Genomic DNA, 288,358 nt, shown 5'->3' with positions numbered 1-288,358 from the left:
GCAATTCCATGATCATAGACATATTACATGGCCATATTCGGAGCTACCATTGTGAAGCTACATATAGGTAGTGACCTATATGTAGTGCACGCGTGTAATGGTGTCCCCGCACTCACAAAGTCCGGGGAATTGGCCCTGAACAATGTGGGGGCACCTTGGCTAGTGCCAGGGTGCCCACACACTAAGTAACTTAGCACCCAACCTTTACCAGGTAAAGGTTAGACATATAGGTGACTTATAAGTTACTTAAGTGCAGTGTAAAATGGCTGTGAAATAACGTGGACGTTATTTCACTCAGGCTGCAGTGGCAGGCCTGTGTAAGAATTGTCAGAGCTCCCTATGGGTGGCAAAAGAAATGCTGCAGCCCATAGGGATCTCCTGGAACCCCAATACCCTGGGTACCTCAGTACCATATACTAGGGAATTATAAGGGTGTTCCAGTAAGCCAATGTAAATTGGTAAAATTGGTCACTAGCCTGTTAGTGACAATTTGGAAAGAAATGAGAGAGCATAACCAATGAGGTTCTGATTAGCAGAGCCTCAGTGAGACAGTTAGTCACTACACAGGTAACACATTCAGGCACACTTATGAGCACTGGGGCCCTGGGTTACCAGGGTCCCAGTGACACATACAACTAAAACAACATATATACAGTGAAAAATGGGGGTAACATGCCAGGCAAGATGGTACTTTCCTACACAACCCCCCCCCAAACGAAGGACAATAAGACTAGCCATGACCTGATGAGTCTTCATTGTCTAAGTGGAAATATCTGGAGAGTCCATCTGCATTGGAGTGGCTACTCCCAGGTCTATGTTCCACTGTATAGTCCATTCCCTGTAGGGATATGGACCACCTCAACAATTTAGGATTTTCACCTTTCATTTGTTTTAGCCAAAGTAGAGGTTTGTGGTCTGTCTGAACAATGAAGTGAGTGCCAAACAGGTATGGCCTCAACTTCTTCAGAGCCCAGACCACAGCAAAGGCCTCCCTCTCTATGGCAGACCAACGCTTTTCTCTAGGGGTCAACCTCCTACTAATAAAAGCAACAGGTTGATCCTGGCCCTCAGAATTAAGTTGTGATAGGACTGCCCCTACTCCTAATTCAGATGCATCAGTTTGGACATAGAATTTTTTAGAGTAACAAGGGCTTTTCAGGACAGGTGCAGAGCACATGGCCTGCTTCAGCTCCTCAAAAGCTTTCTGACAGTTTGCTGTCCATAATACCTTTTTAGGCATTTTTTTGGATGTGAGGTCATTAAGAGGGGCTGCAATGGAGCCATAGTTCTTAATGAACCTCCTGTAATACCCAGTGAGGCCTAGGAAGGCTCTCACCTGAGTCTGAGTGGTAGGGGGAACCCAATCAATAATTGTTTGGATTTTCCCCTGAAGTGGTGCAATCTGTTCCCCACCAACAAGGTGTCCCAGATAAACCACCTTACCCTGCCCTATCTGGCACTTTGAAGCCTTGATAGTGAGGCCTGCCTTTTGCAGGGCCTCCAAAACTTTCCATAGGTGGACCAGGTGATCATCCCAGCTGGAGCTAAAGACAGCTATATCGTCCAAATATGCTGCACTGAAAGCTTCCAGCCCTTGCAGGACTGTGTTCACCAACCTCTGAAAATTGGCAGGTGCATTTTTCAATCCAAAAGGCATTACAGTAAACTGGTAATGGCCTCCAATGGTTGAAAATGCAGTTTTAGGTTTAGCATCTTCTGACAATTTGATCTGCCAATACCCTGCAGTCAAATCAAAAGTGCTTAGATACTTGGCAGATGCCAGTGTATCTATGAGCTCATCTGCCCTGGGTATAGGGTGAGCATCAGTTTTGGTTACCAGGTTGAGACCTCTATAGTCTACACAAAACCGCATTTCCTTCTTTCCATCTTTGGAATGGGGTTTTGGTGCAAGTACCACAGGAGAAGCCCAGGGACTTTCAGAGTGCTCAACCACTCCTAGTTCTAACATTTTCTGCACCTCTTGCTTTATGTAGTCCCTGACATGGTCAGGCTGCCTATAGATCTTACTTTTGACAGGTAAACTGTCTCCAGTATCTATAGTGTGCTCACACCAAGAAGTGGTAGAGAAGAGTTCAGAGAATTGATCTAGGAGATTTATGCAATGGTCTTTCTGCTCAGCAGTAAGACAATCAGCCAAAACTACACCTTCCACAAGAGCATCTTGTTCTGTGGAAGAGAAGAGATCAGGTAGAGGATCACTGTCTTCTTCCTGTCCCTCATCAGTTGCCATGAGCAGGGTGAGATCAGCCCTGTCATAGTAGGGTTTTAGGCGGTTTACATGGAGTACCCTAAGGGGACTTCTTGCAGTGCCTAAGTCAACTAAATAGGTGACTTCACCCTTTTTCTCAACAATTGTGTGGGGTCCACTCAATTTATCTTGGAGTGCTCTTGGGGCCACAGGCTCCAAGACCCACACTTTCTGCCCTGGTTTGTACTGAACCAAAACAGCCTTCTGATCATGCCATTGCTTCTGGAGCTCTTGGCTGGCCTGAAGGTTTTTACTGGCCTTTTTCATATACTCAGCCATCCTTGATCTGAGGCCAAGTACATAATCCACAATATCTTGCTTAGGAGCTTTTAAAGGTTGTTCCCAACCCTCATTTACAAGTGTGAGTGGACCCCTAACAGGGTGTCCAAAAAGAAGTTCAAAGGGGCTGAAGCCCACCCCTTTCTGGGGTACCTTCCTGTAGGCAAAAAGGAGGCATGGTAACAGGATATCCCATCTCCTGCAGAGTTTTTCAGGGAGACCCATAATCATGCCTTTGAGAGTTTTATTAAATCTCTCCACCAGTCCATTTGTTTGTGGATGATAGGGTGTAGTGAACTTGTAAGTTACACCACACTCCTTCCACATGGCCTTTAAGTATGCAGACATGAAATTGCTTCCCCTGTCTGATACTACTTCCTTTGGGAAGCCCACCCTGGAAAATATTCCCAGGAGGGCCTTTGCCACTGCAGGAGCTGTAGTGGTTCTTAAAGGAATTGCTTCAGGATATCTTGTGGCATGGTCCACTACCACCAAGATAAACCTATTGCCTGAAGCAGTAGGAGGGTCAAGGGGGCCAACTATGTCAACCCCTACCCTTTCAAAGGGTACCCCAACCACAGGCAGTGGAATAAGGGGTGCCTTTGGAGTGCCACCTGTCTTGCCACTGGCTTGACAGGTTTCACAGGACTTACAAAAATCTTTCGTGTCCTCAGACATCCTAGGCCAATGAAACAAGGGAACTAGTCTGTCCCAAGTTTTCATTTGTCCCAGGTGCCCAGCTAGGGGAATGTCGTGTGCAAGAGTTAGGAGGAACTTTCTGTACTCCTGAGGGATCACTAATCTCCTGGCAGTTCCAGGTTTAGGATCCCTTGCCTCAGTGTACAAGAGGTTGTCCTCCCAGTATACTCTGTGAGAGTCACTGACATCCCCATTAGCCTGTTTGACAGCTTGCTGTCTTAGACCCTCTAATGTGGGACAGGTTTGCTGTGCCACACTCAGCTCCTCCCTGGCAGGCCCCCCTTCACCGAAAAGCTCAGCAGTGTCTGCTTGAAGCTCCTCTGGTGTAGGTTCTGCACAGGATATCTTGTGGCATGGTCCATTACCACCAAGATAAACCTATTGCCTGAAGCAGTAGGAGGGTCAAGGGGGCCAACTATGTCAACCCCTACCCTTTCAAAGGGTACCCCAACCACAGGCAGTGGAATAAGGGGTGCCTTTGGAGTGCCACCTGTCTTGCCACTGGCTTGACAGGTTTCACAGGACTTACACAAATCTTTTGTGTCCTCAGACATCCTAGGCCAATGAAACAAGGGAACTAGTCTGTCCCAAGTTTTCATTTGTCCCAGGTGCCCAGCTAGGGGAATGTCGTGTGCAAGAGTTAGGAGGAACTTTCTGTACTCCTGAGGGATCACTAATCTCCTGGCAGTTCCAGGTTTAGGATCCCTTGCCTCAGTGTACAAGAGGTTGTCCTCCCAGTAAACTCTGTGAGAGTCACTGACATCCCCATTAGCCTGTTTGACAGCTTGCTGTCTTAGACCCTCTAATGTGGGACAGGTTTGCTGTGCCACACTCAGCTCCTCCCTGGCAGGCCCCCCTTCACCCAAAAGCTCAGCAGTGTCTGCTTGAAGCTCCTCTGGTGTAGGTTCTGCACAGGATATCTTGTGGCATGGTCCACTACCACCAAGATAAACCTATTGCCTGAAGCAGTAGGAGGGTCAAGGGGGCCAACTATGTCAACCCCTACCCTTTCAAAGGGTACCCCAACCACAGGCAGTGGAATAAGGGGTGCCTTTGGAGTGCCACCTGTCTTGCCACTGGCTTGACAGGTTTCACAGGACTTACACAAATCTTTTGTGTCCTCAGACATCCTAGGCCAATGAAACAAGGGAACTAGTCTGTCCCAAGTTTTCATTTGTCCCAGGTGCCCAGCTAGGGGAATGTCGTGTGCAAGAGTTAGGAGGAACTTTCTGTACTCCTGAGGGATCACTAATCTCCTGGCAGTTCCAGGTTTAGGATCCCTTGCCTCAGTGTACAAGAGGTTGTCCTCCCAGTAAACTCTGTGAGAGTCACTGACATCCCCATTAGCCTGTTTGACAGCTTGCTGTCTTAGACCCTCTAATGTGGGACAGGTTTGCTGTGCCACACTCAGCTCCTCCCTGGCAGGCCCCCCTTCACCCAAAAGCTCAGCAGTGTCTGCTTGAAGCTCCTCTGGTGTAGGTTCTGCACAGGATATCTTGTGGCATGGTCCACTACCACCAAGATAAACCTATTGCCTGAAGCAGTAGGAGGGTCAAGGGGGCCAACTATGTCAACCCCTACCCTTTCAAAGGGTACCCCAACCACAGGCAGTGGAATAAGGGGTGCCTTTGGAGTGCCACCTGTCTTGCCACTGGCTTGACAGGTTTCACAGGACTTACACAAATCTTTTGTGTCCTCAGACATCCTAGGCCAATGAAACAAGGGAACTAGTCTGTCCCAAGTTTTCATTTGTCCCAGGTGCCCAGCTAGGGGAATGTCGTGTGCAAGAGTTAGGAGGAACTTTCTGTACTCCTGAGGGATCACTAATCTCCTGGCAGTTCCAGGTTTAGGATCCCTTGCCTCAGTGTACAAGAGGTTGTCCTCCCAGTAAACTCTGTGAGAGTCACTGACATCCCCATTAGCCTGTTTGACAGCTTGCTGTCTTAGACCCTCTAATGTGGGACAGGTTTGCTGTGCCACACTCAGCTCCTCCCTGGCAGGCCCCCCTTCACCCAAAAGCTCAGCAGTGTCTGCTTGAAGCTCCTCTGGTGTAGGTTCTGCACAGGATATCTTGTGGCATGGTCCACTACCACCAAGATAAACCTATTGCCTGAAGCAGTAGGAGGGTCAAGGGGGCCAACTATGTCAACCCCTACCCTTTCAAAGGGTACCCCAACCACAGGCAGTGGAATAAGGGGTGCCTTTGGAGTGCCACCTGTCTTGCCACTGGCTTGACAGGTTTCACAGGACTTACACAAATCTTTTGTGTCCTCAGACATCCTAGGCCAATGAAACAAGGGAACTAGTCTGTCCCAAGTTTTCATTTGTCCCAGGTGCCCAGCTAGGGGAATGTCGTGTGCAAGAGTTAGGAGGAACTTTCTGTACTCCTGAGGGATCACTAATCTCCTGGCAGTTCCAGGTTTAGGATCCCTTGCCTCAGTGTACAAGAGGTTGTCCTCCCAGTAAACTCTGTGAGAGTCACTGACATCCCCATTAGCCTGTTTGACAGCTTGCTGTCTTAGACCCTCTAATGTGGGACAGGTTTGCTGTGCCACACTCAGCTCCTCCCTGGCAGGCCCCCCTTCACCCAAAAGCTCAGCAGTGTCTGCTTGAAGCTCCTCTGGTGTAGGTTCTGCACAGGATATCTTGTGGCATGGTCCATTACCACCAAGATAAACCTATTGCCTGAAGCAGTAGGAGGGTCAAGGGGGCCAACTATGTCAACCCCTACCCTTTCAAAGGGTACCCCAACCACAGGCAGTGGAATAAGGGGTGCCTTTGGAGTGCCACCTGTCTTGCCACTGGCTTGACAGGTTTCACAGGACTTACACAAATCTTTTGTGTCCTCAGACATCCTAGGCCAATGAAACAAGGGAACTAGTCTGTCCCAAGTTTTCATTTGTCCCAGGTGCCCAGCTAGGGGAATGTCGTGTGCAAGAGTTAGGAGGAACTTTCTGTACTCCTGAGGGATCACTAATCTCCTGGCAGTTCCAGGTTTAGGATCCCTTGCCTCAGTGTACAAGAGGTTGTCCTCCCAGTAAACTCTGTGAGAGTCACTGACATCCCCATTAGCCTGTTTGACAGCTTGCTGTCTTAGACCCTCTAATGTGGGACAGGTTTGCTGTGCCACACTCAGCTCCTCCCTGGCAGGCCCCCCTTCACCCAAAAGCTCAGCAGTGTCTGCTTGAAGCTCCTCTGGTGTAGGTTCTGCACAGGATATCTTGTGGCATGGTCCACTACCACCAAGATAAACCTATTGCCTGAAGCAGTAGGAGGGTCAAGGGGGCCAACTATGTCAACCCCTACCCTTTCAAAGGGTACCCCAACCACAGGCAGTGGAATAAGGGGTGCCTTTGGAGTGCCACCTGTCTTGCCACTGGCTTGACAGGTTTCACAGGACTTACACAAATCTTTTGTGTCCTCAGACATCCTAGGCCAATGAAACAAGGGAACTAGTCTGTCCCAAGTTTTCATTTGTCCCAGGTGCCCAGCTAGGGGAATGTCGTGTGCAAGAGTTAGGAGGAACTTTCTGTACTCCTGAGGGATCACTAATCTCCTGGCAGTTCCAGGTTTAGGATCCCTTGCCTCAGTGTACAAGAGGTTGTCCTCCCAGTAAACTCTGTGAGAGTCACTGACATCCCCATTAGCCTGTTTGACAGCTTGCTGTCTTAGACCCTCTAATGTGGGACAGGTTTGCTGTGCCACACTCAGCTCCTCCCTGGCAGGCCCCCCTTCACCCAAAAGCTCAGCAGTGTCTGCTTGAAGCTCCTCTGGTGTAGGTTCTGCACAGGATATCTTGTGGCATGGTCCATTACCACCAAGATAAACCTATTGCCTGAAGCAGTAGGAGGGTCAAGGGGGCCAACTATGTCAACCCCTACCCTTTCAAAGGGTACCCCAACCACAGGCAGTGGAATAAGGGGTGCCTTTGGAGTGCCACCTGTCTTGCCACTGGCTTGACAGGTTTCACAGGACTTACACAAATCTTTTGTGTCCTCAGACATCCTAGGCCAATGAAACAAGGGAACTAGTCTGTCCCAAGTTTTCATTTGTCCCAGGTGCCCAGCTAGGGGAATGTCGTGTGCAAGAGTTAGGAGGAACTTTCTGTACTCCTGAGGGATCACTAATCTCCTGGCAGTTCCAGGTTTAGGATCCCTTGCCTCAGTGTACAAGAGGTTGTCCTCCCAGTAAACTCTGTGAGAGTCACTGACATCCCCATTAGCCTGTTTGACAGCTTGCTGTCTTAGACCCTCTAATGTGGGACAGGTTTGCTGTGCCACACTCAGCTCCTCCCTGGCAGGCCCCCCTTCACCCAAAAGCTCAGCAGTGTCTGCTTGAAGCTCCTCTGGTGTAGGTTCTGCACAGGGAGGGAATTCTTCTTCCTCAGAAGTAGAATCTACTGTAGAGGGAGGGATAGTAGGAAGTGGTTTGCTTCTACTAGCCCTAGCTTTAGGGAGCACTTGGTCCATTGTTCCAGGATCCAAGCTTCCCTGTCCTTTTTGCTTTTTGGCCTGAGCCCTTGTCAAAGCAAAAATATGCCCTGGGATGCCCAGCATTGCTGCATGGGCCTCCAACTCCACATCTGACCAAGCGGATGTCTCCAAATCATTCCCTAATAGACAGTCTACAGGTAAATCTGAAGCTACAACAACTTTCTTTGGACCAGTAACCCCCCCCCCCAGTTGAGATTTACAACAGCCATGGGGTGGCTAAGTGTGTTGTTGTGAGCATCGGTTACTTGGTACTGGTGACCAAGTAGGTGTTGTTCAGGGTGGACCAGTTTCTCTATGACCATAGTCACACTGGCTCCAGTGTCCCTGTAGGCCTGAACCTCAACACCATTTTTAGGGGTAGCTGCTTGTACTTATCCATATTAAGGGGACAAGCAACTAAGGTGGCTAAATCAATAGCCCCCTCAGAGACTAACACAGCCTCTGTGGTCTCCCTAACAAGACCAACGCCAACTAAGTTACCAATAGTGAGCCCAGCTACTCCCTTGGATTTGCTATTAGTAGGTTTGCTCCCACCACCACTGCTATTAGTAGGGACACTAGGTGTAGCAGTAGGGATTGTAGTGGTAGGAGGCTTGGTGCTTTTCTTTGGACAACTGGGATCTGTTGTCCAATGGCCTTTTATTTTACATAAATAGCACCATGGTTTCTTTTCCTTGTTTTGATTAGAAGAGGATTTGGGCCCACCACCCCCACCAGAGTGTTTTTGTGGGCCTGATGAAGACTCATTTTTAGATTTGTCCCCACCCTTGTCAGAAGACTTACCATCCTTCTTCTTGTTGCCATCTTTGTCACCCCCTGTATGAACTTTTCTGTTCACCCTTGTTCTGACCCATTTGTCTGCCTTCTTTCCCAATTCTTGGGGAGAGGTCAGATCAGAGTCCACCAAGTACTGGTGCAACAAATCAGACACACAATTATTAAGAATATGCTCTCTCAGGATCAAGTTATACAGGCTGTCATAAACAGTAACTTTACTTCCATGTAACCACCCCTCCAAGGCCTTCACTGAATGGTCAATGAAATCAACCCAGTCTTGTGAAGACTCCTTTTTGGTCTCTCTGAACTTTATCCTGTATTGTTCAGTGGTTAAGCCATAACCATCCAGGAGTGCATTCTTAAGAACTCTGTAATCATTAGCTTCATTTTCTTTTACAGTAAGGAGCCTATCCCTACCTTTTCAACTAAATGATAGCCATAGGATAGCAGCCCACTGCCTTTGAGGGACATCCTGTACAGCACAGGCCCTCTCAAGTGCAGCAAACCACTTGTTAATGTCATCCCCCTCCTTATAAGGGGGAACTATCTTATGCAGATTCCTAGAATCATGCTCTTTTGCAGGATGACTATGGGGAATACTGCTGCTGCCACCATGGGTTTCTAAACCCAGTTTCTGTCTCTCCTTCTCTACTTCTAAAGTCTGTCTATCCAAATCCAGCTGTTGCTTTTTGAGCTTCAGTCTGGTTTGCTCCACTCTCAATCTATTGAGCTCCCTTTCCAACAATCTGTCATCAGGGTGGGTGGGAGGGACATGCCTTGAAACAGAAGTATGGTGAGAATGGACAGAAGGAGACCTGTCCCTTACAGAGGGCACCCTAACAGCTTGGCTAACAGAAACATCAGTACCACTGTGGTGAGAATAAATGCTTTTGCTATGATGTGAGACAACACTATTTGTATGGTGTGGCTCTTCATCATTACCAACTATGCTAGACTGTCTAGTAATGGGCAGGCTAGGAAGTTTATTTCCTGAATCTTTTCCTGGGGGAGTCCCTGGATCAGATTGGGAACCATTAGCTACTTTTTCTACAGATGGGGCACTTCTAGCCTTATCCTGTTCTCTAAGCATGTTAAGTAACAGTTCCAAGGAAGGATTCTTCCCTACACTCAAACCTCTCTCTATGCAGAGACTCCTTGCTCCTTTCCAGCTAAGGTGATCATATGCAAGTTTGGACAGATCAACATTTTGGCCTGTGCCAGACATTTTTAGAGAGAGTTAAAGTGATAGAAAAAGAGAAAAAAGTTTGTCAGAGCTTTTAGAAAGACAGAGAAAAAAAACTTTTAAAACTTTTTAGAACTTTTTAGAAAGTTTGAAGTACTTTTCAGCACTTTGAAAAGAGTGAAAAGAGGAAATGCAAAACTTTTTGGCAATGTGTATATACACTGAACTTGTTTTGTATATTTTTCTCTTATGAAAAGTACAATGACAAGAGTGGTAAGTAGTCTCAAAGCACTTATCTCACCGCTGCACAACCAATGTAGGAGGCTGGACTGGCTTGTAGTGAGTACCAAGGGGTACTTGCACCTTGCACCAGGCCCAGTTATCCCTTATTAGTGTATAGGGTGTCTAGCAGCTTAGGCTGATAGATAATGGTAGCTTAGCAGAGAAGCTTAGGCTGAACTAGGAGACGTGTGAAGCTACTACAGTACCACCTAGTGTCATATGCACAATATCATAAGAAAACACAATACACAGTTATACTAAAAATAAAGGTACTTTATTTTTATGACAATATGACAAAGTATCTCAGAGTGTACCCTCAGTGAGAGGATAGGAAATATACACAAGATATATATACACAATACCAGAAATATGCAGTATAGTCTTAGAAAACAGTTCAAACAATGTATAGTTACAATAGGATGCAATGGGGACACATAGGGATAGGGGCAACACAAACCATATACTCCAAAAGTGGAATGCGAACCACGAATGGACCCCAAACCTATGTGACCTTGTAGAGGGTCGCTGGGACTATTAGAAAATAGTGAGGGTTAGAAAAATAGCCCACCCCAAGACCCTGGAAAGTGAGTGCAAAGTGCACCAAAGTTCCCCTAAGGACAAAGAAGTTGTGTTAGAGGAATAAGGCAGGAAAGACACAAACCAACAATGCAACAACGCTGGACTTCCAATCTGGGGTACCTGTGGAACAAGGGGACCAAGTCCAAAAGTCACAAGCAAGTCGGAGATGGGCAGATGCCCAGGAAATGCCAGCTGCGGGTGCAAAGAAGCTTCTACTGGACAGAAGAAGCTGCAGTTTCTGCAAGGACGCAAAGGGCTAGAGACTTCCCCTTTGGAGGACGGATCCTTCTCGCTTTGTAGAGTCGTGCAGAAGTATTTTCCCGCCAAAAGAACGCCAACAAGCCTTGCTAGCTGCAAATCGTGCGGTTAGCGTTTTTGGACGCTGCTGTGGCCCAGGAGGGACCAGGAGGTCGCAAATTGGACCAGGAGGTAGAGGGGACGTCAAGCAAGACAAGGAGCCCTCTTAGCAGCAGGTAGCACCCGGAGAAGTGCCAGAAACAGGCACTACAAGGATGCGTGAAACGGTGCTCACCCGAAGTCGCACAAAGGAGTCCCACGTCGCCGGAGACCAACTTAGAAAGTCGTGCAATGCAGGTTAGAGTGCCGTGGACCCAGGCTTGGCTGTGCACAAAGGATTTCCGCCGGAAGTGCACAGGGGCCGGAGTAGCTGCAAAAGTCGCGGTTCCCAGCAATGCAGTCTAGCGAGGTGAGGCAAGGACTTACCTCCACCAAACTTGGACTGAAGAGTCACTGGACTGTGGGAGTCACTTGGACAGAGTTGCTGGATTCGAGGGACCTCGCTCGTCGTGCTGAGAGGAGACCCAAGGGACCGGTAATGCAGCTTTTTGGTGCCTGCGGTTGCAGGGGGACGATTCCGTCGACCCACAGGAGATTTCTTCGGAGCTTCTAGTGCAGAGAGGAGGCAGACTACCCCCACAGCATGCACCACCAGGAAAACAGTCGAGAAGGCGGCAGGATCAGCGTTACAGAGTTGCAGTAGTCGTCTTTGCTACTATGTTGCAGGTTTGCAGGCTTCCAGCGCGGTCAGCAGTTGATTCCTTGGCAGAAGGTGAAGAGAGAGATGCAGAGGAACTCGGATGAGCTCTTGCATTCGTTATCTAAGGAATCCCAAGAGACAGAGACCCTAAATAGCCAGAAAAGAGGGTTTGGCTACCTAGGAGAGAGGATAGGCTAGCAACACCTGAAGGAGCCTATCACATGGAGTCTCTGACGTCACCTGGTGGCACTGGCCACTCAGAGCAGTCCAGTGTGCCAGCAGCACCTCTGTTTCCAAGATGGCAGAGGTCTGGAGCACACTGGAGGAGCTCTGGGCACCTCCCAGGGGAGGTACAGGTCAGGGGAGTGGTCACTCCCCTTTCCTTTGTCCAGTTTCGCGCCAGAGCAGGGCTAAGGGGTCCCCTGAACCGGTGTAGACTGGCTTATGCAGAATTGGGCACATCTGTGCCCAAGAAAGCATTTCCAGAGGCTGGGGGAGGCTACTCCTCCCCTGCCTTCACACCATTTTCCAAAGGGAGAGGGTGTAACACCCTCTCTCAGAGGAAGTCCTTTGTTCTGCCATCCTGGGCCAGGCCTGGCTGGACCCCAGGAGGGCAGATGCCTGTCTGAGGGGTTGGCAGCAGCAGCTGCAGTGAAACCCCGGGAAAGGCAGTTTGGCAGTACCAGGGTCTGTGCTACAGACCACTGGGATCATGGGATGCCAGGATGGTATAGAGGGGGCAATTCCATGATCATAGACATATTACATGGCCATATTCGGAGTTACCATTGTGAAGCTACATATAGGTAGTGACCTATATGTAGTGCACGCGTGTAATGGTGTCCCCGCACTCACAAAGTCCGGGGAATTGGCCCTGAACAATGTGGGGGCACCTTGGCTAGTGCCAGGGTGCCCACACACTAAGTAACTTAGCACCCAACCTTTACCAGGTAAAGGTTAGACATATAGGTGACTTATAAGTTACTTAAGTGCAGTGTAAAATGGCTGTGAAATAACGTGGACGTTATTTCACTCAGGCTGCAGTGGCAGGCCTGTGTAAGAATTGTCAGAGCTCCCTATGGGTGGCAAAAGAAATGCTGCAGCCCATAGGGATCTCCTGGAACCCCAATACCCTGGGTACCTCAGTACCATATACTAGGGAATTATAAGGGTGTTCCAGTAAGCCAATGTAAATTGGTAAAATTGGTCACTAGCCTGTTAGTGACAATTTGGAAAGAAATGAGAGAGCATAACCACTGAGGTTCTGATTAGCAGAGCCTCAGTGAGACAGTTAGTCACTACACAGGTAACACATTCAGGCACACTTATGAGCACTGGGGCCCTGGGTTACCAGGGTCCCAGTGACAGATACAACTAAAACAACATATATACAGTGAAAAATGGGGGTAACATGCCAGGCAAGATGGTACTTTCCTACAGCGCCTGGTAGTGATGGGCAGCAGCCTGGCCCTCGGTGGCTCTGGTGGGACCCACGTGTGCCTGGTAGTGTTGATCAGTGACCTGGCACCTGGTGGGGTCTGGTGGGACCCATGTGCGCCTGGTAGTGTTGGGCAGGGCCTGGCCCTCAGTGGCTCTGGTGGGACCCATGTGCGCCTGGTAGTGTTGGGCAGGGCCTGGCCCTCAGTGGCTCTGGTGGGACCCATGTGCGCCTGGTAGTGTTGGGCAGGGCCTGGCCCTCAGTGGCTCTGGGGGGACCCATGTGCGCCTGGTAGTGTTGGGCAGGGCCTGGCCCTCTGTGGCTCTGGGGGGACCCATGTGCGCCTGGTAGTGTTGGGCAGGGCCTGGCCCTCAGTGGCTCTGGTGGGACCCATGTGCGCCTGGTAGTGTTGGGCAGGGCCTGGCCCTCTGTGGCTCTGTTGGGACCCATTGTGCGCCTGGTAGTGTTGTGCAGAGCCTGGCCCTCTGTGGCTCTGTTGGGACCCATGTGCGCCTGGTAGTGTTGGGCAGGGCCTGGCCCTCTGTGGCTCTGGTGGGACCCATGTGGGCCTGGTAGTGTTGGGCAGGGCCTGGCCCTCTGTGGCTCTGGTGGGACCCATGTGCGCCTGGTAGTGTTGGGCAGGGCCTGGCCCTCAGTGGCTCTGGTGGGACCCATGTGCGCCTGGTAGTGTTGGGCAGGGCCTGGCCCTCTGTGGCTCTGTTGGGACCCATGTTCGCCTGGTAGTGTTGGGCAGGGCCTGGCCCTCTGTGGCTCTGTTGGGACCCATGTGCGCCTGGTAGTGTTGGGCAGAGCCTGGCCCTCTGTGGCTCTGGTGGGACCCATGTGCGCCTGGTAGTGTTGGGCAGGGCCTGGCCCTCTGTGGCTCTGGTGGGACCCATGTGCGCCTGGTAGTGTTGGGCAGGGCCTGGCCCTCAGTGGCACTGGTGGGACCCATGTGCGCCTGGTAGTGTTGGGCAGGGCCTGGCCCTCTGTGGCTCTGGTGGGACCCATGTGCGCCTGGTAGTGTTGGGCAGGGCCTGGCCCTCTGTGGCTCTGGTGGGACCCATGTGCGCCTGGTAGTGTTGGGCAGGGCCTGGCCCTCTGTGGCTCTGGTGGGACCCATGTGCGCCTGGTAGTGTTGGGCAGAGCCTGGCCCTCTGTGGCTCTGGTGGGACCCATGTGCGCCTGGTAGTATTGGGCAGGGCCTGGCCTCGGTGGCTCTGGAGGTAAACTCACTGAGTGCGTGTCCGGGTGCACTGCAGCTTGGCTATGAGAAGGCTCCAGAGTAATCAAGCGCCTGGATTTCACAAGTGTGCTGCTGTGGTGTAGGTGAAGTGAATATAGTGTTTAAGGCAGCCATTGTTTAGTTAAATATTCAAAGATACTTTGCATGCCCACGACATGGGCGCTGTCTGTTCATTACAACTGTGCAGGGGATTGATACTGTACAATGGGCTTCATTTCATGCGTATGTTGAGAAGTAAGCATGCCGAGTGAAGACACAATAACATTACGTGAACTACTTCCGGGTTACGCACTATAAAATGGTCAGGCTTTGATACCTCCATTACCTTTGCAAAATGGATGTCATTGTCTGCTAGCTCAATTTACTGAAGCATTTGCCGGAGGCCTGCTGTGTAGAGCCATTCTGCTGCAGACTGATTGCAATCTGCAGAGTGGAAGAGATTCTCTTTCTTGTAGATAACAAAAGGAGTTTTAAGTGAGGAGCAGCTCAGAGGTTACTTTTGGAAGTCTGTCTGACACCTTGGGCCACAGTGACTTGGGTTGAAAGCACTGCATGTCATTTCTTGTGGGTTAATGTTTGATTTGTGGATTGTGGGAGGTGTCTAGAGCAAACAGTAAGGCCCATATTTAAGAAGGCCTAGCGCCTCCTTGCATCACATTAGTGTTATTTTTTTATGATGCTAATGTGGCTCAACAAGGCCAAATTCGCCCAGCCAGATTTACAAAGTGGCGCCACTTTGTAACCCCTTGTGCCACATTCTGCCTGTGTCAGGCATAATGTATGCAAGGGGGGGGGGCGTTCCCCAGTTCTATTTTCAACACCTGCACAGTCGTTAAAAGGGGGCACACCATTATTAATGGGCCCATATGCACTTTGGAGGATTAGTGCCAACATTTTAGCTGCTAATCCTGCAATGTATAACAATAGCATAAAAATTATGATGCGATGTTTCCTAACCTGCACCATAGGGCGCTGAATTTTAAATACGGCGCACACATGGTGGCGTTAGGGGTGCACTAAGGGGCACAGGAAAAGTGGTGCTGCATATAATGCAGTGCACTTTTCTTAAATTTGGGCCCAGGTGTTTTCCAAGAACAGACCTGTATTCCATATGGATCCTGCCACTCCAGATAAGGGCCTGGTCTGCTGCTATCCCTGGGAAGGCCTAAGTCACCTTGCATGATGAACTTCAGCTGATGCTCTAACAAGACAGCACTGCTTTGTCACTGCTTGCAGCCTGCACAATGACTCACTGTTAGAACACACACAGGTAGATATAAATTGGTGGGTAAATGCGCAGACTGTGCACAGACTCATAGCTTCACAAAGATGACACCAGGATCTCTTGACACTCTCGGTCTGACTTAGATCCCGTCCGCCGTATTGCGATCTCCATAGGATATAATGGGATTTATAGTTTGGCGGACGGGATATGAGAGTACAGATGGACTGCTCACAGCCCCTCATCTCCTAAAAAGAGTGAACAAAAAGCCACAATTAATCCAGAAGATTCCCCTCTAATTGACCTTGTGTTGAAATAACACATCAACATTCACAAATTCACATCAGCCTCTGCCACAGATGTTCATATGCAACAGTTCCAGAGATTTAGGCCACTGAATAATATTTGCATACTGAGTTTGGATATTGAACTGTATGCTGGAAGATGTTTGTCTTAACTTTTTTAATGGTAGCCCATTTAGGAAAGTGTGTGCTAGTAAATCACGTGTGTTTAGCTGCCCTCTTTTCCCTTGATCATGACAGTATAGTACCAACAGTATGGATAATATATGTATGTGGACAATTACATATTGACTGTAATCAGTATGCTTGAAAACAAGAAAAGTGCAGAGAGCTTTTTTCAGACACTCCGACAAGCCACATCCCGAAATAATGTCTTGAGCAGTTTTGTTAGATATAAACTGAAAGGTTTTCAGCAATGACCCCATATTCAGGCAAAAAACATCCTGCAATAGTCTGACGTATGTTTGCATCTTTGGCATGTGCTGCTCCTCAGGTAAAGATGTTTGCCCGGAGATGCTGGTGCCTTGAGGTACGGCTTACCTCTCAGGACTCAGTGGGTGCATGACTCCAAACTCAGGCCCTGATTCACAAATGTGAACTTAGACCTGAAGTCTAAGGGCCTGATTTCGAGTTTGGCACAGGGGTTACTACATCAAAAAGGTGACGGATATTCGGTCTGCCAAAAATAATTCCCATAGGAAATAATGTGATTTATATTTCGGCAGATGGGAGATTCGTCACCGTTGTGATGGACTAACCCATTCACCGATATCTAAATCGGGCCCTAATTTTAGAACTAAAGTTTAAGTTTAGACTTCAGGTCAAAAGTTAGATTTTAGGTCTAAAGTTAGACTTTAGATCTAAACATAGACATTAGGTCTGAGTTTACCTTTGTGAATCAGGCCCCTCACTCTTGCCATGTTCATTTCAAGGAAGGAAAGGCAGGTGGTGGACACAAAGTTAAGTGTCGTTTGGCGAAAGGCTTTGCGTCTTTGGAGAATGCACTATGCAACACTGACTGAAAACAAAACTACATTTCTGAGGAATCCTTTAACTTGTGTTGGTTGGAGATGCCGGTGGTCACTGTGAGTCAATTGATATAGGTTTCCTTCTGCTACACAACATCGGAGCTAGGTAATTGCGATACAATGTTGATGCAGGCATGACCTTGCTATTTTGATTCGATGGAGAAGTTGGGCAATCGAGAGAAGTATTGTGAAAATCAAGTTGTGTTGAGAAATTGAACTTTGTACTATTTTGAACATTGACTTTAGTACAGAGTTGTTCCATATGAACTTTGGATGATTGCCAGTTATCTTTCAGTTGTAGAAAAGACAAGCTATAAAGACAGCCTATACATTTAAGAGGCATAAGGAGGTCATCTTGTTAATAGAGGAGGATTAGTCAGCATTATCTATCTATCTATCTATCTATCTATCTATCTATCTATCTATCTATCTATCTATCTATCTATCTATCTATCTATCTATCCATCTATCTGTCCATTTATCTGTCTATTCATCTATTTCAATATACATTACACATCGGGCACCACTGGGTAGTTATAAATAGGTCTGAGTTTTCTCAGGAAATGCCTTTTTAGTTTTGCTAAAACCTTTGGCACAGTTTGACAAATCTTCAGGAAACATTCCAAAAAAGTGTTACTTTTTGTCTAGTTTGTGCATGGAACGTTACTGATGATCCATCAAGCAGGGGCTGAGAAAAAAGGGTGCCCCAAAATGCAAAATTACCATACATTTTCCATAGCTAGATCTTGGTCCAGAAAATGTGCTTTCTGTAATTTGGTGTAAGTTTGTTCACTAGTTTTGGAGATATTGAGTTTCAAAAATGTTTGTATATTTGGACAGTTAGCGAGAGTCCCTCGAACCCAATTAAAAAAAAAGGTGACCCTTCTAACTGGCCCAGAGGACTTTTTTTTTTACTCTCGAGCCCTCTTGTTCCTGGGAGAGCAAGGCTTTGATTATCTGTCTGCAACATGAGGAAAAATGCTGCCAGCAGCCATTTCAGGTATCGGGGACTTAGGCCTCTGTTCTGCGGTTAGTTAAAAAGGGATACCCTACCCCCATGTGACCTCCACACCTGAAGCCAAACACACGTTTTTTTTAAAATCCATGACCCCGCGGGTGTCCCACGACTCCTGTTGAAATCCCGTGGGATTGCAACTTAAAAAAAAAAATACCAATTGGCATTTTAATTTTTATAATATTTTGGGTCGGGTCATGAGGCTTCCTCCTCAAGTCAGTGGTGGGCCCAAGGACCTCATTCCTGTGCGAAATTAATCAAAAAGGGAGGGGGCACGTGGCACCAGTCACTGAGCCTGTAGCAGCCCCAGGGACTGCATCGCCTGGGGACAAAGACTTTACTTTTAGGGGAGGGGGGCGTGATCCCCCTCAAAGGGCCCAAATGAGCCCTATGGGATGGGGCCAAAGATTATGCAGAGGGGAGGGGGCACACGGCCCACCTTCCCGAGCCTCACAAGCCTCTTCCTGAAGACCTTTGGAGCTGATTTCAACCTAAACAGAAGAACACAAAACTGGAAGCAAACTTAGGTACCTAGTTACTTTCTATGGTATTAGAATATGAATGAACGACTATGAAAGTGAAGATATGTGTCCTGCCCATCAAGAGTCGCCAAATGTTTCCAGGTTGAATTACTGGAATTATTATTTGGAGTCAATCCATTTGAAATGTGTTGTCCTTACTCATGTGTTGACACCTTTCCTATCTAACACACCGGGCAAAAGACACTTCTCTACTAAAAAGAAAACTGAATAAACCCCCTTCCTTCTGGGAAAAGGGATTAGTGCTTCCTACATCTCATTCGGCATCCCATTTAGCAACAGAGTGTTGATTCCTTTATGAGCTAAATTAGTACACTGCAATCAATAAATTCACATGAAATAACCCTATACTACTTATAGGGAACTTCTTGCTGGAAAAAACTAGTGTTAAGGAAAATGGAAGCCAGGATTCTCCAGTTTAATGTTGCTATAGGTAGCTGCCCTAAAAACACCGACTTGGGTGTAGCCCAACATCTCAGCGACATCAATAAAATAGATTAGTGAAACAATATTGCCTCGGACACCCCGCGGAAGCTCTGTGATACAGGTCTTCGTCGCAGTCATGTGAAGAGAAGCTGGCTAGACGTTCATCTACTTGCAGACTACGCAATGCAGATTTTATATCTGTGCTCAGGTGTCCTTTGCTTAACAATTTTTGAGTTATGGAGGGAATGGGCCATGCCTTTGATGCTGCTTCCCAATGGACAAGGGCCATGCTTGAGCCTTGTTTGCCTTGCTCACCTCTACACCTCGCGGCTCTTGCACCTCTGTCTCAATGCGCAGTTAGTACTGCAGGTAAATGGAAACTAGAAGTGGTGTTACCTTCACCAGGCCTGACAGCAAGGCTGCAAATGCCTGTATCCTTGCAACTGGTCAGCACCTGCACCTTAATTTGACCCTCATGAAGACGTCTGGACACCAATTACACTAATCTGCTCTTCATCAATGACCATGAGGAGGCCGAGAATGTCCCTTTGAGTACTTTCAACTGGGGCAGTCTTTTGAATTGCCCTATAGTTGTGCTCCTGAGATGAAGCAGCATTCACCATCATGTCCAGTGTACATGAGAGAGCAGAGAGACTTATAGGCATGGAGAACAGGCCGCAGCCAACTCTGTCTATGGGTATGCCTATTGTGGAGGGAGGCTACTGCCCAACAGGAATGTCCGGCTAGAGGATGACCATGTCCAGCTACTGGCAAGAGTTATCACTCTGAACAGGTCTCATGCTTCAGGGTATCCCTGAACATAAAAAAGAACATTTCAATAAAATTGATTCTAAGGCAAGTGGACAGGGAAAACACTGAGTGGTCCTCCAATGCTGACAACTCTCACCAGGTGGAAACAGCACACCATTTCTATTGTAGGAAATAAAGTACAAACACGAAAACCCCATCCTGGGCACCGGTGCGCATTTAAGAGTTATTGTAATTGCTCTCATTAACACAGAAGTCAGTGAGAATGTGATGTGCATTGAACAGTGTAGACATGTGACTTAAAATAGCATCTCACATCCCCAGAGGTCGACCAAACGACATGCGCACTTAAAGTGCACGGACTACTCCTCCCTCTGCTGACACAGAGGATGGCCCCACCCTGCCCTACACCCGGCACGCAGACTACAGCTGATTGCTAGGTACCACAAATGAGTCATACGTTGAGTCAGCTTAAAGCACTACTATTTTGTATGCGTGGTTTCTAGGAGGTACAAGATATTGTGTCTCCTCCTCTGCAAAGATGTTCCAAAAAAAGATTAAAGGTCATCTTTCATAACAAGTCAGAGTCCCTAAAGTGCAAACTTGCATTTTTTGGTTGATTGATCTCAGCAGCTGGAATAAACATAGAACCAAATAAATTAAAGATTTCAAGACCACTTCCTCTCCCCAGAGCATGTTTGGGGTATGCAGCTTCCTTCGGATGGTGAATTATTGTGGACCGTTTTTGCCCAACCAGGCAGCTCTCACAGACCTCACTAAGTCAGGTGATGCATGGTGTTGGGAGGCTTCCAGGTACAAAGGCTATTTCAGTCCTACAAGGATAATTGAGCTCATAGTGTCTGACAATAAAAATGGACTAGGCGGCTTTCCTCTAAGTGGTCTCTAAATTGAAAAGTTTCAATGGCGCACGTTGCTTAGAACCGGCCCGTACCAGCTCTCTTCCACCCCAATCACGAGTGGCTCTTTTCCTGCTGACATTGGCCCTGCAAGAGGTGCTCCTGTCTGCCTGTCATTGCAGGGTGCACAGTCTTAGGTGTGTGATTTGCAGTTTTATAAAGATTTATTTACGCACTTGCAGACTGCCATCTTGAGTAAATGGCAGCCATTTTGCATGACCATGTTGTACTAACGTGCTGGAGGTCTCAAGCCTCTGGCGTGTGCCGCCTGCCCTTCACGCCTGGCACTACAAAGTGAGGATTTTCTTTTAAGCAAGCTCAGCATCTGACGTCTCCACTGTATCATCTGTATGCGTATCTATGTGGAGAAAAAGTATCACTGTTTTAGAAATTTGGAGAAGACCTATCAGTAAATACCCAATTGCTTGGTGAGGCGAAGGTCTGTATCTCTGAGCAGAAATATCACTAAACGTTTGCTTAATAAACATGTTCTAGACGTCAGCTGGGCTTGGACTGATATTTTCCTTTCATAGGTGCGATATTTATTGCATCTGATAAATAACTTACCCCTATAGTGGTGTTATTTATCAGGTGGTAGAAATAACCCCTATTACGAGTTTATCCCCTACAATGGGGCCTATCATGTGGATTTGGGTGCTTCCCACATCATACTCTGCACGGGCATCGATAGTAAATTTGATGGGCACTTTTTCCATGATAAATATCAGCAGGTTTCACCTTCCGAGATTTATTGGAGATGCGATTTTTATGGAAAAACATGAAGGGCCTGCTTTAAATTTTGGTGGACACGTTACTCCACCGCAGCTGTGACGACGAATAGCTTTTCCTCTGGAATAGAAATCCCATAGGATATAATGGGATTTATATTTCGGCGGACGGGCTATCCGTCACCGTTGTGGCAGAGTAATCCATCTGCTGAAATCTAAATCAGGATCATGGTTCTTATATGTGCGTTAGCAGGAGTTACTGCATATATTGAAATTTATTGGCTAACTCGTGATGAGGGCCTCTGGTTTGAGACAGTCACCATCTCATCCCTCACCCCTCTCCACCCTTGATCCACTTTGCTGTTGATGCTCTGTTATGTGACATCTTCCCGTGACAGTGGTCTGTGCAGTACTCGTCCTGCTCTTAGGGGTGAGGTTCGAGGACCCCATTTAGAGCAGGGTGGGTTGCTTTGTAGAAGGAAAGTCTACCAATAAAGTGAGATGGAACAATTTTACACAGTAGTATGGTTTTCATGAATTATTCAATTGGGACCATCAGCCAGTCACAAAAAGAGACCAAAGTCTGAAGTTCAAAGTTGTGGATTACAAGCAGTGGTACATATACAGTAAAAGCCACAAAAAACACTAGTTACAAATTCCTATATGATGTAAATAGCAAGCTGGTCAGAAAAGATATTGTCAACATACCTACGTTTCCAAGAATTGTGCATGTGTCCATGTTTAGCATAAGCCCCTTCTTGTGGTTTTTTTGTAGTTCTCAGAGTAGGGGCGAAATAACCTAGAAGTACTTATTGGGCCCGGCCCATCCTATCTGACTTTAACATGTTCTCAACAGGCTTGTGTTAAAGCAGAATCCACCCATGTTTACACCCTCTGCTTAGTGACGATGCACAACCATTTTCTTGTGTCAACCTCTCAGTGTGTTTCTTACAAAACGAATGTGCACTATGTCCTATATATTTCTGCAGGGGTTCACTATTTACATAGATTTTAAAACTATCCTTCATCTGAAATATTTGTATTAGGTTTGGGAATTTATATTTGTATGTATGTCTAGAAAAGATACTCCTATTATTTCTCTACATAACTGTGACCCATCCTTGTTCCCAGGGCCCCTTTCTAAGAGCAGCCTTTTGCGGTATGGGGCTATTTGAACATTTTTGCCAGGGCTGATTTTGGGTTCCAATCTAGTTCTGCCTGCTTTCACCTCCCAGTGTGGACTGAGGCCACGTGCCTCTGGGACTGGCCCTTGGGGCAGGGACTCTGTAAGGATTTTTGGTGGGCTGTGTATTTAGGGAGCCCCTTTGTGGAACAAATTTGAATTTAGGATCAAGTTTCAGCTCTTTCAAGCCCTTTTTGGCCAAGTCACTGACAGTGCACAGATACACGGTAAAAATTCTGAATGTGTTTACGTCTAATATTCAGGGACTGTGATGTGTGTTTTCAATATTGTAACGCAACAGCGGCTCACTAATATTACTGAAAATAATCTCTGAGACACATTCCCATTTCGCATATGTGAGATCTTGTTTTGATCTAAAAGAAGCTTTTTCTTACGGATGTTGATGAAACAAACAAACTTCTCTGCAAAAATGTCTGTAATGGACCCTCACACATCACCCACATTAAAAATAAATGAAAGGAAAATGGTATTTAAAACAATTTGTTTAAGAAATATTCAAGGTCATCAGGGCAAGCCTTTCTGCATAACATAGCTGGTTCCATCAGGGTCCCCTGAAAGGCTGGGGCCCCGGGCCAGAGCCCACTTTGCCCATGCCTGTAAACGTCTCTGTCCTGGGGGAGGCGGATGTCTAAGACTTGTGCCTCGCCTGCTGGGCCCAGCCTGAGAGATCCTGCACAGCTTGTTGAGCAGGTTTCTGACATCCTGCAGGGCTGATGCCAGCACATGAACAGGCGATGCCAAGACTGTGAGCTGGCAGGAGATGCCAAACGTATCCCATCCCAGGGATCGTTCTGTGAAACAGAGACTGCTGAAGGTGTAGGGCATTAAGTATGTGATTCCCACAGCATACCCTGTGTGGAGATGTACAGCTGTGGCAGAGGGTAGGTAAGGCATGTAGGGGGAGTGAAGTGTGTAACCTCACAGCACAGCTCGTGTGGGACTTAGAGCTGTGGTAGGGGGCAGGTGGTGTGGGTGGGGTAGGGGGATATAAGTATGTGACCCCACAGCACACCTCGTGTGGGAAAATAGAGCTGTGGCAGGGGGCAGGTGGTATGGGTGGGGTGAGTTAAGTATGTGACCCCACAGCACACCTTGTGTGGGGACATAGAGCTGTGGCAGGTGGGGCTGGGGAGTTAAGTTTGTGACCCCCACAGCAAGCCTCGTGTGGAGACATAGAGCTGTGACAGGGGGCAGGTGGTGCGGGCGGGGTTTGGGTGAGTTACGTATGTGAACCCCACAGCCCTCCCGTGGGGACGTGGCACTGTAGCAAGGGGCATATAGTGCCAGTGGGGACAGGGAAAGTTCAGTGAACCCCGCAACTCATCTTGTGTGGAGATGTGGAGCTCTGGCAGGGGGCAGATGGGGCAGGTGGGGAAAGAGGGAGTTAGGTGAACACTACATCGCGCCTCGTGTGGAGATGTGGAGCTGTTACAGGGGGCAGGTAGCGCCGATGGGGGCTTATGGAGTTAAGTGAACTCCACAGCACGTCTTGTGTGAGGACATAGAGCTGTGCAGGGGGCAAGTGGTACGGGTGGGGACAAGGGGAGTTAAGTATGTGACCCCTCTACAGCACGCCTTGAGTGGGGACATGGAGTTGTGGCAGGTAGTGGCAGTGGGGGCCTAGGGAGTTAAGTGAACTCTGCTGCACACCTTGTGTGGACATGTGGAGCTATCCATGTGTGAGAACAGAGCTGGGGCAGGTGGCGCCGGTGGGGGCAGGGGAGTTAAGTATGTGACCTCCCCACACAGCATTCCTTGTGTGGGAACATAGATCTGTGGCATGGAGCAGGTGGTGAGGGTGGGGCAGGGGAGTTAAGTATGTGACCCCCCATAGCATGCCTCATGAGGGGAAATTGGAGTTGTGGCAGGGGACAAGTGGTGCAAGGGAGATTTACCCTCATGCTCCCATCTCTCTTTAGGTGCTCCAGCCTTGCTGTTCTTGTTCAACTGCCCCCTCTCCTGGCAGGAGTCAGTAAAACAAGTAACAACCCCCCTTCCCGCCTTCACGCTTTTCACATAGTTTCCAGCACAGACCTGTGGGAAGAGACAGGCTCTCGGGAAGGGGTGTGTCCAGCCCACTTTTAGCTCAAGGTGCTGTGGAGCCCAGACCAGGTCTTGGCAGTAAACGGGGTCATATTTGATTCATCCATGGCAATTTAACCACACTTTTTCAGGTGGTGGCGTGTTGTTGTGAAGCTGAACCAGCCCTACATCCTTTTGGGGCTGGTAGTAAGGAGTTGCAAGCTGCATCGCTCACTCTGCCCTGCCCACTGTTTTATTGATGTTTTATCATCAGAAAGTAACTTCTAGGTACTGAATAACAAACTTCGTCCCCACACAACAAGAACATGAGCTTCATTAACTGATACTTGTTGAATGCACCAGAAGGAATGGTTTCTTACCTGTAACTCCAGTTCTCTCGTAGGGGTATTTCCATGATAGTCATAAGCACTGAATAGTTCCGCGCGCCTGCGGGGACCCCGGAGCACTGTTGTGTAGTATATTCTTAAGTGCAATCATCAGCTCCTTGACAAAAAAAGGTCTGTGAAAAACACTTAAGAATAACAATGTGCAGCCTATGAAAACAGCTACACAGGCCAAATTGTTAGAAGAAAAAACAGTTGTAGTGTAAATTCACGTTTAAACCTCTATTTATTCTATAAATACATAAATAAATACATTCTCATATTTTATTTACACCTCTCATGAGAATAAAACAATGTAGGGCAGTGTAGCCCATAGGCTGCCATTATACAGAATGAAAATAGAGCTGTGCCTTTAAGAAAGTAAAGTCTTCCTGTTTCCCATCATGCACAGCAAAAGGCAGTTGCCTCAGTTCTTTTTTGGAGGCTATTAACCTGACATGAAGAAAAACAAAACATTTGTTGGAGTACCAACCTCCATAATATTCATGTTCTATGTCAACTCCACCGGGGAGGAGGGAGGGTTGCTTATGACTATCATGGAAATACCCCTACGAGAGAACTGGAGTTACAGGTAAGAAACCATTCCTTCTCTCGTAGGGGATTTCCATGTATAGTCATAAGCACTGAATAGAGTAGCAAGCCCATCCCCATAACCGCGGTGGAGTAGATATAAGAATACTGAGAAAAACATGAATCATGCAAACAAATTCTTGAGCAAAGCCTGTCCAACCTGAGCATCTGCCCTAGCGTCTGTATCAAGGCAGTAATGCTTAGTAAAGGTATGGACCGACCTCCAAGTGGCAGCCTTGCATATTTCTGTCAAAGGGACATTTCTCATCAAGGCTACAGTAGCTGCTTTCCCTCTGGTAGAGTGGGCTTTTGGCCTACCACCAAGGGATTTGTTTGCTAACTGATAACATAACATTATACATGAAACAATCCACCTGGATAAAGATTGTTTAGATGTGCCCAAACCTGTTCTTATTGGGCCATAGTTAATAAAAAGCTGTTGTGATTTTCGTAAGCTTTTTGTCCTGTCCAAGTAAAATTTCAAGACTCTCTTTACATCCAGAGAGTGCAGAGTTCTCTCAGCAGGAGTAGCTGGATTCTGAAAGAAAGTCGGTAATGAAATTGTTTGGTTCACATGGAAGTCGGAGACTACCTTAGGTAAAATTTTTGGATGAGTTCTCATTACCACTTTTGCAGAATGAAAAACCGTGTAGGGTTCCTGAGCGCAAAGGGCCTGGATTTCGCTGACCCTACGCGCTGAAGTGATTGCCACCAGAAAAGCAGCTTTCCATGTGAGATGTTGCAGCGATGCCTTATGTATCGGCTCGAATGGAGGCAGCATCAGACGTGATAAGACAACGTTCAGTTCCCATGGAGGAGAAGGCTTTCTAATGGGAGGAAAAACCTTCTTTAAACCTTCTAGGAAATCCTTAATAATCGGAATCCAAAAAAAGGAAGTTTGTGAAGGGCTCTTTCTGTATGCCGTGACAGCTGCCAAGTGAACTTTTATTGACGACAGTTGTAAGCCCGATTTTGCCAACCTTAACAAGTATGGCAGGATAGATTGTTCTCCACAGGAAACCGGGTCAATGTTGTTGTGTAAACACCAAATGCAGAATCTCTTCCACTTGCTTGCATAGGCTGATCGTGTGGAAGGGCGCTTTGCTTCCTTCAGAATTTCCATACAGTCCTGAGGTAGGTTCAAGTGTCCATATTGCACTAGCTCAGGAGCCATGCTGCCAAACTCAACGATGAGGGGTTGGGATGAGATATCTGCCCTCTGAACTTCGTGAGCAGGTCCGGACGATATGGTAGCCTGATGTGTGGTTTGAGTGACCGGTGAAGAAGGTCTGGGAACCACCATTGGCGTGGCCACTCCGGAGCAATTAGGATCATTTTGGTCTGAGCATTGGACAGCTTCTGGAGGACCGCCGGAATCAGGGGAAGCGGTGGAAAGGCGTAAAGAAATGCTCCTGACCAGCTTATCCATAGGGCATTCCCCAATGTCCCTGGATGGTAATATCTGGAGGCGAAGTTTTGGCATTTTTTATTGTCTGGGGTTGCGAAAAGGTCTGTAGAGGGGGTACCCCAGAGTGCGAAAATGGAATGAACGACGTCGTCGTGTAGTACCCATTCGTGGTTCTCGTCCATTACCCGACTGAGGGCATCCGCTTGAACATTCTGGATGCCGGGCAGGTGAGTTGCCACTAGCGACAGGTTCCTGGCTAGAAGCCAATGCCAGATTGTCTGAGCCTCTCTGGATAAAATTCTGGACCTGGTGCCTCCTTGTTTGTTCACGTAGTACATAGTGGCCACGTTGTCTGTCTGGAGAAGGAGAGTTTCCGTTCTCAGAGAGGGAAGGAAGGCTTTGAGCGCAAGGTGGACTGCGCGAAGTTCCAGCAGGTTGATGTGATAGAGACTCTCTCTCTGTGACCACTCTCCTTGGACTCGAAGATGTTCCATGTGCGCCCCCCATCCGAGCAGTGACGCATCTGTTACGATGGTTTGAGATGGAGGCCGTTGTTGGAACGGAATCCCCACCAAGAGATTGCTGGGTAAACACCACCACTTGAGGGATTGTAGGGTGTGAGGAGAAAGAAGGACTTTGTTCTCCCAATCGTCCCTCAGTTGACACCACTGATCCTCCAGATTTTCCTGCAATGGTCTCATATGGAGGCGAGCATTGGGAACCAGATGGATACAAGACGCCATCGAGCCCAGTAGAGAAGCTATTATTCTTGCAGTGGCTTGAGGTCTTTCCTGCAGTTGTTTGCACTTTTGGAGAATCGATAACCGTCGTTCCTCCGAAGGAAACACCTTTCCTAGCCTGGTATCTACAATGGCCCCTAAGTAATGCAACCTCTGAACAGGTGTTGCTGTAGATTTCAGGAGATTGACTTGAAGACCAAGTTTTTGCAGCAGTTGTAGAGTCCATTCGAAATGCTGTTGTGCCTCGAGACAACTGGAGGCCTTTATGAGCCAATCGTCTAGATAGGGGTAGACGAATATTCGCTGTTTCCTCAAGTGGGCGGCTACTACCGCCATGCATTTGGAAAAAGTTCTTGGCGCTGATTTTAGGCCGAAAGGTAGAACTGCAAATTGGTAATGGCGTTTTCCGACGGTGAACCTTAGGAATTTTCGATGTTTCTTGGTTATTGGGATATGAAAGTAAGCGTCGCAAAGATCTATTGCACAGAGCCAGTCGCCCTGACGTAGATGTGGGTAAATTTGGTGTAAGGCTAACATCCTGAATTTTTCTTTGCGAATCCATTTGTTTGCTGTCCTCAGATCTAAAATGGGACGAAACTCTTGTTTGTCTTTTTTCGGTACAAGGAAATATCTCAAATAAATCCCCTTCCCTTGCTGGCTGATGGGAACGGGTTCTATGGCTCTTTTTTGCAATAGAATATTGACCTCTAACTGAAGAGCTTCGAGATGGCGGTTGGCTGTTTTGGGTGGAACAGATGGTGGAGAACTGGTGAATCTGAGAGCGTAACCATGTCTCACAATATTCAATACCCAGGCGTCTGTTGTGATGCGTAGCCACTCGTCCAGATGATTTGAGATACTTCCCCCTACCGGAGTGGATAACGGAGGAGGGGGAAGCAAAGATTCAGGGCTTAGACGTGGGAGCCTGTCGAGTTGCCTGAGTTTGAGGTGTTGAACGACCCCTTGTCGACCTTCGCTGAGTGGAGAAACCCCTTTGATGCTGCTGTTGTTGCTGCTGCTGGGGGCGCGAAGACATCCAGTGTGGCGACTGATACCGGTGTGTGAAAAGTCGTCGTTGATATGGCCGGAAAACCTTTCTTTGTTCTTTCGGTCTTTCCATGCCTACCGCTTTCAGGGTATCTAGTTCAGCCTTCATTCTAGCCATCTCGTCATGAGAACCGAACAAGGTGGAGCCCGAGAAAGGCAAGTTTTGTATTCGCTGCTGCGCTTCAGGTTTGAGTGATGTAAGTCTCAACCATGCATGCCTTCTGAGCGCTATCCTGTGTGCATAATTGTGTGAGGATAGCACCGAAGAGTCAGCTGCAGCCCTTATAATTTGGTTAGAAACCATGGCTCCCTCACCCACGACCTCCAGGAAATCTTCCCTTTTATCCTTAGGAAGATGTTCCGCAAACTGCATTAAAGAGTCCCAGAGGGCACGGTCGTATCGCCCTAATAACGCAGTAGCGCTGGCTGCCTTCATTGTGACGGCTGCAGTAGAACATACTTTTCGTGCTGCAGCATCTATCTTTCTGCTCTCTTTATCTGGAGGCGAAGAAGAAGACGGTGAGGTTGAATGCAGTTTCTTTGCCGCTACTATGACCACCGAATCAGGTACTGGGTCCGACCTCAAGAATAGAGGATCTTGTTTTGGTGGACGATATTTTTTAATAAGTCTGGAAGTAGCAGACTTTGTTGCGGCCGGTGCAAGGAAAATATCCATTGCTGGTTCGAGGAGACCTGGAACCAGTGGAAGCAAAGGTCTGGAAGATGTCCTGTGATGCAAAGTTTCGAAGATCACTGACGTCGATGGGGCAGGTACCGCCAGCGGGATGTTCAGCTTGGTCGCCCCTCGTACTAAGACCTCCTGGAACGTATTCACATCATCTATGGGGGACACTCTCGGGGACGGTGAGTCCGATAGGGTTGGAGAGTAGTCCCGTGTAGACGAAGAAGAACGCCTGTGATGTGAATGCTGAGATCTCTGTGATTCATGACGGTGCCGAGAGGAAGAAGAGCGTCTAGAGGAATGTCCAGAATGTCTTACAGACCGCGTTGGAGTCCTCAAAACAGACTCTGAAGGAGGAGCCGGAAGAGGCGCCGTAAGTGTTACCGGCGTCTGTGGCAATGGTGATTGTCGAGGAGAGAGTTGTGGAGACGCTGGAAGGAGGATGAGTGAGGCCGAGGATTCTGAGGTTGTATAAACCCTCCTAGGTCTTTTTGATTGTCTCGACGTCGACACACTCCTCGACGTCGAAGTACGGTGACGGCGAGTGCCCTTCGACGTCGATTCTTCTCGCCGTTGAGAATCTCTCGACGACGACCCTCGACGTCGCCGTGATGACGGTGAACGCCTACGACGTCGAGCACCCCTCGACGTTGATCGCTCTCGCCGTGTCGACGGCGAGCCGGATTCAGATCTCCTCGACGTGGAACGTCCTCGCCGTGTCGACGGCGACCCAGATCTCGACGGGGAAAGTCCACGCCGTCTCGACGGCGAAATCGTCGTCGACGGCGAGCGATGTCTCTTTCTCGCCGGCGAACCACTCCTCGACGGTGAGCATGTTGGCGCCGTTCCTTGCCTCGACGTCGACGCCCTCGACGTCGTCGGAGACCTGTGCCGTTTTTGAGCCGGTCTGGTCGGAGTTATAGAGGAAACAGTGTGAGCCCTGGTAGAAGACTGACCTTCTCCTCGCTCTGTGGTAGAATGACCACTTTTCCTCCTGTCCTCTTTCGCCTGGAGTCGGATCTTCTCCCTGTCACGAAGGGTCCTTCTGGAGAAGGTTTTGCAGATGTCACACGACTCCGGTTTGTGGCTGGAAGGAAGGCAAATTATGCAGACCCGATGTGGATCTGTTTTGGCCTTTTTTCTGCCACAAGAAGGGCATTTGTCAAACAGTGAAGGCATTTCTGAAGTAGAAAAACCTCAAAATTCTGTCAGAATCTAACAGAAAACAATAGAAAATGATCACTCAATGTTAAAAACGTCGAGTGAAATTGAAATTCAAAAGATTTTAAATGAATTTCTGTCACAAAAGGATTTTGTGAGGTAGAGCTCAATGCTTCAGGGTCCTGTCAGAAAGGAGCCGGAAAAAAGAACTGAGGCAACTGCCTTTTGCTGTGCATGATGGGAAACAGGAAGACTTTACTTTCTTAAAGGCACAGCTCTATTTTCATTCTGTATAATGGCAGCCTATAGGCTACACTGCCCTACATTGTTTTATTCTCATGAGAGGTGTAAATAAAATATGAGAATGTATTTATTTATGTATTTATAGAATAAATAGAGGTTTAAACGTGAATTTACACTACAACTGTTTTTTCTTCTAACAATTTGGCCTGTGTAGCTGTTTTCATAGGCTGCACATTGTTATTCTTAAGTGTTTTTCACAGACCTTTTTTGTCAAGGAGCTGATGATTGCACTTAAGAATATACTACACAACAGTGCTCCGGGGTCCCCGCAGGCGCGCGGAACTATTCAGTGCTTATGACTATACATGGAAATCCCCTACGAGAGAAAGATGTTTTCAGTTTCCGATCATATAAGGGGGACAACTCGTCCGCCGAGTTCTAAACCAGGCCCTAAGTTACTTATAATAGTCTTAATGAATCAGAATATGAATGAAGGACTATGAAGGTGAATGAATATAAAGATATGTGCCCTGCAAATCTAGAGTTATCAAATATTCTCTTGGTTGAGGTAATGGAATTATTCTTTGGAGGCAATCCATTTGGAATGTGTCATCCTTACTCTTCTGTTGATACGTTTCATATCTAACACAGGGTAAAATACACTTCTCTACTATAAGGAAAACTGAATAAATTCCCTTTCTTCTGGGAAAAGGGATACTCGTTTCCCAAATCTCACTCAGCTTTTCATTTAACAACAAAGTGTGCAATAAATACACATTAAATCAATCCTATACTACATAGAGGGAAGGTACTGCTGGAAAAAATACATTGTTAAGAAAAATGGAAGCCATGATTGTTTAATTTAAGCTTAACAATTTTTGTGATAGGGAGAGAATGGGCCATGCCTTGGAAGCTGCTCTTGACTCTGTTTTGGAGCCAGTCCCCAATGGACAAGGGCCATGCTTGAGCCTTGTTTGCCTTGTGAGCCATTCGTACTCGCCTCCAGAACAGAGAGGGTACTCTGCAGACTTTAGAGCATAATTATGGCCTTGACCCCAGTCCTGCGACCCTGGTTGAAATCAGAACGCATGTCACAGAATATAATGAAACCGAAGAGCAAGAAGTGAGACACATGTTTAGGCACTGGGTTTCAAGGGCTTATGGAGAGCGTGGTAGGCCTGGTCGCACCTTAGAAGCAAAGATAAAAAAACTACTGAACACATTCACATATAATTGGTATACATTCCCAAGATGGGAACACCTCACATGACACACCAACAATAACAGCTCAATTTGTAGATTTCTACACCCATCTATATGGAACCAGAGCCTCGGCCACAGAACGAGAAACAACATCTTACCTAGGTGATGTGGCGTTGGCCTGGCGCTTCCCAGGGCAAAGGGAATTCTTGGTACAATCCATCACAGAGGAAAAAATACGAGAAGCTATATGTTTTCTTCCGAACGGGCGAGCGTCGAGGACCGATGGCTTGCCAAGCGAGTTCTATCAAGTGGATGCTGATCTATTGGTACTCCACTTACGAAATAAGTACATCAAAACGTATGACAAACAAATATTGCCCCAAACTCTTAGGGAACCGTTAGTAATTGCACTTCTCAAGCCAGATAAGCCACCAGATAGGTGTGATTCATATCACCCAATATCCCTAATCAACACTGATGTCAAGACTCTCGCAAAAATCTTGGCCGCCCGACTCCAGCCATTGCTTCCAGCACTGGTTCTCCTGAACCAGTGTGGCTTTGTTCCCTCCTGCTCTACTGCACACAATTTACACACACTATTTGCAGTATTACATCAACTTGACCCCTCACTCCCGGCAGCAACACTTCTACTCGACGCCACAAAAGCCTTCGATTCAGTACAATGGTCATACATGTTTGCGGTACTGCACCGAATGGGCTTGCCGCTGTACATGGATCTGGTAGCAGTTCGTGTTAATGGAACAGTATCCGAGACATTCAAAATCTATAGAGGGACAAGACAGGGCTGCCCGCTGTCACCGTTACTATTTGCCCTATCTCTCAAACCACTAGCCTGTATAATCTGTCAGCGACACGAGGGGACAGCACTGCAATTCCATCAGCGACCACTGGCAATATCCCTGTATGGTGTTATATGTCCGCCACCCAGTGACTAATTTAGCACCGGTCATCCGTGAATATGTTAAGGGGTCTGAGCATTAACTGGTGCAAGTTAACTGTCTTCCCCTTAACTACAAGCACCAGTCCACATCCAATAGAGTTTCCACTGGAATGGTGCACAGACCCCATTAAGTACTTGGGCATTTGGGTGCATGGTAACCCAGACATAGTTATCTGGCAAAATTAAGGAACCGCAGTCTCACATCTGTAGGACCAGGTGGCCCAGTGGACGAGACTCCCGTTGACATTCACTGATAGAATAGCACTTATGAAGATGATTGTGCTTCTCAAGTCCCTGTACCTGTTTATGAATATTTCCATTCCACTGACAAAAGCCTTTTTTAAGACGATTAGAGCACACATGATAAATTTAGCATGGACAGGGAAGCAATCTAGAGTGAGCTGGAATACAATAACACAACCATATGCACAGTGAGGCTTTGGATCCCCAGATTTGTACCTGTATTATCTATGTACACAGGCCCATTTTGCTCTCTACTGGCACTACCCCTAAAATATACACTAGATATATCGGTAGAAAGCAACGACGCATACCCCGTGCCACTGCATGCAATCCTGCCTCACATTTGCACAGCTATACCCCACACTGAAATCAACACCATAAACAGTACGACTAAGGCCTGGCAAGCTCTAGGCAACAGAACGAGCAAATCCTCACTATATGCTCCTGCCCTCCCACTTATACATCATCCCGCCTTGTCGGTCACACGGGAGCCTAGCGCCATGACCCTGCTGGAGAAGGCAGGTATGACCACAATGGGTGAACTTTTTCTGGGCGGGACTTATATAGGGCTTACAGAGTTCATGGGTACACATGGACAGACCCCACTATTAACCTTTTTATATCAGCACATGCGTAAGGCTATAGAAACGCACTATAGGTCGTACCCGAAGGAATCCGCGCCTCTGGAGGCGCTTCAAGTATTACTTACATGCAAAGACAGAACAAAACTGATCACCAAGCTATATAATGCATCCGAGAGGGACACAACAGTAAAAGGTATCAATGTGCTGGATTAGTGGAATAGCCTATAGTTGACCCATTAACACTTGCTGATGGGGGAATTGCTGTGCACTGCTGGGTAGGCTGACGCCGAATTGTAACCTAAGGGTAATTTATTTCAGATATCTGCAACAGACATACTATACCTCTCACAAGTTATATATAATTGGACTGCGGGCAGACGCGAAATGTAACCGTTGCAATACCCTTGAGGTGGACTTCCTGCATGTGGCTTGGGCCTGCGGTCCCATACAGGTAACTGAAGCTCTGTCCATTATGACAAGCGAGGCGGGGCCCTGCATCCCCCACATTTGTCTCTTTGGCCTGCTCAACTCACTGCAGTCATCTAACTAGAAATGAGTAGTAATGACGTTACTAGTGACAAAGAGGAGAGTAGCGATGCACTGGGGCAGTAAGTGAATGCAACGTTTAAAATGTGGCTGAGAGACCTGGCATAAAGTAGGGATCAATTAGTCCGCTACATAGAAGAGCTTCCACAGGCTTCCCTGCCCAAGGACATATACTACATACTTGCTGTCGATCATAGCTGGGACGGAGGGGGATGGAGATACTGTGTAGCTAGATATGCATATTCAGTATGACTTATAATGTGATGTATAATGCAATCACAATTTGGAGTTATGTGATGATATGACGTACTTGGACAGCACCTGTGATGTTTTGATGTTCTGTATTTGAAAGAAAATTAATATTTATTTTTTTTCTCCCAAAAATTAAAAATAATAACTAATTGCCCCAAAACATGGGAAGAAAACTCCATGTGCATCAGGGCCAAGTAAATATTGTTTAGGATTGTTTCTGGGAAACAAAACATTGCAGGTAACCTGCCAAATGGTGGTCGAAGGTAGGGGCTGCCCGTTCAGAGTGGCAGGTACCCTGCAGAGGTCTCAATGCCTTCTTACTGTGTTTGTTCATCTGCCTTCACCTCAGTAGAGTCAAAAACCCAGAGTTGATTTGTGAGACTTTGTTCGGGGGCCACGGGCCAGCAGTTGCTACTGTGCCTCAGCCATAGAGATTTGAGTCATTTGCCTCAAATGTCCCAGGGTGTGTCCTACTGTGGCTATGCAAACGGGACCAAGGGCAATCCCTTCAGCAGTTGACTCTCATCTATTGAGGGTGAGAAGTCAAAGGCTTCTCAGGGAGTTAGTGGGGAGGTGCGCAAGGTCAGAACTCAGCCACCACCCACCAGCACAACAGCTGATTGTTCAACCCAGTGCTTCACATAGAAGAGATGAACTTTAAAACAAGGATAATCTTAGTAGGTGCAATAAAACGTGCTAGTACTTGGGCTACTACGTCTTGGGATACCACCTGCCCCTTGCCTTTACTCGAGTGTCCCTCCCGTGACTGTAGGGTTAGAGTGTATGTGTGGCACAAATAAAGGCTCAGGTGCAGATTATCCCAGTTCAGTAACGATTACTTCAGTTCAGTACAGTCTTCTCAACACAGCCTCAGCACAAGGCAGGTCTCTGTGTTCTCTTTGTGGCTGGTGGAGGAACCAGCAACACGCGTCTCTACTCGTTACCACTTCTTGGAGGAGATCTGCTAGTTGCAGGAGCAGCTTCTGGTGAATCCAATTTAGTTTTTCTTGGGACTCAAGAGATTAGCTTAGCCCTTTGGCTTGCAGGCCAGTGCCCCCGTCACCCAGTGACTTTTAACCTACTTAGCTTGCTCTGTTTTAGTAAATTAATTTTATTATTTGTTTTAAGGTGGCTGCCATTGATTTCAGTTATAGAAATGTTTTGATTTGCATTATCAGTGCCACTTTGTGAAGGCGTCATTATCAGCGTCATGATCAAGTGATGTACGTAAGTATTAGCATCATGTCTCTTTCTCACTTACTCCTGATAGGAACATACTGTACACTTTTTGGGGATTGTTTACATAATTGCTGCCACAAGTCCGCCTCCTTATCAATTGTTTGAAAACATACCTGCGTCAGAGGTCCTACATGATCTGTATAAATGCATCTCACACAGAGAAGGTCATTAGAGGAGTTCCTTCCAGATGCCATCAACACTGCACGTCACCTTGCTGCAGAACTCAGTCTTTGTGTCACCACGGAGTCTGACCTAGAGACCTCATTCCTAGGTAACAAGAGTCGGGGACACTTCTCATGGACATGGTACTGACAGATTAGGTTTGTCATACTTAGCTCTCATTAGGTTACATATAGGTTCTCTTTGCTAGCAATTTTACATCTCATGTTTATTGTAAGATGGTGGGGTATTTGTATTCACAACTCTTATCTTAACACTTATGCTTGTTTTACTGTTTGTTATCCTAATCCTTATAGCTCATGCATTTTATAGTAGATTGCAGTCTTTTCAATAAACCTAATGAAAACTCTCCTGCATCTCCTTCATTGCCTATGTGTGACTGAAACTTGTTACTAACATGAGAAAAGGGTAACATCCGTTCCACCACAACGTCCCTGAGAGGTCTTATCTACAGTCCATGAGTAAGGCTGCCAGAAATCACCTTTTACTGTTTTGGTTTTTTGTTGAGGTACTGCTTGTGAGCCGGCAGGGTTGGGCCGACAGTTGTGACTTGTTGTAGGAGTGACTCAGTTGCCTACAAACAAAAGTGTTGTCTTCCCTAAAACAGAAGTCTTGCTTAGGAGTGAGAGTCCAACTATGACATGGTGCCACAAATTATGCTGTTTTAGCACCAATTTACGGATATCCTGAGTATCTCTGTCTCACACACAGCATGTCCCCTAAGTACCATTATACGGAGACATCCAGCAATACAAACAGCTGACATACGCACACTTTATAGTGAGCTAGTACAGCTTTACAGACAATTAGTACAATTCGCTATGCGGACTTTTAATACCTCCTCAGCACGGGCTGCACCAGCTGGTCATCAACTGGCCGTTACTGGGGTTAACCCACAAACAGTACATTCTATCATGGGCTAAGCGAACACGGAACCTGGGAATATTCTGTTCTGGATAGCACAAAAAACTAACCCGCTGGAAGCAGTGTTTCCCCATACAGGACCCCAAGATAAACATAGAATTCTCACAATGTGCTTTCCAATCGGAATGGTTCCCTCAGTGGACAATTGCACCACATGGGGAACAGTCTTCGCTGCAATTTACACTACCACGCGTGGTATCCTGACACTTGCCAATTTACTGGAAGTATTAAAACAAATTAAAAATAAGCATGGGGCTGCTCCAGTCCTAGATTTGGGGATGAAACTGATCTTCAACACTGTCTCCTCAATAATACTAAGTAACATTAAAGTGGAGTGGTAGCGTTGGCTATACGCCAGCGGCTCCAGGAGATTCCACAGTTGGAACAGGAGCATCAACTACTGAAGATAATTTCTGACACCTATACTAGTACAGGACAGGATAGTTTGGAAGTCAAGCTCAAGAAGCCTGAAATTCAGAGTACCACCCCTAAGGACGGTACTAAATAAGCACAAAAGGGTTCTAAAATACACTGGGATACACAAAAGCAAAATAAAGACAGAAGTCAGAGTCGATTTACGGGCAGTGATATGTGCGATGGGTGCTGCTGCACTCACCGCACTGCTACATTGCCAACAGTTCCATGTGGAGCCGTCAGCAATGTACAGGCCCTGCATTCCGCTGGGCCGGCTGTTTCTGCCAACAGGCCCAGCGGAATGTTGTTTTTTTGGCCGGCGGGGTCTTCAACATGCTGGCGGTCGTTGATTCGACTGCCAGCACCGAACTCTGCGGGTCGTAATGAGGGCCATAATCTCAGAAATAGAGACATTTTAAAGGCTCCTGACAGATATACTGATTCTGGTTCCTCTCGTTTCTTTCAGGACACACCTGAAAGACAGGGTAAGAGAGTGGGTCGGTCAGAGCAATGTCCTGGCTACGTGAAACAGAAGAAAGACTTACATCAGTCTTCAGACAAGAAAGAAGACAAATACCCACAACAAAAGCCACAGTTTAAAAAGAAAAAGGTGGCAGCAATTTCTATTAAACATGCCAGCAAACTTGTGGACACTGCTGGGGAACAAGACGTGGCAGTGACCCCACTGGACAGCGTGGCAGAAGTCATGTCACCAGAGTCTGAAAGATCATCTAGCTGCAACAGCAACTAACCACTTGCTTGCAGTCGAGACTGCGGACGGGCGCGTTCTTCCCTGACAAGGTGTATGATTTAAATATACAAATTGAGGGAGACAAAGAGCGCACTATGAGTGTAATCTTTTGGGAAGAACTTAATTGTGAATCCCATTGGCAGAAAGAGACTGGCCACCGGAACACGTCCGCAAGCTCCCACAAGGAGAAGATGTAATTTTGCCTTCTTTCTCAGATCTTTTTCAGAAAGTGATAAAAGAAGCCTACTCTGTTAATTGGGCTTTGGCGCAGGCACCCGCGTTATACCGCAACCACATAGGGTGGGATAAGGACTCCCCCTACTATGTAATACAGATGAGGTCTACACATCAGCCCCAGCCCCAATATCCTGTTAAACACAAGGCTAAAGCTCCAGTGAGAGAGATTCTTACTTATCTCGAGTACCAGGGAGTAATAGAGCCCTGTGTCTCTGCAATGAATAACCTGTTATTCATAATTGCAAAACCAGACCATTCATATAGAATAGTCTTAGATACACTTAAACAACTATACTTGCATATACGCAATACAAAATGCACACAGCACCTCACTAATTACCAACATAGTGTGTAAAAAATACAAAACAACCTTGGATATTTCCAATTATTTCTTCTGCCAAAACTTAGTGCATGAAAGTCAGGACCTGAGTGCATTCTCATTTGGCTCACAAAAATGCTTCTGTTGTTTGCCCCAGGGCTATAAGAACAGCCCAGGGTTGTTCTCTGCCTGTGTAACATCAACATTGCATGATATTGATCCTGAGCTGTTGTCCTATGTGGATGACATCTATTTCACAGATGACGACCTCAACATTCATCTTGACAGGGTCGATCAGATCTTTTTAATGTCTTTAAGGACACACATGCCATAGCTGCAATTTAAGTAATAGTAACACTTGTTATTTACAGTGCTAAGAAATGGGAGAAGTGCAGTGTTTATGAGGCCTAGCGGCTACAGCTACCACCTGTGGAACTGGGGAACCAGGTTAAAATCCTGGCTCTGGCTCAAAATCCTGTGATTTGGGGCAAAATTATTTAATCTCCCTATGCCTAAAAAACTAGTGCCTAGTTCTCATGTAAAAAAAAAACAAAAAGAAAAAAAAAAACTGATTAAATTGTAAAATGCTCTAATGCCCTTGGGCCAAGTTCATGCTATGTAAAACTGCAAAAAAGTGCACTACATAAAAAACAAAAATAAAAACATTATTATTGTAATAAGACCTAGACTCCCTAGCAACACCAATTAAAACTACGGTTGATGAATCTGCCACAGCACTTGATAGGAGTGTTGAGTTTAGAGACCTTCCTGAGCCCTCCGCTTTTCTGCTCCACTTTACAAAACTGTGGGTGATGGAAATCCATTCTCAAGTGGCGTGAGCGGACTAACCTCTTCATAGACAAGGCTTGATTTTACCATCTACAAGTCCAGCAAAGAGTGGTGTGTTCATGTAGGTGTGTGCACATGTGCATTCCTACTTACACTGCTCTTGCAGAATCTACACCGATTACTCGAAAACCATAGGATTAGTAAGACTTCCCAGATCTATAGGACCCTGGACATTGGTGTCTCAAGATGTTATGAAGGCTTTGGCTGTAGAGCTAAGTGTTAAAGGTGAACAACTGAGCTAATTCAAAGAGAGAGGTGATCCAGAATTCAGCCCATGGTCTGACTGGCTCTAAGAACCAAAGCACGAGCCGAGCCCATCAAAAGCATCCACATATAAATTAGGCAACAAATGTCACGAGTGCCTCAGTTAAGTGCATACTATTGTATCACTACACTGAGTGACATTCATTGAAAGAAATATTTTTTAAACACGAAAGATTCAAGTATACCCCTGTAGTCTGTCAACACTTCCAGGAGTAACCCAAGACTGTGTCCGTTTCTCATGTTCCCTGAATGTACGGCATATATTCTTATTAAATGTAAAGCAAGATTTTTTTATATAAACTATATCCAAGTGAGGTTTTTGTATGGTGTAGATCCTGAACTGAATCACTTCAATGTGCTCTCAGTTTGGTTGACTAACGAAAATGATACATAGTAAATAAAGTGATTTGCTTTGGATCACACTGTTGGCTCAGATAGAGAAGCACAAATTATAGCCTATGTTTCTTGGTTGTAGACAGGTGCAATCCAGCCACTATAGAGTAACCACCTTTTCTGTTCAGGTTAACACTGAACTCCAATGTTTATGTTCAATTATTCCGTGAATTCATATTTGCACACCTTCAAGAGGTCATCACACCTTAAACCAAACTGACACTATCCGCAAACCCACATATGTACAAACATAGGGCCAGATGTAGGAAGCCTTTTGCGCTTCGCAAACTGAGAAAAACGCAGTTTGCAAGGCGCAAAAGGCTTAACGCGATGCACAACCTCAAATTGCGAGTTGGTACCGACTCGCAATTGGAGGCTGCGACTCGCAAATAGGAAGGGGTGTTCCCTTCCTATTTGCGACCGCATCGCCATGCTGAGTTGGTTTGTGACCGCGAATGCGGTCGCAAACCAACTCGCAGTTACCATCCACTTGAAGTGGATGGTAACACATTCGCAAAAGGGAAGGGGTCCCCATGGGACCCCTTCCCCTTTGTGAATGCCCCAAAAAATATTTTTTCAGAGCAGGCAGTGGTCCTATGGACCACTGCCTACTCTGAAAAAAACGAAACAAAATGGTTTCGGAATTTTTTCCTTTTGCAGCTCGTTTTCCTTTAAGGAAAACGGCCTGCAAAAAGAAAAAAAAAAAACTGCTTTATTTAAAAGCAGTCACAGACATGGTGGTCTGCTGTCTCCAGCAGGCCACCATCCCTGTGAGTGCATGGACTCGCTATGGGGTCGCAAACTGCGACCCAGCTCATTAATATTCATGAGGTGGGTCTTTGCGACCCCATAGCGAGTCGCAGAAGGTGTCTGAGACACCTTTCTGCATAACATTTTGCGAGTTGCAAATTGCGAGTCGCTATTACTCGCAATTTGCAACTCGCAAAATGTTTTTTTGCTACATCTGGCCCTAAGTCACAAGATTTAAAGTGTCCTTCTCTGTTTTCTGTTTGGGATGTTTCCAAAGAAAGTGAATAGCAAAGACAGGGTCAGAACATGACAGAACGGTGGTGCTGTACATCAAATGCATCTTCTTGAAGAACTGCATCCCGAGGAGCAAACTCTGTGGAAGCTCCAAGACCTCTTTAATTTGCTACTCACAGGTTTTCATGTTTATTTTGTCCTTGGGACAAGTAGGCCCAGCCCCCTGCAACACAAACCCTTTGGCTGCCAGTTTACGGAGAAGGGAACTGTCTGCAGTTGAGGTAATATGAGTGTCCATATGTTAATGCTGTTCGAACTTGTATTTATGGTTCATTAATGAAAAGCCTTCATTATTAGGGTGAGCGATGAAATAAACGTTTGAAGGTCACACTGCACTACTGACACACGTTAGAAACGTTTAACAATATGAGGGTATGTATAATGCTCCCAGAGTGCTCTGATTAGATGCAAATGTTTGCAGAAGCTTGTAAGCAAGAGTGATAATTCTCTGCTTTCAAAATAAAATGTTCAGAAAAAAATGCAAATAGGAAAAAAAACGTTTCGCTACTATAAAATTAGGTGCTATTTCTTAGAAGCTTCATTTAGTAAAATGTGTTGATGCATGCTAGTATGTCCAAAAAAATATTCCTAATGGAAAACAATGTAACCATTTTCAACAAGATTATGGAAAGCATGAAAATAAACAAGCACTGGCAAAGCCACTTGATCTAACATTTTTTGATAGTCATGTGGTTTCGTCAATGCGTGTCTTGTTCTTACATGGCGTTTGTAACACTTTGGCCCTCATTATGAGTGTGGCAGTCTGGACTGCCGCCTATGCGGTGGTTTGTCTGCCACATAACAACCCTGGTGGTCCGACCGCCAGGGAACTGCCAGCACCAGATCCTAGCGGTCTGCAGGTGGCTGAGATCCTAATCCGCCAGGACAGCACTGCCCTGTGGATTACAACCTCGTTCTCTGCCAGCCTTTTCATGATGGTAACACCGTTATAAAAGGGCTGACGGAGAACAGGTGCAGGGAGTCCCTGCACTGCCCATGCACTTGGCATGGGCAGTGCAAGAGCCCCCCTACCCAGCACCCTCGCAGACAGTGAACATTGCAAGGGTGCTGGGGCACCCAGCTGGCTACAGCATTGCCGCCAGCTCGATTACGAGCCGGAGACAGTGCTGTAGCCTGTTTCCCACTAGGCTAGCGGGGGAAACCTAGGTTTACGCCCACCAGCCTAGAGGGAAACTCTTAATGGGTCCGGCAGGGAGGTAGCCAGTGGGGCAGCAACCTTCCCATAGGAAGTGCGACGGATGGTGACAACCACCCACCAAACTCCTAATGAGGCCCTATATTGCTGTGGGAGCTGTCAGGCCCTCACCATTGTAACAATCACTGGCAAAAAGAAAAAAGTGTTTTTGGTCTCTAAAAGCACACATTGCCACCAGTGGACTAATAAAGGCACCACAACCCCCCTCCAGCGGGCCCCCTCAGCACAGCACCTGCCCTGAGTGAGTCTGGGGCCCCTCCATGTTCTTGGCGAGGGAGCCCTTCCAGTTTCATTACACCACTGATTGCCACAGTAGTTCCTGCCACTGAACAAAACTACTTTCTATGCCAATAAGCTCCTTGTAGAAGAGCAGAATGCGATCACTCACAGTAAAGCCAGCCGAAAGATAGAGAGAGAAATAGAGTTTAATAAAAACAAAATATCTTTGTTAACGCCAGACCTAATTAGGGACCCAATTCTTAAAGAAAGTCACAAAAGTGCACCCATGGTATATGTCTTTGAATTAGTGGCTTTCATGAATTCACAAGAACTTACAGAAAAAGACCAGGAAATCGTACTCCTGGACAACATTTGTGAACTGTATTTTAGCATGAGCAAATATGCCCGTGTAGATTTGCTCATGTGAAAATCTATTGAGCGTTTACAAGTTCACTTTCCCTCCAACCATCTTTTTCCCCAACCCTGGAAGAACTTCTGCTTCTGCCATTGTCAGGAGTAACCTTCCAACCGTTCTCATTATGGGAAACGATTAGAGAAGAGCTGGTGAAAATCCTTAAAACATGCAAGTTAGTGGGTTTGCAGACTTAAAGACGTTCCAGCCCTGGAACTATTGCTTACTGCTTCCTCCAGCCCCAGTATGTAGATCAGTAGAAAGGTGGTAAAATAAGGAAATTGATATAGTAGGGAAACTCCCAATTGTAGGAAACGACACAAAAACAGCACAAGAATGGGGACCGGAAGCAATGACATGCACAGTCTGGTCACCCACCAGGGGAGCCAGGAAAACCAGTCCTGCTCAGGGGCACCTCACTCCTTCTTCATGTTCACTTGTAGATGATGCAGTGCTTGGATGGCAGAGATTAGTGTCCCATTGTTAAGGTCTTTACAGGGGATAAATGTACAACAGAACATGCAGATATTGTTGCATACCCCACCCTCCATTGCCGTCATCAAGTCCAACATATACCTATGTTGCATCGCCAAGAGACGGGTGGCTCTTAATTCTTCCCTCATAGCGCTTAGGCTGAGCTCAGTATCGTTGATCATTTTCAACATTTCACATCAGATTATCTGCAACTAGCAGACGTTTGCTTTTGTCAGTAGGGTTAAGAAGGGTATTGACCCTCCAGGGTGTACTTGAGCGTCAGTGAATAGTCTGAAATCTTCCAGAATGTTCTTGTACTGAGCCCAGCCATATTAACCAGCAGTTCTTTTTTCTCTGGCCTGATACAACAGAGATGTATCCTTCTGAGCAGATGTTGGAACCACTCGGATAGGTCTTCTCCAGTGATGACCAGGGTCGGGGTGTGTATGCTTATGAAGGAGCAGAAGCCCCGCCATCCAGGGACGAGCTGGATATAAGCAAATTCTCCACACTGCCAGTAGAAGTCCATCAGTGCTGAGGTGCCCCACTGCATGTCTGGTGCATGCAGTATTGCTTCATAATTCTCATTCGTGCTGAACAGGATCATCCTTTTTCCTCTGAAACACAAGGAATACAGTGTAAGTGTCTGTACAATTAGGGGTTACCCCTTCCCCTCCAACCACGTGTAACCATTTATCTCAACATCCCAGATGTCCTGACATGGGGTATCTATGCTGATATTCTGTCCTGCCCTATGTGACTCTTTTCACCTTGTATCACTAAGGCGGATGGCCCTATACAGGACCTTCATGTCTGAGATCCATTTGTTATTAAAGAAGACTGCCCCAGACAAGCTAAGGGCCACAGACGGCGGCAGCAGCAGATGTTTTTGTGCACTGAAGTGGTGGTTTTGCTGCCTTCAAGAACCTCTTTTCTGGAAAGCCTCGGGGCTAAACATTGTCGTTCCCTACAGTGCCTTGCCTGCACATCTTGCCTAGCTTGTTTGAATATCGCTATGCTCTGTGTAAAGATATATTGCAGTGGGACTGGTCTCATATAGAGTGACGTTTACTACCACCCTACTAGGGCTGTAACTTGGCCCTTATCCTACACAGGTACAGATGGATGAGGCATTTTGCTTTCTCTGGGGCTATCTCCTGGGATAAGTAAAGCCTATCTGTGCCTACAGCATGTGATATCAGTGAACAGACGTAGCACAGTCTGGCTGATGTCTGGGTGCCTACGGCAGTTTTGTGCTGATACCATGTGTTATGTAAGAGTGCGCTGGCTAGTGAGAGTGGAATACTAACATTAGGTTCAGTGTACTTGTAAGTGATGTGGGTAAGGCCCCTATGCAAGCGATGTAGCAGTGTTGAGGTGGACTCCATGTAACTAGGCAGATTTCTGGCTACGGATGGATGTGGCTATACCCACAGCAAACACAGAGTGTACAATGGTAAAATTATACATAACTTTTAGAATTTAGCAGGCTTCAGGATGGCCTCCTGGGGAAACATCTGTGGTCTTCCGGCGATCGGGGGTGTTTTTGCTCTGGCAAATGCTGCGGTACAAGGGGTATCTTTGCTTTTGGAAAAAGAGTTTGTAGAAGAATGTTCATATACAAAAACAGTTGTGGTGTAGTTCATTGAGGATTTGCCGGTGAGGGTTTTAGTCACACATCGGAGAGATGGACCCAGGCCTCTCTTCCTTCCACTTTAAGGGCAGTGCATGTTGTTAAGCTTACTCTGTAAGGCCCTTCAAACTTGGCCTGTTTCCATTTCCTCACAAAGTTGCAGATGTAGACCTTCTGCCCAGGTTGAGGTGTTTAGTAGGGTAGCTTGGTGGTATGCACTTATAGTTCTGGTGGTTGACCTGTTTGGAAAGGAACTTGGCGGTTTTGGTTAACTCAGAGAGATATACATGCAACTTGTCCCTCAGTACCTGAGAGCTCGCCTCAGCGCCTAATTTGGTCCGTGTCTTCGGGATGGGTGTTCCCATCAGTCTGCCCGTTAAAATCTGGTGTGGGATAAGGTGGTGCTCGTTGCTATCTATGTTTCTTAGAGTGAAAAAGGCTAGGGGCAGACAGTGGAGCCACTTTTTGTCAAGGCTGGCGCAGATTTTGCTTAATGTGCTTTTTAACAGGCCATTCAGTCACTCAATGACACCGTTACTTTGGGGATGATATACTGAGGCCAGTTTGTGCGTTATACCTAAAAGGGTGCAGATGTGGTCAAACATGGAGTTGACAAAATGCCTTCCGTTGTCTGATCAGATGATGTCTGATACCACCTACCTTGGTATTACCTCCCTGACGAGGAATGTGGCTGCCACCTCGGCGGCGCAGTGCTTGCAGGGGCTGGCTTCAATCCACCTGGAGTATGGGCAGACCACTACAATCAGATATTGATTGTGAGCACACCACCTGATCATATCAATAAAATCGATATGCAGTGCCTTGTATGGTCCTGTTGGGTGGGGGATAGCCAATGACATGACCTTCAGTGTAGATTTGGGTGAGTAGGAGCTGGCAGATGGCATACTCATTTAAATGGAAAATGTCACTTACCCAGTGTACATCTGTTCGTGGCATTAGTCGCTGCAGATTCACATGCTGTGCATAGTCCGCCGTCTGGTGTTGGGCTCGGAGTGTTACAAGTTGTTTTTCTTCGAAGAAGTCTTTTCGAGTCACGAGACCGAGGGACTCCTCCCACTTCGGTTCCATTGCGCATGGGCGTCGACTCCATCTTAGATTGTTTTCCCCGCAGAGGGTGAGGTAGGAGTTGTGTATGCTAATAATAGTGCCCATGCAATGGAATAAATACGTATGTACAAAATGAAGGTTTAATGTAATATATTTACAAATGTACAAATGTTCAAGATCTACTTCTAAACGGCTACAGGCTCCCGGGGAGGAGGGTGGGCGCATGTGAATCTGCAGCGACTAATGCCACGAACAGATGTACACTGGGTAAGTGACATTTTCCGTTCGGTGGCATGTGTAGCTGCAGATACACATGCTGTGCATAGACTAGTAAGCAGTTATCTCCCCAAAAGCGGTGGTTCAGCCTGTAGGAGTGGAAGTAGTTTGAAATAAAGTTCTTAGTACGGCTTGACCTACTGTGGCCTGTTGTGCAGATAACACATCTACACAGTAGTGTTTAGTAAATGTATGAGGCGTAGACCATGTTGCTGCCTTACATATTTCGTTCATTGGAATATTTCCTAGAAAGGCCATAGTAGCACCTTTCTTTCTGGTTGAGTGTGCCTTTGGTGTAATAGGCAGTTCTCTCTTTGCTTTAAGATAGCAGGTTTGGATGCACTTTACTATCCATCTGGCAATACCTTGTTTTGAAATTGGATTTCCTGTATGAGGTTTTTGGAAGGCAATAAATAGTTGTTTTGTCTTCCTAATTTCTTTTGTCCTGTCAATGTAGTACATTAGCGCTCTCTTGATGTCTAATGTATGTAGTGCTCTTTCAGCTATTGAATCGGGCTGTGGGAAGAACACTGGTAATTCCACTGTTTGGTTTAAGTGGAACGGTGAGATAACCTTTGGTAAGAATTTTGGATTTGTTCTTAGAACGACCTTATTTTTGTGTATTTGAATAAATGGTTCTTGTATGGTAAACGCCTGTATTTCACTTACTCTTCTTAGAGATGTAATGGCAATGAGAAATGCAACTTTCCACGTTAAGTATTGCATTTCACAAGAATGCATGGGTTCGAAAGGTGGACCCATGAGCCTTGTTAAGACAATGTTGAGGTTCCATGAAGGAACAGGTGGTGTCCTTGGTGGTATAATTCTCTTTAGGCCCTCCATAAATGCTTTAATGACAGGTATTCTAAATAGGGAAGTTGAATGAGTAATCTGCAGGTAAGCAGATATTGCTGCGAGATGTATTTTTATGGAAGAGAAAGCTAGATTTGATTTTTGTAAATGTAGTAAATATCCTACTACATCTTTCGGAGATGCATGCAATGGTTGAATTTGATTATTATGACAGTAACAAACAAATCTTTTCCATTTACTTGCATAGCAGTGTCTAGTGGAAGGTTTTCTAGCTTGTTTTATGACCTCCATACACTCTTGAGTGAGGCCTAAGTGTCCAAATTCTAGGATTTCAGGAGCCAAATTGCTAGATTCAGCGATGCAGGGTTTGGATGTCTGATCTGTTGTTTGTGTTGTGTTAACAGATCTGGCCTGTTGGGTAGTTTGACATGAGGTTCTACTGACAGGTCTAGTAGTGTCGTATACCAAGGTTGTCTTGCCCATGTTGGTGCTATTAGTATGAGTTTGAGTTTGTTTTGACTCAATCTGTTTACTAGATATGGAAGGAGAGGGAGAGGGGGAAAAGCGTACGCAAATATCCCTGACCAATTCATCCATAGAGCATTGCCTTGGGATTGCCGGTGTGGGTACCTGGATGCGAAGTTTTGGCATTTTGCGTTTTCTTTTGTTGCAAATAGATCTATTTGAGGTGTTCCCCAGATTTGGAAGTAAGTGTTCAGGATTTGGGGGTGAATTTCCCATTCGTGGACCTGTTGGTGATCCCGAGAGAGATTGTCTGCTAGCTGGTTTTGGATCCCTGGAATAAACTGTGCTATTAGGCGAATGTGGTTGTGAATTGCCCAATGCCATATTTTTTGTGTTAGGAGACACAACTGTGTCGAATGTGTCCCCCCCTGTTTGTTTAAATAATACATTGTCGTCATGTTGTCTGTTTTGACAAGAATGTATTTGTGGGTTATCATGGGTTGGAATGCTTTCAACGCTAGAAATACTGCTAACAGTTCTAGGTGATTTATATGAAACTTTCTTTGATGTACGTCCCATTGTCCTTGGATGCTGTGTTGATTGAGGTGTGCTCCCCACCCTGTCATGGAAGCATCTGTTGTTATCACGTATTGTGGCACTGGGTCTTGGAAAGGCCGCCCTTTGTTTAAATTTGTACTGTTCCACCATAGAAGCAAGATGTATGTTTGGCGGTCTATCAACACCAGATCTAGAAGTTGACCCTGTGCATGTGACCATTGTGATGCTAGGCACTGTTGTACGGGCCGCATGTGCAATCTTGCGTTTGGGACAATGGTTATGCATGAGGACATCATGCCTAGGAGTTTTAATACCATCTTTGCATGTATCTTTTGTGTTGGATACATGGATTGTATCCAACACAAAATACATGGATTGTATCACCTTGTGAAAAGTTTGAACCCTTTGTGGACTTGGAGTGGCTATCCCTTTTGTTGTGTTGATTGTCGCTCCTAAGTATTGCTGTGTTTGACACGGCAAAAGGTGTGACTTTGCATAGTTGATGGAGAAACCCAGCTTGTAAAGGGTTTGTATAACATAATCTGTGTGGTGTGAACACTTTGTTAGCGAGTTGGTCTTGATTAACCAATCGTCTAGGTACGGGAACACGTGTATTTGCTGCCTCCTGATATGTGCAGCTACTACTGCTAGACATTTTGTAAAGACTCTTGGCGCTGTTGTTATTCCGAATGGCAACACTTTGAATTGGTAATGTATTCCTTTGAATACGAACCTTAGGTATTTCCTGTGCGAGGGATGTATCGGTATATGGAAATACGCGTCTTTTAGATCTAACGTTGTCATGTAGTCTTGCTGTTTCAGCAGTGGTATTACGTCTTGTAACGTGACCATGTGAAAGTGGTCTGATTTGATGTAGGTGGTTAGTGTTCTGAGATCTAATATTGGTCTCAGACTTTTGTCCTTTTTTGGTATTAGAAAGTACAGTGAGTAAACTCCTGTGTTCTTTTGTGGACTTGGTACTAATTCTATTGCGTCTTTTTGCAATAATGCTTGAACTTCTAGTCCTAGAAGGTCTATATGCTGTTTTGACATATTGTATATTTTCGGTGGGACGTTTGGAGGGAGTTGGAGAAATTCTATGCAATAACCATGTTGGATAATTGCTAAGACCCAAGTGTCTGTTGTTATTTCCTCCCAAATTTGTAGAACTGGCTTAGTCTTCCCCCCACTGGTGTTGTGTGAAGGGGTTGTGTGACCTGTGAGTCACTGTTTATTTTGAGGGGTTTTGGGACCTTGAAATTTTCCCCGGTTTCTTGGGAATTGGCCCCCTCTGTATTGGCCCCGAAAGCCTCCCCTTTGATATTGTCCCTGGTAGGTAGGTGGTCTTGTTTGTGAGGTGCTGGCTTCTGTGGCTTGACCTCGAAACCCTCCTCTGAAAGTTCTTTTGCGAAATGTGCCAAATGTGCCTCTGCCCTGCGGGGAATAGAGTGCGCCCATGGCTTTGGCTGTGTCGGTGTCCTTCTTTAAATTTTCAATTGCAGTGTCCACTTCCGGCCCAAACAATTGCTGTTCGTTAAACGGCATATTGAGCACTGCCTGTTGTATCTCAGGTTTGAAGCCAGATGTGCGCAGCCATGCGTGCCTTCTTATCGTCACAGCAGTATTTATTGTTCTTGCAGCTGTATCTGCTGCATCCATAGAAGAACGTATCTGGTTGTTGGAGATATTTTGTCCTTCTTCAACCACTTGTTGCGCTCGTTTCTGGAATTCTTTGGGGAGGTGCTCGATGAAATGCTGCATCTCGTCCCAATGGGCCCTGTCGTATCGCGCTAGGAGTGCTTGCGAGTTGGCGATGCGCCACTGATTTGCAGCTGGTGCTGCAACCCTTTTCCCAGCTGCATCAAACTTGCGGCTCTCCTTGTCCGGAGGTGGTGCGTCGCCTGATGTATGCGAGTTGGCTCTTTTATGAGCTGCTCCTACGACTACTGAATCTGGTGTCAGTTGTGATGTAATAAAAGCAGGGTCTGTGGGCGGTGCCTTGTATTTTTTCTCCACCCTTGGAGTTATTGCTCTGCTTTTAACTGGCTCCTTAAAAATCTGTTTAGCGTGCCTTAGCATTCCCGGGAGCATAGGAAGGCTTTGATAATGGCTATGGGTGGAGGACAGGGTGTTAAAGAGGAAGTCATCTTCGATAGGTTCCGAATGTAGCGATACATGATGAAATTGGGCTGCCCTAGCTACCACCTGTGCATATGCTGTACTGTCCTCAGGTGGTGAGGGTTTAGTTGGGTACGACTCTGGGCTATTGTCCGATACTGGAGCGTCATAGAGGTCCCATGCATCCTGATCATCTTGGCTCATGGTGGTATGAGCTGGTGATTGTGGTGGAGTCTGTGCCGGTGATACATGAGTTGACGGTGGTGGAGAGGGTGGTGGAGTTACCTTCTTTACCACCTTTGCTTGTGGTGGCTTGTCTTGTTGCTGGAAGTCAAGTTTCCTTTTCCTTCTGATTGGGGGAAGAGTGCTGATCGTCCCTGTGTCTCTTTGGATAAAGATCCGCTTTTGCATGTGATCTACTTCTGTTGTTTGTAATTCCTCCTCAAACCTGTGTCTTTTTAGTTGGGAGGACAGTGATTGTTCCTCTGAGTACGAACTGGTTTTCGGTTCGGTTGCCGGGTGTTTTGGCACCGAAACCGTGTCTTTAGTTTTTTTCGGCTCCGACGAGATCTTTCTTTTTTTCGGTGTCGTGCCCTCTCGGTGCCGACCATCTTCGGTGCCGCTGTCTCTGTGCCGAGCAGCTTCGGTGCCGCTATCTTGGTGTCGACCTTTTTCTGCACCACTCTCTCGGTCCCGAGAGTGTTGCGTGCCTGTGTCTCGACCTGAGTCGGACGACTTCGGCACCAGCTCGCCCTTTTTCGGTGCCGATGGACGGTCACCTACTTTATGGGTTATGCCATGGCCTGTTGGCAGTGGCGTCCCCTGGGCTTTGTCTGTTTTTTCGTGTGATCTTTGTTTCGACGTCTTACTCACGGTTGGTTGCTCTTCGACATCGAATTCTTCGGAATCCGACTCGTGGATGGAGAAAGTTTCTTCTTCTTCCTCCTCCTCGAACCTTTGTTGTCCTGTCGGCGTGGACGCCATCTGCAACCTCCTGGCTCTTCGGTCTCTGAGCGTTTTTCTCGACCGAAACGCGCGACAGGCCTCACACGTCTCCTCCTTGTGCTCGGGGGACAGGCACAAGTTACAGACCAAATGTTGGTCTGTATAAGGATATTTACTGTGGCATTTAGGACAGAATTGGAACGGGGTCCGTTCCATCAGTCTCGATGTTGCACGCGGTCGGGCCGACCAGGCCCCGACGGGGGATCGAAAATACCCCGAAGGGCTACCGGAGCTCTTTAAGGTTCGGTGTCGATTTGCCCTAACTATCCTGATACCGAACGAAACAATACCGACGAATTTTCCGGAGATTCTGACTAACTTTCCGACCCGAAACACAGAGCGAAAAGGAACACGTCCGAACCCGATGGCGGAAAAAAAACAATCTAAGATGGAGTCGACGCCCATGCGCAATGGAACCGAAGTGGGAGGAGTCCCTCGGTCTCGTGACTCGAAAAGACTTCTTCGAAGAAAAACAACTTGTAACACTCCGAGCCCAACACCAGACGGCGGACTATGCACAGCATGTGTATCTGCAGCTACACATGCCACCGAACACATGGTTACCACTTCGGGAAGGATGGGGATAAACCAGTCGCTCTGGAGCTCGGCTATCATGTTATCCTTTGCCAGGTGTGCCCGTAAGTGCGATTGGGGAAGGCAATGTTGACTTGGCTTTGCAGCATTACGGGTTTCCCTGTGGGTACGTGTCGCTATATAAGGTTGTGAGCAGTTTGTATGCAACCCCTAGCTAACCATCGCCCTTTTTAATCGAGAAGTGCTGTTTCCTGCAATTCCCTCAAGTATAACCTTGTTGTCTCAGTGTATGGCTTGTCGTATGATGGTCTGGTCTCCATAGTTAGCATTAAGCGGAACATGTGTGTGGGTTTGATTTTTTTCACAATCTGGTCGGCTAACGCATTCCCCTAAGATATGAAGTCCCTGCCCCCGGCCACGTATTTAGATAAAGTTAGCGCATCTATTAGTAGTTCTAGGAGATCTTTGTGTGCAACAGAGGTGCCATCTGATTTTAGAAACCCTCGTCTTCTCCACCTGCCTATGGTGGAGTGCTCCCTGATGGTGACATAGGCAGAGTCGGAGTAGATGGTTATAGTTTTCCCCGAGCTGGAGGTGAGGGATTTAATTAACGCCGTTTGTGCTGTCAAGTGGGGGACGTAGGAGGCTGGCTCAGTTTATAGTGTGCTCCTATGGTACGGCACCCTATACCGAGTCCAGACAACTCTTAGTGATAGTATTTCGGTGTCCAGATAGCAAAAGCTCTCTAGAGGTAGCTGTGGTGGGCAGCTAAAACTTATCCAGGAGTAGTGTAAAGCCCTTGCAATACCACAATAGTCCATCAGTAACTGTTCACCACACCAGGTGTTGCAAAAAATAAAAATATTCTTCATTACAACACTAGCACTATACTAACATTGATATATCTCTACTTGGAGATATCAACACACAAAATATACAGTTAGCAACAAGCCGGAAAAGCCTAGAAATGCATGGGACTCTATGGGGAGATCAAACCATATGCTTAGAAAGTGGTATAAGAATGGAGGTGCCCAGCCAAGGTAAGTGCGTTAGGATCCTGAGGGCTGCAAATAGCTGACACAAGGTAGATAGTAGGTTTTTGGGGACCAGCAAGGTCCTAGTGACTCGAGCTTCGGAAGAGAGTCAGGGCAGGCCCTCAGCAGCAAGGAAAGCCAGACAGAGTTGAGGAGCTCCCACAAGTTACCCACTGGCAGCAGGCACAGGGAGTCGCAGGAAGACCTCAGCAGCACAACAAAACAGGAGTCCAACGTCGCAGGAGCTGCAGAGTGGAAGCTGATCTTTGAGTTGCAGAGTACTGAAGGCTGGGGCTTCCTGGAGCCTAAAGATCTCCTAGAGGAAGAGTCAGTAAGCCTTGGCAAGAGCAACAGTCGCAGTGCACATGGGCTCCGTTCCAGTGGCTGCAGCAAGAGTCCACCGTCTCCCAAGTTGGTCAGAAGACAAGTAGGACCCAGAGAGAACCACAGAACCACCACCTGTGAGCAGAGCCTTCAAATTGTCCGTGGGATAGCAAGATTCACCAGCCTGCAGTTCTAGTCTTAAAGTGCCTGCGGATGCCGGGGAGTGACTCCTTCGCTCCAAGGGAGATTCCTTCTTGCCTCTTGGATGTAGGCAGAGTCCTTTTGACCCTGGAGGATGCACAGCAACAGATTTTGCAGAAATCTTGTAGGAGATGGAGAAACAATGTTGCAGTAGGAGCCCTTCCAACTGGACGGTCTTGTTTCAGTTCCAAAAGTAGACCGGCAGCGGTTCTGGAGGCTAGGAGCAGAAGACGCCTTGCAGAGAGTTCCTTGAAGAGTCTTGATCAACGAATCTGAGGGCCCACTCTCGGGGGAGCATTCACATGACCCTAAAAGGGGGTTAGTCACTCTCTGAAGTGACAACCTATCAATTGTGGGGTATAAAAGTTTACCAGCAACCAAATTTAGAGAGGGAGCAAAGATGCTACTTTCCTACATAACCCCCTCCCAAACAAAAGAGGATAAGACTAGCCTTACCCAGGCGAGTCTTCATATTCTAAGTGGAAATATCTAGAAATTCCATCTGCATTGGAATGGTTACTCCCAGGTCTATGTTCCAATGAAAAGTCCATCCCCTGTGGGGAAATGGACCACCTCAACAGTTTGGATTTTCATCCTTCATCTGTTTAAGCCATAAGAGGGGCTTGTGATCTGTTTGAACAATGAAGTGAGTGCTAAACAGGTATGGCCTCAGCTTTAAGGCCCAGACCAGAGCAAAGGCCTCCCTCTCAATAGCTTACCAGCAACCAAATTTAGTGGGAGAGCTTAGACACTCGGTCCTCATTAGCAGGATCCCAGGGTACAACAGTCACACCACACTAACACCAGGCAAAAAGTGGGGGTAACTATGTCAGAAAGATGCTACTTTCCTACATAACCCCCTCCCAAACAAAAGAGGATAAGAATAGCCACACCCTGGCGAGTCTTCATTTTCTAAGTGGAAATATCTAGAAAGTCCATCTGCATTGGAATGGTTACTCCCAGGTCTATGTTCCACTGAAAAGTCCATCCCCTGTAGGGAAATGGACCACCTCAACAGTTTTGGATTTTCATCCTTCATCTGTTTAAGTCATAAGAGGGGCTTGTGATCTATTTGAACAATGAAGTGAGTGCCAAACAGGTATGGCCTCAGCTTCTTCAAGCTAAGGCCTCCCTCTCAATAGCTGACCAACCCTTTCCTCTGGGGGTCAACCATCTGCTGATAAAAGCTACAAGTTGATCCTGGCCCTCTTCATTAAGTTGAGATAGTACTGCTCCTATTTCTAGTTCTGAAGCAACAGTCTGGGCAATTAATTGTTTTGAATAGTCTGGGCTTTAAGAATCGGAGCTGTGCACATGGCCTTTTTCAGGGCATCAGAGGCCTCTAGACAGCTAACTGTCTACTGTACCTTTTAAGGCATCTTTTAAGAAGTGAGATAATTCAAGGGGTTCACAATGGAGCCATACCATTTTACAAATGTCCTGCAATACCCCGTCAGGCCTAAAAAGGCCTGGGTATCTGGAGCAACCCAATCCATAATGGTTTGGATTTTGCTCTGAAGGGGCTGGACGTGGCCTCCACCCACCAGGTGGCTTAAGTAAACCACTTTGCTCTGACCTATCTGGCATGTTGTAGCCTTTATAGAGAGGCATTCTTTTTCAAGGCCTCAAGTATACTCCTGAGCTTGACCAGGTGATCCAGCCAGGTGGAGCTAAATACAGCAATATCGTCAAGATATGCTGCACTTAAATCTTCCAGGCCTGCCAGAACTTGATTCACCAACCTCTGGAATGTGGCAGGTGCATTTTTCAAACCAAAGGGCATCACTGTGAAGTGATAATGCCCACCAGGAGTGGAAAGTGCTGTTTTAGGCTTAGCAGCATCAGTCAATCTGATCTGCCACTAGCCTGCGGTTACACCAAAAGTGCTGAGGTACTTGGCTGCAGCCAAAGTATCAATCAGCTCATCTGCCCTGGGGATACGATGGGCATCAGTCTTAGTGACTGCATTGAGGCCTCGCTAGTCTACACAAAACCTCATCTCTCTCTTTCCACCCTGGGAATGAGGTTTTGGCACAATTACTGCTGCACGAGCCAAATGCTGTCTGGGGGCTCAATAACCCCTAACTCCAACATCATTTGGATTTCTGCCCTGATGCAATCTCTGACATGGTCAGGCTGTGTGTAGATTTTACTCTTAACAGGCAGACTGTCACGTGTGTCCACACCATGTGCACATCAGGTTGTCTGACTGGGTGTCAAAGAAAAGAGTTCAGAAAACTGACTGAGAACTTGTCTGCAATCAGCTTGTTGCTGTTCAGAGAGGCAATCTGCAAAGACTACCCCATCCACTGAACCAGCTACAGGGTTAGGGGAGAGAAGGTCAGGGAGAGGGTCACTCTTTGCTTCCTGACCTTCATCAGTGGCCATGAGCAAGCTCATGTCAGCCCTGTCATGGTAAGGGTTATGACGGTTCACATGAACCACCCTGTGGGGGCTTCTGGGAGTGCCCAGGTCAACCAAATAGGTGACCTCACCGTTTTTTCTCCACAGTTCTGTGGGGGCCACTCCACTTGTCCTGGAGTGCTCTTGGAGTCACAGGCTCTAAGACCCACACTTTCTGTCCTGGCTGATAAAAAGTCAGCCCAACCTTTTGGTCATACCATTGCTTCTGAAGCTACTGGCTGGCCTCAAGGTTTTTGGAAGCCTTCTTCATGTACTCTCCCGTGTGATAACGCAGGCTGGCACATAGTCAACTATGTCTTTTTTGGCGGGTTTGAGAGGTTGCTCCCATCCCTCCTTCAAAAGTTCTAAGAGGACCCCTAACTGGATGTCCAAACAAAAGGTCAAATGGGCTGTAACCCACTCCCTTTTGTAGTACCCCTCTTGTAGGCAAAAAGAAGGCATTGTAAAAGAACATCCCATCTCCTTCTGAGTTTTTCTGAGAGTCCGATTCTCATACCTTTCAGGATTTTGTTGAACCTTTCAACCAACCCATTTCCTTGTGGATGATAAGAAGTGGTAAATTTGTATGTTACACAACATTCCTTCCACATCGCTTTGAGGTATCCAGACATGAAGTTTGCACCTCTGTCAGATTCAACCTCCTTAGGGAAGCCCAACCTGGAAAAGATTCCCAGGAGGGCCTTGGGCTCTGCAGGAGCTGTAGTAGTCCTAAGGGGAATGGCCTCTGGGTACCTGGTGGCATAATCCACCACCACCAGAATAAATCTGTTCCACGATGCTGTAGGAGGGTCAAGAGGACTCTCAAAGAGAACCCCAACCACAGGGAGTGGGATTAGAGGGGCCTTTGTAGGAGGCCTTTGTAGTGACACCTGAATTGCCACTGGCTTGGCAGGTGAGACAGGAACAACAAAACTCCTTGGTGTCTTCCGACATGTGGGGCCAGTGAAAGTGTGGAACAAGCCTGTCTTAAGTCTTACTTTGCCCAAGATGTCCTTCATGGGGAATGTCATAAACTAGGGTCAATAAGAACTCCCTAAACTTCTGAGGTATGACCAACATCCTGGTAGCACCAGGATTGGGGGTCCCTAGCCTCAGAGTAAAGGAACCCATTTCCCCATCAGATCCTGTGGGATCTAATGACACCCCATGCCTCTTCTGCAGAAGCGTGCTGTTTAAGGCCTTCAAGAGAGGTGCAGGATTTCTGTTCCAAACTCAATTCCTCCCTGGAGGGTCCCTCTGCACACAATAGCTCTGCTGTGGCAGGTCCAAGCTCCTCTGGTGTAGGCTCCTCATAAGGGGCAAGATCATCTCCCTGCAGAGACTGATCCTTGCATGAATCCTGGGCAGAGGGTAATTTCTTACCCTTCCTACCTCTCTTCTTGGGAACTGGCTGGTCCATAATTTAAGGCTCCAGTGCTCCTGAATTTCCCTGTTTCCTGGCCTGTGCTCTAGTAGTCACAAAGAGATTTGCAGGGATGCCCAGCATTGTTGCATGGGCCTGTAACTCCACTTCATCCCAGGCTGAGGTCTCCAAATCATTGTCCATTGGATATTCTAAAGGAATAGGAGAGGACACTACAACTTTTCATGACCGGTAAGCCCCCCTCCCCCCCAGCTAAAGTTAACAACTGCCATGGTGTGGCATTTAGTGATGTTATCAGGATTGGTTACTCGGTAATTGTGACCAAGTAGGATTTGCTCAGGTGACACCAGTTTTTCAGTCACCATGGTAACACTTGCACCTGTGTCCCTGTAAGCTTTTGCCTCAATACCATTTATGAGGGGGTACTGCCTGTAGTTCCTCATATTAGGAGGCCAGGCAGCCAGAGTAGCAAGGTCAATGCCACCCTCTGATGTCAGGACAGCCTCAGTGGTTGCTCTAACTAGGCCAGAATCCATTGCAGTATCCACGGTGAACCCAGCTACATCCTTGGTTGAAGAACTACTACCAGTGCTATTGCTAGTGGCTCTAGGGGGAGTGATAGAAGTACTGTTCTTGGTGCCTTTCTTAGGACATTTGATACCACCTGTCCTATGGCCTTTTTCCTTACTCAAAAAGCACCAAGGTTTCTTGTTGGAAGAGGAGGAGGACTTGGACCCACCCCAGAAGAATTTTGTGGACCTGTAGAAGACCCTTTCTTCCTATCTTTAGATTTGTCTCCATCCTTCTCCCGAGATTTAGAAGCATTCTTTTTCTTTTGGTAACCCCCACCAAAGGATTTCTTACCCACCCCGGTGCGGACCCATCTGTCTGCCTGCTTTTCCAATTCTTGAGAGAGGTCAGATCAGAGTTCACCAGGTATTCGTGCAGTTTGTCAGACACGCAGTTATTAAGGATGTGTTCCCGCAATTCCAGATTTAGACTCATACAATTCTACATAATAATACATAGGGCATACCTTATGCCGGCTCGCATTAATAGATACTTTCTTTGCTGTGACGCAGCTTGCCCCCGTTGCAAACATTTAAATGCAGACCTCCTACACATGCTGTGGTTCTGCCCCTCCCTACATAGCTACTAGAGAGCCGTGGTCAATTGTTTAGCAGCATGCACAGCGCGCGACCTGCCGCCTACATGGGAAGTCTGCGTGTTGGGTTTATTTCCTAGGGGTCCCCGCCACAGGGCCACCACAAGATTTTTAGTTTTGGGATTTGTAACAGCTAAACGATTGATAACCCGCAGCTGGAAATCAGCGGAAGCGCCTAGTGTATTGGCCTGGAAACGCTCATTTACGTCCTGGGCGGGTGCTGAGGGGGTGGCACTGAGGCGGGAGGATGCACTTGGCCTGTGCAAATACCCACTATCAGACAGCTGGGATGCGATGCTGACACACCTACAAACTTTAGAAACAGACTCCACCCCAGCGGAGATAATCTAGCATTTAAGACAGCTCAGCGTTTATCAAGCACTGGGAGCACTATGAGAAGCTTACTGTCACGCTTACCAAACACTCCATCCTCATCCTAAACAGCCAAATCAAGGCAAGGTATTCACTGTACACCTGGGACCCAAATGCGGCTCAAACTACACCAACACACGCATTTAACACTGAGGGGACTCCACACGCAAGAAGGCACAGCATTACTACTATCAAATATTCGAAATAAGGTACTCCATTGTTTAAGAATGTTATTGTTTTTATTCGTTGTTAATCCAGGATCACCATTTATAAATAACTGTGCAACTGTATACACACTTAAAGGGAAAAACGAAAGGAGCGCTGGATTGACCAGTACTTTGTGTTTCAATCCGGAGATCCAATTCCCATATCATACGAAATGTCTATGCTTAAATCCAGGCAAATCTTGCCACCTGTACAAGGCGCTACATAAATTTGGTTAAATAATCCACTTTCCTAACTAAAGTTACTGTAAATGCACTGATTGTTGCTGACACTACTCGCATATTTGGGAAATGTATAACAGATGTAATTGTTTACTGTGCAAATATTATTATAAAATCTAACTGCTATGATATAATTGTAATAACATTTGAAATAACAGTAAAAAGATTCCTGAAAAAAATTAAGGATGTGTTCTCTCATAATAAGATTGTACAGCCCTTCATAGTCATGCATATTACTACCATGCAACCAGCCTTCCAGAGCCTTAACTGCACAGTCAACAAAGTCTACCCATTCTTCAGAGGATTCCTTCTGAGTTTCCCTGAACTTAATGCTATACTCCTCAGTTGTGAGCCCAAACCCATCAATCAGGGCCTCTTCCAAGACTTGGTGGTTATCTGCATCCTCTTCCCTTACTGCTAACAGTTTGTCTCTACCTTTGTCTACAAAGGAGAGCCACAGGATAGCTGCCCACTGCCTCTGGGGCCTCTTTATAGGCCCTCTGTAAAGCAGTAATCCACTTATGGATTTCATTCCCAGACTTGTAAGGAGGGACTATCCTGCTGGGATTACTAGAAGGTGTCTTCCCTGACTCCGGACTCTCTAATGCTGCCACCAGGAGGTTTTAACCCCAAATTCTTTCTTTCCCTTTCCATCTCTAGGGCCTCTCTCTCAAGAGCTAGCTGCTGTTTCTTCAACTTGAGTTTTGCTTTCTCAAGTTTCAGCAAGCTGAACCCACTATCTAAGAATCCCTCTTCTGAGCTAAAGTGGATGGACCCAGTAGAAGATGCTGAGGCAAGGGAAGATGAGGAGGATCTACTCCTCCTGGAAACCTCGTTGACCATCCCAAGGGGAGAAAAAGTGGGCTTACTACTACAACCCCCTCTTGTACTACCAGCTCAGCTCCCTGCAGGTTCAAAGTTCTCTTCGGAATCCTCATGGATCTGTCCAGTGTGGCCACAGGAACTACCTGGTACTCCTTTTCCAGCACTGGTGGTTCATCCTCTTCATCTAACTCTTTCTCCCTGTCAGGGATCTGGATGTAATCCTGGATGAACATCTCTAAGAGTGTAGATTTGGTACGGTTACTAGTTGGCTTAAGTTTCCTAGCTGTACATAGAGTTCTAAGCTCCTGGAACTTAACAGCCCCAAACCTAGACTCCTGAGACTGGTCAGCTCCCTCAACTTAAGACATGGTGTTAGAGCAGTGTGTGTAGTGTACCTACCTACTCTAAAGTTCTAAACTTTTAAAAAGTTTGGAGAAAGACCTATGCTAGACCCCTGACTACCCAAGCAAAAGGTTTAGAGTAGCTGACGTTACTAGTATAGTATGTACCCAACAGTCAGAAGTGATCTTTCCTATGAAAAGTCACTGATGACCAAGGGATAAAGCAATGCAAGTGTTTTATCCCACTGCTGCCACCAGTGTAGGAGGCTGGCTCAGTTTATGGTATACACCTATGGTGTAGCACCCTATACTGAGTCCAGGCAACTCTTAGTGATATGTTTCGGCGTCCAGATAGCATAATCTCTCTAGGGGTAGCTGTGGTGAGCAGCTAAAGCTTATCCAGGAGGAGTGTAAAGCACTTGCAATGCCACAATAGTCAGTCAGTACCTGTTCGCAAGAAAGAACCACACCAAGGGGGTGATTCTGACTATGGCGGACGGCGGAGGCCGTCCGCCATAGTACCGCCGCCAAATGACCGCACCGCGGTCAAAAGACCGCGGCGGCCATTCAGACATTTCCTCTGGGCCGGCGGGCGCTCTCCAAAAGAGCGCCCGCCGGCCCAGAGGAAATGCCCCTGCAACGAGGACGCCGGCTCAGAATTGGCAGACACTGAAATACTTTGCGGGGCCCTCTTACGGGGGCCCCTGCCGTGCCCATGCCATTGGCATGAGCACGGCAGGGGCCCCCAGGGGCCCCGCGGCACCCCCTACCGCCATCCTGTTCATGGCGGGTTTCCCGCCATGAACAGGATGGCGGTAGGGGCTGTCAGAATCCTCATGGCGGCGGAGCGCGCTCCGCCGCCATGAAGGATTCCCCCGAGCAGCGGTAAGTCGGCGGGAGCCCGCCGACTTGCCGCTTCTGACCGCGGCTGAACCGCCGCAGTCAGAATGCTCGTGGGAGCACCGCCAGCCTGTTGGCGGTGCTCCCGTGGTCGGTGGCCCTGGCGGCCACCGGCCGCCAGGGTCAGAATGACCCCCCAAGTGTTGCAAGAATAAAGTACTCCTTATTACAACACTAGGACTATACTAACATTGGTTTACCTCCACTTGGAGATATCAACACACAAAATATACAGTTAGCATCAAGCAGGTAAACACAGAAGTAAATGGGACCCTATGGGAGTGGGGGGTCAGTTTTCAGAAACTTGGAGATGTCCAGGTTGTGCAGGTAGGAAATGCCCACCCTCTTGGAGGTCAGGTTCCTGAAGGACGGTGAAGGAAGAAGTCCAGCTGCAGAGTCCATGGGATGCAGGAGTTCCTTGGAGTCACCCACGAGCTTTCCCACGTCGGTCGCTGGATTGCAGGTGGGTCAGTGGCCAGCAGGGAGACCAGCAAGCCTTGGCAAATAGCTGACAGAAGGAAGATTGTAGGTTTTGGGGCCCAGCAAGGTTCTAGTGACTCGACCCTTGGAAGAGAGTCAGGGCAGTCCCTCAGCAGCAACGTAAGCCAGCTGGGGTTGCAGTAGCCCCCACAAGTTACCCACTGACAACATGCACAGGGAGTCGTAGGGAGGTCTCAGTAGCACAACAAAACAGGAGTTCCACGTCGCAGGAGCTGTAAACCTTGGCAAGAGCAACAGTTGTGGTGCACAGGGGTTCAGTTCCTGTGGCTGCAGCAGGGGTCCACCATCTCCCAAGTTGGCCAGAAGACAGGTAGGACCTGGAGAGGGGCACAGAACCACCAGCAGAGCCTTCTCATTGTCTACTAGATAGCAGGGTCCACCAGACGGTCGTTGTCGCCTTGAGGTGCCTGCGGATGCAGGGGAGTGACTCTTTCACTCCTTCTTGCTTCTTGGATGCAGAGTCAGTCTCTCTGATCCCAGACTATGCACAGCCACGGTTGTTGCAGAAATCTTGCAGGAGCTGGAGAAACAATGTTGCTTTGGGAGCCCTCCCAACTGGATATAGTGTTGTTTCAGTTCTAAAAGCAGACTTCCTTGACAAATCTGAGGACCTACCCTCAGGGGAGCCCTTAAGTAACCCTAAAAGGGGGTTGGTCACTCTCTGAAGTGACCCACCTATCAGAGGGGGTGAGGGACATCATATACCTGGCTTAACCAGTCAGATGCTCCCAGGGGCCTCTGCACATCTTACTTTCAATATGACAGAATCAAGTGGCCACCTGGCAGAGTGCTGTGCATCTCCCCAGGGGAGGAGCTGGACAGGAGGTGGTCCTGTTGTCTAGGTTCTCATTATGCTAATGAGACTACTGGATTTGGGCGGTAGGATCACATGGATTGCGGGTACTAAGTACAATTCCACACCAGGTGACACCTGTCGGCCTAATCCGGGTTTTTCGGCTAACCAGCAGCGCCTCATCTCTGGCCGAGATGACTGTGGCATCCGGGCGCATGGCAAGGTAGACTTCTCAGGGAATCGTGGTAGGTCAGATCACATCCCTTTCTCACCGTTACCTACATTCTCATCCAGACAAAGACAAAAGAGACAGAATATAGTTAAATAAGCATTTATTGAAATAACTGCATCATAGATAAAAGCGTATGTATAGCAAAAACTAGGATGATAAAATACAATAAAAGCAAGCATGTGACTAGAATTGTAAAACACAGAAACAGTCCTACCATACTGTCAAGAGGGGATCGATCTATAATACTCCTACCTATGCTAAGTATGAGCACAGCATACTAAACCTAATCTGCCCTTCGGGTTTCCCCCTGGGAGAACATCATCCTTCATAAATGGAGAAGAGGCTTGTAGTCTAGAAGGACACCGTCCCCATATGCATCAGGGGTTCGGCCATCTAAGCAGGTAGCTGTAGCGAAGCAATCGGCATACAGTCATGGCCATCTGGCTGGAATCTCCCTCTAACATGTTTGGGACAAAAGGGTGTTTTTATTATAAACCAGCTGGCATTCTAAGAAATAGTCCCCGTGTATGAACGTTTATTTTCTGTGAATGCTGGAGACACAGCATACCACGTTTGTCGGCAATCCTATCTGACTGTAATCTTGGAAAGAGCACAGAGTCTTGGCTAAGAACGCAGTGTTTTTCTAGGCAAAAGTATAATGCGATAGAAATAATAAAACAGCACTGCAAGAAGTGGCTCTTGCTAGAAAAATAAATTCATGCTGACGAAAATGTATCTGGGTGAAAGTGCACGACTGCAGACCTAGGTGGCTAGAATAACGTGTGTAAAATATGGCTAAAATAGCTATACAACAGTCCCTCCCCTATCCTTTGTGTCGTTTCACACCAGAGCTGAAACGGAGGTTCCTGAACTGGTGCAAACCAAATTATGCATAGGGGGCACCAAATGTGCCTTCAAAGCAGTGTCATGGTGCTCACAGACCAACACCCAGCCCAGAGACATCTTTTTCAAAGGGAGAGGTGGTCACACCTCACCCTTGCAGGAAATCCTTTGTTGTGCCTTCCCCTGCTTGAGTTAGGCTCAACAGCAGGAGCGCAGAACAGTGTCTAGGGTCAGCAGCAGCGTAGAAACCCCCAGAGTACCTGGGATTATGCAACTAGCACTGGAATCGGTGTAGCTGCATGATTCCAACATGTTTGATAGCAAACATGCCTAGCTTCGGAGAAGCCATTATGTAGTTGGAGCAATCATGTTGACCACTGTCCAATACATACCTTAAGATGGCTTCCCCGCATTTACTAAGCCCAGGGAATTAAGTCTGGGGTTTGCAGGGGTACCATTCTCATGCAGGAGTACCCCCACACTTAGGGACTGAAAGGCCTACCAGAGGGGTGACTTACAGGGTCCAAGTGCAGTGACCACGATATAAGGAAAGCCTTATATCTGAAGTGAAAGGTGCATGCACCATTTCACACAGGCCACAATGGCAGGCCTGTAGATGCAGTTTGCATGGGCTCCCATGGGTGACATAATATATGCTGCAGCCCATGGGAGACCCCTGGTATACCAGTGCCTTGGGTACCTACGTACCATGTACTAGGGACTTACATGGGTGCACCAGTATGTCAACTGTGGGGAGTAAAGGTTTACCAGCAACCACATTTAGAGTAGAGAGCACAGACACTGGGGTCCTGATTAGTAGGATCCCAGTGTACTACAGTCTAAACACACTGACACTAGGCAAAAAGTGGGGGTAACTATGTCAGAAAGATGCTACTGTTCTACAGGGGAGGAGAGTCAGTTGTGCGATGACATGCAATGTCTCTGGGACTGTGGGGCTACGAGCTGTCACTACCGCATCTCCCGTGTGCCTTACACCTGTTTCTTGGTCTATTGTGGAGGATCCGTCAATGAATAATACCTCACTATCTAAGATGGGATCCTCCTCTGCCTGACTGATCCCTTCTGGGGTGTAGGTTGCATAGTAGTGAGTCTCCTCTCCCTCCTTGACCTTATGTGCTAGAAAGGTGAACTGGATTTACTAAATGCACCGTACTATTTTTTAAAATGGCCTAGAGAGCATTAGTTTGTATCCCGACACCCGTTGTGTAGTCAGTGTGCTCTTAATCTTCTGTATGACTTCAAACACTGAATGCTCTGTATACAGTGTTAGCGGTGCCCCCATCACTATGGAGGTACTTTTGGCAACGGCAAAGGCTGCGGCTGCCAGCACCTGCTTGAATGAGAAATAACCATGCATGACTGAGTCCAAGAGCCTGCTGTAATACGCAAGGGGTTTGTGTCCCAGGGGTTACTTTTGGGTTAGGATGGCTGTCATGACTTGCCCGTTGCTGTGACTAAATAAGAAAAATTCCTTCTTGTAGTCGAGCGTTTTTTAGTAGGGGAGAGTGCAATATCTCTGTTTTCTCTTTTTGCATACCCTTTTTGTTTTTGGGGGTGGCACTGTCCTGATAGAGTCTGCGCGTTCTGGTGGGATCCACTGGCCGGTCGCTGAGATTAGTTGGCCCAGATAGCTAACCTATGTTTGTACATACTGCACTGCTGACCTGGCCCTTTTCGAATGATCATTCCCCAACTGTTTGCCTCCTTCCTCCTATTTCTTCTGACCTGTTTTTGTTAGCTTTAGGACTCTGGACAATTTACCACTGCTAACCAGTGCTAAAGTGCATATGCTCTCTGTCTAAATTGTATTGCTGATTGGTTTTCCATAACTGGCATATTTGATTTACTGGTAAGTCCATAGTAAAGTGCACTATGTGTGCCCAGGGCCCATAAATCAAACGTTATGTATATATAAGTAGCCATATAAACATGTGTCTCAGACCTGCCACTGCAGTGTCTGTGTGTGCAGTTTTACACTGTCAATTTGGCCTGGCAAGTGTACCCACTTGCCAGGCCCAAACCTTCCCTTTTACTACTTGTAAGTCACCCCGAAGGTAGGCCCTAGGTAACCCCATGGGCAGGGTGCAGTGTAGTTAAAAGGTATGACATGTACTTTTGTGTTTCACATGTCCTGATAGTGAAATACTGCCAATTTTCCTTTCACTATTGCAAGGCCTATCTCTCCCACATGTTAACACTGGGACTGCCTTTAAATAGCTTTTAAGTGCAATTTCCTATTGGGAGCAGATAGAGATTTGGAGTTTGGTGTCTCTGAACTCAAAATTAAAAAATACATCTTTTGATAGAGTTGGTTTTTAGACTGTATGTTTGAAAAGTCCACTTTTAGAAAGTGGGCCTTTTCTTGCTTAGTCATTCTGTGCCTCTGCTTGCCTGTGGAATCCACGTCTGGGTCAGACTGACAGTTGGGCTGTTTGTGAATTTCCTCTAGACAGTGACACAAAGGCCCTCATTACAACATTGGTGGTAAATCCCGCTTACCGCCGTGCAGAAGACCGTCAACACACCGCTGCAGCCGCGGAATTCCATCACAGCTATTACGACCCACAGCTCGGAATCCGCCAAAATCTAGACACCCACACAAGTCAGCCACACCAAAGGTCAGTGATAAACTGGCGATAACAAAACCAACACCGTCACACCAACAGGAATACGCCGACACTATCACGACCCACGAATCCACGCGGCGGTCTTTCAACCGCGGTATTCCAATGGTGGTACACACCGCCGCGCTCAAAATACACACACATTTACAAAACACTACCACATTGGACGAATCGAAATACACACACCTAATACACATACACACACCACTCCCACACACCCAATACAATATAAAACACACACCCACATTACCCACAAGCCTTTACAAAGAAAAATTGGGAAGAAGCAGAGAGACAGAAAAGCAAAGACCACACCAGCATACAGAGGCACACAACACCATCACTCATACACATCCACCCACAAAACAACACACACCCTTAAACATCACCCCACACATCACAACACACACCACCTCACACATCACCCACACCACCCCATGGCACCGCAAAGACACCCCAGGTTTTCTGAGGAGCTCAGGGTCATGGTGGAGGAAATCATCCGGGTAGAGCCACAGCTATTCGGATCACAGGTGCAGCACACCTCCATAGCTAGGAAGATAGAGCTATGGTGCAGAATCGTGGACAGGGTCAACGCAGTGGGACAGCACCCAAGAACACGGGATGACATCAGGAAGAGGTGGTACGACCTATGGGGGAAGGTGCGTTCCGTGGTCTCAAGACACCACATTGCGGTTCAGAGGACTGGCGGCAGACCCCCACCTCCTCCCCCACAACTAACAGCATGGGAGGAGCAGGTCTTGGCTATACTGCATCCTGAGGGCCTCGCAGGAGTAGCTGGAGGAATGGACTCTAGTAAGTCAAATCTTTAACTACTATATACCACACCCTACCTGCATGCTATCACATACCCCCACCCTCACCCCCATCACTCCAACTCCTCACATATGTCCCACTAACACACCACACATCCCAACACCAAGCCCTGCATGCAACAACAGAGCATGGACACCCATCACCAATGCATGTCTACTACAGATACCCACACAGACCCCAAAACAATTGTCACACAAGGTCCTACACAATAATGTAAGCACTGGGGTATAGGGTCACCCACCCATTGCACACCATGGCACACACAGATGCAATAATCATGCTTTTACACCCCTGCAGGACCCCTACCCAACATCACAGGACAGGAGGTTCCAGACATGTCCACTCCCCCCCCCACAGAAGAGGCCCACAGTGATGACAGCAGCTCTGTCCAACTGGATCTAGATGACCAGCCCGGCCCATCTGGGACCTCGGGACAGTCGGTTCCCCTGACACAGTCACAGGCCACCACAGAGGCTCCCCCTCAGGAAACACCACCACAGCACCCACCCAGCGGGCCCATACCTCTTTCCCCAGGACACGCCAAGCAGCAGTGTGTCCACCACTACAGGGACCCCAAGCAAACCCACCACCCCAAGAACAGCAGGGACCTGGGGGCAATGGCAGTGGGAACACGGATCAGGGGACAGAGGCCCAGGAAAACCGGTAAACTGGGAGGGCTGCTGTGCGACAGGGGGAGGACAGGCCCAGGGAACCCACTCTCCACGAGGCCCTTTCCAACATCATGGGAGCTTACTATCATTCCCAGGAGACTATGGCAATGGTACTGGCCAAGTTTCAGAAGACCCAGCGGCTGCAGGAGGAACAGTTTTTGGGGTTCAGGGAGGAACTCAAGTCCATCAACACCACCCTGGGCACCATTGTAGGGTTGCTGAAGGACCTTGTGAACACCAGGAGGGACACTGTGGCACAACAAGGGGCCCCTGACACTAGCCTGGACGATGAACTGCCCACCACCTCCACCGGCGCTAGTGGACAGGAGGCACCGCCACAGGACCACGACACCAGCACCCCACCCCCTGCAGATGGAGAACCACCCCGCAAGCGGTCCCTGAGATCCAGGACAAAGACAGAGGACAATACCAAGACCCCCGCCAAGAAATGAGACCATCCTGAATATCATCCTCTGTCCCACTTTGTCACCCTGTCCATCCTTAAACTGCCCTAGCTCCACTTCCTATGCCCCTCTGGACAATGCACCTGTGAGACAAATAGACTGGACTCTGCCATGGACATTCCTCCACCATCACCCCTGCCCATTTTACAACCCCCTCCACTATTCTGCACTTAAATAAACACCCTTGAATCACAAAACAATCTGGAGTCAGTCTGTGCTTTCACAATTGTGTATTTGCAATAACTGAGGAAAAACCCAATGTCCATTCTAATGTCTACATACCTATGTCACACAGCTCTAGTCCATGAGGTAACATAGCAGAGGTCACACAGTGGGACCCACATCTGTGAAATTGAAAGGCAAAGTGACAAATCAGGGTCCATACACTGGGTGAAAGTGACAGACAGATGATAAGTCTAACAGTGATGTCTTCTTACCTGTGTCTCACTGGAAGTATTGCTTGATCATGGTGTTTCCGTTGTCTATGTCCTCTTCTTCACTGTCCACAGGCTCCACAGCTGCCACAAGACCTCCTTCTGGACCATCCTCCTGCAGAAAAGGCACCTGTTGTTGCAAAGCCAAGTTGTGCAGCATACAGCAGGCCACGATGATCTGGCACACCTTCTTTGGTGAGTAGTATAGGGAACCAACTGTCATATGGAGGCACCTGAACCTGGCCTTCAGGAGGCTGAAGTTTCGTTCAATAATTCTCCTAGTTCGCCCATGTGCCTCCTTGTAGCGTTCCTCTGCCCTTGTCCTGGGATTTCTCACTGGGGTCAGTAGCCATGACAGGTTGGGGTACCCAGAGTCACCTGCAAATGTAGAGGGACAACTGTTAGACACACACTAACCCTTAGGGACAACCCCAGACCCAGACAACTATTCACACGGTATAGGGTCCTTGTCCTCACCTAATAGCCACACACGGTGCCTCTGGAGTTGCCCCATCACATAAGGGATGCTGCTATTCCGCAGAATGTAAGCGTCATGCACTGAACCAGGAAACATGGCGTTCACATGGGAGATGTACTGGTCAGCCAAACACACCATCTGCACATTCAGAGAATGGTAGCTCTTCCGGTTTCTGTACACCTGTTCACTCCTGCGGGGGGTACCAAGGCCACATGTGTACCATCAATGGCACCTATGATGTTAGGGATATGTCCCAGGGCATAGAAGTCACCTTTCACTGTAGGCAAATCCTCCACCTGAGGGAACACGATGTAGCTGCGCATGTGTTTCAGCAGGGCAGACAACACTCTGGACAACACGTTGGAGAACATAGGCTGGGACATCCCTGATGCTATGGCCACTGTTGTTTGAAAAGACCCACTTGCCAGGAAATGGAGTACTGACAGGATCTGCACAAGAGGGGGGATTCCTGTGGTATGGCGGATAGCTGACATCAGGTCTGGCCCCAACTGGGCACACAGTTCCTGGATTGTGGCACGATCTAGTCTGTAGGTGACTATTACATGTCGCTCTTCCATTGTCGACAGGTCCACCAGCGGTCTGTACACTGGAGGATGCTGCCATCTCCTCACCTGCCCCAGCGGACGTGCCCTATGGATGAGAACAGCGAGCACAGAGTCAACCAACACTGAGGTAGGAATAAAACAATTGTATTGCACACATTTGTCAATACGCTATGTGCCTGTCTCTGTGTATTTGCAAGGCCTATATATGTGTGACACATTAAAAAATAATGCCATGTGGCCACCTGAAATGGCAGCTGCCTGACCTGTAATGTGGGACAAGGGGATATGAGGTAACTGCGCTGGCGTTCTACACCATCGCGGTAGGCGGTCGAAGACCGCGGCACAATCCTGCATTGGTTAACATTGGGCCATATGGGTCCCAGGAGCCAATGACGATGTACGCTGGCAGTGACGGTACGCACCGCCGCGGACGAGACCGCCATTTTCTCTCTGTTCGCTCACTTGATACCTGATCTTCGACAGGAGAGGACCTACACTGCAAGTGCTGCTGTGACCTCAGTCTGGAAGCGACGATGGCTCATGTGTCTGGGGAAAGGGCCCCTGCCTTCACATCGGAGGAGTTGGATAAACTAGTGGATGGGGTCCTCCCCCAGTACACGCTACTCTACGATCCTCCAGACAAACAGTTGAGTACACTGTGAGCATGCCGTATGGGCAATGCCTGTTTGGAGTGGTGTGGACGAAAGATATGGGGGGGCAGAGATGAGGCCTGCATGATCGGACGGTGAGTGTATGTGCGTCAGGGCAAGGTGGGAACGTGGGACAATGACGGTGGCAGTCCAGACGGTAAAAGTGTTACATTTTCCCCTGTACTATTCCTCTAGGTCAGCGCCCACCAGAAGAAGGATATGTGGCGTGCCATCGCCAAGGACGTCCCGACGCTGGGGGTCCACCACAGACGGAGCACCAACTGCCGTAAAAGATGGGAGGACCTTCGCCGCTGGAGCAAGAAGACGGCAGAGGCCCAGCTGGGGATGGCCTCCCAATGTGGGATGGGTGCCCGTCGCACCATGACCCCCCTGATGTTCCGGATCCTGGCGGTGGCGTATCCGGAGTTGGGTGGGCGCTTGAGGGCATCACGGCAGCCACAAGGGGGTGAGCACACTCACATTCAGCTGACTCTGCGCGCATTGGAGGTGTCTGGGTGGGGGAGATGGGCAGTGGGTTCCCCTAGGCTAGGGCGAGCTTTGTAGGCAAGGACCCTTTGTGAGGCAGGCTAAGTGGCACCCCATCCCCACCACTGGTAAGAGCCATCTACACCTAGTCAGGCTCCTGTGATTTCCATGTGTGCAGCAATCGGGCAAAGGCCATGTACCCCATGTCCCTGTGATTAATTAGGGAACTTCAAGTGCATGGCGTAGTGCAGAGGGCTGCTGTGTCTGTAGTGTCCACCGACGGTAGCGGTATTGTATGCACTGAACATGTCTTTCTTCTCTCTTCCCCCCCACCTTTTTGTGGTCTCCCTGTTCTTGTGTGCATTAGCATCATCAGGCGGAGGAGCTGTGACACCGGAGCAGGAGGGAGCTGCATCCCACATGGCCCTGGAGGGTCAGACATCAGAGTCTGAATTCACCAGTGGGACGGAGGGCGAGGGGAGCTCCACGGCGGGGACAGGAGCTCTGACCAGTGACACCGACTCTTCCTCTGATGGGAGCTCCCTTGCGGTGGCGGGACCCTCTGTGCCCACCGCATCTACAGGTACAGCCGCCACCCTGCCTACCAGCACCGCCCTCCCTGCAGCCCCTCAGCGTGTGTCCCTTGGCCGCTCACCCAGGAGGGTGGGCATCTCCTTTGCCCCAGGCACCTCAGGCCCTGCCCCAGTCAGCCCTGCTGCCCTCAGTGAGGAGGCTATTGACCTCCTGAGATCCCTCACTGTTGGGCAGTCTACCATTCTGAATGCCATCCAGGGTCTAGAGAGGCAGTTGCCACAGACAAATGCATACCTGGAGGGCATTCATTCTGGCCAGGCAGCACAACAGCGAGCATTTCAGGCTCTGGCCTCTGCACTGATGGCAGCCATTGTCCCTGTGTCCAGCCTCCCCCCTCCAACTTCCTCCACCCAGACCCAATCCCCAGTACCTCAGCCTATCCCAAGCACACCATCAGACCAGCATGCACACACCTCAACACACAAGGGTGGCTCTGGCAAACATAAGCACCACACACCCCACAAGCACTCACACAAGCATCATACCCATGCAGACATACCAACATCCACTGCCTCCACTGTGTCCCCCTCCTCCAGGTCTCCCTCCTCCCTCCCTGTCACGTCTCCACTCTCACCTGCATGCACTACATCTTCAGCCACTACCTCCATCACCAGCACGCCCATCACCACACACCGCTCACGTGCACTCACCACCCCCACTACCATGCACACATCCCCAGTGTCCTCTCCCAGTGTGTCAGTGAGCCCTCCTCCCAAACTACACAAACGCAGTCACACACCCACCCAACAGCCATCCACCTCACGACAGCCTCCAGCCCATGCACCTTCACCCAAAGTCAGCAAACGAACACCTCCTACAACCACTACCTCTTCCTCCACTCCCAAACCCCCTCCATCTACCCATCCCAGTGTGTCAAAAAAACCTTTCCTCTTAAATGTTGACCTCTTCCCTACACCTCCCTAGGGTCCTAGGGCCCGCCTTTCCAGATCCCAACCCAGCACCTCAGCCACCACATCACCGGACACAGTGGTACCAGCAATACCCGGCTTTTGGAGTGCGGCAAGCAACAGGACTGCCATTGTCCCAAGGAGCGAGGCCAAGGACATTCCCCCACCTCCAAAACAGAAAAAGTTGCCCACATCCCGGAGGGAGAAGGCCAAAACACCTGCCACCAAGGGCTCAGCCAAGACAAGTGTGGGGAGTGGCAAGACAGCTGCGCCAGCATCCAAGGTGGGGAAGAGCCTGAAGCAGAAAGGCAAGGCAACGTCGCCGCCAACCTGCACGGCGGACAAGACCGGCACCGCCACATTCACCGCCGCCAAGGACAGCGCAGCCAGCAGCCCAGATACAGAGCCCTTCAGCAGCATGGCAGTCAGTGAGCCCGCCACCAGCACCGCCGCTATTGACACCGCCGCCAGCACTGCGTTCAGTGAGCCCGCCACCAGCACCGCCATTACTGACACCGCCGCCAGCACCGTGGTCAGTGAGCCCGCCACCAGCACCACCATTACTGACACCACCGCCAGCACCGCGGTCAGTGAGCCAGCAACTAGCACCGCAGTCAGTGAGCCAGCCACCAGCACCGCAGTCAGTGAGGCCGCAACAGCACCATTACTGACACCGCCGCCAGCACTGCGATCAGAGAGCCCGCCACCAGCATCGCCGTTACTGACACCGCCGCCAGCACCCTGGTCAGTGAGCCAGCCACCAGCATGGCAGTCAGTGAGCCAGCCACCAGCACCGCAGTCAGTGATGCCGCCACCAGCACCGCCGCCACAATGACCGCCGCAAGCACCGCCGCTAATGACACCACCGCCAGCCCCGCCAGCTGCCCCGCGACAACCTGAGCCAGTGGCACCACCGCAGACATGGCTGCCATCCCCAGTGGTCATCCGTACGTGGCTGGTGGTCAGTTCCAGGGGACTGGGCAGCTTCCATGTTGCCCCACCGTCAGTGGAATATCACATCCACTACCTCAGTCCTTGGCAGGATGAAGCACTCTGGGCACAAAGCCCCCTCCAGAACCAGTGGAGAAAGGCATCCACTACCTCAGTCCTTGGCAGGATGAAGCACTCTGAGCATAAAGCCCCCTCCAGAACCAGTGGAGACTGTTATCCACTTGAGAGACTGTGGCTTTGCACTCCCCAGGATAAAGCAGTGGGCAACCCACCCACTGGAGAGACTTGAGAGACTGTGGCTTTGCACTCCCCAGGATAAAGCAGTGGGCAAACCACCCACTGGAAAGACTTGAGAGACTGTGGCTTTGCACTCCCCCAGGTAAAGCAGTGGGCAACCCACCCACTGGAGAGACTTGAGAGACTGTGGCTTTACACTCCCCAGGATAAAGCAGTGGGAAAACCACCCACTGGAGAGACTTGAGAGACTGTGGCTTTGCACTCCCCAGGATAAAGCAGTGGGCAACCCACCCACTAGAGAGACTTGAGAGACTGTGGCTTTGCACTCCCCAGGATAAAGCAGTGGGCAAACCACCCACCGGAGAGACTTGAGAGACTGTGGCTTTGCATTCTCCAGGATAAAGCAGTGGGCAACCCACCCACTGGAGAGACTTGAGAGACTGTGGCTTTGCACTCCCCAGGATACATCAATGGGCATGGAGCCCCCTCGTGGAGCTGGTGTCGTGCACTCATCCGGCTGAGGTGCCCACCCTTCCCTTCCCCCTGAGGTGCCTGTTTTATTTCGATCTGATGCCCCTGCAGTGTTCTCTCTGTTTCGATCGGGTATCTTGTGTGGGCCTCGCTTGGACTTGAATTCTTGGTGTACATATTTGTTTATAGTGTATATACATTTTTGACTAATGGATGTTTATTGATTACAATGGTTACATGTATTTCCTTTTGTCCATGCGTTCTTCCAGGGAGGGTGGGGGGTGTAAATGTAATGTTTCAGCATGTGATGCCCCTGCAGTGTTCTCTCTGTTTCGATCCGGTATCTTGTGTGGGCCTCGCTTGGACTTGAATTCTTGGTGTACATATTTGTTTATAGTGTATATACATTTTTGACTAATAGATGTTTATTGATTACAATGGTTACATTTATTTCCTTTTGTCCTTGCGTTCTTCCAGGGAGGGTTGGGGGGTGTAAATGTAATGTTTCAGCATGTATTGGTGTGTGTGTTTTTGTGGGTGAGGGTGGGGGTGTTGCGTGTTGCGTGTGTGTGTCACTCTCTATTCCCTCCCCCCTCCCCTGTGTCGTAGGTGCTGTACTCACCGTGGTCGTCGTCGCCGCCGTCGTCGTGCTCCTGGAAGAGAAGCAGGAAGACAATCGCAGGGAGTATTTGGAGTGCAGGCTCCATGGTGTCCTGGTTCCCTGTGAGGTGTGTAGAGGTGAGTGTTTTACCTTCCAAGTCCTGTTTCCGCCATTTTTTTGTTCGCGTTTAATCCGCCCCGGAAAAGGTGGCGGATTGGCCTGTCATAATAGTGTGGGCGGTACATTGTCTTCCACCTGTCTGTTGGCGCTGACCGCCATGCTGTTTGTTTGTACCACTGTGGCGGTCGGAGTGTTAAAGTGGCTGTCTATGTTGGCGGTTTCCGCCATGGTCATAATTCCATTTTTTTTACCGCCGACCTGTTGGAGGTTTTACCGCCGCTTTACCACCGACCGCCAGGGTTGTAATGAGGGCCAAAGTGTCCTGCCTATCCTGATGGGTCTTCTGGTCTAGAGTGGGGAGAGAGGAGCTGACACTTACACCTGAAAGGGCTGTGCCTGTCCTCAAACAATGCACACTCCAACCCCCTGGAGTGTCTGGGGCCAGGCCTGGGCAAGGCAGGATCTTGTGAACAACAGAGACTTTACATTGAAGTTTAAGTATAAGTAGTAGACCCAAAATCCTAGACCTTAGAACATTTCTGGATCAAGAGGAACCTCCGACAAGGAAAAGAGCTGAAGAGCTGGAGGAGGAGTACTGCCTCTTTGCTGTGTGTGCTTTGCTGGGGTGGCCTGCAGTTGCTGCTTCTGCCTTAGAGAGGGCCAATACTGGACTTTGCTGTGTATCTTGGTTGAGAAGTTTCTCCAAGGGTTTGGACTGAGCTTGCCTCCTGTTAAGAAGTCTGAGGGACAGTAAAGACTTCACCTACCAGCCTCGGGGTTCACTTATTGTGGTCCGTAACTCACCAGGTGTTGCCTATTTCAGTTTCTGGGCCCTTGGGAGTGAAAGCTGATTGAAAACCAAGAAAAACCAAATGCACTGATGTAGGCCGACGACCAGACTGACGCCTCTGACTGACCCTGCGACGCCGCCTGCAAGCGAAGCTGTGGTTCCCGCTGGAGTTCGACAACCCTAACTGACATTGCAGGCCTGGCGCCACCACAGCCCTGCTGATGTCCAGTGACTTTGTGAGTCCCGAGTGCCATGTCACCGACATCTGTGACACCCGATTCCAACACGACTCAATATCGTTATGGTGGGCTCCTGATCAGATTGTCGGGTCACTGATAGTATAGGGCACGTGAGAGTGGGGGTATGGGTCTCACCTGTCGGGCGTAGGGTTGACTTGAGTCTCCCCTGCTGTCTATTTGGTTCTGTGAGAGGAGAGGGGAAAGTGACTCGGTCCCGGCCTTAGTGGCAAGCTATACGACTTCCTCGATCCACGTCTCTACACGCTAAATCCTTCCTGAACCTTTGCGGCGATACCCTTGTTGGTGCTGTGGCCTTCTGTGCCATCGCAGCTACAGCTGTTCTGACCTAGGTCGCCTGTTCACTGTTCAGGGATTCTGTAGTGGCGTCCTGGTCCCATCTATCTTCTTCCTGCTTACTTTCTCTTCCCTTCTTCCCTTGACTTGTCTTCTCTCCCACCTTACGAGGCATTGCTGCATGTATGGTAAATCCCAATCAGGATTTCATGTCCCATATCTAATGCAATCCTTAGCCATTCCTACGTCCTCTGGTTCAAAGGACACTCCCCTGAGCCAGGACCGTCTGAACTGGTTACCCTCCTTAATCCACTCTGCTAGCAGGTTTCAGAATGGATGGGCAAAATGTTTACTCTTGTCTCTCGGTATTATCTCTCTTGGCTCAGCCGGCAGTCACCAGGTGCTTTGGTCTGGCAGTGGCCAACCTTGCCATTAGACCTCGGAAGGTTGGAAGCCCTTTCCCTGCCTTCACTACCAGAGTCACGGTCCAGGGCCACTATGAACCTCTCAGTCACCTGAGAGCACTCTACCAGTCGGGTTCCCATGCTGCTGGGGTTTGAATAACTGAATGCAAAAAATGGGGGGTCGAATTTGGTGGAACCCTAGCGCCGTCCTCAGATGGGGCTGTAATCATCTGTACCTGCTGGTCTGGTGGTCCTCCAGCCCTGGATCCAGCAGCTTGCTGCCTGGCAGGGGGCCTTTCAGGCCCCATAACCGGCAGATTGGTGTAACCTAGGGCTCCCCCCCCTTTCTTTTCCTCTTGTCTTCTTTTCCTCTTTTTTATATGCATTTATATTGTGTCTTAATAAACTGTCATTTTTGGAATTATCTTCTTAGACTCCGGCCCTAAGTCACCTGTAATCAACTGACCTGCTCCATAAATGAATTACATACAAGGACCCCTTAGGTGGTTCTGTTGACTTACTCCTTTTGGCAAGGTAGTTTAGATGGTTGTCTGTGATCCTGTGACCCCTAGTCCCCCAGTTATACTATTCTATAAAAATCAATGGAAGTGTATATATATATAATAATATTTTTAAAAAAACCTTTATAAATGGTCTTCCTTAAGACATCTGTGTATTTTAATGTTAATCTTTTTTTCACCTTTGGTAAGTTATCTTTTAATTCTGTGGTGGTTTTTATAATATAGCGTATCATCGACATGCATGCAGGAGATTTCATTTCTTGCGCTGCAAATCGAATCACTCCCTGCTAACATGGCGACTGCTTTATCCAGTGGTGGCTGCCATGGAATTTGTCAGCTGACTTTGTTTCGCGCTCGTCTCTTTGTGCGCGTAGTCATGTGACCGGGAGTCTACAAGGAAGTCACAGATGCCGGCGCGCGCACGAAGAAGACGCTGTTATTCAGGAGATGCAGGTCTGACTAGCCTCCTTTTTCGGTGAGTGACTTGGCGGCTGCATATTAGCATTGCTGCCGGATATATTATCAGGCCCGCATTTGTTACAAAGGCTTGTGTGCGGTCAGCGAACTAGTATATATTTTATATATTTTTTCCTTTCCAGAATAATTCAACTGATGCCTGTGCCGAAGTGGGGTCTCAAATTACTATAACAGCTGACCCTAGCAGCCCTTATGCCCTTAAAAACAAGCTAGTAATAGAGGTAAAGCCAATTTTCTTTAGAATTCTGACCCTTCGAGGCACCCTGATTAATTATGATTATTATTACTTCGGTACTTACTATCTTAGCCATTATCTGGTTTCTTCCTATAGAGAATTCCATCTCTGAAGAAGTAGCGTGAATGCTAAGGTGTATTACAAGGGGGTACTTATCACACACTTGGAAGAGTTGGTTGGTGTCGCTTTTTGCAACCTTAGCAGGGTGGAATTACCTCAAGGCAATATTTGATTCATACGATTACACAAGATATCACTGGTTCTTTTCAGGTCTTGGTGTATGATTTGGCATGTTTTAATTGATATAAGTTTATAATTTTTTCTTTCCTAATTTTTTATATCTTTGTTTCCACATAACCCTTTTTGGTGTTTATCACACTAATGGGTTTTCTTAATATGAGGTGTTGCTCTTTGCACTCGTTCACTGCATGTGGTAGCAGGCTGTGTGTATATAATCTGTACATAGTGCATTTCTAACTCGTTGGATTTAGGATTACGCGTTTTCAAGGCAGGTTTTTTATGTGTTTTTTTATATACTAGATATCCTTATCTCAAGTGGCATATATCAAGACATCAGCACCCCATTTGACATATATGTCCGTCTGATTGTGTTGGCATCCACTTTTGAATATAGATTTGGGTACGGCCCTGATGAAGGTGGCCTCCCTATGAGAAGATCCCCGAAACGCGCGTAGGCCCTTGGTTCCTACTATGTCCTTGGAGCATCATATAAGGATACTAAGAGATTGGACTTTATAGTTTTTTGTAAATTTATATTGGTTCTACACTATATATATGTTGATATTTGATTACATCTCAATATTTGATTACTTTGTGGTACATTGTTTTACACATTATTGTAAAATGAATGTGGTATGAATGTTGTAGGTACTGTCTGTTTTATGATGTATTTAATAATGACCAATAAAATATTGATATAATAATTTCGTATCTTTGTGTAATGATATCCATGGCAGTGTAGACTATGAATGGAATGTGATGTAGCCCCAGATTGGACATATAGGTGGTCATTACAACCCTGGCGGTCGGTGTTAAAGCGGCGGTAAAACCGCCAACAGGCCGGTGGTAAAAAAAATGGAATTACGACCGTGGTGGAAACCGCCAACATAGACAGCCACTTTAACACTCCGACCGCCACGGTGGTACAAACAAACACTGTGGTGGTAACCGCCAACAGACAAGCGGAGGACAATGTACCACCCACAGAATTACAACCCACCATCCGCCACCTTTTCCGGGGCGGATTCACCACGAACAAAAAGACGGCAGAAACAGGACTTCGAAGGGAAAACGCTCACCTCTACATACCCCACGAGGAACCAGGACGCAGTGGAACCGGAGCTCCAAATCTGCCAGCCTTTATCTTCCTGCTCCTCTACCAGGAGCACGAACGCCTGCGGCGAAGACCACAGTGAGTACTGCACGTACGACACAGGGGAGGGAGAGGGAAAAAACAGTGACACACACATGCAACTCTCAAAACCCCCACCCCCATCCTCACCCACTACAACATACACACACAAGTACATATTGATACATCACAGTTACTTACACCCACCAACCCCCCCTGGTAGAATGCAAGGACAAAAGGAAATGAGTCGAATGATTGTAATATATTCAAAGACAGTAATCAAAAATATTTACATATATACACATTTACACTATGAACAATTTTATACACCAAGAACACAAGTCCAAGGGATTCCACCATCATAGTCCGTGGATCTCTGGGCCCAAAAGGCATGGGCGAGGTCCACACTCAATACCTGATCAAAACGGAGAGAACACTGCAGGGGCATCAGATAGAAATAAAACAGGCACCTCAGCCGGTTGAGTGCACAACGCCAGATCCACGAGGGGGCTCCATGTGCATTGATGTGTCCTGGGGAGTGCAAAGCCACAGTCTCACAAGTCTCTACAGTGGGTGGTTTGCCCACTGTTCAATCCTGGGGAGTGCAAAGCCACAGTCTCTCAAGTCTCTACAGTGGGTGGTTTGCCCACTGTTCAATCCTGGGGAGTGCAAAGCCACAGTCTCTCAAGTCTCTACAGTGGGTGGTTTGCCTGTGCAAAGCCACAGTCTCTCAAGTGGATAACAGTCTCCACTGGTTCTGGAGGGGGCCTTGTGCCCAGAGTGCTTCATCCTGCCAAGGACAAAGGTAGTGGATGTATCTCTCCATTGGTTCTGGAGGGGGCCTTGTGCCCAGAGTGCTTCATCCTGCCCGTGGTGGATAAGTAGCGTCGGAATCATTTGCGCTGACTGGCCTGCGGGGCTGCTCGCCGCGGTGTCCTGGGCAGCGGTGCTTGTGGCGGTGTCCTTGGCAGCGCTGCTTGTGGCGGCGGTGTCCTGGGCAGCGGTGCTTGTGGCGGTGTCCTGGGCAGCGGTGCTTTTGGCGGTGTCCTTGGCAGCGCTGCTTGTGGCGGCGGTGTCCTGGGCAGCGCTTCAGCTGCTGGCGGTCTTGTTCTGCCCTGCGGGGCTGCTGGCGGCGGTGTCCTGGGCAGCGGTTCAGCTGCTTGCGGTCTTGTTTTGCCCTGCGGGGTTGCTAGCGGCGGTGTCCTGGGCAGCGGTTCAGCTGCTGGCGGTCCTGTCTGTGGCTGCGGGGCTGCTGCTGGCGGTCGCTTCCTGGGCAGCGGGGCTGCTGGCGGTCCTGTTTGTGGCAGTGGGGCTGCTGCGATCGGTCACTTCCTGGGCAGCGGGGCTGCTGCGGTCCTGTCTGTGGCAGCGGGGCTGCTGCTGGCGGTCGCTTCCTGGGCAGCGGGGCTGCTGGTGGTCTTGTCTGGGGCAGCGGGGCTGCTGGTGGTCTTGTCTGTGGCAGCGGGGCTGCTGGCGGTCCTGTCTGTGGCAACGGGGCTGCTGCTGGCGGTCGCTTCCTGGGCAGCGGGGCTGCTGGCGGTCTTGTCTGTGGCAGCGGGGCTGCTGGCGGTCCTGTCTGTGGCAGCGGGGCTGCTGCTTGCGGTCGCTTCCTGGGCAGCGGGGCTGCTGGCGGCCCTGTATGTGGCAGCGGGGCTGCTGCTGGCGGTCGCTTCCCGGGCAGCGGGGCTGCTGGTGGTCTTGTCTGTGGCAGCGGGGCTGCTGGCGGCCCTGTCTGTGGCAGCGGGGCTGCTGCTGGCGGTCGCTTCCTGGGCAGCGGGGCTGCTGGCGGTCTTGTCTGTGGCAGCGGGGCTGCTGGCGGTCCTGTCTGTGGCAGCGGGGCTGCTGCTGGCGGTCGTTTCCCGGGCAGCGGGGCTGCTGGCGGTCTTGTCTCTGGCAGCGGGGCTGCTGGCGGTCCTGTCTGTGGCAGCGGGCTGCTGCTGGCGGTCGCTTCCCGGGCAGCGGGGCTGCTAGCGGTCTTGTCTGTGGCAGCAGGGCTGCTGGCGGTCCTGTCTGTGGCAGCGGGGCTGCTGCTGGCGGTCGCTTTCTGGGCAGCGGAGCTGCTGGCGGTCCTGTCTGTGGCAGCGGGGCTGCTGCTGGCAGTCGCTTCCTGGGCAGCGGGGCTGCTGGTGGTCTTGTCTGTGGCAGCGGGGCTGCTGGCGGTCCTGTCTGTGGCAGCAGGCTGCTGCTGGCGGTCGCTTCCTGGGCAGCGGGGCTGCTGGCGGTCCTGTCTGTGGCAGCGGGGCTGCTGCTGGCAGTCGCTTCCTGGGCAGCGGGGCTGCTGGCGGTCTTGTCTGCCGTGCTGATCTTCCCAGACTTGCCGCTTTTACTGTGCCCCTTTCCCCCCTTGGATGGTGTCGCAGCTGTCTCCACACTCCCAACTGGACCACTGGGAGCGGGTTTGGTGACTGGTTTCTTTCCCCACTCCCGCTGGGCACTGTCCAACTTTTTAAGCTTGACAGGTGGGGGAACTGTCCGTGCTCTGGCTCCTTGCCACACTGCCTGCCCTGCTGCCTGGTGCACTCCATAATCCGGTGACTACTGGCACCACTGGTCCCGCCGATGTTGTGGCTGAGGTGCTAGGTTGGGACCTGGAGATTTGGGCCCTAGGAGACGGACGGGGTGGGGGAGGTGCGGGAAAGAGGTCAAGGCTGGACAGGAAAAGTTTCTTAGGAACACTGGGACGGGTAGCTGGAGGGGGTTTGGGAGTGGAGGAAGACGTAGTGGTTGTAAGCGGTGCACGTTTGGTAACTTTGGGTGAAGGTGCATGGGCTGGAGGCTGTCGTGAGGTGGATGGCTGTTGGGTGGGTGGGTGGCTGCGTTTGTGTACCTTGGGAGGTAGCCTCACAGACACACTGGGAGAGGACATAGGGGATGTGTGAATGGTAGTGGTGAGTGCACATGAGCAGGGTGTGCTGGTGGGTGTGCTGGTGATGGACGTAGTGGCTGAGGATTTGTTGCATGCAGGTGTGAGTGGAGACAAGACTATGAGGGAGGAGGGAGACGAGGAGGAGGGGGACACAGTGGAGGCAGTGGATGTTGGTGTTTCTGCATGTGTGTGATGCTTGCGTGAGTGCCTGCGGGATGTGTGGTGCTTATGTTTGCCAGAGCTTCCCTTGTGTGTTGAGGTGTGTTCATGCTGGTCTGATGGTGTGCTTGGGATAGGCTGAGGTACAGGGGTGTGGGTCTGGGTGGAGGAAGTTGGAGGGGGGAGGCTAGAGACAGGGACAATGGCTGCCATCAGTGCTGAGGCCAGAGTCTGAAAAGCTCGCTGAAGGGCTGCCTGACCAGAGTGAATGCCCTCCAGGAATGCATTGGTTTGTTGCAACTGCCTCTCTATTCAAAATGGTAGACTGCCCAACAGTGAGGGACCTGAGGAGGTCAATGGCCTCTTCACTGAAGGCAGCAGGGGTGACAGGGGCAGGGCCTGAGGTGCCTGGGGCGAAGGTAATGCCCACCCTCCTGTGTGAGCGGGCACGGGGCAAAGGCTGAGGGGCTGCTGGGAGGGCGGTGCTGGTAGGGGGGGTGGCGGCTGTACCTGTAGATGCGGGGGGCACAGATGGGGCCGCCACCGCAAGGGAGCTCCCATCAGAGGAGGAGTCCGTCTCGCTGGTGTCAGCTCCAGTCCCCGCCGCGGGGCTCCCCTCGCCCTCCGTCCCACTGGTGAATTCGGAGTCGGTAGTATCGCCCTCCAGGACCATGTGGGGTGCAGCTCCCTCCTGTTCTGGTGCCACTGCTCCTCTGCCTGATGATGCTAATGCACACAAGTACAGGGTGACCACAAAAAGGGGGGGGGAGAAGACAGAAGAAAGACATGTTCAGTGCATGCAATACCGCTACCGTTGGCGGACACGACAGACACAGAAGCTCCCTGCACTACGCCGCGCACTTGGGCTCCACTATTCAATCCCTGGGACATGGCTTACAAGGCTATGGCCGATTTCTGTACACATGGATGTCACAGGAGCCTGACTAGGTGTAGTTGGCACTGTACGCAGGTGGGGTAGGGTGCCACAGGGCCTGCCTGAAGTAGGGAACTTAACTACCAAACTCGCCCTGGCCTAGGGGAACCCACAGCCCACCTCCCCCACCCAGACACCTAAAATACACGCTGAATCAGCAGAATGAGTGTACTCACCCCCTTGTGGCTGCTGTGATGCCCTCAAGCGCCCATCCAACTCCGGATAGACCACCGCCAGGATCCTGAACATCAGGGGGGTCTTGGTGCGACGGGCACCTCTCCCACATTGGGAGGCCATCCCCAGCTGGGCCTCCGCTGTCTTCTTGCTCCAGCGGCGAATGTCCTCCCATCTTTTCCGGCAGTGGGTGCTCCGTCTGTGGTAGACCCCCAGGGTCCCGACTTCCTTGGCGATGGCACGCCAGATGTCCTTCTTCTGGTGGGCGCTGACCTACAGGAATTGTACACGGGAAAAAAGAAGTAATTACCAACTGCACCGTCACAGTCATTGGCCCGCATCCCTACCCTTGCCATGACGCACATGCACTCACCGTCGTTTCATGCACGCCTCATTCTCACCCCCACCCCATCTTTCATCCACCCCACTCCACACAGGCATTACCCATACAGCATGCTCACAGTGTGCTTACCTGTTTGTCTGGAGGACCGTAGAGTAGTGTGTACTGGGGGAGGACCCCATCCACGAGTTTCTCCAACTCCTCCGTGCTGAAGGCAGGGGCCCTTTCCCCAGACACAGGAGCCATTGTCTCTTCCAGACTGAGGTCACAGCAGCACTTGCAGTGTAGGTCATCTCCTGTCGAAGATCAGATATCGAGTGATTAAACCGAGAGAAAATGGCAGTCACGTCCGTGGCGGTGCGTACCGTCACCGCCGGCGACAATCGTCATTGGCTGCTGGGACCCATAGGGCCCAATGTTAACCAATGCAGAATTGCACCGCGGTCTTCGACCGCCTACCGCGACGGTGTACAACGCCAGCGCAGTTACCTCATATCCCCCTGTCCCACTTTACAGGTCAGGCAGCCGCCATTTCAGGGGCCCACATGGCAATATTTTGACTGCGTCACACATACCTAGGCCTTGCCTAACCACTCATACAGGCAAATTTAGATTTATGAATATTTTCAGAGTAAGCTGTGTTTACGTACCTCAGAGTTGGTTGACTCTCTGCTCGCTGTTCTCCATAGGCACAGTCTCTAGGGCATGTGAGGAGATGGCGGCATCCTCCGGTGTACAGACCGCTGGTGGACCTATCAACAATGGAGGAAAGACATGTGATCATCACCTACAGGCTTGATCGTGCCACAATCCAGGAACTGTGTGCCCAGTTGGAGCCAGACCTGATGTCAGCTATCCGCCATCCCACAGGAATCCCCCTCAAGTGCAGGTGCTGTCAGTACTCCATTTCCTAGCAAGTGGGTCTTTTCAAACAACAGTGGCCATGGCATCAGGGATGTCCCAGCCTATGTTTTTCAACGTGTTGTCCAGAGTGTTGTCTGCCCTGCTGAAACACATGCGGAGCTACATCGTTTTCCCTCAGGTGGAGGATTTGCCTGCAGTGAAAGGTGACTGCTATGCCCTGGGACACATCCCCAACATCATAGGTGCCATTGATGGGAGACATGTGGCCTTGGTACCCCCACGCAGGAGTGAACAGGTGTACAGAAACCGGAAGAGTTACCATTCGATGAATGTGCAGATGGTGTGTTTGGCAGACCCGTACATCTCCCATGTTAATGCCAAATTCCCTGGCACAGTGCATGACGCTTACATCCTGTGGAATAGCAGCATCCCTTATGTAATGGGGCAACTCCAGAGGCACCGGGTGTGGCTATTAGGTGAACACCCTGGACCCAAATCAGTGGGAATAGTTGTCTGGGTCTGTGGATGTCCCTATGAGTCAGTGTGTGTCTAACAGTTGTCCCTCGCCATTTGCAGGTGACTCTGGTTACCCCAACCTCTCATGGCTACTGACCCCAGTGAGGAATCCCAGGACAAGGGCAGAGGGGCGCTACAATGAGGTCCATGGGTGAACTAGGAGGATTATAGAGCGGACCTTCGGCCTCCTGTAGGCCAGGTTCTGGTGCATCCATATGACAGGTGGTTCCCTATTCTACTCACCAAAGAACGTGTGCCAGATCATCGTGGCCTGCTGTATGCTTCACAACTTGGCTTTGCGACGGCAGGTGCCTTTTCTGCAGGAGGATGGTCCAGAAGGAGATCTTGTGGCAGCTGTGGAGCCTGTGGACAGTGAAGAAGAGGAGGCAGAAGAAAAGGACATAGACAACAGAAACACCGTGATCAAGCAATACTTCCAGTGAGACACAGGTAAGAAGAAATCACTGCCTCCTACATCTGATAACATTGTTAGACCTATCATCTGTCTGTCACTTTCACCCAGTGTATGGACCCTGATTTGTCACTTTTCCTTTCAATTTCACAGATGTGGGTCCCACTGTGTGACCTCTGCTATGTTACCTCATGGACTAGAGCTGTGTGACATAGGTATGTAGATATTAGAATGGACATTGGGTTTTTCCTCAGTTATTGCAAATACACAATTGTGAAAGCACAGACTGACTCCAGATTGTTTTGTGATTCAAGGGTGTTTATTTAAGTGCAGAATAGTGGAGGGGGTTGTAAAATGGGCAGGGGTGATGGTGGAGGAATGTCCATGGCAGAGTCCAATCTATTTGTCTCACAGGTGCACTGTCCAAAGGGGTATAGGAAGTGGAGCTAGGGCAGTTTAAGGATGGACAGGGTGACAAAGTGGGACAGAGGATGATATTCAGGGTGGTCTCATTTCTTGGCGGGGGTCTTGGTATTGTCCTCTGTCTTTGTCCTGGATCTCAGGGACCGCTTGCGGGGTGGTTCTCCATCTGCAGGGGGTGGGGTTCTGGTGTCGTGGTCCTGTGGCGGTGCCTCCTGTCCACTAGCGCCGGTGGAGGTGGTGGGCAGTTCATCGTCCAGGCTAGTGTCAGGGGCCCCTTGTTGTGCCACAGTGTCCCTCCTGGTGTTCACAAGGTCCTTCAGCACCCTTACAATGGTGCCCAGGGTGGAATTGATGGATCTGAGTTCCTCCCTGAACCCCAAATACTGTTCCTCTTGCAGCCGCTGGGTCTCCTGAAACTTGGCCAGTATTGTTGCCATTGTCTCCTGGGAATGGTGGTAGGCTCCCATGATGTTGGAGAGGGCCTCGTGGAGAGTGGGTTCCCTGGGCCTGTCTTCCCCCTGTCGCACAGCTACCCTCCCAGTTCCCCTGTGTTCCTGGGCCTCTGTCCCCTGAACCGTGTGCCCACTATCACTGCCCCCAGGTCCCTGGTGTTGTTGGGGTGGTGGTTTATCCTGGGTTCCCTGTAGTGGTGGACACACTGCTGCTTGAAGTGTCCTGGGGACAGAGGTATGGGCCCACTGGGTGGGTGCTGCGCTGGTGTTTCCAGAGGGAGCAAGCTCTGTAGTGGCCTGTGCCAGTGTGAGGGGAACCGACTGTCCCAAGGTCCCAGATGGGCCGGGTTGGTCATCTAGATCCAGTTGGACAGAGCTGCTGTCATCACTGTGGGCCTCTTCTGTGGGTGGAGTGGACATGTCTGGATCCTCCTGTCCGGAGACGTTGGGTAGGAGTCCTGCAGGGGTGTAAAGGCATGATTATTGCATCTGTATGTGCCATGGTGTGCAATGTGTGTGGGTGACCGTGTACCCCAGTGCTTGCATTCCTGTGTAGGACCTTGTGTGATGATGGTTTAGGGGGGTGTATGGGTATGTGCAGTGGCCATGCATTGGTGATGGGTGTCCATGCTTTGGTGTTGCATGCAGGGCTTGGTGTTGGAATGGGTGGTTTGTGATATTGGGACATGTGTGAGGAGTAGGAGTGATGGGGGTGAGGACGAGGGTGGGGTATGTGATGGCATGCAGGTAGGGAGGGTGTATGTAATAGTAAAGATTTGACTTGCCAGAGTCCATTCTTCCAGCTACCCCTGCAAGGCCCTCAGGATGCAGAATAGCCAAGACCTGTTCCTCCCATGCTGTTAGTTGTGGGGGAGGAGGTGGGGGTCCGCCGCCAGTCCTCTGTACTGCGATGTGGTGTCTTGAGACCACGGAACGCACCTTCCCCCGTACGTCGTTCCACCTCTTCCTGATGTTATCCCTATTTCTTGGGTGCTGTCCCACTGCGTTGACCCTGTCCACGATTCTTCGCCATAGCTCCATCTTCCTAGCTATGGAGGAATGCTGCACCTGTGATCCGAATAGCTGTGGCTCTACCCGGATGATTTCCTCCACCATGACCCTGAGCTCCTCCTCAGAGAACCTCAGGTGTCTTTGCCGTGCCATGGGGTGGTGTGTGTTGTGATGTGTGGGGTGATTTTAGCGGTGTGTTGTGTGGGGTGTGTGGATGCTATGTGGGTGATGGTGTTGAGTGCCTGTGGATGCTCATTTGTAGATGGCGGTGTCTCTCTGTGGCCTTCAGTCGCAATTGTGGTCGTAAGGGTTTGTGGGTGATGTGGGTGTGTGTTTTATATTGTGTTGGGTGTGTGGGACTGGTGTGTGTATGTGTATCAGGTGTGTGTATTTTGAATTGTCCAATGTGGATGTGTTTTGTATATGTGTGTGTATTTTGAGCGCGGCGGTGTGTACTGCCAATGGAATACCGCGGTTGAAAGACCGCCGCGTAGATTCGTGGGTCGTGATAGTGTGGGTGTATTCCTGTTGGCGTGATGGAGGAGGATTTGTTATCGCCAGTTTATCACTGACCTTTGGTGTGGTGGACTTGTGTGGGTGTCTAGATTTTGGCGGATTCTGGCCTTTGAGTCATAATGACTGTGACAGAATTCCACAGCCGCGGCGGTGTGTTGGCAGTCTTCTGCACGGCAGTATGCGGCCTTTACCGCCAATGTTGTAATGACCCCCATAGTTTTTTGTAAGTGTTGACATACGTTATAAGATGAATATTGTTATATATTCTTTTTTTTAATTTGTATCCATGTATGAAATATAATTCTAGGGTACCTCATTATTTTATGTGCAGCTTCCACTTCTATTTCCCTGGTTGAGCTACTATATTAATTTCAGGGACCCTCTTTCTTCTTCAGGTCCTATAGGTTCGACAACTCTGTCGAGAGGGTATTGGATGTATCTCTATGTATGTCTCATATGGGTACATATCCTTTTGTAGATCTTTGAATCCTGTGGAGTCCTTTGGACGTGCTATCTTGGTTAGATTTGCAGTCTATGTGCACAGTTTCTGGGTGATCTTTAGTATTGGTGTTGGTTTCTGTGTTCACATCTTTTTTATTTTTTTATTTTTATTTTTATTCATTTCTGTATTTGTGTTTATATCAAAGCCCAAATACTATCCCATCATGGATAGTATTAAAACATTTGGGTTTAATGAGGAAGATCTGTCCAGACTTATAATCCAACCGGGCATAGGAGCTGGGGCGGTCTTTGGGATTCAATCAACCCAAAGAGGGGTGGTACAAACTTATGGAATTAAAGAAAAAAGCAAAACTAACTGAACTACATGCTGACTTTATTCTTGAATACCTTCGAGCGGGGCTTATCCCAGCAGGTCTGAGGGTGAGGAATATACCAGGACTGTTTGTTGAAATCAAACAATTTCTTGAAAAATGGTCACTGATATCGAATCAATGCTCCCGAGACTGGATGATTCTCATTGTAGAGACAGCCAGGGAACTAATGGAAATACTTACAAAAGAGATTCAAACATTAGAAAATGAGTTGAAGGTACAGGACTCGCTACAAGAAGCTAAAAGGCAATTAGAAGTCATAAGCCAGAAGCTAGAATTCTTCAACTTATATTTGACCAAAAGAAAGACAGACAAATTGAGAAAAGATATCAGGTGGTTCTCTAAGGAGCGTGCCTATATATATTTGTCAGAGAAATATTATCAAAACCAACAACTGAATGGTCCGGAGCAGGATCGTCAATTTTGGACCAGCAAAAGGATTGTAATCTTCTATGATACCTCGGAGTATGATGGGGAAGGCAATTCGAATCAGTTTGACCGATATGGTAGCAGAATAGGTCAGAATGAGAGGCTGAATCGCGCCAATCATTTTTTGTCCAGACGAGGAACACATCGGACCAGATTCAGGAATACTCAAAGAGGGAGGTACCACAACATAGACAACTCACAACATCTACTACAAACACGAAGACAACAATACAGGAGGGACTTGATACTATACCGGTCTTCAATCTTAGATCTGTCCCTATGGACAAAGATACTGATACCTTACTTAAGAGAGGTCTGTTGTTTGTCCCGTGTGGTTCCATCAACCATTTTGGTTTGATCTCTGAGCTTTTTGCTTTCTTTAGACGCATTCGTCTGAAAAGGTATTTTGAAGGAAGACATACTTCCATGGAGACCAATATATCGGGTCTCAAGCCAATATCCACTTTTGTACCAAACTTGGACATTGTGGGACCAGAAGTCAAGATTTTTTAGAGTATTGTTTTAGAAAAGGTCAAAAATATGCTTAGATCCACCCCAAGACCCCCCTATAATCTTACTAGAGGCGAACAACAGGCCCTTGTGAGACTACAACAAGACAAACAGATCACAGTGAAACCCTGTGACAAAGGGCGTGGTATAGTGTTGATGGACACAGAAAAATACAAGCAAAAGATGCAACTGATGCTTAGTAACTCTGAACATTATATCAAGGGTAAAAGCAATCGGTTGAGCAACATTAAACAAAAAATATATGAGGTCAGCTATGCGGCATGGAGTAGGGGCATTATTTGTGAACAAGAACATCAATATTTGAACCAGCAGATTACTAGGACACCGGTATTATATGGGGTACCAAAGATACATAAAAATGAGGTGGATCCTCCCCTTGGTCCAATTGTGTCTACTATAGGTTCCCCTATGGAACCGCTCTCAAAATATGTAGAAATATTTTTAAAACATAGAGTGGTCTGTTTGCTTGCTTATATAAAAGATACAGGACATATCATCTCAAAACTGGAAGGTATCCCCTACAACCCGAGTTCTCAGATTTTGGTAACTATGGACATTGAAACCTTATATACTAACATCCCCCAAAGGGAGGCCTGGCAGGCTGTAGCTAGCTTATTTGAGAGAGAGGGGATGACGGACCATCTTAGATTTGTCCTCCAATGTCTTGTTATTGTCCTCCAAGAAAACGTTTTTGAGTTTGATGGAACCATGTATCAACAGAGAAAGGAGTAAGTATGGGGGCTGGCTGTGCCCCTAGTGTAGCGAATATCTATGTGGGAAAATTTGAGGAAACCCACATTTATAATGAAATGGCTCCCTTTTACGAAAATGTCCAATGTAGGTCACTGTATATAGATGACATTTTCTTCACAGGAGGGAGGGAGCTCCCCTAGTCCAACACTGGAACCATTGTGGACATAAAATAGAGGATCTAACATGGACAATTCTAGAAAAGATAAGGAAATCGGGAGGAATTGATGACAATAAAGTTAGGAAAAAAACGTGATGTATTTTGTATCATTACACTGGATACTGGTAAAGTGGGTTGAATGAATATATTCCGTGGGAAAATATAATTGGCTAAAAACTCCAGCTGTGATATAGCATCCCCGTTGAATGATAAATCAGGTAAAAAATATCTATACAACTTGAATAAGATCCTAGATCCCTCCAACAATGCTAGATGTTATGCTGTGGATTCCCCCTTCCCTCCCTCCCTTTTTCTTTTCCTCTTTTCTTCTTTTCCTCTTTTTTACATGTATTTATATTGTGTGTAAATATCTGGTCAATTTTGGAATTATCTTCTTAGACTCCGGCCCTAAGTCACCTGTAACCAACTGATCTGCTCCATAAATGAATTACATACAAGGACCCCTTAGGTGGTTCCGTTGACTTACTCCTTTTGGCATGGTAGTTTAGATGGTTGTCTGTGATCCTGTGACCCCTGGTCACCCAGTTATACTATTCTATAAAAATCAATGGAAGTGTATATGTATATATATATATATATATATATATATATATATATATATATATATAATAATAATAATAATATAACAAAAAACTTTATAAATGGTTTTCCTTAAGACATCTGTGTATTTTAATGTAAAACAATTTTCACCTTTAGTAAGTTATGTTTTAATTCTGTGGTGGTTTTTATAATATATCGTATCATCGACATGCCTGCGGGAGATTTCATATCTTGTGCTGCAAATCGAATCACTCCCTGCTAACATGGCGACCGCTTTATCCAGTGGTGGCTGCCATGGAATTTGTCAGGTGACTTCGTTTCGCGCTAGTCTCTTCGTGCCCGTAGTCATGTGACCGGGAGTCTACAAGGAAGTCACAGATGCCGGCGCGCGCACGAAGAAGACGCTGTTATTCAGGAGATGCGGGTCTGACTATCCTCCTTTTTCGGTGAGTGACTTGGCGGCCGCATATTAGCATTGCTGCCGGATATATTATCAGGCCCACATTTGTTACAAAGGCTTGTGAGTGGTCAGCGAACTAGTATATATTTTATATATTTTTTCCTTTTCAGAATAATTCAACTGATGCCTGTGCCGAAGTGGGGTCTCAAATTACTATAACAGCTGACCCTAGCAGCCCCTATGCCCTTAAAAACAAGCTAGTAATAGAGGTAAAGCCAATTTTTTTAGAATTCTGACCCTTCGAGGCACCCTGATTAATTATGATTATTATTACTTCGTTACTTACTATCTTAGCCATTATCTGGTTTCTTCCTACAGAGAATTCCATCTCTGAAGAAGTAGCGTGAACGCTAAGGCGTAGTAGAAGAGGGTACTTATCACACACTTGGAAAAGTGTGTATCTTCCACCATAATGTCTATCTAGAGTGAATGGCAGGTAAATATTTGCCTACACTTTGAAAATAAACGGTTGGTGTCACTTTTTGCAACCTTAGCAGGGTGGAATTACCTCAAGGCAATATTTGATTCATACGATTACACAAAATATCACAGGTTCTTTTCAGGGCTTGGTGTATGATTTGGCATGTTTCAATTGATATAAGTTTATAATTTTTTCTTTCTTAATTTGTTATCTCTTGGTTTCCACATAGCCCTTTTTGGTGTTTATCACACTAACAGGTTTTCTTAATATGAGGTGTTGCTCTTTGCACTCGTTCACTACATGTGGTAGCAGGCTGTGTGTATATAAACTGTACATAGTGCATTTCTAACTCATTGGATTTAGGATTACGCGTTTTCTAGGCGGGTTTTTTATGTGTTTTTTTATATACTAGACATCCTTATCTCAAGTGGCATATATCAAGACATCAGCACCCCGTTTGACATATATGTCCATCTGATGGTGTTGGCATCCACTTTTGAATATAGATTTGGGAATGGCCCTGATGAAGGTGGCCTCCCTATGAAAGGATACCCGAAACGCACGTAGGTCCTTGGTTCCTACTATGTCCTTGGAGAATCATATAAGGATACCAAGAGATTGGACTTGATAGTTTTTTTGTAAATTTATATTGGTTCTACACTATATATATGTTGATATTTGATTACATCTCAATATTTGATTACTTTGTGGTATATTGTTGTACATATTATTGGAGAATTAATGTGGTATGAATGTTGTAGGTACTGTCTGTTTTATGATGTATTTAATAATGACCAATAAAATATTGATATAATAATTACGTATCTTTGTGTAATGATATCCATGACAGTGTAGACTATAAATGGAATGTGATGTAGCCCCAGATTGGACATATAGGGGGTCATTACAACCCTGGCGGTCTTTGACCGCCAGGGCTGTTTTGTCAGAAGCACCGCCAACAGGCTGGCGGTGCTTCCTTGGGAATTACGACCGCAGCAGAAGCTCTGCGGTCGCACCCCTGCTTGCAGCGCTGCCCAGGGGATTACGAGTCCCCCTCCCGCCAGCCTTTTCATGGCCACTAGCATGGGCAGTGCAGGGGCCCCCTGCCACGGCCCCATGCAGCTTTACACTGTCTGCATAGCAGACAGTGAAAAGCGTGACAGGTGCAACTGCACCCATCGCACAGCCGCAACACCGCCGGCTACATTTGGAGCCGGCTCCCGTGTTGCGGCCGAGATCCCCGCTGGGGTTTCTGCCCGCCGGCCCAGCGGGGATCTCCAAATAGGCCCTGCGGGAGTGCGGCTGCGGTTGCCGCCCGCCAAGGTTGAAATGAGGGCCATAGTTTTTTGTAAGTGTTGACATACATTATAAGATGAATATTGTTATATATTCTTTTTTTTCACTTGTATCCATGTATGAAATATAATTCTAGGGTAGCTTGTTATTTTCTGTGCAGCTTCTGCTTCTATTTCCCTGGTTGAGCTACTATATTAATTTCAGGGACCCTCTTTCTTCTTCACAACCTTGCCATTAGACCTCGGAAGGTTGGAAGCCCTTTCCCCGCGTTCGCTAGTGGAGTCACGGTCCAGGGCCACTATGAACCTCTCAGTCACCTGAGAGCACTCTACCGGTCGGGTTCCCATGCTGCTGGGGTTTGAATAACTGAATGCAAAAAATGGGGGGTCGATTTGGGTGGAACCCTAGCGCCGTCCTCAGATGGGGCTGTAATCATCTGTACCTGCTGGTCTGGTGGTCCCCCAGCCCTGGATCCAGCAGCTTGTTGCCTGGCAGGGGGCCTTTCAGGCCCCATAACCGGCAGATTGGTGCAACCTAGGGCAGGATCGACTGGGATGGCAGGCATCAGAGAGAGCACCTCCATACGTACATATGGTGGGGGAGGTGAGGAAGCCTTGGTTGCAGGTTCTGGGTGGTTACAGGTCAGGGCCACCTCGAAGATGGCCCATAGTTCCAACAGTGCCTCTCTTTTACCATTCTTTCACCTTACGAACTTGGTGTTAAGGTGTGCACTCTTGTGTTCTATGATGTTGGTGTTGAAGGTTCCCCCATCTGGCCAGGGGAACGCAACAGCAGAATATATATAGCTTTTTACCCTGCATGAGTAATTTAGTTTGCATGTGACTTAACGCCAACTCCATGATTTGTTAGCAACCTTTTTAAAGGACTGCTATAGTTCTAACTTTCTTGAGCTTTAAATAATCCTAAATTCTACTCTAGCCATGTGGAAATATGTACACAGGATTATGTCGGCAATAACTACTAGCTATGAGCTCAACTTCAGACAGAGATACATCAAACAGACTTATCGCAATACATAAAACAATGCATTTGAAGGGTCACAACCTGAAAGAAAGGGCAATGGTTAGTTGGTCAGTTCAAAACATTATGGGGGTTATTCCAACTTTGGAGGAGGTGTTAATCCGTCCCAAAAGTGACGGTAAAGTGACGGATATACCACCAGTCGTATTACGAGTTCCATAGGATATAATGGACTCGTAATACAACTGGTGGTATATCCGTCACTTTACCGTCACTTTTGGGACGGATTAACACCTCCTCCAAAGTTGGAATAACCCCCTATAACCTGTTTTTGGCAGCAGAATAGAAGATATGAAATAACGATTTTAGAGAGATAGGTAACGACTTCTTCATGCACACATTAAACATAACGATGCATATCATTTCAACATGAAATATAATTGCTATAGTTTATCAGCACCACAACATCAACAATGCATCAACTGAAAACCACAATGGAAATAAAAGAAAAGAGAGAAAAAAGTGACAGAAAAGAAAGATGACTTAAAAAAAAAAACACTCCTAGAGCGTGCTGCCCGATGTCAAGGGGGAGGCTCTGCGCGGTACACAGGACTAAGTGAGACCGATAGTCTGTCAATATCAGCTCAAGGACAAAGATAGCAACCATTTATGCAGAGAAGGAGGAACAACTCAACAACTAGAGGCCCTCAAATCAAATCAAATCAAATCATTAACATTTATAAAGCGCGCTACTCACCCGTGCGGGTCTCAAGGCGCTAGGGGGGAAAGGGGGGGTTATCGCTGCTCGAACAGCCAAGTCTTTAGGAGTCTCCGGAAAGCGGAGTGGTCCTGGGTGGTCCTGAGGCTGGTGGGGAGGGAGTTCCAGGTCTTGGCCGCCAGGAAGGAGAAAGATCTCCCACCCGCCGTGGAGCGGCGGGTGCGAGGGACGGCAGCAAGTGCGAGGCCAGCGGAGCGGAGGGGGCGGGTGGGGACGTAGAAGCTGAGGCGTCTGTTGAGGTATTCCGGTCCCTTGTTGTGGAGGGCTTTGTGTGCGTGGGTGAGAAGACGGAAGGTGATCCTTTTGCTGACTGGGAGCCAATGAAGGTGTCTCAGGTGTGCGGAGATGTGGCTGTTGCGGGGTACGTCGAGGATGAGGCGGGCCGAGGCGTTTTGGATGCGTTGCAGGCGGTTTTGGAGTTTGGCTGTGGTCCCGGCGTAGAGGGTGTTGCCGTAGTCCAGGCGGCTCGTGACGAGGGCGTGGGTCACGGTTTTTCTGGTGTCGGCGGGGATCCAGCGGAAGATCTTACGGAGCATGCGGAGAGTGAGGAAGCAGGCGGAGGACACGGCGTTGACTTGCTTGGTCATGGTGAGAAGAGGGTCCAAGATGAAGCTGAGGTTGCGGGCGTGGTCTGCGGGGGTCGGTGCGGTGCCGAGGGCCGTGGGCCACCAGGAGTCGTCCCAGGCGGACGGGGTGTTGCCGAGGATGAGGACTTCCGTTTTTTCAGAGTTCAGCTTTAGGCGGCTGAGCCTCATCCAATCTGCGACGTCCTTCATACCCTCTTGTAGGTTGGTCTTGGCGCTGGCGGGGTCCTTGGTGAGGGAGAGTACAAGTTGGGTGTCGTCGGCGTAGGAGGTGATGATGATGTCGTGCTTGCGTACGATGTCGGCGAGGGGGCTCATGTAGACATTGAAGAGTGTCGGGCTGAGCGATGAGCCTTGAGGTACGCCGCAGATGATCTTGGTGGGTTCTGAGCGAAACGGAGGGAGGTAAACTCTTTGGGAGCGGTTAGCGAGGAAGGAGGCGATCCAGTCCAGGGCCTGGCCTTGGATCCCGGTGGAGCGTAGGCGGGTGATTAGGGTGCGGTGACAGACGGTGTCAAAGGCAGCCGAGAGGTCGAGGAGAATGAGGGCGACTGTTTCACCGTTGTCCATCAGGGTTCTGATGTCGTCTGTGACTGAGATGAGGGCGGTTTCCGTGCTGTGGTTGGTTCGGAATCCGGTTTGTGAAGGGTCGAGCAGGTTGTTGTCTTCCAGGAAGGTGGTCAGCTGTTTGTTGACGGTCTTTTCTATTACCTTGGCTGGGAAAGGTAGAAGAGAGATGGGGCGGAAGTTTTTCAGGTCGCTTGGGTCAGCCGTAGGTTTCTTTAGTAGGGCGTTGACTTCAGCGTGCTTCCAGCATTCGGGGAAGGTAGCAGAAGAAAAAGAAGAGTTGATGACGGTCTGGAGGTGCGGGGCGATGATGTCGTCGGCTTTGTTAAAGATGAAGTGCGGGCAGGGGTCCGAAGGGGCGCCGGAGTGGATAGAGTTCATGATGGATTTGGTTTCTTCCGTGTTGATGTGGGTCCAGTTGTTGAGGGTGATGTCCGGGGAAGCGGGTTCAGTGGTGTATGGTTGGGTCTGGTGTCCGAAGCTGTCGTGGAGGTCGCTGATCTTGCAATGGAAGAAAGTGGCGAGGGATTCGCACAAATCCTGTGAGGGCGTGACGGCGTTGGCGCTGGCGCTGGGGTTGGAGAACTCTTTGACGATGCTGAAGAGTTCTCTGCTGTTGTGGCTGTTTTTGTCTAGTCTGTCGGTGAAAAAGTTCCTTTTGGCAGTGCGGATCAGGTGGTGGTGTTCGCGTGTAGCGTTCTTGAGGGCGGTCATGTTGTCAGCGGTGTGGTCCTTGCGCCAGGCCTTCTCAAGGGCACGACAAGTTTTCTTTGATTCTTTGAGGGTGTCAGAGAACCAGAGAGGTTTTTTGGTGTTGGTCTGTCGATGCGTGCGTTTGAGGGGAGCAAGGTTGTCAGCGCAGTTGGAGATCCAGTTTGTGAGGTTGAGAGCTGCGTAGTTGGGGTCGGTGGTGAGGGTGGGTTGGTTGGCGGCGAGAGCGGAGAAGAGTTGCTCTTCAGGGATCTTGTTCCACTGTCGATGAGGGATGGGTTGAGTGCGGAGGTGGGAGGTCTCGCGTCGGAATGTGAAGTGGACGCAGCTGTGGTCGGTCCAGTGTAGGGCAGAGGTGTGGCTGAAGAAGACGTGTTTGCTGGCGGAGAAGATAGGGTCGAGCGTGTGTCCGGCAATGTGGGTGGCGGTGTTCACCAGTTGTTTGAGGCCGAGGTTGGCGAGGTTGTCGAGCAGGGTGGTGGTGTTGGGGTCGTTGTTTTGTTCCAGATGGAAGTTGAGGTCGCCTAGGAGGATGTAGTCCGGTGAGGCGAGGGCGTGCGGGGAGATGAAGTCGGCGATGGCGTCGCTGAAAGAGGCGCGAGGTCCGGGAGGACGGTAGACGAGGGATCCTCTGAGGGTGGTCCTTGGGTCGGTGCGAATCTGAAAATGCAGGTGTTCAGCGGCGAGGGGGGGGTCTTCGGTGGAGGTGGTGACGCTGATGGAGTCTTTGAAGATGATGGCGACACCTCCTCCTACTTGGTTGGTGCGGTCTTTTCTGGAGATCTTGTAGCCTTCGGGGATGGCGGTAGCGATGTCTGGAGCAGAGGAGGCGTTCATCCATGTCTCCGTGATGAAGGCGACGTCCGGGGCTGTGGAGTCCAGGAGGTCCCAAAGTTCAACGGCGTGCTTGTGGACGGAACGAGCGTTGATCAGGATGCACTTGAGGTGGTTGATGGCGCGTGGGCTTGTGGTCGTGGTAGTTGCGTGGTGGAAGATGCGTTTGCAGGAGTTGCAGGCGAAGGGTCCATGGGTGCGTTTGGGGTGAGCTAGGAAGCAGGTTTTGGAGCGCCCTGGGTTGAGGGCGTGGAGGGTGGTGGGGTCGTAGCGGATCAGCGGGGCTTGGGGGAGCTGGGGACCAGGGGTCGTGGCGCTGGGCGCGGGCCAGGCGCGGACGGGCGCAGACGGGCTTGCCTCTGGCGCGCCTCCGGCGCGCCAGCGGCGTGCCCGCTGCGCGCGCCCGCTGCGCAGTCGCGCAGCGGCCGCCATAAGAGGTAGGAGGGGGGGGGAGGGGTCAGCTGGGGGCGAATGGGAGCTGGGGGGCGGGGGCGTGCAGGAGGTCGCGGCGGGAAAGCGCGAGGGAGGGGGGGGACAGGTAGAGTGAGAGGAGCTGGGGGAGGGGGTTTAGGGTGGAGGAGGGTGAGTGTTAGGAGGTTTGGAGATTAGGGAGAGAGATAGGAGTAGGGTTGTGAAGATAGGGGAGGGGGGGTTGTAGAGGTGGGTGAGGGAGAGAGGTAGAGTGAGAGGATAGGGAGATAGGTAGTAGAGGGGGTGGCGGGAGGGGGTAGAGATAGAGAAATAGATAGAGAAAATAGATAGAGAAGTCGATAGATAGGGAAATAGATAGATAGACAGATAGGTAGGTAGGAGGAGGTGGAGAGTGGGGGAGTTAGATAGTGAGATAGGGAGCTAGAGAGATAGGAAGATAGGAGGAGTGAGGGAGGTAGATAGCGAACGGGTTAGCTAGGGGTGAGAGAGGGGGAGGCGAGTGAGGGAGGGGGATGAGGAAGGAGCAGGAGGGCAGGCTCGGGGGAAGAAGACGGAGGAGGTAGAAGAGCCGAAGACAGGAGAACAGAAGACAGAAGAGCAGAAGACAGAAGAACAGAAGACCGGAAGAGCAGAAGAACAGAAGAACAGAAGACAGAAGCACAGAAGATCGGAAGAGCAGAAGAACAGAGAAGAACAGAGAAGAACAGAGAAGAACACAGAAGAACCGAGAAGAAGAACACAGAAGCACCGAGAAGAACAGAGAAGAAGAACACAGAAGACCGGAAGAACACAGAAGAACAGAAGGGAAGAACAGAAGAACAGAAGAGAAGAACAGAAGAACACAGAAGAAGATTGCAGAGGGGGAGCGAGGAGGAAGAGACAGAGAGGAGGAAAAGAAGCAGGAGCAGGAGAGAAGGTGAGTGGCGCGGGGCAGGGCGAGGGGCTGGGAGGAGGGGGGTACTTACAGTTAGGTGGGTCTCAGGAACACAGGAACTCGGGAACTTGGAGGAGCTGCAGCGGCAGGGGGAGCGACCTACCCTTGGGTCAAGGGTCGCTACCACTGTCGCGCAGCGGCCGCCATAAGAGGTAGGAGGGGGGGGGAGGGGTCAGCTGGGGGCGAATGGGAGCTGGGGGGCGGGGGCGTGCAGGAGGTCGCGGCGGGAAAGCGCGAGGGAGGGGGGGACAGGTAGAGTGAGAGGAGCTGGGGGAGGGGGTTTAGGGTGGAGGAGGGTGAGTGTTAGGAGGTTTGGAGATTAGGGAGAGAGATAGGAGTAGGGTTGTGAAGATAGGGGAGGGGGGGTTGTAGAGGTGGGTGAGGGAGAGAGGTAGAGTGAGAGGATAGGGAGATAGGTAGTAGAGGGGGTGGCGGGAGGGGGGGAGAGATAGAGAAATAGATAGAGAAGTCGATAGATAGGGAAATAGATAGATAGACAGATAGGTAGGTAGGAGGAGGTGGAGAGTGGGGGAGTTAGATAGTGAGATAGGGAGCTAGAGAGATAGGAAGATAGGAGGAGTGAGGGAGGTAGATAGCGAACGGGTTAGCTAGGGGTGAGAGAGGGGGAGGCGAGTGAGGGAGGGGGATGAGGAAGGAGCAGGAGGGCAGGCTCGGGGGAAGAAGACGGAGGAGGTAGAAGAGCCGAAGACAGGAGAACAGAAGACAGAAGAGCAGAAGACAGAAGAACAGAAGACCGGAAGAGCAGAAGACAGAAGAACAGAAGACCGGAAGAGCAGAAGACAGAAGAACAGAAGAACAGAAGAACAGAAGAACAGAAGACAGAAGCACAGAAGATCGGAAGAGCAGAAGAACAGAGAAGAACAGAGAAGAACAGAGAAGAACACAGAAGAACCGAGAAGAAGAACACAGAAGCACCGAGAAGAACAGAGAAGAAGAACACAGAAGACCGGAAGAACACAGAAGAACAGAAGGGAAGAACAGAAGAACAGAAGAGAAGAACAGAAGAACACAGAAGAAGATTGCAGAGGGGGAGCGAGGAGGAAGAGACAGAGAGGAGGAAAAGAAGCAGGAGCAGGAGAGAAGGTGAGTGGCGCGGGGCAGGGCGAGGGGCTGGGAGGAGGGGGGTACTTACAGTTAGGTGGGTCTCAGGAACACAGGAACTCGGGAACTTGGAGGAGCTGCAGCGGCAGGGGGAGCGACCTACCCCTCCAAGACAAGCACAACCTACACCTAATTTCCAAGGTCCAAATATTTCCCTAACATCCGAATTACACCCTATATCACACCCAGGTGTCATGCGTATCATCTGTGTCATGCCCAGGAGTCCAAGCGACTAAACGTCACGTTCACCTCCCCTCCCTCCCCTGCGCCCCTCCGGCCAAATGTGTTTTATTGAGGGCCAATCTCCTATGACTATTGTGGTGTTGCTGCCTATCTGAGGGATCCATCTGGGTTTTTCCTGTTCGAGCGTTTGTCTACATGCTACGTGTCACCCCCACCTGTGATCTGTCAATCAGTTGCGGCCTCTAGCTTGCCTGACCATGTATTTGTAACTCGGGGTTGATGAAACGGTCACATCGGATTGAATCGACCATAGTAATGCGAGTTTGTTGTTATGTGCACACATATCAGGGCGTACACTGACATCGTTTTTGACTCTATCAGCATGGGAATAGGCACGTTCTGTGTCAGACAAACTTCGGCAGGAGTATGCCACAATATGTCTCCAAGCATTCAGAGGTCCATTATGTTAAGCAAGAACTGCACCCAATCCCACTGGGCTCGGATCAACAGTGATCTCAGTGTGCAATTTAGGATCAAAGTAAGCCATCTCTGTCGCATTTTCAAGTGCATGTTTTATATTCTTGATTAATATTTCAGTAATGTTTTTCAATTAAAAAATAAATGTAACTATTTTATTTTAAAATGATCACATTAATTTATCTTAATTCTATAAATGATTTGTAATTTCTAAAATGTAATTGGTAAATATGAACATTTTACTCTAATTTGTTAAATAATCTTTAAAATTAATTTTTTAGTTTCCTAATAGGTGCCTTTCACAAGTAGGCAGAATTCTCCGCCACTTAAGGAGTGATCTCCCTATGGTAAAATACAGAGTAAAGTTAAAATGTTTGTTACATTTTTAACAAATAGTAAAATAGGTTTGCTAAATTAATTGTACGTATTTATTCAATTTACTTATTTATTTTAAATGTAGAACACATTTTAAAAATATACAGCACTATTAGCTTAATTGTGATTTATTTAAATAGTTAATGAAATTAAATATATCAAATTTAACAGAAATGTTTATAAATGTATTTAAAAAATCCATCTAAAGTAAAATGTCTATATTTCCTTATTCAAGATTTGAGCTGAAGAAAATGTACTACTGTTTTGAGTTCTTTTTTGGCTGTAATAACTTTAGAAGTGCAGTTTGTGAACAACAATTGTGGGAGTGTATCTTTCCCTTCCTAACCCTTTCCTTAGCACTCTCTAAACCTCTCCATTCTCATCCCTAAGTCCCTTTCATTACGGAGTAAGTAATCCCTTTTTTCAGCCACTCCCTCAGGCTCCTTCCACATTTACTAAGAAGTACTGAACATAAATGTTTGAGGATCTCCCCACAGAAAAGACAGGAGAGTTGGAGATTTACACGCGTAGGTTTGTGAATTACATTTTGTAATAAGTAATACCACTGTAGTACTTACGTATTACAAACTGCGCTTTGTGAATCAGATCCTTTGACATTTCCTGTTCCTGCAGAAGACCAGGGCCACTTAATTACTGCCAGTTTCACTACATTAGTATGTCTCATTAGGCCTCAAGCCTATTCACAACTGTGAGGACCAAAAAACACCTAATTAGTCCTTAATTCCTGCTGTCTGCACGATGTAAACAATTTTCACTGTTGAGGTAGGCAGTACATCTGAGCTTTGAGGGGTGCAATCAGTTATGCCTGCTTTCCTCCTAAAATGTGTAAGTTTATCAGGAAATGTGCATTTTTTTGAAATACTTCAAATATATCAACCCCCTCTCCCCTCCATTACCTCCCTCCTCCAATTCCTCACCGGCTTTTTCGATTAGTTCAACACAATAAGGGCCTGAGCACTCCCCCCCCCCCTTCCCCACCAGGCATTGGTGTCATGCTACTGAAAAAGCAAGGTTGTGGTAGGTAATCTGAGCGCGGCACCCTCGCTTCTCTTCCTGACACAATCACTCACATTTGGGCATTGTATTGCCCTGGGATTTTTAGAAATCAGTGGTGTCAGTGACAGACTTCCCGGATGCGTCTCCGTGGCATCTCTCTATATGGCCTGCTGTGGCGTGACCAGTGTCTGTGGTTGCAAAACGTCAACTGCCTAGTGAATGACTTCAGAACTCTTTGGCAAGTTCAACCTCTTCCTAAACTAAGCCATACACTGCCAGCAACCGCTCCTACGATCACAGGCCTCATATGCCCCGCATTCTCAAAGTGACAGCAAGCGAATGCCATAGCTGTACAACTTCTGAGTCAATGGCTTTTCAGACAAACTCTCATCCTAGGAGTCATTCATCTCTGTTTTCTGAAACCTAGTTATATTCCCCGCACCAGCAGTTAAGCTGTGTACCATAAACTGCCCATTTCTGTTGGCATTCCACATGGTCAAGATGACTGCATTGTCACTGATGAATTTAGAGGCTTCTTCATGGCATACATGTTATGTGTTCTTTTGTCACTTCCTACTTACTGCATGTTGGACTGCAGTCATGCATATTTTCACCTTTCCTTTTTTAATACTGGTCTGGGAAACCTAAACCTGAACTTTGTGTGGTACCGCTCTTTGTCATCAAACACATAATGCCCCTTTTATCTTGCAGAGCTGGGGGGGAGGAGAGATACATAGGGCAGTGGTTTGTGATAATGGTTCCAAGATGGAATTGATTCCAGGCACAATAGGGCACCTCGGTGTGGGACATTTTTTTGTGTGCAATTTAGGCAAGATATAAAATAATGCCATTCTTGGTTCTCTAGGTATCAAAAAACTTGCCTCCTGGGCAGAGGCCCTCTGTTTAGAATGGATCACCGCCCAAGAGCAATTCCATATTGGAAACATTGTCACAGCTTTGTGATTGGTTCTTAAGACCACTGGTAAAAAAGATGCCCTCTTACGTAAAAGACACCAAGGATGCACTCTGTCTCCTCAACACCTTGAGTTTTGATTCCAATCTCAACCTACTTATGACAATAGACATAGAGGGCTTATACATCTCCATACCACAGAAGCAAACACTTTGGGTTATTGGGAACATTCACAGGGAATCAGATATAGACACCATTACACTCATTAAATTAATAGTAGATTGTGTGAGGCTAGCCTTTACCGAGACATTTTTTGAATATAAGAACACAATATATTATCACATTAAGGGCACTTCAATGGGAAGCACATTCACCCCTAGTCTGGCCCGTCTGTATGTCCATCAAATTGACTGTGGCTATACATACAGCAATACCAACCCATATCTAGCAAATATTGGACTATAGCGTTGGCACATTGACAATGTCCTCATAATATGGAGAGGAGATATGACACTGGCCACAGAATTTGAGCAATGCTCAAGGTCCTTTTCTACAGTTCACTCATAAGACAGACAGAGACGCCATCACTTTCTGAGACCTTAACATTAAGGCCCTCATTACGACCCTGGCGGTATAGAACCGCCAGGGTCGCGGCACGCGGGAGCACCGCCGACAGGCCGGCGGTGCCCCGCGGGGCATTCTGACCGCGGCGGCTTAGCCGCGGTCAGAGAAGGGAAACCGGCGGTCTCCCGCCGGTTTCCCGATGCCCCCAAGGAATCCTCCAAGCCGGCGCAGCTTGCTGCGCCGGCTTGGGGATTCCGACTCCCCCTCCCGCCATCCAGTTTCTGGCGGTTCTCCCGCCGGGAACCGGATGGCGGGAGGGGGAGTCGCGGGGACCCTGGGGGCCCCTGCAGTGCCCATGCCAACAGCATGGGCACTGCAGGGGCCCCCGTAAGAGGGCCCCAAAATGTATTTCACTGTCTGCCTTGCAGACAGTGAAATACGCGACGGGTGCAACAGCACCCGTCGCACCTTCCCACTCCGCCGGCTCGATTACGAGCCGGCATCCTCGTGGGAAGGGAGTTTTTCCCTGGGCTGGCGGGCGGTCTTTTGGAGACCGCCCGCCAGCCCAGGGAAAAACTCATAATACCCTCCGCGGTCTTTTGACCGCGGAGCGGTATTATGGAGGGCTGAATTCTGGCGGGCGGCCTCCGCCGCCCGCCAGAATCAGAATGAGGGCCTAAGATTGTAGATGGTACGGTAACCACAAGGGTGCATGAGAAACCAACTGATAAGAACAGTTTGTTGTGGTTTGACAGCCACCATCCTAAATCCTTGTGGGAAAATTTACCCTTTGGGTAGATTTTATGTATTAGACGGAATTGCTCTGATATAACCATATACCATGAACAGACTGACAAACTGTCAGAGAAATTGAAGGCACGTAGATATCCTTCTAGAGTGATTTCACAAGCGAACAAGAGGGCCCGTAATAAAAACAGGGAGGCCCTCCTTGAGACAAATCCCAAAGTCTGATGTACTGTCATGTGTGACTACTTTCACGCCTATGTCTAATTAGATCAAAAAGATAATTTCTAGACATTGGGATATATTAAAAAGAACAAGCAATGACTGGACCTCCCATTGTTCTCTTTCAAACAGTGGGCGCATTTGCGGGACAGGCTGGTACATACCCGACCCCACAATGACACCAACATCGCAAAAGGGACTGGTACTCTCTGGGGCCTACCCCAAGTAGTAGGACATTTCCCATGTGGCAGCTGCTCGGCATGCTTTTACCAATCATCCGAAAGAGTTAGATATTGGCACTGATCATCCCTGGGTCCTCAAGCAACATACTAACTGCAACACTGAGAATGTGGTATATGTGATTATATTCCCCTGCAATAAGGGACGTCTACTCCGAAGATCCGACTGAGGATCAGTGAACATCGTAGCACAATTAGGTGTAAAAAAAAAAAGTGCAACTGTATGACTAAGAACTATCTGGAGAATCATCATTCTGATAGGTACCTCCTGTAAGTTATCTTGGAGGTCAGCATACCCTACCCTGATACCAACACAGGCCAGATACTACTTGAATGAGAATAACGGTGGGTTGACCATTTCAAGACCCATCTACCTGGCCTGAATAATGACATCCCCTGGTTACAGATGCGGCTTTGAGCCAACATTTAACTATGAACCATACTGTTATTCCCATAAGGGCTTGAGCGGATTAGGTATCTTTGTACCAACATAACTAGACTCCTTTTTCATTTACTCCTCCCATATAACTACCGTAGATTAGTGTCCTGGAGCATCAGGCAGAGGAACATAATTCTGGTGAATCAGGCAGAGGAACATACCCTGATGATTAGGCCTCCTTACTCCCCCCAGCCAATCACGAATAACCAACTCCATGCGGATCATGACTTCCACACTTGGCATACAATGATGACAGAATTGATTCCCTGTGGTGGGTTCTTTTACTGTGAACACAAATTACGCTCTTAGACGAAAAGGTTGATTTTGATATTTTATTAAGTGTGTTTTCTTAAATTCTTATGTACGCTTTTTATATGTCTTTTTGTTTCTGCTCTTCTCAAATCTTCTTTGTTCTTCTGGCTTGTCTTCTTTATTTCTCTTTTTCTTTCTTTATTTCTCAGGTATTGAGCGGCTTGCAGAGAAAAGCGGCATTGGTGACATTCCCCGGCAAGAGAGAGGAAAAGAAAAGAAAGGTAAGGGTCTTGTTATTCAGACCTTTTTATTTTGAGGGAAGGGGGTATGGGATTTTCACCAAAAGAAAAACCAGTAGAGATCTCCCAGTGAACAGGCTTAAAAATAAATTATCTATGTTCTTTTGGGAAACGAAAACCAGCTTTCTGTGAGTGAAGACACAAAAGAGTCATCAGGGTTCTTTAGGTTTAACCCAGCACCAAAACTCGTATTTCTTTCCTATCTGAGAGCGGTATGAGAAGGGAGGAAGGGAAATCCCAAGAAGAAAAAATCATTGAAATCCTCACAGTGACAAAAAGGAAAAACAAATTAATCAAATGAACGTAGAGAATAAGGAGATATAAAACCCCTTTCTCCAATAATACCCTCAGGGGTTCAGTATGCAGGCACGTATCTGCGAAAGCCACGTCCTTCCAGGGACGTGGCTGGCACTATGGCGTGAGGAGTTGTTCTCCGGTAATTCTTCTCGAGGAGTCGACATAGGTGTCGGCGTCACCACTCCTCTTTCTCCTGTTCCGTGTTCGTCTCCCTGGTTGGGCGTCTCCGTCCGTCTTCTGCTCATCGGTGGCAGGCGTGCCGAATCCTGGAGTTCCGGTGAGTTAAATCCGACACCCGGGTCGTCGTCAGATGACGTGACTTTCGGGTGCAGGAAAGTGCCCCCGGGGGACTGTTTTGCACGGCCCGGGGGATCAGTTTGTAGAGGAGACGCGTCGGCTCTGCTACACATCCCTCCCCTTGGAAAAGGCTGATTGAGACTTTGGCCAATAGGATGCCTGGTAAGGTAATCCGCGGTAACTAACTGATGTCCCGGGAGCTGTTGAACCTGGAAGACAAAGGGTTGTAACTCCATAAACCACCGCAGAATTCTCGGATTAGTGTCTTTGTGCCATGATAACCAAGTAAGGGGTGCGTGGTCAGTCTGTAAGATGTAAGGATGACCCAGAAGGTAATATTGGAGAGTCTCAATAGCCCATTTGATGGCCAGACATTCCCTCTCTATGATGTGATAACGGTGTTCGTGGGGGAGTAACTTCCTAGTGATAAAGACAATAGGATGATCATTGTCATGGTCATCTTTTTTATATAAGACTGCTCCTAGCCCTACGTCAGAGGCATCAGTAGGTAATAGGAATTGTTTTGCAAAATTAGGACAGTGTAATACAGGTTCAGTGGTTAAACACTGTTTCTAAGAATCTGGTAGCTCTGTTGTTGTGTGTGGGTAGGTTTAGTTATTTTAGATGGTTTCTCTTTTTTTAGGAGGTCCGTTAATGGGGCGGCTAATGTAGAGTAGTGTGGGATAAAACGCCTATAATATCCCACAAGTCCCAAAAAGGATCGTATCTCCTTTTTTGAACTTGTGACGGGTATCTCTAAGATGGCCTCTATTTTGTTCATTTGGGGTTTAATTTGTCTGTTCCCTATATAATATCAGAGGTATGCTATATTACCGTTTGCCATAGTACATTTTTCGGGATTCACTGTGAGCCCTGGTCCTTTTAACGTTGAAATACTTTGTCTAGGTGATGAATGTGATCAGCCCATGACTCACTAAAAATTACAATATCATCATGATAGGCAGCCGCATATGGAGTGTGTTTTTGTAACAGTCTATCCATTAGTCTCTGGAATGTTGCGGGGGGCCCATGTAACCCAAATAGGAGAACGGTAAAATGGTACAAACCCGAGGGTGAAGAGAATGCAGTTTTTTCTTTATCCGGGGGACATAAGGGGATCTGCCAGTACCCCTTGGTGAGATCTAGTGTGGTCATATATTTTGCTTTGCCCAACCTCTCTAACAGTTCGTCAACCCTAGGAATGGGGTACGTATCAAAGTGGGATATCTTGTTAACTTGTCGAAAGTCTATGCAAAATCGGACCGACCCGTTGGGTTGGGGGACTAAAACAACTGGGGAACACCAGGGACTAGAGGAGGGTTCTATAACTTCCATCTGTAACATATTCTGAACTTCTTGTTCTACCAACGCTTTTCGGGCTTATGCGATTCGGTACGGACGAAGACGGATGACTTTATCTCCTGGAGTCCTAATGTGATGTTGGATCAATTAAGTTTTCCCTGGTATGACTGAGAAAAGATTCCTATGTTTATACAATATCTCTGATAATTGTTTCTGTTGTGTGGAGAGCAGTTTGGGATTCAGGGGGTGAAGGGTTACTGTTAAGTCAATGGATTGTGGGCATAAATTGATTTCTAGTCTTTTGTTCCTATTGACAAGAAACCCTACTTGTGGTGGTCTGGGGACTTCCTCACTTTCTTCGCATTTCTTTAAGAGGTTGATATGATAAATCTGGGACTTTTTTGGGTTCTCCGATAACAACAGTTTGTATGTAACAGGACTTATGGCTGTAATTACCCTAAATGGTCCCTGCCATTTGGCTAATAATTTGTTCTCCGAATTTGGTAATAGAATGAGGACTGTATCACCTGGTTGTAATTGTCTAAGCGTAGTATTTCTATCATAATACTGTTTTTGTTTACCTTGAGCTCTCTCTAGGTGAATCCTTATGTCCTCCCATACAGTATGTAACTGATCTTTTAACTGTTGGCTATATTCCAACAGATCTTTGTCCACAGTCTCTTCCTCTTCCCATTTTTCTGCTGCCATATCGAGCAGGGATCTTGGTTGGTGACCGAACACCAGTTCAAAGGGACTATGACCGGTAGAGGACTGTTCATGGGTTCTTATCGCATAAAGAAGCAATGGCAGCTTTTTATCCCAATCTTTCCCTGACTCGTTGATGACCTTTTTTAACAGGGTTTTGAGCGTGCGGTTGTACCTTTCTACAAGACCGTCTGTTTGTGGATGATAGACGGATGTCCTTATCTGGGTTACCCCTAGCATCTGACAGATATGGGACATTAGGCGGGACACGAAGGGAGTGCCCGGGTCCATAAGTAATTCTTTGGGAAATCCTACCCTTGAAAAGAAACCGATCATGGCATGTGCTATGTTTTTGGTAGTCATACTCGTGAGGGGTATTGCTTCAGGCTATCGGGTCGCGTAGTCTACCAGCACAAGGATATCCATATAACCCTGTGAGGAGGGAATGAGGGGGCCTATCAGATCCATTCCAACCCTAGAGAATGGAATATCAATAATAGGTAACGGGAAAAGGGGTGCTTTCTTTTGTGGTGGGTGATTTACAAGTTGGCAATGAGGACATTGTTGGCAAAAGCGACGTATATCTGAAAAGACCCTGGGCCAATAAAATCGACGCAAAAGGTACTCTTCTGTTTTTTCTCCCCCGAAATGACCACCCCCTATCAGGCTATGGGCCATGTGCAATGTTTGTATTCGGAAAGGTTGGGGTACTACTAATTGTGTCCGTTCTTGATTACAATGTTTAGTTACTCGGTATAATAAGCCTTTTTGTATTAGAAAGTAGGGGCCCACCTGTCTGTTTTTTTCTGTTGCGGCTGCCTCCCATGCATGTATTAGGGTTGGGTCCTCTCGTTGACTTATCCGGAAGGATGGAACGGTAGCTAATACCGTCTTTCCCCTACAATCGGGTCTAGGGGACTGTTCCTAGTTACGGTATTGTTTTCATCCTTCTCTTTTGTCGTTTCTACTAATTTTAGGTTTAATTCATCCCGGAGAAATGTCAGTCTGGGAAAAAGGGCCCTCTTCCCACCATGATTTCGTTCCCTTTTCTTCTTGTATGTCGTTTAACAATTCTGGGAAATGGTAGAAGTCTGTTCCAATAATGACTTATTCTACTGGATGGGTAATAACTCCCATCAGTATAGTCTCTTTCTGTCAATTCCAGTCAATTAACACAGGGACAAATGGATACGGTTTTTGGTCACCGTGAATACAACAATTAGACACGTAATATTTTACGGAGGACAATGGGTTGTCTACTAAGTTGGCCCTGATGACTGATTGGCTACAACCTGAATCAATTAGTGCCCGGGTGGTTCGTCCATTGATACGCAGGTCTTTGGTATATCGGGGTGCATCTTTCCCAGTATAAAATACTCTACCTCTTGTAACCCCGATTTCCATGGGTTCTGAATTATCAGTCTTATGGGGGCAATTTCTCGCGATATGACCCCATTTGGCGCAGTTGTAACATTGTGGTAATTGGTTGGGGTTTTTCTCTAAGCTTTTGGGTAGGGAAAGATCTTCAGGAGGCTTAATGGATTTTGGGCGGTATCCTGGAATGGAAGAAGAGGTACTGTTGTTTGTCCCTTTGATATTCCTTCCCTAAACTCAGGCGCTCTGTGGTAGGCGCAGGCAAGATCTATTGCTGCAGTGGCATCAATTTTGGGATGCTGTTTGATCCAATTTCGAGTGGATGGTGGTAGGGCTTCCAGGAATAGTTCTAACAGAATAATTCTAATTATTTCCACTCTATCTGGGCTATTGGGTGTTAGCCACTTTAGGACCAGGTCTTGGATCCGAAAATAGAGAGCTCGGGGATTCACCACAGGAGTCCACTTGGTTTTATGGAATCTAATCCGATAATATTCTGTGTCATGTCCAACTCTCTCCAGGATTCCCTTCTTGATTTCGGGATATGGAGTAGTGCTGCCAGGATTTACAGCCTGGTAGGCTGCTTGTAAGATTCCAGTTAAGAGAGCAGCTACGTATTGACCCCATCTATCTTCCGGCCAGGAGGCAGAAGTAGCCACACGTTCAAAATTTGTGAAGAACGCATCGGGATCTTCGCCATCTTCTAATTTCTGCAGGACTGAACTGGGCACATTGGGGTGTACCCGGGTCGCTGCAATAGTATCTGTTAAATTCTGTAACGCTTTCTCTTGTACTAGTTGGTTGTTGGCTATTATTGTGGCCTAACTTTTAGGAGCATTCTGAAGTGTCTCCCTATCAGTTTTCGCTTCTCTTTGTTGTTCCTCCCACACCATCTGGAGATGGCGTTGTCCTTCTGCCGGTCTCTGTATCATATCTTCCAGGGTTGGTCTTGTTTCGATTTTGTTGGTTAGGTTATCCGCACTGATGTTTGTTTCACAATCCCACTTCTGACACCATTGTGGTGGGTTCTTTTACTGTGAACATAGATGACGCTCTTAGACGAAAAGGTTGATTTTGATATTTTATTAAGTGTGTTTTCTTATATTCATAAGGAGGTTTTTTATATATCTTTTTGTTTCTGCTCTTCTCAAATCTTCTTTGTTCTTCTGGCTTGTCTTCTTTCTTTATTTCTCAGGTATGGAGCGGTTTGCAGAGAAGAGCGGCGTTGGTGACATTCCATGGAAAGAGAGAGGAAAAGAAAAGAAAGGTAAGGGTCTTGTTTTTCAGACCTTTTTATTTTGAGGGTAGGGGGTGTGGGATGTTCACCAAAAGAAAAACGTTAGAGACCTCCCAGTGAATAGGCTTAAAAAGAAATTATCTATGTTCTTTTGGGAAAAGAAAACTAGCTTTCAGTGAGTGAAGACACAAAGGAGTCATCAGGGTTCTTTAGGTTTAACCCGGCAACAAAACTCGTATTTCTTTCCTATCCGAGAGCGATATGAGAAGGGAGGAAGGAAAATCCCAAGAAGAAAAACATTTTTAAATCCCCAGTGACAAAAAGGAAAACCAAATGAATCAAAGGAACATATAGAATAAGGAGCTATAAAGCCCCTTTCACCAATAATACCCCGAAGGGTTCAGTATGCAGCACGTACCTGCGAAAGCTGCGTCCTTCCAGGGACGTGGCTGGCACTATGGCGTGAGGAGTTGTTCTACGGTAATTCTTCTTGAGGAGTCGGCACAGGTGTTGGCGTCTCCGCTCCTCTTTCTCCTGTTCCGTGTTCATCTCCCTGGTTCGGCGTCTCCGTCTGTCTTCTGCTCGTCGGTGGCGGGCGCGCCGGATCCTGGAGTTACGGTGAGTTAAATGTGACACCCGGGTCGTCGTCAGATGACGTGACTTCCAGGTGCAGGAAAGTGCCCCCGGGCGACTGTTTCGCAAATCCCAGGGGATCAGTTTGTAGCGGAGTCGTGTCGGTTCTGCTATAATCCCCTGGAGCTATACTAGATCTAGCTCTTCCAGACCAACTGATGATGCTATGTTAAGGGTATATATAGCACTCACCTATAGGGTTCATATGTTTATACATTCCAATGTACTACTAATCTGCATTTTTCACCCGGTCCTAGACGGGTGGCGGAGCTTTGCGAATGTGACTCACAACTAGGAGGGGGCTCTTGTCAGGGATAACATTATAAGCTCTGTTTTAGTGTACTGGTTTATCATTAAATGCGTATATCAGCTTATATCAGGTGTTCTGTGACTAAGACGGTCTGAATTCAGCACACAGCCAGGTGACTGTTCTATGTATACACTTGCACCCCCACACTACATTTCCCATGGGCATAGGGCACTGCTTCTGTCTACGGCTTATGTACAGAGTGTTTTTTTTATTGCTTGTTGATCCATACATAATAGTTTTGCACACCAGGCCACTACCATGCAAGAGCCGAAAATACAGTTTGCCTTCTCAAGGGATTGATAGTTTCTATTTCGAATGCGGCTATGTTCCAACTACATTCCCTATACGGCCATTGGGGCATTGCACCACCCATTACCCGTTTCAACTGTGGCCTGCGTATAGAGGGGCCTCTCCATTACTTGTTGACCCAGATGGAAGTGTAAGTTACATTAGGCAGATACTACGCAGACATGAAATTTCAGATAGCCTCTACAAGTGATTGATAGTTAAAATACGATTGCGACTACATTTCCAATGTGACATGAATGTCATGCTGCCTCTAACATCAAACGCTGAGCCAGCGCCTAAACTCATAATCCCAAGCTACCGCCAGACCCAGTAGCATCTGAAGGAGGAAGGAATAACAAATAGGTGTCCCTGTCAGGGGCGATCTTTAAAGAACTAAGAGGGTTTTCTGGTGGCACTTAGCGGAGATGGCTTGGAGGTTCCACAACTGATGCACTATCCTCCTGTGCTTCTCTCCCATTTTTCCCACGGTGTGTGACTACAAGGCTCCCCCACTTCATTTCTCAATGAAGTGTGGACACCCCTGAATTAGGGTGAGAGATAGTAGTATGAATGTGATGGGGGCACTGATGCTTCATGTCTTTTTGGCATGTTACGGGTAATTGGGTTCTGTAGGAAGTTGGCTCTGTATGTGCTATTTCAAAGTAAGGAATAGCATGCGCAGAGTCCAAGGGTTCCCCTTAGAGGTAAGATAGTGGCAAAAAGAGATAATACTAATGCTCTATTTTGTGGTAGTGTGGTCGAGCAGTAGGCTTATCCAAGGAGTAGTGTTAAGCATTTGTTGTACATACACATAGACAATAAATGAGGTACACACACTCAGAGACAAATCCAGCCAATAGGTTTTTATATAGAAAAATATCTTTTCTTAGTTTATTTTAAGAACCACAGGTTCAAATTCTACATGTAATATCTCATTCGAAAGGTATTGCAGGTAAGTACTTTAGGAACTTCAAATCATCAAAATTGCATGTATACTTTTCAAGTTATTGACAAATAGCTGTTTTAAAAGTGGACACTTAGTGCAATTTTCACAGTTCCTAGGGGAGGTAAGTATTTGTTAGGTTAACCAGGTAAGTAAGACACTTACAGGGCTTAGTTCTTGGTCCAAGGTAGCCCACCATTGGGGGTTCAGAGCAACCCCAAAGTCACCACACCAGCAGCTCAGGGCCGGTCAGGTGCAGAGTTCAAAGTGGTGCCCAAAACGCATAGGCTAGAATGGAGAGAAGGGGGTGCCCCGGTTCCGGTCTGCTTGCAGGTAAGTACCCGCGTCTTCGGAGGGCAGACCAGGGGGGGTTTTGTAGGGCACCGGGGGGGACACAAGCCCACACAGAAATTTCACCCTCAGCGGCGCGGGGGCGGCCGGGTGCAGTGTAGACACAAGCGTCGGGTTTGCAATGTTAGTCTATGAGAGATCTCGGGATCTCTTCAGCGCTGCAGGCAGGCAAGGGGGGGATTCCTCGGGGAAACCTCCACTTGGGCAAGGGAGAGGGACTCCTGGGGGTCACTTCTCCAGTGAAAGTCCGGTCCTTCAGGTCCTGGGGGCTGCGGGTGCAGGGTCTCTCCCAGGCGTCGGGACTTTAGGTTCAAAGAGTCGCGGTCAGGGGAAGCCTCGGGATTCCCTCTGCAGGCGGCGCTGTGGGGGCTCAGGGGGGACAGGTTTTGGTATTCACAGTATCAGAGTAGTCCTGGGGTCCCTCCTGAGGTGTTGGATCGCCACCAGCCGAGCCGGGGTCGCCGGGTGCAGTGTTGCAAGTCTCACGCTTCTTGCGGGGAGCTTGCAGGGTTCTTTAAAGTTGCTGGAAACAAAGTTGCAGCTTTTCTTGGAGCAGGTCCGCTGTCCTCGGGAGTTTCTTGTCTTTTCGAAGCAGGGGCAGTCCTCAGAGGATGTCGAGGTCGCTGGTCCCTTTGGAAGGCGTCGCTGGAGCAGGATCTTTGGAAGGCAGGAGACAGGCCGGTGAGTTTCTGGAGCCAAGGCAGTTGTCGTCTTCTGGTCTTCCGCTGCAGGGGTTTTCAGCTGGGCAGTCCTTCTTCTTGTAGTTGCAGGAATCTAATTTTCTAGGGTTCAGGGTAGCCCTTAAATACTAAATTTAAGGGCGTGTTTAGGTCTGGGGGGTTAGTAGCCAATGGCTACTAGCCCTGAGGGTGGGTACACCCTCTTTGTGCCTCCTCCCAAGGGGAGGGGGTCACAATCCTAACCCTATTGGGGGAATCCTCCATCTGCAAGATGGAGGATTTCTAAAAGTCAGAGTCACCTCAGCTCAGGACACCTTAGGGGCTGTCCTGACTGGCCAGTGACTCCTCCTTGTTGCTTTCTTTGTTCCCTCCAGCCTTGCCGCCAAAAGTGGGGGCCGTGGCCGGAGGGGGCGGGCAACTCCACTAAGCTGGAGTGCCCTGCTGGGCTGTGACAAAGGGGGGAGCCTTTGAGGCTCACCGCCAGGTGTCACAGTTCCTGCCTGGGGGAGGTGTTAGCATCTCCACCCAGTGCAGGCTTTGTTACTGGCCTCAGAGTGACAAAGGCACTCTCCCCATGGGGCCAGCAACATGTCTCTAGTGTGGCAGGCTGCTGGAACCAGTCAGCCTACACAGATAGTTGGTTAAGTTTCAGGGGGCACCTCTAAGGTGCCCTCTGTGGTGGATTTTACAATAAAATGTACACTGGCATCAGTGTGCATTTATTGTGCTGAGAAGTTTGATACCAAACTTCCCAGTTTTCAGTGTAGCCATTATGGTGCTGTGGAGTTCGTGTTTGACAGACTCCCAGACCATATACTCTTATGGCTACCCTGCACTTACAATGTCTAAGGTTTTGTTTAGACACTGTAGGGGTACCATGCTCATGCACTGGTACCCTCACCTATGGTATAGTGCACCCTGCCTTAGGGCTGTAAGGCCTGCTAGAGGGGTGTCTTACCTATACTGCATAGGCAGTGAGAGGCTGGCATGGCACCCTGAGGGGAGTGCCATGTCGACTTACTCATTTTGTTCTCACTAGCACACACAGGCTTGTAAGCAGTGTGTCTGTGCTGAGTGAGGGGTCTCTAGGGTGGCATAAGACATGCTACAGCCCTTAGAGACCTTCCTTGGCATCAGGGCCCTGGGTACTAGAAGTACCAGTTACAAGGGACTTATCTGAATGCCAGGGTGTGCCAATTGTGGATACAATGGTACATTTTAGGTGAAGGAACACTGGTGCTGGGGCCTGGTTAGCAGGGTCCCAGCACTCTTCTCAGTCAAGTCAGCATCAGTATCAGGCAAAAAGTGGGGGGTAACTGCAACAGGGAGCCATTTCTTTACACAAGCCCCCCCCAGCCCACAGGCCAGGAGACTCAGCCCAAGCTGGGAGAGTCTTCCTAGTCTGTCAGGCGAGGAAGAGTAGGAGAAATAGGCTTGGTAGTTGCAGGGCCTACTCTGCCTTACATCCTTCTGTTCAGGTCATTCCCTTTGGGGAACTGACCTACTTCCACAGTGATAGGACCTAGTCTGAATTGCCTCTTGTCTGCCTCTTCAATGTCTCCACCCATTCTTTCTATTTTGGTCTTAGAGGTATCCACCTCTGCTAACCTTATCTTGGCCAGGGTTACCCCTAGCTTACCCAGAGAGGTTACCCAGAGCTGGAGTAACCCCACCATGACCAATAGGGTCAGGGGGCCTAACTTGCTATTTGGCATGGGGTCAGACCACCATGCTAAGGATAGTGCAGCCATAAAGGCTAACACCCAGCAGAGGCCACTGACAGCTGTCAGTGCCCAGAACCACACCTTTAGCTCTTCACCTAAAAGGGAAGGGGCTAAGTTACAGGCCTCTTTGGGTTCAGGTTGCCTGTCTGCTGTATTAGAGTGGGGGGTTACCACATCTTGTAGTAAACACCCTTCTTCCACTCTTTCTTCTGTTAGCTGAGGAGCCACCCACTCAGGTTTAACAGTTGCCTGACTAGCCAGGACTTCTTGTGGGTCAGGTTGGACTTTATCAGGGCCATTTTTGGAGTTCTCCCCTACTGGAGCAGAATCTCCTTGGCTTGCTGTAACCTTGGCTAAAGGTTGTCCACCCTTCCTACTCTGTTTTCTTTTCTTCTTCTTCTGGGGCCTGCTTGCATTTACTGCAGAGGCAGGATTTCCAGAATCCTTGGGAGAGGACTGGCACTGGACCAGTTCCTCTCTTGGGCTCTGACTAACCTCTGGGTAGTCATTTCCAAGGAGACAATCAAGGGGGAGATCTGTACTGACTACTACCCTTCTCCAGCTAAGAGTGCCACCCACTTCTATGGGCACTAAAGCCACAGGCCTCTTAGTGACCCTGTCTAGGCTAACTCTTACTCTGGCAGTCTCACCTGGGATGTACTGGTTTGAGAGCACCAGCCTGTCATGCACAATAGTGTGACTGGCACAAGTGTCTCTCAGGGCAGTGGTTGGGATTCCATTCACCAGTAGGTGGTGGAAGTGTCTACTTCCCTCTGGAATCTCCAACTCACCTGTTGGGCCCTGTTTCCAGTTGAAGGCTATGAAGACCTCCTCATCTGAGGAGTCATCTCCCATGGCTACACTGGTTACCCCTGGAATTTTGTTCTGGGGTTTGTTTTTGGGACAAGAAGTGTCCTTGGTGTGGTGCCCAGACTGTTTACAGTTGTGGCACCATGCCTTAGTGGCATCCCAGTTCTTACCCTGGTACCCACCTTTGTTTTGGGTTGTGTCTTGGGGCCCACCCACCTGTTCTGGTTTTTGGGGGCCTACAGAGGACTCTTTTTCTTTGTTTCTAGTGTCGCCCACTTTCTCCTGGGGAGTTTTTGTAACCCCTTTCTTTTGGTCACCCCCAGTGGAAGTTTTGGTTACCCTAGTCTTGACCCAGTGGTCTGCCTTCTTTCCCAATTCTTGGGGAGAAATTGGACCTAGGTCTACCAGATACTGATGCAACTTTTCATTGAAGCAGTTACTTAAAATGTGTTCTTTCATAAACAAATTATAAAGCCCAACATAGTCACACACTTCATTTCCAGTTAACCAACCATCTAGTGTTTTTACTGAGTAGTCTACAAAATCAACCCAGGTCTTGCTCGAGGATTTTTGAGCCCCCCTGAATCTAATTCTATACTCCTCAGTGGAGAATCCAAAGCCCTCAATCAGGGTACCCTTCATGAGGTCATAAGATTCTGCATCTTTTCCAGAGAGTGTGAGGAGTCTATCCCTACACTTTCCAGTGAACATTTCCCAAAGGAGAGCACCCCAGTGAGATCTGTTCACTTTTCTGGTTACACAAGCCCTCTCAAAAGCTGTGAACCATTTGGTGATGTCATCACCAGCTTCATATTTTGTTACAATCCCTTTGGGGATTTTTAGGATGTCAGGAGAATCTCTGACCCTATTTAAGTTGCTGCCACCATCGATGGGACCTAGGCCCATCTCTTTTCTTTCCCTTTCTATGGCTAGGAGCTGCTTTTCCAAAGCCAATCTTTTGACCATCCTGGCTAACAGGGGGTCATCTTCACTGAGAGCATCCTCAGTGATTTCAGAAATGCTGGACCCTCCTGTGAGGGAAGCAACATTTCTGACTATCATTTTTGGAGACAGGGCTTGAGAGGCCCTGGTCTCCCTATTTAGGACTGGAAGGGGGGAATTGCCCTCCAAGTCACTAATTTCTTCCTCTGTGAAGTCATCCTCAGAGGGGTTGGCTTTTTCAAACTCTGCCAACAGCTCCTGGAGCTGAATTTTGGTAGGTCTGGAGCCAATGGTTATTTTTTTGATATTACAGAGAGACCTTAGCTCCCTCATCTTAAGATGGAGGTAAGGTGTGGTGTCGAGTTCCACCACATTCATCTCTGTATCAGACATTATTTTGCTAAAAGTTGGAAGATTTTTTTAAAGAATCTAAAACTGTTTCTAGAATCTAATTTCAAACTTTTAACAAACTTTTAAACTCTAAAAGACAATGCTAAACAGGGACTTAACACACAAGGCCCTAGCAGGACTTTTAAGAATTTAGAAAAATTTCAAATTGCAAAAATGAATTTCTAATGACAATTTTGGAATTTGTCGTGTGATCAGGTATTGGCTGAGTAGTCCAGCAAATGCAAAGTCTTGTACCCCACCGCTGATCCACCAATGTAGGAAGTTGGCTCTGTATGTGCTATTTCAAAGTAAGGAATAGCATGCACAGAGTCCAAGGGTTCCCCTTAGAGGTAAGATAGTGGCAAAAAGAGATAATACTAATGCTCTATTTTGTGGTAGTGTGGTCGAGCAGTAGGCTTATCCAAGGAGTAGTGTTAAGCATTTGTTGTACATACACATAGACAATAAATGAGGTACACACACTCAGAGACAAATCCAGCCAATAGGTTTTTATATAGAAAAATATCTTTTCTTAGTTTATTTTAAGAACCACAGGTTCAAATTCTACATGTAATATCTCATTCGAAAGGTATTGCAGGTAAGTACTTTAGGAACTTCAAATCATCAAAATTGCATGTATACTTTTCAAGTTATTGACAAATAGCTGTTTTAAAAGTGGACACTTAGTGCAATTTTCACAGTTCCTAGGGGAGGTAAGTATTTGTTAGGTTAACCAGGTAAGTAAGACACTTACAGGGCTTAGTTCTTGGTCCAAGGTAGCCCACCGTTGGGGGTTCAGAGCAACCCCAAAGTCACCACACCAGCAGCTCAGGGCCGGTCAGGTGCAGAGTTCAAAGTGGTGCCCAAAACGCATAGGCTAGAATGGAGAGAAGGGGGTGCCCCGGTTCCGGTCTGCTTGCAGGTAAGTACCCGCGTCTTCGGAGGGCAGACCAGGGGGGGTTTTGTAGGGCACCGGGGGGGACACAAGCCCACACAGAAATTTCACCCTCAGTGGCGCGGGGGCGGCCGGGTGCAGTGTAGACACAAGCGTCGGGTTTGCAATGTTAGTCTATGAGAGATCTCGGGATCTCTTCAGCGCTGCAGGCAGGCAAGGGGGGGATTCCTCGGGGAAACCTCCACTTGGGCAAGGGAGAGGGACTCCTGGGGGTCACTTCTCCAGTGAAAGTCCGGTCCTTCAGGTCCTGGGGGCTGCGGGTGCAGGGTCTCTCCCAGGCGTCGGGACTTTAGGTTCAAAGAGTCGCGGTCAGGGGAAGCCTCGGGATTCCCTCTGCAGGCGGCGCTGTGGGGGCTCAGGGGGGACAGGTTTTGGTACTCACAGTATCAGAGTAGTCCTGGGGTCCCTCCTGAGGTGTTGGATCGCCACCAGCCGAGTCGGGGTCGCCGGGTGCAGTGTTGCAAGTCTCACGCTTCTTGCGGGGAGCTTGCAGGGTTCTTTAAAGTTGCTGGAAACAAAGTTGCAGCTTTTCTTGGAGCAGGTCCGCTGTCCTCGGGAGTTTCTTGTCTTTTCGAAGCAGGGGCAGTCCTCAGAGGATGTCGAGGTCGCTGGTCCCTTTGGAAGGCGTCGCTGGAGCAGGATCTTTGGAAGGCAGGAGACAGGCCGGTGAGTTTCTGGAGCCAAGGCAGTTGTCGTCTTCTGGTCTTCCGCTGCAGGGGTTTTCAGCTGGGCAGTCCTTCTTCTTGTAGTTGCAGGAATCTAATTTTCTAGGGTTCAGGGTAGCCCTTAAATACTAAATTTAAGGGCGTGTTTAGGTCTGGGGGGTTAGTAGCCAATGGCTACTAGCCCTGAGGGTGGGTACACCCTCTTTGTGCCTCCTCCCAAGGGGAGGGGGTCACAATCCTAACCCTATTGGGGGAATCCTTCATCTGCAAGATGGAGGATTTCTAAAAGTCAGAGTCACCTCAGCTCAGGACACCTTAGGGGCTGTCCTGACTGGCCAGTGACTCCTCCTTGTTGCTTTCTTTGTTCCCTCCAGCCTTGCCGCCAAAAGTGGGGGCCGTGGCCGGAGGGGGCGGGCAACTCCACTAAGCTGGAGTGCCCTGCTGGGCTGTGACAAAGGGGGGAGCCTTTGAGGCTCACCGCCAGGTGTCACAGTTCCTGCCTGGGGGAGGTGTTAGCATCTCCACCCAGTGCAGGCTTTGTTACTGGCCTCAGAGTGACAAAGGCACTCTCCCCATGGGGCCAGCAACATGTCTCTAGTGTGGCAGGCTGCTGGAACCAGTCAGCCTACACAGATAGTTGGTTAAGTTTCAGGGGGCACCTCTAAGGTGCCCTCTGTGGTGGATTTTACAATAAAATGTACACTGGCATCAGTGTGCATTTATTGTGCTGAGAAGTTTGATACCAAACTTCCCAGTTTTCAGTGTAGCCATTATGGTGCTGTGGAGTTCGTGTTTGACAGACTCCCAGACCATATACTCTTATGGCTACCCTGCACTTACAATGTCTAAGGTTTTGTTTAGACACTGTAGGGGTACCATGCTCATGCACTGGTACCCTCACCTATGGTATAGTGCACCCTGCCTTAGGGCTGTAAGGCCTGCTAGAGGGGTGTCTTACCTATACTGCATAGGCAGTGAGAGGCTGGCATGGCACCCTGAGGGGAGTGCCATGTCGACTTACTCATTTTGTTCTCACTAGCACACACAGGCTTGTAAGCAGTGTGTCTGTGCTGAGTGAGGGGTCTCTAGGGTGGCATAAGACATGCTGCAGCCCTTAGAGACCTTCCTTGGCATCAGGGCCCTGGGTACTAGAAGTACCAGTTACAAGGGACTTATCTGAATGCCAGGGTGTGCCAATTGTGGATACAATGGTACATTTTAGGTGAAGGAACACTGGTGCTGGGGCCTGGTTAGCAGGGTCCCAGCACTCTTCTCAGTCAAGTCAGCATCAGTATCAGGCAAAAAGTGGGGGGTAACTGCAACAGGGAGCCATTTCTTTACAGGTTCACATAAGCATGAGCCAGTTTTTTGTGTGCTTTGTACACATTCAAGAAATATGTTCTCTACACAGGAGGATGTCCAATGCGATCCCCCCACCATGTGTATCGATCCTTGGCAACCACACGTTACGTTTATGCCTTGTTTTATACTTTGCATATTGCAATATTGATTTGTGTCTAATTTTTGTTACCTCATGACATATAAATGTATATTTATGTTCTCTTTATAGGACCTCCTTTCAAGAAGGAATATTCGCCTGAAAAGAATAACAAGAGTATAGAGATCTGGCATTGAAAGCATATGCACAAGAAGGCTGTATATGTGTGTATTGTGAATAGGGAAACAAGATAGGGTCACACAGGGTCTGAAGAAAGCCCTGGGTTCTGTGGTGGACCATTCAAGGGCTGAAACATGTAGACTTAAGTGTGACAAGGATGTCATAATTGCATATCCTTTGCCCAACCGTTTGTTTTAATCACCCTCCTCCGCCCCTGAATAAAGTTTAGAGTGTACTTTGGTACTTTTGGTAGGTGGTAGGGATTTTTATCTGGATAACCCCCCCCACCTTTCCCCGATTTTCCCAAGCTAGTTCCGCTCAGTCAGACAATGAGGGCCTGCCCCCGTTAACGTATGCTTTGGGGAGCGCGGGATGGCCGATGATGAAGCATGACACCAGAGGTGTTAGCAAATGCCCTGTGTTTTTCAATGGTGGGGCAACAAGAGTTAGAAATCTACCCACAATAGACACATTTCTCCAGTAATTGGGTGGTGGACACAAAATTTGGACTGCTTGGCTGTGAAGGCACATTTGTTCTTTGTGTGTTAGTGTAGGAAAGTAGCCTCTTTCTAGCATGGTTACCCCAACTTTTGGCCTGCGTCAGTATGTTTTTACTGTGTCACTAGGATCCTGCTAGCCAGGACCCCAGTGCTCATAGATAAAAACCTATATGTCAGTATGTTTTGCCTATCTCACTGTGATCCTGCTAGCCAGGACCCCAGTGCTCATAGTTTGTAGCCTAATGTGTATGCCTGTGTAGTGCCTAACTGTGTCACTGTGGCTCTGCTAACCAGAACCTCAGTGTGTATGCTCTCTCTGCTTTTAAATTTGTCACTGTAGGCCAGTGACTACATTTACTAATTTCAATTGGCATACTGGAACACCCTTATAAGTCCCTAGTAGATGGTACCTAGGTTCCCAGGGCATTGGGGTTCCAGGAGGTCCATATGGGCTGCAGCAGTTCTTTGCCACCCATAGGTAGCTCAGACAAACCCTTGCACAGGCCTGCCATTGCAACCTGCGTGAAATAACGCCCATGTTATTTCACAGCCATTTTCACTGCACTTAAGTAACTTATAAGTCACCTATATGTCTAACCTTCACTTGCTGAAGGTTAGGTGCAAAGTTACTAAGTGTGAGGGCACCCTTGCACTAGCACAGGTTCCCCCACATAGTTCAGGGCCATTTCCCCAGACTTTGTGAAAGCGGGGACACCATTACACACTTGCACTACATATAGGTCAATACCTATATATAGCTTCACAATGGTAACTCTGAATATGGCCATGTAACATGTCTAAGATCATGGAATTGTCCCCCCAGCCCAAATCTGGTATTGGGGAGCCAATTCCATGCATCCTGGGGGCTCCACCATGGACCCCCAATACTGCCAAACCAGCTCTCTGAGGCTTGCACAGCAGCTACAGCTGCTGCCACCTCACAGACAGGGTTCTGCCCTCCTGGGGTCTGGGCATCCCAGTCCCAGGAAGGCAGAACAAAGGATTTCCTCTGAGAGCAGGGTGTTACACCCTCTCCCTTTGGAAATAGGTGTTACAGGCTAGGGGAGAGGTAGCCTTGCCCAGCCTCTGGAAATGCTTTGAAGGGCACAGATGGTGCCCTCCTTGCAGAAACCAGTCTACACCGGTTCAGGGACCCCTTCTCCCCTGCTCTGGTGGGAAACTGGACAAAGGAAAGGGGAATGGCTACTCCTCTGTCCATCACCACCGCAGGGGTGGTGCCCAGAGCTTCTCCAGTGTTTCCCAGACTTCAGCCACCTTGCTTTGCAAGGTGTGGGGGCACACTGGAGGGCTCTGAGTAACCAGTGCCAGCAGGTGACATCAGAGACCCCTCCTGAAAGGTTCATACCTGATAAGGTAGCCAATCCCCCTCTCAGGGCTATTTAGGGTCTCTCCTGTGGGTTATCTTTAGATTCTGCTTGCAAGTTTCCTTCAGGTATCCTCTGCAACAACTTCAGACTCTTCTGACCTCGGATCAACCGCAGCCTGCTCCAAGAAACGCTGTAACTGCAACAAAGTGTCTACAAGAGACACTTTTCTTCAGCAACCTCAGCTCCAAGTCAGCAACTGCAACCGTTTCCACGGTGTGCATGCTCTGGGAACTCCCTGTCTTTGTCCTGCACCAGAAGGACCGCAGAAATCTCCCGTGGAGTGATGGAGTCACTCCCCTGCTCCAAGTAGGCACCTTCCAAGGTGACGACCTGTACCCTGGGACTCCTATCACGGCAACAAGCGTGCTCCTAAGGACACAGAGGGTGGACATCATCGACATAGACTGTCCTGAGGTCCTGCTATCGCGATTTGGAGGAGGCAAAACCTTGCCTTCCCCGAGAACGACGATACCCGTGTATTGTGTCTTCTTCGCCTCCTGAGGCCTCTGTGCACTCTTTGCAAAATTCCTTTGTGCACAGCCTGGCCCAGGTCCCCAGCACTCCACTCTGTGACGCTCAACTTGCTGAGTTGTTCTCCGGCGGCGTGGGACCTTCTTTTCTTGTGCTGCATCAACCGCGTTTTGCAACTCCTTTGTACCCGGATCCTGCAGCTTCTGGGGGTACTGGCTGGCTTCCTGAGGGCTCTCTAATGTGCTGAGAGCCCCCTCTTCGCCCTCACACAGAGTTGAGGCCCCCAGCTCCCTCCTGGGTCCATACAGCGCCAGTTTGATGAAAAACACACTTTTGTGGTAGCCAAGGCTTGTTGGCTCCTTCTGACACGAAATCTTGTCTGCAATGATCTTCACGCCGTGGGACATCTTTTGCATCATGCAGAAACCCACTGGCATCTTCCTAGGGTGCATTTCTGCAGTCTTATACTAACCGGGGACTCTTCTTTTGCACCCTCTTCTGGGTTGGCAGGGGCGCCTGTCCTTCCTGGAACTTCTTTTGACTTCTGGACTTGGTCCCCTTCCTTTGCAGGTCTTCGGGTCCAGTGATCCAGCAGTTGTTCTTTGCAGACTTGGTTGGCTGCTGCAAAATCCCAAAAATGAGGTGTAGTGTGTCCTAAGGAAACTTGCAGTACTTAAATCCTGTTTTTTTGGGCTCCTTGGTGGGGTAATTTACTTACCTTTTACTGTATTCTTACTCTCCCAGCGATTCTGCACACACTACACTTGTCTAGGGGGGAATTTGTGATTCACATTCCACTTTCTTAGTATATGGTTTGTGTTGCCCCAGACCCATTTTCTCCCTGCATTCTATAGCATTTCCTATTGTTTGCATTGTTCTATGACTATTTACTTGTCTAATTTTGGTGTCTAGTGTATCAATCAATCACTGCATTTGTAAAGCGCGCTACATACCCGCGAGGGTCTCAAGGCGCTGGGGAGGGGGGGGGGGGGGTGCTACTGGTCGAAGAGCCAGGTCTTGAGGAGTCTTCTGAAGGCCAGCAGGTCCTGGGTCTGTCGTAGGATGGTGGGGAGAGTGTTCCAGGTCTTGGCGGCAAGGTAGGAGAAGGATCTGCCGCCGGCGGTGGTTTTTCAGATGCGGGGGACTGTGGCGAGGGCGAGGTTGGCTGAGCGGACGCTTCGGGTGGGGGTGTGGAAGCTGAGTCGGTTGTTGAGGTAGGTGGGTCCGGTGTTGTGCAGTGCTTTGTGTGCGTGGATCAGGAGCTTGAAGGTGATCCTTTTGTTGATGGGGAGCCAGTGCAGGCCTCTCAGGTGGAGTGTGATGTGGCTGCGGCGGGGGACATTTAGGATGAGTCAGGCCGAGGCGTTCTGGATGCGTTGGAGTCGTCTCCGGAGCTTGTTTGTAGTTCCTGAGTAGAGGGCGTTCCCGTAGTCGAGTCTGTTGGTGATGAGGGCCTGGGTAACGGTTTTTCTCGTGTCGAGGGGGATCCATTTGAAGATCCTGCGGAGCATACGGAGGGTGTTGAAGCAGGACGCGGAGACGGCGTTGACTTGCCTGGTCATGGAGAGAGTGGAGTCGAGGATGACCCCCAGGTTGTGTGCGTGGTCCGTGGGTTCCGTGGCGTGCCTAGTGACGTGGGCCACCAAGAGTCGTCCCAGGCTGATGGGGTGGGTCCGAGAATGAGGACCTCCGTCTTGTCTGAGTTCAGCTTCAGTCTGCTGTCCTTCATCCAGTCGGCTACGGCCTTCATTCCTCGGTGGAGGTTAGCTTTGGCGGTGTGGGGATCTTCGGTGAGGGATATGATCAGCTGGGTGTCGTCGGCGTAGGAGATGATGTTGAGGTTGTGTTGTCGTGCGCCGTGGGCGAGGGGGGCCTATATTGTGTATAATACTTACCTCCAGAAGGAGTATTGTCTCTAAGATATTTTTAGTACTGTGTCACCCAAATAAATACCTTTATTTTTGGTAACACAGAGTATTGTCTTTGCTTGTGTATAAGTACTGTGTAACTATAAGTGGTATTGCATGAGCTTTGCATGTCTCCTAGTTCAGCCTAAGCTGCTCTGCTATAGGTACCTCTATCGGCCTAAGCTGCTAGAACACTACTACATTTCACTAATAAGGGATAACTGGACCTGGTATAAGGTGTAAGTACCCAAGGTACCCACTACAAACCAGGCCAGCCTCCTACATTGGTGGTGCAGCGGTGGGATAAGTACTTGCAATTCCTTTACCACTTTGTTACCTGTGCTTTTCACAGCCTGTATCCGCAGGTACCAACTGCAACGACGACTGGCTGCGTGGATCCTCTCTCCTTCAGAACTGCATGGATCCTGCATCACAGGTGGTGGTCAGGAGTGGTCCCCTTGGTCCTCTCTACCAGCTGTCCAACTTGGGAGACAGTAAGCCCTTGCCTCTCCTTGCAGGACAGTACCCTGTGCACCACAACTCTTGCAGCTACCAAGGCTTGTTTGCTCTTCTTCCAAAAGAGCTTCATGCTCCGTGTAGCTCCGGCCTTCAGCACTCTTCCCTTCAAAGCACAGTATCATGCCTGCTGCTCCAGCGACGTGGGACTCCTCTCCAGGTGTGCTGAGTGGGCCTCACTGCGACTCATGTGCCTGCTGCCTGTGAGTTGCCTGTGGGGGCTGCATCCTCGACTTCTGACTCTACTCGCTGCTGGGGGTCACCTGGGACTCCCCTCCTTGGGTCGAGTCCCCCCAGACCTTCCTCTGCAAATCTTCATCTGCGACTCTTGCCTTTGCCAAGGCTTGTTGGTAGTTTTTCCACACCACTGACGGACTGCAACTCTTTTTCCGAGGGACATCGACTGCGTCACTCCTGGAACTCTTCTCCTGCTCCTGTGCTGCATAGCCAACTCCTGGTCTTCACCGTCGACCAGCTTCTGCATCTCCAGAAGGATGGGCAGTGGCTCCTGCCATAATCGGACACTACAACTGGAAATTGACTTGGTCCCCTTCATTTGCAGGTCTTCTTCTGTCATGATCCATCTTCTGTTTCTTCCAGTCTTGCTTGGGGCTTGCACAGTCATTTTAGAAAGTTTACCTGTGGGTTTGGGGAAAAAAACAGGTACTTACCTCTTCTCTCCTGGTCGCTGGGGGCACTCTGGTACTCACCTTTTGGGGTTTCTAGTTTCTCCAGCTCTGCAGATTCTACTTCCTTGGGTGGGGGACTGACTCTCGCATTCCATTTACTTAGTATATGGTTTGGTCGCCATTATCTTCTGTTATTTCACTATTTTCTATTGTTTCCTATGCCAATTCCTGACTTTTGTTGTGTTTTAATAGTGTGTTTACTCACCTGCTAGTAGATTATCGCATACGCAGTATTTTAGTATTTGTGTTAGCATAATAAAGTACCTTTATTTTTGTATTACTGTGTGGTTCTTTCATTGTGTAAGTGATGTGTGACTATGGTGGTATTGAATAGCCTTTGCATGTCTCCTAGCTAGGTCTTAGCTGCTCATCCACAGATACCTCTAGAGAGCCCTGGCTTCCTTGACAGTATCTGCGCCTCACTAATAAGGGATACCTAGACCTGGCATAAGGTGATAACACCTTAGGTGCTCACCACACATCATGCCAGCTTCCTACACCTGCTTCAACTGAAAGTAGGAAGCACGGCTGCAGGATGGGGGAAAAGAAGGCAGGGAAGGCGGTTGGGGTTGGTTAAGGATGGAAGGCAGGCAATATACATTTTGTGTTACATTTGGGACAGGGACTGGGACTATGTTATGCATGGCTACTCTATGACTTCTCTGCCTCAGGCTATCTTTAATGATTGTTTTGAGCCTTTGTGAGGGTGCCCTTTCTCCCTTGGAAACTACAAAATGACAGGGCTCGAAACGTGTCAACTACTACACATAAGGAATTGTTGCAATGCTCAACTGTATAAAGCAACCTGAATGTGTTGTGACATCCCCTTGATATGCTCGATCCTAGGAGGTTGGATAATTGAGATAAACATGTAACTCCTTTTTTTTTTTTTTTAATTGAGAAATGGTACATTTCATGTGTCTCATGAACTGTTAATTTAGATAAAATATGTTGATTAATGTTTTTGTTTTCCAAATTCATGAATAAGGTGTGGGTAAAATAAGCTCACTTGATATTTACAGGTGGTTATGCTATCCAATGTGCACGATTTGATTTGCAAAATGGGTCAAAAATAATGGTTGGAAAAATTGTAATGTAAAAAAACAGTGGTCATGTTAATTAAATTTCTTGATCACGCATGAATAACTTTTTGCTGTGGTTAAATCATTTCAGTCACGATAAATTGTTGCTATTGTATGTTTACAAGTGCTCTAACCTTGCTGATGAAAAAACACACATGTCCCCTTCGTATATAAAAATAGGGCTGGCACTCCTGGCTCTTCCCGTTTTGTTTCCTGCACAACTGGAAGAAGACGTAGGAGGTCCCTCCTAGGCCCGGGCCATTTTGAGGTTAAAGAACCCTTCTTTGCAAGGCTTCGAGGCTGAAGAGAGGATTGTTGGCATTTTTCTTTCAGAAGTGGCCTCGCCAGTTTCCCTTCTACACAAGCATCAGGGAATGGCCATTCACATTTTTTCTCCTGCCTCGTCTTCGTGTATGGCCAGAGGGAGTCTGCTGCTAGGTATGAGACGCGCTGTTTGAGTCTGCGCATGTGTGGTGAAGCTGGTTTCAACTACGCATGAGCAGACTTTCATTTCGGCCCTGGGGGATAAGCGTGTTTCAGATGAGCGGTTTTTGGTGTACTTGGTGGCACTCGGCCTGTTGAAAACAGTTATTTGCTTTGTCTTGAATCATGGGCAAGCATGCAGAGAAAAGATGACACACTTCTCCATCTCCTTCCTCTTCTCACTCTCCTCCTTCAAAACACAAGAGATATTCCAGGGAGGATGGGGAGGAGACAATTAGGTGAATAGTCATCCAGACTTTGGAAGTCTTCTGTATGGGTGCTTTCTCCACTGATCCAGAGAAAAAGGCTACAGAAACTATTCTTTATTTTGATTACTGATGCCCCCTCCTCCTTGGACTTAAATAGTAAATATTTCTCAAAGAGATGGTGGGGGATTTTTTGGCTCATATTAGAAGTAATATATACTTTCCTGCATTAAAGAAACCAGGAACTTTGGGTAAGTCTCTGCTGTAACAGTCCCAGTGGCTGTCTAATGTGAGTAGGCCCATTTACCAGTTTGTTCTAGATGTAATTAAGCAGGAATAGAAAGATCCTGATGAGATAATTGTGCTACATTTATGGCTAAACTCTACGCATTGGAAAGCAAAGAGACAGTGTTCCCCTGCCCAGACAGACCATGCCTGCAACCTTGGCATCACCTTGGACAGCAAGTTATTTATGAATTAACAGGTAAATGCAGTCTTGTCTGCCTACTTCCACCCCCTGCACATGCTCTGTAAGACCTTCCGGTGGCTCCCAGTTGACACCAGAAGGACCGTCACTCAAGCCCTTGTCACCAGCAGACTGGACTATGATAACAGTCTTTACGTAGGAATCACAGCATGCCTCCTGAAGAGACTGACAATACAAAACTCAGTGGCAAGACTCCTTCTTCACCTCCCCAGACGGACTCACATCACACTGCACCTCAAGAAGCTACACTGGCTCCCGATCCAGAAGAGATGCCAGTTGAACATGCTGACCCACACATCAAATTGAGTTCCTTTCCGATATCTCTTTTTTTGATGTGGTCAGATCGGCAGCTTTGGCAAGTGGGGCTTTTAGAGTGGCTAAAGGGAATATTCACCTTAAAGACTGGAACACTGATGCAGCCCAGAGGTCGATTGCGTTCAAGCTGCCATCTAAGGGTTCCAGACCCTTAGGGGAACTGAAGGATAAGCTCCATTGTATTTTTAAAGAGCGGAACCGTTCATCATCGTTTCAGCGTCAATCCTCTAGGGGTTTCAGTTCTTCAAAATTAAGGAACTCTTTTTGGCAGCCTTTCGGGAAAACAGCAGAATCAGGAGAAGTCTTTGAAGTTCCAGGCAAAGTCTTCTGTCCAATCTTTTAGTAAGCAAAAACAAGACACCAATGTCAAGAATCAGCGATTCTGACTATGCAGAGAGGATGTCTTCCTTAAAGATTGGAAGTCAGATTTGGCCATTCATGTCTCGATTGCAAGAGATTTAATTGGACAGATGGGTTCTTCTGGGTTGTCTCCAAGGGATATAGATTAAAATTCTGCTCAGTCCCAGGCCTAAGGACTTTTTAGTTGCCATTGCCTTAGCTTGTAGAGTTGGGGAATTGGGGGCTTTGAGATGCACTTCTCCATACCTTAGGTTTGTGGATGGTGTGGTTGTATTAAAGCCTGATCCAATCTTCGTGCCTAAGGGTAACTCTGTCTTTCATAAATCTCAGTAGATAATTCTACCTTCTTTCTTTCCTCCTCCTTCTAATGCAGAAAAACAGTTAAGTAATATTGATGTTAAACAAGCTCTTTTGATTTATGTTGACCAGTCACAGCAATAAGCAGCGCTTGAAAATACTACTCAACCACTTGCTATGGTGAGTCTTATTTGATCAAGTCAAGCTATTTTTAGGACTTACTTGTCCCTTCTGGCGAGTTGACAAAGAACAGCTGTTCTGTTAAGTTGAAAGTGGAGGAGCAATAAAAGGTGCCTTTAAATCTTGTTCTTGTGTCACATTTGCTCGGTGCTCACAGACAGAGATCAAAAATAAGTTTGCCTTACAATTAATTTTCCCTGACTGCAGAGTTCCAGGACTTTGTAAGGTGAACTGTGTGACCTGCTGTTTAGAATGTAAAACAAAAAGGATTTGAAGTGTCAGGTTTTTCCTAATACACAACATTTAAACAGCTAAATCAACTGTGCAAACATTTCAAAATATATTTCAGTAGTTGTGAAAGCCCATTTTCTATACTTTTGTGTGATGAAAAAAAATATTTTAATAGGAAGAAAACAAATCAGAATAATTTACGTGTTGGCGTGCAAAGGATATGCTTTCTGAAACCCAATTTTCACAGATTGTTAATACAGTGTATAGTTTTATCAGTAAAGCTGCAAGTTAGTGGAGAGGTTTTTGTAAATGTTTTGGAAATGTACTGTATGTAGATGTCAATATGCTACCAAATCATGGTTTAGTAATATATTTATTAAAATTGAGTGTTTAAACAAACTGATAAACAATCTTGCCCTGATGGCAATCAATGCTGTTAGTAAACTAAAAGAAGTCATGTGTCCCCTATATGTGGGATTCATTCTTGTAATGCATGCAGCAAACTTTAGTCTAATAAATCAAACAAACTTCTATTTTGTACTGCAGGAATGCTGAGCTCACATATTTGAAGTTGCAATCATATGTGAGAATGAAGAAAAAGCCACTCTGTACACGATTTGCCTAGGATCACACAATTTCAGACCTGTTTAACGGTCAAGTACATTACAGTTAGGTCAAGTAGATTATTAAAGTTACTCGACCTGCGGGTCTAGTAACATTTTTATGATTTTTCTAGGCCTGAATACGGAAAGACAGATTACTTCTTTAGGACTTACGGACAATCTGCAAGGGGTAACCATTGAAGGATTTGGCTTCAAATGTTTATCCAGGAAAGATCCACCAGAAGGATAGTCACTTCCTGGGCAGAATCCTGGGGAGTACAGATCCAGGAAATTTGCAAAGCAGCCACCTGGGTTTTAGAGCATGTCTTTGCATGACATTATTGTCTTCATTCCCTTTTGGATTGTCAGTTGAAGCTGGGCACTGTTGTGTTGAACACAGCTTTACAAGTACGTCATGAGTTTCGATTATAAACTATTTATTTCATTTATTCTGTTTATTTTCTATTAAAGATTTTGGGTGTTGCGTTATCAAGGCTATGGTTCTTTATAGGGTCAAAGGACTTAAGTTTTGGTATACCTCTTTAGCAATAAGTGGGATGAGGACGAGGGACGTAGGGGTAATGTCCTGAACACTTACTGAAAATCTTCATTATCCTTAGACCATACCATCCTCGTCATGGTCATTACATCCCACCCACCCTCCCTCCCTCCTTTCAGTCTTTTGACAAAGGGCTCGGATATATACAGAAAGGGCCAGGAGTGCCAGCTCCCATTCTTACACCCAGGCTGGGTGGATGGGCTGGTTTGGGGGATCCTCCTGTTCTGAGGTAACATCACCTCACTTGTAATGAGTGCGAAGAGGGCGAGACGGACAAAGGATAATGAAGATTACCGGTAATTAACTGGGACAGTCACGGTTAGCCGTCTATAATTTGATATGTTATGTAAGGCTCTTACTCAGAGCCTCTAACGTGAATGCCAGATTCTAAAGATGCTGCTGCTAAGAGGCAGCAACAGCTGTTAACAGAGGCTGCTCTCCACTGTTGCCACACCATAAAGGAATTCCAGCTTCTCCGGCTGGGCCTCACGAGGCCTGCCAGTGCCGCTCGCGCAGAAAGCACAGCAGGATTGGGAGGAGGGATGAGGAAGGCCCAGAGGAGGATAAGGGAATGTGGTGGGAGGCCTTTGGGGCGGCCTTGTTATGTACTGCTCCCCATTACTTCCCTGCCAAGCACATTAAAGCAAGAGCAGCAGGCTCTGAGGGCCATACATAACGAACTCAAAGATGGGTAAAAAGTGAATTATGGGGATGTTTTCACTCTGGGTTCTTATAAACAGCCTAAATAACTCCTGCTTCGCTCTGACGTCACTCAGAAGCCCTCAGTTAAAAAGAAAATATCCCCCAGATTCAGTTACCAATGTAGAACTCCCAATAACTGGCCAATTCTGAGTGTAAAATGGCCCATTATTTCTCGGGTAGACCCCGACATCCTCCCTGGAAGGGATGAGGTGCGCAGAAGTATCTCTAGAGCCGCTCTGCCTGCTGCTGACTCATGACGTCCATTATTTACCTCGCAGCCGCCATTTTGTCGTCGCTTCCTCTCGGCTCGGCTGCAGTCAGCGCGCGCGCCCGCAGCGCGAGCTCTGAGAGGGCTCGCGCTCAGGCGGCGGAAGCGCGCGCCCCACCTGTCACGACTGCGCCTCACATTCCCTTCGGCAGGTATCGGAGCGACGCGTCACCACAACACGAAAGCCCGTCAGCGGCTTCCACTCTCATGAGCGCTTACCATCAATAAAATGTGAGCTTTTTAGCGGTACGATGCAAAACTGAACCATTGAAACGTAAACTATATATTATAAATCTTAAATATATTTGTTTTGTTTTCATTTTATATGTATTTCAAAGAAGAGAGTTCCAGCTTCTTGATAACAAGCCTAGTGACTAGAAATTATATACAAATTGAAAAGGTAAAGATGTTTCTCTCGCGCTGCCAGCGCCACCACAAACTCCCCTCTCACGCAAGCGATTGTGACGCAGCTGTGAGGGGGCGCGCGCTGTCACAGGCTAGCGGGAGGGCGCACAGCTGACTGGCTCGTGCCCCGCTCAGCTTCACTGCTGCGAAGAGCGCGCGCAGTCCCGAAGTGCGCCTGCGCGGTGGAGTTGTTGCCAGACTATTCTCTGTTTTCCGTGTCGCGCGCTCCGTGACAGGGCGTGGCCAGATCCACGCGCATGCGTGTTGTTCTGGTGACGGTTGTTTTTCTCGCGCTTCCCTTGTGACGTGCGCGCCCTCGTCAGAACGATTCGGACCTGAGAAGATACCAGAAGGTCGCGGTGAGACGGCTGAGGAGAGACGCGTGAGTACCGCACCCAAGGATTGGAGGGTGGGGTACCTTGGGGCGGGGGGGGGGGGGTGAGAGGCACCGGAGGGCCTGAGGAAGTGAGGACAACGACCGTAGATGATGGAGGTGACGTGCTCGGGGCCGAGGCACTAACTGAAGGATAGGGGCCTGAGGAGGGAAGAGTAACGGCTGTGGATAGAGTGGTTACCCGGAGCCTGGTAATGACTGAAGGATAGGGTGCTGAGGAGGGAAGGGTAACGGCTGTGGAGAGAGAGGATATTCGGGGCCTGGGAGGAGAGGGAGGGGTTAGCTGGGGCCTGGGGCGAGAATGACAGAAGATAGGAGACAGAGGAGGGAAGGGTAATGGTTGTGGAGAGAGTGGGTTTCCGGGGCCTGGGATGAGAGGGAGGGGTTAGCTGGGGCCTGGGGTGAGAATGACTGAAGGATAGGGTGATGGCTGTGGAGAGGGTGGTCTGGGGTGGGAGGCTGGCGGATGAGGACTACAGAGAGAGGAGCTAGTATCCGGGTATGGGGTACGGAGGAAGTAGATGAGGGAAGAAGCACCCGAGGGGAGCGATGGCAGGTGGGAGCTGAAGGGGGTGGATAAGGAGAACTGCTGATAATGAGGAGAGAAGTTACTGGCCCTAGTCTAGTAACACCATTGTAGTAGGTTGCCCGAAGGTGCCTGGTGCTAGTAACACCAGCTTAGGACATGTCCCCGAAAGGTGCCAAGTCCTAGTACCACCGGCATAGGAGGATGCCCCCACCCCACCAAAAATGGTGTCTGGTCCTAGTCTAGTAACATTGTCTTAGGAGGTCTCCCCAAAGGTGCCTGGCCCTAGTAACCCCGGTGTTTTCCTAATACATTTAAATAGCTAATAGGTCAACTGTCCAACATTTCAAGATATATTTCAGTATTTCCGAAAGTAATTTTTTGTACTTGTGTGACAACACACATATTTGAATAGGATAAAAACGAATCGGAACACTTAGCTTGGTGATGTGCAAACAATACATGTTAAATCAAGCAGAAGAGTGTTCCACAGTTTAGAGTCCACATAACTTGATCATCAAAGGTGAAATTCATGTCTAACCACATGCCAAGATTCTTAATTGTCTGTTTAGGAATCGAAACAGGTCCCAATACACGAGGGAACCATACTGTGGTCCAAATAGTGCTGTTTCCCCAACACCAGCACTTTTTTTTTTTTTTTTTTTTTTTTTTTTTTAAGCGTTTAAGTTCAGACAGCTACAGGGAGTGCAGAATTATTAGGCAAGTTGTATTTTTGAGGATTAATTTTATTATTGAACAACAACCATGTTCTCAATGAACCCAAAAAACTAATTAATATCAAAGCTGAATATTTTTGGAAGTAGTTTTTAGTTTGTTTTTAGTTTTAGCTATGTTAGGGGGATATCTGTGTGTGCAGGTGACTATTACTGTGCATAATTATTAGGCAACTTAACAAAAAACAAATATATACCCATTTCAATTATTTATTATTACCAGTGAAACCAATATAACATCTCAACATTCACAAATATACATTTCTTACATTCAAAAACAAAACAAATCAGTGACCAATATAGCCACCTTTCTTTGCAAGGACACTCAAAAGCCTGCCATCCATGGATTCTGTCAGTGTTTTGATCTGTTCACCATCAACATTGCGTGCAGCAGCAACCACAGCCTCCTAGACACTGTTCAGAGAGGTGTACTGTTTTCCCTCCTTGTAAATCTCGCATTTGATGATGGACCACAGGTTCTCAATGGGGTTCAGATCAGGTGAACAAGGAGGCCATGTCATTAGATTTCCTTCTTTTATACCCTTTCTTGCCAGCCACGCTGTGGAGTACTTGGACGCGTGTGATGGAGCATTGCCCTGCATGAAAATCATGTTTTTCTTGAAGGATGCAGGCTTCTTCCTGTACCACTGCTTGAAGAAGGTGTCTTCCAGGAACTGGCAGTGGGACTGGGAGTTGAGCTTGACTCCATCCTCAACCCGAAAAGGCCCCACACGCTCATCTTTGATGATACCAGCCCAAACCAGTACTCCACCTCCACCTTGCTGGCGTCTGAGTCGGACTGGAGCTCTCTGCCCTTTACCAATCCAGCCACGGGCCCATCCATCTGGCCCATCAAGACTCACTCTCATTTCATCAGTCCATAAAACCTTAGAAAAATCAGTCTTGAGATATTTCTTGGCCCAGTCTTGACGTTTCAGCTTGTGTGTCTTGTTCAGTGGTGGTCGTCTTTCAGCCTTTCTTACCTTGGCCATGTCTCTGAGTATTGCACACCTTGTGCTTTTGGGCACTCCAGTGATGTTGCAGCTCTGAAATATGGCCAAACTGGTGGCAAGTGGCATCGTGGCAGCTGCACGCTTGACTTTTCTCAGTTCATGGGCAGTTATTTTGCGCCTTGGTTTTTCCACACGCTTCTTGCGACCCTGTTGACTATTTTGAATGAAACGCTTGATTGTTCGATGATCACGCTTCAGAAGCTTTGCAATTTTAAGAGTGCTGCATCCCTCTGCAAGATATCTCACTATTTTTGACTTTTCTGAGCCTGTCAAGTCCTTCTTTTGACCCATTTTGCCAAAGGAAAGGAAGTTGCCTAATAATTATGCACACCTGATATAGGGTGTTGATGTCATTAGACCACACCCCTTCTCATTACAGAGATGCACATCACCTAATATGCTTAATTGGTAGTAGGCTTTCGAGCCTATACAGCTTGGAGTAAGACAACATGCATAAAGAGGATGATGTGGTCAAAATACTCATTTGCCTAATAATTCTGCACTCCCTGTATGAGCAACTTGTATTCATGTATTCTCCACTTGATCAGGCAAGAAACCAGCTGTCTGAAAACACCTCATCCTGAGAGTAATAATCAGCGGTCGTTGGTGAATGACACAATTTTAAAGCTAAAACGCTTGAACCCCCTCAGCTAAGGGGCACACACAGATTGAACAGTGTTGGGGTTAATTCTGAGCTCTGTTACAGCACCTTGAGACCCTCACAGGTGAGTAGCGCGCTCTATAAATGTTTTGATTGTTGCGCCCCCTGCAGCTGCAGAAAAACCTCTGAAGAAAAGGGTTGTACAACCTGAAGGTACAGTTCGGAAAAAAGGCCAGCCCATCTCCAGGGGTGTGGAATTCCTATAGCCCGATGCACAAGACATTGTTTGGGGTCAAGGACAGCAAGTTTATTTTGTCCTTTGGGACAAGTAGGCCCAACTCCTGAAGCACAAACTTTTTGTCCACATAAGCTACCCATGCCAAATTTACGTCCTTTTTTTTCCCCAACATCCTAGGGATAATAGAGGTACCCAGAGTTAGTAGGTTCCCCTGAAGGATACCGAGAAATTAGCCAAAATAAGAAAAAAAAAATCCACCAAAAAATGGGGGGGGGGGGAAAGGGCTGCAGAAGAAGGCGTGTGGCTCCTCCCCCCTTCCCCTTGAAAATGGCATCAACAAGGTGTTTGCGTTGCTAAAATCACCAGCTTTCAGGAACAGGCAGACTTGAATCAGAAAACCCAATTTTTCAACAATTTTGGCACTTTACTGGGACATACCCCATTTTTAGTATTTTTCGTGCATTCAGCCTCCTTCCTGTTAGTGACAGAAATGGGGGTGAAACCAATGCTGGATCCCAGAAAGCTAAACATTTCTGAATTCAGCGAGGGGTAATTTGTGTAGATCTTGCAAGGCTTCCCTACAGAAAATAACAGCTGAAATAAAAAATTGAAAAAATTAATTTTTCTCAACATTTTACTCTAACTTTTTCCTGCAATGTCAGATTTTTTTAAAGCAGTACACTGTTACGTCTGCTGGACTCTTCTGGTCGCAGGGATATTGTGCAATAACACTTGTTTTGCTATTCTGTGTTCCCCAAGTCTCCAGATAAAAATGGTACCTCACTTGCGTGGGTAGGTCTAATGCTCGCAACAAGGAAACGCAACATGGACACATCACATTTTTACATTGAAATCTGATGTGTTTTTTGCAAAGTGCCTAGCTGTAGATTTTGGCCTCTAGCTCAGCTGGCACCTAGTGAAACCTACCAAACCAGTGCATTTTTAAAAACTAGACACCTAGGGGAATCCAAGATGGGGTGACTTGTGGGGCTCTCACCAGGTTCTGTTACCCAGAATCCTTTGCAAACCTCAGCCATCTAGGGAAACCTACCAAACCCAGCCATTTTTTAAAACTAGACACCCAAGGGAGTCCAGGGAGATGTGACTTGCGTGGATCCCCCAGTGTTTTCTTACCCAAAATCCTCAGTGAACTTCAAATTTAGCTAAAAAATCAAATTTTTCCCACATTTCTGTGTGGAGTTTTGTACATGGCAGCATCCCAAAGTCCCAAAAGTGCAGCTCTCACCGTTCCAAGTGGGACAATTTTGTGGCCCAAATGTAAAACCAAAACCCGAAATAATCAAATGTCCTCTTGCTTGCCCTGGGGTAAGATGATTTGATATGCGGGGAGAGAGCTGAAAGACTGTTACCCCCTTCAGTAGGGGTGGGGCGTAGCCACAACCACACTATTTTTTTTTTTCTCCTCCTGGCATCTAGTAGACTTTATTTCCTGACACTGAACCAAACAAATTTGTGTGCCGATATGCTCCTTGTGAAAAAGCAGATTGTGATATTGTAATGTAACATGGATTTGTAGAGTGTGGAACTTGTCACATGTGAATGTATTCAGGTGCTGAGTGAGTACGAGTGGGTTCTGGAGGTAGGTTCATTCACAGTGAAGCAGGCAGATAGATGGACAGAGAGGGAGAATTGTAATGAAACAGTAAGTCTGTTAAAGCTAGAACTAATTAGGGGCCCAATTCTTAAAGAAAGTCAAAGTTTCACCCATGGTATGTCTTTGCGTTATTGCAAATTTGCATATTTCGTGCATTCACCAGAATTTACAGATGTAGACCAGTAATCCGTGAACTGTAAGGGTGATTTTGCTCATGCAAAATCTATTAAGCATTTCCAAGTTCATTTACCATTTAACCACTTTTTCCTCAGCCCTGGACAAAGTTTTACTTCTGACCCTTGTCGGGAGTAAAGCTCCAACCTTTCTCAGTATGGGAGATAAGAAAATAGGTGGTGAAACCCCTTAAAACATAAAAGGTTTAAAAAGACTAAAAAAGGGCATTACAACCATTGAAACTATTGCTTACTGCTACTGCCTGCCTGAGTATGTAGATCTGTGGAAAGATTGCAAAATAAAGAAGTAAGAAGTATTCAAGCCATACTATAGAACTAGCCCTGCTATAGTATCAGAGCTCTAATATAATGATTTCTGCCATAATTTGTGCAGCTGAGTGTTGGTGTGAGGAGCCTATCTCTATAATTAACTAGTGAACAGTTCCCAAGGGAGAGCTCCCTTTTTGAGACGTTTTCAATCTTTTGGCCCCACAGGCCCATCCAAAGGCTTTGAACCACTTGGTGATGTCATCACCCTCACATTTGGGGACAATCTCTTTGGGGATTTTAGGGGTTTCTGAGTGCTCTTTGTCCCTAGGTATTAAGTTGCTGCCACCATTAATGGGTTCTAGGCCCGTTTCTGGGGGGGGAGAAACCTCTAGGCGCCAGGGCTAATTTTTTTTTTTGTGTGTGTTTTTTTTAGCGATGGGGAGCGACCCCTTAGGCAAGGGTCACTCCCCTGGAGGGGCAAGTTGTATTTAGACCATTTCTGCCCCCCTTGGGGGCAAATAGGCCGATTTTAGGTGAATCTGCCCCCAGGGAGGGCAGAAACCACTAGGCACTGGGGATCTTTTTTTTTGCGTCTTCACGCAAGGGGAGCGACCCCATAGGCAAGGGTCACTCCCCCGGGGGAGGGGGCAAATTTATTTTAGGCCATTTCTGCCTCCCCTAGGGCCGGCTGAGCTAGAGGCCAAAATCCATAGGTAGGCACTTTGCAAAAAACACCTCTGTTTTCTGTGAAAAAATGTGATGTGTCCACGTTGTGTTTTGGGCCATTTCCTTTTGTGGACGCTAGGCCCACCCACACAAGTGAGGTACCTTTTTTATCGGGAGACCTGGGGGAACGCTGGGTGGAAGGAAATTTGTGGCTCCTCTCATATTCCAGAACTTGTCACTGAAATGTGAAGAAAAAGTTTTTTTAGTTTTTTTGTTTGCCAAATGTTGAGTTTTGCAAAGGAATCTTGGCAACAGAATCTGGTCAGAGCTCCACAAGTCACCCCATCTTGGATTCCCCTAGGTCTCTAGTTTTCAAAAATGCACAGGTTTGGTAGGTTTCCCTAGGTGCCGGCTGAGCTAGAGGCCAAAATCTACAGTTAGGCACTTTGCAAAAAACAGCTGTGTTTTCTGTCAAAAAATGGGATGTGTCCACATTGTGTTTTGGGGCATTTCCTGTTGCGGGCGCTAGGCCTACCCACACAAGTGAGGTATCATTTTTATCGGGAGACTTGGGGGAACATAGAATAGCAAAACAAGGGTTATTGCCCCCTACCTTTCTCTGCATTTTTTCCTTCCAAATATAAGAGTGTGTAAAAAAGACGTCTATTTGAGAAATGCCCTGCAATTCACATGCTAGTATGGGCACCCCGGAATTCAGAGATGTACAAATAACCACTGCTCCTCAATACCTTATCTTGGCCCATTTTGGAAATGCAAAGGTTTTCTTGATGGCTATTTTTTACTCTTTATATTTCAGCAAATGAATTGCTGTATACCCGGTATAGAATGAAAACCCAAGGCAGGGTGCAAGTCATTTATTGGCTCTGGGTACCTAGAGTTCTTGATGAACCTACAAGCCCTATATATCCCCGCAACCAGAAGAGTCCAGCAGACGTAACGGTATATTGCGTTAAAAAATCTGACATTGCAGGAAAATGTTACAGAGAAAAACGTAGAGAAATTGCTGATTTTTTTCACCTCAATTTCAATATATTTTTTTCCCATTTATTTTCTGTAGGAAACCCTTGTAGGATCTACACAAATTACCCCTTGCTGATTTCAGAATTTTGTCTACTTTTCAGAAATGTGTAGCTTTCTGAGATCCAGCTTTGGTTTCTCACCCATTTCTGTCACTGACTGGAAGGAGGCTGAAAGCACAAAAAATCGTAAAAATGGGGTATGTCCCAGTAAAATGGCAAAATTGTGTTGAAAAATTGGGTTTTCTGATTCAAGTCTGCCTGTTCCTGAAAGCTGGGAAGCTGGTGATTTTAGCACCGTAAACCCTTTGTTGATGCCATTTTCAGGGGGAAAAAAACCACAAGCCTTCTTCTGCAGCCCCTTTTTCCACATTTTTTGAAAAAAACTAAATTTTCACTGTATTTTGGCTAATTTCTTGGCCTCCTTCTGGGTAACCCACGAAGTCTGGGTACCTCTAGAATCCCTAGGATGTTGGGGAAAAAAAGGCGCAAATTTGGCGTGGGTAGCTTATGTGAACAAAAAGTTATGAGGGCCTAAGCGCGAACTGTCCCAAATAGCCCCCAAAAAAAAGGCTCGGCACAGGAGGGGGAAAAGGCCTGGCAGCGAAGTGGTTATGAAAGAACCCTCTTTTTGGCATGGTTTCCCCAACTTTTTTCCTGCTGTTACTGTTCTGACTGTTTTTGCTGATTGTGCTTTCCCCTTCTAAATTTGGTTGCTCAGGACTTTGTACGCTCCACAATTGACATACTGTTTTCCCCATATAGGTCCCTGGTATATAGTACTTGACTACCCAAGGTATTGGGACACCAGTGGTTCACCATGGGCTGCAGCATGTATTGTAACCCATGGGAGCCCATGCAAAATCTGTCTGCAGGCCTGTCACTGCAGGCTGTGTGAAAAGGTGCATGCACCTTACCCCTATAGGTCACTGTAAGTTACCCCTGTGGTAGGCCCTCCTAGCCCAGATGGCAGGGTGCAGGTACTTGTGTGTGAGGGCACCCCTGCATTAGCAGAGATGCCCCTGTGAACCCCACTTCTATTACACTGGACTTTGCAAGTGTGGGGAAGCTTTACCCATGTACTGAACACAGGTCACTATCTGTGTCCAGCTACATAATGGTAACTCCGAACCTGGTCATGTTTGGTATCAAACATGTGAGAATCGTAGCCCAATACTGTTGACAGTATTGGTTGTATGATTCCATGCACCTTCGTGGTGCTCCTTGGAGGACCCCCAGCATTGCTCCTACCAGTCTTCTGGGGGTTTCAGTGCAGCCGGCGCTGCTGCCTCCCCTCAGACATGTTCCTGCCCTTCTGCTGCTAGACCAGCTAAGGCAGAACAAAAGATTTCCTGTGGGAGGGGAAGGCAACACCTTCTCCCTTGGAAATAGGTGTTACAAGGTTGGCGAGTGGTAGCCTCCCAAAGCCACTGGTATGCTTTGAGGAACACATCTGGTGCCCTCCTTGCATAAACCGGTTTGCACCTGTCCAGTGACCCCCCCCCCCCCCCCCCCCCCCGGTCCCTGCTGTGGTGTGAAACTAGACAAAAGAAAGGGGAGTGACCATTTCTCTTTCCATCACCACCAAAGGGGGGTGGTGCCCAGAGCTCCTCCAGATGGTCACTTGATTCTGCCATATTGAATCCAACATGAGCAGAGGCCCCCCTGGGAGCACCTGAGTGGTCAGGTAGCTGCCCCCTGCCCCCCCCTCGCCTTTCAACTAGGTGGTCACAGCTAGGTGACCAAACCTTCTTTCTGGACTATTTAAGGTCTCCTTGGATGGGTCCTCAGATTCAGCGTTTAAGATTCCTGCTGGATTCCTCTGCATCGTTTTATTTAGTCTTCTGGCCACTTAGACTGCAACTGGACCCTACCACTGCAACTTCAGTGACAACTCCACTCTATAACACTTTCTCAGACTCCTTCCAACAACTCCAACATTTCCCCGGCTGTGCATCCTCTGAGGGTGGTGGGTCTTGAGCTTGTACCAGAAGTAATAAGGAATCTCCCTTGGAGTGAACGAGTCACTCCCCTGCAGGCACCAACTGCAGCGACTACAGGCTATGTGGATCATCTCTCCTCCGGAGCTTAGTGGATCCTGCCTCACAGGTGGTGTTCTGTAGTGGTCCCATTGGTCCTCTCTGCCAGCTGTCCAACTTGAGAGAAAGTAAGCCCTTGCCTCTCTTTGCAGGACAGTACCCATGTGCACTGCGACTCTTGCAGCTACCAGGGCTTGTTTGTTCCTCCACCAAGGTATCTTCAGGCTCCGTGTAGTCCTGGCCTCCAGCACTTCTTCCTGCAATGCACTGTCTCCTGCCCGCTTCTTCAGCAACGTCGGACACTACTCCAAGTGTGCTGTGTGGGCTTCACTGTGACTCCTGTGCCTGCTGCTACTGGGTTGCCTGTGGGGGCTGCCTCCTCTTCATGTGACTCTCTCAGCTGCTGAGGGTCACCCTGGGCTTCCCTCATTTGGTCGAGTTCCCTGGACCTTGCTGATCCTCTTCAGCCTTACAAACCTTTACAGTATCTTGCATTTGCCAAGGCTTGTTGGTTTTCCAGCACCACTAACCCAGTGCAACCTCATAGCCGACGTGGGTCATCACTTGCATCACTCCTGGGAGTCCTCTTTAGCTCCTGTGCTATACTGCTGACCTTCTTTGTCCACCACCGACCTGGTCCTGCATCAACAGAAGGGTTGGTAGTGGCTCCTGCCACACTCGGACACTCCAACTTGAACTGGACTTGATACCCTTCCTTTGCAGGTCCTCTTCTGTCAGGATCCACATTTGGGTTCTTCCATTCTTGGTTGAATCTTGCATAATCCTTTTCTAAAGTCCTCCTTTTTGTTTTGGGGGAAACCAGTTAATTACCTCTGCTTTCCTGGTCGCTAGGGGTCACTCTAGTACTCACCTCTTGGGGTTCCTAGTTCCTCCAGCTCCCTTTCACTGATTCCCCTTCCTTGGGTGGGGGACTGCCTTTCACATTCCACTTTTTTAGTATATAGTTTGGGCCTCCTCGAGGGCCTGCACTATTTGCGATTGCTTTTACCAATGCCTATTGCTTTCTGTGCTACTTACTGATGGCTAATGTGTACATAATAGTGTTTACTTACCTCCAGTTTGGACTGCCTATTCAGTATTCTAGTATGTTACTCTTACAAAAATAGAGGTACTTTATTAGAGTATGTGGTTCTTTCATGTGTCATTCTCCTCCCAGGCTCCCTGCTCCTTAAACGTCACACTGCAAGCAGACGTGCGCAGCAGGCGTGCTGCTGGCACGCCAAAGGCAAGCCCATCTCTCCCTGTCCGCCTCCAGCAGAGTCCAGGGGACAGATGTACCCTGCTTGAACCCCTGTCAGAATGGTCTACACAAGGGATGCGCTTTTAGACCTTAATAAATCAACAGGGACCATGGCTCATTGCTTACCCGATTTAAATCCATTGACCATCAGATATAATTCCCGTAAATCTATTTCTCATCACATATCCCTCTAAAATATAGTAAGGGAGAAGGAACATATTTCTAAGTTTGTTATTAAACTGCCGCTCCCTTTCTGCACATAAACTGCATATTTTTCGCTGCTTGATGATTGTGAGCCAGATGTTCTATTTCTAACTGAAACCTGGCTGCTAGAGGGCTCCATTCCTGATGTGATTGTCTCTGCCCCCTAACTATTTAATCCTTTGCCTTGATAGATCATGGGGCAGAGGTGGCGAAATCGGAATTATTTATAAAAATTCAATTCAGTGTTCCAATAATTCCCTTTTTATTCCAGAATGTGAGAGCTTAGCATTTTCACAGGCACTAGATGCCACTTTTACCTTCTCGGGTATCTTGATATATCGGCCCCTTGCTCTTGTGGGAAGTTCTTTAAGTCTTTCCAGAGATTGTAGCAGCCTATGCCTGTAAATTCTCCCAACTGCACTATTCTAGGGGACTTCAGCATATATGCGGAGGACCCTTGCAGTGGTCCTGGCACAAAGGTATTAGGGAATCTAGCAGCGCTAGATCTCTCTCAATTTATATCCGGCCCCACACACTGTAAAGGACATACTTGGGACTTGGTCTTTAGTAATCTTTCAAATCTTGTAGCAGACTCCCCCTTCCCCTATCTTGGACTCACCACTTCTTAATTGCACTGACTCTTCGGACCTCGGTCCCCTTAGTCCATCAGCCGCAGGGCCACCTTACCATTCGTCAGAGGTTAAAACTAAATAAAAAAGATTGGGTAAATACTGCAGACAAATTTGACAATTGGATTTCCCAATCCTTAGATACCGTATTACCCACTAAGACTAATCGATCAAAGAATTCTCCTTGGTTTTCCCCACATCTGCTATGTTTAAAAAAGGAAAGTAAGAGGATGGAGTGAATATGGAGGAAATCTTATGATCCTGGCTTTAAAAAAAAACTTATAGAAGCCAAACTCGATCCTTCCACCTAGAACTTAAAGTGGCGCAGGCCTCTTACTATACTTCCAAGATTGAACGGTCCTCTGGTTCCCCTAAAGAGATCTCTATCGTCAGAGAAATGACTCCGCTTCCATCGGGTATTACCTTGAAAGGTGGTTCTAAGGAATATAGTAATGAATTAGCTTGCTTTTTCTTGGAAAAGGTATCTAACATTTAGGCTTTCCTTTTCGGTCATACAGTCTAATTTGGATCAGAGGGATGATGGGGTCTCGTGCTTGGATGGTCTAGGCCCCTGTGCTCCACTCTCAGTATTTCAGCCCATTGAGGAAGAGGAGGTATATGAATACCTCTGCTCCATAAATCGGGCTCTCCTTTAGACCCTTCCCCTCCATCCACGTTGGCTCTGGGTTCAGAAGCTGTAATGCCTGTCCTAACTGGGATTCTCAATGATTCCTTGTCTTCTGGTTGTCTCCCCTATCGCTGGAAACGTGCTATGGTCATGGCTTTGGAAAAAAAAACAAGTCTTGACCCTGCTTTATTTGAGAATCTTAGACCTATTGCCCTCCTTCCTATCGCATCTAAAATTATGGAGAAACATGTCACCTCTCAGGTGTCCGGTTTCTTGGAAAAGTGTAACTGTCTTCATAATACACAGATGGGCTTTAGACCATTCCACAGTACCAAATCTGCCCACTTAGCTGTTACTGAAGATACTAGACGCAGGCGGCTATGCAGCTATTCTTCTCGATCTGAGTGCAGCGTTTGACACGGTGGACCATGAGATTCTGTTACGCAGAATCGTTCAAATGGGATTTGAGGGCAAATGCCTTAAATGGCTGACATCTTTTCTCTCGCATAGGACATCTCAAGTTTTTAATCATCACATTATTCAGATACTTTCTCCTTGACGTGGTGTTCCACAAGGCTCCTCTTTGAGTCCTACGCTATTTAATATTTATATGGCCTCGTTGGCAAAGATTGTGGAACCAAGCGGACTATCTCTTAACTCCTATGCAGACGATACTCAATTGGTTTTCTCTTTTTGCACCAAGAGTAATTCAGAATCGGCTGCCCTCTCTTCCTGTCTGTTGGACATTGCTGGTTGGATGCTGGACAGTAAATGAAAATTAAATGATGGAACAACAGAGGTGATGCTGGTGGGACATTCTCTGTCTTCCTAGCCCTCCTTACTTGCGTCAGTAGGATTAAATACTTTTCCTCCATCAATAGATACTATTAATAGCTTAGGTTTCTGGCTGGACACAACTCGCAATGGAATGCCATGCAAAGAAATTAGCCTCCTCTTGTTTCTGTGCAGTGAGGACTTGTAGGAAAATCTTCCCATTCCTTCCTTCTATTTTTTTTTTTTTTTTTTTTTTTTTTTTTTTTTTTTTTTTTAGCCAAAAGGCTTATTGTTCAGGCCTTAATTCTTTCACGTCTTGATTATGGTAATGTCCTGTTCATGAGCTCTCCTTAATATGTCCTGAGGAGGCTACAGGTAATACAGAATGCCGCTGCCCGTCTCCTGCTGGGGGATTCAAAGTTATATTTCGGTAAAATCCGCCTTGGCCTCCCTTCATTGTTTACCTATAGAACAGCGCATACATTTCAAAGCAGCTTGCGTTGTCCATCGAGCCCTTCATAACAGAGGTCCGATTTTTCACAGATTATAACTCCCTATACTCCCCAACGACTGCTCAGATCTTCATCTACATCCCTGATTAGTATACCTCGGTTTAAAAAACCGAGATGGGGAGGCAGATCCTTTGCTTTCAGGGCAGCCCAACTGTGGAAGTGTCTCCCAGTCGAAGTTTGATCAGTAGATTCTGAACACTCCTTTCGGAAATCTTTGAAGACCTTCCTCTTTCCCTCATAGGGTCTCTCGGTGATTGTCTTCTTTTCCGGATCTGCAGTAGTGCTGGGAAGCCTTTTGGCAGCTATGCGCTTTATAAAATTCCAAAATAGAACTAGAAATAAGTGCTGTCTGGCTATAGTGGTATTGCATAAGCTTTGCATGTCTCCTAGATAAGTCTTGGCTCCTCATCCACAGCTACCTCTAGAGAGCCCTGGCTTCCTAGACGCTGCCTACACTTCACTAATAGGGGATACCTGAACCTAGTATAATGTGATAACACTATAGATGGTCATCACGCACCAGGTCAGCTTTCTGCAGTCTGGGCTTATAGCGCTGGGAAGTTTGATACCAAACTTCCAAGACTTCACTGGCGCCATCATGGAGCTGTGGAGTTCGTAATGACTAACTCGCAGCCCATGTAGCTAATGTGGCCACATTGCACTTACAATGCCTAAAAATGGACTTAGACTGTAGGGACGTATTGCTCATGCAGCTATGCCCTCACCTGTGGTATAGTGCACCCTGCCTTAGGGCTGTAAGGCCTGCTAGAGGGGTGACTTACCTATTCCACAGGCAGTGGTTTGTTGGCATGGCACCCTTGGGGGGGCATGTTGACTTACCTTTCTTTCACCTCCAACACTCACATTCTGCAATGGCAGGTTGCATGTGTTTGGTGAGGAGTCCCCTAGGGTGGCACAATACATGCTGCAGCCCTTAGGAACCCTCTCTGGCTGCAGAAATCATGAATAGATTGTTTTATACTCCACTGATCTCTAAGATTTTCCAATGTCTACATCTGAAAATGAATAGCTTTCCCCGTTTGAGTTGGACCTTTACCCTCCCCCGTTCCCCCACTGAACCATACCAATGTGAAGCTTGTACAGTTTGAGGAAAAAAATGGCAAGTACTGTAATTTTGAGCTTTTCTATCACCTCCATTATGCCGGAGCATGGGGGATGCAGTTTTCATTTTAATGAATGGTGGTGTATGCTGGCTTATTACCGTTCGCAGATAAATGTTTTAAACCAAATGGCTGCTAAGGATAACTCTGCTTTTTTCAGCACTAATGGTGTGCGTATGCAAGCACCACCTTCTGTTTTGGCTGTTGGAAGAAGCTCTTTTCAGGGCCCAGCTGTCTAGAGAGATCATGCAGCGAAGTAGACCACCGCTTTAAGAATCAAAACGTTTTCACTCCTCGTTGGAGGGGTCCAGTGGTGCAGGTATCTGCAAAAATTGAACCTAAGCACATTTCCTGCAGCTTATCCAGATCACAAGTCGAAAAGACTTAAATCTATTGGCAGAAGCGTTTTTGGTTCTGTCAGCCTAGTTATTGCTAACATCATGTCCTTGGGAAAATGACGGTTCTCCAACATTGAATCTTTCCTAGATTACATGTTAGAATATTTCCCCATCTTCAGACTGGAACCTGGTCTTTTTGAACATGAGTCCACACAATATACCATATTTAACCTACAGGGATCTTTTTTTTAACCTATCATAGTCTTTTTATGATCAAAATCGTCAGCTAATTAAAATGTCCTGTCTCCAGCTGATCTCCCTCTGAACCTTATGTCAGATTTTCTACTACACTTTCAGAGTGCAGGAACTCTTATCTGACAGCTTTTCACAGGAAGGATTTATTTGTTTTAAAAATTATGGCCGAAGCAGTATTGGAGTGTTGCTAAAAGACTGAGATGTGCTGTATTTGAATCTAGTTAGTGATCTAGATGGCTCTAAACCAGTGGTCTTCAAACTTTGACCCCACCTCCGAATTTTTCACAAATATGCTAGTAAAATGGCAACGTTTAAATACGTTTACACTTACTTTAACATTACAGTCAAGTTATGTTACTGTCTTAAAGTCAAACACAAGATGCCAGTGGATGGAATGGGGGTTTTTGAAGAGTATTTGGAGAAACTTGCTTTTGACACATACTCCCAACTTGGATATAAATGACAAAACATGTTAGTGATGGCTGTAAGGAAATGCCTCCTTGGCATGGTTACCCCCTGACTTTTTGCCTTTGCTGATGCTATGTTTTGAATTGAAAGTGTGCTGGGGCCTGCTAACCAGGCCCCAGCACCAGTGTTCTTTCCCTAACCTGTACTTTTGATTCCACAATTGGCACACCCTGGCATCCAGATAAGTCCCTTGTAAGTGGTACCCCTGGTACCAAGGGCCCTGATGCCAGGGAAGGTCTCTAAGGGCTGCAGCTTGTCTTATGCCACCCTGGAGACCCCTCACTCAGCACAGACACACTGCTTGCCAGCTTGTGTGTGCTGGTGAGAACAAAACGAGTAAGTCGACATGGCACTCCCCTCAGGGTGCCATGCCAGCCTCTCACTGCCTATGCAGGTATAGATAAGTCACCCCTCTAGTAGTCCTTACACCCCTTAGGCAGGGTGCACTATCCCATAGGTGAGGGCACCAGTGCATGAGCACTGTGCCCCTACAGTGTCTAAGCAATACCTTAGACATTGTAAGTGCAGGGTAGCCATAAGAGTATATGGTCTGGGAGTCTGTTTTACACGAACTCCACAGCACCATAATGGCTACACTGAAAACTGGGAAGTTTGGTATCAAACTTCTCAGCACAATAAATGCACACTGATGGCAGTGTACATTTTATTGTAAAATACACCCCAGAGGGCACCTTAGAGGTGTCCCCTGAAACCTTAACCGACTATCTGTGTAGGCTGACTAGTTCCAGCAGCCTGCCACAACCGAGACATGTTGCTGGCCCCATGGGGAGAGTGCCTTTGTCACTCTGAGGCCAGTAACAAAGCCTGCACTGGGTGGAGATGCTAACACCTCCCCCAGGCAGGAGCTGTCACACCTGGCGGTGAGCCTCAAAGGCTCACCCCTTTGTGCCAGCACCGCAGGACACTCCAGCTAGTGGAGTTGCCCGCCCCCCTCCGGCCCCCACATTTGGCGGCAAGGCCGGAGAAAATAATGAGAAAAACAAGGAGGAGTCACTGGCCAGTCAGGACAGCCCCGAAGGTGTCCTGAGCTGAAGTGACTCCAACTTTTAGAAATCCTCCATCTTGCAGATGGAGGATTCCCCAATAGGATTAGGGATGTGACCCCCTCCCCTTGGGAGGAGGCACAAAGAGGGTGAACCCACCCTCAGGGCTAGTAGCCATTGGCTACTAACCCCCCAGACCTAAACACGCCCTTAAATTTAGTATTTAAGGGCTTCCCTGAACCTAAGGATTTAGATTCCTGCAACTTACTGAAGAACAAGACTGCTGATCTGAAAACCCCTGCAGAAGAAGAAAGAAGACACCAACTGCTTTGGCCCCAGTCCTACCGGCCTGTCTCCTGCCTTCTAAAGAACCCTGCTCCAGCGACGCTTTCTCCAGGACCAGCGACCTCTGAATCCTCAGAGGACTGCCCTACTTCCAAGAGACCAAGAAACTCCCGAGGACAGCGGCACTGCTCCAAAAGAACTGCAACTTTGTTTCAAGGAGCAGCTTTAAAGACCCCTGCAACTCCCCGCAAGAAGCGTGAGACTTGCAACACTGCACCCGGCGACCCCGACTCAACGGGTGGAGAAACAACGCTTCAGGGAGGACCCTCCGGTGACTCTACGACTGTGAGTAACCAAAGTTGTCCCCCCTGAGCCCCTACAGCGACGCCTGCAGAGGGAATCCAGAGGCTCGCCCTGACTGCGACTGCCTGAACTCCCTTTCCCGACGGCTGGAAAAGACTCTGCACCCGCAGCCCCCAGCACCTAAAGAAACGGAACTCCTGTGCAGGAGTGACCCCCAGGAGGCCCTCTCCCTTGCCTAGGTGGTGGCTACCCCGAGGAGCCCCCCCCCCCCCTTGCCTGCCTGCAACGCTGAAGAGATCCCTTGATCTCTCATTGAAAACCGTTACAAACCCGGCCGCCCCCGCGCTGCTGAGGGTGTAATTTTTGTGCTGACCTGTCCCCCCCCCCGGTGCCCTACAAAACCCCCCTGGTCTGCCCTCCGAAGACGCGGGTACTTACCTGCTGGCAGACCGGAACCGGGGCACCCCCTTCTCTCCATTGCAGCCTATGTGTTTTGGGCACCTCTTTGACCTCTGCACCTGACCGGCCCTGAGTTGCTGGTGTGGTAACTTTGGGGTTGCTCTGAACCCCCAACGGTGGGCTACCTTGGACCAAAAACTGAAACCTGTAAGTGACTTACTTACCTGTGAAAACTAACAAAAACTTACCTCCCCCAGGAACTGTGAAAATTGCACTGTGTCCACTTTTAAAACAGCTTATTGTGTTTTATGTAAAAAGTATACATGCTAATGTAATGATTTAAAGTTCCTGAAGTACTTACCTGCAATACCTTTCAAATGAGATATTACATGTAGAATTTGAACCTGTGGTTCTTAAAATAAACTAAGAAAATATATTTTTCTATAACAAAACCTATTGGCTGGATTTGTCTCTGAGTGTGTTCCTCATTTATTGCCTGTGTGTATGTACAACAAATGCTTAACACTACTCCTTGGATAAGCCTACTGCTCGACCACACTACCACAAAATAGAGCATTAGTATTATCTCTTTTTGCCACTATCTTACCTCTAAGGGGAACCCTTGGACTCTGTGCATACTATTCCTTACTTTGAAATAGTGCATACAGAGCCAACTTCCTACAATGGCCCATTACATACATTTTAGTGTCAGGGCCTGGCATTGAGATGTGGTTAGTGGGCACAGTACACGTTTGGAGTTGAGAAACCAGCAGCATCAATCAATAAAGCTTGCTGATGACTGTTCCAAACAAAGACATTTCCTTACACTTCATTACTAAACTTGGTGCTTTCCAAGGGAATGGCTGTTTAGCTGCTCATTTTAGTGTAAAAGGCATGTGAGTGCAGGTCCATTGTAGACGGGTAATGGCTGGATGTTAATAGCTAATCTACTACCTTCTGCAGGGTTTTATTGCTTGATTGTTCTGGGTCGATACTCTTTATACATGGCTTTTGTTAGGCTTTATTTTACTCGTTGTAATGCTGTAAGTGAGCAGAATGTGGCCATTGTGTATTCTATGCAGGAGGGTAGCCAAGTGACCTTATTAGATTTGTTAATGTCCACAAAGAAACGATACTTTGATGTTTGTTTTTTGTACGCGATCTATATTTCTAGGCTGCACAAAGAAGACCAGTATTTTTCATATTAAAATATTTGTCAGGTTACGAGAAATAAATGTGTCACAGAAGTAATGAAGTCAGCAGTAAGTGATTAATGAAACACTACTTAGAATAGATTCCTCCAGGCGTTCTGTATTCTCCTCACACTGTCTTCCTGTTAAATGCCTAAGAAGTCCTGCATTCTCTGGAGGCTGAGAACAAGCGCAACATTTCAACAAGTTTTAAGTTTTGCTGGGCATTTAATTATAGCTTGACGTTAAAAAATAATGTGGTACACAATCAGGTTCACATTAAGTAGGTTACACAAGTATTTATCATGATTGTTTTAGTGCTTCAAGTCTAACAATTTATTTTTATTTTTTTCCCCAGATCCTACAGTGATAGAGCTCCGCATCCTTCTTCCACTTGTCTTTCCGTTGTCTGCCGTGAGCCAGTCGTGCAAATTTGTTGTTTTGGTTTGGGCTTTTTCCAACTCCTATAACACTCTTTACAGCTCTACTGCTTCCTTTGAGCTAAAGCTAGTATGGCTGGCTTCAGGGCTCCTGCTTATGCGCAGTCCTGGGAAGAGGACGAGTGCTTAGAGTATTATGGCATGTTCTCACTTCATCAGATGTTTGACGTGATAGGTGCACACTTGACCGAAAAGGACATTGACGTCCTTTCCTTCCTTCTGGAGGAAACCCATCCTTTCACCCACCCGTTGAACCCCGAGCTGTGGGCTGTGGAGGATGAAGGAGTCCAGCAAGGTGCCTTGGTGGCTGCTTGGCAGCGACTGAACCGCCACAGGAGGGGACCGAGCCAGGGCAGAGAGGCAAGTGAACTTCTGGGAGCCAGCATTTACAGACCGAGGAATGGCGTTGAGATTCTTCTGGAGCTTGAACGGAGAGGCAAATGTGATGAAGGCAATTTCAGGCACATTCTGCAGTTGCTGCGTGTTCTCACCAGGCACGATCTACTTCACTATGTGACCCTCAAGAGGCCCAGAACAGGTAACTAGAAAGTGTGAACTGCAGACTTGGCTCAAGTAAAACACTAGCTGACTTGATTGCATCCCTGGCAGCCACACTGGTGTTCTACTGAAGTGTATTCATAGTGCAACAATGTACTTGAGATTAGAGAGGCCTGTTGATTGTAGGGTTGTTTGGGTTCTGGGCAAATGCTGAACTGCATTAAGAGCAAACCTAGGCTTCTCCTTTCCTCGTTTGTCAGTTATTTTAATACTGGAGTGTGTACCAACATGTTAACGATTCAGAAATGTGCATCAAAATGCTGGTCTCAGTTGTTAGTTATTTGTTAATATAAATGACCATCTTGTATGGGAATGGAATAGTCAGTGGCTGCCGCGGGGGCTGCACAGCAAAAACTGATACCCTGGGGAACATCTCCGTGCACATAGTGCTCTGTCATCTCCATGGAAAACTGGCCACATTATGGAAGGCATGCCTGTACTTCTGTGATGAGATCGATACCCTGATGACTTTAGTAGCACCAGAATGTTTTTGCTAACCTATTTCACTCTAATAACACTCTCCCATAGGAGACTTTTATTCAGCCTAGGTTTGCTAACCAGGTGTAGGAAAGATGGTGCAGCACAGCCATCTCTGGAATTTGCTCCTTAATTTAGACGTTTTCTATCAAACAAAATGATATGCTCTAGGGTAATTGTAAGCCTTCTGCCCTGAATTGGAATGCCCGTTGCTCCACTGAGGTGGCAAGAAGAAACAATCCTGTTCTATAACTTACTTGGGTAAGACCTTGTTAAATCTCTTTAGTTTAGACGCTAAAGACAATTTCTCCAGTATTGGATCTTCCATAGATTAACATGCTTAAATCATTCCCCGTTGTCAAAGCGGAAGTCCCAAGGTACTATAATAAAGCAATATTTATCACTGTAATAGACTGCCATTGTTTATTTATTTGTTTTTAATTTTTTTTTAAACGGGCCAAAGCACATACTTTAGCTGATCAGGTCTCAGCACCCTCTAAAACACTCCCAATAGAGGCTGATTCCCTCACATTTTCTACTGTACATTGAGCGATGGGAGTCTCTCTGAGCTCTGCTCAATCTTCTAGTTTCTTTCAGCTCGCTCTTCAATCCTTCAAGATCATTACATACAGATTTTGACTGGACAACATGTTTCAACTCAATAAAAAAAGGATTAATCAGATCCTGTGAAACCTGTGGGCAAAAGAGGCTTCTTTCGGATGACCCACATAAGAAATGTGTGTGTGTGTGTGTGTGTGTGTGTGTGTGCGCATATATATATGCTGAGTCCAGGTAACCCTCAGTGATAGTGAATAGGTGTCCAGGTAGCAAAAGCTCTCTAGGGGTAACTGAGACGAGCAGCTGAAGCTTATCCAGGAGGAATGTGAAACACTTGCACTACTGCAGAAGTCTCAGTAATTCTCACAAGAAAGAACCACATGTGTTGCAAAAATAAATGATACTTTATTACAGCACTACCAGTGGGGCTACCTTCTCACTTAATACAACTCCTCAAAGAAATAACCATCATGTTAAAAAAGAAAGTGATAGAAGTAGTTCCAACAGTTCAGAAGGGTTGGATGGAGAGTCTATTCCCGTTTCTTTCTAGTTAAAAAAAATAAAAATAAAAAAAATAAAACACCTCTGAGAATTGGTGTCCCATTCTCGACCTACGAAGATTGACACATTTTTGAAGAATCTATTTTTTCACATAGTGATGCTCCAGGATATATTACTCCTCCTCAACCTGGGAGATCAGATTTCCTCGCTGGACCTCAAAGATGTGTAATTCTATGTCCCGGTATACCCAAAACCCTGAAAATTCCTCCACTTTAAGGTAGCTGGTACCCACTTAAAAGGTCCTTCCACTCGCAATGAAATCACCCCCAGGATTTTTACCATGATGCTAGCCCTAGTGCCGGTGCATCTCCTACAATAAGGAATCCAAGTATTTTCATACTTGGACGATAGACTCATAAAAGCTCATACTATTAACAAGCAGCAACAGCCCCGTCCATCTGCCTTTCATTGTTCACCAAACTCTGCCTGATTGTCTACCACAAATCTCATGTGCAGACCACAAAGCACTTAGCATGCGGAGGAGCTGTCCTAGGCGCGGTGAAAGACCAATCGCTTCCCTCTCAGGACAGGCAAAAAAAGGATTCAACAGATAGCTCACAAACTGTCCACAGAAAAGGCTGTTTCCGTTATTGCCAACACGTCCTTCATGGGAATGATTTCTTCCTGCATCCCTCTTGTTCCAGATGGCTGACTACAGATTTGTCCACTGCAAGAAGAACTGGACAAACAGTGGCTCCATGCGCAGGGTTTCTTCGAGGACCTCCATTCAAATAACTTCAGCAATGAAGTTAGTCATGTCTTGTTAGACATGAGCTTCAAATCTGTCCAATGGGCTCTCATATCTTAAACAAATTCCCAACTATGCGATGACAGATGCCTCCTTAGAAGGTTGGGGTGCCCACCTACAAAACTTACAGATAAGTGGCAAGTGGAGTTCAGATGAAACAAAACTTCACATCAACCAACTGGCGCTCAAAGCTATCGACTTGGCACTGAAGTAGTTTCTCACCAATATAGCAGTCATTGGTGCTCATATGCACAGACAAAACCACCAGTATGTTTTATCTCATCAAACGGGGGGGGAGGGGGGGGAGACACACGCTCACCAGTGCTATCTCGTCAAGTGCAGGATATTTGGAACTGGGCTTTTCAACATTGCATCTTGCTCACGGCGGAACATGTACCAGGGTTGTCTATATCCTTCTCCCAGACTCGCTAAGCAGAACTAGCATTCTTTCTAACAAGTGAGAGTTAGACCAGCAAGTTCTGGACAGACTTTCACTGGTGGGGCAAGCTGACCTTGGACTTACTTGCTACGAAGGAGAACAAGAAATGCCCATTCTTTGCATCACTAGGAAGGATTGTGGGGGAATGCATTTTCGATGAGATGGTCCGGAATCTATGCTTACACTTTTTGCCCAATCCCATTGATCCCAAAAGTGCTCAACAAGATGCAGTGAGCCTTGGAGACTTCTCACAGCCCCCAAGTGGCCCAGACATTTCTGGTTCACCAAGCTCCTAGTCTTTTAGGACCAACCCCATGTCCGACTCAAGCCGCTTCCAGAATTGTTGACCATGAACCAGGGCCAAGTCCAACATCCAGACCCGACATCACTATACTTAACAGCCTGGCTCCTGAATTCAATAAATTTGTCACAGTAAACATTACACCAGAACGAAGGGAAATTCCTGTCAAAGCAAGAGAAGACCCAACCAACAACATTTACAAGCTCCTGTGGAAACAATTCTTTCTTTGGTGTGTGGATTCTAATGTCCACACTATCACATCACCACATGAGCAAATCCACCCTTATCTGCTTACCTGGCAAGATCCGGCTTGAATTATTTTTCCATAAGAGTGTACCTGGTGGCAATTTTCAGGTTTCGACGTTCCAGTGATGCACTGTCTTTATGGGCTAGTTTCATGGTAAAGCAATTCCTCAAAAGTTTCTTCAGTACTTTTCCTCCTGTACGAAAACCTCCAACAGTGTGGCACCTGAATGTAGTGTTGGGACAGCTAATAACACCAATCAAGCCTACCCACAGGGCACAATTGAAAAACCTTAATTGGAAAACTACACTTTTACTGGCTCTAGCATCTGCCAAAAGAGTGACATTCATGCCTTTACCATCAAAGAATGTTTTCTTCAGTTCACTTCAGTGTCATACTTCGAGGCAATCTTAACTTTATTCCCAAGGTGCCATCAGACTTTCACCTGAATGAACTGGTGGTTTTATGAAAAATGTTCCCAAATCATCAAACAGTTGCTGAAAAATCTTTGCATTTTCTAGTCTAGATGTCAAACTGGGCATAATTTTTACTTACACAGGACCCATCGGCTCCATAAAGCAGACCAATTGTTTCTTGTATATGGTGGTATCTGAGGAGGCCTTTCAGTAACTAAACGGACCATCGCTAGATGGATGTATCAGCTATACAATTTTGTCATACATAAGCAGGAAATCCATTACAGGACAAAGTCAAGGGCCATTCAACCAGAGCTGTGTCCACATCTACAGCTGTTTTTGCTGGAGTACCTCTTCAGCATATCTGCTGAGCAGCAACATGGTCCAGCACACAAACATTGCCTGGATGAGACTCATAAAACTGAGGCAGCAGTGGGACAGGTAGTGTTAATACATCTGTTTGAGTAAGGTGAGTCTTATTACTTTCTTCCCACTGTCCGATAAATGCATGTTAATATGGTATGATTACACTTCTTTCTCTATTGGTTGTAGCTCAGATTCAAGCATGTGAACATGTGAAAGATCCAAAACTGGAGTACAAAATGAGTTGTCTGAAACTGGTTCTCCACTATTAGTATCTTTCATAGATTCACTCCCCTGAGACATAGGTAATTGATTCATACTTGTGCTCGAAAATCTGAGGTAGTCAGCCTCTGTTGGGAGGGTGCTGTCTGTCACCTGATTGGCTCAAGTATGTGCTTTGGTCTTTTTTTTTTCCTTTTGAAAAAGGACAGTTCAATGCTAGTCTGTTATAGTGATACACATTGCTGTATTATAGTACTGTTTGACTTTCACTTCAGGAAATTATTCAAGATACCAGTACTGAAGAACTACAGTTACAAGTAAGTAATTTTCTTCATGTAGGTGTTTACCTCTTACTGACTTCAGGCATGGCGAAGAGCTGGTGTGCTCCATTGCCTAGATGAAAAGGAGTTTAGTGTATAAGAGAGAAAAATCTTTCTGCCTGTGTTGCATAAAAAACAGGATTCCACCATTGCAATTGCTACTCCTGCTGCATGTCTTCTTGAGGTAGGCACAATGTGGTGGGAAGGGCATGATGCCCCCTGGATGGTGAGGTGGTGGTATGCCAGTGCTTGGAGTACCCAGGGACACAATGGCGGCCGCTCGTCTGAGCTCTCCATTCATGCGGCATTGTTCGATTTCTCTTAGATTATCTTGGCTACTTCTGTCCTTGGCAGCATAAGGTAGACGGTGGCTCTACCTATTCCTGTATGACCTGACCTTGGAGCTGTTGGTGCTCTCTGAGCTGACCGCCACCTTCGGATCAGGTTTCTTTTCAGTTAGTGGTCAACAGTAGATCACGGTGTTACGTACTTTTTGACAGTGTTTGTATATTCGCTCCACCATTCAGTAAATCTAACCTAATGAGTGATCAGTATCCTTTTAGGTCTCAATATCCTTGCCACTTTGGTTAACACATTGAAAGCTAAACTGGGATCTGCTCAAGTAATTACTTAGTAGTATGCCTAATATGTTAATTTCTTTGTTGTCCGGGCACCTGTGCCTTTCAGTTGGTTTATTGCTGTATTTAGCCACTGCATAACTCCAATCCAAGGTGGCAGCTTCTTTCCCCGGAAATGACTGCCCTCCCCCGGACTCTCCTCTGTCCTCTGCTGCTGACGCCCATTAATTAATTAACGTAAAGGCCGTGTTTCACAAAGGCCAACAGTTACTTGCAAACTATGTCCCCTACTGTCAAATTAAGTTCCTATAGTCTGAAGTTTGAAATGTCACACAAATTGTGATGGTACCAGTGCGATCCTGGCTCAATACAGTGACAACCTTCTCTCCATTGTGGCACAGCTGTTTTTCCCGGATTCCGAGCTGCCACCAATAACTTTTCAGAAGCCTGTATAACTCTGAAAATGCGGTGCGGCCCACCAACTCTACATTCACTTGGGGGATCACAACTCAAACTTTTATACCATTATCACAAAAATCGGTGTGCCTCTAAACCTACATGTACAAATAAAACGTGCAGCTATGTTGCGTTTGAGCTTACACTCCTCATGCAATCTTTAAGCGCTGACTGGCTTTTCCAGCCAGTAGTTTGTGAGCTAATGGTAGCCTTCCAGCTACCTGTAAATCTCCTGGGTGCAACCCAGTACTAATTTATTTTGGTTTAATTAATATATGTGCACCACAATTTAAAATCATCTATTCGAGATGATGTATGTAGTTTCAATGTTTTTCCTGAAGCTGATAGTTTTTTTTTTTTTTTTTTGCATCTGAAAAATATATTTAATTTGATATGGATGATAAATCATGTGGTGTCGGCGATTACTCGTATTATCTTAGTGCCAGGGGTATTACAGCTGTTCTGTATTACCCATGTATAAGCTTTCCAGATTGATGACATGTTTTTTTTCGTTTGTTTTTTTCTGGTGGCAACTCTGCATGATGCACTAAGGTGATCACTGCTGACAATCTTGCATTTGGTGGCCACTAATATAAGCTTGTCTTCTATAGTAAGTAATACAACATTAATAATAGTAGCGTCAGTGATTTTTCATTGAACCAGAAATAGCTCTTACTACAGGAAAAAACTCCCTCCTCAGATGAAACGAAAACTCCCGTACCTGGGTTAGTCTGATTTTCTTTCGTGATGTGACTTAGACGGATTACAGCAAAATTGATCCCATTTACTGATCCATCCTTCCATTCGCTCGTGCATGTGCTGTAATATGTATGGGCCAGCCCGTCTGCAATTTGGTGTCCAATTCGACAGTAGTGCATTTTTTTAATTTAGATAAGAGTTAACAAAAGTGTCAAATTTAAAAGGCCTATGTTTTTAATAAATTTAATATCCCCAAAAAAGTCTGAATTCATTACCTTTCATGTGAATTTAGCACATATTTCATTAAGAACTGTAAGTGGGAAGCTTTCTCTTCAGTTTGGTTAATCTAAACTTTTGTTCTATGTCTTAGTTTCTCCAGAGAGATTCACGTACGGTCCTTCAGTGAACTATGAGCAGACCGTGGACAGCTGTCTTAATTCGTCAAACACACAGGGCAATCACACTGAAGGTATGTGCTAAGTGTGTGGTATGTGACTTCCTTGTTAATGAGCGTTCTTTAAAGTTGCCTGAACTAGCAGATTTTTATGTCTGTTTTCTTAATTGAAGAGTACGGAATGATGTATGTGGTACTAATGGGGATGCATTTGTGTCCTGTCCGTTCTCCCCCCCCCCCCCCCCCCCCTCTTAAAATTTTGTAGAAACATTTTGTGGTCATGAACACGTGAGCTTGCAATTGTCAACCCTGTTAATGACCACAAGAGAACAAATGTTGAAGCTCACAGCACTTACTGAGCTGAAAATGCCATTTTACATAGTAAGGTTAAATTTTTTTTTATTTTTTTTAAACCTCATACTTTTAAGAATTTTGTGTTCTTGATGTGTGGCTGTAGATACACATGCTGTGCATACTTGCGCCATCTGGTGTTGGGCTTGGACCTGTGCAACTTGTTTTTCTTAAAAGAAAAAAAAGTCTGAGTCACAGGACATAGTGACTCAACTTATTAGTGGTACCACTTCCCTGGAGATGTGTGTACGACACCTCTATTGCAGCCCTTTCAACCCTTAAAGGCAGGGTGTGACATATGGCGCAGGCAGGACATGTTTTTACATGCCCTGACAGCACAAAATGTGAGAACTGTTTTAATGTAGATAGACTTGGTCACCCACTTAGTTATTACAGGGTTATACTCTGAAGCCTTTCAGCTTCTAATTCTGGAACGGTGTGCCCAAAGTGGGCACTCCAAAGTATCAAACAACTCATCATTCTTTATTCGATTTTAGCAAATCATAAAAGCACGCTTATAAAACAAAAATAACATACAAAATATTTATATTTTTAAAATTCGAATCAGACGGATAAAATGAATAAAGCTAGACTATTAAAAATTATCATAAAAGAACCCTTCCGTACATCAGATCTTGTACCTATTACTTCGTCCATCCCAAGCATAAAAGTAATTGTCTTCAGCCGTACCATTTTATCAGAGAGCCCCTCTGATAAAACTGAGAACTGCCAGATAGACTTCCTGAGAGTCCAGTGAACACAGTAACCTTCAACCACCATAAAGAGTCTGGGCTAGCAGCTCTCAATAATGGGATCAAAAATAAACGCCTAGGAAAATAATAAAGTGAAGAAACAAAAAATAAAGTCTATCTGGACGCATTATCACAAGTACAGGGAGGGAGATTTCCCACCCAACCTCCCTGGAACGGGAAAGCCCCTTAAAAATTAACAGTGCTTAAACGTAACTTAGTCAAATAAAAGCTATACTGTGGATTCGAGACATGATAGATAAAACTGCAGCGATACGGTAAGCACAGTCTCGCTAATATTCTTAAATGACAGGCACAAGGGAAGTTGTGAAGGACGCTTAAGAGCCAACATCGCTCTTTCCATATATACAGACTTCACAAGCTGCTTTGCTTGCTAACATCTGCCTGCAGGATGGTCATAAAACTCCCTAAAAATAATTCTCCAAGACGCCGAGGATGCAGCCCCCACAGGGACAGGAGTTGCAGTGAGGTGCACTCAGTACACCTGGAGAGGAGTCTCATGTTTTTGGAGAAGTAGGCAGGAGACTGCTTTGCAGGGGAGAGTGCTGGGGCTACGTGAAGCCTGAAGATCCCTTGGAAGAAGAGCCAACAAGCAATGGTAGCTGTAAGAGTTGTGGTCCACAGGGGTACTGTCCTGCAAGGCGAGGCAACGACTTAGTCTCCCAAGTTGGACAATTTGTTGAGAGGACCACTCCAGGCCACCGCCTGTGATGTAGCATCAACTCAGTTTTGCCGGAGAGAAGATCCACACACCCAGTCGTTGTTGCAATTGGTGCCTGCTGATGCAGGGAAGTGACTCCTTCACTCCAAGGGAGATTCCTTCTTGTTTCTTGTGCAGGCTGAAGACTCACCCTCTGAGGATGCGCAGCCAGGGAAATGTTGCAGGAAGGAATCTGAGAAACAATGTTGGAAAACTGAGTTGTTGTTGGAATTGCAGATTGTCTGTTCCGGACAATGGTGCAGTTGCAGTCCAAGTGGCCAGAAGATTAAGTAAACGAGGCAGAGGAATCCTGCTGGATTTTGCATGTCGAATCGAAGGACCCACCCAAGAGGGAGACCCTAAATAGCCCAGGAGTGAGCTTTAATGTCACCTGCTTGATCTTGCTACTCTGATGCTCGCAGGGGCCTGTGCTCACCTTGGATTCAAGATGGCAGAATCAAGAGGCCCTCTGGAGGTGGTGGTTGACGTGGGCGTGGTCACCTCCCCTTTCCATTGTCCAGTTTCACGCCAGAGCAAGGACGGGGTCCTAGGACTGGTGCAAACTAGTTTATGCAAGGAGGGCACCAAATGTGCCCTTCAAAGCTTGATGGTGGCTCTGGGAGGCTACCCCTTCCAAGCCATGTAACACCTATTTGCAAAAGGGAGAGTCTCTCCCCCCCCCCCCCCCCCCAACACTCATAAAGAAAATCCTTTGTTCTGCTTTCCCGGGCTTGAGCTGGTCAATAACCAGTAGGGCAGAAACCTGTCTGTGGGATGTAAGCAGCGTGGGCTGCCTGGGAAAACCCTGCAAACTGGTAGGAGCAATGCTGGGGGTCCTCGAAGGAGCTCCCAAAGTGCATGGAATCATACAACCAATACTGGCAACAGTATTGGGGTATGATTCCGACATGTTTGATATTCAACATGCCCAAGTTCGGAGTTACCATTATGTAGTTGGATACAGGTAGTGAGTAACCTGTGTCCAGTACACAGGTGAAATAGCTTCCCCACACGTATGAAGTCCAGTGTAATGGAGGTGGAGCTCGTAGGGGCACCTCTGCTCATGCAGGTGTGCCCTCACACACTGGTACTTGCACCCTGCCCTCAGGGCTGGAGGGCCTGTGTAGGAAGTTGGCTCTGTATGCACTATTTCAAAGTAAGGAATAGTATGCACAGAGTCCAAGGGTTCCCCTTAGAGGTAAGTTAGTGGCAAAAAGAGAATTCTAATGCTCTATTTTGTGGTAGTGTGGTCGAGCAGTAGGCTTATCAGAGGGTAGTGTTAAGCATTTGTTGTACACACACAGGCAATAAATGAGGAACACACACTGGGAGACAATTCCAGGCCAATAGGTTTTTGTATAGAAAAATATATTTTCTTAGTTTATTTTAAGAACCACAGGGTCAAGATTTACAAGTAATACTTCAAATGAAAGGTATTTCAGGTAGGTACTTTAGGAACTTTGAATTAGCAAAATAGCATATACAGTTTTCACATAAATGACATAGCTATTTTAAAACTAGACACTTAGTGCAATTTTCAACAGTTCCTGGGGGAGGTAAGTGTTTGTTAGTTTTTGCAGGTAAGTAAACCACCTACGGGGTTCACGTTTGGGTCCAAGGTAGCCCACCGTTGGGGGTTCAGAGCAACCCCAAAGTTACCACACCAGCAGCACAGGGCCGGTCAGGTGCAGAGGTCAAAGTGGTGCCCAAAACAAATAGGTTTCAATGGAGAAGGGGGTGCCCCGGTTCCGGCCTGCCAGCAGGTAAGTACCCGCGTCTTCGGAGGGCAGACCAGGGGTTTTTGCAGGGCACCCGGGGGGGGTGGGGGTCTCCACACAGAACGTACACCCTCAGTGGCACAGGCGGCCGAGTGCAGAGTGCCAACAAGCGTCTGGTTTTCAATGGGAGACCAAGGGGTCTCTTCAGCGATGCAGGCAAGGGGGGGGGTGGGGGCCTCAGGGTAGCCGCCACCTGGGCAAGGGAGAGGGCCACCTGGGGGTCGCTCCTGCACTGGAGGTCAGATCCTTCAGGTCCTGGGGGCAGCGGGTGCAGTGTCTTTACCAGGCGTCTGGTCTTTGAAGCAGGCAGTCGCGGTCAGGGGGAGCCTCGGCATTCCCTCTGCAGGCGTCGCTGTGGGGGCTCAGGGGGGTCAACTCTGGCTACTCACCGTCTCGTAGTCGACGGGGAGTCCTCCCTGTGGTGTTTGTTCTCCACAAGTCGAGCCGGGGGCGTCGGGTGCAGAGTGCAAAGTCTCACGCTTCTGGCGGGAAACGTGTGTTGTTTCAAAGTTGCTTCTTTGTTGCAAAGTTGCAGTCTTTGGGGAACCGAGCAGCTGTCCTCAGGAGTTCTTGGTCCTTCTAGATGCAGGGTAGTCCTCTGAGGCTTCAGCGGTTGCTGGACCCTGGGAACGCGTCGCTGGAGCAGTTCTTTAGAAGTGGGGAGACAGGCCGGTAGAGCTGGGGCGCAAGCAGTTTGTGTCTCCGTCTTCTCTGCAGGTTTTTCATTTCAGCAGTCCTCTTCTTAGGTTGCAGGAATCTGAGTTCCTAGGTTCTGGGGAGCCCCTAAATACTGAATTTAGGGGTGTGTTTAGGTCTGGGGGGTTAGTAGCCAATGGCTACTAGCCCTGAGGGTGGCTACACCCTCTTTGTGCCTCCTCCCTGAGGGGAGGGGGGCACATCCCTAATCCTATTGGGGGAATCCTCCATCTGCAAGATGGAGGATTTCTAAAAGTTAGTCACCTCAGCTCAGGACACCTTAGGGGCTGTCCTGATTGGCCAGTGACGCCTCCTTGTTTTTCTCATTATCTCCTCCGGCCTTGCCGCCAAAAGTGGGGCCATGGCCGGAGGGGGTGGGCAACTCCACTAGCTGGAGTGCCCTGGGGTGCTGTAACAAAGGGGGTGAGCCTTTGAGGCTCACCGCCAGGTGTCACAGTTCCTGCAGGGGGAGGTGACAAGCACCTCCACCCAGTACAGGCTTTACTAGCCACAGAGTGACAAAGGCACTCTCCCCATGTGGCCAGCAACATGTCTGGTGTGTGTCAGGCTGCTAAAACCAGTCAGCCTACACAGATAGTCGGTTAAGGTTTCAGGGGGCACCTTTAAGGTGCCCTCTGGGGTGTATGTTACAATAAAATGTACACTGGCATCAGTGTGCATTTATTGTGCTGAGAAGTTTGATACCAAACTTCACAGTTTTCAGTGTAGCCATTATGGTGCTGTGGAGTTCGTGCATGACAGACTCCCAGACCATATACTCTTATGGCTACCCTGCACTTAAAATGTCTAAGGTTTTTCTTAGACCCTGTAGGGGCACAGTGCTTATGCCCTCACCTATGGTATAGTGCACCCTGCCTTAGGGCTGTAAGGCCTGCTAGAGGGGTGACTTATCTATACTTCATAGGCAGTGTGAGGTTGGCATGGCACCCTGAGGGGAGTGCCATGTCGACTTAGTCTTTTTATCCCCACTAGCACACACAAGCTGGCGAGCAGTGTGTCTGTGCTGAGTGAGCGGTCCCTAGGGTAGCATAAGACACGCTGCAGCCCTTAGAGACCTTCCCTGGCATCAGGGCCCTTCGTACCAGGGGTACCAGTTACAAGGGACTTACCTGGATGCCAGGGTGTGCCAATTGTGGAAACAAAGGTACAGGTTAGGGAAAGAACACTGGTGCTGGGGCCTGGTTAGCAGGCCTCAGCACACTTTCAAATCAAAACTTAGCATCAGCAAAGGCAAAAAGTCAGGGGGTAACCATGCCAAGGAGGCATTTCCTTACAGCCTGCCCTAGGGGTGACTTAGTGACCTGGTGCGAAAGAGTGCTTGCACCTTTTCACACAGGCTGCAATGGCAGGCCTGCAGATCCATTTTGCATGGGTTCCCATGGATGGCATAATACATGCTGCAGCCTATGGGGAACACCCCTGGTGTCCCAATCCCCTGCATACCATGTACTAGGACTTATGTGGAGGCACCAGTATGCCAATTGTGGGGTGTACAAAGTCAGGTACAACCAAATTCGGAGGTAGAGAGCACAGTCACTGGGTACTGGTTAGCAGGATTCCAGTGAACACAGTCAAAACACAATGACAGTAAGCAAAAAGTGGGGGGTAACAAGACAAAGGGTACTTTCCTACACTTGGGAAAATATAACCTAATTTCATAAATTGGTGTCTGATTTCTTGAGTACAATGACAATTTCTTAAATGCTTAACACTTTTTTTTTTTTCCCCTCTGTGTAAGCTTCGCTGCACAGTGCTTCTGCTACCAAGGATAGAGCTGAGGGTTTGACAGACGTAATCCAAGGGTCCTAAAGGGATTGATACGGTGAGGCTGCACATCCACACAATAAAATACACCTGATTTCGTCACAGATATCAGTTGCCTTTAATTTAAGATTTTCGCAGTAAATAAGTCGGGCCTGCTTCATTTGTATTTTTTTCTAGTCAATGGATCACACTTTGGCAGCTGTCAGCGAAGCTGTGTGGCCTCTAGGTTTTAACATTGGCCTGTCACCGTAATGACTTGGCATGCTTAATTTGAGCACAAGCTTTTCACAAGACGGCCATCAGAATGTCATAAAAATGAAGGCGCTTATCTTTCCATTCTGAAAAGGAAAAAAAAAAGGGCTCTGCAAGCTTTAACGCGGTGTTTTAAGATGAGCTTTTCTAATACACCAGTCCTGTGGACCTTGTCGTAGCTTTTCATAGTAAGCATATCAGCCCTATAGCATGGACGTAACGTTTGTTCTAATAAAACAGTGAGGCCTATAGCCTTTATCACTAGCTTGTCACCGTAACCAATTCCAAGTCTATTTGGCGCACAGTCTGCTCGGTACTGCCAGTCAATTCCTGTGGGAAGAGCAGCGTGGGCTAAACAGAGCAGGGCCCCTTCTTTAAGCTATTTTTCTGTTGATCATGCAGATCTTTTATTGCAGCTGTACTGTCCAGGTAACACATGCCGTTCAAAATGAGTATTGTAAATGTTTAAAGCGTTGGTCGATCTATTCAAAAGTGTCTTCAGTGAGGATGCCAGTGATGTAGAACTAGGATTACCCTTAACCAACGTCTGCGAGGCCCACCCAAGATTATTTGAAGAAGTGTAAATAACGCCTCTCCGAACAAGGATATGGCGCCTTTTTTTTTTTTTTTTGAGCGTACCTCATTCACATCGTGGCTTTGCATTTCTTAAAACAATATTGTCCGCTCTGAGCAACATATTTTCTTCTCCAGCTAAATGAGAACGAGTTCTTCATAACCGTTTTGAGATGAAACGTCCTCAAAAAAATGACTGCAGTTAAAATGCATGATCTTCCGTCGCTTTTAGTGGCCCTCCTGCAGCATGGCTAAGTGCAGGTTCTGTCAGTTTGCATGGGTGAAAGTACATTAGCATGAGGAGAATATTTTTCCTTATCAAGCCAGAACCCCATGAAGAGACAAGTGCTTATTCGTTAGTCCTTTTCGCTCATGGGTTTGACATATAGTCAGTGCTTAATTTGTAAATAAAGAGGTGCCGGTGCTCAAAGCCCTTCTCTTAAACACGAGGCTGCTGTAATTAAATCTGCCAGCACGGAATACTGAGGCAGCGTAATCCTGAAGCCATCTCGGGCTTCTTCAATCCATTTACGCCCACCCCTGCCCCTGCAGCTCATCCTGCAGCTTTCTACTTTCCCCCTTTATGACCCTTTTTAGTTTTTCCTTCTTCAGTCTTTCTCGTATGTGTCTTTTGCTTGCAGCAAATGCTTGAGGCAGAAGAGCAAGCCCCGGCGCTCACAAATAAGCGCCGGTGCCGAGCACCGGAAATAACAAGCACAAATTAAGCACTGCATATTGAAAAGGTCACTTACCCAGTGTACATCTGTTCGTGGCATTAGTCGCTGCAGATTCACATGTTTGGCACAGTCCGCTGCCTGGTGTTGGGCTCGGAGTATTACAAGTTGTTTTTCTTCGAAGAAGTCTTTTTGGTCACGGGACCGAAGGACTCCTCCCTCTTTGGCTCCATTGCGCATGGGCGTCGACTCCATCTTAGATTGTTTTCCCCGCAGAGGGTGAGGATGGAGTTGTTTGGTATAAATAGTGCCCATGCAATGGAGTGAATATGTATGTATGATAAGAGTTTCTAATAATTATTTACAAATGTTCAGATGTTTAAGGTTTATGATCTACTTCTAAACGGCTACAGGCTTCCCGGGGAGGTGGGAGGGTACATGTGAATCTGCAGCGACTAATGCCACGAACAGATGTACACTGGGTAAGTGACATTTTCAGTTCGATGGCATATGTCGCTGCAGATACACATGTTTGGCATAGACTATAAAGCAGTTACCTCCCCTAAAAGCGGTGGTTTAGCCTGTAGGAGTTGAAGTAGTTTGGAATAATGTTCTTAGTACAGCTTGGCCCACTGTAGCTTGTTGTGCATTTAGTACGTCTACACAGTAGTGTTTAGTAAACGTATGAGGCGTAGACCAGGTTGCAGCCTTACATATTTCGCTCATAGGAATGTTTCCTAGAAAGGCCATTGTAGCACCTTTCTTTCTGGTTGAGTGTGCCTTTGGTGTAATAGGCAATTCTCTTTTGGCTTTAAGATAGCATGTTTGAATACATCTGACTATCCATCTAGCAATGCCTTGTTTAGAGATTGGATTTCCTATGTGTGGTTTTTGAAAAGCTATGAACAGTTGTTTTGTTTTCCTGATTAGCTTTGTTCTGTCAATGTAATACATTAGTGCTCTTTTGATGTCTAATGTATGTAGTGCCCTTTCAGCCACAGAATTTGGTTGTGGGAAGAACACTGGCAATTCTACTGTTTGATTTAAATGGAATGGTGAGATTACCTTTGGCAGAAATTTTGGATTTGTTCTTAGAACTATTTTATTGTTGTGTATTTGAATAAATGGTTCTTGTATGGTAAATGCCTGTATTTCACTTACTCTTCTGAGGGATGTGATTGCAATGAGAAATGCGACCTTCCAGGTTAGATATTGCATTTCACAGGAATGCATGGGTTCGAAAGGTGGACCCATGAGTCTTGTTAAGACGATGTTAAGATTCCATGAAGGAACTGGTGGTGTTCTTGGTGGTATAATTCTTTTTAGCCCTTCCATGAATGCTTTAATAACTGGTATTCTAAATAGAGACGATGAATGAGTAGTTTGTAGGTAAGCAGATATTGCTGCGAGGTGTATTTTTATAGATGAAAAAGCGAGATTTGCTTTTTGCAAATGTAGTAAGTATCCTACTATGTCTTTAGTAGAGGCATGTAATGGTTGTATTTGATTGGCATGGCAGTAGTAAACAAATCTTTTCCACTTAGATGCATAGCTGTGTCTAGTGGAAGGTTTTCTAGCTTGTTTTATGACCTCCATGCATTCTTGTGTGAGGTCTAAGTGTCCGAATTCTAGGATTTCAGGAGCCAAATTGCCAGATTCAATGATGCTGGGTTTGGATGCCTGATCTGTTGTTTGTGTTGTGTTAACAGATCTGGCCTGTTGGGTAGTTTGACATGCGGTACTAGTGAAAGGTCTAGTAGAGTTGTATACCAAGGTTGTCTTGCCCATGTGGGTGCTATCAGTATGAGTTTGAGTTGGTTTTGACTCAACTTGTTTACTAGATATGGAAGGAGAGGGAGAGGGAGAGGGGGAAAAGCGTACGCAAATATCCCTGACCAACTCATCCATAGAGCATTGCCTTGTGATTCGCGGTGTGGGTACCTGGATGCGAAGTTTTGGCATTTTGAGTTTTGTTTTGTTGCGAACAAATCTATCTGGGGTGTTCCCCAAATTTGAAAGTACTTGTTCAGAACTTGGGGGTGAATTTCCCATTCGTGGACTTGTTGGTGGTCTCGCGAAAGGTTGTCTGCTAGTTGGTTTTGTATTCCTGGAATAAATTGTGCTATCAGGCGAATGTTGTTGTGAATCACCCACTGCCAAATTTTTTGTGTTAGGAGGCACAATTGTGTTGAGTGTGTTCCTCCTTGTTTGTTTAAATAATACATTGTTGTCATGTTGTCTGTTTTGACAAGAATGTATTTGTGTGTTATTATGGGTTGGAAGGCTTTTAATGCTAGAAATACTGCTAACAGTTCTAGGTAATTGATATGAAATTTTGTTTCGTGTATATCCCATTGTCCTTGAATGCTGTGGTGATTGAGGTGTGCTCCCCACCCTGTCATGGAAGCATCTGTTGTTATAACGTATTGAGGCACTGGGTCCTGAAATGTCCGCCCTTTGTTTAAATTTTTGCTGTTCCACCATAGAAGCGAGAGGTATGTTTGGCGGTCTACCAACACCAGATCTTGAAGTTGACCCTGTGCCTGTGACCATTGTGATGCTAGACACTGTTGTAAGGGTCGCATGTGTAGTCTTGCGTTTGGGACAATGGCTATGCATGATGACATCATGCCTAGAAGTTTTAGCACAAATTTTGCTTGTATCTTTTGGTTTGGAAACATAGCACTTATTACCTTGTGGAATGCCTGCACTCTTTGTGGACTTGGAGTGGCAATTCCATTTGATGTGTTGATGGTTGCTCCTAGATATTGTTGTGTTTGACACGGTTCTAGGTGTGATTTTGTATAGTTGATGGAAAACCCCAGTTTGTGAAGGGTTTGTATGACAAATGTGGTGTCGTTTGCGCATTTTTTTACTGTGTTGGTCTTGATTAGCCAATCGTCTAGGTAAGGGAACACCTGTATCTGTTGTCTCCTGATGTGTGCTGCTACTACTGCTAGACATTTTGTGAACACTCTTGGTGCAGTTGTTATTCCGAATGGCAACACCTTGAATTGGTAATGTATTCCTTTGAATACGAACCGTAGGTACTTTCTGTGAGAAGGGTGTATTGGTATATGAAAGTACGCATCCTTTAGGTCTAATGTGGTCATGTAATCTTGCTGTTTGAGCAGTGGAATGATGTCTTGTAGTGTGACCATGTGAAAATGGTCCGATATGATGTAGGTATTTAGTGTCCGGAGATCTAATATTGGTCTTAATGTTTTGTTTTTTTTTGGAATTAGAAAGTACAGGGAGTAAACTCCTGTGTTTTTTTGTTGTACTGGTACTAACTCTATTGCATCCTTTTGCAGTAGTGCTTGAACTTCTAGTCCTAAAAGTTCTAAATGTTGTGGTGACATTTTGCGTGTTTTGGGGGGGATGTTTGGTGGGAAGTTGTGGAATTCTATGCAATAGCCATGTTGGATTATTGCTAATACCCAATTGTCTGTTGTAATCTGTTGCCAAGATTGGTAGAATTGGCTTAGTCTTCCCCCCACTGGTGTTGAGTGAAGGGGTTGCGTGACTTGAAAGTCACTGTTTAGGTGGAGGTGTTTTTGGAGTCTGGAATCTTCCCCTACTCCTTGGGAATTGACCCCCCCTACATCCCCTGAAACCTCCCCTTTGGAAGGAACCCTGATATGGTGTGGTTCTTGTTTGTTGGCTGGTGGTGTCTGTGGGTTGGCCACGAAACCCCCCTCTAAATTGAGTTTTTCTGAAAGAGCCTCTGCTCTGCGGGGAGTAGAGTGCGCCCATGGCCTTGGCCGTGTCTGTGTCCTTTTTAAGTTTTTCAATGGCTGTATCCACTTCAGGGCCAAAAAGTTGTTTTTCGTTGAAGGGCATATTAAGGACAGCCTGCTGGATTTCAGGTTTGAAGCCTGAAGTGCGGAGCCAAGCGTGTCTCCTTATGGTGACAGCAGTGTTGACTGTTCTCGCTGCAGTATCGGCTGCGTCCAGTGAAGAGCGGATTTGATTGTTTGAGATCGTTTGTCCCTCTTCAACTATTTGCTGCGCCCTTTTTTGGTATTCTTGGGGAAGATGGTCTACGAGAAGTTGCATCTCATCCCAGTGAGCGCGGTCATATCTGGGCAGCAGCGCTTGAGAATTTGCGATGCGCCACTGGTTGGCTGCCTGTGATGCTACTCTTTTCCCTGCCGCATCAAATTTTCTGCTTTCTTTGTCCGGAGGTGGGGCGTCACCAGATGTATGGGAATTTGCTCTTTTGCGAGCTGCCCCTACTACTACGGAGTCAGGTGGTAACTGCGAAGTAATAAACACTGGATCTGTGGGTGGTGGTTTGTATTTTTTATCCACCCTTGGGGTGATGGCTCTTGATTTTACGGGTTCTTCAAAAATTTGTTTTGCGTGCCGTAACATCCCCGGTAGCATTGGGAGACATTGATATTGGCTATGTGTAGCCGAGAGGGTGTTAAATAAAAAATCATCCTCTATAGGATCTGAATGCAGTTGGACATTGTGGAATTCTGCAGCCCTAGCCACCAGTTGTGAGTATGAGGTACTGTCCTCTGGCGGTGACGGCTTTGTGGGGTATGAATCTGGATCATTGTCCGGCACTGGGGTGTCGTATAGGTCCCAAGCGTCTTGATCCTGAACATCTTGACTTATGGTAGTTTGCGCTGGTGAGTGCATTTGTGGCGGTGTTTGTGCCGGCGATGCCTGTTGTAGTGGAGAGGGCGGAGGCGTGACTTTTTTGACCACTTTGGCTTGTGGTTGTGCGTCATCCTTGAGGAGACTGATCCTTCTTTTCCTCATTATTGGGGGAAGGGTTGATATCTTCCCTGTGTCTTGCTGGATGTACAGTCTCTTTTGTGTGTAGTCTGATTCTACACTTTGGAGCTCTTGTCCAAATCTGTGCATCTGGCCACTTATTCCTTGTTCCTCTGAGTAGGATGAAGGTGTGGTATTTTTCGGCGCCGAGAGAGAATCTTTTTTCGGTTTCGGCACCGACAGAATTTTTGTTCCTTTCGGCATGGATTCTCGGGGCCGATGTTTTTCGGTGCCGGTATCTTGTCTTTGTCTCTCGGAGCCGCTTTCTCGGCTCCGAGGTTGCTCCATGGCGGTCCCTCGACCGGAGTCGGGTGTCTTCGCTATGGGCGTGCCCTTTTTCGGCGCCTTCGACGGGTCGCCTGTTTTATGGGTCGAGCCATGGCCTGTTGGCAGTGGCGTCCCCTGGGTTTTCGTTTTGTCGATGGTTTTACTTTTCGACGTCTTACTCACAGTTTGTTGCTGTTGTTCGACGTCGGAGTCTCCGGATTCTGATTCCGGAACCGAGAATGTTTCCTCTTCGTCGTCGAAACGTTGTTTTGTCGGCGTGGACGCCATTTGTAGACGCCTGGCTCTTCGGTCCCTTAGTGTTTTTCTGGACCGGAAGGCTCGACCGGCCTCACAGGTATCCTCCTTGTGCTCGGGGGACAAGCACAAGTTACAGACCAAGTGCTGATCTGTATAAGGATACTTACTGTGACATTTTGGGCAGAAACGGAACGGGGTCCGTTCCATCGGCTTCGATGTAGCACGTGGTCGGGCCGACCAGGCCCCGATGGGGGAATCGAAGCTACCCCAAAGTCTTCCGATGATCGGTGTCGATGTACCTAACTATCCCGATACCGAACGGAACAATACCGACGCTTTCTTCCGAGATTCTGACTAACTTTCCGAACCGAAACACGGAGCGAAAAGGAATACGTCCGAACCCGACAGCGGAAAAAAACAATCTAAGATGGAGTCGACGCCCATGCGCAATGGAGCCGAAGAGGGAGGAGTCCTTCGGTCCCGTGACCAAAAAGACTTCTTCGAAGAAAAACAACTTGTAATACTCCAAGCCCAACACCAGGCAGCGGACTGTGCCAAACATGTGTATCTGCAGCAACATATGCCATCGAACAGTGAACGAGACTTGGTTGCAAAGGATTTCAGCCGTGCTCTCTGAAGGCACATTGTGGCTGCAATAGTCGTGGCCAGAGGGAGTATCTTTTGTATTTACATCTGGGAATCTTTCGTTTCAGTCCTGCTCTTGTGCATTGGGAGAGAATGCTTTTTTTTTTCTCCAAAGTATCGTTCATAGGGCTGTCCTGAGAAGCCGCAGACTCTATTTTAGAGTATTTAAAGCAATAACTAATCAAGTTCTGTAAGGCCCCTTTTAACGTAATGTTGAAGTAGCATTTATGGGCAATTAATATTTCTATATTTTGTATTTCCAGGTTCAGTGTCAAATAAGAGGGTAAAGGCCAAACGGGGAAGAAGTGGTCAAGCCAACAGTAAGAAGCGAGGGCACAAGGCCAGGGTGACTCCAAAAGAAGAACCGACAAAGACCAAAGCTACCTGTGGTAGGTATTCCAAGATGGCGCGCGCGAGCCTCCACCCCATGCAGTGCTTTCTCTCTTCCAACTGGTAGGCGATGCCCAGCAGGCACAGGCCACTCTTACTTGCACGGGCTACTGAGTTGCTAGTGGCCTTGCTTGTAAGCTGCGTAGCTCTTGCATGGTCTTGAAGACATTTAAACGTCGATCAGGGTAAATCTGGCACACAGATGTTTACTCAATGAACAAATAAAAGCTCCTATACAATTACGGGATGCTAAAACAAATGTACAGTGTTTTGCTTTTTGAGCGCAGTGTTACATGGTAACTGGTGCATATGGCTCCACATTCCATGTCAGATTTGTTCCTAAATTCTCCCCTTGTGCTTTAGAGTCCTTAAAAGGGTCCTGGCCTGTTAAATGTCATGTGATTTAGCTTTGGGCCATGCCTCTGAAGAGGGTGACCCCCTGGGGTAATAACAGGAGTTAACGGGTCATTTTCCAGCTCGGAGTAACGCTCGGCTGAAATAGGAATTCTGGCCCAAATACAGTTTTCTTAGTTTTGTTTCCAGGACTTTAATGCCCTCTGCTGAAGCACTATGTATATATACTCTTTACAGTAGCATTTCTTTGACACCACAAAACCCGACTGGAGTGCCGAAAATCGCGGACTGCAAGAATTTGAGTCTAGTGACTTTGTAAATTATAAACATTTAATGGGAGCAATTATTCGGAACTTTCATGGGTTTGAGCACTTTGTAAGCAAAACGGAATGTACTTTTCTCTCTTAACAGTTGTGGCAACTGTAATCAGTCTGCAGCTTAGTTGCAGGTCAGTTGTAAAGAAGGGCAAGGTTTCTACAAAGAACTTTAAGATGAAATCATCTGAAACCTCAATTCTAGCCTGTAATATCCATTTGTCGGACCCAGATGGAGAAACTCAATACGGTTTTAAATACACCTACACGTATTACTGTACCAAATACTTGGGGACCATTGTTTGTGCAGATAGCAGCAGAGGGCTCCAAATTGGAAGGAGTAATGACAAATGATGGATCTATAGTGTGTGGTCAGTAAAATCGTCAAACTTTCAAAGTCCCTGGGTCATTGTGCAAGGCACGGTTAACAGCTGCGTTCAACTGTTGAACATTTGTATAAGCACAGCTCCCTTCAGAAGAACATGCCACGTTAAGCCAGAGCGATGCTATCTGTAGACTCAAAAATTTTCGTGTGTTCACGGAATGGAAAAGGCAATATTATGTTGTGTTTTGGGAGTTTGAGACCTGAATGCTTGCAAAGCACCAGAAAAGTCCAATGTCTTGTCGAGAAATAGCTTCAAATAGAGCAAAACAGCACACCTACTTATGTTCTTAGTTTGCGGTCCTGCGATATTTGGCATCCATCGTTTTCTAGTGCAACTTGGCAAATGATGCTGTTAAAATTCTGTGCGCTGACCTTTCTACACGCTGATAGGATGGGAGCTCCTATGTCCGTTGTCTGTGATCACCTGGCTCCCTTGAAGCCGCCCAAAATATGTTTTATCTAACCCGCAGCCTCGTAACCTCGCTATGCATCTGTCCATCTTCATCCATTGTTGTTGTTCAGTGTCTCGAAAAGCTGTACTGTCATTTTTCTCCCCGTTCAGAATTACTAAACACTTTCTGTTAAGCATAGAAACTTCGCACTGGCCTACAAGAGATGGAAATGAAAGTTAGAGGATGACACGCTGCTCTGAGGCAACAATTCCACCTGGTTATCACTAGCATCAACGAGATACAAGGTCTGTTGTAACCTGATTTCCTTACATCCTGTGCAGTTCGTTTCACACGTTGCTTAAGCGTGGTCAGTCTTTTTGAACAACTATCCTGTTGAATCGAGAGTGAGTGCGTTCTGTTAAAGCATGGTTCATCTCATTAGGGCAGTTCTTCTCTGTCCGAGAGCTAAAAGTAATGCAGGAGGATTGAAAATGTGAACATTGCCCAGGGACATGAGGGACTTTAGTCTATGCAATGCTGCACGCTTCTTCAGACATTGTGGGACTATTCACAAGGTTTACGTAATCACGTTTGTCTGAAACAGTTATAGCATTGGCAGCTACACAGTGTGTTGTCCTAACATATTACATGACTTTGCATTCATTAAAAAAAAACTTCTGGTAGGGGAAAGGAGCTCGTGTTGTCGAAATATGATTAGCACTACTGTAATAAAAACAAGCTGCCAGCAGTTGGGGAGATAAAGACACTTTAATCGAAGTTAGCAGAGCCCTTCCAGATTTATTTTTACTTAATCAAAGGGTACAACTCTGTTCTGTATGGGAAAAAAAAATACTATTTGAATCTTAATTTTTTGAAGACTAGTTGCTGTTGAGAGACCGTGCTTTTCACAAGAACGCATTTTTTTCTAAATGAAAATACCCACCTTGGGCTTTCATTTTGAAGAAAATAAGAATTGTAGATCGCCAACCATTGCCCGGAAGGAAAGCGTACAGCTGCACTTTCGGCTTCATTGAGACGTGTCATAGCCGTGTAACGGTTTGCTTCCTTTCTGAGGCAAAGGCAGTAATTCACTTGTGAAATGTATTTCACCTACAAATCTCAGACAGGGGAAGAAATGAAGGAATGTGCCAGTTTATAGGTGGTAGTTGCAGACATGTTTTTGTGGCTGTATTAATGTTTGGATGCGAGACTGGCACATGCCATATCACATACGCACACCACTTCAGTGTATCTCATCCAGAGTGGACAAACATACACACTTCTTCCAAGACCTAGAGGGGGACAAGCAAACCTTCACTCGAAGGCCCCTCTCCTTGGGCCCGTGGCAATGGTCCTTCAAAGGATGATGATGAATCCTAGTAGCACAGAAGACTATACAAACTTAGCAACTTTTGAATGGTTCCAACCAAAACTCCATTGCTGTAAACCCTGACCTTCTGAAATACCCCACGTGCATGAAATGTAGTAATGAGATACAGAGCACACACTAGTCCGTAAGATAGTCGCAGGGTATTGTCCACTGACTGCGTCGTTTTCTCTTCTGGTAAAGGGAATTGTCATTTACGGGAGGAATTTGAAAGGGATGAATTGTGAGCCAACATTTCTGTTCTTTCATCACATTTGCATACGATGAAATTGAAACTTCCATTGCTGTAGGCCTTGTTCTAGATAAAAGGAAGGGGTGACTTATTCCTTTCTCAAAAATGTGGTTTCGAAAGAAATAATCAAATTATGAAAAGTCCTTTGTCATTTATGTGCAGCAGGCATTTGCAAGATACGACCTACTTGCTCTGACCTCCTGATTTTGTGGCCATTCACTGCTGTCATGTACAGGGTGGAATCACCTTCTTAATGAGTCAGTGGCCTGTCGCATCTTTCAGAGTATGTAGACCGTGCCTCTGCTCTGACTGCGACTGCAAGGAACTGTTACTTTTGCCGAATGATCCATACTACGAGATTAAATCTGCCAAGTTACTGCTGCAATTCTTAACTTTTGTTTCACTGGCCCGTGAGCAGCGTCCTCGTTTCAGTCATTTTTAGACTGACACATTACAGATTCGATGTTTTAGACTTTGAGGGTCCAACTGCTGCAATAGACTAGTATAAAATCAGTTTGTGGGGGGCTAGATTATTTCTGATACAAAAGTTGAAATGGAAATCCAGGATTTATTTTACAAAATGTTGACATTTAGGAGGGGTGGAGTGGTTTGGGGTTGTCTTGAACAGGGCACACCGATGCTTGTAGTATCCTATCTCCAGAGTGAGGTCGCAGGATGGTTATGTAAATCAGTGTAAATCCTTTTTTTGGTAGGCTGATGTCAAGGAACAGAGTTCGACATTGGCTTTTTAAATTGCAGAAACGATGCAAGATGATTAGGCAGTTGGAGCAACTTGAGGCCCAGGAGCGTTTTACAATTCACTGTACTACTTTCTTTTCTGAGGGTGGGTCTTCAGATTTTGTGGGGAAGACAAAACGATGGGAAGTCGAGGCAGCCTCTAGTAAGAGGCTACATCACGAGCCTACGTATAGTTCACTCACGACTCCCTTGTGAGGCAGTGACTGCTCCAAGGGTGAGAATTTGGGGTCCTAGAGAAGGTGCCATAGTTTTCATAGAGGTACTCATCACGGCCCCTTGTGAAGGTTGCTCGACTCCCTGGTCTAGACAATTGTTTCCTGTCACCGGCTCCTAAATGAGTTAAGCAGGTTTAAGGGACGAATGCTGGGAAGTTATACTCCCTCTTGCCAGATTGTGTAAATTCACTGATTGACACTCAGAGGATGAACGTATCGTTTCACTTATATCACAAAAACCACATCTTCTGTTCAGTTCCCAAAATATCACATCCATTTTTTCATAGTGAGGTGAAGTAAATTACTCCATTTTGTGCAGTGGCATTTGTGCAGCACCAGAAATTCACAGGTTTTATGACTTTGCTACTGTGGAAAAAACACGCATCTCCGTGCAAGCAAAGCATGCTCCAATCGCTGATAGGAAGCCGCCTTGTTATCGTCTGAATTTAAAGAGTCTGACCACTGTTCCTTAAAATGTACTTTTTAAGGCATGTGAAATTCTTGAACTGAAACTTGGAGTCTGTACTAAGTGCATGGCTTTATTCATGACGCCCTTTGATGGCCCTTGTTGCAGGGCTGTAGATTTCTTGCTTTTACACACGCTCTCAAAAAAGAATGACGGGTCTCCTTTTATACATGTTCGTGCCTGACCTGTTGAATGACCGCTTTTTTTTTTCTTTCATTATCATGTTCATATTATTTTTGACACACCATGTTCACCGGTATATATTTTTTTTCTTGGCTGGAATCTCCTTGCAGGAACTCGTGCCCGAGGATTATTTTATATCACACAGTAAAGTTGCGGATATTGTTGGATTTGTGCTCCACTTTTGCTGCTCATTTTCTGAAAGGTGGAAACAAGTAAATTTAGTAATCTGCCCCTTGAAATCAGGAGTGCCCCCACAATAGTCTCAGGCATTGATCCGAGCTTTTCCTTCTTGGCAACATTTGCTGGTAGATTCCGGCCAAGAAAAATGTATTCAAATTATGCAATACTAAGAATTTTGCATTAAGTTGTCCAGTTTTGCACTGCTATAAAAACATTTGTTAGCCTTTTTGCACAACTTTAATTGACTGAGACCGGTGCCTTCATTATTTCCAGCTCAGTTAAATCGAATCAGTAGAGGAGTTTGGACAGATTGTGTGGAAATGCAGATAATCTTTTAAAGTCCTATCGCTGCCTTTCAACAATAAAGCAGAACCCCATAGACTCTAAGGCTCGCGCAGAAACCGCCTTTCTTGAATGCAAAAGCAAGATATTTTGTCAGCTTAAAAAAAAAAAACGGAATAAGCCTTCAATAGTTGCCTTTTTTTCATTTTTTGTAAGTAGTGCCATAGTGGTTATAATTGAACTAGACATATTCCAGTTCATACTTCAGTTAAAATTGAAAACGCAGTAAAAGTTGATTTACCCCTTTTGAGATTCTAGAGCTGGATTTCCATGTTGTTCGTTGTGTTGCTTTTGACCTGCACCTGTTTCTCAAACCAACGTTTAAATTCCAGGTATTCTGAGCAAAGGTTGATGCTAATGGTAGAGAATGTCTGACTCATGCGCTGCACTCATACAGAACGTTCTCATGCGAGACTAACACTCAAAAGGTAAATGTATATAACATTGTGGGGAAGAAACCTCTGACACCCTTTTACATTAAAGCCCAGCATGAGGATTGTTCTGAAATGTCCGTAAAAATGACTATCTTGTTTCTCGCCCACCCATCGATCGTAGATAATCACAATATAGATGTCTGGAGAATGAAGTTGCAAATAAATGTCTTATGGCTGATTGTGGCAGACTGTAGACATGCTGGTCTGTGCTGATGCGGAGTGTCGTGCATTGCAAACCGTATCTGGTCTTGCACCAATTGCAGCCTTATGTGAACACTCCTTGCATCGCGTAATCCAGTGAGTGCAACTGCTCTAGGCGGGCTTCACATGTATGATGTTTGACTGCCGAAATAGAGAATTGGATTGTAATTTCTTCCATAATGGGAGTGTGTGTATTCAAAGTACTCCCTGTGTAGAGGACCACTGATTTATTGGTAGTCTTGTCACTATGTAGAGACTGCTTTCTGTCAGACATTACGCTTGAGGACGCAGTACTGCAGATATTAGAAATTATGAAACTTCCCCCCTATTACTTTGGTTTGAGGTTTCCTGTCAGTCATGTTCTGATTTACATTGATGCTTCTCCTAAACCACATCCGACCAACCAATGGGTAACCAGAGCTGGAAACAAGCTGGCCTCTTCACACGAGATTCTGAAAGTTAAAACTAAATAGGCAAAACAGTTTAAGGATTGCTACGATTGGCTATGTATGTCGAACTGTTGGCAGATGTAAACGCTGTGCAAGAACCAGGTTTTGGGAACCTGTTTTCCCCCCCAGAACAAAGGCTGAGTGACTTTCCAGAGTTGTCCAAAACCATCCCCACTCCTTAAAATGTCAAACTTATGAGAAGATGATGAATCAGGATTTCCAATTTAAGGCTAAGCTTTTGAAAGGCAGTATGGATCTGCCGGATACACTTTTGAAGATTGTTATGTGGCAGTTCAGTTCTGTCACTTGATATGTTCCTCTTACACTCTCAAGCTATGTCGATTGTTATCTAGAATTTGATTTCACCAGCCAGTTTGGCTGACTAAAAGTAGCAGGTTCCAAAGGCAACTGCAGTGTGAAATGTCTGCTTCGAATTCTTCATATTCATGAAAAAGGTACACTATCCCCATCTCACCCCTAATCCTTCCTCACAAGAAGTGACCTATAGAGGGATAGATTGGTCTTTATTGCATTTTTCTGTCTGCCCGTCATCTTGTTTTGCCTTGTATGGCATGTCTGCATTTTGCTGCCTCGGTGCAATTTCTCCACATGTAAGATATCTTTAAAGAAGAGTCCAGGATTCTTAATCTCCTGTCTGATTATAGGACCATAGCAGCAAGATGCGCAGGTCGGGAGAGGCTGCTCCCGCCCAGCATCAACAAATCATTCTCATGGTACTGGAAAAGTGTACTGTTGTAAAGAGTTTGGGTCCTGAATGTCCCACTGCAGATCCTTCGGTTTGTCTTAATCCATTAAGCACTGAGCATCGCAGCTATCTTAGTTGGAAAGTCCTCATTGAAAAGAGTACTAAGGAGCCAGCGAGAACCGAGTCTTTGCTAGATCCTCCCTTCCGACGACCAAGGTGGGCCCTGCGTAGAAGTATTGTTAACAGGTAAGCTATATTGCCTTTTTATACTGACCTGTAGGGTTTGACACTGGAGAAATTATACAAGACTATCCCTCTGGAATGGAAACTATAGATTGGGTCCTTAAAGCTCCCTTACCTATACCAAACTGAATGAATAAAATTAAATCTTGTCCCACTCAATCTCATTATAGGAGCTGTGACTAAGATGTGCAAAATTGTAGAACAACCCTCACTGCGAATTCTTTCATGTCATTAAAAGGGCCAGGGTCGCCTTAGTACTAAAGAAAGTGGCTAGAAGCTTGGTTTTTACCCTTCGCTGACCATGTTCCTAAACGTTCGATCTGAAACAGTCACTCTGCCATTACTCTGTTATTTAAAGCTTGTCCGCCTTGACCCTGTTGTTGCATTCCCAGCAAGCACATCTCACTTCTTGGGTCTCCATCTCGAAGCCCTTCACTGCCCGAAGTGTCTTAGGCTCTTGTTGACCACGGTCCTTCAGTCCTCTGTGTGGGGCCAGCATGCATTCTCTTACTTTTCCGCACTCTTTGGGGCGTATGGCCACTTTTCTTGGGGCTGCAGACTCGCCCGGGCTTTTCTTTATTTACTCCATGCCCTAGTGGAATAAGTTCTCAGCCCTGTATTCTATGGGGGGCACTGGTTGCTGCCACGTCTCTTGGTGCTCTTGGGCATAAAGTACCCCGTCAGAGTTAACAATGCAGGCATAAGAGGGCATGGAAGAGATCAGAGGTTTTTTTTTTTTTTTTTTTTTTTTTTTTTTTTTTAATTCTCGCACTGCTGAGTGAAACTCCGTATGTTTATAGCTTTAGCCAGACTTGTGCAGCGTTGTAATTCCACAATATTCTATTCAAGGTTCTGAGCAGGAATTTTGTGCCCACTCAAAGCTCGCTGAAATGTGGGGAGGTGTTGCTGCATGCTGACACGTGCGAAGCATCTTGGTATGCTTTCTATTCTGGAACTTTGGTTCTTTCAAGATAAGTCATTCCTACTATCAATCCGAAATTCATCCCAAATGTCTTGATTAGTTTCCACGTTGACCAACACATTTTTCCTTCATTGCATATCCACCTGAGAAAGCGCTGCACACTGAATGTTGAAAGATCACTAAAATTCTTCTTGGGAAGGACCAGGCCTTCCAGGGAAGCAAATCACCCATATTTTTTGTTAGACATATCTCAAACTAGATCTCCTTCCTTTTTAATTTACCACTGAGCAATTAAGAAACGGTTCTTCTCTGGGTTCTGCCTTGAGCCCAGCCCTGTTTATACGTACACACATGGGTCTCCTTGCTAAAATAGTTGAATCTTGGGGTCTCAAAGTGGTCTCTTACGCGGATGATAACCAGTTTTTGATCTCTTTCCAGCAAGTGAACAAAAGGGGTCCTGAAAGCTTCCAGGGCTGCCTCCGAGCAGCAAAGTGGATGAAACACAGCTGTTTAAAGCAGAATTCAGACTAATTTGAAGTAGTGTTCTAAAGCAACATCCCATTGCCTTAGGTGCTCAGTTGGTGGCCAGTGGAATAGTGTTCTCTAGTTCTATCTTCTACAGAAAGGAATCAAGGGATCAAATCTGGGCTTTTCTTTGACAACCCAGTTTCAAGCCATCATGGCCACCTGCATCTCTTTATTACAATTCATTAAAGAAGATTCTAAAACTGGTCCCTGATCTTACTGAGGGAGAAATAGTGCATTTGATGATCACCTCCATCTTGGATTATGCAGATGCGCTATATTTAGGCCTGCCTGCTGTTTGAACCCACATGTTACAGATGGATTAGAAAGAGGCCGCCAGGCTAATTCTCATTTCCCCTTTCTATAGTCCATCTCTACCCATTTGAAACTGTTGACTCCCTGTAGAAAAATAGTCAGTTTAAGGCTTTTGATTACACACAGAGCAGTTTTCACAGGGATGGTTTTTCTGCCAGCTTGACAACCAGATCTCTAAATTTGGCTAGTCAAGGTCTTTTGACAGTCCCCAGGATCCAAAGAGACAGAAGTTGTGGAGGCTCCTTTTCGTTTCTGGCAACCGAATTCCTGAACGCGCTACCAATTGAGCTCAGGAAGTCCATTTCTAAATCTAACTTTAAACAAACTGCAAACATCCCTTTTATGACAGGTGTGCGTTGAGCAAGGGTACTTCTGGTGGAGCAGCCATGCTCTATACAAGATTCATTCATTCGCTGCCCGTGGGTATTGGAGCAAAAACAGGAAGTTCTAAGCAAGGTGTTGCTCCATGGCTTGCACCCTATTTTTACTGAGCGGCTGGGTAGACCATAGCAGGACTTTATCAATGGAGTTACCCTAATGTAACTTTAGAACCTCATTCCTGTCCCCCCTCTACTTTACAGCTTTCTTTTCTTCTAGGTTTATAGATCTGAGACAGATGCAATGCTTGAGAAGAGCGTTATTTTAACTAACTGAAGTTCTTCTAGAAGAAATCCTCAAGTCCTTTATAGCCCTAGAATAATTACGGACTACCAGTGTGGTCCTCCTATTTGGTTCGATGACTTGCAAGATTGTATGTACATTTTGATGCGTTTATTGCACTATGCTAAATCAGATCTCCATTGTCTTTAAATATGAGGGAGGGAGGGAGGGTAATTTTAAGGCCTACGCTCTACCCTCTCCAGCTCACTTATACCATCATGTAATGATGTAAAAACCTTCAGGTTTCATCTTTTAAGTCGTAGTGACCTGAAATTTCTGACTTTTTTTTTTTTTTTTTTTCCCTCTCCTAAAAGCTGTTCCAACAAGGCGGGATGGTGATTGAGGTCCTCTATGTTGTAAGCAGTGTTGGAAACGTCATCAATCACCTGGTGAATCCTAAAGAAGGGAAGACTGCTGTGGCTGCTCATATGCATGATCACACTTCATATTTGCTGTGTAGCTACCCTGAGGCCAGCCTCTACGTTTGTACGCATGTTTAGTTTGACTCGGTGGCTGCTCACTTGTCTGGACAGACACTGCTGTACAATCTTAACATGAGGTGCTGAATTTTGGAGGCTGCCTTGCTCAAGTTTTGTGACAATATATCCAGCTAAGAATATTTCCCTAATTTATAACCAGACTGCCATTTCTCTTGCTTTTGAAAAAGTTAGGTCATATATCATGGTTGTCAAAATGACAGCCCGAGAGCTGGTCTCTGTTGCGAGGAATAAGCTCTACTGACTTATAATAGTTTAAAACGGACGTATAATTAGTAGTTTTTCAGTGAGAAATCATGTTTCCGAGGTCCAATCTTGCATTTTTTGAATATTTATATAGTGTTTAATCTGGAATGGATTCTGTGTTAGAACTGTTAGAGGTAAGTTTTTATTCATTTCTTAGTATTGCATGTTTTCACTTGAAAGTAACTGTTACAGGTAAGCAATGTTTTTCCTGTGAAGCTTCTGCTGTCGTCGTCCTTAACAGCTTCAGGGAATACTTGTCGTCTTGTCATAATTAGCTCTAAGAAGCACTGAACACTAGCATTCCCTCTACATATTTGTTTGGTGTATCAATAGAAAGACTCGCAGGTTTTAAGTAAATAACAGTACTGTCTTTACTCTGGACTGACTTTCCAGCCCACACTTCAGGTGCTTTCACAAAATTCATTTTAATTTTGGTTCATGCTCCGCGTTCATTTATCATGATGGTCAGTTCGAGAAGTGTTATGGACAGTCCTGCGTGAGCAATTAGGCTTGCTACAATTTCAAACATCGCAAATATGGCTCGGGGTGGGAACCGTCAGTATTTCAAGTAAGTAAGTCCTTTTTGTGTGAAGTATGAAAGCTTTGCCTACAGGGTGTTTTCTCTAGAGAATAGATCTTGTTGAAGAGGAAGTTCCCGTTCAGTCTTTAGCTCTTGATTTGTGTTTTAACACTACCAAGTGGCTCATTGCAACTGCGGCCCAAGGTCAGATAAGACCGAAAGACCTGCCTCAGTTTTGTTGACTTTGGTCGCCCTAAACTGCAGCACGAAGGATCTTGCTATATACTGCCATTTTGTGTACGCTACCCTTTCTTCACTGGAAGACAAAACATAGGACTCGAGCGTATTAAACTATTCAGTGACTACTAGTCTAAAGTCTACAGTTTTAGGTCAGTGGTTCTATAGTGTCGTCCTTACACAAAATTAAAAACGTGCAAAGCCACCTACATCTGCTTGCTCCTCCATCACCTTTATTTCTGATATCTGCAGTAACTCAGAATTCAAAATGGCTGTATCCAGTGTTGGAGAGAATGACGTTGCTTTATATTTTGGTAATATTCCTGTGCAGTATCGAACTAATTTCTTGCTCCAAAATGTATAATTTGCTAAATGCTAAAAGATCAACCTGTTTCTCTCGGTTCACAGTTAAAATCGACAATGGAAAAGCATAAGTAAGCCGCTCAGAAAAGCTGGTGCAGTAACAGACACTGGTAAACTTGGGATTAAAAAACACAAGGTTGTTTTTCCTTCTGCTTCTGTATTGCTGTTGACAAGTTGCTCTTCAAAAAAATCATCATGCTATATCTGTGGAGCACAACCAGAATGGGATCTGTGCAAAACTTAACTGTTGGGTAGGTTGGGGGGCAATGGGAAGGCTACATGATACAGCTTTGTTAGGGTTTTTATTCGGAACCAGGGCTTTGTGCCAGCATTTGAGACTGCAAGTTTCAGATGAATTTGTGTATTTGCGAAGCTCCGACTACAGTAACCTGCTAAATATGCAGCTTGGATTTTCTGACTCGCGTGACAACTGTTTGAATATAATTTGATTTATTTTTTATTTTTTAAATATATATATGAAAGTGTGCAAGCCAAAACTCCAGCGTTCATGGAAAACGTTTTTTTTGACGTTGGGAGGCAGCTCGCAATTCATGCCAGAACTTTTTATTGGCTACTGTGTAGAACAGGGGTGCACAACTTCTAGCCTGCTTACATCTGAGTGCAAGCCTGCAATCCCATTTTGAAACTCAACTGCATATTGGCAGTATCAAACTTGAACTTGCCGAACTCGCTGCTCCCCTACAGCAGTGTTTGCCCTCCTGAAATTGACATTCTTCTGCTGTGCTCCAAAATGTCTCCACAGCAGTGTGCGTTTTGATCAGTCATCATAGCAGGCCTGTTTCTCCTCATAGTATTAATCCTTTTCCCACTGTCCCTTCAGTTGACTTAACGTTAGCCAAAAATATGGAATTGTTGTGCACCCCTGGTTTGACAACAGTGTGTGATTAAGATTGACATCAGGGCAGTAGTTGGCTTATGAAAATAGGAACAGAATGATTGTAAGCAGTTTTGATAAGGTTTTTGAAACACATGCAATCTTTCTGCGATAAAATGTATTAACTGTATATACATTTCACAGTGATGGTGGCTCACAGTAATGTTAAACTGAGCAAATGTTTAGAACAAATTGAATTTTACCCGGAAAAGAGGCACCTCAAGTCTATATAAATATGGGGTAAAAGTATCTTAGTTCGACAAGTGGTAAATAAGCAATGCAGGAATACATATACCTGGTGTTCCTCCTTTGGACTTGTTGCCAATATATTCGGGGACACTTTGCTGTCAGTGTTTCTGCTGAATGTGCTGCTAAACTGCAAATTCTGGTAAGGGAGGCAATAATCAAACTATTGTGGAGGTTTGACTAAACAGCATAGTGTTAACTGTGGTTCTCAAGCGATCACTTCACAACCATTCTGTTTGCATGTGAGCCTCCATGTTTTTGGAATCCTCTAGTCGAAATGTTAAACATACATTTGTGAATAATCTGTGTTGATATTTGTACAATCCTGCTTGTGAAGCCAACTGTTAAATGTTTTGTATTAAGATTGGGGAGAATGCCATGTGTATTGTGACCATCTTGGCCTGCTAGCTTGGTCGTTAGTGCTAATTTTCTCTAGAGTCCACGCTGAAAGCGATGATTTTTTTTTTTTTTTTTTTGTAAACCTGATACGTGATTCAAGCTCTACCGTGCATTGCAGATAGAAAATCAGATGTCTGCTTTAATCATTGTCCAATTCAGTGTATACTTAATACGTTTGCAAAAAAGTCAGATGTGTCCAGTTTATGTAGTATGCATTCAATATCGCTGTTGGCACCTTCAAAATTGAGATGGTATTTAACATTACTACAATACACTTGGTGCCCTATTGCTGTGCTTTCCTTGGCCAAAGTAGAAACGGCAAAAAAAACATGCAGTATTTCCTGTTCCCAGTTTTTCTGAATTGAATGCAGCCCACTTCCCTTTATCATCTCTATCAGAACAGTAGCTGGATACTAAGAATAGTTCAAGATTCACTGTGGTTGCTTGGGTCCCGCGGGTGGTTCTTTGTTGCTGGATAGGCCTAGTTCCCTTAGCAACTCCTGATGCTTTTGGCTCTGCATTGGTGTGTGGTGTTCCTCTGCCTTCAATGTGCCCCGAGTGTTTTGGGTACAAAAGCGGCGCAGCCCTCATCTCTGGTCTTTCGGCAGGCAGGGGCTGCAGATTTCGTGCGGTTCGCACTGGGCAAATTAGTGGTGGCAGTTCAAGCAGAATTTAAATGGGATGTTTTCCATGACCCCTACGCTGCTTCAGTCTCCTGCCAAGTGTGAATTCTGTTGGCGTCCCTCAGTCAGGGAATGTTTGGCTGTCTTTGTCCCGGTCGCTCTTCACTTTTCTCGTTTGGTGATATCTTCCTGAAAAGAAACCTCAATTTCTCTTTTTTTTTTTTTTTTTTCCGATCTTGTCTCAAAACATTTTGGAGCCCCTCCTTTTGCTTCCAGACTCAATGATGGAAAAAATGATCTGAAGATGGCTACTACGCACAGGAACTTCTGTGGTGCTGTCTGATGTCATGCAGGGGACTGACTAAACACCAAATGGTGGTCGACAACCAAGGGTGCAAAAATAAAATTCTGGACCCTACCACTAGATGCGGAATAATGCACAGCATGTGAATCCGGAAAACTTGCCAGGCTGCAAAACTACTCTATTGGTAAGTGACCAAATCGTTTTTCTGCCTTTCTATGGACTGGTCCGCTTTCGTGTTGCAGCTTTTTTAAAATGGTCCTGGATTATTTTGACTTTTTCTAGAAGTTGTGGCGTGACAGAAAGAAGACCAACGCATTTTGAAAGTCGAGAATTCCTGCCTCCTAACGCTGTAATTTTTTTTTCTTCTTACAAGATTGTTGTGCGTGCAGTGTTCAATCTTGGTGAACAGACTATGGGCAGGTCTGCCTCTGTATACCAGCACGATCTGGTTCACCTATTAGTCTGTATTTATTGTAGGATTGATGTTAAGCCAGGGTATCCAAGCATAACTCCTCGGGTAGGTTTACAAAGCAAAGGCTTCAGCATATCCTACCATGTCATGTATTTCCCCCCCGGTCTTTATCGTGATCCTTTGTTTAGAATATAGTCACACCAATGTTGGCTGAGGAATGTCAATAGCTTGTTGTCTCTCCATGACGTTAACAGATGTGATTTTGTGCATTTGCCACACTTATTTGTGGACCAGTGCTAGTGAGAAGGGCAGTGTGGATAGCATTGATGAACATTTTCACTTGATAACATTGTATCACTTGTGGGTGGTACTGTTTATTCCTTCGAGGACTTTGATATGGTGTTGGTGGTTTTCTTTCTTTAATTGCTAGAAAAGTATTTCGCCTCAGCTGTAAACACTGTCCGGTTTCTGTCACCTAAATTGCAGGAAATGAACGCTGCCCCTGCAATGCTATTAATAAAAAGCTGCACTTCTGCGATATGAAGATCTTCCCATGCTATCGAGGATGTCTGTCAAGCTATATTTGAATCCTTAACCGTAAATTAATGCTGTCCAACACTTGTCCTCACCATTTAAAAGCTTCTCTACCTTTTTCCCAAACCAAAAATAAATGGTTTCTCTATGAAATAGGGCTTTGTAATACCAGTATTTTTAATTACTTGACTCTAGATTCTCTGCGATGTGCAAGTTTCTACTTGTCAGAGGATGGTGCCCAGTCACTAGTTTGGGCTCACTGCACTGATTCGCCCGGATGTCTCACTTCTCTTTGATGGTATGTTAATAATCTATCTAGCGCTCCATCGTTTGTGTAGCGTAATGACAAACCTACCCTGGTGCTCATGACTTCAAAAAGCTTAGCTTGCTTGTATTTCACAGCAGAACTCATGACATAACTGGATACCCAACTCGTTATAATGTGGGAGCGCTCTCTTAAAACTGAAAAGTGTAAATGTTTGCAGGTGCAGGTATAGCTATTAGCACATCTCCAGCTGTAGCATTGGCTACATATTATTTTGTTCTCAAGATTTCCACATATCTGTTTGATACATCGTTTGCTTATGTCGGATCTTTTCTTCCTGCAGTTCATAAACTTTGTTGCTGCACGTTATTGTTACTGATGCCTGGCAAGATGCACAACGTTCCCTACTGCAAATGGGGCTACTACTTGGTTAACTCCTTATATGGCTACTAGCGAATGTGGGGTGCATTGTTTGTTTCCCTTCTCCATAAAATCTCAAATGTAGATTCGTAGTCATGACTGAACACTCGAGTGCAAATAATGCATCCGTCAAACCAAAGACTATTTAACAGTCCCCATACCTTCAACAGTGTGGACTGACCACAGTGCTAACTGTTTAGCAGCATTTATTCTCAAGTGTCAAATTGAAATCTGTGAAAGACATAATGTCCGGAGTTGAATCATCAAAAATGGTTCAGTAAATGTGCACATGCTCCAAATTGTGAGTACACAGAGCGATGCAGTTAGATGAATAACGTTAATTGACTTCAAGAGGTATTTGGTAAGTCCTTCATGGTGACTCCGAAATTGGATTCTAACCAGGAACTATCTGATCGACACTTTGCTGTAGTAGAACGTGCCTGTTCTTTGGGGTCGAGCACGCAAGTGCTATGGCCTGTTGTAATCTCTGTGGGCTTTTAGCCACTCCCACTGCTGCTATTAATTCTTTGTTGTGCCTGTCTTAAATGCTTCTTCTGTTGGTGCATTTTGTGAAATGTCCCTCCCTTGTGTGCTGAGATCCCTCCTGGGCGATTTCAGTAAGTGAACATTTTTGTTGGCCATCACACTACATTACGCTTCCGTGTGAGGGTCCCTGTGGTTTCGGTTTGCCTTTCATCTCCGCAGTGATCCTTTCTAGACATTCACACAGGGAGCCAATAGCTCGTGCTCAGGGCGGCGGTGGCTCTTTGAATTGACTTGCTTAAGTCAACTGTTCTATTTGTCTTTTTCAATTTGTTGCAAGAAAAGTCCATTTAAGAATTTACAGCACTCATAACCCCAACTCGAGCACACGCAAGACCCATTGCATTGCAAATACGGCACTGCATTCAGTTCTAGAAAAATACCAATTGGAATAATGCATGTTTTTTTTTTTTTTTTTTTTTTTTTTTATTGTCTTTTTTTGAGTGACTGCTGTTTCTCTGTAAGTGCAACTTCCTGTCAAGCCAAGGCGTGAGCTGTGTTGAACAGCAGCCTCATGTAATATGAGGTTATTTGTCTTTTCCTATGCACTAAGCTAAATTTCCTGGCCATCATAAGGTTTATTCCTGTCAGTTTTTAAAGTACTACACAAAATATACTGAATGTCCCTGGTCCTTAAAAGAATTGTTCAGAAACCAGTTAATGTTCATAGGCAGAGGAAAATAACAGAAGTCTGCATCAGGTATTTCCACAGTAAGGGTTTTCTCGGGCATCCTAGTTTGTGTTTGAATTGTAGGTTGTAACCCGCCTACTAACTTCCTTTTAGTCTTAAGTGCTTGCGTTCCACCGCTGGTCCCTTCTGAATTCACAAGAATCTAAATTTTGACCAGTTCCTTTCTATCAGAAGTATTGCCTGTTTGTGCATTCTGAGCAAAAAAGGAAGTTTAACCACACATGGCTAACACTGACACATTGGGTGATAGGGCTTCCAGTGTTGGGATGAGTGTTAAGGGTTTGGGAGGAGGGAAGAGGTAAGCCATTTTGCAGGTGTGTTCTGCCAGATGACCATGATATATTTGCACTTTGAGTTAATACTTCCACAGGTTGAGAACCCACATGAAAAAGAAAAGAACAGTTAAGGCGAAAAGGTTCTTGGCCCCTTGCTCAGCGTATGTAAACAATTCTCCTGTATTATCAATGTGTTGCTCTGTCCGTTCTGTAGCTCTCCTGGGGACATTTGTTTTAAAATCTTAATTTTTGGAATAAAGGTAGATTACAATGGGAATTGATGTAAATTATATGCCTGTGCTATTTGCACCTCATAATTGATCATTCTGCATTTGGAGCTTGGGTGTTACTTCTCACGTCATAAGGGGATATTGTGATTCTGCAGCATGTATGTACACTTGGGTTCCCTATACAATTAATATTATCAGCACAATAAACTAAGCTAGTGAAAATCTGGATGGAGTGAAATTTTATACCGGACAGCGGATTTAATGTGATCCTCGAGTCTGAATTCACTATACCTCTTACACCGGTATTTAAAATAGCGCTTCCATGTAGCACGGTTTGAAGCCTGATTGCCTTGGTTGTAAGTTGCATCCTCCATTTGCAGTTCTGCCTTTTGGCTTAAAATCGGTCAAATAGTTACTTTGGTCTAGCTGCGTAACTCGTACGCTTTTTTTATTTTTTATTCTTCAAATGTATCCCAAATTCCTTTGTTTAGTTTGTATATAATTAACATTCAGCTGCTGGCTAGGGATGGCCTGTTCACACCCCTTTCATAATATTTGCATGATTGAAAACGCATTGTGTTCCCCACTACATTTATTTTGTTTTGGTTTCTAATCCTTTGTTTCTTTTCTTTCCTTTTCCCCATATACTAGGCATTCGTTTGCGGGTCAGAGCAGAGTACTGTAATCACCACTCTATTCTTAGTCAGAATGTGCTCTCCAACAAGCAGAATCACCTTGAGAAACAATTTGATGTATTCAGCCAGTCCAACACAGTCCTGAAATCCCGGGATTTGGGATCCATTATCTGTGAAATAAAGTTCTCCGAGCTCTCTTACTTGGATGCCTTCTGGAACGACTACTTGAATGGCTCCTTGCTGGAGGCCCTAAAAGGTGTTTTTATCACAGACTCCCTGAAGCAGGCCGTGGGTCAAGAGGCTATACAGCTACTGGTCAGCGTTGATGAGGAGGATTATGAGGAAGGAAGGAAAGTGCTGCTGGAAAATATTCCTTTGTGAATATGGCATGGGGTGCTGTGCCTGGACTTAAGAAGTATGTAACGCATGCTTTTGTTTTATTTTTATGGGGTGGATTATGGTTTGGAGAGTGTAAGCCCACACCTTCATGCTGATTTGTCAGAAGGTGCAGTTTCCTTCTATTAAACCTTCCAGTTTTGAAAAATTCTGACATTGATATTACTACTTTTTCTCGTCTTGACTTAATTTATTAGCAAACGTGCTCTTTATTTGAGCTGTTCGCATCCCTTGTTTTGAGTAATTGATATCCTTTACTACTGTTAGAGGAGCTTCATTAATTGTTATAGCACAGATTATTGTATCCAACTGTGCGTGGCACGGAGTTTGTTTTTCAACCCATTTTCAAAGATACTTCTTAAAAATAGGAAAATAAAAACAGTTTAGACGAAGAACCTCAAACTCTTACATCCTACAATGAAAAAGTCTGAAAAGTGAAATGGCTGGCATGTATTGCATCCTTTCTTTTCTTGCAAATCACATTTTACTTGTCATTTTTTTCGTTTACATCTGAGTGATCATCTGTCCAATTATACTTTTTTTTTTTTTTTTCTGCTTCACGATTAGGAAATCGGCTCTGAATCTGCTGCCTAGAGTTTTTTTTATTTTTTTTATTTTTTAGGAATGGGGTGGGGGAGGCGGGGGCAGATGGAAACACCAGAGGTAAGTACAGCAAGTGTCCCCAGCAACCAGGTAGGTGTACGGTAGTTACCCACCCAGTTGTCCTTTAGGCTAACACAGGAAGTAGTGGTTAGTTTGTGGAATTCAGGACCCTTCCCAGTGGACTTGAGGAAACCAGCAGATGAGGATGGATGGAGAGGGCCCCCTACCCCAGGATACCCAGAAGACAGGAGTACTTATGCTAGGGTCCCAGTTGCAGAGGGAATAAGACTCTTACGTCGGTGGAAGCCTCAGATTGCCTAGCTGCTGTCAATTTGTGGACCAACCGGTGGAACCCACAGGTGGATTCCGAATGAGGAGGACCTGCAAAGAAAGGGGATGGAGTCCAGCACCCTTAACGGTGCCCAGGTGGTGCAGGTTGCAATGTCCACCCTCCTGAAGATGACATTCTTGCAGGTCGATGGAAGTTCAGCTGCAAAAGATTCCAGAAGTCGCCTTCAAGCTATCCCTTGGTGGTTGCTGGATTGCAGGAGGGTCAGTGCCCAGCCAAGTCACCTCAAGCACTAGCAAATGCAAACAGGAGCTGCAAAAGAGTTTGCAAAGTTTTGGGGACCAGCAAGGTCCAAGAGACTACCCAGGAGGGTGAGTTGGGGCTGGTCCTCCGCACGCAGGAAGGCCAGCAGAAGTCTATCGAGCACCCACAAGGGATGGACATTGAGTCCCAAGAAGGCCTCAGCAGCACAACAAAAAGAAATCCCACGTCGCAGGAGTTGCAGGACAGTGGCTGATCTTCATGTTGCAGAGTGCTGCAGGCTGGGGCTTCTTGGTGCCTGAAGAGCTACGGTGGAAGAGTCAACAAGCCTTGGCAAGTGCAACAGTGGTGTAAGGAAATGCCTACTTGGCATGGTTACCCCCTGGCTTTTTGCCTTTGCTGATGCCAAGTTATGATTTGAAAGTGTGCTGAGGCCTGCTAACCAGGCCCCAGCACCAGTGTTCTTTCCCTAAAACTGTACCTTTGTTTCCACAATTGGCACACCCTGGCATCCAGGTAAGTCCCTAAATACTCTTATGGCTACCCTGCACTTACAATGTCTAAGGTATTGCTTAGACACTGTAGGGGCACAGTGCTCATGCACTGGTGCCCTCACCTATGGTATAGTGCACCCTACCTTAGGGCTGTAAGGCCTGCTAGAGGGGTGACTTATCTATACCTGCATAGGCAGTGAGAGGCTGGCATGGCACCCTGAGGGGAGTGCCATGTCGACTTACTCGTTTTGTTCTCACCAGCACACACAAGCTGGCAAGCAGGGTGTCTGTGCTGAGTGAGGGGTCTCCAGGGTGGCATAAGATATGCTGCAGCCCTTAGAGACCTTCCTTGGCATCAGGGCCCTTGGTACCACTTACAAGGGACTTATCTGGATGCCAGGGTGTGCCAATTGTGTAATCAAAAGTACAGGTTAGGGAAAGAACACTGGTGCTGGGGCCTGGTTAGCAGGCCTCAACACACTTTCAATTCAATACATAGCATCAGCAAAGGCAAAAAGTCAGGGGGTAACCATGCCAAGGAGGCATTTCCTTACACAACCCCCCCCCCCCCCCAAACGAAAGAGGATGAGACTAACCTTTCCCAAGAGAGTCTTCATTTTCTAAGTGGAAGAACCTGGAAAGGCCATCTGCATTGGCATGGGCAGTCCCAGGTCTGTGTTCCACTATAAAGTCCATTCCCTGTAGGGAGATGGACCACCTCAACAGTTTTGGATTTTCACCTTTCATTTGCATCAGCCATCTGAGAGGTCTGTGGTCAGTTTGAACTAGGAAGTGAGTACCAAAAAGGTATGGTCTCAGCTTCTTCAGGGACCAAACCACAGCAAAGGCCTCCCTCTCAATGGCACTCCAACGCTGCTCCCTGGGGAGTAACCTGCTAATGAAAGCAACAGGCTGGTCAAGGCCATCATCATTTGTTTGGGACAAAACTGCCCCTATCCCATGTTCAGAGGCCTCTGTCTGCACAATGAACTGCTTGGAGTAATCTGGAGCTTTTAGAAATGGTGCTGTGCACATAGCTTGTTTCAGGGTGTCAAAGGCCTGTTGGCATTCTACAGTCCAGTTTACTTTCTTGGGCATTTTCTTGGAGGTGAGTTCTGTGAGGGCTGTCACAATGGATCCATATCCCTTCACAAACCTCCTGTAGTACCCAGTCAAGCCAAGGAATGCCCTGACTTGAGTCTGGGTTTTTGGAGCTGCCCAGTCCAGAATAGTCTGGATCTTAGGCTGGAGTGGCTGAACTTGGCCTCCACCTACAAGGTGTCCCAAGTAAACCACAGTTCCCTGCCCTATCTGGCATTTGGATGCCTTGATAGAGAGGCCTGCAGATTGCAGAGCCTTCAAAACCTTCTTCAGGTGGACCAGGTGATCCTGCCAGTTGGAGCTAAAGACGGCAATATCGTCAAGATAAGCTGCACTGAAGGACTCCAAGCCAGCAAGGACTTGATTCACCAACCTTTGAAAGGTGGCAGGGGCATTCTTTAAACCAAAGGGCATAACAGTGAACTGATAATGCCCATCAGGTGTGGAGAATGCTGTCTTTTCTTTTGCTCCAGGGGCCATTTTGATTTGCCAGTACCCTGCTGTTAAGTCAAAGGTACTTAAGAAGTTGGCAGCCCCTAATTTATCAATCGGCTCATCAGCTCTAGGAATGGGATGGGCATCTGTCTTGGTGACAGAGTTAAGTCCTCTGTAGTCCACACAAAACCTCATCTCTCTCTTTCCTTCTTTGGTGTGAGGTTTGGGGACTAAGACCACTGGGCTAGCCCAGGGGCTGTCCGAGTACTCAATTACTCCCAATTCCAGCATCTTGTGGACTTCCACCTTGATGCTTTCCTTAACTTGATCAGACTGTCGGAAGATTTTGTTTTTGACAGGCATGCTGTCTCCTGTGTCCACATCATGGGTACACAGGTGTGTCTGACCAGGGGTTAGGGAAAAGAGCTCAGCAAACTGTTGCAGGACCTTCCTACAGTCAGCTTGCTGTTGGCCAGAGAGGGTGTCTGAATAGATCACTCCATCCACTGAGCCATCTTTAGGGTCTGATGAGAGGAGATCAGGGAGAGGCTCACTCTCAGCTTCCTGGTCCTCATCTGTTACCATCAACAGATTTACATCAGCCCTGTCATGGAAGAGTTTTAGGCGGTTTACATGGATCACCCTCTTGGGGCTCCTGCTTGTGCCAGGTAGGTGACCTGGCTCTTCTTTTCCAGGATTGGGTAAGGGCCACTCCATCTGTCCTGAAGTGCCCTGGGAGCCACAGGCTCCAAAACCCATACTTTCTGCCCTGGTTGGAATTCAACCAGTGCAGCCTTTTGGTCATACCAACACTTCTGGAGCTGTTGGCTGGCCTCCAGTTTTTTGCTTGCCTTTTCCATGTACTCTGCCATCCTTGAGCGAAGGCCAAGTACATAGTCCACTATGTCTTGTTTAGGCTCATGAAGAGGTCTCTCCCAGCCTTCTTTAACAAGAGCAAGTGGTCCCCTTACAGGGTGGCCAAACAGAAGTTCAAAGGGTGAGAATCCTACTCCCTTCTGAGGCACCTCTCTGTAAGCGAAAAGCAGACATGGCAGGAGGACATCCCATCTCCTTTTGAGTTTTTCTGGGAGCCCCATGATCATGCCCTTTAATGTCTTGTTGAATCTCTCAACAAGGCCATTAGTTTGTGGATGATACGGTGTAGTGAATTTATAAGTCACTCCACACTCATTCCACATGTGTTTTAGGTATGCTGACATGAAGTTGGTACCTCTGTCAGACACCACCTCCTTAGGGAAGCCCACTCTGGTAAAGATACCAATGAGGGCCTTGGCTACTGCAGGGGCAGTAGTCGACCTAAGGGGAATAGCTTCAGGATACTTAGTAGCATGATCCACTACTACTAGGATGTACATATTTCCTGAGGCTGTGGGAGGTTCTAGTGGACCAACTATGTCCACACCCACTCTTTCAAAGGGGACCCCCACCACTGGAAGTGGAATGAGGGGGGCCTTTGGATGCCCACCTGTCTTACCACTGGCTTGACAGGTGGGGCAGGAGAGGCAAAACTCCTTAACCTTCTGGGACATATTGGGCCAGTAGAAGTGGTTGACTAACCTCTCCCACGTCTTGGTTTGTCCCAAATGCCCAGCAAAGGGAATATCATAGGCTAAGGTCAGAATGAACTCTCTGAAACCCTGAGGCACTACCACTCTCCTAGTGGCACCAGGTTTGGGATCTCTTGCCTCAGTGTACAGGAGTCCATCTTCCCAATAGACCCTATGTGTTCCATTTTTCTTGCCTTTGGACTCTTCAGCAGCTTGCTGCCTAAGGCCTTCAAGAGAGGGACAGGTTTCTTGTCCCTTACACAGCTCTTCCCTTGAGGGTCCCCCTGGGCCTAAGAGCTCAACCTGATAAGGTTCCAGCTCCATAGGCTCAGTTCCCTTAGAGGGCAGAACTTCTTCCTGAGAAGAGAGGTTCTCTTTTTCTTGCTGTGTTGCAGCTGGTTTCCCAGCTGACTTTCCTTTTCTCTTGGTAGGCTCGGCCTTTCTTCCAGACTCCAGCTCTACTTTTTCACCCTGTGCCTTGCACTGTGCCCTTGTCTTGACACACACCAGTTCAGGGATACCCAGCATGGCTGCATGGGTTTTCAGTTCTACCTCAGCCCATGCTGAGGACTCCAGGTCATTTCCAAGCAAAGAGTCTACTGGGATATTTGAGGAGACCACCACCTGTTTCAGGCCATTGACCCCTCCCCACTCTAAAGTTACCATTGCCATGGGATGTACTTTAGTCTGATTGTCAGCGTTGGTGACTGGATAAGTTTGTCCAGCCAGGTATTGGCCAGGGGAAATCAGTGTTCGATGGCATCTGTCGCTGTAGATACACATGTTGTGCATAGCCCGCCATCTGGTGTTGGGTCGGAGTGTTACAAGTTGTTTTTCTTCGAAGAAGTCTTTCGAGTCACGGGACCGAGGGACTCCTCCTCTTTGTCTCCATTGCGCATGGGCGTCGACTCCATCTTCGATTGTTTTCTTTCCGCCATCGGGTTCGGACGTGTTCCTTTCGCTCCGGGTTTCGGAACGGAAAGTTAGCTAAATATCGGAAAAATTACGTCGGTATTGTTGCGTTCGGGATCGGCTTAGTTAGAATCGACACCGAATCGAAGAGTGAAGAGCTCCGGTACCCTTCGGGGTAGTTTTCGATCCCCCTTCGGGGCCTGGTCGGCCCGACCGCGTGTAAAACAACGCTGATGGAACGGACCCCGTTCCGTTTCTGTCCTAAATGCCACAACAAATACCCGTATTCAGACCAACATTTGGTCTGTAACCTGTGCCTGTCGCCTGAGCACAGTGAAGAGACTTGCGAGGCCTGTCGTGCGTTCCGGTCCCAAAAAACACTCCGTGACCGTCGAGCCAGAAGACTGCAGATGGCGTCCACGCCGACAGCTCACCGAGAGTTCGAGGAAGAAGAAACCTTCTCGATCAATGATTCGGACTCCGAAGAATTCGACGACCAAAGAACTGTGAGTAAGACGTCGAAGCCAGCACACACAAAAAGTGACAAGGCCCAGGCGACGCCACTGCCACCAGGCCATGGCTCGACCCATAAATTTAGTGACCGACCATCGGCACCGAAAAAGGCCGAAATGGTGCCGAGATCGTCCGACTCCGGTCGAGACACCGGCACACAGCCTTCTCGGGACCGAGAAAGTGCTGTTGAAAAACATCGACGCCGAGATATCGGAGCCGAAACTGCTCGACGCAGAGACAGCGGCACCGAGGAAGATCGACGCCGAGAGGGTTCGACTCCGAAAAAGAAGAAGGTCACTTCGGAGCCGAAAAAGAGTACAGACAGGGTTTCGGTGCAAAAACAACCCGCAACCGACCCACCTACCGGTTCCTATTCAGAGGAGCAATCACTGTCCTCTCAGATGCGAAAGCATAGATTTGAGGAAGAATTGCAATCCACCGAGGTGGACCACACTCAGAAACGTATTTTTATACAGGAAGGAACAGGTAAAATCAGCACCCTTCCCCCTATTAGGAGAAAAAGGAGACTGGAGTTTCAATCAGACCAAGCACCACAAACAAAACTGGTGAAAAAACTAACTCCGCCACCCTCTCAAAAGGTAACTCCGCCACCCTCTCCTCCACCTGTAACTAACGTTTCACCGGCACAAACTCCATCACATTCCCCGGCTCACACCACCATGAGCCAAGGTGATCAGGACCAAGACGCTTGGGACTTATACGACGCCTCAGTGTCGGACAACAGTCCAGAGGCGTACCCTACAAAGCCCTCACCACCGGAAGATAGCACAGCATACTCACAAGTGGTGGTTAGAGCAGCAGAGTTCCACAACGTGTCCCTACACTCGGAACCAGTCGAGGATGATTTCTTATTCAACACCCTCTCCTCCACCCATAGCTCCTACCAAAGCCTGCCTATGCTCCCAGGAATGCTTCGGCACGCAAAGGAAATCTTCAAGGAGCCGGTCAAGAGTAGAGCAATAACACCAAGAGTGGAGAAGAAATATAAAGCACCTCCCACAGACCCTGTTTTCATCAGCTCACAGCTGCCACCAGATTCCGTCGTAGTAGGAGCAGCTCGCAAGAGAGCCAACTCCCACACATCTGGGGATGCACCGCCCCCAGATAGAGAGCCGCAAGTTCGATGCAGCCGGAAAGAGTCGCAGTACAAGCTGCAAACCAGTGGCGCATCGCTAACTCTCAAGCACTACTTGCGCGCTATGACAGAGCCCATTGGGACGAGATGCAACACCTCATTGAGCATCTACCCAAAGAGCTACAAAAGCGGGCGAAACAGGTGGTTGAGGAAGGACAGAACATATCTCTAATAATCAGATACGCTCCTCTATGGATGCAGCGGACACAGCTGCAAGAACAATTAACACATCTGTGACTATCAGAAGGCACGCATGGCTACGAACGTCTGGTTTTAAACCAGAGATTCAGCAGGCAGTGCTCAATATGCCATTCAATGAGAAACAACTGTTCGGACCAGAAGTGGACACGGCGATTGGAAAAACTCAAAAAGGACACTGACACTGCTAAAGCCATGGGCGCACTCTACTCCCCGCAGAGCAGAGGTACTTACAGCACCTTCCGCAAAACATCCTTTAGAGGGGGGTTTCGGGGTCAAGCCACACAAGCCAGCACCTCACAGGCCACACTGTCCAGCTACCAGGGACCGTACCAAAGGGGAGGCTTTCGGGGCCAATACAGAGGACAATTCCCTAGGAATAGGGGAAAATTTCAAAGCCCCAAAACCCCTACAACCAAACAGTGACTCACATGTCACTCATCCCCTCCACACACCACCAGTGGGGGGAAGAATAGGTCAGTATTACCAAGCATGTGAGGAAATAACTACAGACACTTGGGTCTTAGCAATTATCCAACATGGTTATTGCATAGAATTTCTGCAAATCCCTCCAAACATACCACCAAAAGCACAGAATTTATCAAAACAACATTCAGACCTTCTGGAAATAGAAGTTCAAGCATTATTGCAAAAGAACGCAATAGAACTAGTACCAAAGACACAAATAAACACAGGAGTTTATTCCCTGTACTTCCTAATACCAAAAAAGGACAAAACACTGAGACCAATCCTAGACCTCAGAACACTAAACACCTACATCAAATCAGAACACTTTCACATGGTCACGCTACAAGAAGTGTTACCGTTGCTAAAGCAACAAGACTACATGACAACCTTAGATCTCAAAGACGCGTATTTCCACATACCAATACATCCGTCGCACAGGAAATACCTAAGGTTCGTATTCAAGGGAATACATTACCAATTCAAAGTATTGCCCTTCGGTTTAACAACTGCACCAAGAGTCTTCACAAAGTGCCTAGCAGTAGTGGCTGCACACATCAGAAGGCAGCAAATACACGTATTCCCGTATCTAGACGACTGGCTAATCAAAACCGACTCACTGACAAGGTGCTCGCACCACACAGATCAAGTCATGCAAACCCTCTACAAACTCTGTTTCACCATCAACTATGCAAAATCACACATTCTGCCGTGCATGGTACAACAATACCTAGGTGCCACAATAGATACAACAAAGGGAATAGCCACTCCAAGTCCACAAAGGGTTCAAAATTTCCAAAAGATTATACAACGCATGTATCCAACACAAAAAATACAAGCGAAGATGATATTACAACTACGAGGCATGATGTCCTCATGCATAGCCATTGTCCCACACGCAAGGTTGCACATGCGGCCCTTACAACAGTGCCTAGCATCACAATGGTCTCAAGCACAGGGTCAGCTTCTAGATCTGGTGTTGATAGACCGCCTAACATACCTCTCGCTTCTATGGTGGAACAACATAAATTTAAACAAAGGGCGGCCTTTCCAAGACCCAGTGCCACAATACGTGATAACAGATGCTTCCATGACAGGTTGGGGAGCACACCTCAATCACCACAGCATACAAGGACAATGGGACGTACATCAAAGAAAGCTGCATATAAATCACCTCGAACTACTAGCAGTTTTCCAAGCATTAAAAGCATTTCAACCACTCATAACTCACAAATACATTCTTGTCAAAACAGACAACATGACAACAATGTATTATCTAAACAAACAGGGGGGGACACACTCGACACAGCTGTGCCTGCTGGCACAAAAAATATGGCAATGGGCAATTCACAACCACATTCGCCTAATAGCACAGTTTATTCCAGGGATCCAGAATCAACTTGCAGACAATCTCTCTCGAGATCACCAACAGGTCCACGAGTGGGAAATTCACCCCCAAATTCTAAACACTTACTTCAAACGTTGGGGAACACCTCAAATAGACTTATTTGCAACGAAGGAGAACGCAAAATGCCAAAACTTCGCATCCAGATACCCACACAGGCAGTCTCAAGGCAATGCCCTATGGATGAACTGGTCGGGGATATTTGCGTACGCTTTTCCCCCTCTCCCTCTCCTTCCATATCTAGTAAACAAATTGAGTCGAAACAAACTCAAACTCATACTGATAGCACCAACGTGGGCAAGGCAACCATGGTACACAACACTGCTAGACCTATCAGTAGTACCCCACGTCAAGTTGCCCAACTGGCCAGATCTGTTAACGCAACACAACCAACAGATCAGGCATCCAAACCCAGCATCGCTGAATCTAGCAATCTGGCTCCTGAAATCCTAGAATTCGGACACTTAAACCTCACACAAGAATGTATGGAAGTCATAAAGCAAGCCAGAAGACCATCCACTAGACACTGCTATGCAAGCAAATGGAAAAGATTTGTTTGCTATTGCCATCATAATCAAATTCAACCATTACACGCATCTCCAAAAGATGTAGTGGGTTACTTACTACACTTACAAAAAACGAACCTGGCCTTCTCTTCCATTAAGATACAGCTAGCAGCAATATCTGCATACCTGCAGATTACCCATTCAACTTCACTATTTAGGATACCTGTCATTAAAACATTTATGGAAGGCCTCAAAAGAATTATACCACCAAGGACACCACCCGTTCCTTCATGGAACCTTAACATCGTCTTAACCAGACTCATGGGTCCACCCTTTGAACCTATGCACTCTTGCGAAATACAATTCCTAACCTGGAATGTTGCATTTCTCATCGCCATCACATCTCTAAGAAGAGTAAGTGAAATTCAGGCGTTTACAACACAAGAACCTTTTATCCAACTACACAAAAATAAAGTAGTCCTAAGGACCAATCCTAAATTTTTGCCAAAGGTTATTTCACCGTTCCACCTAAATCAAACGGTAGAGCTACCAGTGTTCTTCCCACAGCCAGATTCCATAGCTGAAAGGGCACTACATACATTAGACATCAAAAGAGCACTAATGTACTACATCGACAGAACTAAAGACATCAGGAAAACTAAACAACTGTTTATTGCATTTCAAAAACCTCACGCAGGAAACCCAATCTCGAAACAGGGTATAGCCAGATGGATAGTTAAGTGCATCCAAATCTGCTACCTTAAAGCAAAAAGACAACTGCCCATTACACCAAGGGCACACTCAACCAGAAAGAAAGGCGCTACCATGGCCTTCCTAGGGAATATTCCAATGCACAAAATATGTAAGGCAGCCACATGGTCTACGCCTCACACATTTACCAAGCACTACTGTGTAGACGTGCTATCAGCACAACAAGCCACAGTAGGTCAAGCCGTACTAAGAACCTTATTTCAGACTACTTCCACTCCTACAGGCTGAGCCACCGCTTTTGTGGAGATAACTGCTTACTAGTCTATGCACAACATGTATATCTACAGCGACAGATGCCATCGAACTGAAAATGTCACTTACCCAGTGTACATCTGTTCGTGGCATCAGTCGCTGAAGATTCACATGTGCCCACCCACCTCCCCGGGAGCCTGTAGCCGTTTGGAAGTTAGCTTCAACTTTGTACATTTGTAAATATATTAAATCTTAGTTAGGTACATACTTATTCACTCCATTGCATGGGCACTATTACTAACAAACAACTCCTACCTCACCCTCTGCGGGGAAAACAATCGAAGATGGAGTCGACGCCCATGCGCAATGGAGACAAAGAGGAGGAGTCCCTCGGTCCCGTGACTCGAAAGACTTCTTCGAAGAAAAACAACTTGTAACACTCCGACCCAACACCAGATGGCGGGCTATGCACAACATGTATATCTTCAGCGACTGATGCCACGAACAGATGTACACTGGGTAAGTGACATTTTCATTTTCTGTCACCATGGTGACACTGGCACCTGTATCCCTCAGGCCCTCTACACTTGTCCCGTTAATTAAGAGCTGCTGCCTGTATTTTTGCATGTTAGGGGGCCAGGCAGCCAGTGTGGCTAAATCCACCCCACCCTCAGAGACTAATGTAGCTTCAGTGTGACACCTGATGTGCTCCAGGCACACTGTTGATCCCACTTGGAGACTGGCCATTCCAGTTTTAGCTGGAGTGGAGTTAGAAGTGGTATCTTTCTTGGGACAGGCCTTGTCTCCAGTTTGGTGTCCAGACTGACTACAGTTACGACACCAGGCCTTTTTGGGATCAAAGTTTTTACCCTTGTACCCAGAATTGTTTTGTGAAGAGGCTCTGGGCCCACCCTCCTGTACAGGTTTTTGGGGGCCTGTAGAAGACTCTTTACTATTTTTGTTTTTGGCTGTCTCACCACCCTTCCCCTGGGGAGGTTTTGTGACCCCTTTCTTTTGGTCACCCCCTGTGGAAGTTTTGGACACCCTAGTCTTGACCCAATGGTCCGCCTTCTTTCCCAATTCTTGGGGAGAAATTGGTCCTAGGTCTACCAGATGCTGATGCAGTTTGTCATTGAAACAATTACTTAACAGGTGTTCTTTCACAAATAAATTGTACAGCCCATCATAATTACTTACACCACTGCCTTGAATCCAACCATCTAGTGTTTTTACTGAGTAGTCTACAAAGTCAACCCAGGTCTGGCTCGAGGATTTTTGAGCCCCCCTGAATCTAATCCTATACTCCTCAGTGGAGAATCCAAAGCCCTCAATCAGGGTGCCCTTCATGAGGTCATAAGATTCTGCATCTTTTCCAGAGAGTGTGAGGAGTCTATCCCTACACTTTCCTGTGAACATTTCCCAAAGCACCCCAGTGAGATTTGTTCACTTTTCTTGTTACACAAGCCCTCTCAAAAGCTGTGAACCATTTGGTGATGTCATCACCATCTTCATATTTAGTTACAATCCCTTTAGGGATTTTCAACATGTCAGGAGAATCTCTGACCCTATTTATGTTGCTGCCACCATTGATGGGTCCTAGGCCCATCTCTTGTCTTTCCCTTTCTATGGCTAGGATCTGTCTTTCCAAAGCCAATCTTTTGGCCATCCTGGCTAACTGGATGTCCTCTTCACTGGAGTTATCCTCAGTGATTTCAGAGTTGTTGGTCCCTCCTGTGAGGGAACCAGCATCTCTGACTATTATTTGTGGAGTCAGGGCTTGAGAGGCCCTGTTCTCCCTAGATAGGACTGGTGGGGGGGGGGGGGAATCACCCTCCAAGTCACTATCATCATCCTCTGAGTTGCCATCCTCAGAGGGGTTGGCTCTCTCAAACTCTGCCAACAGCTCCTGGAGCTGTAGTTTGGAAGGTCTGGAGCCCATTGCTATTTTCTTTAGTTTACAGAGTGACCTTAGCTCTCTCATCTGTAGATGGAGGTAAGGTGTGGTGTCGAGTTCCACCACATTCACATCTGTAGTAGACATTATGCTTCTAAAAGTTGGAATACTTTTTAAGAAACTAAAACTAGTTCTAGGATCTAATTCAAACTTTTACCAAACTTTTAAACTCTAAAAGGAAATGCTAACGGGGACTAACACAAGGCCCTAGCAGGTCTTTTAATAATTTAGAAAAAAAATTCAAATTGCAAAAACAATTTCTAATGACAATTTTTGGAATTTGTCGTGTGATCAGGTATTGGCTGAGTAGTCCCGCAAATGCAAAGTCTTGTACCCCACCGCTGATCCACCAATGTAGGAAGCTGGCTCTGTATGCACTATTTCAAAGTAAGGAATAGTATGCACAGAGTCCAAGGGTTCCCCTTAGAGGTAAGATAGTGGCAAAAAGAGATAATACTAATGCTCTATTTTGTGGTAGTGTGGTCGAGCAGTAGGCTTATCCAAGGAGTAGTGTTAAGCATTTGTTGTACATACACACAGGCAATAAATGAGGAACACACACTCAGAGACAAATCCAGCCAATAGGTTTTGTTATAGAAAAATATATTTTCTTAGTTTATTTTAAGAACCACAGGTTCAAATTCTACATGTAATATCTCATTTGAAAGGTATTGCAGGTAAGTACTTTAGGAACTTTGAATCATTACATTAGCATGTATACTTTTCACATAAAACACAATAAACTGTTTTAAAAGTGGACACTTAGTGCAATTTTCACAGTTCCTGGGGAGGTAAGTTTTTGTTAGTTTTGTCAGGTAAGTAAATCACTTACAAGTCTTAGGTTTGGGTCCAAGGTAGCCCACCGTTGGGGGTTCAGGGCAACCCCAAAGTTACCACACCAGTAGCTCAGGGCCGGTCAGGTGCAGAGGTCAAAGAGGTGCCCAAAACGCATAGGCTTCAATGGAGAGAAGGGGGTGCCCCGGTTCCGGTCTGCCAGCAGGTAAGTACCCGCGTCTTCGGAGGGCAGACCAGGGGGGTTTTGTAGGGCACTGGGGGGGGACACAAGTCCACACAAAAAGTACACCCTCAGCGGCACTGGGGCGGCCGGGTGCAGTGTAGAAATAAGCGTCAGGTTTTCAATGGAAATCAATGAGAGATCAAGCGATCTCTTCAGCGTTGCAGGCAGGCAAGGGGGGGGGGGGCTCCTCAGGGTAGCCACCACCTGGGCAAGGGAGAGGGCTTCCTGGGGGTCACTCCTGCACAGGAGTTCCGTTCCTTTAGGTGCTGGGGGCTGCGGGTGCAGGGTCTTTTCCAGCCGTCGGATAATGGAGTCAGGCAGTCGCGGTCAGGGGGAGCCTCGGGATTCCCTCTGCAGGCGTCGCTGTGGGGGTTCAGGGGGGACAACTTTGGTTACTCACGGACTCTGAGTCGCCGGAGGGTCCTCCCTGAGGTGTTGGTTCTCCACCAGTCGAGTCGGGGTCGCCGGGTGCAGTGTTGCAAGTCTCACGCTTCTTGCGGGGAGTTGCAGGGGTCTTTAAATGTGCTCCTTGAAACAAAGTTGCAGTTCTTTTGGAGCAGTGCCGCTGTCCTCGGGAGTTTCTTGGTCTCTTGGAAGCAGGGCAGTCCTCTGAGGATTCAGAGGTCGCTGGTCCTGGAGAAAGCGTAGCTGGAGCAGGGTTCTTTAGAAGGCAGGAGACAGGCCGGTAGGACTGGGGCCAAAGCAGTTGGTGTCTTCTTTCTTCTCTCGTAGGGGATTTCCATGTATAGTCATAAGCACTGAATAGTTCTGCGCGCCTGCGGGGACCCCGGAGCACTGTTGTGTAGTATATTCTTAAGTGCAATCATCAGCTCCTTGACAAAAAAGGTCTGTGAAAAACACTTAAGAATAACAATGTGCAGCCTATGTGAACAGCTACACAGGCCAAATTGTTAGAAGAAAAAACAGTTGTAGTGTAAATTCACGTTTAAACCTCTATTCTATAAATACATAAATAAATACATTCTCATATTTTATTTACACCTCTCATGAGAATAAAACAATGTAGGGCAGTGTAGCCCATAGGCTGCCATTATACAGAATGAAAATAGAGCTGTGCCTTTAAGAAAGTAAAGTCTTCCTGTTTCCCATCATGCACAGCAAAAGGCAGTTGCCTCAGTTCTTTTTTCCGGCTCCTGCTGACAGGACCCTGAAGCATTGAGCTCTACCTCACAAAGTTTTTGTGACAGAAATTCATTGAAATATCTTCTGAATTTCATTTTCACTCGACGTTTTTACCTTTGAGTGATCATTTTCTACTGATTTCTGTTAAATTCTGACAGAATTTTGAGGTTTTTCTAGTTAGAAATGCCTTCACTTTTTGATAAATGTCCTTCTTGTGGAAGAAAGAAGGCTAAAACAGATCCACATAGGGTCTGTATAATTTGTCTTCCATCCAGCCACAAACCGGAGTCGTGTGACATTTGTAAAACCTTCTCTAGAAGAACCCTTCGTGATAGAGAGAAGATCCGACTTCAGGCGAGAGAGGACAGGAGAAAAAGTGGCCATTCCACTACAGAGCGAGGAGAAGGTGAGACTTCTACCAGGGCTCAACCTGTTTCCTCCATGACTCCTTCCAGACCTGCTGAAAAACGACATAGATCTCCGACGACGTCGAGAGCGTCTACGTCGAAGCAGGGAATGGCGCCAACATGTTCGCCGTCGAGGAGTGCTTCGCCGGCGAGAAAAAGACATTGTTCGCCGTCGACAGCTATTTCGCCGTCGAGGCGGCGAAGACACCCGACGTCGAGAGGATCTGGGTCGCCGTCGACACGGCGAACACAGTCCACGCCAAGGAGATCCGAGTCGGGCTCGCCGTCGACACGGCGAGGGAGATCGCCGTCGAGAGAGAGTGTTCGCCGTCGGAGGCGTTCACCGTCACGGCACCGACGTCGAGGTTCGTCGTCGAGAGGTTCTCAGCGGCGAGACGAGTCTACGTCTAGAGGCACTCGCCGTCACCGCAGTTCGACGTCGAGAAGACCATCTAAGAGGCCTAGAAGGGTTTATACAACCTCGGAATCCTCGGCCTCGCTTATCCTACTTCCAGCATCGCCACAGCTCTCGCAAAGGCAGTCGCCGTTACCACAGACGCCGGTAACACCTATGGCTCCTCTTCCGGCACCTCCTCCAGAGCCTGTTCCAAGGACTCCACCGCGATCTGCAGGGCGTTCTGGTTATTCCTCGAGGCGTACATCTACCTCTAGGCACCGTCGTCAGGAATCACATCATGGACATTCTTCATCGTCCACACGGGACTACTCTCCAACCTTATCGGACTCACCGTCCCCAAGAGTGTCTCCCATAGATGATGTCAACACATTTCAGGAGGTCTTAGTGAGAGGGGCAACCAAGCTGAATATCCCGCTAGCAGCTCCGGCCCCATCGACATCAGTGATCTTTGAGACCTTGCATCAAAGGACATCTTCACGACCTTTACTTCCACTGGTTCCGGGTCTTATTGAGCCAGCAATGGACATTTTTCTCACGCCGGCTACAACAAAGTCTGCTCCTTCCAGACTCATTAAAAAGTACCGTCCACCAGAGCAAGATCCTCTATTCTTGAGGTCGGACCCAGTACCAGACTCGGTAGTTATAGTGGCAGCGAAGAAATCGCATTCGACGTCACCGTCTTCCTCTGCTCCTCCAGACAAAGAGAGCAGAAAGATCGATGCTGCAGGAAGAAAAGTATGCTCGACGGCATCCATCACCATGAAAGCAGCCAGTGCCACTGCTTTATTAGGGAGATATGATCGATCCCTCTGGGACTCTATACTGCAGTTCGCGGAGCATCTCCCTAGGGACAAAAGGGAAGATTTCCTAGAGGTCGTGAGCGAGGGAGCTATGGTTTCTAACCAGATTATAAGTGCTGCGGCGGATTCTTCAACACTATCCGCACATAACTATGCTCATGGTATAGCGCTCAGGAGACATGCATGGCTGCGGCTTACATCGCTTAAACCCGAAGCACAGCAGAGGATACAGAACCTGCCTTTCTCAGGCTCCACTTTGTTCGGCTCTCATGCCGATGACGAGATGGCCAGAATGAAGTCGGAGCTGGATACCCTGAAAGCGGTAGGCATGGAGCGACCTAAAGAACAGCGAAAAGGATTCCGCCCATATCAAAGAAGACTGTTCACCCACAGGTATCAGACTCCACATTGGACGTCTTCACGCCCTCAGCAACAGCAGCAGCAGCAACAGCATCAGAGGGGCTTCTCCAGAAGGTCGACAAGGGGTCGTTCAACACCTCAGACCCAGACACCTCGACAGGCTCCCACGTCTAAGCCCTGAATCTTTGCTTCCCCCTCCTCCGTTATCCACTCCGGTAGGGGGAAGTATCTCAAATCATCTGGACGAGTGGCAACGCATCACAACAGACGCCTGGGTATTGAATATTGTGAGACATGGTTACGCTCTCAGATTCACCAGTTCTCCACCATCTGTTCCACCCAAAACAGCCAACCACCATCTCGAAGCTCTACAGTTAGAGGTCAATATCCTATTGCAAAAAAGAGCCATAGAACCCGTTCCCATCAGCCAACAAGGGAAGGGGATTTATTCGAGATATTTCCTTGTACCGAAAAAAGACAAACAAGAGTTTCGTCCCATCTTAGATCTGAGGACAGCAAACAAATGGATTTGCAAAGAAAAATTCAGGATGTTAGCTTTACACCAAATTTACCCACATCTACGTCAGGGCGACTGGCTATGTGCGATAGATCTTTGCGACGCTTACTTTCATATCCCAGTAACCAAGAAACATCGAAAATTCCTAAGGTTCACTGTCAGAAAACGCCATTACCAATTTGCAGTTCTACCTTTCGGCCTAAAATCAGCACCAAGAACTTTTTCCAAATGCATGGCGGTAGTAGCCGCCCACTTGAGGAAACAGCGAATATTCGTCTACCCCTATCTAGACGATTGGCTCATAAAGGCCTCCAGTTGTCTCGAGGCACAGCAACATTTCGAATGGACTCTACAACTGCTGCAAAAACTTGGTCTTCAAGTCAATCTTCTGAAATCTACAGCAACACCTGTTCAGAGGTTGCATTACTTAGGGGCCATTGTAGATACCAGGCTAGGAAAGGTGTTTCCTTCGGAGGAACGACGGTTATCGATTCTCCAAAAGTGCAAACAACTGCAGGAAAGACCTCAAGCCACTGCAAGAATAATAGCTTCTCTACTGGGCTCGATGGCGTCTTGTAGCCATCTGGTTCCCAATGCTCGCCTCCATATGAGACCATTGCAGGAAAATCTAGAGGATCAGTGGTGTCAACTGAGGGACGATTGGGAGAACAAAGTCCTTCTTTCTCCTCACACCCTACAATCCCTCAAGTGGTGGTGTTTACCCAGCAATCTCTTGGTGAGGATTCCGTTCCAACAACGGCCTCCATCTCAAACCATCGTAACAGATGCGTCACTGCTCGGATGGGGGGCGCACATGGAACATCTTCGAGTCCAAGGCGAGTGGTCACAGAGAGAGAGTCTCTATCACATCAACCTGCTGGAACTTCGCGCAGTCCACCTTGCGCTCAAAGCCTTCCTTCCCTCTCTGAGAACGGAAACTCTCCTTCTTCAGACAGACAACGTGGCCACTATGTACTACGTGAACAAACAAGGAGGCACCAGGTCCAGAATTTTATCCAGAGAGGCTCAGACAATCTGGCATTGGCTTCTAGCCAGGAACCTGTCGCTAGTGGCAACTCACCTGCCCGGCATCCAGAATGTTCAAGCGGATGCCCTCAGTCGGGTAATGAACGAGAACCACGAATGTGTACTACACGACGACGTCGTTCATTCCATTTTCGCACTCTGGGGTACCCCCTCTACAGACCTATTCGCAACCCCAGAAAACAAAAAATGCCAAAACTTCGCCTCCAGATATTACCATCCAGGGACACTGGGGAATGCCCTGTGGATAAGCTGGTCAGGAGCATTTCTTTACGCCTTTCCACCGCTTCCCCTGATTCCGGCGGTCCTCCAGAAGCTGTCCAATGCTCAGACCAAAATGATCCTAATTGCTCCGGAGTGGCCACGCCAGTGGTGGTTCCCAGACCTTCTTCACCGGTCACTCAAATCACACATCAGGCTACCATATCGTCCGGACCTTCTCACGAAGTTCAGAGGGCAGATATCTCATCCCAACCCCTCATCGTTGAGTTTGGCAGCATGGCTCCTGAGCTAGTCCAATATGGACACTTGAACCTACCTCAGGACTGTATGGAAATTCTGAAGGAAGCAAAGCGCCCTTCCACACGATCAGCCTATGCAAGCAAGTGGAAGAGATTCTGCATTTGGTGTTTACACAACAACATTGACCCGGTTTCCTGTGGAGAACAATCTATCCTGCCATACTTGTTAAGGTTGGCAAAATCGGGCTTACAACTGTCGTCAATAAAAGTTCACTTGGCGGCCATAACGGCATACAGAAAGAGTCCTTCACAAACTTCCTTTTTTCGGATTCCGATTATTAAGGATTTCTTAGAAGGTTTAAAGAAGGTTTTTCTTCCCATTAGAAAGCCTTCTCCTCCATGGGAACTGAACGTTGTCTTATCACGTCTGATGCTGCCGCCATTCGAGCCGATACATAAGGCATCGCTGCAGCATCTCACATGGAAAGCTGCTTTTCTGGTGGCAATCACTTCAGCGCGTAGGGTCAGCGAAATCCAGGCCCTTTGCGCTCAGGAACCCTACACGGTTTTTCATTCTGCAAAAGTGGTAATGAGAACTCATCCAAAATTTTTACCTAAGGTAGTCTCCGACTTCCATGTGAACCAAACAATTTAATTACCGACTTTCTTTCAGAATCCAGCTACTCCTGCTGAGAGAACTCTGCACTCTCTGGATGTAAAGAGAGTCTTGAAATTTTACTTGGACAGGACAAAAAGCTTTCGAAAATCACAACAGCTTTTTATTAACTATGGCCCAATCAGAACAGGTTTGGGCACATCTAAACAATCGTTATCCAGGTGGATTGTTTCATGTATAATGTTATGTTATCAGTTAGCAAACAAATCCCTTGGTGGTAGGCCAAAAGCCCACTCTACTAGAGGGAAAGCAGCTACTGTAGCCTTGATGAGAAATGTCCCTTTGGCAGAAATATGCAAGGCTGCCACTTGGAGGTCGGTCCATACCTTTACTAAGCATTACTGCCTTGATACAGACGCTAGGGCAGATGCTCAGGTTGGACAGGCTTTGCTCAAGAATTTTTTTGCATGATTCATGTTTTTCTCAGTATTCTTATATCTACTCCACCGCGGTTATGGGGATGGGCTTGCTACTCTATTCAGTGCTTATGACTATACATGGAAATCCCCTACAAGAGAAGGAATGGTTTCTTACCTGTAACTCCAGTTCTCTCGTAGGGGTATTTCCATGATAGTCATAAGCAACCCTCCCTCCTCCCCGGTGGAGTTGACATAGAACATGAATATTATGGAGGTTGGTACTCCAACAAATGTTTTGTTTTTCTTCATATCAGGTTAATAGCCTCCAAAAAAGAACTGAGGCAACTGCCTTTTTCTGTGCATGATGGGAAACAGGAAGACTTTACTTTCTTAAAGGCACAGCTCTATTTTCATTCTGTATAATGGCAGCCTATGGGCTACACTGCCCTACATTGTTTTATTCTCATGAGAGGTGTAAATAAAATATGAGAATGTATTTATTTATGTATTTATAGAATAAATAGAGGTTTAAACGTGAATTTACACTACAACTGTTTTTTCTTCTAACAATTTGGCCTGTGTAGCTGTTCACATAGGCTGCACATTGTTATTCTTAAGTGTTTTTCACAGACCTTTTTTGTCAAGGAGCTGATGATTGCACTTAAGAATATACTACCCAACAGTGCTCCGGGGTCCCCGCAGGCGCGCGGAACTATTCAGTGCTTATGACTATCATGGAAATACCCCTACGAGAGAACTGGAGTTACAGGTAAGAAACCATTCCTTCTTCTGCAGGGGTTTTCAGCTCAGCAGTCTTCTTCTTCGGTAAGTTGCAGGAATCTAAATTCTTAGGTTCAGGGGAGCCCTTAAATACTAAATTTAAGGGCGTGTTTAGGTCTGGGGGGTTAGTAGCCAATGGCTACTAGCCCTGAGGGTGAGTACACCCTCTTTGTGCCTCCTCCCAAGGGGAGGGGGTCACATCCCTAATCCTATTGGGGGAATCCTCCATCTGCAAGATGGAGGATTTCTAAAAGTTGGAGTCACTTCAGATCAGGACACCTTAGGGGCTGTCCTGACTGGCCAGTGACTCCTCCTTGTTTTTCTCATTATTTTCTCCGGCCTTGCCGCCAAAAGTGGGGGCCGGGGCTGGAGGGGGCGGGCAACTCTACTAGCTGGAGGGTCCTGCGGTGCTGGCACAAAGGGGTGAGCCTTTGAGGCTCACCGCCAGGTGTGACCGCGCCTGCCTGGGGGAGGTGTTAGCATCTCCACCCAGTGCAGGCTTTGTTACTGGCCTCAGAGTGACAAAGGCACTCTCCCCATGGGGCCAGCAACATGTCTCTAGTGTGGCAGGCTGCTGGAACCAGTCAGTCTACACAGATAGTTGGTTAAGGTTTCAGGGGGCACCTCTAAGGTGCCCTCTGGGGTGTATTTTACAATAAACTGTACACTGGTATCGGTGTGCATTTATTGTGCTGAGAAGTTTGATACCAAACTTCCCAGTTTTCAGTGTAGCCATTATGGTGCTGTGGAGTTCGTGTAAAACAGACTCCCAGACCATATACTCTTATGGCTACCCTGCACTTACAATGTCTAAGGTATTGCTTAGACACTGTAGGGGCACAGTGCTCATGCACTGGTGCCCTCACCTATGGTATAGTGCACCCTGCCTTAGGGCTGTAAGGCCTGCTAGAGGGGTGACTTATCTATACCTGCATAGGCAGTGAGAGGCTGGCATGGCACCCTGAGGGGAGTGCCATGTCGACTTACTCGTTTTGTTCTCACCAGCACACACAAGCTGGCAAGCAGGGTGTCTGTGCTGAGTGAGGGGTCTCCAGGGTGGTATAAGATATGCTGCAGCCCTTGGAGACCTTCCTTGGCATCAGGGCCCTTGGTACCAGGGGTACCACTTACAAGGGACTTATCTGGATGCCAGGGTGTGCCAATTGTGGAATCAAAAGTACAGGTTAGGGAAAGAACACTGGTGCTGGGGCCTGGTTAGCAGGCCTCAGCACACTTTCAATTCAAAACATAGCATCAGCAAAGGCAAAAAGTCAGGGGGTAAACATGCCAAGGAGGCATTTCCTTACACTGTTACAAAAATAAAGGTACTTTATTTTAGTGACAAAGTACCAAAAAGTACTAGACAACCCTCCAGTAGGAGATACCACACTATATAGGTATATTAGTTCGCAATAGGCATAGACAATTATAGAAAACAGTGCAAATACAAATAGACAATAGTGACTCTAGGGGGAGCCCAACATATAAAAATGGAATGCGAACTCTGGGCCCTCCATCTAGGTAAGTGCAATGTGTAAAGGGGAGCTGGGGGTACTAGGAAACCCCCAAAGCTAAGTACCACAGTGCCTCCCAGCAACCAGGAAGAAAGGATTAAGTTACTGGATTTTCCCCCAAACCACCCAAAAGGAGAGAGAGGGTAAAAAACCCAGCACCCAGATAAGACTGCAAGAAACCAGCGGTGGATTCCTGAAGAGTAAGACCTGTAGAAGAAGGGGACCAAGTCTCAGAGTCCAGTAGGAGCTACTACTCACCCAGCTATGGATGCTAGAGTTGGTCGATGGTGATGTGAAGGTCAGCACTGCAGCCTTAAAGTCCGTGAAGAGGTCCTGAGGGATGCAGACGAGGTCTCATGCTGGAAGAATCGCAGTCAGGTGTTGGTGCAGGACTTCCACCAACAAGCCTTGGCAAAGGCAAATGTCTCAGTTGGTGAAAAGTTGACCTACCTGGGGGCCAGCAAGGCCCAGGAGGACTCAACCAAGGCAGGGGAGCTGGAGGGGACCCTCAGCAACAGAAGCAAAGTCAGCACCGATAGGAGTCACAGAAGATCCCACGCAGCACAACTGGAGAAGGGTCCCACGCTGCGGGAGAACCACACAGAGGGCTGTGTGCCGAAGGAAGGAGGGCTGGGGACTGGAGCTACACGTTGCTTGAAGAGATACCTTGGAGATTCAAACAAGCCTTGGCAGCTGTAAGAGATGCAGTGCATGGGGGTGCTGTCCTGTGTGAAAGGCTAGGGCTTACCTCCACCAAATTTGGACAGCTGGCAAAGAGGACCAAGAGTACTACTCTGGACCACCACCCGTGATGCAGGATCCACGCAGCTCAGGATGAGAGGAGATCCACGCAGCCAGTTGTCGTTGCAGTAGGTGCCTGCGGATGCAGGGGAGTGGCTTCTTCACTCCAAGGGAGATTCCTTCTTCTTTCTCGTGCAGACAAAATATTTGCCTCCCTCAGAGCATGCACAGCCAGGGAAGTATTGCAGAAGCTGGAAGGAGCCATGGAAACCATGTTGCAAGAAGTCTTCTTCATGGATGTAGATTGTCGGTTCTTGGAGGGGTCCAGTCACAGTTCCAGTGGCTAGAAGTTGAAGTAGGGTTGCAGAGGAGTCCTGCTGGAATCTTGCAAGCCCAAACTAAGAACCCACCCACCCAGGAGGGAGACCCTTAACAGCCCTGAAAGGGGGGATTGGTCACCTAACCAGGTGACCACCTATCAGGCAGGGGCTCTGACGTCACCTGCCTGGCCACTCAGATGCTCCCAGAGATTTCTGCCAACCTTTGATTCAAGATGGCAAAACCCAGGGACCCTCTGGAGAAGCTTTGGGCACCACCTCTCGGGTGGTGATGGACAGGGGAGTGGTCACTCCCCTTTCCATTGTCCAGTTTCGCATCAGAGCAGGGACTAGAGGACCCTGAACCGGTGTGAACTGGTTTATGCATGGCGGGCACTAAATAGGCCCTTCAGAGCATATCAGTGGCTTCGGGAGGCTACTCCTCCCAAGCCATGCCATGTAACACCTATGTTCGATGGCATGTGTAGCTGCAGATACACATGCTGTGCACAGTCCGCCATCTGGTGTTGGGCTCGGAGTGTTACAAGTTGTTTTTCTTCGAAGAAGTCTTTTCGAGTCACGAGACCGAGGGACTCCTCCCATTTCGACTCCATTGCGCATGGGCGTCGACTCCATCTTAAATTGTTTTTTTTCCGCCATCGGGTTCGGACGTGTTCCTTTTCGCTCCGTGTTTCGGGTCGAAAAGTTAGTTAGAATCTCGGAAAAAACCGTCGGTATTGTTTGCGTTCGGTATCGGGTTAGTTAGAACAAATCGACACCGAATTTTGAAGAGCTCCGGTGGCCCTTCGTGGTTTTTTCGATCCCCCGTCGGGGCCTGGTCGGCCCGGCCACGTGCGACTTCAAGGCTGATGGAACGGACCCCATTCCGCTTCTGCCCAAAATGCCATAACAAGTATCCGTATATGGATCAGCATCTGGTCTGTAACCTGTGCTTGTCCCCTGAGCACAAGGAGGATACTTGTGAAGCCTGTCGAGCGTTTCGGTCGAGGAAGATGCTGAGAGACCGAAGAGCCAGGAGACTACAAATGGCGTCCACGCCGACAGGTCAAGAACGTTTTGAGGAGGAGGAAGAAGAAGCTTTCTCCATCCGCGAGTCAGATTCTGAAGAACTCGACGCCGAAGAAACACAACAAACCGTGAGTAAGACGTCGAAAATCAAGACTCACGAGAAGTCCACAAAAGCCCAGGGGATGCCACCGCCAACAGGCCATGGCTTAACCCGAAAACTAGGTGACCGATCCAAGGCACCGAAAAAGGGCATGCTGGTGTCGAAGTCATCCGACTCCGGTCGAGATACCGCCACACAGCAACCTCGGAGCCGAGACAGCGGCTCTGAGAAACTTCGGCACAGAGACAGCGGCACCAAAGAATTTCGGCACCGAGACACCACGCCGAAAACAAAGAAGGTTTCTTCGGAGCCTAAAAAGACTTCCGAAAAGGTTTCGGTTCCGAAACATCCAGCCTCTGAGCCGAAAACTAGTTCCTATACAGAGGAACAAGGATTAACCTCCCAATTGCATAGATTTGGAGAGGAGCTTCAAGCTGTAGAGCCTGACTACACGCAAAGAAGGCTGCATATTCATGAGGACACAGGGAAGATAACCACTCCCCCCCCCCCCCCCCCCCCCCAAATCAAAATAAAAAGGAAACTTGCCTTTCAACAAAAGGACAAGCAACCACAGGCAAAAGTGGCAAGGAAAACAACCCCGCCACCGTCTCCACCACCACCAACACATGCATCACCAGCAACAACTCCACCACTGATGCACTCACCAGCTCATACTACAATGAGTCAGGATGATCCCGATGCATGGGACCTTTACGATGCTCCAGTGTCTGACAACAGCCCAGACTCCTACCCCACAAAACCGTCACCACCTGAGCACAATACATCCTACACACAGGTGGTCGCAAGGGCAGCCGAATTTCACGTCACCTTACATTCTGAACCAATTGAGGATGACTTTCTGTTTAACACCCTATCCTCCACCCATAGCCAGTACCAAAGCCTTCCCATGCTCCCAGGAATGCTAAGACATTCAAAACAAATATTTCAGGATCCAGTTAAAGGCAGAGCCATAACTCCAAGGGTGGAGAAAAAGTACAAGCCACCGCCAACAGATCCAATCTATATTACAACACAACTAACACGAGACTCAGTAGTTGTCGGGGCAGCTCGTAAGAGAGCCAACTCTCATACCTCAGGAGACGCACCACCTCCAGACAAAGAGAGCCGCAAATTTGATGCGGCGGGAAAAAGGGTTGCAGCACAAGCAGCAAATCAATGGCGTATTGCCAATTCACAAGCACTTTTGACAAGATACGACAGAGCTCATTGGGATGAAATGCAACATTTCATCGAACACTTACCCAAGGAGTTCCAAAAAAGAGCGCAACAGGTGGTAGAAGAAGGACAAAGTATCTCAAATAATCAGATACGGTCTTCCATGGATGCAGCAGATACAGCTGCAAGGACAATAAACACTGCAATCGCGATACGAAGGCACGCATGGCTGCGCACTTCAGGGTTCAAGCCGGAAATCCAACAAGCTGTGCTCAATATGCCATTTAATGAACAGCAATTGTTTGGGCCGGAGGTACACTGCCATTGAGAAACTCAAAAAAGACACTGATACAGCCAAAGCCATGGGCGCACTCTACTCCCCGCAGAGCAGAGCCACATTTCGAAAAACACCTTTTAGGGGAGGGTTTCGAGGTCAACCCAGAGACACCACAACCTCACAAACAAGGCCTACTTACCAGGGTCAATATCAGAGGGGAGGTTTTTGGGGGCAATATAGAGGGGGCCAATTCCCAAGAAATCGAGGAAAATTCCAAGGCCCCAAAACTCCTCAAAATAAACAGTGACTCACAAGTCACACAACCCCATCACATAACACCTGTGGGGGGAAGACTAAGCCAATTTTACAAACTTTGGGAGGAAATAACAACAGACACCTAGGTCTTAGCAATTATCCAGCATGGTTATTGCATAGAATTTCACCAATTCCCTCCAAACGTCCCACCGAAAACACACAATATGTCAAAACATATAGATCTTCTAGGACTAGAAGTTCAAGCATTGCTACAAAAGGACGCAATAGAATTAGTGCCAAATCTACAAAAGAACACAGGAGTTTACTCACTGTACTTTCTAATACCCTAAAAGGACAAAACTCTGAGACCAACACTAGATCTCAGAACACTAAATACCTACATCAAATCAGACCACTTTCACATGGTCACGTTACAAGACATAATCCCACTGCTCAAACAGCAAGATTACATGACAACATTAGACCTAAAAGATGCGTATTTCCATATACCAATACATCCTTCACACAGTAAATACCTAAGGTTCGTATTCCAAGGAATACATTACCAATTCAAAGTGTTGCCATTCGGAATAACAACTGCGCCAAGAGTTTTTACAAAATGCCTGGCAGTAGTAGCTGCACATATCAGAAGGCAGCAAATACATGTGTTCCCGTACTTAGACGACTGGTTAATCAAAACCAACACGCTAAGACAATGTTCACAGCACACAAACTACGTCATACAGACCCTTCACAGGCTAGGTTTCTCGATCAACTACGCGAAGTCACACCTTTTGCCGTGTCAAACACAGCAATACTTAGGAGCGACAATCAACACAGTAAAAGGGATTGCCACTCCAAGTCCACAAAGGGTTCAAACATTTCACAAGGTAATACAGGCCATGTATCCAACACAAAAGATACAAGTCAAAATGGTAATGAAACTCCTAGGCATGATGTCTTCATGCATAGCCATTGTCCCAAACGCAACATTGCACATGCGGCCCTTACAACAGTGCCTAGCATCACAATGGTCACAAGCACAGGGTCAACTTCTAGATCTGGTGTTGATAGACCGCCAAACATACCTCTAGCTTCTATGGTGGAACAGTACAAATTTAAACCGCGGGCGGCCTTTCCAAGACCCAGTGCCACAATACGTCATAACGACGGATGCTTCCATGACAGGGTGGGGAGCACACCTCAATCAACACAGCATCCAAGGACAATGGGACATACATCAGAGGCAGTTTAACATAAATCCCTTAGAACTGTTAGCAGTATTTATAGCGCTGAAAGCATTTCAACCCATAATAACCCAAAAATACATTCTTATCAAAACAGACAACATGACAACAATGTATTATCTAAACAAACAAGGAGGGACACACTCGACACAGTTGTGCCTCCTAACACAAAAAATATGGCATTGGGCGATTCACAACCACATTCGCCTAATAGCACAATTTATTCCAGGGATTCAGAACCAGTTGGCAGACAATCTCTCTCGAGATCACCAACAAACCCACGAATGGGAAATTCACCCCCAAATACTAAACAATTACTTTCAAATTTGGGGAACACCTCAAATAGATCTATTTGCAACAAAAGAAAACTCAAAATGCCAAAACTTCGCATCCAGGTACCCACAAGATCAATCCCAAGGCAATGCTCTATGGATGAACTGGTCAGGGATATTTGCGTATGCTTTTCCCCCCCCTCTCCCTCTCCTTCCATATCTAGTAAACAGGTTGAATCAAAACAAACTCATACTCATACTAATAGCACCAACATGGGCAAGGCAACCTTGGTACACAACACCACTAGACCTTTCAGTAGTACCTCATGTCAAACTACCCAACAGACCAGATCTGTTAACACAACACAAACAACCGATCCGACATCCAAATCCAGCATCGTTGAATCTAGCAATTTGGCTCCTGAAATCCTAGAATTCGGGCACTTAGACCTCACACAGGAATGTATGGAGGTCATAAAACAAGCTAGAAAACCTACCACTAGACACTGCTATGCAAATAAGTGGAAAAGATTTGTTTATTACTGCCATAGTAATCAAATTCAACCTTTACACGCATCTGCAAAAGAAATAGTAGGATACTTACTACATTTGCAAAAATCTAACCTAGCTTTCTCTTCCATTAAAATACATCTTACAGCAATTTCTGCTTACCTACAAATTACGCACTCAATTTCATTGTTTAAAATACCAGTCATAAATGCGTTTATGGAAGGCCTAAAGAGAATTATACCACCAAGAACACCACCAGTTCCTTCATGGAACCTCAACATTGTCCTAACACGACTCATGGGTCCACCTTTTGAGCCCATGCACTCTTGTGAAATGCAATACTTAACGTGGAAAGTTGCATTTTTAATTGCCATCACATCTCTAAGAAGAGTGAGTGAGATTCAAGCATTTACCATTCAAGAACCATTTATTCAAATACACAAAAATAAAGTTGTTCTACGGACCAATCCTACATTTTTACCAAAAGTAATCTCACCGTTCCACCTAAATCAAACGGTAGAATTACCAGTGTTCTTCCCACAGCCAGATTCGGTAGCCGAAAGAGCACTACATACATTAGACCTCAAAAGAGCACTAATGTACTACATTGACAGAACAAAACTAATTCGAAAGACAAAAACAATTATTTATCGCCTTTCAAAAACCTCATACAGGAAATCCAATTTCAAAACCAGGCATTGCTAGATGGATAGTTAAATGCATTCAAACCTGCTATCTTAAAGCTAAAAGAGAACTGCCTATTACACCAAAGGCACACTCAACCAGAAAGAAAGGTGCTACCATGGCCTTTCTAGGAAATATTCCAATGAACGAAATATGTAAGGCAGCAACATGGTCTACGCCTCATACATTTACCAAGCACTACTGTGTAGATGTGCTAACTGCACAACAAGCAACAGTAGGTCAAGCTGTATTAAGAACATTATTTCAAACTACTTCAACTCCTACAGGCTGAACCACCGCTTTTGGGGAGAGAACTGCTTACTAGTCTATGCACAGCATGTGTATCTGCAGCTACACATGCCATCGAACGGAAAATGTCACTTACCCAGTGTACATCTGTTCGTGGCATTAGTCGCTGCAGATTCACATGCGCCCACCCGCCTCCCGGGGAACCTGTAGCCGTTTAGAAGTAGATCTTAAACACTTGTACATTTGTAAATATATTACTTAAAACTTTATTATGTACATACGCATTCACTCCATTGCATGGGCACTATTACTAGCATACACAACTCCTACCTCACCCTCTGCGGGCAAAACAATCTAAGATGGAGTCGACGCCCATGCGCAATGGAGTCGAAATGGGAGGAGTCCCTCTGTCTCGTGACTCGAAAAGACTTCTTCGAAGAAAAACAACTTGTAACACTCCGAGCCCAACACCAGATGGCGGACTGTGCACAGCATGTGAATCTGCAGCGACTAATGCCACGAACAGATGTACACTGGGTAAGTGACATTTTCCTACTAAATGGAGAGAGGGTGTTAACCACCAACCCCCCCCCCCCCAAAAAAGGAAATCATTAGTTCTGCCGTCCTTGGTTTGAGCTTTTCAAGCAGGTAGATGGGCAGAAACCTGTCCAGTTTACACACAAATGGCGTGTCTGCACTCATGAAGTCCATGAAAATGGCATTGGAGTTTGTGGGCGCACCTCTGTTAGTGCAGGAGTGCCCTCACACACAGGTACGTGCACCCTGCTGTCTGGGGGTAGGAGGGGAAGGCCTGCCATAGAGGTGACTTAGGGCTATATGTACTAAAGTATTTTCCCATAGAGACAGAATGGGTAAAATCCTTTGATGCATCTGGCCCTTTGTGATCTGGTACATTAACTTGTAGGAAAAAAAAATAGGTGCAAGCACCCTTTCATGCAGGCTTAAATGGCAGGCCTGCAGAACACTTTGCATGGGCAACCCTTGGCATAGTACATGCTGCAACCCAATTGGGGGGGGGGGGAGGAGAGAGAATCCCCTGGTACACAAATGACCTGGGTACCATATACTAGGAACTTGCATGGGGGCACCAGAATGCCAAATGTGGGGTGAAAATGGTTCAATTTAGAGACCATAATCGCTGGCGTCCTGGTTAGCAGGATGCCAGTGGACACAGTCAAACACACTGACAACAGCCAAAAAATGGGAGTAACCATGCCTAGTAAGAGGTTACTTTTACACATTATGCTCACAGTGCAGAATAGCAGCATAAACTCGATCAGCAGTATTGGAGTGCTGGTCACATTGATAGTTACCTAATCAGTCATTTCTTGTGGCTCTCCCCTTAAAACATTTCAAATTGGTAAATGCTTTACGTTAAAAGGAAATCCTCAAAGCAAAAGCAGCTCTTCTGGCACAGCGGGAGAGCTGATACCTCAATATTCACTGCACTCTGGAAACTCATCCCACAATGCTTGGCATGGCATTACTTTCACAAAACATATTTGCTCATAACTCAGCCTGTGGTGGTCCTAGGACAATGAGACCACCACCAAAAACGTTCACGGCAACATACTCCTGTCTACATCATCTTTGGGTCCCTACACTAGGTTAGTGAGGTCCCCGAAATAACCCCTCCCTCCATTCAGTGTCTAAGTGCTCTCATGGCTGCAACTTTTTGTTTTACAGCTGAGTAGGTTGTGTTTTAATGGCCTTGTTTGTAATAATATTGCTATAGGCCTGTTAGCCCTGAATATAAAGTAATGTACTATGCCCTTTAGGGGTTAAATATATGGTTAGATTGCATTACTTTCTGCCATTTATTGTGTGGTTATGCCCTGTAGGGGCTAACTATATAGTTACATGACTACGTTTCATACAAATCCTATTTTCATTGTGGTGTCCTCTAGGGGCTGTTTTAAGCATTAGTCCTATCAACCTATATAAAATCTTCCTGGCACGGAAACGTTTCCCATAATGCTGTTCAGGGCACTACTTTTTTTTATTTATTTTTTAATTAATTCTTTTAAACACTTTCACATACAGTAAAGGCAATTGAATCCAATCGCAATATATTTGACAAGTATCAGTCATACAGTCCCAATAGTGTCCAGACAGTTCTAACAGGAGCCCTCCACATTACTATGAATATCCATATCCAAGCCCACGTTGTCACGGCTCCAGCCCTTCCCCCTCCCCTCAAGTGCCATCTCGCACGCCCTCTGGTTCACCTGTTTCTTTACCAATTAGGTAGTGTTTGTAGATGTCCCAGTACCTCGCTGGTCTATTCGATGGCGGAAGCAGTTCGCTATAAACGTCTGTTACAATACACCATATCTCTGTGCCAATCTTCCTTCCTCTGTCGGCACTGGACCGCGATCCCAACGCATGGCAATTCGACACTTTGCTAGCAGCAGGCCAGTAGTCAACAACCATCTGATTGGTTTTGGTAAGTCTGTCCCAACCTAGAAGCGCCAATATCTGTTCACAACTGATTCGCTGTCCACTTATTGCCTCCAGCTCCCTGAAAACTGACTCCCAGAAACGCTGCACCTTAGCACAGGCCCTGGACATATGGAGAAAACCTGCTTGGTTTCGCTGCACCTGGGGCATTTGTGCGCAATACAGATCTGTAAAGTCTAAGGGGAGTATAGTATACTCTGTTTAGACATTTAAAATGTATCAGATGATGCCGGCCGTTCAGGGAGACCGTGCGAGTTAAAGAACAGCACTAACGCCACTGGTCATGAGTGAGCTGCAACCCCAAATCTCTCTGCCATTCGAGTTGTGCTTTATTCAGTTCATTGATACGTGCCTTCTGTATGTGCGCATATAAACATGACACCAGTCTCCGGGGTTGGTCATTCGTTAGTACTGTGGATAAGGCCTGCATATTTGGAGGCTCCCGCTTATCCTCCTCCAGGTGAGCTGCCATAGCGTGTCTTACCCTGTCATACTGATATCGGAGCAGTGCAGTCGGCCCAGTAATCAGCTCTTCTATCATTTCCCATGTTTTCATAACACCTTCCTCAAACAAATCCCCCATAGTGGTGACATCAAGGGTGCCCATAGCCTGTATCAGACTCTTATCACGCCACAACTCAAACCAAGCACACCACCCCAAGGGCACGTACGGAGAGTATAGCAGAGCCAATCCCTGACGATGTAGCAAGCCAGTCCCTGTTGATGTAGCATGCCATGCACACGTGACCAAGTTCAGAGACGCAAGCTCGCCACAACGTCTGGAGCATGGGATGTCCTACTCTGCATTGGCACCGGTGATGCCAGCTCACACTATTTTAAATAACGGGATGCCACTGGACCCGTAGACCCAGGCATGAGCGACTGCAGCATGCACAACCAAATAGTAGGTCTCCAAGTCTGGGGCCCCCAGGCCACCCAACTCATATGGGAGGGTCAGGGTGCTCCTTTGCACTCGCAGCTGTTTACTCGCCCATGCTAATTTGATAAATAAACCTCTCAAAGCTGCAAAGTATGTCTGCGGTAATTACATAGGGATTTTCTGAAATAGGAACAGAAATCAAGGGAGCACTACCATTTCCTAAGAGCTGCTCAGCCCATCAATGAAAGTTGAAGCCTAATGCACCTCTGTCACCTGCCATTGCCTCAAGAGAGCGACTTCGAAGTTATCAGTCACCACCACCTTGGGATCCGTATGGACTCTGATGCCCAGGTATCGGACCAAGCCTGCCTCCCACCTGAGGGGGAACCCGCACATCCACTTGTAATGTCACCGGTGTCAGAGGGAACATAATGGATTTGTCCCGGTTCAGCTAAAGGCCTGAAAAGGTACCATACCACGCGATCTCCCATAGGACCAGAGCAACATTATGCTGCGGGTCCTTTATATATATAATAACGTGTCCTCTGCATAGGAGGAGAGAAGGAGGGTATAGTTTTGAAAGTGGAGACCATGACTGACATTCCTGCAAGGCACATGCCAGGGGCTCAACAACGAGTGCATACTGGAGAGGGGACAGCAGGCATCCGTGCCTGGTGCCCCTAGTGATAGGGAAAGGGTCAGTAATTATCCCATTGATTCTAAGTCTGGCCGATGGTTCCCCATACAGCGTGGACACCAGGCGCATGAAAATCTCCCATTCCAAACCCCTTTCATAAAGCACCATTCCACTGAATCAAACACCTTTTCAGAGTCTAAGACCACCACAGCCTTCAGTTCTGGGTTTATATTCTGTATGGTGCGGAACTGCGGCCCGGTACAAAACCAGATTGCTTCGTTTGCACCATTTTCGGCAGCAGCTTAGCTAACCGGTCCACCAGAATCTTAGCATAGATTTTACCATCCACATTCAGTAAAGATAGCGGGCGATAAGATGAGCACTGCATCGGGTGCTTACCCTGCTTAAGCAGCCTCACGCATTGAAGGGGGCATAAGTTCGTTCTCCACCATCTCTTCATAAACCTCCCTTAGATGGGGGACCAATAGGTGTTTTATTGGCTATAAAACCACACAGTGAGCCCATCAGGGCCCGGAGCCTTCTGCCATGCCCCCTATCACTTTGCCCATTTCTTCTAGTGTCAGGGGTGCACTAAGAGACTGTCTATCTGTGTCTACTAACCTCGGCAGCTCAATATGTACTAGGTAGTCCAGCAACTGCTCCAAATCCGAAGTGACCCTGTAGGTGTAAAGAGATTCGTAATAGTCACGGAATCTGCTGGCAATTAACTCTGGTTCCCGAATTTCGCTACCATCTTCTGCCTGCACCGCTATAATCATGTGTTCGATGGCATCTGTCGCTGTAGATACGCATGTTCTGCAATAGCTCGCCATCTGGTGTTGGGCCGGAGTGTTACAAGTTGTTTTTCTTCGAAGAAGTCTTTCGAGTCACGGGACCGAGTGACTCCTCCTTTTGTCTCCATTGCGCATGGGTGTCGACTCCATCCTCGATTGTTTTTTTCCGCCATCGGGTTCGGACGTGTTCCTGTCGCTCCGAGTTTCGGAACAGAAAAAATAGTTAATTTCGGAAGATTTTCGTCGGTATTGTTGCGTTCGGGATCGGCATACTTACATTCAACACCGCATCGAAGATCGAAGAGCTCCGGTGCCCTTCGGGGTAATTTTTCGATCCTCCGTCGGGGCCTGGTCGGCCCGACCGCGTGCTGAAGAACGCCGATGGAACGGACCCCGTTCCGTTTCTGCCCCAAATGCCACAATAAATACCCCTACACAGACCAACACTTGGTCTGCAACCTGTGCCTGTCACCTGAGCACAGCGAAGACACCTGCGAGGCCTGTCGTGCGTTCCGGTCCCGAAAAACGCTCCGAGACCGTCGAGCCAGAAGACTTCAAATGGCGTCCGCACCGACAGCCCGACGGGAGTTCGAGGAACAGGAAGAGGAAGGTACCTTCTCGATCCAAGACTCAGACTCCGAAGGATTCGACGATACACAAACCGTGAGTAAGACGTCGAAAACCACACAAAGAAACATTTACAAGGCCCAGGGGACGCCACTGCCACCAGGCCATGGCTCAACCCATAAATTCGGTGACCGACCGTCGGCACCGAAAAAGGCCCAAACAGTGCCGAGATCGTCCGACTCCGGTCGAGACACCGGCACGCAGCCTTCTCGGGACCGAGAAAGTGCTGGAGACAAGCCTCGACACCGAGATGCCGGTGTGGACACGGCTCGACGCCGAGACAGCGGCACCGAAACAGATCGACGCCGAGAGGTTTCGGCCCCGAAAAGGAAAAAAGTCACCTCGGAGCCGAAAAAACACGCAGACAAAGTTTCGACGCCGAAACAAACTGCAAGCGACCCAGCTTCAGGCTCTTATACAGAAGAGCACTCGCTAACCTCCCAAATGCAGAAGCATAGGTTTGAGGAAGAGCTACAAGCAACTGATGCGGACCATACGCAAAAGCGTATCTTCATTCAGCAGGGGACAGGAAAAATAAGCACCCTTCCCCCCATTAGGAGAAAGAGAAGGTTGGAGTTCCAGACGGAACAAGCACCACAACCAAAAGTGGTGAAAAGAGTTACACCACCACCCTCTCCTCCGCCCGTGATTAACGTTTCACCAGCACAAACGCCATCACACTCCCCAGCTCACACCACCATGAGCCAGGGTGACCAAGACCAGGACGCATGGGACCTATACGACGCCCCAGTGTCAGATAACAGCCCAGAGGCATACCCTACAAAACCATCTCCACCAGAAGACAGCACCGCGTACTCTCAGGTGGTGGCTAGAGCAGCACAATTTCACAACGTAAGCCTCCACTCAGAACAGGTCGAGGATGATTTCTTGTTCAACACACTCTCCTCCACCCACAGCTCCTACCAAAGCCTGCCTATGCTCCCTGGTATGCTCCGGCACGCAAAAGACATATTTAAGGACCCGGTCAAAAGTAGGGCAATCACACCAAGGGTGGAAAAAAAGTATAAGCCGCCTCCTACAGACCCGGCTTTCATCACAACACAGCTGCCACCAGACTCTGTTGTTGTAGGAGCAGCTAGGAAAAGGGCCAACTCTCACACATCTGGAGATGCACCACCCCCAGATAAAGAAAGCCGCAAGTTTGATGCAGCTGGTAAAAGAGTCGCAGCACAAGCTGCAAACCAGTGGCGCATCGCGAACTCCCAGGCACTACTTGCGCGCTATGACAGAGCCCACTGGGACGAGATGCAACATCTCATTGAACATCTGCCCAAAGACTTCCAAAATAGGGCAAAACAAGTGGTTGAGGAGGGACAGGCCATCTCCAACAACCAGATCCGCTCCTCCATGGACGCTGCAGATACAGCTGCACGGACAATTAATACATCTGTAACTATCAGAAGGCATGCATGGCTCCGAACGTCTGGATTTAAACCAGAGATTCAACAAGCAGTTCTCAATATGCCTTTTAATGAAAAAGAACTGTTCGGTCCAGAAGTGGACACAGCGATTGAGAAACTCAAAAAAGATACGGACACTGCCAAAGCCATGGGCGCACTCTACTCCCCGCAGAGCAGAGGGAATTACAGCTCATTCCGTAAAACGCCCTTTCGAGGGGGGTTTCGGGGTCAAAGCACACAAGCCAGCACCTCACAAGCCACACCGTCCAGTTACCAAGGACAGTATAGAGGAGGTTTTCGGGGACAATATAGAGGAGGGCAATTCCCTAGAAATAGAGGAAGATTCCAAAGCCCCAAAACCCCTACTACTAAACAGTGACTCACATGTCACTCACCCCCTCCACACAACACCAGTGGGGGGACGAATAGGTCATTATTACAGAGCATGGGAGAAAATCACTACAGACACTTGGGTTCTAGCAATTATCCAACATGGTTACTGCATAGAATTTCTACAGTTCCCTCCAAACATACCACCAAAAGCACAAAATTTAACAACACACCATTCCAATCTCCTAGAGATAGAAGTGCAGGCACTATTGCAAAAGAATGCAATCGAATTAGTGCCAAACACACAAATAAACACAGGAGTTTACTCACTGTACTTTCTGATACCAAAGAAGGACAAAACACTGAGACCAATCCTAGACCTCAGAGTAGTCAACACTTTCATCAAATCAGACCACTTCCACATGGTCACACTACAAGAAGTATTGCCATTGCTAAAGCTGCACGACTACATGGCAACTTTAGACCTCAAGGATGCTTATTTCCATATACCAATTCACCCATCGCACAGGAAATACCTAAGGTTTGTATTCAAAGGAATACATTACCAATTCAAGGTACTGCCTTTCGGATTAACAACCGCACCAAGAGTCTTTACCAAATGTCTAGCGGTAGTCGCTGCACACATCAGAAGGCAGCAAATACATGTGTTCCCATATCTAGACGACTGGCTAATCAAGGCCCATTCGTTAATAGAGTGCTCAAATCACACAAATCATATCATACAAACCCTCTTCAAACTAGGGTTCACCGTCAATTTCACAAAATCCAAAATTCGGCCACGCAAGGTACAACAATACCTGGGAGCCATAATAGACACATCAAAAGGAGTAGCCACTCCAAGTCCACAAAGAATTCAAAATTTCAACACCATCATACAACGCATGTATCCAACACAAAAGATACAAGCAAAGATGGTATTACAACTCCTAGGCATGATGTCATCATGCATAGCCATTGTCCCAAACGCAAGACTGCACATGAGGCCCTTACAACAATGCCTAGCATCACAGTGGTCTCAAGCACAGGGTCACCTTCTAGATCTGGTGTTAATAGACCGCCAAACTTACCTCTCGCTTCTGTGGTGGAACAACATAAATTTAAACAAGGGGCGGCCTTTCCAAGACCCAGTGCCACAATACGTAATCACAACAGATGCTTCCATGACAGGGTGGGGAGCACACCTCGATCAACACAGCATACAAGGACAATGGAACGTACATCAAACAAAACTGCATATCAATCACCTAGAACTTCTTGCAGTTTTTCAAGCACTAAAAGCTTTCCAACCAATAATAGTTCACAAATACATTCTCGTCAAAACAGACAATATGACAACAATGTATTATCTAAACAAGCAGGGAGGGACGCACTCCACGCAGTTAAGCATGTTAGCACAAAAAATTTGGCATTGGGCAATTCACAACCAAATTCGCCTAATTGCACAGTTTATACCAGGGATACAAAATCAACTCGCAGACAATCTCTCTCGAGATCACCAACAGGTCCACGAATGGGAAATTCACCCCCAAATACTGAACACTTATTTCAAACTCTGGGGAACACCTCAGATAGATTTGTTTGCGACAAGGGAGAACGCAAAATGCCAAAACTTCGCATCCAGATACCCACACAAACAATCCCAAGGCAATGCCCTATGGATGAACTGGTCAGGGATATTTGCTTACGCTTTTCCTCCTCTCCCTCTCCTTCCTTACCTGGTAAACAAACTCACTCAAAGCAAACTCAAACTCATATTGATAGCACCAACTTGGGCAAGGCAACCCTGGTACACAACGCTGCTAGACCTATCAGTGGTACCCTGCATCAAATTGCCCAACAGGCCAGATCTGTTGACACAGCACAACCAAAGGATCAGACACCCAGATCCAGCATCGCTGAATCTAGCAATCTGGCTCCTGAAATCCTAGAATTCGGGCACTTACAACTTACCCAAGAATGTATGGAAGTCATAAAACAAGCAAGAAGGCCATCCACCAGGCACTGCTATGCAAGTAAATGGAAGAGGTTTGTTTGCTACTGCCATATTAATCAAATACAACCATTACACACAACTCCAGAACATGTAGTGGGTTACTTGCTTCACTTACAAAAATCTAACCTAGCTTTCTCTTCCATTAAGATTCACCTTGCAGCAATATCTGCATACCTGCAGACTACCTATTCAACTTCCCTATATAAAATACCAGTCATTAAAGCATTCATGGAGGGCCTTAGGAGAATTATACCACCAAGAACACTACCTGTTCCTTCATGGAACCTAAATGTTGTCCTAACTAGACTTATGGGTCCACCTTTTGAACCCATGCACTCCTGCGACATACAGTTCCTAACCTGGAAGGTGGCATTTCTCATCGCCATTACTTCCCTGAGAAGAGTAAGCGAGATTCAGGCGTTTACTATACAGGAACCTTTTATACAACTACACAAAAATAAAGTCGTCCTAAGGACCAATCCTAAATTTTTGCCAAAGGTTATTTCACCGTTCCATCTAAATCAAACAGTGGAACTTCCGGTGTTCTTTCCACAGCCAGATACCGTAGCTGAAAGGGCACTACATACATTAGATGTCAAAAGAGCATTAATGTATTACATTGACAGAACAAAGAACATCAGAAAGACTAAACAACTCTTTATTGCATTTCAAAAACCTCATGCAGGAAACCCAATTTCAAAACAAGGTATAGCCAGATGGATAGTTAAATGCATCCAAATCTGCTACCTTAAAGCTAAACGACAGCTGCCCATTACACCAAGGGCACACTCAACCAGAAAGAAAGGTGCTACCATGGCCTTTCTAGGAAACATCCCAATGCAAGAAATATGTAAGGCAGCCACATGGTCTACGCCTCACACATTCACCAAGCACTACTGTGTAGACGTGTTATCCGCACAACAAGCCACAGTAGGTCAAGCTGTATTAAGGACATTATTTCAGACTACTTCCACTCCTACAGGCTGATCCACCGCTTTTGGGGAAATAACTGCTTACTAGTCTATTGCAGAACATGCGTATCTACAGCGACAGATGCCATCGAACTGAAAATGTCACTTACCCAGTGTACATCTGTTCGTGGCATCAGTCGCAGTAGATTCGCATGTGCCCACCCGCCTCCCCGGGAGCCTGTAGCAGTTTGGAAGTTACCTTCAATTATTTATATATGTATCATCTCAACCTTAAATAAGTGCATACTTAGTCACTCCATTGCATGGGCACTATTACTACAATTCAACTCCTACCTCACCCTCTGCGGGGGAAAAACAATCGAGGATGGAGTCGACACCCATGCGCAATGGAGACAAAAGGAGGAGTCACTCGGTCCCGTGACTCGAAAGACTTCTTCGAAGAAAAACAACTTGTAACACTCCGGCCCAACACCAGATGGCGAGCTATTGCAGAACATGCGAATCTACTGCGACTGATGCCACGAACAGATGTACACTGGGTAAGTGACATTTTCATTCTTTCTCTATTGGGACGAATCGCATTCACCAGCACCGATCATGGTCGACCCCCCCCCCCCCCCCTCCTCTCCCCTCTCCTCTCCCCTCTCCATGTGCTCGAGGCGTGGCATATTTCCTCAAATGCTGAACCTCCGCAAGGGCCGTGTCCTGAAACTCAGTCAACCTGGCGCGTATGCGACTGAGTCTGTTTGTCAGTGCTGTGCACCTGTTGCTGTGCCAGCTCCCGTTCCAGCGTGCATAGACTCCCCCTGAGCAACTGTAGAACTCCAGCATGCTTGGAAATTGTGACCCCTATGATGAACAACTTAAAGGTGTCCCACACAGTGCCTACTCTAGCCACCGAACCCTTATTGCCGTAGCTAGCTCTTTCCGTAAGACTAAATCTAATAGCGAATAATGATGGAACCTCTGCCAGAAAGGGGTTGGGTCACTTGCATACCTATAGTCACAGTCAATGGGGCTGGGGGAGTGATCGGAATATGTCCTTGGCAATGGATCATCTGGGTGTGAGCCGCCCAAGAGACTTCTGGCAACTAGCCACAGATCTATGCACGTATGCAAATTGTGTGCAGCCGAGTAATGTGTGTACCCACCCCTGTCTGGATGTCTATCTTGCCATATGTCTACCAACACAGTTCAGATGCCACCTCAGTCACTGCTCTGGCTGCAGCCGCCGGCCTACAGTCGCCACTACCTGACCTATCAAGCGTGGGATTCAACGTGCAGTTAGTGTCTTCTATTAGCGCCATAGAATGCAGAAGCACCAACTATGCCGACGGCGACCCCCCCCCCCCCCAACCGCCCACCAGTATTCAGCAAATCATGTAACGTTCTGCAGCGTGGTTCACTTCACTGTGGTGCTGTAAATGCCCCCACACACCGGAATACACAACAGGAATAGACCACTCAATCACCAACTGCCTAGGAGTCGGTGTCTTTACTCCCACAATCCCCACTACCTGTCGCTCTGTTTAACAAATTGAGCAAGTTTTTTTTTATGGTCAGTAAAAAACAATGGCTTACTGTCCACCTCCACACGTAGTTTGGCTGGGTAAAGCATGCAGCATTCCAGATGTAGTTCTTCCAGTTTTTCCAGCGTCTCGCCTCCTGCATGTGCAGTGTGAAGTCCGGACAGAGCGAGATCACCATGCCCTCATATTGCAGCTTCTTTAGTTTCCTGGCTCCGCGCAGAGCCATGTCCCTGTAGTTTAGAAGTCTCGCTATAATAGGGCTCGGAGGGGCACCTGGAGGCAGACTGGCTGCCAAGGAGCAATGGGCTCTGTCAACCACAAACTGATCTGAGAAGGTGGTTCGTCCCAGCAGCTGGACAAGCAAGCGTTCAGTGAAACTTTCCATATTGTCTATTGCGGTGGACTCTGCAACCCCCAACCATACGTAAGTTGATTCTCCAGGATCTGGCCTCCAAGTTGTCCACTTTGGCCTGCAAGTAGCTCAAGCCTTTGCTCAGTTTAGTCTGCCCAGTGGTCAATTCCATCTGACCATCCTCTACCTCGGATACCTGCCTTTCTGACTGGTCCAGCCTCTCCGCATTCTTGTCCAGGCATTCAGTCATTCTGTCCATACGGTAGGCGAGGGAGTCTCTTACCGTCAAGCTATGCTGCATCTCCACCATAATTTGTCTCAAGTCTTGCTCCTTACCTGCAGGCACACCAGATCCCCCTGCCAGGCCAGACCCCGTATTGTCGCTTGAGAGGGCCGCATGTCTTACGTTGGTCGAACTGCAGCTTGGCCTGGTTTTTGTCCGACTTGCCCATTGGACGCACCCCGGAGGGCATACAATTCCTGATGAGTGTCTCAACACCACAGCAATGCTGCACGTCCAAAGTCACGGACACAAGAATCCACAGTGTGCGACACTGCACTCTCGCCGGGCAGCTTCACCTCCCTGTCCGCGCTGCACCGCTCCTTATCTTTCACACTCTCGCCTTGGTAGTCAGCCTGATCCATACAAATGTGCCCCATCACCATCTGCCCAGGGAGTGCGACCGATGTTCCTGCCCCTCAGTCTGTAGGGCAGTTAGTGTGCAGCCCCTGAGTAGTCCTCTCCTAAAAGGGGGCCGTGGGACCAACCTCACCGAGCAGATAATGCAGCCGCCGCCCTCCATGGCTAGTGGCCCTCCTGCAGGACAACGTGTTCTTCAGGACCTCTCGCCAAAGGGCCGCTTCTACACCAGGCCCGACACTCCGGCAGCACGGTCTCCCAACGCCTTGCTGCACTCCGGCCTCTGGCAACTGTTCCACTTGCCGCCGCCCCAGGGCGTACCAAAATGCAGCGTCCGACCCGTCTGATGCCTGGGCTGAGATTGCTGCCATGGCTCCCTCATGCCTCCATGGGCCTCCCCTTGTGCCCAGACAGGTCCCGCTCCCGGGCGCGCCATGCTTCAGGCTCCCCCCGGCCTCAGCTCGATTTACGTTGGATAAAAGCAACTTCTGCAGCTGCCACTTCGATCTCGATCGCCGGGACACCTGCGCCGACAGTGGCAGTGCTTTACCAGGATCATGAGCTTGTTTGTCGAAGGATTATGCACGGATTATGAAGTGGCTGATGGAGCTCTCACAGTGCGGCCAGGCAAGCTCTGCCCCCCTCAAGGCATTACTTTTAAAAAACATAACTCATTCTGTTGGTCCTAAGACAATGGGACCACCTTCAAAACATTGACCACAATGTGCTTTTTCTGCCTACGTCATCCCTGGGTCCCCACAGTGTTAGTGGGGACTCCAAAATAATAACCCCTACCACCATTCATTGTCTCTTTAAGCTCTCGAGGCTGGTACTTTTGTTTTACAGATGTTTTTAATGGGACTTGTTTGTAATATCGTTGAAATAGTCATGAAAATGTATAATGCATTATGCCCTCTAGGTGCTAAATATATGGTCACACTCCATAACGTTTTCCTGTCCTGTTTTTCAGGTGCTTATGCTCCCTAAGGACGGACTGCATGGTTACATGACCATGATTCCTCCAAATGCTTTTCTTGTGTCCTTTATGGGCTTTTCTGAGCATTGCAGTGCTTTGCGGCGCGAAAACACTCCCCCATAATGCTTAGCAGGGCATTACTTTTACAAAACAATTTTTGCTCCTAACAGCCTGTGGTGGTCCTAGGACAATGGGACCACCTCCAAAACACTGTGTACGCCATCTCTTGGACCCCACACCATGTCTGGGTCGCCACACTAGGTTCGTGGGGACCCCAAAATAACTCCTCCCACCATTTGATTGTCTTCTTTAAGCTTTCTCATGGCTACAACTCTTGTTTTATGCCTGGGAGGACTTTTGTTTTAAAGGCCATGTTTGTAATATCATTGCAATAGGCCTGGTAGCCCTAAATATGCCCTCTAGGGAGCTAAGTATATGGTTACACTGCATTACTTTCTCCTGTATTTTTTGTTCATGGGCTTATCCCCTCTTGGGGCTAATAATATGGTTACATGACCATGTTTCTTTGAAATTTTATTTTTGTTACGGTACCCTTTTGGTCTAATTCCAAAAGTTAATTTCAGATAAACGTTTATATGATAATTGGATATGTTTTGATCTCTCATTATAACTGACCATAATTCAGGCCAACTTATCATCCTTATTACACTGACTATTTGATCACTCAATATTTTTGACCCTTCTAGTTTATTTATATGCAGGGCCACTGGAATTGTATGGCAGGAAAAGACTAAATTACGAGTTAGGGTTGACCAAGTCCAGTTATGAATTTGCTACACCAATAGCTCAAACTCAAGCAAATGCGACACGTATTACATTCCAAATACTTGTTCTCTAGAGTGCACTAGACTTGCAAAAAATGCGCAACCATGGACTTTTTGGGTAATAACCCAATTAAAAGGCTATGGTTAACCAGACAGTGCTCCTCGTGTACAGCGTGCTGTAGAGCTGCACACTGAAAATTATACTGTATGCAGTGTGTAGTGCTGTAGATAAAAATGCAACTACCCTCCTCCTCCGAGCCTGTCTGCTGCAGATCTCTCCTCTTCCACACTTTATGTGCACAATATACCTGGTCACCATGCTTCCATCAGTTGCCGCTCCATACGTAACGCTCACCTGCTGTGCAAAAACCAAGCTTAGCATCGAGTTAGTGGCCGTGTACATTGCCCACAAATGGCGGGCTCCGTGCAGCCCTTGACTCGAAGAAAAACACAGTTCGATGGCATGTGTAGCTGCAGATACACATGCTGTGCACATCCCGCCATCTGGTCTTGGGCTCGGAGTGTTACAAGTTGTTTTTCTTCGAAGAAGTCTTTTCGAGTCACGAGACCGAGGGACTCCTCCCATTTCGACTCCATTGCGGATGGGCGTTGACTCCATCTTAGATTGTTTTTTTTTTTTCCGCCATCGGGTTCGGACGTGTTCCTTTTCGCTCCGTGTTTCGGGTCGGAAAGTTAGTTAGAATCTCGGAAAAATCGTCTGTATTGTTTGCGTTCGGTATCGAGTTAGTTACAACAGATCGACACCGAATTGAGAAGAGCTCCGGTGGCCCTTCGGGGTTTTTTCGATTCCCGTCGGGGCCTGGTCGGCCCGGCCACGTGTCTCTTCAAGGCTGATGGAACGGACCCCATTCCGCTTCTGTCCAAAATGCCATAACAAGTATCCATATACATATCAACACCTGGTCTGTAACTTGTGTTTGTCAAGAGAACACAAGGAGGATACTTGTGAGGCCTGTCGAGCGTTTTGGTCGAGGAAGACACTCAGGGACCGAAGAGCAAGAAGACTGCAAATAGCGTCGGCGCCGACAGGAAAAGGGTGTTTCGAGGAGGAGGAAGAAACATTCTCCTTCCAGGATTCGGACTCGGAGGAGGTCGATCCCGAAGAAACGCCGAAAACCGTGAGTAAGACGTCGAAACAAAAAACTCACGAAAAGACTGCCAAAGCCCAGGGGACGCCACTGCCAACAGGCCATGGCTTAACCCGAAAAGTAGGTGACCGTCTATCGGCACCGAAAAAGGGCGAGCTGGTGTCGAAGTCATCCGACTCCGGTCGAGATACAGGCACGCAGCAATCTCGGGCCCGAGAGAGTGGCTCAGAAAAGATTCGGCACCGAGACAGCGGCACCGAAATTGGTCGGCACCGAGAGGGCACTACGCCGAAAAGCAAAAAGATTTTGTCGGAGCCGAAAAAAGCAGCAGAAAAGGTTTCGGTGCCGAAACATCCGGCCTCCGAGCCGAAAATTAGTTCCTATTCAGAGGAACAAGGACTGTCCTCTCAAATGAAAACACACAGATTTGAAGAAGAATTACAGACAATAGAGCCAGATGACACGCAAAGGCGGCTCTTTATTCAGAAAGATACAGGGAAGATCAGCACTCTTCCCCCAATCAGAATGAAACGAAAACTTGCCTTCCAAGACAAGGACAAACAGCCACAAGCAAAAGTGGCTAAACAAATAACACCACCACCATCCCCACATCACTCTCCACAACTATCACCGGTAGCCACTCCAGCATTGATGCAATCCCCAACACATACGGGGATGAGTCAAGATGACCGTGACGCATGGGACCTTTACGACGCACCAGTGTCAGACAATAGTCCTCAATGCTATCCAGCAAGACCCTCGCCACCTGAGGATAGTACAGGCTACATTCAAGTGGTATCAAGGGCAGCAGCATTTCACAATGTCAGCCTTCACTCAGAACCCATTGAAGATGACTTCCTTTTTAATACACTGTCGTCTACGCACAGTCAATATCAAAGTCTGCCAATGTTGCCCGGAATGCTAAAACACTCCAAACAAGTGTTTGAAGAGCCTGTCAAAGGGAGAGCCATTACTCCAAGAGTAGATTAAAAAATATAAACCGCCACCAACAGACCCAGTGTACATCACACAACAGCTATCACCAGACTCTGTTGTAGTTGGAGCAGCGCGCAAAAGAGCCAACTCTCATACTTCAGGAGACGCGCCACCTCCAGATAAAGAGAGTAGAAAATTTGACGCGGTAGGCAAAAGGGTGGCGGCACAGGCAGCAAACCAGTGACGTATTGCAAATTCGCAAGCTTTGCTAGCCAGATATGATACGGCCCATTGGGACGAGATGCAACACCTTATTGAACACTTGCCAAAGGAGTTTCAAAAAAGAGCGCAGCAAGTGGTAGAAGAGGGACAAAATATCTCCAATAATCAAATACGATCAGCAATGGATGCTGCAGACACAGCTGCTAGAACTGTCAACACAGCAGTAACGATAAGGAGGCATGCATGACTGCGTACATCAGGATTTAAACCAGAGATACAGCAAGCTGTGCTGAATATGCCATTCAACGGACAGCAGTTGTTTGGGCCGGAGGTGGACACTGCAATTGAAAAACTTAAAAAAGACACTGACGCGGCCAAAGCCATGGGCGCGCTCTACTCCCCGCAGAGCAGAGGCACATTTCGAAAAACACAATTTCGAGGGGGGTTTCGAGGGCAAACCACAGAAGCCACAACCTCACAAACAAAGCCCACTTACCAGAGCCAGTATCAGCGGGGAGGTTTTCGGGGACAATATAGAGGAGGACAGTTTCAAAGAAACAGAGGAAAGTTCCAAAGTCCCAAAACAAACAGTGACTTCAAGGTCACCAATCCCCAACACAACACCTGTGGGGGGAGACTAACCAAGTTTTACACACATTGGGAGGAAATAACAGACACTTGGGTCTTAGCAATTATCCAGCATGGTTATTGCATAGAATTTCTCAAATTCCCTCCAAACGTCCGACCGAAAACACACAATATGTCAAAACAACATATAGATCTTCTAGGACTAGAAGTTCTGCCATTGCTACAGAAAGAAGCAATAGAATTAGTACCAAAAGATCAATTAAACACAGGAGTTTACTCACTGTACTTCCTGATACCCAAAAAGGACAAGAGCCTCAGACCGATACTAGATCTCAGAACATTAAATACCTACATCAAATCAGACCATTTTCACATGGTTACTCTACAAGACGTAATCCCACTGCTCAAACAACAAGACTACATGACAACACTAGACCTAAAGGATGCATATTTCCATATACCAATACATCCTTCACACAGAAAGTACCTAAGGTTTGTATTCCAAGGGATACGTTACCAATTCAAAGTGTTGCCATTCGGAATAACAACTGCGCCAAGAGTTTTTACAAAATGCCTGGCAGTAGTAGCTGCACATATATGAAGGCAGCAAATACATGTGTTCCCATACCTAGACGATTGGTTAATCAAAACCAATACCCTAAAACGGTGTTCACAACACACAAAATATGTCATAGAAACCCTACACAAACTAGGTTTCTCAATCAACTACGCAAAGTCACACCTGCAGCCGTGCCAAACACAGCAATACTTGGGAGCAACAATCAACACAGCAAAAGGGATTGCTACTCCAAGTCCACAAAGAGTACAAACATTTCACAATGTAATACAAACCTTGTATCCAAAACAAAAAGTACAAGTCAAAATAATACTGAAACTACTAGGCATGATGTCCTCATGCATAGCCATTGTCCCAAATGCAAGGTTACACATGCGGCCCTTACAACAGTGCCTAGCATCACAATGGTCACAAGCACAGGGTCAGCTTCTAGATCTGGTGTTGATAGACCGCCAAACATACATCTCGCTTCAATGGTGGAACAGTATAAATTTAAACCAAGGGCGGCCTTTCCAAGACCCAGTGCCACAATACGTGATAACCGATGCTCCCATGACAGGGTGGGGAGCACACCTCAATCAACACAGCATCCAAGGACAATGGAACATACAGCAAAAACAGTTACACATAAATCACCTAGAACTGTTAGCGGTATTTCTAGCGCTGAAAGCATTTCAACCCATGATAACCCACAAATACATTCTTGTCAAAACAGACAACATGACAACAATGTACTACCTAAACAAACAAAAAGGGACACACTCAACACAGTTGTGTCTCCTAACACAGAAAATATGGCATTGGGCGATTCACAACCACATTCGCCTAATAGCACAATTTATTCCAGGAATTCAGAATCAGTTAGCAGACAATCTCTCACGGGATCACCAACAGATCCACGAATGGGAGATTCACCCACAAATACTGAACACTTAGATCTATTTGTGGTGTTCCCCAAATTTGGAAGTATTTGCAACGAAGGAAAACTCAAAATGCCAAAACTTTGCATCCAGGTACCCACAACATCAGTCTCAGGGCAATGCGCTATGGATGAACTGGTCAGGGATATTTGCTTACGCTTTCCCCCTCTCCCACTCCTTCCATATCTAGTAAACAAATTGAGTCAAAACAAACTCAAACTCCTACTAATAGCACCAACATGGGCAAGGCAACCTTGGTACACAACACTACTAGACCTGTCAGTAGTACCTCATGTCAAACTACCAAACAGACCAGATCTGTTAACACAACACAAACAACAGATCAGGCATCCAAATCCAGCATCGCTGAATCTAGCAATTTGGCTCCTGAAATCCTAGAATTCGGACACTTAGACCTCACACAAGAATGTATGGAGGTCCTAAAACAGGCTAGAAAGCCTACCACTAGACACTGCTATGCAAATAAATGGAAAAGATTTGTCTATTACTGCCATAATAATCCAATTCAACCCTTACACGCATCTACAAAAGATATAGTAGGATACTTACTACATTTGCAAAAAGCAAAACTAGCTTTCTCTTCCATAAAAATACATCTTGCTGCAATTTCAGCTTACCTGCAAATTACACACACAACTTCATTATTTAGGATACCAGTCATAAAAGCGTTAATGGAAGGCCTAAAGAGAATTATACCACCAAGAACGCCACCAGTTCCTTCATGGAACCTCAACATTGTCTTAACACGACTCATGGGCCCACCTATTGAGCCCATGCACTCTTGTGAAATGCAATACTTAACATGGAAAGTTGCATTTTTAATTGCCATCACATCTCTAAGAAGAGTGAGTGAAATTCAAGCGTTTACCATTCAAGAACAATTTATTCAAATACACAAAAATAAAGTTGTTCTACGAACAAATCCCAAATTTTTACCAAAAGTAATCTCACTGTTCCTCTTGAATCAAACGGTAGAATTACCAGTGTTCTTCCCACAGCCAGATTCTGTAGCTGAAAGAGCACTACATACATTAGACATCAAAAGAGCACTAATGTACTACATTGACAGAACAAAACTAATTCGAAATCAAAACAACTATTTATCGCCTTACAGGAAATCCAATTTCAAAACAAGGCATTGCTAGATGGATAGTTGGGTGCATTCAAACCTGCTATCTTAAAGCTAAAAGAGAACTGCCTATTACACCAAAGGCACACTCAACCAGAAAGAAAGGTGCTACCATGGCATTTCTAGGAAATATTCCAATGAACGAAATATGTAAGGCAGCAACATGGTCTACGCCTCATACATTTACCAAGCACTACTTTGTAGATGTGCTAACTGCACAACAAGCAACAGTAGGTCAAGCTGTACTAAGAACATTATTCCAAACTACTTCAACTCCTACAGGCTGAACCACCGCTTTTGGGGAGATAACTGCTTACTAGTCTATGCACAGCATGTGTATCTGCAGCTACACATGCCATCGAACGGAAAATGTCACTTACCCAGTGTACATCTGTTCGTGGCATTAGTCGCTGCAGATTCACATGCGCCCAACCGCCTCGCCGGAAGCCTGTAGCCGTTTAGAAGTAGATCTCAAACATTTGTACATTTGTAAATAGATTACTTGAAACTTTCTTATGTACATACGCATTCACTCCATTGCATGGGCACTATTACTAGCATACACAACTCCTACCTCACCCTCTGCGGGGAAAACAATCTAAGATGGAGTAGACGCCCATGCGCAATGGAGTCAAAATGGGAGGAGTCCCTCGGTCTCGTGACTCGAAAAGACTTCTTCGAAGAAAAACAACTTGTAACACTCCAAGCCCAACACCAGATGGCGGGATGTGCACAGCATGTGAATCTGCAGCGACTAATGCCACGAACAGATGTACACTGGGTAAGTGACATTTTCCTTACCATACTGCAGAGCTCAACACTAGATGACAGGTGTATGAGGCGCAAGTGAATCTACAGCACTACACCCTGCGAACCGATGCTTACAGGTTAATGTTTTCCTTCTGCCACGCAGTTGAAAGTTGTGGTGTTCACATACCAGTTGGGTTTCACTGTCAAAATGAAAACATCCTCCCCAATTCCTTAAGAGTTTTTCTGGATGCATCCGGAATGACTTCACATGAGACAAATAGGTGAATGGTTAAATAATCTGTGGTCTCAACAAAGTGTACTGGGGTATCTAGTGATTGTTACTGAAGTGGTAGCCAAGCAGCAAAATAACAGACAAGATAATTCAAACCTGCAGTCCAAACAATCAGACTCAACTAATGCATCACAAACCTGGGTAGCACATCTGGGACAATTCAGTATCAGGAGACAGTTGTCACAAAAGGGCGCAGTAAGACGCATCACATTTTTGTAATGTGAAGACTTCGGTTTTTGGTCTAAAAACATTCCAAAGTCCAATTAAAGGTCATGTGGCACAGGTAATGAGACAATACCACAGCAGTGTTTCACTTAAACACAGAGGAACCATGACTTTTCCACTATCAAGATTATCTCGAGACATTTGGTAGTTCAAAGTCGTATCATAGTAATAACGCATAACATGGCAATAAGAAATACAAGCATAACAAGGCAAGCGGAAATAGAAGCAAGCAATTAGGCGTGCTGCGCAAGTGGAACTAAAGCAGTATTGGCACATGTATTGTAGAGTGTAAAAAAACAAAAAAAACAAAAAATGTTTTTGCCTCATATTGGCAGTACTTTGCGTCAAGGCACCAGCTCAGTCGCCGGAGAATGCACCGTCTCCATTAGTGCAGGATATTTACGTATTTCTTTTCTCAAATTCCAGTCATCATTAGTGACCAAAAAAAATGCAAGAAGTCCAACGTGGCCATGATCTTCATTTCACCTCAACAGGCACATTAGACATGGTTCCTACACCACCTAAGCATTTCGAAGGACTGCTAATAAGGCATGTTGTCAATTAAGGAGAGAAAGTAGCCACTCGGATCCACAGACCTTCATGTTGGCTGCATGACTCCAGAGTCGTCATTTTAGCATTTGTGAGGCCTGGGGGAAATCGGCGAGGACATGCTGTGAAGCACTGTGCAATGGAATGTGCTGTAGTTCAAAATCAGTTACAAGAAAAGGCATCCAGTACTTCATTTATATATTTGTTTGTGAAATAAGTAGTGCTTCTTTATTAGTACGCATCAGCTTTTGCAGTACAAACCCAGAAAAAACCACTGAAGAACCAATGTTTCTCTGCACAATAAATACTTGTACGAACCAACCGACATTGTTTTATCTGGGATTTAAGACCTTTCATCTCAACCCATACAGTAACCAGTTTTTTTAAATCTCTTGTTGCAGAAAGCTTCAGATGTATTAGACTGAAGTGCTTCATGTACTACATACAGAACGCAAAGTCTGTAGATCAAAGGTTTATTGCACATGCTCCCCAAACTACAGGTTCCCTCTTCACTAATAGAACTGTAGCAAAGTGGATTGTGCATATTATTCTGTTCCATTAAGCCACTGAATACTAATAAGAGCACCCTTCATGCTTAAAAAATTCAATATTAGTGTTTATAGGAAACGTTTGTGACTGCAGAATTCACTGTCTCAATGTGGTCTTTAAGATATGCACTAACAAAACAAAGTATTGTAATCTGTCACATCGAGTCTCAAGAAGGCCAGTCTTGATACATCTGATCTACTAGCACTTGACTACTCCACGCAAGGCAGTACTACTCTATAATCTATGCACAGCATGTGAACCTATAATAGGTTATTCCTAAGTAAGCTAGTTACTTACCTGGAGCAAGTTTGGAAGTCTTCTAAATTCACTTTTTCACAGCATTAGATCTTTTTTTTTTTTTTTATGGTCACGTCATTGAATCCTCCTCATAATCAAAATGGGAGCCTTCAGTACATTTTGAGTAGTATAGAAAACGTTTCTTGGGAGACTACAAAACTGTGCTTATTTAGTATCCATTCAACCTAATTTTAAAAGACCCAGACTCAAGTTACTGAAAATAAAGATCCATGGACAACTCCTCTGATTTTTAACTAGTCCTCCAAATGAGGAAGGGCTTCCTGTGAATCTATGAAAGATGCCAACCATGGAGACCTGAAGCTATAGGTTATGTAACTTTTTTTTTTTGTTCTCCAGCATTGGATATTTCTTAGGTTCACATAGCTGTACCAGAACAGCAAGCAGTACATGTTATATTTCATTAAAGAAGGGTAGGAGCAAGGCTCCCTTGCTGCTTCTGTGTCCCTCTCTTGCTGCTTCTGTGTCAGCACAGTAGTGCTTTGTAAATGTTGTCTTGCAGATGTTCATGAGCGGCACTCCTGTGTACAAAACTATCATTTCTACCCTTGTGAAGTGTGCCCATACTTTATCTCAAGGCCAACAGGCCAGCCACTGTTGATCAAAGTCACTTCTGCAATCAATCTTGCATTCCCTTGTGTTTGCACCTATGGCATGAAAGGAGGATTTCTACTTAAGAACTACGGTTTTCATATTCTAGCAGATACAGGGACCATAATTAATGCAGTTTCCCATGAAATGTATTTCAGTCCTGCCTTATTTATGAGCTCGAAAAAGCTCTTCCTTAATTGTTAGAGAACACTGTTTAACTCCCAGGCGAATGTCCCAAATAGGCCTTTTAGCATTTTATTTTTAACTGGAAAGAGGAGAATTAACGAAGACAAAAATTTCTGCAGATCTCTGTGGACAGTAACAATGTGTTCGATGGCATATGTTGCTGCAGATACACATGTTTGGCACAGTCCGCTGCCTGGTGTTGGGCTCGGAGTATTACAAGTTGTTTTTCTTCGAAGAAGTCTTTTTGGTCACGGGACCGAAGGACTCCTCCCTCTTTGGCTCCATTGCGCATGGGCGTCGACTCCATCTTAGATTGTTTTTTTTCCGCTGTCGGGTTCGGACGTATTCCTTTTCGCTCCGTGTTTCGGTTCGGAAAGTTAGTCAGAATCTCGGAAGAAAGCGTCGGTATTGTTCCGTTCGGTATCGGGATAGTTAGGTACATCGACACCGATCATCGGAAGACTTTGGGGCAGTTTCGATCCCCCATCGGGGCCTGGTCGGCCCGACCGCGTGCGACATCGAAGCCGATGGAACGGACCCCGTTTCGTTTCTGCCCAAAATGTCACAGTAAGTATCCTTATACAGATCAGCACTTGGTCTGTAACTTGTGCTTGTCCCCCGAGCACAAGGAGGATACCTGTGAAGCCTGTCGAGCCTTCCGGTCCAGAAAAACACTCCGGGACCGAAGAGCCAGGCGTCACCAAATGGCGTCCACGTCGACAAAACAACGTTTCGACGACGAAGAGGAAACATTCTCGGTTCCGGAATCAGAATCCGGAGACTCCGACGTCGAACAACAGCAACAAACTGTGAGTAAGACGTCGAAAAGTAAATCCATCGACAAACCAAAAGCCCAGGGGACGCCACTGCCAACAGGCCATGGCTCGACCCATAAATCAGGCGACCCGTCGAAGGGGCCGAAAAAGGGCACGCCCATAGCGAAAACACCCGACTCCGGTCGAGGGACCGCCATGGAGCAACCTCGGAGCCGAGAAAGCGGCTCCGAGAGACAAAAACAAGATACCGGCACCGAAAGACATCGGCACCGAGAATCCATGCCGAAAGGAACAAAAATTCTGTCGGTGCCGAAACCGAAAAAAGATTCTCTCTCGGCGCCGAAAAATACCACACCTTCATCCTACTCAGAGGAACAAGGACTAAGTGGCCAAATGCACAAATTTGGACAAGAGCTCCAAAGTGTAGAATCGGACTACACACAAAAGAGACTGTGCATCCAGCAAGATACAGGGAAGATATCAACCCTTCCCCCAATCATGAGGAAAAGAAAGATCGGACTTCCAAAGGATGACACACAACCACAAGCCAAAGTGGTTAAAAAAGTCACGCCTCCGCCCTCTCCTCCACAGGCATCGCCGGCACAAACACCGCCACAAATGCACTCACCAGCGCAAACTACCATAAGTCATGACGATCAGGATCAAGACGCTTGGGACCTGTATGACACCCCAGTGCCGGACAATGATCCCGAGTCATACCCCACAAAGCCGTCACCGCCAGAGGACAGTACCTCATACTCGCAACTGGTGGCTAGGGCTGCAGACTTCCACAATGTCCAACTGCATTCCGATCCTATAGAGGATGATTTCTTATTTAACACCCTCTCGGCTACACATAGCCAATATCAATGTCTCCCAATGCTACCAGGGATGTTACGGCACGCAAAACAAATTTTTGAGGAGCCCGTAAAATCAAGAGCCATCACCCCAAGGGTGGATAAGAAATACAAACCACCACCCACAGACCCAGTGTTTATTACTTCGCAGTTACCACCCGACTCTGTGGTAGTAGGGGCAGCTCGCAAAAGAGCAAATTCACATACATCTGGCGACGCCCCACCTCCGGACAAAGAAAGCAGAAAATTTGACGCGGCAGGGAAAAGAGTGGCGTCACAGGCAGCCAACCAGTGGCGCATCGCAAATTCACAAGCGCTGCTGGCCAGATATGACCGCGCACACTGGGACGAGATGCAACTTCTCGTAGACCATCTTCCCCAGGAATACCAAAAAAGGGCGCAGCAAATAGTGGAAGAGGGACAAACGATCTCAAACAATCAAATCCGCTCTTCACTAGACGCAGCCGATACTGCAGCAAGAACAGTCAACACTGCTGTCACCATAAGGAGACACGCTTGGCTACGCACTTCAGGCTTCAAACCTGAAATCCAGCAGGCTGTCCTTAATATGCCCTTCAACGAGAAACAACTGTTTGGCTCGGAAGTGGATACAGCCATTGAAAAACTTAAAAAGGACACAGACACGGCCAAAGCCATGGGCGCACTCTACTCCCCGCAGAGCAGAGGCTCTTTCAGAAAAACTCCATTTAGAGGGGGGTTTCGTGGCCAACCCACAGACACCACCAGCCAACAATCAAGAACCACACCATATCAGGGTTCCTTCCAAAGGGGTGGTTTCAGGGGATATCGGGGGGGTCAATTCCCAAGGAGTAGGGGAAGATTCCAGACTCCAAAAACACCTCCACCTAAACAGTGACTTTCAAGTCACGCAACCCCTTCACTCAACACCAGTGGGGGGAAGACTAAGCCAATTCTACCAATCTTGGCAACAGATTACAACAGACAATTGGGTATTAGCAATAATCCAACATGGCTATTGCGTAGAATTCCACAACTTCCCACCAAACATCCCCCCCAAAACACGCAAAATGTCACAACATCATTTAGAACTTTTAGGACTAGAAGTTCAAGCACTACTGCAAAAGGATGCAATAGAATTAGTACCAGTACAACAAAAAAACACAGGAGTTTACTCCCTGTACTTTCTAATTCCAAAAAGAGACGAAACATTGAGACCAATATTAGATCTCAGGACACTAAATACCTACATCATATCGGACCATTTTCACATGGTCACACTACAAGACATCATTCCACTGCTCAAACAGCAAGATTACATGACCACATTAGACCTAAAGGATGCGTACTTTCATATACCAATACACCCTTCTCACAGAAAGTACCTACGGTTCGTATTCAAAGGAATACATTACCAATTCAAGGTGTTGCCATTCGGAATAACAACTGCACCAAGAGTGTTCACAAAATGTCTAGCAGTAGTAGCAGCACACATCAGGAGACAACAGATACATGTGTTCCCTTACCTAGACGACTGGCTAATCAAAACCAACACAGTAAAAAAATGCGCAAACGACACCACCTTTGTCATACAAACCCTTCACAAACTGGGGTTTTCCATCAACTACACAAAATCACACCTAGAACCGTGTCAAACACAACAATATCTAGGAGCAACCATCAACACATCAAAAGGAATTGCCACTCCAAGTCCACAAAGAGTGCAAGCATTCCACAAGCTAATAAGTGCTATGTTTCCAAACCAAAAGATACAAGCAAAATTTGTGCTAAAACTTCTAGGCATGATGTCATCATGCATAGCCATTGTCCCAAACGCAAGACTACACATGCGACCCTTACAACAGTGTCTAGCATCACAATGGTCACAGGCACAGGGTCAACTTCAAAATCTGGTGTTGGTAGACCGCCAAACATACCTCTCGCTTCTATGGTGGAACAGCAAAAATTTAAACAAAGGGCGGACATTTCAGGACCCAGTGCCTCAATACGTTATAACAACAGATGCTTCCATGACAGGGTGGGGAGCACACCTCAATCACCACAGCATTCAAGGACAATGGGATATACACGAAACAAAACTTCATATCAATTACCTAGAACTGTTGGCAGTATTTCTAGCGTTAAAAGCCTTCCAACCCATAATAACACACAAATACATTCTTGTCAAAACAGACAACATGACAACAATGTATTATCTAAACAAACAAGGAGGAACACACTCAACACAATTGTGCCTCCTAACACAAAAAATTTGGCAGTGGGCGATTCACAACAACATTCGCCTAATAGCACAATTTATTCCAGGAATACAAAACCAACTAGCAGACAACCTTTCGCGAGACCACCAACAAGTCCACGAATGGGAAATTCACCCCCAAGTTCTGAACAAGTACTTTCAAATTTGGGGAACACCCCAGATAGATTTGTTCGCAACAAGAGAAAACTCAAAATGCCAAAACTTCGCATCCAGGTACCCACACCGCGAATCACAAGGCAATGCTCTATGGATGAATTGGTCAGGGATATTTGCGTACGCTTTTCCCCCTCTCCCTCTCCTTCCATATCTAGTAAACAAGTTGAGTCAAAACCAACTCAAACTCATACTGATAGCACCCACATGGGCAAGACAACCTTGGTATACAACTCTACTAGACCTTTCACTAGTACCGCATGTCAAACTACCCAACAGGCCAGATCTGTTAACACAACACAAACAACAGATCAGACATCCAAACCCAGCATCATTGAATCTGGCAATTTGGCTCCTGAAATCCTAGAATTTGGACACTTGGACCTCACACAAGAATGCATGGAGGTCATAAAACAAGCTAGAAAACCTTCCACTAGACACTGCTATGCATCTAAGTGGAAAAGATTTGTTTACTACTGCCATGCCAATCAAATACAACCAGTACATGCCTCTACTAAAGACATAGTAGGATACTTACTACATTTGCAAAAAGCGAATCTCGCTTTTTCATCTATAAAAATACACCTCGCAGCTATATCTGCTTACCTACAAACTACTCATTCATCGTCTCTATTTAGAATACCAGTTATTAAAGCATTCATGGAAGGGCTAAAAAGAATTATACCACCAAGAACACCACCAGTTCCTTCATGGAACCTTAACATCGTCTTAACAAGACTCATGGGTCCCCCTTTCGAACCCATGCATTCCTGTGAAATGCAATATCTAACCTGGAAGGTCGCATTTCTCATTGCAATCACATCCCTCAGAAGAGTAAGTGAAATACAGGCATTTACCATACAAGAACCATTTATTCAAATACACAACAATAAAATAGTTCTAAGAACAAATCCAAAATTTCTGCCAAAAGTAATCTCACCATTCCATTTAAATCAAACAGTAGAATTGCCAGTGTTCTTCCCACAACCAAATTCTGTGGCTGAAAGGGCACTACATACATTGGACATCAAAAGAGCACTAATGTATTACATTGACAGAACAAAGCTAATCAGGAAAACAAAACAACTGTTCATAGCTTTTCAAAAACCACACATAGGAAATCCAATCTCTAAACAAGGCATTGCTAGATGGATAGTCAGGTGCATTCAAACATGCTATCTTAAAGCCAAAAGAGAATTGCCTATTACACCAAAGGCACACTCAACCAGAAAGAAAGGTGCTACAATGGCCTTTCTAGGAAACATTCCTATGAGCAAAATATGTAAGGCTGCAACCTGGTCTACGCCTCATACGTTTACTAAACACTACTGTGTAGACGTACTAAATGCACAACAAGCTACAGTGGGCCAAGCTGTACTAAGAACATTATTCCAAACTACTTCAACTCCTACAGGCTAAACCACCGCTTTTAGGGGAGGTAACTGCTTTATAGTCTATGCCAAACATGTGTATCTGCAGCAACATATGCCATCGAACTGAAAATGTCACTTACCCAGTGTACATCTGTTCGTGGCATTAGTCGCTGCAGATTCACATGTACCCTCCCACCTCCCCGGGAAGCCTGTAGCCGTTTAGAAGTAGATCATAAACCTTAAACATCTGAACATTTGTAAATAATTTTTAGAAACTCTTATCATACATACATATTCACTCCATTGCATGGGCACTATTTATACCAAACAACTCCATCCTCACCCTCTGCGGGGAAAACAATCTAAGATGGAGTCGACGCCCATGCGCAATGGAGCCAAAGAGGGAGGAGTCCTTCGGTCCCGTGACCAAAAAGACTTCTTCGAAGAAAAACAACTTGTAATACTCCGAGCCCAACACCAGGCAGCGGACTGTGCCAAACATGTGAATCTGCAGCGACTAATGCCACGAACAGATGTACACTGGGTAAGTGACATTTTCATTATTCCCAAATTCGAATCTTCTATTCAAAACCACTCTGAATCAAACCAGAAATTATTAGCAAAACAAAAACCTTTAATTTCATACTTAATACCAAGAACATAATATCGCAAACCAGTCACAATTACATACCAATCAAACGCTTAAACATCTGGAATATGATCAAGATAAAAAAATATAAAAAATACACTACTCCAGTCCCTTGTTTCGTGGTTGGACTATTTACTACTCCACTCAGAGCTTCCAAAAGCTAACCTGACTGCCTTAAAAGTAGTTTTATTCTGTTGCCAGACTAATCATAAATAGTTAAGACTCTTCATATTTTCCAGTACCAAGATCTTTGAACAGGCTCTTGGGGTGCATGCTCAGGAGGACATGCTTAACCTAATAAACTTCTACAGTTAAACCCTTCTGCTAAAAATAAAGAAATACAGTTCCACGTGAAATTACCCAAGAATGAGAGCTTTGTTTTAGAGTTGAGAATTCTGTAAGAAATAGACTCCCAATAACATTTCTCAAACTGACTCTGCTTCACTACTATAAGAACAAAGTAAAAAGAAAATTCTGTAGATATAAAGTGCGTTTGGCCTAATAGCTTTTCTTTTAAACTCTATAATGCTTATTATATTAAACTTATCTGAAAAGCTCAGTTAGGAGCAGTACTAGAACCTAGATAAACATATGTGCAGTTCAGAAGGACTGGTACAAATTAATCACAAGTGTGCATACTCAAGACAGTATCAAATAGTACTGACTAGCAACATCACAAAGTAAATATGCATTGACACCAGCATTTTTATTATTCCTGTGCGTACCAGATATTGACTTGACATGCACTATAAAACCTCAACTAGCTGGTAGTCGAGTTTTTTTTTTTTTTTTAAAGCTATCGGTTACAACTATGAATCTTTCTCTCATGCTACTGTATCTGATAGAACAGGTCATTTGCCTTATTAGCACTTTCACATCTCTTGTAAATGTAATCGCCCTGCTAGAGGCCTTAGTAATACCTACAATGAAATGTTTTTGTGATTGGCCGAAACAAAGAACCTTTTTTATATTTCAATTTTTTGATCATTGTGGGTACTAATCCAAGGTTGTCTTGAACCATAGAACCTTTTCGAAATTAAAGTGAAGGCTGTCTAGCAATATCAGGATGTGGTATAATGCATGGTTTCAATTATGAGTATGTAGGTGAATATGTAAATGTAATAAGTAGTTTTAATTAGAGCATGCACAACAATACCTTGGCCGACTATAAACAGTTGTCTCAAGATCCTCTCCATATGTCGATTTGTGTGAATGTTTTGATTTCTTGGATCACCTTATGAAGCACCAGCAGTTGAAAACATGTGAAAGCAAGTTTGATAACTGCCTCTAATTTTATTACATCTCCTTTTTCTCCCCCCTCAGGTCTTATTTCTTTTTACTATTTTAGTAAAGACTTTGAAGTCATCCGTTTGGATGTGAATCTTACTGAATATGGTGTTTTTCACCTAACAAGGAAAATGTTCAAGTCTTGCACCTGCATATTTGAAAAGACTGCAGTGCTGCAGGGATGTTTTGTTGGTGTCTATGAAAAACACTGCAAACAATGGATGCAGATAATCCTCAAAGTAATGTTACTCTGAAGGAATGACTGTAGAAACTGCCAAAGAAAGGCAACGCAGAGAACTTAAGGACCTTTAAGGAACCAGTGAAGGTGATGGATATGAAAGGTCTTGAGACCAGGTGTGTTCAACTGTTTGTCTTGACTGAATTTGAGAGGCCAGGCAAGAGCTAAAGTGAAAAAAAAAAAAAAAAAAAAAAATTACAATCAGTGGAGCGGCAAATATGGATGCCTGTTCAAATGGATCGTAAGGAGCTATATGCTTAAGGCACCTGCCTCTTAAAACTGCACCACTTCAGATTGTTCTGAAAACACTGGTACTCCTTCCTTCCTTTTTTTTTTTTTTTTTTTTTTCCCTGCAGGTTGTGCTGAAACTCATGCCCATCTGATACCAAGGAACCTGAATTTTCTGCAGGGGAACTGTAAAGCACCATCTTTTTTGTTGAATTTAATATTTGCTTGTATATAATATACAAATCTATAAATGCTAAAGATGTTTTCATAATTTATGTAGACTGTGCTTAATATGAAGACATGTATTTTGTAAAGAAAAAAACAAGTGGGGGTGGGTGAGTTTTTGTCACTTAATTTGGAAATAAAACTGAGATGTGTTAAACATTTTAAATACAGTTATTCCATTCAGTACAAGTCTCTTCCTTTCAGGGAGGTATTGATTGCGGCCAACCAAGGTGGTGCTCGAATCATCTGCTAGACGGATGGAATAACAGTTTAGTAGTCTACATCTAAATGTCTTACAGAACAGAGTCAAATAATTTGCTTCTGATTTTGAACTGCTAAGTATCAGGCCAGTTCTTTGGGGCCTGTATGTCTGAAGGCCAGCCACGCAGCCCTTGTGAGAATTAATTCTTTAGCACAAGCACCAAGGGAATACTGCCCGCTCACTGATTAGCTAAGTACCTGCTCCTTGGATTGTGACATTCAGGGGGTTGTGAAGTTGAAGAGGCAATTGTAGGAAGCTGGCCCTTTATCTGGTATGTGAATACCGTGTAAAGGGTCCAAGGGTTCCCCAGTTGAGTGGACAGGGCTTGCTATGCAATCCCAAAGTGCTCTATTTAGCGGTAGTGTGGTTGAGCAGCCTTAGGCTTAACATCAGATAAAAATCGTAAGTATGTGTTCGATGGCATCTGTCGCTGTAGATACACATGTTGTGCATAGCCCGCCATCTGGTGTTGGGTCGGAGTGTTAAAAGTTGTTTTTCTTCGAAGTCTTTCGAGTCACGGGACCGAGAGACTCCTCCTCTTTGTCTCCATTGCGCATGGGCGTCGACTCCATCTTCGATTGTTTTCTTTCCGCCATCGGGTTCGGACGTGTTCCTTTCGCTCCGGGTTTCGGAACGGAAAGTTAGCTAAATATCGGAAAAATTACGTCGGTATTGTTGCGTTCGGGATCGGCTTAGTTAGAATCGACACCGAATCGAAGAGTGAAGAGCTCTGGTACCCTTCGGGGTAGTTTTCGATCCCCCTTCCGGGCCTGGTCGGCCCGACCGCGTGTAAAACAACGCTGATGGAACGGACCCTGTTCCGTTTCTGTCCTAAATGCCACAACAAATACCCGTATACAGACCAACATTTGGTCTGTAACCTGTGCCTGTCGCCTGAGCACAGTGAAGAGACTTGCGAGGCCTGTCGTGCGTTCCGGTCCCGAAAAACACTCCGTGACCGTCGAGCCAGAAGACTGCAGATGGCGTCCACGCCGAGAGTTCGAGGAACAAGAGGAAGAAGAAACCTTCTCGATCAATGATTCGGACTCCGAAGAATTCGACGACCAAAGAACTGTGAGTAAGACGTCGAAGCCAGCACACAAAAAAAGTGACAAGGCCCAGGGGACGCCACTGCCACCAGGCCATGGCTCGACCCATAAATTTGGTGACCGACCATCGGCACTGAAAAAGGCCGAAATGGTGCCGAGATCGTCCGACTCCGGTCGAGACACCGGCACACAGCCTTCTCGGGACCGAGAAAGTACTGTTGAAAAACATCGACGCTGAGATATCGGAGCCGAAACTGCTCGACGCAGAGACAGCGGCACCGAGGAAGATCGACGCCGAGAGGGTTCGACTCCGAAAAAGGTCACTTCGGAGCCGAAAAAGAGTACAGACAGGGTTTCGGTGCAAAAACAACCCGCAACCGACCCACCTACCGGTTCCTATTCAGAGGAGCAATCACTGTCCTCTCAGATGCGAAAGCATAGATTTGAGGAAGAGTTGCAATCCACCGAGGTGGACCACACTCAGAAACATATTTTTATACAGGAAGGAACAGGGAAAATAAGCACCCTTCCCCCTATTAGGAGAAAAAGGAGACTGGAGTTTCAATCAGACCAAGCACCACAAACAAAAATGGTGAAAAAGGTAACTCCGCCACCCTCTCAAAAGGTAACTCCGCCACCCTCTCCTCCACCTGTAACTAACGTTTCACCGGCAAAAACTCCATCACATTCCCCGGCTCACACCACCATGAGCCAAGGTGATCAGGACCAAGACGCTTGGGACTTATACGACGCCCCAGTGTCGGACAACAGTCCAGAGGCGTACCCTACAAAGCCCTCACCACCGGAAGATAGCACAGCATACTCACAAGTGGTGGCTAGAGCAGCAGAGTTCCACAACGTGTCCCTACACTCGGAACCAGTCGAGGATGACTTCTTATTCAACACCCTCTCCTCCACCCATAGCTCCTACCAAAGCCTGCCTATGCTCCCAGGAATGCTTCGGCACGCAAAGGAAATCTTCAAGGAGCCGGTCAAGAGTAGAGCAATAACACCAAGAGTGGAAAAGAAATATAAAGCACCTCCCACAGACCCTGTTTTCATCAGCTCACAGCTGCCACCAGATTCCATCGTAGTAGGAGCAGCTCGCAAGAGAGCCAACTCCCACACATCTGGGGATGCACCGCCCCCAGATAAAGAGAGCCGCAAGTTCGATGCAGCCGGAAAGAGAGTCGCAGTACAAGCTGCAAACCAGTGGTGCATCGCTAACTCTCAAGCACTACTTGCGCTATGACAGAGCCCATTGGGACGAGATGCAACACCTCACTGAGCATCTACCCAAAGAGCTACAAAAGAGGGGGAAACAGGTGGTTGAGGAAGGACAGAACATATCTAATAATCAGATACGCTCCTCTATGGATGCAGCGGACACAGCTGCAAGAACAATTAACACATCTGTGACTATCAGAAGGCACGCATGGCTACGAACGTCTGGTTTTAAACCAGAGATTCAGCAGGCAGTGCTCAATATGCCATTCAATGAGAAACAACTGTTCGGACCAGAAGTGGACACGGCGATTGAAAAACTCAAAAAGGACACTGACACTGCTAAAGCCATGGGCGCACTCTACTCCCCGCAGAGCAGAGGCACTTACAGCACCTTCCGCAAAACATCCTTTAGAGGGGGGTTTCGGGGTCAAGCCACACAAGCCAGCACCTCACAGGCCACACCGTCCAGCTACCAGGGACAGTACCAAAGGGGAGGCTTTCGGGGCCAATACAGAGGACAATTCCCTAGGAATAGGGGAAAATTTCAAAGCCCCAAAACCCCTACAACCAAACAGTGACTCACATGTCACTCATCCCCTCCACACAACACCAGTGGGGGGAAGAATAGGTCAGTATTACCAAGCATGGGAGGAAATAACTACAGACACTTGGGTCTTAGCAATTATCCAACATGGTTATTGCATAGAATTTCTGCAAATCCCTCCAAACATACCACCAAAAGCACAGAATTTATCAAAACAACATTCAGACCTTCTGGAAATAGAAGTTCAAGCATTATTGCAAAAGAACGCAATAGAACTAGTACCAAAGACACAAATAAACACAGGAGTTTATTCCCTGTACTTCCTAATACCAAAAAAGGACAAAACACTGAGAACAATCCTAGACCTCAGAACACTAAACACCTACATCAAATCAGAACACTTTCACATGGTCACGCTACAAGAAGTGTTACCATTGCTAAAGCAACAGGACTACATGACAACCTTAGATCTCAAAGACGCGTATTTCCACATACCAATACATCCGTCGCACAGGAAATACCTAAGGTTCGTATTCAAGGGAATACATTACCAATTCAAAGTATTGCCCTTCGGTTTAACAACTGCACCAAGAGTCTTCACAAAGTGCCTAGCAGTAGTGGCTGCACACATCAGAAGGCAGCAAATACACGTATTCCCGTATCTAGACGACTGGCTAATCAAAACCGACTCACTGACAAGGTGCTCGCACCACACAGATCAAGTCATGCAAACCCTCTACAAACTCGGTTTCACCATCAACTATGCAAAATCACACATTCTGCCGTGCAAGGTACAACAATACCTAGGTGCCACAATAGATACAACAAAGGGAATAGCCACTCCAAGTCCACAAAGGGTTCAAAATTTCCAAAAGATTATACAACGCATGTATCCAACACAAAAAATACAAGCGAAGATGATATTACAACTACTAGGCATGATGTCCTCATGCATAGCCATTGTCCCACACGCAAGCTTGCACATGCGGCCCTTACAACAGTGCCTAGTATCACAATGGTCTCAAGCACAGGGTCAGCTTCTAGATCTGGTGTTGATAGACGGCCTAACATACCTCTCGCTTCTATGGTGGAACAACATAAATTTAAACAAAGGGCGGCCTTTCCAAGACCCAGTGCCACAATACGTGAAAACAACAGATGCTTCCATGACAGGGTGGGGAGCACACCTCAATCACCACAGCATACAAGGACAATGGGACGTACATCAAAGAAAGCTGCATATAAATCACCTCGAACTACTAGCAGTTTTCCAAGCATTAGAAGCATTTCAACCACTCATAACTCACAAATACATTCTTGTCAAAACAGACAACATGACAACAATGTATTATCTAAACAAACGGGGACACACACTCGACACAGCTGTGCCTGCTGGCACAAAAAATATGGCAATGGGCAATTCACAACCACATTCGCCTAATAGCACAGTTTATTCCAGGGATCCAGAATCAACTTGCAGACAATCTCTCTCGAGATCACCAACAGGTCCACGAGTGGGAAATTCACCCCCAAATTCTAAACACTTACTTCAAACGTTGGGGAACACCTCAAATAGACTTATTTGCAACGAAGGAGAACGCAAAATGCCAAAACTTCGCATCCAGATACCCACACAGGCAGTCTCAAGGCAATGCCCTATGGATGAACTGGTCAGGGATATTTGCGTACGCTTTTCCCCCTGTCCCTCTCCTTCCATATCTAGTAAACAAATTGAGTCAAAACAAACTCAAACTCATACTGATAGCACCAACGTGGGCAAGGCAACCATGGTACACAACACTGCTAGACCTATCAGTAGTACCCCACGTCAAGTTGCCCAACTGGCCAGATCTGTTAACGCAACACAACCAACAGATCAGGCATCCAAACCCAGCATCGCTGAATCTAGCAATCTGGCTCCTGAAATCCTAGAATTCGGACACTTAAACCTCACACAAGAATGTATGGAAGTCATAAAGCAAGCCAGAAGACCATCCACTAGACACTGCTATGCAAGCAAATGGAAAAGATTTGTTTGCTATTGCCATCATAATCTAATTCAACCATTACACGCATCTCCAAAGGATGTAGTGGGTTACTTACTACACTTACAAAAAACGAACCTGGCCTTCTCTTCCATTAAGATACACCTAGCAGCAATATCTGCATACCTGCAGATTACCCATTCAACTTCACTATTTAGGATACCTGTCATTAAAGCATTTATGGAAGGCCTCAAAAGAATTATACCACCAAGGACACCACCCGTTCCTTCATGGAACCTTAACATCGTCTTAACCAGACTCATGGGTCCACCCTTTGAACCTATGCACTCTTGCGAAATACAATTCCTAACCTGGAAAGTTGCATTTCTCATCGCCATCACATCTCTAAGAAGAGTAAGTGAAATTCAGGCGTTTACAATACAAGAACCTTTTATCCAGCTACACAAAAATAAAGTAGTCCTAAGGATCAATCCTAAATTTTTGCCAAAGGTTATTTCACCGTTCCATCTAAATCAAACGGTAGAGCTACCAGTGTTCTTCCCACAGCCAGATTCCATAGCTGAAAGGGCACTACATACATTAGACGTCAAAAGAGCACTAATGTACTACATCGACAGAACTAAAAACATCAGGAAAACTAAACAACTGTTAATTGCATTTCAAAAACCTCACGCAGGAAACCCAATCTCGAAACAGGGTATAGCCAGATGGATAGTTAAGTGCATCCAAATCTGCTACCTTAAAGCAAAAAGACAACTGCCCATTACACCAAGGGCACACTCAACCAGAAAGAAAGGCGCTACCATGGCCTTCCTAGGGAATATTCCAATGCACGAAATATGTAAGGCAGCCACATGGTCTACGCCTCACACATTTACCAAGCACTACTGTGTAGACGTGCTATCAGCACAACAAGCCACAGTAGGTCAAGCCGTACTAAGAACCTTATTTCAGACTACTTTCACTCCTACAGGCTGAGCCACCGCTTTTGGGGAGATAACTGCTTACTAGTCTATGCACAACATGTGTATCTACAGCGACAGATGCCATCGAACTGAAAATGTCACTTACCCAGTGTACATCTGTTCGTGGCATCAGTCGCTGAAGATTCACATGTGCCCACCCACCTCCCCGGGAGCCTGTAGCCGTTTGGAAGTTAGCTTCAACTTTGTACATTTGTAAATATATTAAATCTTAGTTAGGTACATACTTATTCACTCCATTGCATGGGCACTATTACTAACAAACAACTCCTACCTCACCCTCTGCGGGGAGAACAATCGAAGATGGCGTCGACGCCCATGCGCAATGGAGACCAAGAGGAGGAGTCCCTCGGTCCCGTGACTCGAAAGACTTCTTCGAAGAAAAACAACTTGTAACACTCCGACCCAACACCAGATGGCGGGCTATGCACAACATGTGAATCTTCAGCGACTGATGCCACGAACAGATGTACACTGGGTAAGTGACATTTTCATTTTAGATAGGTGTAGGAAAGTACCTTCTTTCTTGGAATGTTTACCCCCCATTTTATGCCTGTTGCCAGTGTGTTTGTTCACTGGGATCCTGCTAACTAGGACCCCAGGGATTATGCGCTCTTAAGTCTAACTTGGTAACCTTTACAATTTTTCACCCCACATTTGGCATACTGGTGCCCCATGTATGTCCCTGGTATATGGTACCCAGGGCATATGGGGGGGGGGGGGGGGGAGGGGGGTCCATGCAAAGTGTTCTGCAAGGCTGCCATTGCAGCCTGCATTAAAGGGTGCATACTTCCCTTTTCACCATAGGTCACTGCGCCAGGTCACTGTCACCCTTATGGTAGGTTGTCCTAGCCCAGGTGGCAGGGTGCAAGTATCTGCATGTCACGGCACCCCTGCATTAGACGAGGTGCCCCATGAACTCCAGTGCCATTTCATGGACTTTGTGAGTGCGGGGACGCCGTTTTATGCGTGTAATGGGCATAGGTCGCTACCCATATCCAGTTAAAGGTAACTGAACCTAGGCATGTTTGGTATTAAACATGTCTGACTCATACCCCTATACTGTTAGAGGGCCCCCAGTATGGCTACCACCAGTCTTACAGGATTTTCCAGGTAGCCCAAGCTGCTTCCACCCCTCAGACAGGGTTCTGCCCTCCTGCTGCTTGAACAGCTCAAGCCCAGAAAGTCTGCACAAAGTATTTCCTTTTGAAGAGGGGCAGGTGGAAGGAGGTAATACCCTCTCCCTTTGGAAATAGATGTGTTATGGCTTGAGAGGGGTCACCCTTTCAAGGCTATTTAGGGTCTCTCAGATTTGGCTTGCAAGATTCCAGCACAACACCTACTTTGACTTCTAGCCACTGGAACTGACAGGACCCTCCAGGAACTGACAGTCTGCATCCACAACAAAGAGACTGCTTGTAACCTTGTGTTCGGTGGCATGTGTAGCTGCAGATACACATACTGTGCATAGTCCGCCGTCTGGTGTTGGGCTCGGAGTGTTACAAGTTGTTTTTCTTCGAAGAAGTCTTTTCGAGTCACGAGACCGAGGGACTCCTCCCACTTCGGTTCCATTGCGCATGGGCATAGACTCCATCTTAGATTGTTTTTTTTTCCGCCTTCGGGTTCGGACGTGTTCCTTTTCGCTCCGTGTTTCGGGTCGGAAAGTTAGTCAGAATCTCGGGAAAATTAGTCGGTATTGTTTCGTTCGGTATCGGGATAGTTAGGGCAAATCGACACCGAACCTTAAAGAGCTCTGGTAGCCCTTCGGGATATTTTCGATTCCCCCCGTCGGGGCCTGGTCGGCCTGACCGCGTGCAACATCGAGACTGACGGAACGGACCCCGTTCCGATTCTGTCCTAAATGCCACAGTAAATATCCTTATACAGACCAACATTTGGTCTGTAACTTGTGCCTGTCCCCCGAGCACAAGGAGGAGACGTGTGAGGCCTGTCGCGCGTTTCGGTCGAGAAAAACGCTCCGACCGAAGAGCCAGGAGGTTGCAGATGGCGTCCACGCCGACAGGACAACAAAGGTTCGAGGAGGAGGAAGAAGAAACATTCTCCATCCCCGAGTCAGACTCCGAAGAGTTCGACGTCGAAGAGCAACCAACCGTGAGTAAGACGTCGAAACAAAGATCACACGAAAAAACAGAGAAAGCCCAGGGGACGCCACTGCCAACAGGCCATGGCTTAACCCATAAAGTGGGTGACCGTCCATCGGCACCGAAAAAGGGCGAGCTGGTGCCGAAGTCGTCCGACTCAGGTCGAGACACAGGCACGCAGCAATCTTGGGACCGAGAGAGTGGTGCAGAAAAGGGTTGACACAGAGATAGCGGCACCGAAACTGCTCGGCACAGAGACAGCGGCACCGAAGATGGTCGGCACCGAGAGGGCACGACACCGAAAAAAAGAAAGATCTCGTCGGAGCCGAAAACAACTAAAGACACGGTTTCGGTGCCAAAACACCCGGCAACCGAACCAAAAACCAGTTCCTACTCACAGGAACAATCACTGTCCTCCCAACTAAAAAGACACAGGTTTGAGGAGGAATTACAAACAACAGAAGTAGATCACACGCAAAAGCGGATCTTTATCCAAAGTGGTACAGGGAAGATCAGCACTCTTCCCCCAATCAGAAGGAAGAGGAAACTTGACTTCCAGCAACAAGACAAGCCACCACAAGCAAAGGTGGTAAAGAAGGTAACTCCACCACCGTCAACTCGTGTATCACCGGCACAGACTCCACCACAATCACCAGCTCATACCACCATGAGCCAAGATGATCAGGATGCATGGGACCTCTATGACGCTCCGGTATCGGACAATAGCCCAGAGGCGTACCCAACTAAACCCTCACCACCTGAGGACAGTACAGCATATGCACAGGTGGTAGCTAGGGCAGCCCAATTTCATAATGTATCGCTACATTCTGAGCATATCGAGGATGACTTCCTCTTTTACACCCTGTCCTCCACCCATAGCCATTATCAAAGCCTTCCTATGCTCCCGGGAATGCTAAGGCACGCTAAACAGATTTTTAAGGAGCCAGTTAAAAGCAGAGCAATAACTCCAAGGGTGGAGAAAAAAATACAAGGCACCGCCCACAGACCCTGCTTTTATTACATCACAACTGACACCAGATTCAGTAGTCGTAGGAGCAGCTCGTAAAAGAGCCAACTCGCATACATCAGGCGACGCACCACCTCCGGACAAGGAGAGCCGCAAGTTTGATGCAGCTGGGAAAAGGGTTGCAGCACAAGCTGCAAATCACTGGTGCATCGCCAACTCGCAAGCACTCCTAGCGCGATACGACAGGGCCCATTGGGACGAGATGCAGCATCTCATCGAGCACCTCCCCAAAGAATTCCAGAAACGAGCACAACAAGTGGTTGAAGAGGGACAAAATATCTCCAACAACCAGATACGTTCTTCTATGGATGCAGCAGATACAGCTGCAAGAACACAATAAATACTGCTGTGACGATAAGGAGGCACGCATGGCTGCGCACATCTGGCTTCAAACCTGAGATACAACAGGCAGTGCTCAATATGCCGTTTAATGAACAGCAATTGTTTGGGCCGGAAGTGGACACTGCAATTGAAAAATTAAAGAAGGACACCGACACAGCCAAAGCCATGGGCGCACTCTATGCCCCGCAGGGCAGAGGCACATTTGGCACATTTCGCAAAACAACTTTCAGAGGAGGGTTTCGAGGTCAAGCCACAGAAACCAGCACCTCACAAACCAAACCACCTACCTACCAGGGACAATATCAAAGGGGAGGCTTTCGGGGCCAATACATAGGGGGCCAATTCCCAAGAAACAGGGGAAAATTTCAAGGTCCCAAAACCCCTCAAAATAAACAGTGACTCAAAAGTCACACAACCCCTTCACACACCACCAGTGGGGGGGAAGACTAAGCCAGTTCTACAAATCTTGGGAGGAAATAACAACAGACACTTGGGTCGTAGCAATTATCCAACATGGTTATTGCATAGAATTTCTCCAACTCCCTCCAAACGTCCCACCGAAAACACACAATATGTCAAAACAGCATATAGACCTTCTAGGACTAGAAGTTCAAGCATTACTGCAAAAAGACGCAATAGAATTAGTACCAAGTCCACAAAAGAACACAGGAGTTTACTCACTGTACTTTCTAATACCAAAAAAGGACAAAAGTCTGAGACGAATATTAGATCTCAGAACACTAAACACCTACATCAAATCAGACCACTTTCACATGGTCACATTACAAGACGTAATACCACTGCTGAAACAGCAAGACTACATGACAACGTTAGATCTAAAAGACGCGTATTTCCATATACCGATACATCCCTTGCACAGGAAATACCTAAGGTTCGTATTCAAAGGAATACATTACCAATTCAAAGTGTTGCCATTCGGAATAACAACAGCGCCAAGAGTCTTTACAAAATGTCTAGCAGTAGTAGCTGCACATATCAGGAGGCAGCAAATACACGTGTTCCTGTACCTAGACGATTGGTTAATCAAGACCAACTCGCTAACAAAGTGTTCACACCACACAGATTATGTTATACAAACCCTTTACAAACTGGGTTTCTCCATCAACTATGCAAAGTCACACCTTTTGCCGTGTCAAACACAGCAATACTTAGGAGCGACAATCAACACAACAGTAGGGATAGCCACTCCAAGTCCACAAAGGGTTCAAAATTTTCACAAGGTGATACAAGCCATGTATCCAACACAACAGATACATGCAAAAATGGTATTAAAACTCCTAGGCATGATGTCCTCATGCATAGCCATTGTCCCAAACGCAAGATTGCACATGCGGCCCTTACAACAGTGCCTAGCATCACAATGGTCACATGCACTAGGTCAACTTCTAGATCTGGTGTTGATAGACCGCCAAACATACATCTCGCTTCTATGGTGGAACAGTACAAATTTAAACAAAGGGCGGCCTTTCCAAGACCCAGTGCCACAATACGTGATAACAACAGATGCTTCCATGACAGGCTGGGGAGCACACCTCAATCAACACAGCATCCAAGGACAATGGGACGTACATCAAAGAAAGTTTCATATAAATCACCTAGAACTGTTAGCAGTATTTCTAGCGTTAAAAGCATTTCAACCCATGATAACCCACAAATACATTCTTGTCAAGACAGACAACATGACGACAATGTATTATTTAAACAAACGGGGGGGGACATTCGACACAGTTGTGTCTCCTAACACACAAAATATGGCATTGGGCAATTCACAACCACATTCGCCTAATAGCACAGTTTATTCCAGGGATCCAGAACCAGCTAGCAGACAATCTCTCTCGGGATCACCAACAGGTCCACGAATGGGAAATTCACCCCCAAATCCTAAACACTTACTTCCAAATTTGGGGAACACCTCAAATAGATCTATTTGCAACAAAAGAAAACGCAAAATGCCAAAACTTCGCATCCAGGTACCCACACCGGCAATCCCAAGGCAATGCTCTATGGATGAATTGGTCAGGGATATTTGCGTACGCTTTTCCCCCTCTCCTTCCATATCTAGTAAACAGGTTGAATCAAAACAAACTCAAACTCATACTAATAGCACCAACATGGGCAAGACAACCTTGGTATACGACACTACTAGACCTGTCAGTAGTACCTCATGTCAAACTACCCAACAGGCCAGATCTGTTAACACAACACAAACAACAGATCAGGCATCCAAACCCTGCATCGCTGAATCTAGCAATTTGGCTCCTGAAATCCTAGAATTTGGACACTTAGGCCTCACTCAAGAGTGTATGGAGGTCATAAAACAAGCTAGAAAACCTTCCACTAGACACTGCTATGCAAGTAAATGGAAAAGATTTGTTTGTTACTGTCATAATAATCAAATTCAACCATTGCATGCATCTCCGAAAGATGTAGTAGGATATTTACTACATTTACAAAAATCAAATCTAGCTTTCTCTTCCATAAAAATACATCTCGCAGCAATATCTGCTTACCTGCAGATTACTCATTCAACTTCCCTATTTAGAATACCTGTCATTAAAGCGTTTATGGAGGGCCTAAAGAGAATTATACCACCAAGGACACCACCTGTTCCTTCATGGAACCTCAACATTGTCTTAACAAGGCTCATGGGTCCACCTTTCGAACCCATGCATTCTTGTGAAATGCAATACTTAACGTGGAAAGTTGCATTTCTCATTGCCATTACATCTCTAAGAAGAGTAAGTAAAATACAGGCGTTTACCATACAAGAACCATTTATTCAAATACACAAAAATAAGGTTGTTCTAAGAACAAATCCAAAATTCTTACCAAAGGTTATCTCACCGTTCCACTTAAACCAAACAGTGGAATTACCAGTGTTCTTCCCACAGCCAGATTCAATAGCTGAAAGAGCACTACATACATTAGACATCAAGAGAGCGCTAATGTACTACATTGACAGGACAAAAGAAATTAGGAAGACAAAACAACTATTTATTGCCTTCCAAAAACCTCATACAGGAAATCCAATTTCAAAACAAGGAATTGCCAGATGGATAGTAAGATGCATCCAAACCTGCTATCTTAAAGCAAAGAGAGAACTGCCTATTACACCAAAGGCACACTCAACCAGAAAGAAAGGTGCTACTATGGCCTTTCTAGGAAATATTCCAATGAACGAAATATGTAAGGCAGCAACATGGTCTACGCCTCATACATTTACTAAACACTACTGTGTAGATGTGTCATCTGCACAACAGGCCACAGTCGGTCAAGCCGTACTAAGAACTTTATTTCAAACTACTTCCACTCCTACAGGCTGAACCACCGCTTTTGGGGAGATAACTGCTTACTAGTCTATGCACAGCATGTGTATCTGCAGCTACACATGCCACCGAACGAAAAATGTCACTTACCCAGTGTACATCTGTTCGTGGCATTAGTCGCTGCAGATTCACATGCGCCCACCCTCCTCCCCGGGAGCCTGTAGCCGTTTGGAAGTAGATCTTGAACATTTGTACATTTGTAAATATGTTACATTAAACCTTCATTTTGTACATACGTATTTATTCCATTGCATGGGCACTATTATTAGCATACACAACTCCTACCTCACCCTCTGCGGGGAAAACAATTTAAGATGGAGTCGACGCCCATGCGCAATGGAACCGAAGTGGGAGGAGTCCCTCGGTCTCATGACTCGAAAAGACTTCTTCGAAGAAAAACAACTTGTAACACTCCGAGCCCAACACCAGACGGCGGACTATGCACAGCATGTGAATCTGCAGCGACTAATGCCACGAACAGATGTAAACTGGGTAAGTGACATTTTCCTTCCACGGCTCCTTCCAGCTTCTGCAACATTTCCACTGCTGTGCATCCCCGGAGAGCGGCAAGTCTTCAGTCTGCATGAGAAGGATGAAGGATTCACTCCCCTGCATCTGCAGGCACCAACTGCAACGACGACCGGCTGCATGGTTCTCCTCTCATCCTGAGCTGCATGGATCCTGCATCGCGACTGGTGGTCCAGAGAAGTCTTCTTGGTCCTCTCTGCCAGCTTTCCAACTTTGGTGGTGGAGGTAAGCCCTTGCCTTCCCACGAAAGACAGTACTCCTGTGCACCATGTCTCTTGCAGATACCAAGGCTTGCTTGCATATCCTCTTAGGGATCTTCGTGCTCTGGGTAGCCCCAGCCCCCAGCACTCCTTCCTGTGAGGCACAGCTCTTTGCCTGCTTCTCCTGGGACATGGGACCCTTCAGTTGTGCTGTGTGGGCTCCTCTGACTCTTGGTTCTTGTCCAGTGGGTCTCCTGTGGGGGTCTGCCTCTTCTGTGGAATCTCTGCCTTGCTCAGGGTCCCCCTTGGACTTGCCCACCCCAGTGGGTTAAGTCCTCCTGGGCCTTGCTGGTCCCCGGCAGCTTCTCTTTTGCGTCTCTGTGACTTCTGCCTTTGCCAAGGCTTGTTGGTGGCTTTTCCACACATCTGACCAACTGCAGTCTTTCATCCGGCGTTGGACATAGACTACATCTTCCAGGAACCCTTCACCTGCTCCAGGACTACATTCCTGACTGTCTTTGTCTCAGTCAACCAACGCCTGCATCCACAGCTGGGTGGGTAGTAGCTCCTAGTCCTCCTGGACTCTTGTGTGACTTCTGGACTTGGTCCACTTCTTCCACAGGTCTGCCTCTTCAGGAATCCACCGCTGGTTTCTTGCAGTCTTGTCTGAGTGTTGCATTTTCTTCTCTCGTAGGGGATTTCCATGATAGGCATAAGCACTGAATAGTTCTGCGCGCCTGCGGGGACCCCGGAGCACTGATGTGAAGTATATTCTTAAGTGCAAATACCAGCCCTTTGAAAAAGGTGTGTCAAAAAACACTTAAGAATAACAATGTGCAGCCTATGTAAACAGCTACACAGGCCAAATTGTTAAAAGAAAACAGTTGTAGTGTAAATTCACGTTTAAACATCTATTTATTCTATAAATGTAATACCAAATACATTCTCATATTCTATTTACACCTCTCATGAGAATAAAACAATGCAGGGCAGTGTAGCCCATAGGCTGCCATTATTCAGAATGTAAATAGAGCTGTGCCTTTAAGAAAGTAGTCTTCCTGTTTCCCATCATGCATAGCAAAAGGCAGCTGCCTCAGTTCTTTTTTCCGGCTCCTTTCTGACAGGACTCTGAAGCATTGAGCTCTACCTCACAAAGCCTTTTGTGACAGAAATTCATTAAAAATCTTTTGAATTTCAATTTCACTCGACGTTTTTAACATTGAGTGATCATTTCCTACTCTTTTCTATTAAATTCTGACAGAATGTTGAGGTTTTTCTAGTTCAGAAATGCCTTCACTTTTTGACAAATGCCCTTCTTGTGGCCGAAAAAAGGCTAAAACAGATCCACATCGGGTCTGTATAATTTGCCTTCCATCCAGCCACACACCGGAGTCGTGTGACATCTGTAAAACTTTCTCCAGAAGAACTCTTCGTGATAGGGAGAAAATCCGACTTCAGGCGAAAGAGGACAGGAGAAAAAGTGGTCATTCTACCACAGTCGAGGAGAAGGTCAGTCTTCTACCAGGGCTCACCCTGTTTCCTCTATAACTCCGACCAGACCTGCTAAAAAACGACACAGGTCTCCGACGTCGAGACAGGGAACGGCGCCAACATGCTCACCGGCGAGGAAGAGACATCGTTCGCCGTCAACAGCCATTTCGCCGTCGAGACGGCGTGGACACTCGCCGTCGAGATATGGGTCGCCGTCGACACGGCGAGGACGATCCACGTCGAGGAGATCTGAGTCCGGCTCGCCGTCGACACAACGAGAGCGATCGACGTCGAGGGAGAGTGCTCGCCGTCGGAGACGTTCGCCGTCACCACAGCAACGTCGAGGGTCGTCGTCGAGAGGTTCTCAACGGTGAGAGGAATCGACGTCGAGGAGTGTGTCGACGTCGAGGCGACAATCAAAGAGGCCTAAAAGGGTTTATACCACGTCAGAATCCTCGGCCTCACTCATCCTGCTTCCAGCGTCTCCACAGCTCTCTCCTCGACAGTCGCCGTTGCCGCAGACACCGGTAACACCTACGGCTCCTCTTCCAGCTCCTCCTTCAGAGTCTGTTTTGAGGACTCCAACGCGATCTGTAAGACGCTCTGGACATTCCTCTAGACGTTCATCTTCCTCTCTGCACCATCGTCATGAATCACGGCAGAGATCTCAGCATTCACATCACAGACATTCTTCTTCGTCTACACGGGACTACTCTCCAACCCTATCGGACTCACCGTCCCCGAGAGTGTCCCTCATAGATGATGTTAATATATTCCAGGAGGTCTTAGTACGAGGGGTGACCAAACTGAATATACCGCTGGCGGTACCTGCCCCATCGACGTCAGTAATCTTCGAAACCTTACATCACAGGACATCTTCCAGACCTTTGCTTCCACTGGTTCCAGGTCTTATTGAACCGGCAATGGATATTTTTCTTACACCGGCCGCAACGAAGTCTGCTCCTTCCAGACTTATTAAGAAATATCGTCCACCAGAACAAGATCCTCTATTCTTGAGGTCGGACCCAGTACCGGATTCGGTGGTCATAGTAGCGGCAAAGAAATTGCATTCGACATCACCGTCTTCCTCTTCACCTCCAGATAAAGAGAGCAGAAAGATCGATGCTGCAGGACGAAAAGTATGTTCTACTGCAGCCATCACGATGAAAGCAGCCAGCGCTACTGCTTTATTAGGGAGATACGATCGGGCCCTCTGGGACTCTGTACTGCAGTTTGCGGAACATCTTCCTAAGGACAAAAGGGAAGATTTCCTGGAGGTCGTGGGCCAGGGAGCCATGGTTTCTAACCAAGTAATAAGTGCTGCAGCTGATTCTTCGGTACTATCCGCACATTACTATGCTCACGGAATAGCGCTCAGAAGACATGCATGGTTGAGACTTACATCTCTCAAACCAGAAGCACAGCAAAGAATACAAAATTTACCTTTCTCAGGCTCCACTTTGTTCGGTTCTCATGCCGATGATGAGATGGCCAGAATGAAGTCTGAGCTAGATACCCTGAAAGCGGTAGGCATGGAACGTCCGAAAGAACAACGAAAGGTATTCCGCCCATATCAGCGAAGACTTTTCACCCACCGGTATCAGTCACCACACTGGATGTCTTCACGCCCCCAGCAGCAGCATCAAAGGGGCTTCTCCACACAACAAAGGTCGACAAGGGGTCGTTCAACACCTCAAACTCAGACAACTCGACAGGCTCCCGCGTCTAAGCCCTGAATCTTCGCTTCCCCCTCCTCCGTTATCCACTCCGGTAGGGGAAGTATCTCAAATCATCTGGACGAGTGGCTACACATCACATCAGACGCCTAGGTATTGAATATTGTGAGACATGGTTACGCTCTCAAATTCACCAGTCCTCCACCATCTGTTCCACCCAAAACAACCAGCCACCACCTCGAAGCTCTTCAGTTAGAAGTCACTGTTCTATTACAAAAAAGAGCCATAGAACCCGTCCCGATCAGCCAGCAAGGGAAGGGGATTTATTCGAGGTATTTCCTTGTACCGAAAAAAGACAAGCAAGAGTTTCGTCCCATTTTAGATCTAAGGACCGCAAACAAGCGGATTTGCAAAGAGAAATTCAGGATGCTATCCTTGCACCAAATTTACCCACATCTTCGTCAGGGCGACTGGCTCTGTGCAATAGACCTTTGCGACACTTACTTTCATATTCCGGTGACCAAGAAACATCGAAAATTCCTAAGGTTCACCGTCGGAAAACGTCATTACCAATTTGCGGTTCTACCCTTCGGCCTCAAATCCACGCCGAGAACTTTTTCCAAATGCATGGCGGTGGTAGCCGCCCACATGAGGAAACACCGAATATTTGTCTACCCCTATCTAGACGATTGGCTCATAAAGGCCTCCAGTTATCTAGAGGCGCAACAACATTTCAAATGGACTCTACAGTTGTTGCAGAAGCTCGGTCTTCAAGTCAATCTCCTGAAGTCCACAGCAACGCCTGTTCAGAGGTTGCATTACTTAGGGGCCATTATAGATACCAATCTAGGAAAGGTGTTTCCTTCGGAGGAACGACGATTATCGATTCTCCAAAAGTGCAAACAACTGCAGGAAACTCCTCAGACTACTGCAAGAGTAATAGCTTCTCTACTGGGCTCGATGGCGTCTTGTATCCATCTCGTTCCCAATGCTCGCCTCCATATGAGACCATTACAGGAAAACCTGGAGGATCAGTGGTGTCAACTGATGGACGATTGGGAGAACAAAGTCCTCCTTTCTCCCCACGCCCTACAGTCCCTTAAGTGGTGGTGTTTACCCAGCAAGCTCTTGGTGGGGATTCCGTTCCAACAACAGCCTCCAGCTCAAACCATCGTAACAGATGCGTCACTGCTCGGATGGGGGGCGCACATGGAACATCTTCGAGTCCAAGGTAAGTGGTCACGGAGAGAGAGTCTCTATCATATCAACCTGCTGGAACTTCGCGCAGTCCACCTTGCGCTCAAAGCCTTCCTTCCCTCTCTGAGAGCGGAAACTCTCCTTCTCCAGACGGACAACGTGGCCACTATGTACTACGTGAACAAACAAGGAGGCACCAGGTCCAGGATTTTATCCAGAGAGGCTCAGACAATCTGGCATTGGCTTCTAGCCAGGAACCTGTCGCTAGTGGCAACTCACCTGCCTGGCATCCAGAATGTTCAAGCGGATGCCCTCAGTCGCGTAATGGACGAGAACCACGAATGGGTGCTACACGACTATGTCGTTCGTTCCATTTTTGCACTATGGGGTACCCCCTCTATAGACCTATTCGCAACCCCAGAAAACAAAAAATGCCAAAACTTCGCCTCCAGATATTTCCATCCAGGGACACTGGGGAATGCCCTGTGGATAAGCTGGTCAGGAGCATTTCTTTACGCCTTTCCACCGCTTCCCCTGATTCCGGCGGTCCTCCAGAAGTTATCCAATGTTCAGTCCAAAATGATCCTAATTGCTCCGGAATGGCCACGCCAATGGTGGTTCCCAGACCTTCTTCACCGGTCACTCAAACCACACATCAGGCTGCCTTATCGTCCGGACCTGCTCACGAAGTTCAGAGGGCAGATATCTCATCCCAACCTCTCATCGTTGAGTTTGGCAGCATGGCTCCTGAGCTAGTGCAATATGGACACTTGAACCTACCTCAGGACTGTATGGAAATTCTGAAAGAAGCAAAGCGCCCTTCCACAAGATCGGCTTATGCAAGCAAGTGGAAAAGATTTTGTGTGTGGTGTTTAGATAACAACATTGACCCGGTTTCCTGTGGAGAGGAATCTATCCTGCTATACTTGCTAAGTTTGGCAAAATCGGGCTTACAACTGTCATCAATAAAGGTTCACTTGGCGGCTGTAACGGCATACAGGAAGAGCCCTTCACAAACTTCCTTTTTTCGGATTCCAATTATTAAGGACTTCCTGGAAGGTTTAAAAAAGGTTTTTCCTCCCATTAGAAAGCCTTCTCCTCCATGGGAACTGAATGTTGTCCTATCACGTCTGATGCTGCCTCCATTCGAGCCAATACATAAGGCATCGCTTCAACATCTCACATGGAAAGCTGCTTTTCTGGTGGCAATCACTTCAGCACGTAGGGTTAGTGAAATCCAGGCCCTTTGCGCTCAAGAACCCTACACGGTTTTTCATTCTGCGAAAGTGGTAATGAGAACTCATCCAAAATTTTTACCAAAAGTCGTCTCCGACTTTCATGTGAACCAAACAATTTCATTACCAACTTTCTTTCAAAATCCAACTACTCCTGCTGAGAGAACTCTGCACTCTCTGGATGTAAAGAGGGTTTTGAAATTTTACTTGGACAGGACAAAAAGCTTACGTAAATCACAACAGCTTTCTATTAGCTATGGCCCAGTTAGAACAGGGTTGGGCACGTCTAAGCAATCTTTATCCAGGTGGATTGTTTCATGTATAATGTTATGTTATCCGTTAGCGAACAAATCCCTTGGGGGTAGGCCAAAAGCCCACTCTACTAGAGGGAAGGCAGCTACTGCAGCCTTGATGAAAAATGTCCCTTTGGCAGAAATATGCAAGGCTGCCACTTGGAAGTCGGTCCATACCTTTACTAAGCATTACTGCCTTGATACAGACGCTAGGGCAGATGCGCAGGTTGGACAGGCCTTGCTTAAGAATTTATTTGCATGATTCATGTTTTTTGTCCGTATTCTTCTGTCTACTCCACCGCAGTTATGGGGATGGGCTTGCTACTCTATTCAGTGCTTATGACTATACATGGAAATCCCCTACGAGAGAAGGAATGGTTTCTTACCTGTAACTCCAGTTCTCTCGTAGGGGTATTTCCAGGATAGTCATAAGCAACCCTCCCTCCTCCCCGGTGGAGTTGACATAGAACAAGTTGCCATGAATATTAGCGATGTTGGTACTCCAACAAATGTTTTGTTCCTTCATGTCAGGTTACAAGCCTCCAAAAAGAACTGAGGCAGCTGCCTTTTGCTGTGCATGATGGGAAACAGGAAGACTTTACTTTCTTAAAGGCACAGCTCTATTTACATTCTGTATAATGGCAGCCTATGGGCTACACTGCCCTGCATTGTTTTATTCTCATGAGAGGTGTAAATAGAATATGAGAATGTATTTGGTATTACATTTATAGAATAAATAGATGTTTAAACGTGAATTTACACTACAACTGTTTTCTTTTAACAATTTGGCCTGTGTAGCTGTTTACATAGGCTGCACATTGTTATTCTTAAGTGTTTTTTGACAGACCTTTTTCAAAGGGCTGGTATTTGCACTTAAGAATATACTTCACATCAGTGCTCCGGGGTCCCTGCAGGCGCGCGGAACTATTCAGTGCTTATGACTATCATGGAAATACCCCTACGAGAGAACTGGAGTTACAGGTAAGAAACCATTCCTTCTTTTCTATCCTTTTGGGTGTTTTGGTGGTTTGGGTAAAATCCAGTAAGTTACTCCTGTCCTCCTGGTCACTAGGGGGCACTGTGGCACTTACCTTTGAGGTTTCCTTTGAAGGGGGTGGTGTCCTGTGTTCACATTCCTATTTTTTTATATATGGTTTGGGCTCCCCCTAGGGTCACTATTATCTAATTGCACTTGTGCTATTTTCTATCACTTTCTATGCCTATTGCTAATAACTAGTGTATATATTTACCTCCGATTGGAGGGCTGCCTCTGAAGTACTTTTTGGTACTGTCACTAAAGTACCTTTATTTTTAATGCTGAGTTTTTCTTTCATGTGTGTAAGTGCTGTGTGACTACCGTGGTATTGCATGAGCTTTGTGTGTCTGCTAGATAAGCCTTGGCTGCTCATCTACAGCTACCTCTAGAGAGCCTGGTTTCTAGACGCTGCCTACACTACACTAATAGGGGATACCTGGTATAAGGTTTAGGTACTTTTAGGTACCACCCACACACCAGGCCAGTTTCCTACAATAGAGATTTTTTTTTACTCAAAGTGTCCTCAGTGTAGTTTGAGTTCTGCAATGTTATCCTATGGGAGGAGAAACAAGTTTTGCAAACAGAGTACAGCAACTTAAAAGGCCAATCTCCAGTAGTTAAGGTTAGTAGTGGGCAAGGTCCAAGGCAGCACCCACAGTACACACTCAGAGGAACTGGGGCAGCTGGGTGCAGAGTGCAAAACTGCATCGGGTGCCCAATGCGTTTCTGTGGGGATCAGTTACTGTGGAAAAAGGCTACAAGCTCTGGCCAGGGGGGTCAGTTGGGCTAAAACAGCAGGGCTCAGGCCTTATGATGCTGGGCACAGGTAGGCACCTTTGGTCCTCTTCTCCAGGGTGACTGGTGCAGAGGTGCCCTTGGGTGCTGTTGCAGTAGAGGGGTCTGCATGCAGAGGCTGCATGTGTAGTCTGGGAGTGTAGGAGGGATGGACTTGCACTGTAGGGCTTTGTGGCTTCCTCCTCTGTGAGGGGAACCAGATTCACATTTCAAAGGCAGCAGCCCTTTGAGGCTTGCCCTCTTAGGAAGGCTAATCAACAGACCGTAACTGAAAAAAGCGGCCTCGGAGCCGAAAAGAAGCTCTTTTACAGAAGAGCAAAGACTTTCCAGCCAACTCAAGGAAAGACATTGATTCGAGCAAGAGTTAGGTATGAAAGAACCTGACCATACACAACGGAGGTTACATATCCGAAAAGAGACTGGCAAGAGTCAGACTTTACCTCCACTCAAATCGAAAAGGAAGCTTGCATTTCAGGAAATGGAAATGCAACCAAAGTCAAAAGTGGTTAGAGACAAATCACCAATGGTCTCAACACAACCATCCCCACTGCACTCACCACAATTGTCACCAGTGGGAACACCTATTATGCAGTCACCCACACATACTGGGATGACTCGGAATGATGCTGATGCATGGGATTTATATGATCCACCAGTATCAGATAACAGCCTGGAATTTTGTCCAACCAAGCCGTCACCACCAGAAGACAGTACTGCGTACACGCAGGTACTATCCAGGGCAGCTACGTTCCACAACATAGCAATGCACACAGAGCCAGTGGAGGATGACTTCCTTTTTAACACTCTGGCATCCACCCACACATCCTATCCGAGTCTGCCAATGTTCCCGGGCATGCTCAAGCATGCGCAACAGGTCTTCCAGGAGCCTGTAAAGGGAAGAGCTATCACGCCTAGAGTTGAAAAAAAGTACAAACCACCACCACCCGATCCAGTGTTCATAACACAACAGCTCACACCGGACTCAGTGGTTCTAGGGGCAGCAAGGAAAAGAGCAAACTCAATCTTCAGGAGATGCTCCACCACCTGACAAAGTCGGAAATTCGATGATGCAGGCAAGCGAGTGGCATTGCAAGCAGCCAATCAATGGCGAATTGCAAATTCACAAGCCCTACTTGCATGCTACGACAGGGCACACTGGGACGAGATGCAAGACATCATACAGCACTTGCCCAAGGAACACCAAAAACGTGCCCAGCAAGTAGTGGACGAGGGACAGGCCATATCTAACAACCAGATAAGGTCCGCACTAGACTCAGCAGACACGGCAGCACAGACTGTCAACACGGCTGTAACCATTCGCAGACATGCATGGCTGAGAAGTTCTGGATTCAAGCCAGAGGTTCAACAAGCGGTGTTAAATATGCTGTTTAATCAACAACAGTTGTTTTGGCCGGAAGTCGATACAGCCATTGAAAAAAGACACGGACACGGCCAAAGCCATGGGCACGCTCTATTCCCCACAAGCCAGAGGCACCTTTAGGAAACCACAATTCAGAGGGGGGTTTTGGCAACAAACATCTGAAAATTCCACCTCTCAAACCAGACCCACCTATCAATCACAATACCAAAGGGGAGGGTTTTGTGGTTCCTATAGAGGACAATTCCCAAAGGAAGGGGAAAATTCTAACCAAGCCAGACCAAGCAGTGACTTCAATGTCCCAACACTTGTCACCAGTGGGGGGGGAGGCTAACTACATACTACCAAAACTGGATACATATTACCACAGACGCATGGGTCCTATCAATTATCCAACCTGGTTATTGCATAGAATTCACAACATTCCCTCCAGATGTGCCACCCAAAACACACAGACTGTCTCAGCAACACTTAGACCTATTACAAATAGAGGTACAAGCACTGATACAAAAACAAGCAATAGAGCTTGTACCCAATCAACAAAAAGGAACAGGCGTCTGCTCACTATATTTCCTGATTCCAAAAAAGGACAAAACATTAAGACCAATCTTAGACATCAGAACACTGAATCTCTTCATCAAATCAGATCATTTCCACATGGTAACACTTCAAGACGCAGTTCCCTTACTAAAAAAGGAGGAATACATGACAACATTGGATCTCAAGGATGCGTATTTCCACATACCCATCCATCCATCCCACAGAAAATACCTAAGGTTTGTAATGCAAGGCATAAACTATCAATTCAAAGTGCTACAGTTCAGAATAACAACAGCCCCCAGAGTATTCACAAAATGGCTAGAAGTAGTAGCCGCTCACATAAGGAGACAGCCCATGCACGTATTCCCATATTTGGACGACTGGCTAATAAAAACCAACACTCAACAATGTCATTTTCACACGCAATACGTCCTAGAAACTCTACACAAACTAGGGTTCTCTATAAATTACCAAAAATCACATCTGCAACCATCCCAAATACAACAATACTTGGGAGCAACACTCAACACACAAAAGGCAATAGCCACTCCAAGTCCACAAAGAGACCAATCGTTCCAAAATGTAAAATCAAGCATACAACCAAACAAACACTACACGGTAAAGTTTGTAATGAAACTACTAGGCATGACGTCCTCATGCATAGCCATTGTCCCAAATGCAAGATTACACATGCGGCCCTTACAACAGTGCCTAGCAAAACAATGGATACAAGCACAGGGTCAACTTCAAGATCTAGTGTTGATAGACCGCCAAACACACTCCTCGCTTCAATGGTGGAAGCCTATAAATTTAAACAAAGGGCGGCCATTCCAAGACCCAGTGCCTCAAGCTATTATCACAACAGATGCTTCCATGGTTGGGTGGGGAGCACAGTTCAACAATCACAGCATACAGGGTCAATGGGACAATCAACAAAAACTACTTCACATAAATCACTTGGAACTGCTAGCAGTGTTTCTAGCATTAAAAGCGTTTCAACCACTAGTAGCCCACAAACACATTCTTGTCAAGACAGACAACATGACAACAATGTACTATCTCAACAAACATGGGGGGGGGGGGGAACACACTCGTCACAACTGTGTCTCTTAGCACAAAGGATTTGGCATTGGGCAATTCACAACCACATTCGCCTAATAGCACAATACATACCAGGCATTCAGAATCCGTTAGCTGACAATCTCAGTCGAGATCACCAGCAAACTCACGAATGGGAAATACATCCCCAGATCCTACAGGATCACTTCCACCGCTGGGGAACACCAAACATAGACCTATTTGCAACAAAAGAAAACACAAAATGTCAAAACATGGCGTCCAGGTACCCACACCCTCAGTCCAAGGGCAATGCTCTATGGATCAGCTGGTCAGGGATATTTGCTTACGCTTTTCCCCCTCTCCCACTCCTTCCTTATCTGGTCAACAAACTAAGTCAAAACAAACTCAAACAGACTAGATCTGTTTACACAACACAAACAACAGATCAGACACTCGAATCCAGCATCGCTCAATCTAGCAATCTGGCTCCTGAAGTCTTAGAATTCTGACATTTAAATCTTACACAAGAGTGTATGGAGGTCATTAAACAAGCGAGAAAACCTACAACAAGACATTGTTACACAAACAAATGGAAAAGATTTGTTTGCTACTGCCACACTAATCAAATTCAACCACTACATGTCTCCACAAAGGACATTGTAAGCTATTTATTATACTTACAAAAGTCTAATCTAGCATTCTCTTCTATTAAGATCCATCTCACTGCAATATCTGCCTATCTGCAGATAAACATACATCACTTTTTAGAATCCCAGTCATTGAAGCATTAATGGAGGGACTAAAAATAATCCTACCCCCCAGGACACCACCAGTACCTTGTGGAACCTTAATATTGTATTAACACGACTCATGGGCCCACCATTCGAACCCATGCATTCTTGTCAAATTCAATATCTGACTTGGAAGTAGCCTTTCTAATAGCTATCACATCACTTAGAAGAGTGAGTGAAATACAAGCATTTACTATTCAAGAACCCTTTATACAAATACATAAATGTAAAGTGGTTCTCCGTACAAATCCAAAATTCTTACCAAAGATCATACCACCATTCCATCTAAACTAAACTCCCATTCTTCTTTCCACAACCAGACTCAGTAGCTGAAAGGGCCTTGCATACATTAGACATAAAAAGAGCACTAATGTATTACATTCACAGAACAAAACAATTTTGTAAAACAAAACAATTGTTTTATAGCTTTCCAAAAACCTCATGCAGGTAACCCTATATCCAAACAAGTCATTGCCAGATGGATAGTTAAATGTATTAAAACTTGCTACATTTAAGCAAAAAGAGAATTACCTATTACACCAAGAGCACATTCCACTAGAAAGAAAGGCGCCACAATGGCTTTTCTTAGAAATATACCAATGACAGAAATTTGTAAGGCAGCCACCTGGTCTATGCCTCATACATTTACTAAGCATTACTGTGTAGACGTGTTAGCAACACAACAAGCCACAGTAGGACAGGCTGTATTAAGAACATTATTTCAGACAACTTCAACTCCTACAGGCTAAACCACCGTTTTTTGGGGAGATTACTACTTGGTAGTCTATGCACAGCATGTGTATCTGCAGCTACACATACTACCGACCGGAAAATGTCACTTACCCAGTGTACATCTGTTCGTGGCATGAGACGCTGCAGATTCACATGTGCCCTCCCACCTCCCCGGTAGCCTGTAGCTGTTTTTAGTTGCATGAAAATTGTAAATAAATATTTTAATAGACATTAGGTACATACATTACTACTCCATTGCATGGACACCTAGTATACTCATAACTCCTACCTCACCCTCTGCGGGGAAAACAATCTAAGATGGAGTCGATGCCCATGCGCAATAGAGCTGAAAGGGAGGAGTCACTCGGTCCCGTGACTCGAAAAGAGTTCTTCGAAGAAAAACAACTTGTAACACTCCGAGCCCAACACTAGATGGCAGGACAATGCACAGCATGTGAAGCTGCAGCGTCTCATGCCATGAACAGATAGATGTACACTGGGAAAGTGACATTTTCCATATATATATATGTTCGATGGCATGTGTAGCTGCAGATACACATGCTTTGCACATCCCGCCATCTAGTGTTGGGCTCGGAGTGTTACAAGTTGTTTTTCTTTGAAGTCTTTTCGAGTCACAAGATCGAGGGACTCCTCCCCTTTCGGCTCCATTGCGCATGGGCTTCGACTCCATCTTAGATTGTTTTCTTTCCGCCATCGGGTTCGGACGTGTTCCTTTTCGCTCCACGTTTCGGTTCGGAAAGTTAGTGAAAATCTCGGAAAATTTGACGGTATTGTTTGTGTTCGGTATCTGGTTAGTTACAACAGATCGACACCGAATTTTGAAGGGCTCCGGCGGCCCTTCGGGGTTTTCGATTCCCCGGCGGGGTCTGGTCGGCCCGACCACGTGCGTCTTCAAGGCTAATGGAACGGACCCCATTCCGCTTCTGCCCCGAATGTCACAACAAGTATCCTTATACAGATCAGCATCTGGTCTGTAATTTGTGTTTGTCTCCAGAACACAAGGAGGATACCTGTGAGGCCTGTCGAGCGTTTCCGTCCAGGAAGACCTTAAGGGACCGAAGAGCAAGAAGACTACAGATGGCGTCGGTGCCGACAGGACAAAAACACATGGAGGAAGAAGAGGAAGCCTTCTCCATCGATTCGGACTCGGAAGAGGTCGATCCTGAACAGACGCCGAAAACCGTGAGTAAGACGTCGATACAGAAAACTCACGCAAAGACCACGAAAGCCCAGGGGACGCCACCGCCGGCAGGCCATGGCTTAACCCGAAAAATAGGTGACTGAGCATCGGCACCGAAAAAGAGCATGCATGTGTCAAAGTCATCCGACTCCGGTCGAGATACCGGCACAGAGCAGACTCGACACCGGGTCAGAGCAATCTCGGCACCGAAATAAGTCTGCACCGAGAGATCACTACGCCGAAGAGGAAAAAAGTGTCTTCGGAACCGAAAAAAGCAGCCGAAAAAATTTCGGTACCGAAACATCCGGCCTCGGAACCGAAAACAAGTTCCTATACAGAGGAACAAGGCCTGTCCTCACAAATGCAAACACATAGATTTGGACAGGAGCTAGAGACAGTGGAGCCAGATTACACCCAAAGAAGGCTCCACATTCAAAAGGAGACAGGGAAGATCAGTACTCTCCCTCCGATACGAATGAAACGGAAACTTGCCTTCCAAGAGAAAGACAAGCAGCCACAGGCAAAGGTGGCAAGACAAGTAACCCCGCCACCATCTCCACAACGCTCTCCACAACCATCACCAGTAGCCACTCCACCAGTGATGCAGACCCCAACTCATACAGGGATGAGTCAGGATGATCCAGACGCGTGGGATCTTTATGATGCACCAGTGTCAGATAACAGACCCGACTGTTATCCAGCTAGACCGTCACCACCTGAGGACAGTACCGCCTACACACAGGTGGTGTCAAGAGCAGCGGCGTTTCATAATGTCAGCCTGCATGCAGAGCCAATTGAAGACGACTTTCTATTTAACACACTGTCGTCCATACATAGCCAGTACCAGAGCTTCCCCATGCTACCTGGAATGCTAAAACACTTCTAACAAGTGTTTGAGGAGCCTGTGAAAGGAAGGGCCATAACTCCAGGGGTGGAGAAAAAATATAAACCGCCACCAACAGACCCTGTGTACATCACACAACAGTTAACACCAGACTCAGTGGTAGTAGGTGCAGCACTCAAGAGGGCGAACTCACACACCTCAGGAGATGCACCACCTCCAGACAAAGAGAGTCGTAATTTCGCGGCTGGGAAAAGTGGCGGCACAAGCAGCCAACCAATGGCGCATTGCCAACTCACAGGCCTTGTTGGCGAGATATGATAGGGCTCATTGGGACGAAATGCAACATTTTATAGAACATTTGCCCAAGGAGTTCCAAAAAGGAGCACAACAAGTGGTGGAGGAAGGACAGAGTATCTCGAACAATCAGATACGGTCAGCAATGGATGCAGCAGACACAGCTGCTAGGACTGTAAATACAGCAGTAACAATACGGAGACATGCATGGCTGCGTACATCTGGATTCAAGCCGGAAACACAACAAGCTGTGCTGAATATGCCCTTTAACGGACAGCAGTTGTTTGGGCCGGAGGTGGACACTGCTATCAAAAAACGTTAAAAAGACACGGATACGGCCAAAGCCATGGGCGCACTCTACTCCCCACAGAGCAGAGGCACATTTCGAAAATCACAGTTTCGAGGACAAAGCACTGAACCCACAACCTCACAAACCAGGCCCACTTATCAGAGCCAATATCAGCGGGGAACTTTTCGGGGACAATATAGAGGGGGACAATTCCCAAAGAGTAGAGGGAAGTTCCAAAGTCCCAAAACTCCACAAAATAAACAATGACTTTGATGTCACAAATCCCCAACACATAACACCAGTGGGGGGTGGGGGGGGAGACTAACCAAGTTCTACAAAAACTGGGAGGAAATAACAACAGACACGTGGGTCCTAGCCATTATCCAGCATGGTTATTGCATAGAATTTCTAGAATTCCCTCCAAATGTCCCACTGAAAACACACATGTCAAAACAACACATGGATCTTCTACTACTGGAGGTTCAAGTGTTGCAAAAAGATGCAATAGAGTTGGTACCAATTCATCAGAGAGGAAGAGGAGTTTACTCACTATACTTTCTCATACCCAAAAAAGACAAAACTCTAAGACCTATATTAGATCTCAGAACATTAAATATCTACATCAAATCAGATCACTTTCACATGGTGACACTGCAGGACGTAATCCCATTGCTCAGACAACAAGACTACATGACAACACTAGACCTAAAGGATGCGTACTTCCAAATACCGATACATCTTTCACACAGAAAGTACTTAAGGTTTGTATTCCAAGGGGTACATTACCAATTCAAAGTGTTGCCATTCGGGATAAGAACTGCGCCAAGAGTTTTTACAAAATGCCTGGCAGTAGTGGCAGCTCATATCAGAAGACCGCAAATACATGTGTTCCCGTACCTAGGCAATTGGTTAATAAAAACCAACACGCAGGAACGGTGCTCACAACACGCAAAGTATGTCATAGAAACCCTTCACAAACTAGGTTTCTCAATCAACTACAACAAGTCACACCTTCAGCCGTGTCAAATACAACAATTCTTAGGAGCGACAATCAACACAACAAAGGGGATTGCCACTCCAAGTCCACAAAGGGTACAGGCATTTCACAATGTAATACAGGCCATGCACCCAAAACAAAAGATACAAGTCAAGATAGTGATGAAACTACTAGGCATGATGTCCTCATGCATAGCCATTGTCCCAAACGCAAGATTAGACATGCGGCCCTTACAACAGTGCCTAGCATCACAGTGGTCACAGGCACAGGGTCAACTTCAAGATCTAGTGTTGATAGACCGCCAAACATACACCTCGCTTCAATGGTGGAACACTATAAATGTAAACAAAGGGCGGCCTTTTCAAGACCCAGTGCCGCAATACGTAATAACAACGGATGCCTCCATGATAGGGTGGGGAGCACACCTCAACCAACACAGCATCCAAGGACAATGGGACACTCAGCAGAGACAGTTTCACATAAATCACTTAGAACTACTGGCAGTATTTCTAGCGCTGAAAGCATTTCAACCTATAATAATCCACAATCACATTCTTGTCAAAACAGACAGCATGACAGCGATGTATTATCTGAACAAACAGGGAGGAACACACTCAACACAGTTGTGTCTCCTGGCACAGAAAGTATGGCATTGGGCGAATCACAACCACATTCGCCTAATAGCGCAGTTCATTCCAGGAATTCAGAACCAGCTAGCAGACAATCTCTCTTGGGATCACCAACAGATCCACGAATGGGAGATTCAACCCCAAATACTAAACACTTACTTCCAAAGATGGGGAACACCACAAATAGACCTATTTGCAACAAAAGAAAACACAAAATGCCAAAACTTCGCATCCAGGTACCCACAGGATCAGTCTCAGGGCAATGCGTTATGGCTGAGTTGGTCAGGGATATTTGCATACGCTTTTCCCCCTCTCCCACTCCTTCCATATCTAGTAAACAAATTGAGTCAAAACAAACTCAAACTCCTACTAATAGCATTAACTTGGGCAAGACAACCTTGGTACACAACACTACTAGACCTCTCAGTAGTGCCTCATGTCAAACTACCAAACAGACCAGATCTGTTAACTCAACACAAACAACAGATCAGACACCCAAATCCAGCATTGCTGAATCTAGCAATTTGGCTCCTGAAGTCTTAGAATTCGGACACCTAAACCTTACACAAGAATGTATGGAGGTCATAAAACAAGCTAGAAAACCAACCACAAGACATTGTTACGCAAATAAGTGGAAAAGATTTGTTTATTACTGCCATAATAAACAAATTCAACCCTTACACGCATCTGGTAAAGACATAGTCAGCTACCTACTGCACTTACAAAAGTCAAAGCTAGCTTTTTCATCCATTAAAATACATCTCACCGCAATTTCAGCTTATCTGCAAATTACACACTCAACTTCACTCTTTAAGATCCCAGTCATAAAGGCTTTTATGGAGGGCCTGAAAAGAATTATCCCACCAAGAACACCACCAGTTACTTCGTGGAACCTCAACATTGTCTTAACATGGCTCATGGGTCCACCGTTTGAACCCATGCACTCATGTGAGATACAATATTTAACATGGAAAGTAGCATTTCTAATTGCCATCACATCTCTAAGAAGAGTAAGTGAAATACAGGCATTTACCATACAAGAACCCTTTATTCAGATACACAAGCATAAAGTAGTCTTACAAACAAATCCTATGTTCTAACCAAAAGTCATATCACTGTTCCACTTAAATCAAACAGTAGAACTACCAGTGTTCTTTCCAGAACCAGATTCTGTAGCTGAAAGAGCACTACATACATTAGACATCAAAAGAGCATTAATGTACTACATTGACAGAACAAAACAGATTCGAAAAACAAAACAACTATTCGTTGCTTTCCAAAAACCTCACATAGGGAATCCAATATCCAAACAAGGCATTGCCAGATGGATAGTTAAATGCATTCAAACCTGTTATCTCAAAGCAAAAAGAGAACTGCCTATCACACCAAAGGCACACTCAACTAGAAAGAAAGGTGCTACCATGGCCTTTCTAGGAATCATTCCAATGACTGAAATATGTAAGGCTGCCACATGGTCTACACCTCATACGTTCACCAAGCATTACTGCTTGGATGTGTTAACAACACAACAAGCCACAGTAGGACAAGCAGTACTACAAACTTTATTTCAAACAACTCCAACTCCTACAGGCTGAGCCACCGCTTTTGGGGAGATAACTGCTTACTAGTCTATGCAAAGCATGTGTATCTGCAGCTACACATGCCATCGAACGGAAAATGTCACTTACCCAGTGTACATCTGTTCGTGGCATGGGACGCTGCAGATTCACATGCGCCCACCCGCCTCCCCGGAGCCTGTAGCCGTTTGAAGTTGATCTTGAACATTTGTAAATATATCGCTTTAAACCACATTATGTACATACATATTTACTCCATTGCATGGGCACTATTACTATAATACACAACTCCTACCTCACCCTCTGTGGGGAAAACAATCTAAGATGGAGTCGACGCCCATGCGCAATGGAGCCGAAAGGGGAGGAGTCCCTCGATCTCGTGACTCGAAAAGACTTCTTCGAAGAAAAACAACTTGTAACACTCCGAGCCCAACACTAGATGGCGGGATGTGCAAAGCATGTGAATCTGCAGCGTCCCATGCCACAAACAGATGTACACTGGGTAAGTGACGTTTTCCATATAGAACTACATACATACATATATAGAAGCATGTCAAAGTATATTGCATAGAAATTATGGACTATTTGCATATCAAACAGTTTCTACACAACCAAGGAAAGGTCTCACCTTAATGAAAGAGATGACGTAGAACAGCTTGTCCAACTAAGAGAGTCCGTTCTCTGCGAGGACTCCAAACAATAGTGCTGCGTAAAGGAGTGCGTAGTCTTCCATGTCGCAGCTTGACATATCTTATCCAGGGCAATATCCTGAAACCAGGCAGCCGATGTGGAGACTGCTCTCGTGGAGTGGGCTCTCAGGCGCCTAGTCAACAGTTTTCCTGCTTTGGTGTGACAGAACTGAATTGTAGAGGAAATCCACTGGGCTATAGTTGTCTTGGTGACCCCCTGTTCCTTGTTGTCCAAGAGAATAAGATACCAAGAGCTGATCTGATTTCCTGATTTGTTTGGTACTCTGAAGGTAAAATTTGAGGCATCGTATGATGTCCAAGGAATGTAGAGTTTTTTTTCTGCGATTGTAGTGGAAAAAAGGTTCGTAGTATCACAGGCTCATTGAGATGGAATGAAGATGGCACCTTGGGAATGTATCTGGGGTTGGTCCTGAGCATAACTAACTCATCAGAAATAAACAGAAAAGGTTCTTTAGTAGTAAAAGCCTGTATATCACTGACTCTCCTGGTGGAAGTGAGAGCAAGCAGGGTTGCTACTTTCCATGTGATGTACTTAGTTCCGCCCTGTGAATGGGTTCGAAAGGAGCTTTCATGAGCTGAGACAGGACTGTATTAAGGTGCCACTCTGGCGGAGGTAACCGCACCTGAGGGAAAGTGCGGAAGAGGCCTTTCATGAACTGCTTAATGATTCTGGATGAGCCGATTGAGGGCATCTCAGCGGATCGCCTATAGGAGGCTATAGCTGCTAGGTGAATCTTGACTGATGCATGGCAAAGACCAGCCTTTGAGAGTGTGAGAAGGTACGAAATAATTTGTTCAGGCTTAATTTGTAACGGGTGGAAATTGTTCTGAGAGCACCAAACACAAAATCTCTACCACTTGAGTTTGTACATCTTATTTGTGCTCTCTGCTCGTGCCCTAGATAAAATTAGTCTGCATTCCTGATCAGTGTTCATACCCTGAAACTCTCTGAACTCGGGAGCCAAGCATGCAATAGAAGAGAAGTTGGATCGGGATGAAGAATTGGACCCTGATTCTTCGTGAGAAGGTCGTGGTTGCAAGGAAGGTGGACTGGATTGGCCACGGACTGGAGTAGGAGCTCCGTGTACCAGTACTGTCTGGGCCATCTGGGGGCCATGAGAATGATCTTTCAGCATTCGATCTTCATTTTCCTGAGGAGCCTAGGGATCAGCGGGATGGGTGGAAAAGCGTAGGCAAAGATCCCGGACCATCTCATCAAAAGAGCATTTCCCCACGACCTCGGGAGTGGGTATCGACTGGCGTAGAACTGGGCTTTGGCGTTCAGGTTGGTGGCAAACAAGTCTAGGATCGGCTGACCCCATCGTTGGAAGATACTGTCGAGTATGTTCTGGTTGAGTTCCCACTCGTGGCAGTTGTCGTCCGTCCTGCTGAGAGAGTCCGCTAGGGCGTTGTTGACCCCTGGCAGGTGCTCCACCCTGAGGAGAATATTGTGCAGTGTGAGCCAGCCCCAAAGAGACTGCGCTTCTCTTGAGAGGTAGAGGGATCTTGTTCCTCCCTGCTTGTTGATGTAAAACATACTTGTTGTGAGGTCTGTCCTGACCAACATTGAGGACCCTGTGATGCGTGAAAGAAAAGCCTTGAGCTTGAGAGGGATCGCGTTCAGTTCCAGCAGGTTTATGTGCATTCCTTTCTGAAGATTGGACCATCTTCCCTGAATGCGCATGTCTTGTAAATGGCCTCCCCAGCCTTCCAAGGAAACGTCTGTGGTGATGATAAAGTCTGTCATTGGTGTTAGAAACGTAAGACCTTGGGAGAGATGGTTGGTCTGAGACCACCACTTCAACGCCTGCCGAATGTTTGGCGCGACAGTTATTAAGTCGTCGCAGGACCCTTACGACTGGGTCCATTGGAGTTGTAATTCTTCCTGTAATGCTCTCATTCTCAGCCTTGCCAGTCAAACTAGGACGATGGCTGAGGAAATCATGCCCAGAAGCGACTTGAACACTCACACTGAAACGAACTCTTTTGTGGAAATTCTGACAGCTAAGTTGGTTAGCTTCTGCTGCCGTGCCGTATTGAGATATTGTAAGGAAATGGCTCCCTGTTGCAGTTACCCCCCACTTTTTGCCTGATACTGATGCTGACTTGACTGAGAAGTGTGCTAGGACCCTGCTAACCAGGCCCCAGCACCAGTGTTCTTTCACCTAAAATGTTCCATTGCTTCCACAATTGGCACACCCCTGGCACACACAAGTCCCTTGTAAAAGGTACCAGCGGTACCAAGGGCCCTGTGACCAGGGAAGGTCCCTGAGGGCTGTAGCATATGTTGTGCCACCCTAAGGGATCCCTCACCTAACAAATGCACACTGCCAATGCAGATTGTGTGTGTTGGTGGGGGAGAAAAAAGGCAAAGTCAACATGGCATCCCCCTCAGGATGCCATGCACACAAAATGCTGCCTGTGGCATAGGTAAGTCACCCCTCTAGTAGGCCTTACAGCCCTATGGCAGGGTGCACTATACCACAGTTGCGGGCATAGCTGCATGAGCAATATGCCCTACAGTGTCTAAGTCTATTCTTACACATTGTAAGTACAGTGTGGCCATATTAGGTATATGGTCTGGGAGTTTGTCAAAAACGAACTCTACAGCTCCATAATGGCTACATTGAATACTGGGAAGTTTGGTATCAAACTACTCAGAATAATAAACCCACACTGATACCAGTGTTGGATTTATTTAAAAATGCACACAGAGGGCACTTAGAGATGCCCCCTGTATTTTACCCAATTGTTAAGTGTAGGACTGACTGGTCTGTGCCAGCCTGCTGCTGAGAGAAGAGTTTCTGACCCCCATGTGGTGAGGGCCTTTGTGCTCTCTGAGGACAGAAACAAAAGCCTGCTCTGGGTGGAGGTGCTTCACACCTCCCCCTGCAGGAACTGTAACACCTAGCAGCAAGCCTCAAAGGCTCAGGCTTTGTGTTACAATGCCCCAGGGCACTCCAGCTAGTGGAGATGCCTGCCCCCTGGACACAGCCCCCCCTTTTGGCGGCAAGTCCAGGGGAGATAATGAGAAAAACAAGGAGGAGTCACCCACCCGTCAGGGCAGCCTCTAAGGTGTCCTGTGCTGAGGTGACCCCTGTCTTTAGAAATCCTCCATCTTGATTTTGGAGGACTCCCCCAATGGGAATAGGGATGGGCCCCCCTCCCTCAGGGAGGAGGCACAAAGATGGTGTAGCCACCTTCAAAGACAGTAGCCATTGGCTACTGCCCTCCCAGACCTAAACACACCCCTAAATTGAGTATTTAGGGGCTCCCAGAACCGAGGAAGATAGATTCCTGCAACCTGAAGATGAAGAAGGACTGCTGACCTGAAGCCCTGCAGAGAAGACGGAGACACCAACTGCTTTGGCCCCAGCCCTACCGGCCTGTCTCCCCACTTCAGGAAAAACTGCAATAGCGACACGCCCCCCAGGGTCCAGCAACCTCTGAAGCCTCAGGGGACTACCCTGCATCTAAAAGGACCAAGAAACTCCCAAGGACAGCAGCCCTGTTCTAAAGAAACTGCAACTTTGCAACAAAGAAGCAACTTTTAAAGACCACACGTTTCCCATCGGAAGTGTGAGACTTTCCACTCTGCACCCGACACCCCCGGCTCGA

The 288,358-nt window shown here is 46.8% G+C and overlaps 1 protein-coding gene across 3 annotated transcripts; it reads left to right on the top strand.

The window, feature by feature from the left end:
- Positions 1-133,295: 133,295 nt before the first annotated feature.
- On the top strand, positions 133,296-252,078 carry DEDD2 (death effector domain containing 2). 3 transcript variants are annotated; one of them, XM_069201382.1, is made up of 6 exons: positions 133,296-133,391; positions 152,045-152,664; positions 159,437-159,535; positions 173,261-173,386; positions 191,403-191,801; positions 251,705-252,078. In XM_069201382.1, the coding sequence occupies exons 2-5, from the start codon at positions 152,199-152,201 to the stop codon at positions 191,765-191,767; spliced, it is 1,056 nt and encodes a 351-aa protein (XP_069057483.1). In that variant the 5' UTR covers positions 133,296-133,391; positions 152,045-152,198; the 3' UTR covers positions 191,768-191,801; positions 251,705-252,078. The 3 variants fall into 3 exon arrangements, with proteins under 3 accessions (XP_069057483.1, XP_069057485.1, XP_069057484.1); XM_069201384.1 differs by having other exon boundaries at positions 133,358-133,502; positions 251,705-251,843; XM_069201383.1 differs by having other exon boundaries at positions 133,358-133,594; positions 251,705-251,843.
- The last annotated feature ends 36,280 nt before the right edge of the window (positions 252,079-288,358 follow it).

This window comes from Pleurodeles waltl, chromosome 7 (genome assembly GCF_031143425.1).
Source record: "Pleurodeles waltl isolate 20211129_DDA chromosome 7, aPleWal1.hap1.20221129, whole genome shotgun sequence".
In the NCBI taxonomy this organism is placed as follows: domain Eukaryota; kingdom Metazoa; phylum Chordata; class Amphibia; order Caudata; family Salamandridae; genus Pleurodeles; species Pleurodeles waltl.
Note: the sequence above shows the minus strand (reverse complement) of the source record. Positions and strands in the feature narration are given on the sequence as shown.

What these genes read in the sequence shown, in the direction of transcription:
- DEDD2 (XM_069201382.1), top strand. Translation starts at nt 152,199, where the DNA reads ATGGCTGGCTTCAGGGCTCCTGCTTATGCGCAGTCCTGGGAAGAGGAC. An exon ending in CCTCAAGAGGCCCAGAACAG is followed by an intron (nt 152,665 to 159,436) that starts GTAACTAGAAAG and finishes TCTATGTCTTAG; the next exon opens with TTTCTCCAGAGAGATTCACG. An exon ending in ACAGGGCAATCACACTGAAG is followed by an intron (nt 159,536 to 173,260) that starts GTATGTGCTAAG and finishes TTGTATTTCCAG; the next exon opens with GTTCAGTGTCAAATAAGAGG.